Genomic DNA, 288,358 nt, shown 5'->3' on the forward strand with positions numbered 1-288,358 from the left:
TATTCCTTATATCGCTTCTTTTAAGTGGAGTGGGAGAAATTGCATCCTGTGCTTTTAACCAAGACCAGAATTGAACCCAGGTCCCTGGCGCTGTGAGACGGCAGTGCTAACCACTGTGCCACCGTCCCAATTTCAAACAAACAATACATTCAGCCCGTTAAATTGGTGCTAGCTCCTAAACTGGAGTTGTTGTCTTTAACCATTTTATTACCTTGGTAATGTAAAAAAATGCTTTCAATCAGACTCATCCTAATGATTAGAAATTTGTTTTTCTTTAAAACTGTATATGGTTGAAACCTTTGTCTATTCTGGAAAGAGATACCACCTCAATTAAGAAAACCATGTCCAAACTTCAGTGAAACTTAAGCAATCCACTGATGAATTGGCAAGTTACAGTTCAGTGAATCATGTGTCTGTAAACATTCTGCATTTGAAAACTAGCTAATCATCGTAATATTTGGATTTTCACTAATATTTGAGAATTTCTCCATCTGGAAACTGTATTTGTCTATGGTATTATTAAATGCCCATTGTGACAAGATAATCATAGAATCTACAGTGCAGAAGAAGGCCATCCAGCCCATCGCACTTGCACCTGCAACAACCCTAACCAGGTACTGTCCTATCCCCATAACCCCACATACTTAACCTCCTGATTTCCCTGAAGAGGCAGTTTAGCTTAGCCAATCAACCTAACCTTCACATCTTTGGAGTGAGAGAGGAAACTGGAGCACCCGAAGGAAACCCATGCAGACATGGGGAGAACACGTAAACCCCACACAGACAGTGACCCGAGGCCGGAATTGAACACAGGTCCCTGGTGCTGTGAGGCAGCAGTGCTAACCACTGTGCCACTGTCCCGATTTTAAACAAGCAATACATTGAACATTCTCACTTCAGCTAGCTCGAAGCATGTTGTTTCTCATTTCATGACTTTTCAAATCATAGCAATTGCACCATAAAAGGAGAACATTCAGCCCATTGAACAGGTGTGAGCTCCTGAACTTGAGTTGTTTGCAAAGCAACTTGCATTTGAATAGCCCATTTAATATAAGGAATCATCCTGAGTTGATTACCCTGCGCCAGGGACCCAGGTTCGATTCCCGACTTGGGTCATTGTCTGTGTGGAGTTTGCACGTTCTTCTCGTGTCTGCATGGGTTTCTCCTGGGTGCTCTGGTTTCCTCCCACAGTCCAAAGATGTGCAGATTAGGTGGATTGGCCATGCTATTATTGACCCTTTGTGTCAAGGAAATTAGCATTGTAAATACATGGGGTTATGGGGATAGGGCCTTGGTGGAATTGTGGTCGGTGCAGATTTAATGGGCCAAATGGGATTCTATGATTCTAAGATACTTTCCAGGAGAGGTCTAGTAATTGACTCTTCCACCCTGGGAAAAAGCTTCTGACTCTCCACTCTATCTATGCGTCTCATAATCTTGTAGATTTCTATCAGGTCTCCCCTCAACCTCCGTCGCTCCAGTGAGAAAAACCAAGTTTCTTCAACCCCTCCTCATAGCTAATGCCCTCCATAACAAGTAACATCCTGGTAAATCTTTTCTGTACCCTCTCCAAAGCCTCCACATCCTTCTGGTAGTGGGCAACCAGAATTGAACACTATATTCCAAGTGCGGCCTCACTAAGGTTCTATAAAGCGTCAACATGACTTTTTTAAAACTCAGTACCCTAGCCGATGAAGGCAAGCATGCCATATGCCTTCTTCACTACTTTCTCCACCTGCATTGCTGCTTTCAGTGACCTGTGTACCTGTACACCCAGATCCCTTTGCTATCAATACTCTGAAGGGTTCTGCCATTTACTATATATTTCCTATCTGTATTAACCTTCCAAAATGCATTACCTCACATTTGTCCAGATTAAACTCCATCTGCCATCTCTCCACCCAACTCTCCAACTGATCTACATCCTTCTGTATCCTCTGATGGTCCTTATCGCTATCTGCAAATCCACCAATGTTTGTGTCATCCACAAACTTACTAATCAATCTAGTTACGTTTTCCTCCAAATCATTTATATCTATTACAAACAGCAAAAGTCCCAGCACTGATCCCTGAGGAACACCACTTGTCACAACCCAATACATTGCCCTTTTTTTATTCATTCGTGGGATATGGACGTCGCTGGCTGACTAGCGTTTGTTGCCCATCCCGAGTTGCCCTTGAGAAGGTGGTGGTGAGCTGCCGACTTGAACTGCTGCAGTCTACAGTGCTGTTAGGCTTGGGTTCCAGAATTTTGACCCAGCAACAGTGAAGGAATGGTAATATATTTCCAAGTTAGCATGATGAGTGACTTGGACGGGAAATTCCAGGTGGTGGAATTCCCATGTGTGTGTAGCTCTTGTCCATCCAGGTGACAGTGTTGGTGGGTTTGGAAGTTGTTGTCTGAGGACCTTGGTGAGTTCTTGCTGTGCATCTTGTAGACACTGGTGCATGCTACTGCCATGATGCGTTGATGGTGGAGAGAGTGAGTGTTTGTGGATGGAGTGCCGATCAAGTGGGCTGGTTTGTCCTGGATGGGGTAAAGCTTTGAGTGTTGTTGGAGCTGTACTCATGCAACCAAGTAGAGAGTATTCCTGACATGTGCTTTTAGATGATGACAGATTGTGGGGAGTCAGACGGTGTGTTATTTGCAGGATTCCTAGCCTGTGACATGCTCTTGTAATCACAGTATTTATTTGGCTATTCCAGCTCAGTTCTGATCAGTGGTAACCCCCAGGATGTTGGTAGTGGGGCATTCAATGAAGCCATTGAATGTCGTCAGGAAATGGTTAGATTTTCTCTTTTTGGAGATGTCATTAACCGGCACGTATGTGATTCTGCCATAAAACTAATAGAAAATAGAACTAAAATGTTATTTTTGTGCTGTGATTGCTAACTTAGTTCTTTTAAATAGGGCTAAGTTAATTTGTGGCATAACTTAACAGCTCAAATGACTAGCACTAATCTAAAAATATGGGTTTCGGAAATGGCATATTTGTATTAGAATTAATTATTCCAGAATACATTTATATTGGTTTTTAAAAAGCAAGTAATATACTATTTCTGAAGGCTGGTGAGCATGCCAGTTTATTTTTGCTTTTCTATTTCTTTACCAAAAATCTAATAATTTAGCATAGTAGCAACCAGAAGTGCTGAAGGCAAACTTTTTCTTACAAAAGGAAAAGTTCTGTGACTGAGGCAGTTCTTCCATTGTAAAAGTCAGGATTGTGATATTTAAGTTTTTTTTTGCAAAAGGCAATGAATAAATGGGGAAAAAAAATAAAGATTCATTTGTGAGTCATGCAAAACATTGACTTTCTTAATAAAAAAAATCCAGTTCTGTTACCTCATCAATTTTACTTCAGAGTGTTACTCCCAAAGACATTACACTGATTTTGAGGGGTGTGACCTCCTTTCATTTTGGATACAGGGAGATGGAACATTGTGTCTATACTTTGACAAAATGGTGCAAAACACAGAAATATAATACGCTCGAATATTGTTTCACGAGTCACTAACAGCCTTCAGAAAGCAAATTCAAGTATAACTCGGGATACAGGACTGAGAAGATCTGTAGATCTTGCCTCAGCTGAGCTATTTAGCAGGCTTGTTTTGGGCCAGTTCAATCTTGTTTTGCTTTGGGCTCTAAGAATCCAGATACGTTGAAAATCCATCATTTTGGAGGTCCCTCAATCTTAAATGTTATTAACTTCCAGAAGTTTTACATTTTAAAAGGAAAAAGTTGAGTCATTTTGTTAACTGTGATATTTTTCAGGTTCTCTGGAAGTCCTACATAGACTTTGAAATTGAACAGGAAGAATATGAAAGGACAAGAAACCTATACAGACGCTTACTTCAACGTACTCAACATGTCAAGGTGCGCTACTTATGCATAGAAACATTATACTTACCTAAAGTTGTGACATACTTTATAAGAACATAGACCATACAGCTCCTAGGACTGACTCTGCCATTCACTAAGGTCTCAGCTGATTTTAGACTTCAACTCCACTTTTCCATCTGACACCATATTCCTTGATTACATTAGATTCCAAGAATCCATTGATCTCAATCTTGTATATGCCCAGTGATTGACTATACATTGTCCTCAGTGGTAGAGAATGAATCTCTGAATGAAGATATATCTCTGCCTGGAATGGCTACCCATTATCTCAAGACTATTAACCAGGTGAAATGGCCTCCCAATGAGATCAGCTTTTATCCCTCTGAACACCAAGGAGTATAGGACATTTTTACTCATTCTCTTTTGATTGCAAAATCCCATTATCCCAGAAATCAAACTGGTGAACCATTGTTGCTTTCTCTCCAAGGTGATTGTGGTAACAAACTTCATAAATGAGAATTATATTAACATTATATACAGTGTAATTCCTATGTGTCAACTTCAGAATTTCTGAGTACATTAATTTTTGGCAATTAGAATGAATCAATATGCCTTAGTGAATGTTTAAAAAGTTAGGGGCACAGCAATAATTGGAGCTTTCGCCAATGTCAAATTAAAACCACCAAATATCTCAGTTTCTAACACAGATGAATATTCGTAATGAAGTTTACTATTGAAGCTTCTATGAATTTGACTCTATCTCAGTTCACTTGTAGGGTTACGACTTATTACTTTACAAATTCTGTACTGTTATTTTCTGCACAGATACCTTTTCCACATTCACATTTCATCTTATGTCACCATAGAACTGGAGGGAATGAAAGTAATGTTTCCCATCCTCTTGCAACTTTGGCAGGATAATGCATGTTTTATTTTTAATTTATATAGGTATGGATCAGTTATGTTCAATTTGAGCTTTCTGTGGACGTGCCAGAACGCATATCCAGATGCCGACAAATCTATGAGGATGCCAACAGATCTTTACGGAACTGCGAGGAAAAGGAAGAGCGGCTCATATTCTTGGAATCCTGGAGAGACTTTGAGACAGAATTTGGCACAGAGTCTTCACAAGATAGGGTTCGAAAACTCATGCCAGAACGTGTCAAGAAGAGGAGAAAGCTTCAAGCAGAAGATGGGGTAAGGACGTTTTTCAAAGTGTATATAAAGTTGCTTGTGTTAATTAGTGATAAAGGAATAGCTTTGAAATTTAAGCTCATAGTTGATAGCCAAACTATATCCTTGACTAGATCGGCTGAAGTATTGTAGAATTACAAGACTGATGAAAAATTAAACATTAGAAATACTTCAAATAAAAAAAAATGCCCTTGAAATCTTACAGACTGTTTACCTACCTTATTTTGCAACTGGAATTAAACCAGCTCGGGTTGCAGGAAGCTTAATGCTAGGGAAATTCACCTCTTTTTCAAGAAAAATGTAAAAGTTGGTTCATTATTTTGGACTCCTGGCTTTAGGATAACAAATTTAAAGTTTATTTGGAGTTTGTTTATTGGTGTCACAATTAGGATTACATTAACACTGCAATGAAATTACTGTGAATATCTCCTAAAATTAATGCTTTTGCCAAGTAACATGTTCCAATAATTTTCTCAACTTACAGACAGATGCTGGTTGGGAGGAGTATTACGATTACATCTTCCCAGAAGATGCTGCAAATCAACCAAACCTCAAGCTCCTTGCTATGGCCAAGCTCTGGAAGAAGCAATTGTGTGAGGAGAAAGAACCAGAAGATAACCCTGACAATGAGACAGAGGAGAATGAGACTGAATCCTGATGACTGGACAATCTTTGCTGATACCTTCTCCACTGTGTTGCTGTTATATTTCATTTTCCCACTTATTTCAGGACATTTTCTAATTTTTTTAATGCAGTACTTGAACAGCCAGAAAGAACTGTCTACAAAGTGCTTATTAAATAAGTTTTTGTACCCAAGGTTTTTCTGCATTTCTTGTGCTATTGTAAAGACCTCTCCTACAGTATCCTCAGTTGAGATCAGAATAAGTTACCAAGCTAAATACTTTGCTAAAGTTGATAACTAAGGCATTCTCTGTCAACCAGCTGATGACAGTCTGTGTCTCAAGATAAATAGTCCTGTAGCCACGGTCATGGCTTTATAGGCAAACACAGGAAGCATCCTGGTGGTCGTGCCAATGCTGGTGGTATGCATCATCACAGAATCAAGTTTGATAAATATCATCCAGGTTTCTTTGGAAAGGTTGGTAAGAGATATTACTATCTAAAGAAGAATCAGTTCTGTCCCACCATAAATCTGGATAAACACTGAACAGACCAGATTGAACTATGCCAAGAAACCTGAAGGACCAGCACCCATTATTGATTTTGTACACACTGGTTACTATGAAGTTCTCGGTAAAGGAAGTCTGCCAAAACAGCCAGTCATTGTCAAAGCAAAGTTCTTCAGCAGGAGAGCTGAAGAGAAGATAGAGGAAGTTGGTGGAGCCTGTGTATTGATGGCATAAATTTTATAATTGGGTGTACAAATAAAATTACTGTCACTTTATAAAAAAAATGTTTTGCTTGTAAATGTTGATACCATAAATTGGACCATTGGATCATGGTAAGCTACAGACAGGATGAAATTGATCAGTATTTATAATCACTTTTGCAGGAACTTTTGCTGGAAAGTCTTTGGGTGATGCCTCTCAAACAATTCGGGCTCATTTGTTGCCACAACTGTCCTAAATCTGACTACTGATTCATCTGTACTTCAAACATGACTGGCCACCATGCTAAGACTTGAACTTGTGTCTCAGGAACATAATGGCTAGAGCTCTGAATTACTAGTCCAGTAGCATAACCATAATGCTGCCATTCCCATTTGGAATAAGAATGTCCTCAATCAATTAAATCTGGATGTTGGACCACTTTGAAAAGTGACTAACACTGAATCCTTACCCCATACTCAAAGGTTTGAAGTTTATTTATTGGTGTTACCAGTAGGCTTACATTAACACAGCAATGAAGTTGCTACGAAAATCTCCTAGTCGCTACACTCTGGCACCTGTTCGGATACACAGAGGGAGAATTTAGCATGGCCAATGCATCTAACCGTATGTCTTTCGGACTGTAGAAGGAAACCCACGTGGACAGGGGAAGAATGTGCAGACTCTACAGACAGCGACCGAAGCCAGGAATTGAACTCGAGTCCCTAGTGCTGTGAGGCAGCAGTGCTAACCACTATGCCATCATGCTGCTTTCACTATTGCTGAATGGATTCCTATCCCAGACTGTGTAGAAAGCCTCAGAGCAGGAGCACCTTTACCTTCTCCCTGATAGAGAGAAGACACAGTTAGTGGCCACATCAGCAGTGTTCCAAGATCCAGGTAGACACTGAGACCATTCAGCACCAGTGAAAAACTAGCTGCCTATTCTAATCCCACCTTCCAGCACCTGGTCCAGAACCTTGCAGGTTACAGAACTTAGGTGCAGATCCAGGTACCTTTTTAAATGAGGTGAGTGTTCAATCTCAGCCACTAATCCGGGCAACGATTTTCAGATACCTACCACCCTCTGGAAAAAGGTTGTATTAATTTCCCACCAGACACCTTAAAACTTTTTGTCATTCTCGCTTTCTTTATTTCAAGGCTACGCTAAGAAACAGCAAACTGTAGGTGGGAATATGCTGTGATCACATTGCCAGTCGATCCGGCCAGGAAACTTTATCAACCAGCAGAGTCGTCATCCATTTTAGCAATGTTTCACAGTCTCCTTAAATTGTTATTTGTAACCATGTTGATCGTTATGTTGCAGAGTGCCTCTTTGGTTGTCCTTGTTCTCAGGGGAGAGAGTACACTGTTGGATGATATATTCCACTTCCTTTCTTTTCTCCAGCTCCAAGTAATTGTGACTGGCCTGGTACACATTACCTTGGCAAATACTCCTTTCCCTTGGTGTTATGTTTAAGTAAAAATTAGTTTAGTCAGTACCCTAATCAGAATCTGATTCTTCTCCCTTTTCCATGTTTGAAGGGACAATATCATTAAAGTATTTCACCAAGGCTTGTGTCCCAAATCGCTGCCAATAGCCAGATGCATCAGAAGGAAATAGGTGGCATGGTGGCACAGTGGTTAGCACTGTTGTCTCACAGCATCAGGGACCTGGTTCAGTTCCAGCCTCTGGTGACTGTGTGGAGTTTGCACATGCTTCCCCGTGTCTGCGTGTGTTTCCTCCGGGTGCTTCAGTTTCGTCCCACAGTCCAAAGATGTTGCTGGACTTTGCTAGAATTGTCCCTTATTGTTGGGGGATTAGTGGGGTAAATTATAGGGGTTACGGGGATAGGAACTGGGTGGGATTATTGTTAGTGCAGGCTCAATTGGCTAAAGGGCTTCCTCTTGCACTGTAGGGGTTTATAAAGACTGAGGCTAGAGCTCTGGATTTTATTTAGCTACTTCTCAGAACATGGCATAGTCAGTCTATCCCAGTATAGTTCTGGTTATATAAACCAGCAGACTGCTTGCTTTGCTGTTCATCGCTGGCAGTGTGCAGTTGACAGCCCAGACCATTAGTGACATACAAGGGTCAGATTTCCTGGTAAATGGAGAGAATGGCTGAAATTAAGTTTGTCTTAGCACAGTAAGTAGGTTAGCAGACCCACTGTTTCTATGCTCAGCTTGAACTCTATCTGAGCAGCCAAAAATTGAAAGCTAGATCATAAACCACAGAAATCTCAATCTACATTTTCAGTTCCTGTTTTGACTTACTCTAGAATTTTCATTATTTTGACATATTCTAGCATTCTCACTAAAAAGACCCGATGTAACCCAAAGTCTACTTCGTTTTCCACATTATAGGAAGCATGGTTTTCAAGACGAGCTTTGAGGAACATCAAATGTTGGAGGTAGACACGACTGAGTGCAGTGACACAGATTCACCAGCAGAGGGAGATTGATCGAGGCAAGTGTTGGAGCAGACACAATAGCGACAGTTTAATACAAGTCTTACAGGTATGTTCTTGAAATTTTGTTAAAAGATTTTGAACATTTTCTTTGATGTACACGAAAGGTGAAGCATGGGTGAAGGAAACAGCAGGTTAAGTCCAGGTACAGAGTTGGAGGAGATAAGATACTCTGTCAGAGAGTTGGTGTAGACTCAATGGGCTGGATGGCCTCTTGTGCACTGGAGAGATTCTATGAACTCTGGAGGGAGCCGCAAGATGGTAGGTTGAGCTGTTGATTGGGCCGATTATGGTGGCACAGTATATCAGGGCAGTCAGAACCAGTGCTCCCTCCGTCTGGAATGTGAAACTCTTTATAAATTCAGTTCTGCTTCAGGTAACGAAGGTTGATTTTAAAAAATGGATCCTCCCAGAACATCTCTCCATCCCAGCTGTGATCCTGTCCCCAGAAATTCACCTTGTCTTCCACTCTTCATGTATAATCCATCTATGCTTTAGTGTAGTTCACTTCACTGTGAACAATTCCCTTGTACCTACACGATTGAAGTTTTATTTAGTGTTGTGAAGTCAGGTAGAGTAATTGTAGAATGCTACTTGTAAAATTGTATGTTAAAAGACGGTGCTTTTTCTGTGCTTAGTTTTTATTTGAAACATGCAAGTGCACAGAGAACTCAGATTGAAACATTTGTATCAATGGGCCAAGACAACAAACAGGCTTTTGAATTTACCCATTCAAATTTGAATTAGGCACTTAGATACCTATTAAATTTAAATTTGATGTTTTTGACAACCTAGGACCAATCATATTGTGAGAAATATTGATATGTCATCATAGGTATAAAAGAAGGGAGGCACTGGTACAAAAGAGAGAAAAACTGTCACCTGTCAAAGTAACAGCTTAGTTCAGCTCTGTCAGAGAGAACTACAGTATGGACTCCCATGGCCTTATTTATATCTTAAAAGAAAGCCTCATCTCAATAGCGAAGATACCAAAGAAGACAGAAGTTCCAGATAGAAGAATCGATACAAAGCCCAGAACATTCTGGAAGACGCCAAACTTGGTTATAATTTAGAGATTGACTAAAATTATATTCTTTTGTTAATGAGTGGGAATTGTATTTGTCTAAACAACATTCCATGAGAATCATGTTCTATTCAGTTTGTTAATAGTTAACTTGTTCACTGTTACTTGAATAAATAAAGTGTTACCTGTTGATTTTACAAAGTGTCAGGGAGTTATTTTAACCGTTAAAAATTCCTGAAGGGCAGATCATACCACTTCTCACTCACTTTTACATATGGGGTGAGATACTCCTCTTTGGGTGGTTAGGTGTTAGTTCTCAGAGGGGGAGCAGGTGGCGGGAGGGGGGAAATCCACCTTACTACAGTGGTTAGCACTGCTGCCTCACAGTGCCAGAGACCCAGTCTGATTCCCAGCTTGGGTCACTGTCTGTGTGGGTTTCCTCCCACCGTCCTGGGAGATTTTCTTTTAAACACAAAAATTAAAATGGGCTCGTAACATTTCCTGCCCATTTTGCAACTGAAAACTTCGTATGGCACAGAAATTCAGGATTTTGTTTCATCACGAGTGTGGAATAACAACAAGATCTCAACACTTTTTTTTATACTAAAAGGATTGTTTGAAACTTGTCTTGACAGTTTATTGTAGCACCTTGGGAATATCACAATAAACAAATATGAAACTTTTGAATGACTCCTGATTTGGATCAATACATGAAATTCTCTGCCCCCTTAACCCTATCCCCACTGTGACCCATCAAAAGGTTGGACTGCCAAGACTATAGAACTTTCTCTTCTTCTCTTCCCACTCCCACCCCCCCAAGCCCCCAGGTGAATGGGCTGATATAGCTGGACTAACAGCAAATGAAAATAATTGCTGCTTTCTCTTCTGCTTTCTAGTCTATAGCAGTAAAAAGCTCCATAAAGATATTCAAGACCTTGCGAGTTTAAAGTGCCAGCATTATCAGTATAAATCCATTAGATAGTACTTTTCCCAATGATTAACAAAAATGCAATGATGTTCTTCACAGCGCTTGTTTGCAACATCAGTGTGGCAAATTCAATTCCATTCTCAGCTTCCCAGAATCACTGTCATCTTCCTCAACAGGCAGTTGCCTGCAACTGTTCAGCCAAACAGAAACACAGACTCAAAGGGTTAGCATTCAAACAGATCGCATGTATCACAAAAGTAACAAATTTTACACAAACACTTACGATGTAGATCTTCTTGCATACAAATATACATAATGTACTTCAAGGGCTATTATTATTTGCTGGAGGAAAAATTGCCAAACAAACATTTCACGATAAAGCTGTGGCTCTTAGGACTATAAACCAAATGTGGGATACAGGGTCTTAATTCTCTCTTTAAAATATAAATTTAATGTTTATCCGCACTGGGGAATACTCTGTCCTTTTTATAAAACATTCAAACTCACCTTGCAACTCTGCTCAGCATTCTCATATTAAAACAGTTAAAGTAAAATAGTTTTCTTTTAGGTTACAAGAGCCCAAGAGCCACAGCTTACGGTTATTCAATATCTTCGGGTCTGACTGGGTGAGGAAGGGGTATTATTGATTTCTTCTCTGTGTCTCTTGATAAGGCTTTCCGCATATCTGTTACAGAAAGAAAAAAGTGCTTATTAAAAAAATACAGGTTGCTTGACAAGTCATTAAAAATATTTACAGCTGTGACTGTAACACTACATTCTGCGCACTCTCCTTTCCTTCTCTATGAACGGTATGCTTTGTCTGTATAGCACGCAAGAAATAATACTTTTCATTGCATACTAATACACATGACAATAATAAATCAAATCGAAATATATTCCACAGAAATTCACAATCATACCATAAGCGTCTTCATCAGGTTCTCCATTGCTGGCTGAGTAGTATTCTATCACTGTTCGGTAAACACTATAACCAAGCTGTTTGTACATGTTCACTGCTACTTGATTGGATACGCGGACAAATAGATCCACAAAGAATCCACCCTTTCTACAGTGAAAGACACAAAGTATTCATCAGTTTCTGACAATTACAAAATGGATGCGTTATATCTCATATATATTAACTGTTAAAATAGCTAGACCAACCTTTCAGATATTTCCTCCAGTAGTTCCATTAGTTTAGCTGCCAATCCCAAGCGTCTAAATTCGGGAGCAACTGATAAAGCCGTTACGTGCCCATGCCATTCTTCTCTTGCCACTGATCCTTCAGCTTTCCCCATAACTTAATACAAAGGAGCAACAATCAGAAAAGCTCTTTCTACTCATTAAACTGCAGTTCATACAGGTTTCAGATCCAACCAAACCTCTCATAGCATCTTGCAACCTTTGATCATATTTAACCAATTTTGATTTATCCAATTACTCCATTTTGAAGACCCAACTAAAGTTCCAATTAGCCGAAAAAGCCTAGTGGCTGTTTGTAAGATTGTGATTTGTGCAAAACAGCTGCTGCGTTTAACCTGAGAAGAGTGATGATACTTCAAAGTACAAGTTCTTAGATAAATGTGATAAGGTTATTGCACTGAAAATGGTACATTATCAAGCATTTTTAAGAAAGGTCTAAAAACACCATGGCTATATTATCCACCTGCACTGCTCTTAAACTGAGAGCAGGAATTTAAAAATCTTAAATGCCAGTACATGGCTCAAGCCATCGGGCCTCTGACTGCCAGAAAAACATTAGCTTTTTGAAATTTCTACAAAAATGTAAACACTGTCTAGGTTGCAGCCCCAAAATCTTTTAAAACTTCATATTTTAAGTTTAAAAAGTTGTATTAATGTTGCCAATATATGCCACTTGAGCTGCTCCGTGGATTCACTGGTGACAAACTGCTAATTTTGTTGGGAATAAGCATGTCGAGGGGTGGAACAATCAAATTTCACTGCATCAACATCTTGCACATCGCAACAGTGCCACAGTTTGTTCCGACGTTTTGGGCTTTTTTTGCTGCACACAACATGGGCTTATTTATTCATTAGTGTCATAAATATGCTCACATTAATATTGTAATGAAGTTACTGTGAAGATCCCCTACACTCCAGCACCTGTTTAGGTACACTGAGGGAGAATTTACCATGGTCAATGCACCTAACCAGCATGCCTTTCGGACTGTGGGAGGAAACCCACGCAGAGACGATGCAGACTCCGCACAGACAGTGACCCAGGCCAGGAATCGAACCCGGGTCCCTGGCGCTGAGAGGCAGCAGTGCTAACCACTGTGCCACAGTTCCGAATTCTTTTATAGAAATGTTAATACTTTTCAAATGTTCTATCAGCAGCTTGGGAGTTGCGATCCAGGGTAAATAGAAGAATCAATATTTTAAGAGAAACACTAGGCTCTGGACATGAACACTAAGAAAATTAAAAGTGAGAGTCAGCTACAAATGAATTTATCTGCCTTTTGAGACAGGCTGCGATGCTACGTTACTTTCTGATGTCTAAAATATATGTGGAAAGTTTCACTCTATCTTCTTTTGATCCACTTGCACGCTAAAAATGTTTCTATTCAATCATCAATTCAAAGATATTTTTATGAAAAATATACACCACCAGAATGAAAAGTAAGATGGAAGCTGTCTGGGAAGCAAGGCCAGCTCAGTGGAAAGCATCCATTTTGAAATTGGTGTTTCCAGTATAAACTAAATGATGAAAAGTGGGTACTTTTATGAACTTTGCTGAGGAATGTTTTGCATCATGCAAAAGCTCGAATCAAGGAGAATTTTTTTAACTACTAGTGAGTCTCACATGGCACAGAACATAAAGCATGACAGGAAAATACTTGGCTTCTCTTGTTAATTTGTCATGCCAAATTCAAAGCTTTTACATATACTCGGAATTAAATCGAACCACGTGCTATTTTATAAGGTTATGGGGATCACAACCATGTAACCCAGACTTAATCTTTTGATATTTAAGATTAAGATGTGTGTCTTTAAGGCCTACAGTCTAGTGACTCTTAAGTAATCACTGGGCAAACTCAAGTGCTCAATTGCTGTTCACATTGAAGGTCCTGAGTGTTAGTCTTTTGAGAAGTAGACTGCCACAATCAATTAAAAAGTTCTAGATGAGTACTGTTGCCTCACAGCGCCAGGGACCCAGGTTCAATTCCCGCCTTGGGTCACTGTCTGTGTGGAATGTGCACATACTCTCCTTGTCTGTGTGGATTTCCTCCAGGTGCTCTGCTTTACTCCCACAGTCCAAAGATCTGCTGCTTAGGTTAACTGGCCATGTTAAATTGCCCCTTAGTTTTAGGGGATTAGGAGGGTAAATAAGTAAGGTTATGGGGATAGAGTGCGGGTGGGATTGTGGTCAGTGCAGACTCGATGGGCCAAATGGCCTCCTTCTGCACTGTAGGATCCTATGAATTACAGAAGATTTTACAAAGTAGAGGACATTGTCCAGTGTAAGTATCTGTCCAGATAAGAATACAAAGATTGTGCTACAGGGTGAATTCACAATGGAGATCAGATAAGAAACGGCAGACATTCTCACTCCAGTATTTTGTGTTCTAGGAGAACTTCTCACTTCTTTGCACATTTTTGAAGAAATGTAACAGGGTCAAAATGAGGGCTCAATGTTCTTTTAAAAAATAACAAAATAGATTTAGCATTTCTAAAAAAAAATACAAATTAGTCAACTGTGGAAAACTAAATGCAGAAATACAGGTCAATATAAAATTTCATTAGAACACCACCTTGCATTTAAATAGCACCTTTAATGTAGCAAAATTTTCCAAGGTGCTTCACAGGAGTGATATCAAACACAATTTGACATATCTGAAGAAGATATTTGAACAGATGACCTAAAGTTTGGTCAAAGTGGTAAGTTTTAAGAAACATTTTAAAAGGAAAGAGAAGTGGAGGGAATTCCAGAACTTAGGACCTTAGCAGCTGAAGGTATAGTCAGCAATAATGGAGCAATTAAAAATCAGAATTGTAGTAGTATAGATATCCCATAGGTTTGTAGGGCTGGAGGAGGTTACACAAATAAGGAAGGCTGTGTAGGGATTTGAAACTAAGGATGAGAATTTTACAACTGAGTCATTTCATAGGCAACATGGTGGCACAGTGGATCACACTGCTGCCTCACAGCACCAGGGACCCAGGTTTGATTCCCAGTTGGGTCACTGTCTGTGGATTCTGTACATTCTCCCCATCTCTGCGTGGGTTTCCTCCGGGTGCTCCAGTATCTCCCAGTCTGAAAGACATGCTTGTTAGGTGCATCGGCCATGCTAAATTCTCCCTTGGTATACCCGAACAGGCGCTGGGGTGTGGCAACTAGGGGATTTTCACAGTAACTTCATTGCAGTGTTAATGTAAGCCAACTTGTGACACTAATAAATAAACTTAAGTAAGTTGTATTTTTTGATCAAGAGCTAATCTCATCAGCAAGCACAGCGTGATGGGCGAATGGGACCTGGTACAAGTTAGAAGTTTTAGGTAGTTTTGGATGACCTTAAGTTTATGAAAGGTGAAAGATGGGAAGCCAGCCAGGAGGGCATTGGAACAGTTACATTCAGAAGTAGCGAGTGAGAGTTCCAGCAGCAGATGAGCTATGGTAGGAGTCAAGCGATATTACAGAGGTGGAATTGGGGGTTCTTAGTGACGCCTAGTTGTAAGGTTAGAAACTCATCGCTGGGTCAAATATGACACCAAGGTTGTGAGTAGCCTCAAATAAAAACAGAAAATGCTACAAATGCTAAGCAGGTAATCACAAATTATCATGTACATCTGACAATCATAAAAAATAAGTTATTTTGTCTGATATCTGTAGAACACAACAGCGATCATGACATTGGATCCTTACTGTATCCCATTAACTCTCCTCCGGGGGCCTCCGCAACGATGAAATACTCTGGCCAGTGAGCTAGATATTGTAGGTAGAAAGGGATCCCATACTATGCATTACTTAAGAAAAATAACAAAAGGAATAGCTTAATAAAAGGTCAGTTTATAGTTGTCTATACAGTTTACAACTATCGAAAACATTCCTTAAACATAACTAACTGTTCTTGACATGTGATGGGAAGCTAGTCAAATGCAATCTTCCTGTCCAAACTATTCTCTTTCATTTCTGATTTCCAACATAAATCCTACTTTTCCCTGCTTTGGTACAACACATTTTCCAACTCTACAGCAATCGTTCAACCTGCCTCTGAATTTACAGCTTACTAGCAGCAATACTGACTGATGTTTGGACTTTCAAGGGCTTGCTATCTAAACTAGTTCCCACCACTTGAAATGACCTGCTGATAATAATCAATACTGAGTTTAATGTAACCTAGAATGGATGGCCTCAGCAAATCTACCAGCCCCTGTCTCCATATGGCTGGATCACACCAAACAAAGAATTACAATCCCACACAAGTAACATTTTTATTAATTCGTGGGACATGGGTTTTGCTGCCTGGCCAGCCTATTGCCCATCCCTAGTTGCTCTTATTCAGAGGGCAACTGAGTGTCAACCACATTGCTGTGGCTCTGGAATCACATGTAAGCCATTCCAGGTAAGGATGGCAGATTTCGTTCCCTAAAGGACATTAGTGTACCAGATGGGTTTTCTCAACAATGGTTTCACGGTCATCAGTAGATGCTTGATTTCAGACTTTTTTTTGTTAAACTGAATTCAAATTCCACCATCTGCATGGCAGGGATTGAACCAAGATCCTCAGAACATTAGCTGAGTTTCTGGATTAATAGTCTAGCAGTAATACCATTCGGCCATCACCTCTCCTAAGAGAGAGCCAGGATTTTACTGAAATGTTTTTGTAAACTATAGCTGTTCTAGCGATCAGGTAAACGCACAAGATTTAATAAATTAAAACATTTAAATCTGAAAGAGACAATGGCTGCAACAATGAGAAGGTGGCATGTCCAACTCAGGATAAATCAGTGAGAGCACTATCTGATATAATAGCTGACCGTTATTAAATAATCTTATTTTTGAAGGTTTTAAACATCAACTAAAGATCAGCTAACAACTGGAATTAATCATAAGGTCTAAGCTATATCAAGACCATTGCCAGGTATTCACCAAACACACTGCGTATGCCAGGGATAAACTGAATATGAACTTAAAGCATCAATCTATCCCCAATCTGAATCACGATTTACTAATTTAAAGGGCCATCATGCTGGATATTATATTAAATCAAGATTCCCCACAGGAAGCCAATGTGACACGGGCTAATTACAAGGATACGGTTTCGGTAAGTGGATCCAGATTTCTGCAAAGAAAAGAGAGACAAATTAGAAGAGGTTCAGTCTCCTGCTTAAAATACTAACTGACATTAGCTTCACAGCACTGGGGAAAACCTCCGAGAAAAGCCACGCATCACTTTCACCACACTGGCATCAAGGCCAAGCGGTACAAATTGATGTACACACTGCCACACAAACTTTGCCAAACCATTTTGCCAACAACTCTTTAAGACAATTTGCCTTAAATGAGGTAAATTATGCAAATAATTTGATTTATTATCACATGTATTAGTATACAGTGAAAAGTATTGTTTCTTACATACTATACAGATGAAACATACCGTTCATAGAAAAGGAAAGGAGAGAGTGCAGAATGTAGCGTTCCAGTCATAGTCAGGGTGCAGAGAAAGATCAACTTAACGTGAGGTAGGTCCATTTAAAAGTCTGATGGCAAGAGGGAAGAAGCTGTGCAAATCGATTGGTACGTGATCTCAGACTTTTGTCAGGCAATATTGGATTGCATTCAGTAATAATACTGAGTCATGTGTATGGCCAGACATTAAAGTGTTTACAATTGGGATCTGGAGTTGAAACAGTTTGATTTCCTTCAATTAGCAACAGGAGAAGCCAGCAATGCCAACAACACTGTTACCTGTGCCAAAATTTAGAAATTTGACCCTTCCAAAGCATGCACTTGATATTACATTCTGCATTATTACTCTCCCCGAGGAAGGAGTTATACCTTCCCTGTCTCATGCAAACTAATACCTCTTGCTGCCTCTTTCCAAATGCTGAAGTTCTGAAACAGAATTCAGTCGTATATTGCGACAAGGTTTTTGAACAGTGACACAAAGGATGTATTTGCGGATAGAATGGGAAGCTCTGTCAGCAGCATGCAACTAATTCAATTGCCTGGCTCCTTTGTACAGACACATTCTAGAAGTCAGCAACTAACACAGTGAAAAAATTCTGTGCTTACTCCTGGTTATCTCATATTCAGGAAATAAGTGTTTATATATACATAAATCGGTTAAGGGGATTGCAGTTAAACTTGTAATTGCTGAAGCAGATTCATTTTGTTGAGAAAGAATAGTCCCCAACACAAGGTGTACAAATCCTCAAGTGCCTCACCTTGGCAGAATCATTTTAGTTTATAAATGTGGTTAATATGTACATTGCTTAGAAATAAACTCATGTGTTGTTGCCTCCCTTAATATTGCTCTAAATCAATCTCTGCAGAATCCCAATAGTGCAGAAGGTGGGTATTCCATTCATCCAGTCTTCATCAACTCTACAAAAGAATATCTCATCCAGGCCCAACCCCGTCCTATCTCCATGACCCAATCCACCCGACCTACATGTCTTTGGACATTCAGGAGTAATTTAGCATGGCCTATCCACCTAACTTGCACATCTTTGGACTATGGGAGGAAACCAGAGCACCCGAAGGAAACCCACACAGACATGGGCAGAATATGTAAACTCCACACTGTCATCCAATGCTGGAATTGAACCCAGGTCCCTGGCGCTATAAGGCAGCAATGCTAACCACTGTGTCGCCCCGAATCCCTGTAGTTCAGTTACTACTTACGTCACCATTCTGAGACACAGGGGCCAAAGCGGTGAATCATATCCTCTGTCATTAGCATGTTATGCTCTCTTACTGGTTCTATCTTTTCACTGCATTTATCACGTGGTTCTGTCTCACTGCTTCTCCTCTGTTGTCCAGTAACTTCATTGCAGTGTTATGTAAGCCTACTTATGACATTAATAAATATATTAAACTAATAATCTCTGTTTGACTAGCCTTGTGTGGTCCATTGCCTACCCTCCCAGATTCTAGTAAAAGCTTCTTTTATTCGCTGCCAACCTGTCAGCCCAGGGCATCCCGACAATCGATCCTTACGCCATTGTTTTGTTCATGTTGTCACTTGGTCCACAGGCACGGGGCCAACTTCCATTTCTAAGGAGATCACAACCACCTCTACCTCACAACTTCTCTCTCCTATCGTTATACCAATGTTTTAGACTGCCTCTGTGACATGAAGTTGCAGATGAACCAGACTTCCTTCAAACAAACAGCAAGATGATTAAAACTATAGGCCTCATCGCCTTCCACAAACTCAGCCCTGAATCCATTCTCCTCCCTATTCTCTCACTCAAGGTGAACAATACTCAGTGCAACGTTGATGCTCTGTACATTCCGAGTTGAATTTCAACCTTATTACCTGCTCAGTCTCCAAGACTGCCTATTTACACCTCTACAACATTGTCAGCCTTCATTCCTACCTCAGCAACCTCTGTGTTCAAATCTTTATCCAGGTGTTTTTGTCCATATCAATTATTCCAACTCACATTGTTGACCTTCCTTCATCGACTGTGTTATTAAATCCAATGTTATGCATACCCTGTATTACTACAACCCCTATTTAGAATCAGAAACCCATAAGTGCAGAAGGAGGCCATTCAGCCCATCGAGCCTGCACCAACAATAATTCCACCGAGTCTCTGTTCCTGTAACCTCACGTATTTACCCTGCTGTTAATCCCCCAACACTAAGGGGGAATTTAGCGTGGTCAATCAACCTAACCCGCACATGCTTGGAGTGTGGGAAGACACCAGAGCACCTGGAGGAAACCCACGCAGATATGGGGGGAATGTGCAAACTCCACACACAATAACCCAAGGCCAGAATTGAACCCAGGTCCCTGGTGCTGTGAGGCAGCAGAGCTAACCACTGTGTGCCACTGAGTTTTTATGTCATAGAATCACTGACTCCCTACAGTGCAGATGGAGACCATTCAGCCCATCAAGCCTGCACCGACAAAATCCCACTCAGGCTCTATTGCCATAACTCCACAAATTTCCTCTGCTAATCCCCCTGAAACTAAGGGTCAATTTAGCATGGCCAATGCACCTAAACCACATACATCTTTAGAGTTTGGAGAGAGGAAATCGGAGTACCCGGAGTTTTTTAAAGTTTATTTAAAAGTGTCAGAAATAGGCTTATATTTACACTGCAGCGGAGTTATTGTGAAAATCCCCTAGTTGTCACACTCCAGCACCTGTTCGGGTATAGTGAGGGAGAATCTATCATGGCCAATACACCTAATCTGCACATTTTTGGACTGTGGGAGGGAATCGGAGCACCCAGAGGAAACCCATACAGACACAGTGAAAACGTACAGGTTCCGCACAGTGACTCAAGCCAGGAATCAAACCCAGGTCCCTGGCGCTATGAGGTAGCAGTGCTAACCACTGTATTGTGTAATTAATACCCATAAGAATACCTCTGATATTAGGGGTAACCAGAGAATACAAAGTTAAGGTAATTTGATATATTCCAAAAGGGAATTGGATTGACACTGGAAGGTGAGGTATTTACAGGCCACTGGGGAAAGGGCAGGAGAAGATTGGGAAGAAGTGAGGGAGAGCTAGTATAGAAACAATGGGCCAAATGTCCTCCTGCTGCGATTCTGTTACAGCCAGTCAATGTTATCACTCGCACCCTATACATTACTCGTTTTCACTCTGTGGAACACGGTCTGGTTCACTCACATGTTGTTAAAGCGAAAGAGATCATCACAACAGAACGCTCGAAGCGTTGTCATTGCGGCCTCCCACCGGAAATTAACCTGCCGTACGAACACCAACGGAACTGACATCAAGTCGCAGCGCGATGCGTGCTCAGTGCCAGTAACGTAAGCCACCAGCTTCGCCCAATCAGGCGGCTCGCTGCATGGCCCCACCTCCCGGCTCTAGCCACGCCCATCATCCACTTCCGCCCCCTTACCTTCGCCCGGCTACTCAACCGCCAGCCCAGCCTTGCCCCGCCCCTGCCCGGGTTCCCACGGACACTCGCTCCGCCCCAACCTCTGACCCCGCCCCTCTTCCGCAGACAGGCTGAGGCCTGGCCCCGCCCTATCGCGGACCCGCCCCTGACCCCGGACACTCCGGCTCCCACTTCTCCCGCACACTCGTTCCGCTTCTCTACCCAGTCGCGTCCCAGCCCCCGGCCCCGCCCCCGCCACCGCACGCTCTGCACCGGCCACTGGAGCTGCCGCTCTACCGCGAGCCCGGCGCCGCCCTGCCTCTGGCCCCGCCCCCACCCAAACGCCGCCCCGCCCCCCCACCCAACACCGCCCCACCTCCAGCCCCGCCCCCCCGCCCAACACCGCCCCACCTCCAGCCCCGCCCCCCCACCCAACACTGCCACGCCTCTAGTCCCGCCCCGACCCGACCCAGCACCGCCCCGTCTCTGGCCCCGCTCCCACCCAATACCGTCCCGCCTCTAGCCCCGCCCCCACCCAACACCGCCCCGCCTCTAGTCCCGCCCCCACCCAACACCGCCCCGCCTCTAGTCCCGCCCCCACCAAACACCGCCCCGCCTCTAGTCCCGCCCCCACCCGTGCCGCCCCGTCTCTGCCCCCGCTCCCACCCAATACCGTCCCGCCCCTAGACTCGGCCCCGCCCCTGGCCCTGCCCCTAGCTCCAGCCCCGCCCCCTCTGCCCCTAGTCCTGAAGGAAAGTTTCTGTTGCACTTTTGCAACTTTGATCAGTGAACTTTAGTTCATCATGCAGTTTGATTTTTTCTTCAGTGTAATAACTCAGCACAACATGCATCAATCAAACAAGATAATTAGAAGCTAATTGCATAAAATTTATTTCACAGAATTATAGAAACCTACAGTGAAAGAGGCCATTCAGCCCTTCTAGCCTGCACTAACTCCTTTGACAGAGTATCTTACCTTTTTCCCCACCCTATACCCGCAACTCTGCATATTTACTATAGCCAATCCCCCTGACCTACACACCCTGGGACACTACGGGAGAATTTAGCACAGCCAATCCACCTAACCCGCTCATCCTCAGAGCATGGGAGGAACCCAGACGACCCAGAGGAAACCCACGCAAACACAGGGAGAACATGCAAACTCCTCACAGACAGTGACCCAAGCCAGGATTTGAACCCAAGTCCCTGGTGCTGTGAGGCAGCAGTGCTAACCACTGTGCCCCCTTCTTTGACAATCATAAGGGGGCACAAGTTCAAGATAAGGGGAGGGGGAAGGTTCAGTGGAGATTTGCAGGAAAGTTTTTTACAGAGAGCGTGGTGGGGGGCCTGAAATGCATTGCCAAGTGATCTGGTTGAGGTGGACATGTTAGTGACTTTTAAGACTTACCTGGATAGGCCACATGAACAGGCAAAGTATAGAGGGATATGGGTGATTGGTCTAGATAGGACAATGTGATCGGCACAGGCTTGGTGGGCTGAAGGGCCTGTTCTTGTGCTGTACTGTTCTTTGTTCTATTTACTAAAAGATGCAGGTGTTTTGAAGATTGAACTCAATAACAGAGAAATCTCTTAGATGCAACTTGTTGGAAGCAACAAAAAGGAAAATGGTGCTGATGAAACATCACAAAGAACTCAGGCAATTATCTCTGTTTTCCTCGCCACACATGTGTTGCCTAGCCTGCTGCATATTTTCAGACTTTTCTGTATATGTTAATGGGTTGGAAGATACACAGCCAGCTCTACAAAAGGTTGGTTGGATCATGTTTGAAGTACTGTGAACAGTTCTGGACACCACTCCTCAGAAAATACCTTGGACTTGGATATCTGGACTCCAAGGGTTTAATTATAAGCAGAGGTTAGAAGATGAAGAGGTCAAAAAATGGTCGATTGAGGGTAATTAGTTCTGTGTTTGGGAAATCTCAGACTGGTATGCACACACAAGAACACAAGAAGTAGAAGCGGGAGTAAGCCACCAGGCTCTTCAAAGCTTGCAACGCCATTCAATATGAAGACAGCTGACCTTCAACTCCTTTTCTGTCCCATTTCCCTAAAACCCTCTCTATTTCTTGATCTATCAAACATTTATCCATTTCCATTTTAAATACTTCTAATAATCCCACCTCCACATCCCTTGGGACAGAGCATTCCAGAGATTCACCACCCTTTGTGAGAAGAAATTTCAACGCACATCACTTTTAAGTGACCAGTCCTTTATCTTGTTGCTGTGTCCCTTATTTAGAACTCTTCCCACTAGTGAAAACAAATCTCCATCTACTCTGTCAAGCCCCATTAGGATCTTATAAACCCCAAGTTGTATCTACGAATACATCTGCTCATCCATGCTGTTGTTGTTTCATTGCATCGAGCACGCAGACTGAAGACTTGCTGTTTGGGTAGTCGGTGTATTCACGGTGTCAAGTTGCGGCTTAATGTGCTCTGGCAGCATCAAGAGTCAATGACACTGAGAGCTTGCTTTTTCCAATCAGAGATTTCTGTATATCAGGGTGGGTAGAGCCCCAAAAGAGCTAGTCTTTCATCCATTTCTTTGAATTTACACTTGCCGGCACATTTCCCAATCTTCTAAGAAATTGTCAACAGGCTCACCTGGTTCCTGCCTCAGATTCTGAAAATCATATCAGATCTGATGGTTTGACTTTGGTTGGTATTACAGTCACTTAGTCATTGAAACATTTATGATACAGAAGGAGCCCATCAAGTCACACATTTTCCACACATTTTAAGGCTTCTGCTGCAGTCCTCACTCATTTATCAGCTATTGGAAAAATCTAAACTTGTTTTTTCCTGACTACAAAAGGATGTAGCTAACCCTTTCTTCTTCACTGATGCCTTTTACAAAACCATGAATGTCAGTCTTTCCTTTTGTTTAAACTTCTTAAATGCCTCTACCACATCATTAGCCTCCCAATTCATTACAAATTAGAACAGTGCACTCATTTGCTATAACCATAACCAATTTGTGCCTGGAATGCGCTGCCTGAGGAAGTGGTGGAAGCAGGCACATTTGCAACATTTAAGAGGCATCTGGATGGGTACAAATAGCAGGGGAATAGAGGGATGTGGTCCGAGAAAGGGCAAAAGGTTTTTTTTTAGTTTGATAAGGGCATCATGATCAGCACAGACTTGGAGGGCTGAAGAGCCTGCTCCTGTGCTGTACTTTTCCTTGTTCATTTGTTTTTGCACAATTCACTCAGCTTTTTCCCTCACTCTGGTACTAATTTGGGTTGATTTTTCTCAATCAAATTCATAAGAACATAAGAATCATAAGAACTAGAAGCAGGAATTGGCAATTTAGCCGCTCAAACCTGCTCCGCCATTCGATACAACCATGGCTGACCTCATTTCAGCCTCAACTCCATTTACCTGCCCGTTCTCCATAAGCCTTCAAACATAACATAAGAACATAAGAACATAAGAAATAGGAGCAGGAGTAAACATCTGACCACCTCTTCCTTCAATTTACTCAAAGTCCTGGCATCCATCGCGTTCTGGGTTAGTGAATTCCACATGATCCCTTGAGAGAAATAATTTCTCCTCATCTCTGTGTTAAATCTGTCACCCACTTATCCTAAAACTATGACCTCTTGTTCTAGATTGCCCCACAGCTCAGAGACCTGGGTTTGATTCCTAGCTTGGGAACTGTCTGTGTGGAGTTTGCACATTCTCCCCATGTCTGCGTGCGTTTCCTCCTAGTGCTCTGGTTTCCTTCCACAAAGATGCGTGGGTTAGGTGCTTTGGCCATGCTAAATTGCCCCTTAGTATTCCGGGATGTGTAGGTTAGAGAGATTAGTGGGGTAAATGTGTGGGTTTGTGGGCATATGGCTCAGGGAGGTATTGTTGTCAGTGCGAACGCGATGGGCCGAATGGCCTCCTTCCGCACTGTAGGGAATCCATGACCAATGAGGAGGAAACATCCTCTCCATGTCTACCTTGTCAATCCCTCTTATCATCTTGTACTACCTAGCTGTATTTATTTTGGTTAATCATGTTTGGGTTTTATTCACAAACACCGGCTGCCACCATGTTTTATTACGTGGATCCCAGAAGTTCAAAGTACCGGGTGGCACGGTAGCACGGTGGTTAGCACTACTGCTTCACAGCTCCAGGGACATGGGTTCGATTCCCAGCTTGGGTCACTGTCTGTGTGGAGTTTGCACATTCTCCTCGTGTCTGTGTGGGTTTCCTCCCACAGTCCAAAGATGTGCGGGTTAGGTTGATTGGCCATGCTAAAATTGCCCTTAGTGTCCTGAGATGCATAGGTTAGGGGGATTGGCAGGTAAATATGTGGTGATATGGGGGTAGGGCCTGGGTGGGATTGTGGTCTGTGTGGACTCGATAGGCCAAGTGGCCTATTTCTGTACTGTAGGATTCTAAGTCTAATCACACTATTTTGTGCGGATACTGGACTTGACAATGGAGGTATTCCTCGCCAGTGGGGTGGAACAATACTTTGTGGCTTTGGTACGCTGATGCAATGCAAACATGAGTGATGTGCAATGGAAACACTTTGGGATGTCCTCAAAACACCCCTGAAGGAATCAAACATCCCTGGCAGCTCATGGGATTCCCTGCTTTGTGCTCAACCAAAATGGAGAAGGTTTATTTGGGAAGGTGGCAAACACCCTTCACTGGGAGCACAGAGAGGTGAAGTCTAGGTGTGGGATAGAGCGCACACACCTTCAAACCCCTTATCCTCCCAGACCTTCAAGCACCACCAAACCTGCAAGTGGCAGAGTCTGCAGATCTGCATATTTCACATATCAGCCATCTCAGAACCCATCAAACCAGAAGCAGGTCACCCTCAATCTTGAGGGACAGTCTAAGAAGAAGACTCTAGATGTAATTTGATTTCATGTATGCATGAAAAGTATTGTTTCTTGCGAGCTATACAGACAAAGCATACCGTTCATAGAGTACAAAGAGGAGAAGGCAAGGAGAAGATGTGGAATGTAGTGTTACAGTCATAGCTAGGGTGTAGAGAAAGATCAACTTAGTGCAAGGCAGGTCCATTCAAAAGTCTGACAGCAGCTGTTCTTGAGTCAGTTGGTAAGTGACCTCAGATTTTTGTATCTTTTTACCGATGGAAGAAGGTAGAAAAGAGAATATCTGGGGTGCATGGGGACCTTATCTATGCTAGTTGCTTTTCCAAGGCAGTAGGAAGTGTAGACAGAGTCAATGGATGGGAGGCTGGTTTGCGTGATGAACTGGGCTACATTCATGACCTTTTGTAGTTTCTTGTGGTCTTAGTCAGAGCAGGAACCATACCGAGCTGTGATACATCTGGAAAGGATGCTTTCTATGGTGCATCTGTAAAACTTGATGTGAGTTGTAGCAAAAATGTTGAATTTCCCTAACCTCCCGAGAAAGTAGAGGCGTTGGTGGGTTTTCTTAACTATAGTGTCAGAGTGGAGGGACCAGGACAGGTTGTTAGTGATCTGGATACCTAGAAACTTGAAGTTCTTATAACTACACATGACAATTTAATACTTAAATCATCTTGGAATACCATAATAATATAACAAACTCAGTTCCACACACATGGGGCGTTCACACATCATTGTGAGGGAATGATCAGAATGCATGAAGCAGAAATCAGAGCCATTGACACAAGAGGGCGCCATTATCAAGAAGCACAAACATTTTAAACATTGCCTTGTGTATCTATGCCCATGTCATGTAGCTGAGGGGAAATTCTATGAATTCCAATTCATCGGCATTTCTGATCATTTATACATATTGCCAATCTCTCCTGAGGTTTAGAGAATCATAGAACCTCTAAAGTGCAGAAGGAGGCCATTCAATCCATCAGGCCTGCACCAATGGACAACAATCCCACCTAGGCCCACAACCCCACATATTTACCCCATTAATCCCACTAATTTATGCAGCCTGGGACACCAAGGGGCAATTTAGCATGGCCAATGTACGTAACTTGCACATCTTTGGGCTGTGGGAGGAAACTGGAGTGCCCGGAGGAAGCCCACGCAGATACGGGGAGAATGTGCAAACTCCACACAAACAGTGACCCGAGCCGGGAATCGATCCCAGGTCCCTGGCACTGTGAGACAGCAGTGCTAACCCATAAATAAGGAAATAAGGCAACTTCTGAAACGTCGCATCTTTTTCAAGTTACATTTCTTCTGTATTTCGATAGATACGTTTTCTACTATTATTGCAAGTAATATTTCTGTGAAAGGTTGTTTACTGAATTATTTAGAGAAAATCTATTCATCTGTTTCAATCAGAGGGTGAGCTGAAAGTGATCCCAGGCATAAAGCTGAAAGCATTCCTTCGAATGAAGCAAATGTCCATGGTTAATGTTATATCCCAATGGGGACTCTGCAATCACAGAGTATGCAGGTTGCTCAGAGCTCAATGTTGCCCTCATTCTGTGACCTGTGACCTCTGCCCCCCAAAGAGAGGTAGAAGGGAAGTGAGGTGGGGGAGTTGAGGGGGGTGGTGGGGGTGGGGGGTCAGGAATGGTGAATCAACCCTTAAAGCTAAATATAAATTACAAAAGGGAGCCTGGGCGGCATGTTGGCACAGTGGTTAGCACTACTGCCTCACAGTGCCAGGGACCTAGGTTCAATTCCTGGTTTGGATCACTGTCTGTCTGGAGTTTGCACATTCTCCCTGTGTCTGCATGGGTTTCCTCCAGATGCTCCTGTTTTCTTCCACCGTCTGAAAGATGTGCTGGTTAGGTGCATTGACCCAAACAGGTGTTGGGAGTGTAGCAACTAGGGAAATTTCACAGTGCTAATGCAAGCCTTACTTGTACTAATAAATGAACTTTTTAGATTTCAGGCGGAGATTTTGTTTTATTTATGTGGGGTGGGTGTCACTTGCTGGGCCAGCATTTATTGCCCTTGAACTAAGTGGTTTACTAGGCCATTTCAGAGGGTATTTAAGAGTCAACCATATTGTTATGGATCTGGAGTCACAGGTAGACCAGATCAGGTAAGGACAACAGACTTTCTTCCCTAAAGGACACAGTGAACCAGGTGGGTTTTTACGACAATTGACAATGGTTCCACGTTCATCAGTGGATTCTTAATTCCAGATTCTTTTTTATTGAATTCAAATTCCACCATCTGCTGTGGTGGGATTCGAACCCAGATCATTAGTTGAGTTTCTGGATTAATAGTCTAGCAATGATATAATTAGGCCATTGCCTCCCCTTAGCGATGGTTTCATGGTCATCAGTAGACTTTTCATTCCAGATTTTTATTGAATTCAATTTTCACCATCTGCTGTGGTGGGATTCGGAACTCAGGACCCCAAAGCATTACCCTGGGTCTCTGGATTACTAGTCCAGTGACAATACCACTGTACCACTGCCTCTCCTAGACCAAGCTGAGAAGCCTGGGATTGAGCTGCTACACACGGAGTGCTGTGTTCCACTAATGATGAGACACTCTGTCTGGAGTCCGGCCCAAATCAGACCAATGATTTTGAGTAGCCTCCAGAAACATTGAGCATTTTTGCCTGGGTTCACGCCAATTCCATGATGGAATCCACAACAAACCAACGCCAATCTTAAAATGTAAGCCAGGTCATTCCACAATAGCAATATAAGAACAGAAGTAGGCCATTCAGCCCCTCGAGCCTGTTCCACTATCCAATCACATCATGGTTGATCTATGGCCTAACTCCAGGTTCCTTAATTACTTTGCCTAACAAAAATTGATCTCCCTCAGATTTAAAATTAACAACTGATTGAACATCAACTGTCATTTGTAGGAGTGAGTTCCAAACCTCTACCACTCTTTGTGTGCAGAAGTGCTTCCTAATATTTCTTCTGGCCCTAATTTTAGACTATGCACGCTATTTCTATAATCTCCAACCAGTGAAAATAGTTGATCTTTATCTACCTTGTATTTTCCTGTTAGTATATTGAAGACTTTGATCAGATCACCCCTCAAACCTCTAGATTCCAGAGAAGTGGTCTAATTTGTATTATCTCTCCTCATAATTCATAGAATCCCTACAGTGCAGAAGGATGCCATTTGGCCCATTGAGTCTGCACCGACCACAATCCCACGCAGGCCCTATTCCCGTAACCCCACACATTTACTCTGCTAATCTCCCTGACGCTAGCATGGCCAATCAACCGCACATCTCTGGACTGTGGGGGGAAACCAGAGGACCCAGGGCAAACCCATGCAGACATTGGGAGAATGTGCAAGCTCCATGCAGACAGTGACCCGAGGCCAGAATTGAGCCTGGGTCCCTAGCGCTAGCGACTGTGCCACTGTGCCATCCTAAGTATCATTCTTGTAAACTTATGCTGCACTTCCTCTAAGGCCAACATATCCTTCCTAGGATGCGATGCTTAGATCTGCTCACAATACTGCAAGTGGGGTCTAATCAGGGTTTTGTACAGTTGGAGCATAGCTTCTGCATCCTTACATTCTAGTTCTCTAGATATAAAGGCCTATTCCAATAGCCTGCTCAATCATTTTCTGCATCAGTTCATGGCATTTTACGGATCAAATGATACCAGGAAGCACCTTTTCACAGAGGGTAGTGGAAACCTGGAATTTCTTCCTAAGGAGTTGAGAATATAAAAGCCATGAGGTTTATGTATAGTTTTGTACTCTCATGCTGTGAACATGCTGATCTGCACATATACAGAAGTGCAACTAATCACACTTTGTAATCTAGCTGTACCTGGTACCAAGTATTTTAACTGTCATGTAGGGATTTGTTGCGATAAAAGTGTGTACAGATTTGATTGGTTTTCAGAACATCATGAACTGTGCATGCAGCTATACCAACCTCTATTGGTGTAAAAGAGTCAGGGACCTGTTGTAAAAACTGTGAAAAACTGCAGCATGCGACGGTGCAGAGGGACCTCGGGGTCCTTGTGCATGAGTCGCAAAAACCCAGCCTGCAGGTGGTCAGGAAGGTGAATGGGATGCTGGCCTTCATAGCGAGGGGGATTGAATATAAAAGTAGGGAGGTCTTGCTGCAGCTGTATAGGGCATTGGTGAGGCTGCAGCTGGAGTACTGTGTGCAATTTTGGTCGCCACACTTACGCAAGGATATTTTGGCCTTGGAGGGAGTGCAGAGGAGGTTCACTAGGCTGATACCGGAGTTGAGGGGGTTGAGCTATGAGGAGAGGCTGAATAAACTAGGCTTGTACTCGTTAGAGTTTAGAAGAATGAGGGGAGATCTCATTGAGACGTATAAGATGATGAATGGGATGGATAGGATAGAGGTGGAGAGGCTCTTCCCGCTCAGAAAGGACAGTAGGACTAGGGGGCACAGCCTCAAGATAAAGGTTTAGAACGGAGTTGAGGAGGAACTTCTTCACTCAAAGGGTGGTGAATCTCTGGAATTCTCTGCCCGTTGAAGTGGTGGAGGCTGCCTCGCTAAATATTTTTAAGATGCGGGTTGATGGGTTTTTGATAAGCGAGGGGATTAAGGGTTATGGGGAGAGGGCGGGAATGTGGAACTGATCCACGACAGATCAGCCATGATCTTATTGAATAGCGGGGCAGGCTCGAAGGGCTGGATGGCCTACTCCTGCTCCTATTTCTTATGTTCTTATGTTCTTAATAGGCTAATGCTCTGGAAGCCCGCCCACAAACTGGGATAAATGTTTGGAAAAAGTAGAATAAAAGGTCTAGCTTGCCTGGGTGTGCGGGACCACAGATGCCTGCCCACCTTAAGGAAAACTAGCCCGTCGACAACGTCGTAAAAAAATAAAAGGTATGAATTTTCTATCCGGAGTTGACTTGATTATTGTCAAACCAAGCCAAATGTAGTCCGCCAAACCTTGGAAATTGTCAGAGTCAATGGTTAGTGGGTCAATCGAACATTTCAATGCTGAGAATTTGCTGAGGACTCAAGTGGGATTGTTCAAAGGTGGGTAAGTGAAAGTTAGGGAATAGATACTTGGGTACTTGGCATGAAGTATTGGTGGGTATTTGGCATGAGATATTGGTGGGTATTTGGCATGAGGTATTGGTGAGTAGTTGGCATGGTGTATTGGTGGGTATTCGGCCCTCCAGATGTACAAGCAACAGGTCACCCATTATGGTCACCCCACCAGTCACCCACAAGAGAACCTGTTCCATAATCTCTAAGACTACCTGGTCTGGCCCAGTGCTATGATGAATTCATCAAGTCCCAGTCTTAACCTGAGACATTCCATTCAGAAAAACTCTAAGGAATCTGGATGTAATTGCTGCCATGAAATTTCCGCTACACTACAGCCTCCTGAGTCCAGGATTCCAAAACCCAGACACACAAATTGACTGGAATTTCTTTAAGGTTATAACGTGTTAACAGTGTCCAGTCAGTAATTATTCAAGGATGGCACGGTGGCACAGTTGTTAACACTGCTGCCTCACAGCACCAAGGACCTGGGTTTGATTCCTGCTTGGGTCACTGCCTGTGTGGAGTTTGCACATTCTCCCCATGTCTGTGTGGGTTTTCTCCAGTGCTCTGTTTTCCTCCCACAGTCTGAAAGACATGCTGGTTGGGTGCATTGGCCATGCTAAATTCTCCTTCGGTGTACCCAAACAGGTGACTTGGGGATTTTCACAGTAACTTCATTGCAGCGCTAATGTTAGCCTTCTTGTGACACCAATAAAATAAACTTAAATTGTCAGATTCCTTTTAAACTTGGGCGTGCTGGCAAGACCATGTAATTTATTGTGTGGATAATGATTAAATGTGCAGTTGAGTGGTTTGTTAGACTTCGATAGAGGACATTAAGGATCAACTTCACAATGTCGATTAGAATTGCATTGTAAGGGGTTTTACAAATATCTGCCAGATTGTCAACCTGCAAACCCTTCCAAACACACCAATGGCTGGCGGTAAGAGTGGGGGAGACTCCTGGTCAGCTATGTTTGACGTGGAGTGGAGCCTCTCAAGCTATAAGCCTTTGGTGACAGGCTCGCGACCTGTTCTAGGAAGAACCCGTGACAGAAACAGTTTAAAGACTGCCTTAGTTAGCCACTGGGTGAGTGAAGAGAATTGGAATTGGATTGGATGGCCATTACTCCTGGTGCCTGTGCACAGAAGATTAGCTGAATTCAGTCTCCCGCAATGGGATTTGAACTCACAACCTCTGGGTTGCCAAACCAGCATTTTAATCACTCTATTCAAAGAGGCCATAAATGTCACTGTACAAGGCAAAAGAATGCATCTTATAAAGCTTCTAGATTATCTGAATGCTCTCCTCTTAAGCTTCAAGACTCAAGGGAGCCAAGTGACAGATACAATGAAGCAGACTTGACAGATTGTAGAATCCTGACAGTGCAGAAGGAGGCCATTCAGTCCGCACAGTCCACAATCCCACCCAGGCCCTACTCCTGCAACACACATACACCCCACCAATCCTCCTGACACTAGGGTCAATTTAGCATGGCCAATCAACTTAATCCACACATCTTTGGACTGTGGGAGGAAACCGGAGCAGCCAGAGGAAACCCACGCAGACACAGGGAGAATGTGCAAACTCCACACCGACAGTGACCCGAGGCCGGAATTGAACCCGGGTCCCTGGCATTGTGAGGCAGCAGCGCTAACCACTGTGGCGCCACCTAATCTACAGCTTCCGAACAGGATTCATTACTCAGAGCTAATTGTCAAGTTGAGTGTTTTACCGTGAAGACTGCTGCTCATTCATATCACATTCTCCCTGCGGGCATTCAAAACTCCGCAAGAAATCTAATAATGGACCACTTTCAAAATGGATCACCTCCAAAGCCTCAAGCTAAGATCAAGAGCAAAATATTTAAAAAACAGGAGAAATGGCACATCACGGGGTCCTTATTAAGGCATTCTTGGCTTTAAATAGTCACAGTAAAGAGAAGGTGTTTTGAATCATTAGGTGGAACATACAGCACAGAAGCAAGTGACTTGGCACAGTTGGTTTGTGCCAAACAGCTGTATCCAGCCACCTCCCTCTGTGGTCCACAGCTGTATCCAGCCACCTCCCTCTGTGGCCCACAGCTGTATCCAGCCACCTCCCTCTGTGGCCCACAGCTGTATCCAGCCACCTCCCTCTGTGGTCCACAGCTGTATCCAGCCACCTCCCTCTGTGGTCCACAGCTGTATCCAGCCACCTCCCTCTGTGGTCCACAGCTGTATCCAGCTACCTCCCTCTGTGGCCCACAGCTGTATCCAGCCACCTCCCTCTGTGGCCCACAGCTGTATCCAGCCACCTCCCTCTGTGGCCCACAGCTGTATCCAGCTACCTCCCTCTGTGGCCCACAGCTGTATCCAGCCACCTCCCTCTGTGGCCCACAGCTGTATCCAGCTACCTCCCTCTGTGGCCCACAGCTGTATCCAGCCACCTCCCTCTGTGGCCCACAGCTGTATCCAGCCACCTCCCTCTGTGGTCCACAGCTGTATCCAGCTACCTCCCTCTGTGGTCCACAGCTGTATCCAGCTACCTCCCTCTGTGGCCCACAGCTGTATCCAGCCACCTCCCTCTGTGGTCCACAGCTGTATCCAGCCACCTCCCTCTGCGCTGCACAGCTGTATCCAGCCACCTCCCTCTGCGCTGCACAGCTGTATCCAGCCACCTCCCTCTGTGGCCCACAGCTGTATCCAGCTACCTCCTTCTGTGGCCCACAGCTGTATCCAGCCACCTCCCTCTGTGGTCCACAGCTGTAACCAGCCACCTCCCTCTGCGCTGCACAGCTGTATCCAGCTACCTCCCTCTGTGGCCCACAGCTGTATCCAGCCACCTCCCTCTGTGGCCCACAGCTGTATCCAGCTACCTCCCTCTGTGGCCCACAGCTGTATCCAGCCACCTCCCTCTGTGGCCCACAGCTGTATCCAGCCACCTCCCTCTGTGGCCCACAGCTGTATCCAGCCACCTCCCTCTGTGGTCCACAGCTGTATCCAGCTACCTCCCTCTGTGGTCCACAGCTGTATCCAGCTACCTCCCTCTGTGGCCCACAGCTGTATCCAGCCACCTCCCTCTGTGGTCCACAGCTGTATCCAGCCACCTCCCTCTGCGCTGCACAGCTGTATCCAGCCACCTCCCTCTGTAGTCCACAGCTGTATCCAGCCACCTCCCTCTGTGGCCCACAGCTGTATCCAGCTACCTCCTTCTGTGGCCCACAGCTGTATCCAGCCACCTCCCTCTGTGGTCCACAGCTGTATCCAGCCACCTCCCTCTGTGGTCCACAGCTGTATCCAGCCACCTCCCTCTGTGGTCCACAGCTGTATCCAGCCACCTCCCTCTGTGGTCCACAGCTGTATCCAGCCGCCTCCCTCTGCGGTCCACAGCTGTATCCAGCCACTTCCCTCTGTGGTCCACAGCTGTATCCAGCTACCTCCCTCTGTGGTCCACAGCTGTATCCAGCCACCTCCCTCTGTGATCCACAGCTGTATCCAGCCACCTCCTTCTGTGGTCCACAGCTGTATCCAGCCACCTCCCTCTGTGGTCCACAGCTGTATCCAGCCACTTCCCTTTGTCCTTTCCAAGCAACTAAATTTTTTTTATACACGTTATTTTATTGGGCAATCCTAACAAATAACTCAATACTAGCAAGATAGTCCAAAACAAGTTTATAAAAACCAGATGGGCAAGATTTCGTGATGCTGACACACCTCTCTCTGCCCCCAAGCCACATCTCTCCCATGCTGTCCTCCAGATGCTAGGGAACTGAATCAATATTCCTCCATCAGTTTCCCAGTGCAGCAACTAAGTATTTGTGGACACTGTTTCAACAATAAATTTTTCTTTATTCTTCCATGGGATGTGGGCATCGCTGGCAAGGCCAGCATTTGTTGCCCATCCCTAATAGCCCTCGGACTGAGTGACATTTTAACAGTCAACCACATTGTTATGGGTCTGGAGTCACATGTAGGCCAGACCAGGTAAGGATGGCAGATTTCCTTCCCTAAAGGACATTAGTGAACCAGATGGGTTTTTACAATAATCAACAATAGTTTCAAGGTCATCTTTGATTTGATTTATTATTGTCACATGTCTACAGTATACAGTGAAAAGTATTATTTCGTGCGCGCTATGCAGACAAAACATACCGTTCATAGAGAAGAAAAGATTGCAGAATGTAGTCTTACAGTCTTGGCTAGAGAGTAACTTAATGCAAGGTAGGTCCATTCAAAAGTCTGACAGCTGCAGAGAAGAAGCTGTTCTTGAATTAGTTGGTATATGACCTCTGACTTTTGTATCTTTTTCCTGTAGGAAGAAGGTGGAAGAGAGAATGTCTGGTGTGCGTGGGATTCTGGCTGCTTTGCAGAGGCAGCAGGAAGTGTAGACAGAGTTAATGGATGGGAGGCTGATTTGCATGATGGATTGGGCTGCATTCATGACCTTTTGTAGTTCCTTGTGGTCTTGGGCAGAGCAGGAGCCCATACCAAGCTGTGATACAACCAGAAAGAATGTTTTCTATGGTGCATATGTAAAGGTTGGTGAGAGTCATAGTTGACATGCCAAATTTCCTTAGTCTTCTGAGAAAATAGAGGCATTGGTGGGCTTTCTTAACTATAGTGTTAGCATGGGGGGACCAGGTTGTTCGTGATCTGGACACCTAAAAACCTGAAGCTTTTGATCATTTGGGATGTTATCTGTAGATTCTTAATTCCAGACTTTTATTACCTTCATGCTGTGATGGGATTCAAACCTGGATCCCCAGAGCAGATCCTGGGTTTCTGGATTACTGGCCCAGTGACAATACCACTACAATAGAATTCCACATTGCAATCGCCCCCTTTGTAATGTTGTCTTTTCCTTCTGTGTTTGCAGTAAGTTTGGGCCTATTCCATTGGTGATTGGCAACAATCTATCACAACAAACATCGTGGCCCTGTTATTACGCTGGTTCTCCAGAGGCCTGGATTATGATCCAAAGGCACGCGTACAAATCCCGTTCCAGCAGCTGAGGAATTTAAATTCAATTAATGAAACAAATCTGGAATCAAAAGCTTTTGACAGCAATAGAAACACAGAAACATAGAAGACAGGAGCAGGAGGAGCCCATTCGGCCCTTCAATCCTGTTCCGCCATTCAATACAATCATGGCTGATCGTCCAACTCAATAGCCTAATCCTGCTTTCTCCTCAATAACCTTTGATCCCATTCGCCCCAGGTGCGATATCCGACTGCCTCTTGAGTACATTCAATGTTTTGGCATCAACTACTTCCTGTGGTAATGAATTCCACAAGCTCACCGCTCTTTGGGTGAAGAAATGTCTCCTCATCTCCATCCTAAATGATCTACCCCAAATCCTCAGACTGTGGCCCCCCCCCCCCACCATTGGGAACATCCTCCCTGCACCTACCCTGCCTAGTCCATAGTGTTGGGTTTATGTGATTCCCCTGGTTCCACCACACCAAAGATGAGGTGGATCTCCTGTCCTTGGGTAAAGTTGTAACAGTCGCACCATTTTAATGGTGAGGGGTTTCGGTAAAGTGGTTGGGGAGGAATTGGTTCCACTGGCAGGGGGATCAGCAACCCAGAGGACACGGGTTCAAACATAGAAGCCAAGGGGGTGTTGAGGAGAGAGACATGTGCTCCAGAACTAACTGTGCCCATAGCCAAGCTGTGCCAGCAACACTGGAACCTACCCAGCAATGTAAAAAGTTGTCCAAGTTATATACCCTGCCTACAAAAAAACAGGACAGATCAAATCCATCAACAGAAAAGTGATGGAAAGGGTCAAAAGCAAAATACTGCAGATTCCGGATTCTGAAACAGGAACAGAAAACTGCTGGAAAATCTCAGCAGGTCTGGCAGCATCTGTGGAGAGAGAATAGAGCCAACATTTCAAGTCTTGGATGACCCTTCGCCAGAGCTGATGGAAAAGGTGGTCACTGATAGGGATAGGATGGTGGCACAATGTTTAGCATCGCTGCCTCATAGTGCCAGGGACCCAGGTTCAATTCCGGCCTTGGGTGACTGTGTGGAGTTTGCACATTCTCCCCCCCGTGTCTGCGTGGGTTTCTCCTGGTGCTCCGGCCTCCTCCCACATTCCAAAAATATGCAGGTTAGATTGATTGGCCATGATAAATTGCTCCTTAGTGTCAGGGGGACTAGTAGGATGAATATGTGAGGATATGGGTGTTTGGTTGGGATTGTTCTCGATGCAGGCTCGATGGGCTAAATGGCCTCCTTCTGCACTGTAGGGATTCTATGATACCAAGTAGCACTGCTTAGCAATAATCTGCCCACAGTTAGAGCCCCACCAGGGTCACTCAACTCCTGACCTCATTACAACCTTGGTTCAAATATGGATAAAAGGACTGAATTTCAGAGGTGAGAGTGACTGCCCTTGACATCGAGTGATCATTTGTTAAGTATGGCATCAAGGAGCCCTGGCAAAACTGGAGTCAATGGGGATCATGATGTGGAGATGCCGGCGTTGGACTGGAATGAACACAGTAAGAGGTCTCACAACACCAGGTCAAAGTCCAACAGGTTTATTCGGTAGCAAAAGCCACTAGCTTTCAGGGCTTTGCCCCTTTGTCTGGTGAGTGGAGAGTTCTGATCACAAACAGGGCCTATTTGCTATCAAATAAACCTGTTGGACTTTAACCTGGTGTTGTGAGACTTCTTACTGTGTCAGTGGGAATCACAGGAGAAACTGCTGGCTGGATTGACTCGTATACAGACATTCTGGCTGCTCCTCAGGGTAGTGTCCTATCTCCAATCATCTTCAGCTGCTTCATCAATGACCTTCCCTCCAGCATTGGGTCAGAAATGGGGATGTTCGCTAAAGATTGCACAAGGTTCTTTACCGTTTGGAACTCCTCAGTCAATGAAGTAGTTCATACCCGCAGACATGACCCGCAAAAATAGTTGCGCTTGGGCTGGTTAGATTTGAACCAGGCAAGGGTGGCACAGTGGTTAACATTGCTGTTTCACAGTGTCAAGAACCCGATACAATTCCAGGTACAAGTTCTCCCTGTGTCTGCATGGGTTTCCTCCGGGTGCTCCAGTTTCCTCCCACAGTCCAAAGGTGTGTGGATTAAGTTGATTGGTTATGCTAAATTGACCCTAGTGTCAGGGGGATTAGCAGGGTAAATATGTGAGGTTATGGGAATAGAGCCTGAATTTTACATTTAAGTTTATTTATTTATTAGTGTCACAGGTTGTTTTACAATGCAGTGAAGTTACTGTGTGGGATTGTGGTCGGTGCAGTCTCGATGGGCTGAATGGCCTCCGTCTGCACTGTAGAGATTCTATGATCCTATGGAGTATTAGGCAATGACCATTTCCAACAGTGGAATCTGACCACGTCGTCTTAACATTCAATAGCATCATCATCACTGAATCCAGCCCTATCTTAGATGGATGATTCTGAGTGTCCCATCATGGGCTGGGGGAACAGGGATAATATTTCAGCTGCTCTTGGTCCAACGAGCCCACACCGCCATTTTAACATTACCAGTCCCCCCTCCACCCATGACCCTTATCTATGCTTATGGCAATCCACATTGAGGGAAACTAATTTAGGGACAATTTATTACCTCCAATCAGCCTAATAGCACATCTTTGGGGTGTGGGAGGAAACCGGAGCACCCGGAGAAAACCCACGCAAGCACGGGGAGAATGCGCAAACTCCCACAGACACCAGCCCAAATCCATGTATCTGCACAGCAAACAGTGATAGTCACTGAGCTGTCGTCTTGCCCAGCATCTGGTCCAGTTTAAGCACACACTAACGTCATGAAGCACTAGGCTACTCTTGAACATCCAAGAGCAGCCCTTGTACGACCCATCGCGTGTATGCCCCTCGTTGGACAACAAGGCGGACTGACTTAAAACCTGTGAATTAAAAGCTTGGTAAGACGTCTCACAACACCATGTTAAAGTCCAACCAGTTTATTTGATAGTAAACACCACTAGCTTTTGGGGTTTGCCCCTTCGTCAGGTGAGTGGAGAGTGGAAGGGGCAAACCCCGAAAGCTTGTGGGTTTACTATCAAATAAACCTGTTGGACTTTAACCTGATGTTATGAGACTTCTTACTGTGTTTACCCCCAGTCCAACGCCCAGCATCTCCATATCATAACAAGAGCTTGCCAGACCAAATATATATTCAAGCTTTAGCTTTTGGGAAAAAAAAATTTTGGAGAGAACGGCGAACGTCTGATCTACAGTTCCCACTCTTTAAAAGGTAAGTGGCTTTTTGTAAGGACTGTGCTAACACAGAACCCGTGAATCATGGTTCAACTCCCTTTTCCTCCCGGACTCCAAAAAAAAACAAGCCGGGTTGTGCCAGGATTATCTTCCTGTTTACACAGACGAAGAATTCCATTCAGGCCACATTTGATTTCTGTGTCTCCAGGAGATTTCCCACTCCGAAAGCACCACCGCCAGCCAAAACTAATACAATCGGACAGCGAAGCAAAGGCATTTCATCTCGCGACGGGGAGCAACTTTTCTGGGAATCGGGGAAAAAAACTAAATAGCAGACGTTCAAAATAGCTGAACCTGAATTCTCCGCTGTTTAGGTTAAATGCACAAATAATGATGAACTACATAAGTAAACGCACATGTTCGTTCCCTCTGAATCTCTGACTCATTCAGCAGGACAGCTGCACTTTGACTCAGTGGAGTGTTGGAGGGGTTTGTAATTGATGTCCAGAAACTGCTCACTCTGTGTTGAAGCACTGTCCTCCTGCATAATAGCATAACGAATGTTAAAGCATTGCCTATCACCAGCCTTTCTGCTTTTTGCGCATTCCCTTAAATTTGCCCATTATCTCGTAAAAGAAACCACAAACAAATCACTGTTAAAGCTGCCCTGAAAACAACAGCGCTCCTATGTTTCTTAAACAAAATATTAGAGGAAGTTTTTCCAGTCCAGTATAGGGTTTGTTTTTAATTAGTTAGCCGAGCCAAGTCCAATGTGGTTTTGCCTTCCTCTTCCCTGGCTCTGAATTTCACTGAAAGATTAGACAAGCAGACAGCCTTGAAGTTCATGTTGGAACCTGTCTGGGCTTCACTGCCAAGACCACCGCTTCCCTTACCATTCCATAGTCATAGGCTCACGCAGGTGAGATTGACTATAACTTGCAGTTGGCAGCTCACTGTTGTCTGAGGTTCTCTGCATCCGGAAGGCAATGCCGACACTGGAAGCAGGATGTGAGAAGAACAAAGCTTGCGCCTTCCACCTTGATTGGGTCCATGGAGGATAGGCCTGTAGATGATCTTTCTGTCCCACTGCCAACTGAGGTCTTTAAGCAGGCGATTAATGCCATTCTCCCCCTCCAGGTCCTGTGCCTAAATGCCTTGGTCCCTGATTGTTATTCATACCCACCTCTGCTGGCATGAATCCAGTGGGGCATTATCGCCATCTAGGAAATTTGACATGCAAACCTGTAGTTTGATTTATTGTCTCATGTATTAGCATACAGTGAAAAATATTGTTCCTTGTGCGTTATACAGCCAAAGCATACCGTTTATAGAGAAGGAAAAGAGAGAGTGCAGAATGTTACATAGTGAGGGTGTAGAAAAAGATCAACTTAATATATGGTAGGTCTATTCAAAATTCACATGGCAGCAGGGATGAAGCTGTTTTTGTGGGTTGCTTCTAGTCTCCCAGATGTTGGGAATCCATCAGTCAGAGACACCTAGCACTGGGAAAACAGGGGATGCGGATGCCAGTTGAGAGCAATCACACTTGTTCCCAACAGCCCAACTCTCAGCAACACCACCATTCCATGAAACCCCTCCTGCTGTTACTTACCTCTGGCTTGGATGGCTCCATGATCCTGGGCCTCTGGTGAGTGTATTTCTCCATGCAGTCGCTCAGCACAGGGGGAAAGTTCTGTAATATACTGGACCTTCCCAGGAGGAGGCAGCACAGGTTCTCCAGCTAGCAACTGAGACCTGCATCACCTCTGTACAATTCTCCGCCAATTAATTTGTTGAGCTACATCTTCAAAATTCTGATCGTCACAGTACATCTGCTCATGGCCCACTTCCTACCCATCTCAGTATCCTCTTCCAGCTAAACTCCCCCTTCTTGAGCTCAGTCATCCTCTGTAACTTTAACCCTTTGTGCATCCCTCAACCCTCTTCATATACCGGCCATTCCATCAGCTAGGCCCGCACTTCCCTAAAGCTGAAACATCTCCATCTCTTACTTCTGAGGCCCTTTATAAATCCTATCTCTGACTGGTCTTGATCCTAAAATCTCTTTTTTTCTCAAACCATGATGAGGTGGAGTACATGAAAGAGATAGAGAATCTAATGAAATGGTGCGATGACAATAATCTCTCCCTCAAATATCAGTAAAATGAAGGAGAAAGTCATCGAGTTCAGGAAGCATAGCGGAGGTCATGTCCTTGTTTGGTGAAGTGGAAATGGTCAAGGGCTTTACATTTCTAGGTGTCCAGATCATCAACAACCTGTCCTGGTCCCTCCATGCCAATGCTATAGTTAAGAAAGCCCACCAACACCTCTACTTTCTCAGGAGGCTAAGGAAATTTGGCATGTCTGTGACGACTCTCACCAATTTTTACAGATGCAATATAGAAAGCTTCCTTTCTGGATGTATCACAGCTTGGTGTGGTTCCTGCTCTGACCAACACTGCAAAAAACTACAGAGTTGTGAATGTAGCCCAGTCCATCACACAAAGCAGCCTCTCACTCATTGACTCCTTCTACACTTCCTGCTGCCTCAAAAAAAGCAGCATTATCAAAGTCCGTTGCACCCCGGACATTCTCTCTTCTACCTTCTCCCATTGGGAGAAAAGATACAAAAGTCTGAGGACACGTATCAGCCGACTCAAGAACAGCTTCCTCTATGCTGCCATCAGACTTTTGAATGGATCTGCCAATATATTAAATTGATCTTTCTCTGTCTACATAAGAACATAAGAACATAAGAAATAGGAGCAGAAGTAGGCCAACTAGCCCTTCGAGCCTGCCCCGCCATTCAATAAGATCATGGCTGATCTGTCGTGGCTCAGTTCCACTTTCCCGCCCTCTCCCCATAACCCTTAATCCCCTCGCTTATCAAAAACCCATCAACCCGCGTCTTAAAAATATTTAGCGAGGCAGCCTCCACCACTTCAACGGGCAGAGAATTCCAGAGATTCACCACCCTTTGAGTGAAGAAGTTCCTCCTCAACTCCGTTCTAAACCGCCCCCCCTTTATCTTGAGGCTGTGCCCCCTAGTCCTACTATCCTTTCTGAGCGGGAAGAGTCTCTCCACCTCTATCCTATCCATCCCATTCATCATCTTATATGTCTCAATGAGATCTCCCCTCATTCTTCTAAACTCTAACGAGTACAAGCCTATCTGTGACTGTCACACTACATTCTGCACTCTCTCCTTTCTTTCTCCACTATGTACTCTAGAATTGCATGCTTTGCCTGTTTAGCGCGCAAGAAACAACACATTTCACTGTATCCAAATACATAGAATAGTAGAACCCTACAGTGCAGAAGGAGGCCATTCAGCCCATTGTGTCTGCACCGACCACAATCCCACCCATAAACCCATGCATTTGCCCTAGCTAGCATCCCTGACACTCAGGGGCAATTTAGAATGGCTAATAAGAAGTGCAGCTGACACATTCACATCCGGTAAATAAATTAGAGTGGCAATTCTTACTGACTCACGTAAACCACTTGTAAATTCAACAGGAGGTTATTGAGAAACATGAGTTTCATACAAGCTGGTTTCACAGAATTACTCGAGAGACACATCATGAGGAACATTCGAACAATATCAGAGATAAACAGGGCAGTTCAAAAGGTGACATTTACCCAATGGCCGGAATTCCACAAAATGGCTTCTATTTGTTTGTTGCTTCTAACATGGGAAAAGCTCCAAGATGCTTCACAGAGAATAGGAAACAATAGAAGAGGTGAGTGAATGAATGGCTAAGGATATATAGGTTTACATGTATGTATATGCGTGTGTATGTGGGGGGGGGTGGGGAGCGTACTGTGGCCCCTTTAAGGGGACATTATTTGAGTGTCATGTGATCAGGCCAGATCCTATGGAGTGTTGAGGCAGGAAGCTGAACCAATCAAATGTGAGGGCATGTATCCTGGATCCTCAGTTGGAGCCAGGGAGCAGTAGTGAACATCGCATAGTTATTCCATCAGACCCTCTTTGTGTATATAATGCCTTGTTCATTGGTAATACAGCCTTTTGTTACTTAAGCCTCATCGAGTCGTCCTTTCTCTACAATCCCTAAAATGTAGGAGGAGGCCATTCAGCCCATCAAGTCTTCACTGACCACAATCCCACCCAGGCCCTATTCCTGTAACCCCACATATTTCCCCTGCTAATCCCCCTGATACTAAGGGGCAATTTAGTATGGCCAATCCACCTAACCTGCACATCTTTGGACTGTGGGAGGAAACTGGAGCACCCGGAGGAAACCTACGTAGACATGGGGAGAATGTGCAAACTCCACACAGACAGTGACCCAAGGCCAGAATTGAACCCGGGTCCCTGGCGCTGTGGGGCAGCAGTGCTAACCACTGTGCCACCGCGCTGCCCACATGTGACAATAATGAATCAAAATCAAATCAAATCCTTTGTCTCAGCATCCATTTCTGTCTGTGACTTGACTCTCCATTTTTTTTCTGCGTTGGATGCATTATACAACTTACTGCAGTTGTGTAAGAAATAACAACATTCACATTGTTAATGTTGTTAAATCCTGTCTGATTTTTAGCAATAGGGAGAATGTCATTCAGTGTTTCACTGACAGGAGGCCAATGGTTAGATCCTGGTGACCCAGGTCTGCTATTGGCTCAGGTTTTTAGAGTCATAGAGATCTACAGCACAGAAAGAGGCCCTTCGGCCCGTCAGGTCTATGCAAGTCAAAGACAAACCACCCAACTATTCTAATCCATGTTCCCGCACTTGGCCCATAGTCTTGTTTGCCTTGGCATCTCAAGTTCCCATTGGAATACTGTGGCTTCATAGCAGCTAGAACAATAGTGAATAAAATATTTTCAATAAATGCAAATTGCTGGAACAGGGGACGTGGTTGACTACTCAGCCGCTCTCAGAATGACTTTTTAATTCAAGCTTACTAGAACCAAAACAATAAGAAGTGCAGCTGACACATTCACATCCGGTAAATAAATTAGAGTGGCAATTCTTACTGACTCACGTAAACCACTTGTAAATTCAACAGGAGGTTATTGAGAAACATGGGTTTCATGCAAGCTGGTTTCACAGAATTACTCGAGAGACACATCATGAGGAACATTCGAACAATATCAGAGATAAACAGGGCAGTTCAAAAGGTGACATTTATCCAATAGCTGGAATTCCACAAAATGGCTTCCATTTGTTTGTTGCTTCTAACATAATAAAAGCTCCAAGATGCTTCACAGAGAATAGGAAACAATAGAAGAGGTGAGTGAATGAATGGCTAAGGATATATAGGTTTACATATGTGTGTGTGTGTGTGGTCGTGTGGTCCCTTTAAGAGGGTGTTACCTGAAGGTCACAGGATCAGGCCAGACCCTATGGAGTGTTGAGGTAGGAAGCTGAGCCAATAAAATGTGAGGGCTTGTATCCTGGGTCAGGGAGGATCCTCAGTTGGAGCCAGGGAGCAGTCGTGTACATTGCATAGTTATTCCATCAGACTTCCTTTGTGTATATAGTTACTTGTTCGTAGGTAATAAAGTCTTTCATTACTTAAGCCTCATCAAGTTGCCCTTTCTCTACAATCCCTAAAGTGCAGGATGAGGCCATTCAGCCCATCGAATCTGCACCGTCCACAGTCCCAACCAAGCCCTATTCCCTTAACCCCACATATTTACCCTGCTAATGCCCCTGACCCTGAGGTTACTTTAGCATGACCAATCCACCTAACCCACACATCTTTGGACTGTGGGAGGAAACCTACGCAGACATGGAGAGAATGTGCAATCTCCACACAGTGACCCGAGGCCGGAATTGAACCTGGGTCCCTGGCGCTGTGAGACAGCAGTGCTAACCACTGTGCCATCCTTAATTTATTACAACGTGGCCTTTGAAGGAGTGGCAAGAAGTCAATGAGTTGAGTGGGGAATCACAGAGAATGGGGTCAAGGCAATAGGTGGCTCCACATGAGTAGTGGATTAGGAGGAGACTGAGCATTATAGATCAGATGCAAGAGACTTGGACATGATTGATAGTTCATGGTTGTGAGGAAGATGAGCCACGAAGATCAGGCAAGGTATAGGATATCACCAGCAGAGTTTTGGATGGATTGAAATTTGTGTGTGTTGGTGGGGGGGTGGGGAGGGTGTTGTGGCTGGACTGCCCCTTCTAGCCCTGGAGATCCAAAGATCACCCCTGGCATGGTGATTTCAGGCAAACCTGTGATCAACATCTGCATTCCAGCCTGTCAGCTGTACAAATTCTGAAGTGACCAGCTCAGTTTAACCTCCATGCCCTCCAGTGACCTGGCAGGATTTTAAATCACTGCAGCACTCCATCCTGCAGCAGAGGTTACCATTTCTCCTGGTCAGAAGCTGCAGGAGTGAGTAGACCCCTTTGAAGTCCTCTGACAGAGAGGAGACGTCAATTACACCTGTGGATGAAGTGGTGGTGGAGGACATGATAACAGTCTGACCAGCTGTGCACTCAGCCCCAGTGTATGCACACAACCTCGGTTTGAAATTGCTGAGGCTTTCCAGCAAGCTGAAATTGTTGAAACCCTCTCCATTCCACTTGAAGTCTTTGATCTGTGACAAATTCAATGTGCAGCTCAATGGATTTCTATCATCCTCCAGCCACCTGTGTTTATTTTTATTTCCCTTCATGCTTGAATGCATCTCAATTACCTTACTGATGCAACGTTGAGGGACCACAATGTTGACAGCCTTAACCTGATTGAGAGACAGCCTGTGGTTTCATTTTGCAAACCACTTGGGCTGAAGGGAGACTTGAGTGCGGGCTCTGAGAGGGTAGGTGGAAGCTGAATGGGGGAGGGGTTCTCAGAGTGTGGCGGGGCCTGAATGCGGAGTCTGAGAGAGGAGGGTGGAGTCCTTAGGGGAGAGGGGTCCTGAGTGGGGGGGGGTGGGTCAGATAAATCTCATGCCTGTGTGGTATTGGTGGCACAGACGCTTCTCGTTGCTGAGGGGTTGCTGGTTCTTCCTCGACCCTTGAGGTCCCAGCATGGCAGGTCCTCATTTCTGAGGACCTGTACAAAGTCCACCCGGTGCAGGGTCTGCTAGGACGGTGGGTGAATAGCGAGGGCTATTTTAATCAGGATTCAGGCCCGCTAATTATATTTGAAGTGGTGAATTTGAAAATGCATCAGATTCCCGCCTGGATCAGGGCAGCAGTGCGGCCTGAGAGAATCGCAACTGATTCGGGGACCGGCGCAGAACCCAATTCTCCGGGCCATCGCTGGGAGCTAGCAAACCAGGAGAATCCCTCCCCAATATCTCAAAATCAGGAACGTAATCACAAAGGGACAAAATTCAGGATTAATAATGAATTGCGGGATAATAAAATCATCCACTGAGCTTGGAAAGGCCAAACCATGGCAGGATCATTGAATAATATCCACGATCCATCCAAAGTTTCACTGAAGCTTCTGCACCTCCGCCATGTCATTATCCCCCAGCCCTGGCAAAGAACATTCTAGACCCCGATGGGTGGGCAAGGAGCTGACATGTCAGGCTGCCTCCACCCCACCTCCATAAACACTGAGGACGAGACAATGCAAGTCCAGCGGTCAGAGTCTTCGACCGATCCCAGGCCTTGAAGGTTGGATACAATGTGCTCCATCGAAGTCCAAACGCCCGGCCTTCAGACCGAGATCGTGAAAACACGGCAGCCAGTTCTCAGGCTAGGAATTCATCCCCAGTTCCGGTCAGGGGACGAGGTGGGTACTTCTTCTCCATCCCCATCCCCCCCAGGGCAACGAGGATGCACGACGTACCATCAGCCAAATTAACGAGGGACAAAGATGAGCCCCCATTGAGCAAACTGCCCTCTTGGCTAACTCCTCCACTTCATCCATTCTCTTTAGGAGATCTCTCAGTTACCCAGTACGAACACCAAAAAATCTGTGCCGGGGAGCCGAGACCTTCGTCCATAACTTCACTCATGATGGCGGCCACCATCTTGATGCCAATAGCATCAGTGAAGGGCAGGGCCTCTCACCAGTGAATTGGTGACTGCCAACCCGGCCCACCTCGCTATCTCCAACCGCCTCAATAAAATGAGGATTGTCTTGACTTAACTCGACTCCCCTTTGCCAAAATTCAACCAGTATCTTCCAGGAATATAGCTCGGACTACACATATCAGGATGGGATAATTATAGGCAGTACATCATAATTGAAAAAACAGATTAATTGATGAGTAGTACTTGAGCTTGCGAAAAAGGTCCCTTGCTTACCTCATGTGACACTCCAGGTGGGATTTTACAGCTTCGCTCATCCAGAAATCATAAAATCCCACCCAAGATCAATGGACCTTCCTATGGTCCACCTCTCGCCCGCTTCAATTCCCATGGCGGGCAGGGTGGTAAAATTCCAGCATCCGTGTTTTTAGTTTGCTTTGATGGAAGGCCTCTCTGGGAGATGTAGGAGGGATGTCCAGGTAGATTCTTTACTCAGAGTGGTTGGGGTGTGGAATACACTGCCTGATGTGATAGTGGAGTCAGATACTTTAGGAACTTTCAAGCGGTTATTGGATAGGCACATGGAGCACTCCAGAATTACAGGGAGGGGATAGCTTGATCTTGGGATTGGACATAGCTCGGCACAACATTGAGGGTCGATGGGCCTGTACTGTGCTATAATGTTCGATGTTTCTACAGAAAATAAACTGATATCTTCAATAAAATGTGCCATTGTACTGACAGACCTCAGCAAGCTGACTGGTTGATATAATATTGCAGTCAGTGCTTCCACACAGTGGGTTACATTCTTGCAAAGTGGCAGCCAACAATCCTTGGAGCAGCACTGATAACAAACAGGAAATCATTGCAACCACATTCACTGAACTGTTGACTCAAGCTTCAAGATCACGTTTGTTCATGGCTGGGAGGACAATGTTATTCACCTCCGGTAAGTACTGGCTGTTTCTTTAACCGTATCCTCTACAGGATTTTTTTTAATTTTTGTGAAACCACTTCAGATACTCTTTGGGAAGTTTTCTGCAGGTGAGATGATGATGACATTTGCTGTGTTAAACAATATTTTTTTAAAATTTGTGCAGGGGATCTGGATATCACTGGATGGGCCAGCATTTATTGCCCATTCTTAGGGAGGTATGGTGGCGCAGTGGCTAGCAGTGCTGCCTCGGAGTGCCAGGGACCCGGGTTCGATTTCTGATTTGGATCACTGTCTGCGTGGAGTTTTTTCCCAGTGTCTGCGTGGGTTTCCTCCGAGTGTTCCAGTTCCCTCCCACAGTTCAAAGATGTGCTGGTTAGGTGCGTTCTAAAGTAAAGCTTATTTATTAGTCACAAGTAGGCTTACATTAAGACTGCAATGAAGTTACTGTGAAAATCCCCTATTCGCCGCACTCCGGCGCCTGTTCAGGTACACTGAGGGAGAACCTATCATGGCCAACTCACCTAACCCGCACATCTTTGGACTGTGGGAGGAAACCGGAGTATCCAGTGGAAACCCATGCAGCCACAGGGAGAATGTGCAAACCCCACAGAGAGAATGACCCAAGCTGGGAATCTAACCCGGATCCCAGGTGCTATGAGATAGCAGTGCTAACAACCGTGCCACCCATGTCTGCGTCAAGTGTGTGGCGACTAGGGGATTTTCACAGTAACTGCATTGCAGTGTTACTGTAAGCCTACTTGTAACACTAATAAATAAACTGTGGCATTGGGTTTAGAGGCACACGTAGACCAGACCAGGTAAGGATAGCAGATTTCCTTTCCTCCAGGGCATTCATAAATTGGATGGGTTTTTACGACAATTCGAAATGGTTTCAGTAGACTTTCTTTTAATTCCATATTTTTTCAGATTCAAATTTCACCATCTGTCATGACGGTCCCCAGAGCATTACCCTTGGTCTCTGGATTATTAGTCCAGTGACGGTACCACTGTGCCAGCACCTCTCTATAATATGGTGCCTTTGCCCATTAGTAGGGTTAAGGTTAAATTATATAATCCTCTTTGGCACAAATGCTGGCAGCTGCAACACACATTGGACACAGCCATGAGTACTGTGCATTAGTAGAAGCTGTAATAAGCCCTAGAGCTTACTTTCACAAGTGGAGGCAACTTCAACGTGAGAATGGAAACCATTGTTCCCCGCTTTAGAAAGCAAATTTTGGATCCGACATTGAGCTTGGTGTTGGCAGGTCACAAATGGACAGATTAATTTAAGACCCATTCAGTTTAAGGTGATTTTCTTTTGCAGCCTCACTCACTTGCTTCCTGTCTAAGCCTCTGACAAACTGTGAAACTAGGAACGCTATTGACTAATAAACTTGTTACTGTCTCTTTAACACACTGGCAACAAATAAAATTTCTTTCATGTCTTGAATTGAAGCATTCACAAGTATATTACTAAATCATTCCATTTTTATTGCGTGCAACATACAATGTTTCAGTTGTACAGACTATAGGCAGTATGCTAATACAGTATATAGAGGGGTTTTGCTTTCATGACCTACAATATTACTGCCATACTGGTATACAAATTCTTAATACTGTTCTAAACTACGTACAAAAATCACAAATGCCATATCATTAAAAAGGCAATCTACCCACATATAAATTGTATGTAAGCAAATTCCAGGTTAACAATTTGTTCCCATAGTACACAGTAGTATAACTTGTTCTTTTACTGGTAATTGGCAATTAATTTGCTCTGCGCCAGTCAGTGCACAGAACGTGGTTCAGTTGCATCACTGAAGCAGAGGTTTTGGTTTACCAGTGGTCATGAATATGGTACTGTTCCATGTTAATACCCAACTTTTCTAGGAACGTGTCAACAAGAATAAGCGCATGAAACCAGGAGGTGGTTCACAGGTTGGAGCTGTCAGATGCTAGACTCAAGCTCAAAGGGTATGGTTGGAAAACTTGGCCATTAAGCTTGGGATGGCAGGGTGGCTGGCATTGCTGCCTCACAGCACCAGACACCAGGGTTCGATTCCCAGCTGGGGCCATTGTCTATGTGGAGTCTGCATGTTCTCCCCGTGTCTGTGTGGGTTTCCTCTGGGTGATCCGGTTTCCTTCCACAGTCCAAAGATGTGTGGGTTAGGTAGATTGGCCATGCTAAATTGATGCTTTGTGTCAGGGGGACCAGCTAGGGTAAACGCATGTGGTAATGGGGATAAGGCCTGGGTGGGATTGTGGTCGATGCAGATTCCCCAATGGGCCAAATGGCCTTCTTTTGCTCTGTGGATTTTATGATTCTGCTAAAGAGATTTGGCCATTTCATGTTAACCAACATGCAAAAGAACCCGAAAGATACTGAATGTAGCTTACTGGAGAACTGCACTGACTCCAGGGACCGTGGTACCCTGAACTAGCCTGTTCTCAGCACTGCAACTGTTGGGAATTTCAAGGTTTAGGCATTGAATAGTCTGCACCATGTAATATCTCACTGGCCTATGGTGCTAAACCATTTAATAAGGAAAAGCCCCAAGAATGTCAGTTTAATCAGAAATGTAAAAAAAAATCTATTGTGAATTTGTAAGAAAAATTAGGAATGTTAAATTCAAATATTTGCAAGGTTGGGTCTGTAAGGTTAAGACTCACACGATGGTTCACAAGTGGCCAGAGGGAGAATAAAACCTGATGCAAGTAGCCAAAGGGTGGGATTATATACACAATGAGAAGTACAATCTATAAAATGTCTCAAAAGGTCCCTTTACATTTCCCCATTTAGAATTTAGATTTAAACCATGTTTGCCTGTATACGATCGTGTAGAATATCTGTTCTTGCGTGACAAATCCTCAGCATAACCGACAAAGCAAAAGGCAAATAAAGTAAGCTGAATACTGCGGATGTTGGTATCTGAAACAAGGACAGAGGATGCCAGAAAAAACTCAGCAGGTCTGGCAGTGTCTGTAAGGAGAAGGAAGCACAGTTAATGTTTCAGGTCCTTTAGAATTGAAAGGAGAGAGCATGAGTTAGGTATAGAGACAGGAAGGTTGGCAACAAAATGTAGCAAATTTAAGGAGCAGAGAGAGAAGGCCTGGTGTGGGAAGGGTATTGGGTTTGCATTGAGGCAATAGATGTTTGGGATCTTTTTTTTAAAAAAGGCGATTAAGGTGGGAGGAGAGAGGTCACAACCGAAAGCTGCCGAACTCAACCGGGAGGCGAGACACTGCTCCTCCAGCTTTGTGTTGGGCTTCACTGGAGAACTACAGCAGGCCAAGGATGGCCACAAAGGAGTCAAACCCAGGTTCTAGTGATGCTGTTCTCTGGCTACGTAGAGCGGGGCCACTTTACGTTAGGGTAATTTAGCAGCTCAATACCTCCCCCCCTTTATGTTATTTGATTGCTTTTGATTGTCTGTGGATTTTAATTTTCCTCATTGTCTGTCGACATTAGTCCTTTCCTTCAAATCTCTCCACGTCACCACTGCGGCAGAGGAGAAATTGGGTTCCACGTCATTGTGATGGTTTCACTGCTGAGAAATGCACTATGGAAATTCAGGCTTTCAAAATTTGCACTCAGCTCAGGTGCTGGGTAAGTCTCTCTTTGCACAACAGGGCTACATTTTCAAACTCCCTGGTCCCAGGAAGTGGGCGTTCTGTGGTCTGGTATAAAGAATGATTGGAGACTGGTCAGCTTTTCTGTAGCTTATCCTTTCCTGTAGGGGCAGAGCTGCCCATATCTGCAGAAGGCTGGCCAGACTCACTGAAATAAGGGAGGTATGAAGGGGGCTGTCCTCCCAGGTCCCTTTTTGACCTTTGACACTGCAGGTGCTTGGGGCTTCATGTTTGCAGGAACAATCAGTAAAGCCTGGCATTGTGGACTGCCCTCCAATCCCCACTGACTGAAGACTCCTTGGGGCTGCACCAAAGATGTTTCTCTCTCTCTCTTCCTCCCTTCCCACTTCCCATCCAGGAAACTAACACTTCAATCAGCTCCTCCTCCATATCCATCGGCAGACCAAGAAGCTTTCCATTACTCTGGGGGGACTGAGGCCTACGGCTGCTCCTCCTGACTTTCCTGCCAATGGTGCTAGGTCCTAGCAAAAGGATTCCTTCATGGTGGCGCAGTAATTAGTACTGCTGCCTCACAGCATCAGGGACCCAGATTCAATTCTGACTTGGGTTGCTGTCTGAGTGGAGTTTGCACCTTCTCCTCGTGTCTGCATGGGTTTCCTCTGGGTGCTCCGGTTTCCTCCCACAGTCTAAAGATGTGTGGGTTAGGTTGGATTGGCCATGCTAAATTGACCTTAGTGTCAGGAGATTAGCAGGGTAATTATGTGATGTTACGGGAATAGGACCTGGATGGGATTGTGGTCGGTGCAGACTCGATGGGCCAAATGGCCTCCTTTTGCACTGTAAGGATGCTATGGATAGTGGCAAATCGAGGTGCTGCCAGAAAGAAAGTGCACTTAAGGAAACTGCAGAGAAACTAAACAGAAACTTGGGATGGAGCTTTACGCTGGCAGAATTTTATGGTCCCAATAGGCTGAATGGCTCACTGCAGTTACAGCTCCACCTTTGGTGTCTGCTCTTGTTTTACATCTCTGCAGAGAGGCCGCAGAAAACACTACCCACAACCCAAGCCCCAAGACAGTGCCCCTGCTGTACCAGAGAGGTACATCTCTCGCCGTCTGCCCTCAATACCTCTCCAAGGCAGACTGACAGCTTAGTGACAATCTGAAGGCAGCTTTCGTGCCACCGAACTGCTGCCTGGAAACAGCCAAAAAGATTCACTGCATTAAATCGGAGCCTTAGGCCTCAGGGAGGGTGGACCCGCTCGCTGATCCCATTTGTCCTGGGCTGGATTCCAACACAAGCCTCCAAGGGCGAGAGAGAAAACACAGCTCTGACAATGAATACTTTCCAGCTGATGCAATTACACAGAATATTTATACAGAACCACTGGAAGGCCTGCTGATAAACTGGGCCCTCAAAACACAGAGGCAATAGTGGAAGAAGTGACAATAATACCTTGTTCTTCAGGCAGTCAATTGGCATTAAGCACAGGATAATCTCACTGATGGGGTGGAATGTTTAAGTGGCAATTAAGTGCAGTGACGATACAGTAGTGTAAACACAAAGATGGACAAAAACATAGTCAGATCAGTATTTCATTCTTACCCCCCTTGCCTTCTGGCAGCTCAGCCGAGAATGACTATGGAAGGTAGATTTGATTGATAGGTAAAGCCAGAACCTAAACCCGACAATCATGTGGGCAGATTTACTTTCTATACCACTAGGCCATGCTACCCTGACACTTTCTGTAATCAAATGTTCTTTTTTTCCCTTTTACTCCGCACTCTCTTACTCTCTCTCTCATTCAACTTCCTACTTCCCATTTTTCACCATATTATTAGAGCTCTTTCCTGTGTTGTGAGACCAGGCCAATAACATCTGTTTTGTGCTGGTGAATGGTGAGGGATGAGTCATTGGTGGAATTGCAACATTCACCATTTTGGGCCTCCAGTGTCAATGAACTCCCCACTCAGAGACAGAGCAGGTTAGATGCAGAGCACAGTTCTGGTCCAACAACGCGCTTTAGCTCCCAAACTCTTGCCCCTTCCTACACCTTGTGCTCTTTCCAAACTATTCCATAAAATCACAGAACAATACAGCAGAGGAGGAGGCCATTCAGCCCACAATGCTTCTGCAAGCTCTTGGAAAGAGCAATTCAATTAGCCTCGGCTCTCCCCCCAGTCCTGCAAATCTTCCCCATTCAATTATTTACCCAATCCCTTTTGAAAGTTACTATCGAATCTTTGTTTCACACAGTGGATTACTGATCAGGACAACACATTGTGTAATTTCTTTTGCCCTTGTGTCACCTCTGTTTTTCCCTCAATGACTTTAAATCTGGGTTCTTTGGTTACTGGCCCTTATGCCACGTTTTCTCTTCGTCTTTCCCTCCCCCATGATCTGGAAAGCCTCCACCTTCCCTTAACCTCCTCTGCTCTAAAGGAGAACCATTCCAACCTCTCCAGGCTAACTGAAATCCCACCTCCCCAGAACAATCCTCGTAAATTCCTCTTGCACTCCCTCCGAGGTTTCTATATCCATCCTGATGTGTGGTGCCCTGAATTTGCACTTTCAAAAAAAACAAATCACATGGATTTGGATGCTGGCGAACATGCCTAGAGCAGCGATCTCGCACAGGGCCACATCGCTGAATATTTTACAGGGAGGTGTCGCATCTCATTTGCAGCTGAACGAAGGGCCAGATGGCATGGCAGGTTCCGAAACATTGCAGTACTATATCACACAAATGTACGGCAGCCGTGTTGTGGATGAATCAAAGGACAATTTCGTCCGTCGAGCAAACATCTTACGCTCAAAGATAAAAAATATTGATCAATATATTGTGAATAATAAAAAAAACTAAAAAAAAATTAACAAATTATATGCCCAGATGTTTATAAGAATAATCATTTCTGGCTTAAAAAAATATCTTAAAAAAAAACTTTCAGTTAACCAGCAACTGTTACCAAATTAAGTGTGTGTTTCTGGGATCCACAGAAACACATAGTCTTCCTACGAACATAAAACCATTCATGCAGCCTGCGCCCAAACTGATTTTATTCCCACTTTTTAGTCCAAGAGTAGGATGCAAACCATCCCGCTACTGTGACAGATTCACTGATGCATTGCATCTGACTGTTCTTTGCCATGCACAGAGTGAATATCTCATCCAAGGAGATGCAGAAACCCCATAGTCGGCTGTGTCTCTGGCAAAGCGTTATACACATAACTCCGAGAACATCAGCAATGGTTCACCGGTTAAGGTTAACTGGGTTCTCAGAACACACACACCCCTGGCACGCCACCAAAATTAATTCAAACGAAACCGAAATTGGAAGACTCCAAAGACGTCTTTACAAACTAAAGATACGTTTCGCTGTTCAAGGAGCGGCGTTGCATCCCTCAGGGGCCATGGCGCTGTCCTCGTTGATGTTGTCGGGAAGATCACTGTGCAGACGCTTGTAGACAAAGTGAAACATCTGTGCCTGAGGCCGACTGTGCAACTCTGCCTTGATCTTCTGCGGGAAGGTGTCGGGAGCCAACTGCTGCCAAGTGTCATTTATCAGAAGGAAAAGGCTGTAGTTCTCAGTGTCCTGGACTTGGAACTTGGCAGCACAAAGGTCGCACAGCTCCTCCGTCGTCGTAAAGGGTCTCACCAGTAACGTCTTGGCTGTGCAGCCACTTGTTGTGTTGTTGAAGGCCACACGTAGGTAGTTCTACACAGGTTGAGATAAAGGGGACCGGTAAACGCAATGCTGCAGCATCTCTATAATTCACACAATGACATCCGATTGCACGTAGATTGCAAACTGTTCAGTGCTCCATTGCAGTTACAATCTCCACAGTATTACGTTAGCACGTCCCTAGGATAGAATCAGCTCTAGACATGAATAGGCTGCTGTCCAGGGCATACCTGGCAGTCACCTGAATACAGAACTGTTCCATTTCCCTAGATCAGGATTTGCAAACTGGGTCACGTGGAGCCCCAGGGGTTCCGTTGGACACACCCAGAGGTTCTGTCGGATACACTCAGGTGTTCCGTCGGACACACCCCGGAATTCTGTCGGATTCATCCCAGGGTTCCATGGTAAGCCAGGCTGATGTAAAGTTTAAAGTTTATTTATCAATGTCACAAGTAGGCTTACATTAACACTGCAATGAAGTTACTGTGAAAATACCCTAGTTGCCACACTCCCAGCGCCTGCTCAGGTGCACTGAGGGAGAATTTAGCATGGTCAATGCACCTAACCAGCACATCTTCCGGACTGTGAGAGGAAACCCATGTACACATGGGGAGAACGTGCAAACTCTGCGCAATCAGTAATCCAAGCTGGGAATTGAACCCGGGTCCCTGGTGCTGTGAGGCAACAGTGCTAACCATTGTGCCACTGTGCTATTAGGCAAGCTAGAAATAATGGGAAAGTAAGTCCTCCAAGCTCTAGGCCAGAAGAAACGTAGAAACTAGGAGCAGGGATAGGTCTTTTAGCCCTTTTGAGCCTGCTCAGCTATTCAATATGATCAAGGCTGGTCCATGATCTCAATGCCATATCCCATTTTCTCCCAAACCCCTTAATGCCATTAAAATCTAAAGTAAAAGGACTCTTATGCTATATATTTAACCTGTAGAAATACACTCCACTCAACAATTATTATGTATTTCTCCTTAAGGGACATACCTGGAAGTCTTCCACAGTTGGAGCTATCCTGCAGTTTGCAGTCCTCCTCTTGTGCCACTGGTTGAGGGTATTTCTGGTCTGTGAGCTCAGTAACTTGGCTGCCTGTTCCTCTTGGAAATTCTTTATTAGTGACAGGGCTCCGTATGTACTGGTCAGGTAATAGCCACCTATACAGAACAAAGCAACAGAAGGGGTCAATCAATAAGGTCCAGGTTATGACCAGGTTTTTGGTAATGGTGAGTGGACAATATACAAACAACAACTTGCATTTATACAGCAATGTCTCAAGGCATTTCACAGGAGCATCGTCAAAGTTGGTCACCAAGTGAAAATAAATAACATTAGGACAGATGACCAAAAGCTTGGCCAGAGGTTTTGAACAGCATTTTCAATTCTGAATTTGCAAACATTAGCCAAAACTTAAGCACAGTTGGAAGATCTTAAGATCTGCAGATCTTAAGCACAGTTATAAATTTCATGTCTTGTTAAATCTATTTTGGAATACAACATGCACGTGATGTATATGAGATTCTGGAAAATAGTGGTGATGACGGGTTTGTGGGGAATGGGGAGGTGGAAGATATGAGGAAAAGTTGAAGGATGACGTTTACCTTCAGTAATGTGTTTTGTTACAGTGACAGAAGCTATTTCATTATTTATTCATGGGATGTGGGCATCACTGGCAACTATTTCTTGCCCTTGAGAAGGTGCTGCCCTCTTGAACCACTGCAGATCCTGAGGTGTTGATATGCCCACAGTATTGCTAAGAGAGGAATTCTAGAATTTTGACCCAGTGATAGTAAATGAACGGTGACATATTTCCATGTCAGGATGGTGGGTGACCTTGGAGGAGAACTTGCAGGTGGTGGGGATCCCACGTGTCTGCAGTCCCTATTCTTCTAGGCAGTGGAGGTCACCAGTTTGAAGAAACCTTGGCAAGCTGCTGCAGTGGATCTTGTACATCACAGTGCCATGACATGGCACTGTGCATCAGAGTTGGAGGGAGCGAATGTTTAAGGCGATGGAGGGGGTGCCAATTATGTGGACTATTTTGTCCTGGATGGTGCTGAGCTTCTGAGTTGTTGGAGCTGCACTCATCTAGACAAGTGAAGATTATTCCATCACACTCCTGACTTGTACCTTGTAGATGGTGGATAGGCTTCGCAAAGTCAAGGGATGAATTACTCCCACAGAATTCCTAGCCTTTGACCTGTTATTTTAGCCACAGTATTTATATGCCTAATCATTAAAGGCATGTGGCTTTGGGTAGACACTATTTATCAGACCTGGAAACTGCAAAAAAAAGGCCTGCATGTGAACTGTTAAGTTGCATCCTCTCTCTTTCCAAAAGTTGATAAGCTTTGCTTTGCTTGACCTCCCAAGGGATCCGCCCTACATTACTGAGACTCGCTGTGTAAGACTTGTCTTAATATCAGCAGTGTTACAATTTAAAAAAAATGTTTTTAAGAAATGAATTGTACTGGATTAGCTATAATTTCAGCGATTACATGTTGAGCCTTACTAACTTCCGAAAGGGTAATGCTTGTATATCGCATACCAGGTTTGATGCAAATCTAAACATTTTACCAATAAGCATATTTAGCTAACGCCACACATTGCTTCCAACAGGCATGTGAAAGCAACGCAATGGGTTGGATTTTATGGGCAAGATGGTGGGTGGGCAGATGGAATTGCCTGGGAAGCCATGTGTTCGACTCCTGGTGGCGAGAAAACTTTAAGTGGTTAAAGCAGCGGGGGGTGGGGGGGGCGGGGGGAGATCAAGCGGCAACTCACTCATTAGTGGTGGTACGGTCGTCAATGTACTCAAAAGCCCACTTGCATATAACTGAAATCCAATTAGATGCAAGTTAAGCCTCCCTGATAGAGTGAACGTCTTGTCTCTTTTGCCTACAGTAACCTGTCCAGCGAAAGCTGGTGACTTGTATATGGTTTCCTTGACGTACTGAGAGAGTCCTTTTGACTTCCAGCAGACAGAATCACAGGGCACTGGATCGATCTTAGAGACACTGGGCATTGGATCGATCTTGGAGACCCTTCCTCGGTGGCTAAACTTGCTGAGTTGACACTCCTGAGGGATAGAGTCGCAGGCAGATAGTGGGATCAAAAATTTAAAGGGGCAATGGACAACTGAGGTGTGGAGGTGGAGGCTGGGGTGGGGAGACATCTTTTAAAGTGGCATCACAGATGGGCCCCTTGGCAGAGGGCATTCAGTTAAGAAAAGGGAGAGGTAGAGGCAGCGTGGGAGACAGCCACCCTGTCATTCTTCAGCCTTGAGCACTGGAGGGACTCACCAACTGGATGGTGACATCTCAGACCTCGGCTGAATTTGTTGACGCCGCTGAGTGATTGTGTGATGGTCACTGAGCTGAGTTGCTGCAGTGCATCTTGTACATCGCAGTGCCATGGGTCTTCACCAGAGCATGCAAGACAATTTTCAGCTCCCGACATAAGGCTGCCTGCCTTTTGAATAGGCTGGCACCTCCTGCATGGCCATCAGAATTCACTACTGCACAAAGTGGTTGAGGCTAAAAGTATAACTATAGGTGGGCTTGGCAGGGGGGGGGGGGGCAACCTTCTGGCCACGTTCATCCCCAAAAACTGGAAAATCCAAGGTCAACTGACTTTCCCTGGTCCACCCCTCACCTGCTATGATTCCCATGGCAGGTGGAATGCGAAAATTCACCCCATTGTGTGGTTTCAAGAAGAAATTAGATATAGCTTTTGGAGCTAAAGAGTGATAGGAGATGGTGGGACAGTGAGGGTGGGGGGTGGGGAGGCGGGATCAGGATATTGAACTGATGATCAGCCATGATCGACATGAGTGGTGGGGCAAGCTTGAAGGACCGAATGGCCTACTCCTGATTCTAGTTTCTATGCATCAGATGTTGTGGGCTTCCTGACATCAGTACATCCTTGCCCTGCCCACATCAAGCGATGTGTAATCTCTAATGTGTAATCAGTAATCTCTAAACTGTCTGTGCTTTATATGCTCTGTCTGAGGCCAGAACTCTCCATTCACCTGACGAAGGGGCTAACCTGAAAGCTTGTGAGTATATTATCAAATAAATAGGTTGGACTAAAACCTGGTGTTGTCAGACTTTTTACTGTGTGCACATCAAGCGATCCAGTGACAACCCCGCATCACCTGCGCCCATTAAATAGTCGCCTCTTCCGCCAGGTTCAGCCAACTGCCACGGACCATGCCAAATCCCTGGCAACTTCTGGGCCCCCCTCCCTGCACCCCCCACCCCCCCGCAATGGGTGCATCAGATCTACATCCAGCCCAGTACGTTTGAAGAAGATATTTGGTTTTTTGATTGGAATCCATTTACTGACACAACAGAACGTTGAGGATTATTGCTTGAAGTTCGACGTACAATGTGAGCTTTTGCACAGCAGATGGTGACATTGTTCAAACCTCCTTACTTCGCAGGTCAGAAGCAGTCACTGTTTTATATTCGCACAACGCATTTACACAAACTTGATTTTATTTGTGAGTGTGCACCAACTCCCATGGAAGTAGGAGTTATCTTGGAAGGGTTGGGGGGCGGTCAGGCGACAACACCAACAATGTACCAGTATGTAAGCCAGAACAGGAAGGAAGGAGAACTCCCTGTGCTTTAAACAATAAAAATTCCATTCATACATCAGGATGTATCAAACTCAGTGTTCCCAAACAAAACAGTTCCCAGTATAATACCAGTTACGTGCCAGCAATGTATTCCAAGTAGACTCACTGTATTAATTTATTAATTGCTATGTGAACCCAGTTACTCAGTCCACACGATAGTGAAACTGAGTTATTCTTTTCAGCAGGCAGTGTGCATCAATCTATTGTTAGCCTATAAGTCAGTAACGGAACAAATTAAATACACAATGAGCCGACTTCGGTCACTTGTGTATAACCAAAACAATGCATTTTTATTCCCCCCCCCCCCAACTAGTGCTGACCCTAGTTAATGGGATGGCATGGCGGCACAGTGGTTAGCACTGCTGCCTCGCAACACCAGGGACCCGGCTTCTATTCCGACCTTGGGTGACCGTTTGTGTGGAGTTTCCTCCACGTGCTCCAGTTTCCACCCACAATCCGAAAGATGTGCTGGTGAGGTGGGTCAGCCGAGCTAAATTGCTCCTTAGTGTCGGGGGGGGGGGGGGATTAGCGGGGTGAATGTGTGGTGTTACGGGGATAGGGCCTGGGTGGGATTGTTATGGGTGTGGACTCGATGGGCTGAATGGCCTTCCTTCTGCACTGTAGGGATTCTATGATTCTCGTTAAACGTGTCAATAATTATTTACTCCTAAATCATTCTTCCCAAAAGTGTCAATACCGCTGTCTCCCCGCCCACTCTCACTCCCAGTTCTGCACAGTTTTAAAGTGGAGAAAACCTGCAATGATACATGCTTCTTGTAAATGATTAAACATAGGAGCGGACCTGGTTCCATTCTCCCCCTTTGAGAAGGCTGAATAGCTGATTCTAACAGCACAGGAACTCACCGTTCAGGTGACTGAGGAAGCAAACTGTGCCCTTCTCTTCTCAGCAGAACACAAATTGTGCCATGCCACTGCGTGATCCCCCCCCAGTCGCCCACTGCCCTCCCCAGTAGGACTGGAAATAATTCATCCAGCCACCATCAAAATAAATCTTTGTACAGTGTTTGCTACCACTCCATTGAAAGACGCGGAGTCAAATGAATGCGTCGTTGTGAATGACTTGGTTCGCAGTGTTCTGAAAACACAGCAGCACGATGAATAATGACTCTGTTTCGTACCTTCTCCATGCAGCAGTGATGGGTCCAGCAGCTCCATCATGTATTCAATCTCGATCTCCAACTCTGGCATGTCACACTGGGCCACTATGTAGGTCAGCATCGGCAGGAAGTCATCAGCCCCGTATAACCTCCCTGTGGGCACAATTACACGGATTGATGAAAATCAGCACTTTCTGTTGCTTCCTGTGGTAGCGCATCCCCTACTTTGCAGGATAAAGTCAATTCCCAAGAGGCGAGATGATTTCTGTTTATTACATAAATGCATTCTGCTCACTGTCTCAGGGTTTAATCATCAGATATATCACTGGCTGCTCAATGATGTAGCAGAGGTACAACAGAGTACTGGATCTGATTTGATTTATTATTGACACATATATTAGTATATAATGAAAAGTATTGTTCCTTGTGCGCTATACAGACAAAGCATACCATTCATAGAGAAAGAAAGGACAGAGTGCAGAATGTACTGTTATAGCCATTGCTAGGGTGTAGAGAAAGGTCAACTTAATGCAAGGTAGGTCCATTCAAAAGTCTGATGGCAGCAGGGAAGAAGCTGTTCTTGAGTCGGTTGGTACGTGACATCAGACTTTTGTATCTCTTTCCTGACGGAAGAAGGTGGAAGAGAGAATATCCGGGGTGTGTGGTGTCCTTAATTATGCTGGCTGCCTTGCTGAGGCAGCGGGAAGTGTAGACAGAGTCAGTGGATGGGAGACTGGTTTGCATGATGGACTGGGCCACATTCATGACCTTTTATAGTTTCTTGCAGTTTTGGGCAGAGCAGGAGCCATACCAAACTGTGATACAACCGGAAAGAATGCTTTCTATGGTGCTGGCTTTAATTATGCTGGTTGCTTTTCCGACGCAGTGGGAAGTGTAGAGAGTGTCAATGGGTGGGAGGCTGGTTTCAGTGATGTTCAAACTGGTGAAAGCTTTAAGTTAGGGTCAATACAGAAACATAGAAAATAGGAGCATTGCAATCATAGCTTATCATCTAACTCAATAGCCTGATCCGCCTGATCCCCCCCCCCACCCCATATCCTTGGAGCCCCTTCAGCCCAAGAGCTGTATCTAACTCCTTGAAAACATAAGATGTTTTGGCCTCAGTTGCTTTTTGTGGTAGCGAACTCCACAGGCTGACCACTCTCTTGGTGAAGAAATTTTAAAGTTTATTTACAAGTAAGTCACAAGTAAGACTTAACATTAACACTGCAGTGAAGTTATTGTGAAACTCTCCTCATGTGTGAAATTTCTCCTCATCTCTGTCCTAAAAGATTTACCCCATATCCTTAGGCTATAACCTCTGGTTCTGGACTCCCCACCACCTGCAACATTCTTCCTGCATCTACCCTGTCTAGTCCTGTTAGAACTTGAGGTTTCTATGAGGCCCCCCTATATTTTTCTAACCTCCGATGAGTATAACCCTAACCGACTCAATCTCCTTTCATACATCATTCTCGCCATCCCAGGAATCAGTTTGGTAACTCTTCACTGCACTCCTCCTATAGCAAGGACATCCGACCTCAGAAATATCGGTACACACTGCTTCTTGCAGCGTTGATCAAGCCAACAGAGTCCTGGATTTAGCTGAAAATGAATTCTCTTCTTTCATTCAATTGTGACTGATGCCCCTTCTACACCAGTCAGGATAGGTAGGCACAATGGCCACTCTTATATGTGCCGGTTAAGTGATTTGATGGGTGGAATTTTCCGGCCACGCTTGCCCCCAAGGCCAGAACTTCCTGAATGAGGTCAACGAACCTTTGCATGGTCCGTGTCCCGACCGCTACGATTCCCGTGGCAGGCAGGACGGGGAAATTCTACCCAACTTCTTTCATTGTATCAGCTCTCTGCTCTGTAACTCACCAGAAACATTTCAAATCTTGGGTGTTTTTAAAACCCATCAATTAGACACCATTTCGTGGCTGGCTGTGTACTCTTATGCTGTAATATTGAAAAAAAGTTCTATCTTTTGCTGTAGAAGTCACCCAGTAGGGGCACGACGGAACAATGATTTCTGGCGCTCGCTCAATTTTTACACTGAAACAAGAATGAGGTGGCTGATTCTTGGAACTCACTTCCTTAAGTATCTGATAAAATGACCAATCTGCCTGAAAATGTTTCATAGAGATTTAAGGTGACAGGGATGTGCAAGGAAACCAGATTGGAATAGACAGCTCCAAGGGGTGAAGCCAGTATCGATATCAGCAGGAAGTGGCCTCTCTGGTGCTACTGCGGTGAATGGGGTTTTGGCAGAGTGCCCATCAGTTCTGGTTGGTAGCGGGGCTGTCACGGATAAGTTCTGAAAATCCTGCCCCATGACGTCGATTAAGATTTTAATTCAGGTTACATGACGCTACGTGATTCTGCACTGACCAACCCAGCGCCTTTCAGGTGTGTCTCCTGGTTCCCAACGGAAGTGGGTTTAACAGTGTCTGAATGAATGCTCTCATAGAATCCCTAACAGTGAAGAAGGAGGCCATTCAGCCCATCGAACCTGCACTGACAACAATCCCAGCCAGGCCCTATCCCGTAACCTGCTAAGCCTCCCTGACATTAAGGATCAATTTTGCATTTCCAATTTGCCTAAACTGCACATCTTTGGAGTGCAGAAGGGAACCGGAGCACCCGGAGGAAACCCATACCGACACTGGGAGAACGTGCAGACTCTGCGCAGACAGTAACCTAAGCTGGGAATTGAACCCAGGTCCCTGGCGCTGTGAGGCAGCAGTGCTAACCACTGTACCACCATGCCGCCCTTCAAACTCAAAGCCCACTGCATAGGTTCATGTGTCTCTACTTCCAGACACGTCAAATTATTGACACTCGAATATGGCTGCTGTGTGCAAATATAGATGACTTTCAGGTAAAGTAGCAAGGGTTAATGAAGCTCATCTGTGTTGCCACTAATGTGTAACCGCAGTGCTGGGTTAGTGGGAGGAACATTGAGCGTGGGAATGGAAATTCACATTGCTCCACTAGAGGGTGCTATTCTGAGGACACCATAAGACCTGGGAGCAGAAGTAGGCCATTCGGCCCATTGAGTCTGTGCTGTTATTCATTGAGATCCTGACTGCCCTGAAATGATAATCCTCAACTCCACTTCCCTGTTTTTATCCCCAAAACCCTTGATTCATTTACTTTCTCAGCCTTGAGCATATTAACAATCCAACCTCTACAGATCTCTGTGGTTAAGAATTTTACAGATTCATTACCCTCAGAGAAGAAATTCTTCCTTATCGCTGTGTTAAATGGGCCACCCCTACTCTGAGATGACGCCTTCTGGTCCTTGTTTCTCCCTTGTGGGAGAGTCTATCTCTTAGCATTTACCCTTCAAATCCCTTGAGAATCTCATATATCTCAATAAGGTCGCCTCTCATTCTTCTAGACTCCGATGAGTACAGGTCCAACCTACTTAACCTCCCCTCATAAGAACACAGCGAAGGTTTGTATCCAACCCATTTCCTGGCAAATTGGGAATATCCAATACTTATAAAAAGCATTATTTTTAGTGGTAACAACTTTTGACTCAAGCCCCTGACTCCTCCACCCAAAGGAAATAAGAGATTGAATGTTGCACGGAAATATCTAATTTACTTACTGGAATCTTATCATAATTACTAAAATCTTATAATTTAACAGTCTTATGTTTTACAAGAGGCTGTTCACTATGAGAACTATCCCATTCTCCAGCCTCTATTTAACCACATGCTTTATAAAAGCATTTATGGAATCTGCCTCCACCGATGTTTCTCGTAGGGAACATAAGACTCAACAACTCACTGCGCACAAAATAAGCACTCTCCTAAGACAGGTTAGATTCAGAAAGAATGTTCCCAATGGTGGGAAAGTCCAGAACCAGGGGTCACAGTTTGAGGATAAGGGGTAAATCTTTTAGAACTGAGGTGAGGAGAAATTTCTTCACCCAGGAAATGGTGGATCTGTGGAATTCACTAACACAGAAAGTAGTGGAGACCAAAACGTTGTGTGATTTGAAGAAGAAATTAGATATAGCTCTTGGGACTGAAGGGATCAAGGGATATGGAGGGAAAAGGAGGATCAGGATTTGAATTTGATGATCGGCTATGACCAAAATGAACTGTAGAGCAGGTACAAAGGGCTGAATGGCCTACTCCTGCTTCTACTTTCTTTGTTCCTCTTTCCATACTTTGGATTCAGACTTTTATCAACAATTCCATCAGGTTGGTTCTTAACTTCCACTGTTGCAGGGTCAGAAAGTCTCTTTTCCTCTTGGAACCTTTCATAGCTTCCATCTCCATGTCCTGAAATCTGTCCCAAAGTAAGAATCTCAAAACATCGCAACATTTTAACCCAGGTGGTCTAACCCAGTGAACACTATAGCTCGAACATTTCCTCTGTACTCTCACCTCCAATGTCTCATTTTGGGTTTTTTGGTGTGGTTTATTATTTTTTCCTTCATTTTATTCCCCAGAAGCAAGTCAAAATGCACCAATAGGTATTTGCTTTGGTTTGTTGTTCTGCTAGTTCACATGCTGTCTGGGAAATAGACCAATTCTCCATTAATCTGGCCTCACTTTTCCAAAGAAAAGATTGGGTGTAGTACAAGTGAGGGCACGGGTGAGAGATATGATACCCAATTATGAGAGCACGCGTCTAAACATAGGATGCCCAGACCACTGACAAGAGCGAGCAGCATTATTAAACCCCAGAGATATCTAAAACAGACCCTAAAGTTTATAATAGCTATACAAAAGTTCCTCTCTCAAATGTGTATCTACCTGAACCTCCAAGTCTCCTTCCTCTTCCATTTACTTTGAAATTTCAACTCTTTGATGTTCCAAAGAGTCTCCCTTCCTTCCATACTCTCCCTTCCTTAGAGCAGTGGTGCCTCACAGCACCAAGGACCCGGGTTCAGTTCTGGCCGCAGGTGACTGTGTGGAGTTTGCACGTTCGCCCTGTGTCTCCGTGGGTTTCCTCTGGGGACTCTGGTTTCTTCTCACAGACCAAAGGCGAGCGTGTTAGGTGGATTAGCCATGCTAAATTGTCCCTTAGTGTAAGGGAGATTAGTGGATAAAACACATGAGTTTACGGGCTTAGGGCCTGGGTAGAATTGTTGTTGGTGCAGACTCAATGGGCCAAATGGCCTCCATCTGCACTGTAGGGGTTCTGTGATGCTTCATTGCTCTTCCTATTCAATTTTAATTCGACATCATTCAGCATAGTAGCATTGTGCTTCTGGACTCATGTCTAGTACTGGCCCTGTGGCAGCTTACCAACACTCTTTGAAAGTCAATACACCATTTTATTAATGTACTCAGTCATTTCAATGAAATTGATCTGACGTGACTTGTCTTTCACAATTGTGCTGCTTGTCCTTAATGAACCCACTCCCAGCACACTAAAGACACCCATTAACTGATTGCTGCTTTAATGTCCAATTTAGTAAAGTAACACCATACCTGAATTGTTTTCCATTGCAGTGTAGATAACTTTACAGACCCTGAGCAGTAGACACACCTTCTTCTCAGGAGAGTATGCCTTGTGCATGTTTGAAAACTTGTGCTTTATTTTATCCAAGGTAACAGTGTCAGGCACGGCCGCATCGACTCCCAGCTCCTGAGGCACTTTCTGTTTAACCAAGAGGAGGTTCTCCTTCAGCTGCTTCCAGGAGCCGTCGGAGATGTGGAATTGTTTCAACGTGGCGTAGATGTAAGATTTCAGGGGCTTCAGAATGCACTTATGCATCGCTTTCTCCAAAACAAAATCTGGAAAAGGTTTATCAAAAATAAAAAGTCTATAATCCAAATCAAGTTAGGTCTACAAATAATACTGTCTAATAATAAATAATAACTAGAAATGTTTCATAGCAAAGGCGTGGCATGGTGGCAGTGGTTAGCATTGCTGCCTCAGCTTCAGAGACCTGGGTTCGATCCCAGCTTGGGTCACTGTCTGTGTGGAGTTTGCACGTTCTCCCCATGTCTGCGTGGGTTTCCTCTGGGTGCTCCAGTTTCCTCCCACAGTCCAAAGACGTACTGGTTAGATGCATTGGCCATGATACATTGCCCCTTAGTGTTGCGGGATGTTAGGGGGATTAGCGTGGTGGACATGTAGTGTTAGGGGAATAGGGCCTGGGTGGGATTGTGGTCGGTGCAGACTTGATGGGCTGAATGGCCTCCTTCTGCACTGTAGGGTTTCTATGATTCTATGGGTCACATTAATGTGCGTCACACAATTGTCCCTGTCAAAAAAGAGGAGAAAAGTCAACTGACATTTATTGAATCCTAGAAATGCTGAAGTAGGTCATTCGGCCCATCGAGTCAGCATAAACTCTTCAAAAGTACACTTAACCCAGACCCTATCCCCGTACCTCCAGGAATTTACCCTTAATAATCCCCCTAACCTAATTGGGACACACAGGGGCCAATTCACCTAACCTGTACCTCTTTGGATTGTGGGAGGAAACCGGAGCACCTGAAGCAACCTCATGCAGACATGGGGAGAATGTGCAAACTCCACACAGACTCCATTCAAGGCCAGAATTGAACCCGGGTCCCTGGTGCTGAGGCAGCAGTGCTAACCACTGTGCCACCACGAAGCTTCCTATGCCACTAAATTAGAGGAAGGCTTCCGTTTTTCATTACATGACAAAAGGACACAGTATTCCCTTTCATAACATCAAACAAGGAAAGGTTGTTTGCAGAACATTGTCACATTTTGAAGTTTTACGCTATAGGGTGCGTATTCTTCATCAGTATATCCAAAAATCAAACACATCCAAAAACTGGACTCTTTTTGAACCTTAACGATCTTCAGCTAGTCTCTTTGTTTGCACTCTTTATCTATGATGCTTTTATTACGCATATGGAAAAGAAACTTATTTCATTTATTTACTATTCAGTGACCACATCTTACTTTTCCAATCGTTTTATTTGCCTAGGCTTAGGCTACCATAATATAAATTTATATGCAGTATCCAAAAATAATCTGAAATCCAAAATGTATTTAAGGTAGAGAGGTCCCCAGGATGGGATAGAATCTATCCCAGGTTACCGTGGGAGGCAAGCAGAGAAAGAGCTGGGGCTTTAACAGATATCTTCACATCCTCTTTGATCACAGGCAAGGTTCCAGAGGACTGGAGAACATCCAATGTTCTTCCTTGTTTAAGAAAGGATGCAGGGATAATCCAGCGAATAATAGCCAGTGGGCCTGATATCAGTGGTGGGGAAGCTTTTGGAGAAGATACGGAGGGATGGGATGTATGCATATTTGGAGGAAAATTGACTAGTTAGTAACAGCAGCATGATTTTGGATGGGGAAGGTCATGTCTCACCAACTTGATTGAGTTTTTTGAAGAAGTGACAAAGAAAATTAATGATGGAAGGGCAGTGGATGTAATTCGTATGGATTTTAGTAAGGTGTTTGGCAAGGTCCCACATAGCAGACTGGTACAAAAACTAAAGTCACATGGGATTCGGGTGGGCTAGATAGATGTAGAATTGGCTTGGTTATAGAAGACAGAGAGTAGTAGTGGAAGGGTATTTTTCAGAATGGAGATCGCTAGCTGTGTACTACATAGGTTTCCTCCCACAGTCCGAATGATGTGCTGGGTAGGTGCGTTGACCATGCTGAATTCTCCCTCAGTGTACCCAAATAGGCGCCAAAGTGTGGCGACTCGGGGTTTTCACAGTAACTTCATTGCAGTGTTAATGTAAGCCTATTTGTGACACTAATCAATAAAGTACAAGTTAGAAAGCTGTAACTATCACAGAGTTGTACTGTGTATCCCATGCTTTTTAGGCTGCAAGTATATGGCTTGACAAAGCATTATACTCTCCTGACAAGGCAGAGACATAAATATTTAACTTGTCAATTTAATTAATCTAAAAGACTTATAAAGTTCTCCCACTTTGTGTTGACAAATAACTTAAAATAGGAATCAATATTTTTACAAGAATTAACCGCCAGTTGTATCATGATGATGGCAACATTAGATATAACAACAACCTGCATTTATGTGGCACTTTTAATAATGCGACAGAAGGTGCTCCATAGAAGAATCAAGGCAGAAATTGACAGAGCCAAAGAAGGCATTAGGACAGGTGTGTTTTAAGGATTGCCATAGAACTCCTAGAATTGTAGAATCCCTACAGTGCAGAAAGAGGCCATTTGGCCCACCAAGCCTGCACCAACAACAATCCCACCCAGCCCCTATCCCTGTAACCCCACATATTTACCCTGCTAATGCCCCTCTTACTAAAGGGCAATTTAGCATGGCCAATCCACCTAACCTGCACATCTTTGAACTGTTCTAAAGGGGGAGAGAGGATGAATATGAGGGAATTCCAGAATGTAGAGTTGAGACAGCCGGAGATTGTCTATACAAGTGGGATGAAGGATGTAAGGAATAGGTCAGAGGCCAAAGTTGAAGATAAACAGTGTTCTCAGAGAGTTGTAAATAGGAGGAGGCTACAGAGATAAGGGGTGCCAAGCCATGGAATGATTTATATATAGGATTGAGAAATAAGCGTTTGGGAACTGGGAACCACTGTAAGCTAAGGGAGTACAGGAGCAATGGTTCAATGGAACTTGGTGTGAACTAGTGTACGGGCAGCAGAAGCTTGGAATTTTTACATCAAATCACTGCATTGAGTGTTCAGAAACATGGAAGAAAATGTTTATCTTTTTTCAACGTTGGTGCGGTTGATGGCCGATGGTTCAAAACCTGGGAAGTTGATGCATGTGCACACACAGGTAATGCATGTCACATAGGTGCCACATGTGAGACACAGACAGACAGACAGACACACGTTTGTAACGATGCATTTATTATTGCAACAGCAAGGCAAAATTAAAAACAGGATGAAGGATTGAAAGCTGCATTAATAGTCCACCCTGCTCCAGATCGATATCTACACTTAAGAACCAACATTCATCAGCTCCTGTGGCGGTTACACAAATGGATTTTTAAAGCAGGCTGTTTCTTTCCGAGACTGAAACTGACGAATTGAAATTATCTACTGAGGTAGCACCAGTTTTAGAAGCTTGCAACCTGGATAATTGTCCATGGCCCCAGACCATGAGGGGGAGGGGTGCACACAAGGTTTGAAGTGTGGGAGGCAGGAAGGAGGGCAGGGGTCCTTATTTGCCAAGGACCAGCACTGAGTGCAGAATCCTTACAGTGCAGAAGGAGGCTGACTCTCTTGACAGAGTATCTTCCCTCTCCCTTGCCCTATCCCCATGCAATGACTCCAATCAGGCCATTGAGATTGGTCCATCAGAATATGAACTCCCTGATCAAGGAGTGAATTGATGGGCTAATCAGGGAATCTTTTCTTTCCTTTAATAACCAGAAAAGTCAGTTCCTCTGGCACTCCTGAAGATAGACTGCTGACCGATAGCACTCTGCACACTCATGTTGGGATTGTAACCAAAGGGATTTTGGTGAAGGGAATTCTGCCTCTGAAGACTTATTACATCCTGGAACGCCACACAGAGGTTGGCAGGACTAACAGGCAGGACTTCAAAGATTCATCTTCCTTCCTTCCGCCCTCCCTCCCTCCCTTCCCCAGTCGTTAAAGCAGCCACGTGTAGGGCGAGTGAAAGTTGGTTTTAATGGGTTTTTTTATCCATCTCCTGCAGACTGCAAACAAACTCACTTGGCTAGCCATCTCTCCGGCCTCCAAGTCTTACCGATCCTAAACTCTCCTCGAGCTGTCTCAGATTAGCTATGATGTAGAGATGCTGGCGTTGGACTGGGATAAACACAGTAAGAAGTCTCACAACACCAGGTTCGAGTCCAACCAGTTTATTTGATTGGCCTTCAGATAAACTGGTTAGACTCGAATCTGGTATTGTGAGACTTCTTACTCAGATTAGCTAAGCAGGGGCACTGGAGCGGAGCAGCAGCTTGAGGGTTAACTAGCTTCATTTACTTGCTAGTCCCAGCAGTTCTTGTGCAATTCAGTTTTTTGGTTTCTGCAAAACACCAGAGAGGAGGCAAAAGCAAATGACATCATTACTTGGCTGCAGGCAATATTGTGGGGATTATTTTTAGCAACTGGAATCTGTGGTTCGCATTTATTTCCACTTTTGCTGACTCTTTTCTTTGTTTTAACATTATCCATATTCTGTCCGATTTTGGAATGGCGAAAGAAGATCCTGGCAGTGCACAGCGAGTCCCAGCATTATTATTTTCAATTTGGTTGATTAAAATATGAAACAAAAACGCAAAAAGAAAACAAAGAGCAAAGACGAGTTGATGCTTTTAAGTGCAGACTTTTCATCAGAACAGACCGAGCCTGCTGATGTGCAGTTTTCTCTCCTCTCCTTCTGTGGGCGGCGGCACGGTGGTTAGCACTGCTGCCTCACAGCGCCAGGGATCCGGGTAAGATCCCTGGCTTGGGGCACTGTCTATGTGGAGTTTGCACATTCTCCCCGTGTCTGTGTGGGGGTTTGCTCCGGTTTCCTCCCACATTCTGAAAGATGTGCTGGTTAGGGTGTGTTGACCCGAACAGGCGCCAGAGTGTGGCGGCTCAGGGAATTTCACACTAACTTCATTGCAGTGTTAATGTGAGCCTTACTTGTGACTAATAACTAAATTGTATTTTAAACGTCATTAACCCGTTTGCTCCTTTTCTGCTTTCATAACAGACTTCTCATTCTTTTCATACCATTCTGGGACTTTTAAAAGTTACCATGGCATCTGTACCCTGCCATTTAAAAAAAAAACCACATGGAAAAGGAAGTCAACATTCTGATCAGACTCCTGACTTTCTGCTTCAAAAGATGCCTAAATCTGTTCAGCAGATGGCAAGCGTATGCTTAGTCAGCGACTTCGCTTCTTCCAGATCCTTGTGACTTATTAGGGTTGTTAAATATGGTGTTGTCAGGGGCTGAGGGGTGGGCGTACAGAGCAAACCCTTAAAAAGGGGAAATTTAAGCAGAGTGGAACACAACAAACTATCCATTAGCATCTGTCTTTTCTCTGGCTATAAAAAAAAAGGGCAGGATACTGCTATTAAAAATAAGATGTGGAGATGCCGGCGTTGGACTGGGGTAAACACAGTAAGAAGTCTCACAACACCAGGTTAAAGTCCAACAGGTTTATTTGGTAGCACAAGCCACAAGCTTTCAGAGCACTACTCTTCCATCAGCTAAGTTCTGTTTACAAACAGTTCATATGAAGACACAAACTTAATTTACAAAATAATGGTTGGAACGCGAGTCTTTACAGGTAACGACGTCTTAAAGGTACAAATGATGTAGGTGGAGAGAGGGTAAAGCACAGGTTAAACAGATATGTATTGTCTCCAGCCAGGACAGTTTGTGAGATTTTGCAAGCCCTGGCAAGTAGTGGTCTTGCCATTGCAAACAGGTGGCGGGGCACGGGAACATGGGACACGGCGGACAGAGTACCCTTCGTCGTCCAGTACTTTCCCAGAATGGAAAAGCCATTCCACCTCCAGAGCCTTCAACATGTCATTGATGAAGATGAACATCTCGCCAAGGCCATCCCCATACCCCTACTTCTTGCCTTCAAACAAGCGCACAACCTCAAACAGACCACTGTCTGTAGCAAACTACCCAGCCTTCAGGAGAACAGTGACCACGACTCCACACAACCCTGCCGCAGCAACCTCTGCAAGGTGTGCCAGATCATCAACACGGATGCTGTCATCTCACATGAGAAAACCATCCACCAGGTACACGGTACATACATTTGCAACTCAGCCAATGTTGCTACCTGATATGCTGCAGGAAAGGATGTCCCATGGCATGGTACATGGGGGAGACCACGTCGACGCTACAACAATGGATGAATGAACACCGCTCAACAATCACCAGGCAGGAGTGTTCCCTTCCTGTTGGGGAACACTTCAGAGGTCACGGGCATTCGGCCTCTGATCTTTGGGTAAGCGTTCGCCAAGGCGGCCTTCACGACACACGACAACGCTGAGTCGCTGAGCAGAGACTGATAGCCATGTTCCACACACAAGGATGGCCTCAACCGGGATCTTGGGTTCATATCACACTATCTGTAACCCCCACGACTTGCCTGGGCTTGCAAAATCTCACTAACTGTCCTGGCTGGAGACAATACACATCTCTTTAACCTGTGCTTAACCCTCTCTCCACTCACATTGTCTGTACCTTTAAGACTTGATTACTTGTAAAGACTTGCATTCCAACCATTATTTTGTAAATTGAGTTTGTGTCTTTATATACCCTGTTTGTGAATAGAACTCCCACCTACCCGATGAAGTGGCTGCGCTCCGAAAACTTGTGGCTTGTGTTACCAAATAAACCTGTTGGAATTTAACCTGCTGTTGTGAGATTTTTTTTACTCTTATTAAAAATAACAGCCATAGATTTTAACTTTTTTTTCCAAACCTCCTCCCCAACCAAGGCCTTTACCCTTCAATTTCTGCCCTTGACTGAGACTTTCTGCTGTGAATTGGTCACAAACAGCATCACTGTGCATCCTACAGACCATGCGCTAACTGGATCATCCCTTCTCTCTTTATGCAGGGCAGGGGTTTTCCCTCCGCCACTTCCCCGCCACCTGTTTGCAATGGCAATTCAGCGTTAGATTGAAGAACGGAATCTGCATCCTGCAACTGCAGGCGAGTGGGCGTTGGCAGTCATTCCCTACATTTACATTGTGTGTGCATCTACACTGGAAGGACTTGGCCTGGGTTTGACAATTCAGCTAAACAAAACATTATTTAGGCCTTCGGCTGAACAACTTCCTGCTCCAACAGCTCACTGTGACAACTATTACTCTAGCTAGAACTAAATAACCTACAATTCAATTCTCGGCTGATTTTTGTCTTTTGAATAATTTGCAAAACTGAAAACTACTGAAAAGTCACATAGTTCTCTTGAACTTGCCCTGACTGCTGACAAGTTTTGTGGGTGTTGATTATTTTCCTACAACTGTTGCTAAAATCCATAGAATAGAATCACAGAAAGCCTACAGTGCAGAAAGAGGCCATTCAGCCCAACCAACCTGCCCTTACAATAATCTCAACCAGGCCCTTTCTCCATAACAAAATACTTACCTTGCTAATCTCTCTGGCATTAAAGGACAATTTAGCACAGCCAATTTGCCTAACCAGCACATCTTTGGACACCAAGGGCCAATTTTCTCAGCCAATCCACCTAACCAGCACATCTTTGATGTGCGGGAAGAAACCGGAGCACCTGGAGGGATCCCATGCAGACACAGGGAGAACGTGCAAACTCCACACAGTCACCCAAGGCTAAATTTAGAGCCAAGTCCCTGGTACTGTGAGGCAGCAGTGCCCACCACTGTGCCACCCTAAGCCCTTGCAAGAAAATACTTTTTCACCTATATCCTAACACCAGAACTATAAACACATGACTCAGCCAAAAGTATAACCCTCATGAAAAGTTCTGTTCTCATGCCCTCAGAAGCTTTGCAAAATGGTCTGGTGATGAATGTATTTATATAACGAAGTATGTTACATATAACTAAACTTGTTTTTTAATTTCTGGCTGCTTTCGAGTGAGACCCAGGTGAGTTCAATTTATACAACCAATACCACAAGCCGCAAGGGACCTGGGTTTGACTCCTGGCTTAGGTCACTGTCTGTGCAGAGTCTGCAGGCTCTCCCCGTGCTTGAGTGGGTTTCCCCCGCGTGCTCTAGCTTCCTCCCACAGTCCGAAAGACATGCCATTTAGGCGCATTGTGCCCGTTCGGGTACACAAATTCTCCCTCTGTGCACCCGAACAGGCGCCAGAGCGTGTGTCAACTAGGGGATTTTCACAGTAACTTCATTGCAGTGTTAACGTAAGCCTCCTCGTGAAATTAATAAACAAACAGATCTAGTAAATAAATTTGAAGAACATAAAACAGAAAAACCAGCGCCGGAGCAAAACGGTGCCAATCAGCCCTGCGAGCCTGCCTAATAGGAGCAACCTTCGAGAATAAATGAGGAACCTTTGTTCACAAAAGAGGGAGAAATGCCAGCAAACATTGAACGGCACAGTTGTGGCAGGTGACACACACACACACACACACACACACACACACACACACACACACACACACACACACACACACACGCGATGCGTTTCGACATGACTTACATCATCAGATCACAAATTTATCGCACCACTGAATTAAGCCTCTCGAAACAGGAAAGAACTGGCTCTCCAAAGGCTGCACAGTTACAGACTAGTTTATGCGTTCCTCTCCATCCCCCCCCCTCCCTCCCCCGTGCCTTTTCAAAGACACCTGAAGCACTTCAAACTCTTCACACACCAATCTTAATATCAACACTGTTCCCCTCCACCTTAAAGTCAGACTAACTTGAGACATTTGCAACAGGCATCAAGGGGAAATCGTGTTTCCCCTTTCACTAACATACACAGTAAGTCACAACACTTAAACCTTCACTAACATGCATCGTAAATCTCAACACATGAGCAGAAACTTAACTGCCTCCTCCAGAAGTTAACTATTTCCATACATCAGACCACTGCATCTTAGCAAGCTGTGGAGGAGGACAGAATGAAACTTACTTTTAAACATCACAGTAACACAGGACCAAGAATCTGCTCACCTATTTCATCTTCTGGGATGAGGGATTCTATTGGCGGGTCCAACTCTGAGCTCTGGATCAAGTAACTTTTAACCTGGGTCATGAACTGGCGAATGGTGAGCAGCATATCCGTGCTGGAGACGTGGCAGTCCTTATTCTCCTTGAAAAAGCTGATGTAGTCCTGAATCAAGCAGCCAAAGTAGGTGCGCTTGTCCTGGGACATTTCTGCAATCTTCTTAACCATCCTCTTCTCCGGAGTCATGAAGGAGCTGAAAACGCCACTCACCTTCTGAATGTGCGACTTGACGATCTTCGGGAAGACGAAGGGGCTGTGCCTTTTCTTTTTGGGGGTGCAGGGTGGGGGGGCAACCTCCTGGTCGCTCTCGGCATCCGAATCCTCCAGGCTGCTGTTTGTGTCCCCTTCGTGATTATAAGGGCAGTTGCGCTCCACGTCCATAGTGCTGGAGTCCGACTCCGTAGAGGTAGTGGACATGCTCATGTCACTCAGCCGCTGTCTCTCTTTGATTTCCAGGATTTGGGTGCTGATATTATTTCCAGCTGATCCTTCAGCGCTGTCACTCAGGTTCTGCAACAGTTCAGTCTCACCCTTGCCTCCAGCAGTTACAGCCTCCTCTGCCGTGTAATCCAAACTTTTCTCTGCAGCCCTCAGCGTAGGTGTCGAGTTTCTTTCCGTCTCCGAACTGCTGGCCTGCTTCTTGCTGCGGGGCGGTGGGATCGGGACAGCTTTGGTCTCCGGCTGCCGGAGCCCGCCAACATCTTCACCTGCTTGACCGCTGCCCGTGGCCGGGCTGACCGCCTGGTTCATATTCAGGTTCAGCCGTGGGGGCGGTGGTCTGGGTGGGGGAGAGTAGGGCCTCCCCGTCTCCCGGGGTTTTGCACACTGCCTTTTCAGGCTGCCGTTGTTATCTTTGCTGTGCACTTCCAAAAAGAGGGGATTTATAAAGCACAGAGCACCATTGGTCTGGCTGCATTCCAGCTCCGAAGGCGTCCGTGTTCGTATGGAATGCACTCCATTTAAGAGAGAGGGCTGCTTCGTTTGTGTGCACAGGCTGCCTGTTCCGAGAGGACTGGTAGGAGGTGCAGGATTCTTGGCTACTCTCTTGTACACAGGAGAACTCCAGAACTCTGAAACAAAAGAATGTAATAAAAAGTTGAGAACAGACGGGCTTTAGTTTCCATCCAGCACACGTCATTACGGATCAGAAATTAACCCCATGAGGGACCGAGATGTATCTGTAACTGGATTCCACCACAACCTCTTCAAAAGACCACTCCACGAATGGGAAAGCGATTCCAGTGACAGACTGCTTTTTAAGTTTAGGCTTATTTATTAGTGTCACAGGTAAGGTTTACAATCGATGTTGCAATGGAAATCCCCCAGTCGCCACACACCGGCACCTGTTCAGGTACACTGAGGGAGAACTTCACCTGGCCAACGCACCTAGCCAGCCGGACTGTGGGAGAAAACTGGAGCAGCCCACGCACACATGGGGAGAGTGTGCAGGCTCTGCACGGACAGTGATTCAAGCCAGGAATTGAACCTGGGTCCCTGACGCTTTGAGGCAGCAGGGCTAACCACTGTGCCACCGTGACTCGGTCCAAAATCAAAATGATCAAGTCTTATCGCGCACAAAGTGCCATTCACAAATGCAATCAAATTTTATTTGATTCTGGGTTTAAAAGGAGGGAGATAGCCCATTGTATCAGCTTTGGCCACTTCTGAATGAGTTGAGTATTTCCTACTGATCAAAGGCCCTACAGTATCTCCATCTCGCACTTCCAACCAGATATCTGTGCGCCCAAAATGTACTCACCCAGACCCAAGAATGCAATTGCTTCCAGCTCTGTCTCAGTCTTGGCAGCTGTGATTCCATGAGGCAATTTTAAAGGGAAAGGCAGCACGTCCCTTTTTTTTGGGGGGGGTGGAACGGGGAAAAAAAATGAAAGCCAGAATTTAGTGTCACGAAAGACAATATTGAATCCAGATGAGTCTGTCAGGCAAGATTTTGGAAAATGTGGGAAGTCCCAGAGAAGTTTTGGCTGGCTCACCTGATCATTAAATGACAAAGGAAATTCTCTGATAATAATATGCGCGCATTCCTTTCTGCTCTGGTAAACATCGACCAGACCTCCAGGCAAGTACTCGCCTCAAAAAAGTTTGCAACTTTCCCTTTAGTCCCATTTTAAACTCAAAATGCAAATTTTCCTTATTTGAATCGAATCGGTATGCGAGTTGGACTGAAAACACTCTTTAGACATTGCACTGCTCAATGAATCCACTTATGCACGCTAATCCACGCTAATTATACAGCAGGTGTGCAGTGAAAAACATTTCACTTTCTAAGGATTACCCCATTGCCAACACAACCGCCGCCCTCCCCCTCCGTACCAATTAGTTCCTTCACACGTGTATCGACTTTGCTTTAATTTGGAGAAACTTGTATTTTTGAAAAAGAAATTCCCCAGGATCTATCCGGAATTGCTCAACTATTTAATCAAGTATTTCCTGTGCTGATCCAACAGGAAGTGGTTGCTTTTGTAGCCTAGGATGACAGCACCAATATACGGGTGTGGGCATGTGAGGATGGAGCAGGGGGCAGACACACAAAGGGGAAGCTTCTGAACTTCTAACGTGCGGTTTTTGCACGTGGGCAGATCGCAATATTTACATTCGCTCGCCCCTCTTACCTGCTGATACAGTAGAAAGCGATGAGCCTAAACAAGTCTGCGAAGCTCAGGCAAGATCCTTCCAGTGAGAAAGCTGCGCAGCGAGAAAAGGGAAAATGAATAAGCAGATCCCCCTTACAAAGCAGAAAGGAGCATATGAAAAATCCATTAGGCAGCACAGGGTATTCTGTTAAAGCTGCGCAGTAAATTAACCCAAGTATCCTATGACAAGTCTTCACTACTAACAAAAAAAAACACCCCACGTCTGTTTTGAGACAGATCTGGCAGACATGACTGCTCACTTTAAGCTAAACCAGCTGTGCTGGGTCCATTCGCATGCCAAAATGAACTTGTTCCACGCTCGCACTAACATCCTCAAGGGTTTATTGGAAAGGTCTACCTTTCTGAACAGAAATAAACAAAGGCTTATTTAAGTTATCTGCAGGCGGCGTTTAGAGAGCCATAAAAGAACACAAGTTATTTTCATTATGGGCCTTGGGTTTCATTGAGCAGATGGCTTGAAAATCCGACCCTATTTTCCTGCTTCCCTATCAGTGGAGCCACCCACTTGGTAAACACAAGGCTAACAGCTGTCTAATGTACCCCACACATGCTGCCAATATTGACTTATTTTTTTCCGGAGAATGTCAATATTTGAAAGTTACACAAAGGCATATTGCCAACTTTGGTGAAAGCAAAAAATTGGGGCAGCCATGTTTGCAATGGGAATTGAAGTTTCCAACCATGCCACCTTGGGTGTGATTCTACAGGAATAAAACGATTGCATTGAAATTTTGCTGCTGTTTACACTGGCGGGATCTTATGGTCCCACCGATGGCGCATCCCCGCTGTGGTATTCCTGATGGCAAGGGGTGTTCAATGGGAAGCACTAGTGATAATGGCGGACCCATAAGAATCCACTGCCAGCAAGCGACACACTGCCCCCGCTGCTGCGAAACATGCCACAGACAGCGAGAGAAATCTCACCCTTGGTTTATCAGGCGTTGATGATTCAGGGGAATCAGTTTCTGCGTGCACCATTTCCATTTGTGCAATGTCCCCCCCCCATGCCGACACTTTAGTTAAAAAAAAGCCCACCAACGCCTCTACTTTCTCAGAAGACTAAGGAAATTTGGCATGTCAGCTATGACACTCACCAACCCTTACAGATGCACCAGAGAAAGGATTCTTTCTGGTTGTATCACAGCTTGGTATGGGCTCCTGCTCTGCCCAAGATTACAACTAAACTACAAAAGATCATGAATGTAGCCTAGTCCATCACGCAAACCAGCCTCCCATCCATTCACTCTGTCTACTCTTCCCGCTGCCTCAGCGGAGCAGCCAGCATAATTAAGGAATCCACGCATTCCGGACATTCTCTCTTCCACCTTTTTCCGTCAGGGAAAAGATATTAATGTCGGAGCTCACGTTCCAACTGACTCAAGAACAGCTTCCTCCCTGCTGCTGTCAGGCTTTTGAATGAACCTACCTCACGTTAAGCTGATCTTTCTCTACACCCCAGCTATGACTGTAACACTACATTCTGCACTCGCCCCTTTCCTTCTCTATGAACAGTATGCTTTGTCTCTATAGCACGTAAGAAACAATACATTTCACTGTACACTAATACATGTGACAATAATAAATGAAATCAAATCAAATCAAATCAAATGTCCCTGCCGTCATGGCTGGCAAGCAAATCTTGTTGGTTTCCCTGTTTATGTGAACAAACTGCTTTACTACTGACCGTGACTGCACCAATGAAAATTGCTCAGAAACTCCCACATCCTGAGGGAGCATTTTGGGGAAAGAGAGCAGCAGAAACTGATCGTCGGACGGAGGGGAAGAGAGAAAGCGATCCAGGTGAAGGAAAAGTGAGAGATATGCAAACTGCAGGGGAAAGAGAGAAGGGTGGAAAGAAATGGAAATTGGCGATGGAGGGAAAAATACAACTCGGGGAAGGGAGAGGATAGCAAACAAACTGTAAGGAGGGAGGGAAAGGTGTCCAATTTAAAAATTATTTCATGGGATGTGGCGTGTCACTGGCTAAGCCAGCATTTATTGCTCATTCTTAACTACCCTTCAGAAGGTGGTGGTGAGCTGCCTTCTCGAACCACTGCAATCCGCGTGGTGTAGGTGCATCCACAGCACCGTGTAGGGAAGGAATGCCAGGATTTTGGCTCAACAAAGGAACGGTAATAAGATTCCAAGTCACGATGATGTGCGATTGGAGGGGAACTTGCAGGTGGTGGTGTTCCCATGTGTCTGCTGTCCTTGTTTTTCTAAGTGGTAGAAGTCATGAGTTTGGGAGGTACTGTCCAAGGGTTCTTGGTGATTCGTTGCAGTGCACGTTGTAGATCATACACATTGCTGCCACTGTACACCAGTGGTGCAGGAAGTGAATGTTTGAGGTGGTGGATGGAGTGTCAATGAAGTGGATGGTTTTGTCCTGCTGAGTTTTTCGTGCATGGTGCAAGTCGAACAGGTGGGTCCCTTTTCTCTTGAAGGCAGAAGGCTGAGGTAAGGGAGGTCCCTAAAACTTTGGATGGATTTGATAGCATAGACACAGGCATGCTGTCTCCACTTGTGGGGAAGAGCAAAGTTACAGGCAGATAGTCACCCAAGATATCAAATCAGGAATCTAGAAGATCTTTACCAACTGCAGGGTGGCATAGCGGTTAGCACTGCTGCCTCACAGCGCCGGGAACCCGGGTTCAATTCCGGCCTCCGGTCACTGTCTGTGTGGAGTCTGCACGTTCTCGCCGTCTCTGCGCGGGTTTCCTCCGGGTGCCGCAGTTTCCTCCAATGACGTGCGGGTTAGGTTGATTGGCCGTACTAAATTGCTCCTTGGTGTCACGGGGACTGGCAGGGTAAATAAGTGGAGTCATGGGGATAGGGCCTGGTTGGAATTGTTGTCGGTGCAGGTTCGATGGGCTGAACGGTCTCCTTCTGCACTGTAGGGACTTTATGATTCGGTGAGAGGTGGTGAGAGTGCGGAATGGACCACAATTAGGGAGTTGACCGAATTAAACAATATGGATGCGTTTTTGGAGCATGATGTTGAGAGAGTTGGATGAAGAAAGACAGGAGGAGGTTCGAGCAGAGCCAACGAGCAGTGATTAGTCTGAACCAGTCTCTGTGTTGCACAATCTATGTAGCAAGTCAAAGGTCTTGAACTGCAATAGAATAAGATGGAGTGTACTTACTGTATTGGCTCTCCTTTATTGGAAAATCTTGAACAGAATGAGATCCCGATTCAGGCAAACGCATGGATATGACCTTCTTCTGTGTCCTGCATGATTTCCGGACCAGAAAGATCTGTTATAATAAACAGATACCGTGATGTTGAACATGATAGAGCAGTAGAAGTAGGAGCAGATGTAGCCCATTCAGCCCGTCAAGCCCGCATTGCCATTCAATATGACCAGAGCTGATTTTCAGCCTCAACTCGACTTTTGAACCCACGTTTCATATCCTTCAATTCACTGAGACACCGAACATCTGTCAATCTCAGTCTTAAAACATGTACAACAATGGGACAACTGTAACCATCTGGGTAGAAAATTCCAAAAATTCACCCCCATTTGGATGAAGGGATATTTCTTCATCTCAGTTCAAAATGATAGATCCCTTTTCCTGAGGGTGTGCCATTATGTTCCAGATTCCTCAGCTATGGAAACAACGTCTTGAGTGTTTACCCTGTCAAACCCCTTCAGAATCTTGCATGTTTTAATTACATCATGTCCTGATTTTTTAAACTCCAAAGAGTTTACATGCAATTTACTCAGTCTCTCATTATAGGTCTACCCTTTCATTCCAGGAATCAACAGAGCAAATCTGTGCTGTACCACCTCCAATGCAAGTATATCCTTCCTTAGTTATGGAGATCAAACAGCATGCAGTAGTCTAGGTGTGGTCTCACCAACATCCTGTGCAAACGTAGCAAGATTTCCATGTTTTTGTTCACCAACCCTCATGCAATTAAGGCCGACACCTTCCAAATTGTTTACACCAACTTTCTGTTCTCCTTGTAACAATACACCCAAATCCCTCTGAACATTAATATATACAAGTTTCACTCCTTGAAATCATACTTCGTTTTTTATTTTTTTTTACTGCCAAAGTAAATAGCCTCACACTTCCCCACCTTACACCATTTACCACTTTGTGGTTAAAAAAAAGATGCAAAAGTCTGAGGTCACGTACCAACGGACTCAAGAACAGTTTCTTCCCTGCTGCTGTCAAACTTTTGAATGGACCTACCTCGCATTAAGTTGATCTTTCTCTACACCCTAGCTATGACTGTAACACTACAATCTGCATTCTCTCCTTTCCTTCTCTATGAACAGTATGCTTTGACTGTATAGTGTGCAAGAAACAATACTTTTCACGGCATATTAATACATGTGACAGTAATGTGACAATCATCCTTAACAGCATTGTGGGTCGAGCCACAGAACGTGGACTGCAGCGATTCAAGGAGGCAGCTCACCACCACCTTCTCAAGGGCGACAAGGGATGGCAATAAGTGCTGGCCAGCCAGTGACGCCCATGTCCCACAGATGAATAAAACAAAATAAATCAAATCAAATCATTGCCCACGAACTTAAGCTGTCAATATCTCTTTGCAACCTGTGTCCACCTCCCAGCTTGCATTCCCACCTATCATTCTATTGTCAGCAAACTTAGATATGTTACTTGGTCCCTTCGTCTCAATCATTAATATACATTGTAAACAGCCAAGGGCGCAGCGCTGATCCTTGTGGCACTCGATAAGGCACAGCCTGCTAACTTGAAAAGGCCCCCTTGAAAGGGCAGCACGGTGGCACAGTGGTTAGCACTGCTGCCTCACAGCGCCAGGAACCCGGGTTCAATGCCAGCTTGGGTCACTATCTGTGCAGAGCCTGCACCTTCTCCCTGTGTCTGTGTGCGTTTCCTCTGGGTGCTCTGGTTTCCAAAAGATGCGCCAGTTAGGTGCATTGGCCACGCTGAATTCTCCAACAGTGTAGCCAAGCAGGTGCTGGAGCGTGGCGGCTAGGGGATATTCACAATAACTTCATTGTAGTGTTAATGTAAGCCTACTTGTGACACTAATAAAAACTTAACCTTTATCCCCGCTCTCTGTCTTGCGTTTGTTAACCAATCCTCGGAGGTAGTAGTGGTGGGTACAATTCTGTTTTTTAAAAAGCATTTAGACAGTTTCATGGGTAAGATGGGTATAGAGGGATATGGGCCAAATGCGGGCAATTGGGACTAGCTTCGGGGTTCAAAACGAAAGGGCGGCATGGACAAGTTGGGCCGAAGGGCCTGTTCCCATGCTGTAAACCTCTATGATTCCATCCATGCTAATATATTACACCCAACATCATATTAACCTTTGTGCGGCACTTTAGCAATCCAAGAACACTTGCCCTACTGGATACGTCCTCACAAAGCTCTAACAGCATCTGCCATACACGATCTGCCTTTCAAAAAAACATGCCATCTTTGACCATCCTATGATTTTTTTTTAAGTGCACTGTTATATTTATTTAATAAGATACTCCAGCATTCCTGACAACTGATGTCAGGTTAACTGGCCTGTGGTTCCTGGCTTTCTCACACCTGCCTTCCTTGGGTACAAATGTTTGTTACATTTACTAATTTGCAAACTGCTGGGATTGCCCTAGAATTTAGGGCATTTTGAAAACTCAAAACCAGGACATCCGTTGTCTTTGTAGCGATCTCTTCAGAGCCCGCAGATGCAAGCAATCAGATCCTGGAGATCTGTCAAAGTTAAATTCTTTAAATTTTTCTGCTGATACTAATTACCGTAATTTCCTCACTCTTATTAACCCCTAAGTTACCCTTTATTCCTGGTATGCAGATAATGGTACAACTATTTCAATAGGTGCAACAACAGATAAATAAATTCACTTTAAAATAGTCAACTTAATATTGGTAATGGCTAGTGTGAGGGGACTAAGATCTCGCGTCGTATAATTTTTAAAAAACAAAATGTATAGAGACGTGTTCCTTGCTATCGCTAAAAATCTAGAAGCAGACAAAGACTGTGCCCCCGAACAAAAGGAGCTATCTGGACGTATTGGAGAAACTTGCACCTTGTTGTCCCGGAAGAGACACTAACCAAACCCCCCCCCCAAGGCTGGCGGACTGGAGTCTTGCCTGCTAAGACAAAGGGCCCTGTAACCTTTCTTTCAATTCTTAATGGCTGAGGCATTCCACAATCGCAGGGAGCCAGACAAGAGGATGCACATCCTTTGCCAAAGTTTTGTGTAGGTAAGTGTCATGTGACATGAACATCTAGCTGACAGGACCAATACTGCCTTGCTGAAATGCAAAGTCTCAGTCTGCCACTTAACCATCTAACTCGCAGCATCGTAGACAAAGGTGCTCAAATGGGACACCTGGTCTCTTCTACTCTGCTGCCACAGAGGATTCTGTATCATCGCCTCCCAAACTGAGGCATCTCTGTATGCTTACGTGAAGTCAACACCACCAGAAAAGTGAATTAACAAACATTGGTTTTCATCTCACTGACCTCTGTGAAGGAATACCTCATTTGACTTTGATTCTGGACTCCAGAAACCACGCAAAACAATATTTCTTTATTCTGGAGTCTCTGCCCTGTAATCTTTCCTTTCTCCATCCCCTTTTTTACTGTGTGAATGCAAAGAAGACAACATTGTGACACTCCCCCTGCATTTTGAGTATGTGCAAATAAACTTGACCCTTTGGATTCATCCTATCTCAGGTTTACTGTGGGGTTATTACTAGAAAGTTGGATCACACCAAAACAGGTGTTGGGAAATACGTTTATATGGGTGGAGGGGGGTGGGGGGAGAGCAAATCAAAACACCTTCCCGTTTACGGATGGGTGGCGAGACAAGAAATTCATGTTTAAATTAACCCCATCCTGTTCTTAACACTAGGCTTTCAAAGACACTAATACACGGTAAAATTACTCAACTACAAAGACAACGGGTGGGATTTTTCTCTCCCTCCATGGCAGGAGGCAGCATGCCGCTTGCTGGTGGTGGGATCTTATGGTCTGCCCATTGTCAATGGGGTATCCTGTTGACTACACTCCTCGCCACCGGGAGACCTGTGGCAGGGGTATGCCATTGGCAGGACAGAAAGATCATGCTGGTGTAAACAGCAGCAAGATTTTGAGGAAAGGTTATTTGAGGGTAACTAGCAAGAATCTGTCAAAGGCAATTAGGACTGTATCAAACTTAGGAGTCCTTTGAGAGGATAACAAACTGCTTACATGAAAATATTCAGTATACGTTGCGTGTTTGGATGTTCAGAAGTCATGTGACACAGGGGACCATGACCTCGTCAGGAAACTGGCATAAAAGACAGAAGACAGAACAGCGGCCAGTGGCTTTTTGGCAGAGATGTGAACAAAGGTGTCCTTAAATATCAGTGTTCAGATCATCGTTCTTCTCAATATGTGTAAAACTGACCTGCATTCAGATATGGAGGGTACAACTGTCAGAATACAATGGTGGCACCATGGCACAGTGGTTAGCACTGCTGTCTCATTGCACCAGGGACCTGGGTTTAATTCTGGCCTCAGGTCATTGTCTTCGTGAGTTTGCACATTCTCCCCTTGAGTTTCCTCCAGGTGCTCCAGTTTCCTCCCACGGTCCAAAGATATACGGGTTAGGTTGACTGGCTATGTTGAATTGATCCTAGTGTCAGGGGATTAGCAGGGTAAGTATGTGGCGTTATGGAAATAGGGCCTTAGTGGGATTGTGGTCAATGCAGACTTGAGGGGCTGAATGGTCTCCGCCTGCACTGTAGGGATTCTACGATAACCGGGAAGGAGACTATAGGTGGAGAGGAGACTGAACACGTGGATATTGGATGAAATTTAGCGCCAGTTAAGTGCAAGATGAATAAAGAAACGAAATACCAAATGATAAAAGCTTCAAAAAGATTAGCTGGGCTTAAGGTTTTAAACCCAGAAACCATGATTTATTTGTCTTCCAATGCCTAAAGTTGCCGCAATATATTTTTAACATTTGAGGAGAGACTGGAGAAACTGAAATTTCACTAGAAGGGAAAACATTTGGTCAAAATTATGAGTAGCTTTTGTAAGATTAATACTGAGAAACCACTTTCATTGGCTGGTAAGTAATTAGAAGGCATAAATTTTATATCACCATCAAATAAACAAAGGAAAAAGGTAACAAGGGGAAATAGTTTGATGCAGAGTGCTATTGAGATAAGGAATATTTCACATTAATCACTTTTAAAAAGGAAGTTTGGAAAAGAATAATTAAAAACGATAAGGGAAAGATGTGATAAAGGACTGAAACTCAAGGGAGTAAATGCAAATTTAATGGGCTCCATTTATGCTAGAAAATTCTATGACTTAAGATGTGACAATATTTGCGTTGGGCTTCGCATTTTAGTCTCCTCTTTTCTTCTGTTGTACTCCTAGTATAGCAGGCACACAGCAAGGGGTCACAAACTGAACTGAACTGCAATGATAAGGTGGTCTAGCAGGGCACTGTAAGGGATGTTTGGATCAGGTAATGTTGACTTACGAAGAGACAGGAAGAACCACGTGGAGGGTGGCTTGGTGGCACAGTGGTTAGCACTGCCACCTCACAGAGCCAGGGACCCAGTTTTGATTCCTGGCTTGGGTCACTGTCTGTATAGAGTCTGCACATTCTGTCTGTGGCTGCACGGATTTCCTCCGGGTTCTCCGGTTTCCTCCCACACTCTAAAAAGACACGCTGGTTAGGTGCTAAATTCTCCCTCAGCGTACCCGAACAGTAGCCGGAGTATGGCGACTAGAGGATGTTCACAGTGACTTCATTGCAGTGTTGACGTAAGCCGACTTGTGACAATAATAAAATTTTAAAAAATAGTCCAAGTCGAACTTGGGACAGTTGGCATATTTATTTTGGTGGCAAGCTCCAGATTAACTATTAATCATTTCAAATGCCATGACTGGAACCATCTGATAAAAGCACAGGGAAGTAATAAAACCAAAATATATTCTTAGAATTAACCTTTTCTGGCAATGAGAATTGTTTGCAGACCAGTTTATCCAACAAGTTCCTCTTGCCCACCATTTGTGTCCTTGGCAATCTACATCAGTTCTTAGATCCCTCTATTTGAGATTCTCAATTCTCCTGTTTAAATCTAAGTTTAAAGTTTATTTATTAGTTACAAGTAGGCTTACATTAACACTGCAATGAAGTTAATGTGAAAACCACCTAATCGCCACACTCCTGCACCTGTTTAGGTACACTGAGGGAGAATTTAGCACGGCCAACGAACCTAACCAGAACGTCTTTCAGACTGTGGGAGGAAACTGGAGCACTTGGAGGAAACCCACGCAGACACGGGGAGAATGTGCAAACTCCACACAGACAGACACCCAAACCGGGAATCAAATCCGGCTCCCTGGAGCTGTGAGGCAGCCGTGCTGACCACTGTGTCACCGTGCCACCAAGATCTCTTCATGGCTTCGTCCCTCCCAATTTCTGCACCCTCTTTCACATCTGCAATTTATCCTTTGAATCTGGCCGATATATCATGTATTCCCTCTCTCTTTGTTGCATCGCTGGCACTTGGTTTTTAAACCAGCTCGACTCTTAGGGGGAATTGTCCCAGCCTGCCCGCCACAGGAATCATGGTTTGGGGGGGGGGGGCGCGCGCGTGCGTTGTGGAACGACTATGCGGGGGCCGGACCATGAAAAGGTCCGGGAGTTTTTGAATTTGGGGCGAACTCGGCCAGAAAACTCCGCCCTCGGTCTGCAATTCCCTCCCTAAATTCCTCCACATCACACGAGACCCTCTTTATCCCTCTTTTGGCAAAGCTACTGTCACTTCTCCTAATATTTCCATTTTTGTCTCAGCACCCACTATTGCCTGAATTTGCTTTTGTGAAGCACTTTGGAACATTTTTCTGTGGTAAAAGTGCTTTATAAATATCAGTTGTTATTGTTTTGTTGCTTAATTTCTCACGGCAGGCTGCTAAGTGGTTTAGAAATAGCATTCACCACCCCATGGACATCTAGATATGGTCAGCTTCAAGAAGATTTAGCAGAGTCTATTTTTGCATTGTAACTCACAGCAATAACTCTCATCCTTAGCAGGACTGATGATCGTAACTCAGACATCAGCTTACATTTTGGATACCTTAACTTGTAATAGTAGACAATAGTTTGCTTTGTACTTTTAAGCAACCCATATTATGCTTAACTTCCTTCCTGTATGTAGAATGTAAGGTTATAATGGTATGCATTTACTTCATATATATCTGGAGTGGCGAGATGTGCGGAGGGAATGACCGGGGGAAATCCGTGGAACCATTCCACAAGATATCAATAGTTGTGGTCAAATTGAGGCAGTACAGGGGAGGTAGGAGGAGCAATCTAATCAGCCAATGGTCTTGTGATGGGCAACCCGCCCATGCCCCTATTAATTTTTAAGTTTACTTGTCAGTGTCACAAGTAGGTTCACATTAACACTGCAATGAAGTTACTGTGAAAATCCCCTCCAGCACCTGTTTGGGTACACTGAGGGAGAATTTAGCATAGCCAATTCATCTAATCAGCACGTCTTTCGGACTGTGGGAGGAAACCGGAGCACCCGCAGGAAACCCACGCAGACACAAGGACAGCGTGCAGACTCCGCACAGACAGTGACCCCATCCGGGAATCAAACCTAACGCTAACCGCTGTGCCACCATACCGCTCCAAGTGGCCTCTTAAGGGCCTTTCCCACCCAGTCTTAAATTTTAGGCTGTCGGATGCTGTTTGAATCAGGGTGCCGAGCACAAAAAACCTTCACCCTTGACCTCGGACGGGAAGGGGAGGGGTGCTAAACCTAAAGGCCGCTTGGGATTTGAGGCATCCTGCCCGCAGGGGATCTGGAAGTCTTGAACCTCCCTCGCACTGGCCTACCTTATCCACCCACCGCCCCCCCCATCCCGTGCATCCTCCTGCCCCCAGGACCCCTGGTACTTACCTGAAGTGCGGCCCTGGGACTTGGGCTCAGGCACGGTGCTGCAGTACCTCTGCCGGCCATGGCGGTGCTGTGCCTGGAGGTACAACCTAATTGGCTGACTGCCCTCCAAGGTGGGATTGCCATCCAAGGGCAGACAGAAGTTCCACCAACTGCCAGTCAAGTCTCAACTGAGTGTAAAATGGCGGCAGGTCTATCAAGTCAGTGGCGTTCCCTGCTGACTCTCAAGATGGCAGATGCTGAGCTCTGGCTATGCTAACGTGTCAGGCCACGATGATGATTAACACCTTGAGTCCAACGGTTCTCAAACCCCTTCTTTGATTGAAGAACCACTTTTTAAACAGGTTAGTTTTCACGGAACTCCCTCCATCCAAATTAAACCTCTTGCAAACTTTAATTTCTGAACCTAATGTTCACCAGTGTCATGTTAAAGAATCTGGCCTGGATTTCTGCCAGGGCTGCCTTGTCACTGATGCGAAAACTTTTATCTTCCCGTCAGCTGGAAGGTAACCCTGTTCGGCGACGTGCCTGCTGAAAGACTTCACCACATGCCACCTCCCTGGAGTGGAATTGCCTCTGTGTCTCTTTGTTCAGAGTTTCACGGTAACACTCCACCACTCTCCTACTCACTGCACAGGGGCCGAGCGTTTCAGAGCTTAATTCCTCCCGCTCTGTGTTTACTGGTCTCTCTATGTTGGAATATTGCTGATGGACTGCCAGCTGGGTGGCAATTTTGCCATCAGAATGACGCCAGTAATTGGGCTGGAGTCCAGGTCATAGAATCACTGAATCCCCACAGTGCAGAATGAGGCCATTTGGCCCATCGAGCCTGCATTGACAACAATCCCTCCCAGGCCCTATCGCTGTAACTCCACGTATTTACACTGCCAATCCCCTGATACAAAGCAGCAATTTTAGCATGGCCAATCAACCTAACCCGCACACCTTTGGACTGTGGGAGGAAACCCACACAGACACGAGGGTGCTCTGGTTTTCCCCCACCGTCCAAAGACGTGCAGGACAGGAAAAATGCGTTAGGTTGATTGGCCATGCAAAATTGCCCCTTAGTGTCAGCAGTACGAGCAAAGGTAAATTCATGTGGTTACGGAGATAGGGCCTGGGTGCAGACTCAATGGGCAAAATGGCCTCCTTCTGCACTGTAAGGATTCTACGATATGATTAATCATCATCCCAGACCTCTGAACAAGGCTGACATTCCTATCCTCCACCAACCCCAGCCCTGTGAATCCATTCCTAATTCTTTGTGCTCTCTCGTCTCCTCTCTCAGGATTCTCAATCAGTCCAAGGCCACGCTAATTACCTTCCCATTCTCAGAGCTGCCTTGGTTCCAACCCCTGCACGGCAATAATTTACCAGTTAAGCGTTGTGCGAATGCACCAGGTCACGGAAGGCAAACACTTGGCTGTACCATTTGAGCAGACACAGGCAATGAAAATAGTTTGCTTCCTCCTGCTCCTATTTCCAATGTTTTTATGTCACTTTCCAATTAAGAGTTTTTTGAATCTTTATTTCTCCTGTACTGAGTATTCACTTAAAGGATTAGCAAGTCCCTTCAGTGAACTACCTCCTGACAGCACTATAACTCTCAAATGATATCTAATTAGATTCCTCTTAAAGTTGCTGACTGACTGTGAATCAATGATCTTCTCTGGAACTCTTCCCCAAGTCCATTATTTTGTGGGGAAGAAAACAGTACTTTAATCTTGCTTGACGCTTGTGAACTTTGTTTCGGTGTCCTCTAGCCTTATGCTGACTGACCAATTTAAATGGTTTGTTTACACTAAGGGGGAAGCTTTCTGGCTGTTCACGCTGGTGGCATTTTCTGGTTCTGCCGCGGCGAATGGAGATGGGGCTGAGCGCCAACTTCCCCGTTCTCACCCACAGCAGGACATTGAATCCGGCCTCACTTGCAGTGGCAGCAGGTAAACGGCTGGTAAGATCGCACGCTTAAACAATTTCAAAGGCACGATTCATATCGCTGTCTCCTCGGTCATCTTACTTATTCATAGAGTCTCCAGTGCAGAGGGAGGCCTTTTGGCCCATCGAGCCTGCACCTCCCATCCAGGTCCTATCCCCGTGACCCCACATCTTTACTTTCCTAATCCCCTGACACTAAGGAGCAATTTATGGCTAATCAACCTGACCAACAGATCTTTGGACTGTTTGACGTGTTTAGACTTACCTGCTAGATAAAATTGGATTATTTTCAATTGCATCTCGCTATCTTTCAGAGAATTAATACTACAATTACTTCCTTATCTCTACCTATTTATGGTTGCCATCATCAGTATATGTGCACTTCTCCCTCACTAGCTTTCACTATCCCTGGTTTTGACCTGATCTCCTGCTTATCATCTTCTACTTGATTGATTCTCTTTATTATGCTTCTAACACTGCGTACTCTTTATTTAATTGAAACCAAATTTCAATATTTGTATAAAGTGTGGAAAAACTTAGTAATTTTAAAAGACATGCCAGAGCAGTAACTCCCCCAGGCATCTTGCTGACAGCACAGTTAAATACCAGTTTACCACAACGGAAAAGCTGGCAAACTCTTCCTGTTTTTAATTTTAGATGCTAAATTTCAGACTAACCTGCAGGAGCTCGGTTGCCCGATTCTGCTATTTACACGTGAACACCACAGAGGTTCAATATTCCACTGCCAGTTTCCCCAAGGACTTATCAGAGAGCATTTCTACAAACTGGACAAACATCAGCACTAGCCTTTGGTGTTTACATGAAAAATGAGTCAGCATATTAGGAAAAGAATAACCTTCAGAAGCAAAGTGTTTCACCACCTGACCATGACAGTCGTGTTTGGTTGTAACTCTGTCTGACCAGCAACAACTTTGACATCAATAGTTAATTACGTTAACTATTTTTTGCAAATGCAAATAATACATGCAGAGGGAGGGCATGACTAAAACAAGTAGTCTTCGGGATGCTTTGGAAGCGTGGAAGCACATGGGAACTGAAGGGGTTTGGGAAGAAAATTCTGGACAACGGAAGACTGCAAACTGCTGATGGAAGAGAAGGTGCAAAGGTGGGGAGGAGCTGAAAGAAGACAGCTAAATTTGAGGGATTTGCAATGAGGATAAGAACTGGATTATCTAAAGGGTGGAGAGCCAATGGAGGCTGCTGAGGACAACGGGATATGGCAGGATGACTTAGTACAGCAACAGGATGCAGATGCTCTGTCTATTAAATCAGAAAGACAAGAGTGTTGTCAGGGATAGCGTATTGCGGTTTTTGTCACAAGGGATGTCTGGAATAGCTCGGACTAGGGCTGTCTCAGCATTGTGCACAAGACGGAAACCAGACAAAAGGGATTCGTACAGGGAGTGATGAGAGAGGTAGACACACAACTGTGGGAATGATAGATGAGGATTGTGCAGAGGAAATAGAGATTACAGTTGAGAGCATTGTTGAAATGAAGCAAAGTTACAGGTTGGGCATTGCTGGAAAGAACAGCAATGCTGGCATGGGCTTTTTTGAGGTTGTTTATTTTCCAGATCTGACCAGCAGATAGACAAACCCTGAGAGAAGGCAGCCGTGGACAATGCCAATCTGAATTGTGTTGAGGCATGAGAGGTTAGTCTCACTGAAGAGATGAATCTGACATTCCTAGACGTAGTCTGAAACTCCTCCACCAGCACAGTTAAAGAGTGCACAGGGGTCCGAAGGTTAGGCAGGCAAGTCAAGTTTCAACACTTCATTCAGGGAGAAGGTGGACTAGTGGTAATGCCACATGACTAGTAATCCAGAGACCCAGGATAATGCTCTGGGGACCCAGGTTCGAATCCTGCCAAAGCAGATGGTGAAATTTGAATTCAATAAAAAAAAACCTGGACTTAAAAGTCTAATGGTGACTATGAAACCATTGCTGATTGTTGTAAAAATACATTTGGTTCACTAATTTTCTTTAGGGAAGGAAATCTGTTGTCCTTACCCGGTCTGTCCTAGATGTGACAAAAAGAGTGCAGACAAAGAGTCATCCAAATCAAAACATTGGCTCTATTCTCCCGCCACAGATGCTGCCAGACCTGATGAGATTTTCCAGCACCTTTCTGTTTTTGTTTCAGATTTCAGCATCCGCGGTATTTTGCCTTTATATTGACCTAAATGCAACTCCAGATCCACAGGTTGACTCTTACCTGCCCTCTGAAATGGCCCAGCAAGTCAACTCAGTTCAAGGGCAATAAATGCTGGTCCAGCCACAGATGCCCACAACCCAGGAATAAATAAAAACAGAAATCTAAGAACATGCTACCGCCTAAAGCCAAACAGGAACGTCAGACAGCCTATGGATAGTTTTACAATTTTTCTTCAACTTAAGATTTCTTTCTTAAAAAAAGAGTATATTGGAAGTATATTTTTCAGATGGAAATGGGATAATTGAGCTGTCAAGACTTTTCACCAGGGTATTCTTTGAAAATAATAACGTTCAGAAGTAGCTTACCACATGTTGCATCACATTTGGAGACATGCCACTTGTCCGCTGAAAAAGATTAAGGGCAACAACTTACCCCTGCATCCTCGGGCTGCAGAATGCGTAGAGCGTCCTCGTCACTCAGGGTGAGGTGGAGCCAGACTTGGTGGGTGTGCAGAAGCCGATCAAAAATGCTGAGGTTACACAAGAAGCTTTCGTAGCCGGAATCCCTCATCCAGTACTTAGCAGTTTCTTCTTTCTGATAGTCATAGTCCATGTCCTCTTGCGCACTGCTCAACATAATGAGAAACGTGTAGGCAACTAAACTACATGGTGAAAACAGGCAGTTATGTCACAATGCAAACAGCAAGGTATAGCATTTTATCTTGGGACCATAATTTTCATTGAATCCATACAGTGCAGAAGATGCCATTCAGCCCATTGAGTCTACACCAACTCTGTGACATAGTATCTTATCCAAGCCCTCTCCTGCGCCCTATCCTTGTAATCCCACACGTTTCCCATGGCAAAACCATTTAACGTACACATCTTTGGACACTAAAGAGGCAATTTTACCATGGCCAATTTACTTAATCTACCCATCTTTTGGATGGTGGGAGAAGACTGGAGAACCCAGAAGAAACCCACGCAGACACGAGAAGAAGGGACAAATTCCACAGACATTTTATAAATACTTTTCATCACCCGGTTACAGTCCAACCTTAAAAGACTCAAGCCACAACCTAGCTTCTCTAAAGTGCATCGATGCAGAATGTGACGCCTTTAACCAGCTTGGGTGTGAGGCCTTTGGCATCTCAATAGCCATCAACATCTGGTCTACACCGAGCAGCCACTTGGTTTGGTAGTGGAGGGCTTTTGGCAACTTTGAATGAGAACTCAAGCAGGAATCTCCAGTGATAAACTGAAGGGGGGAAATAAATGCCAAATAAAGTGGTGGTAACAAACACTAGATGGTTTATACGGGTATGTATCACAATTAAAGCTCAGGATGAGAATCTGATTTGCACTGGCTAGTGGGATGCTTCTCTTCTTAGTACAACTATAATGGATATGTGGCCGGTAACCATTGTTCAGTTTTGTTTAAGTTTATTTATTGTCACAAGTAGGCTTGCATTAACATCGTAACTAAGTTACTGTGAAAATCCCCTAGTCACCATACTCCAGCGCCTGTTCGGGTACATTTCTTATTTGCTCATGGAATGTGGTCTAGCTGGCTGGGTCAACATTTATTGCCCATCCCTAATTGCCCTTCAACTGAGTGACTTGCTGAGCTACTTCAGAGGGTATTTAAGAGTCAACCACTTTGCAAGGGGTCTGGAGTCACATGTAGGCCAGACCAGGTAGGGATGGCAGATTTCCTTCCCTGAAGGATGTTAGTGAACCAAATGTGTTTTTAGAACAATCAATAACAATTGACAATGATTTCATCATTGAACTTTTTAATTCCAGATTTTTTATTGAATTCAAATTTCACCACTTGCCGTGGTGGGACCCTGAGTCTCTGGATTACTAGTCCAGTGAAAGTACCACTATGCCACTGCCTCCCCAGTGAGGACACTGTGGGAAAATTTAGCAATGCACCTAATCGATATATTTTTCGGACTGTAGGAGGAAACCGAAGCACCCGGAGGAAACCCAGGCAGCGCCCATTGATTCTGATCAATGTCAGGCAGTTTGGTCATACTGTTATCCTAAACAGTGAAAAGTCAAAGTCTGTGTGACCGGTTAAATCGGTGAAGCATGCAAAAGCAATGCAATTTGATAATAGGCTGCTTCAGTTACAATGTTGATTTCAATATAAAGGTGAGGCAAATGTTACTCGTAGCTAGGAATTTCCCTTGAACAACAGAGAGATTTTAAGGTGGGTCCCACTGACTGAACATTGACATTGAATGTTGCGACAACTTTCTTGTTTTATTTATTTGCATTTTTGTTTGAGAGCACGGGGGGTGGGGGGGAAATAAATTTAATAGGTCCACTGCAATAGCCTTCCATTGGTCTAACCGATTGTGCTGAGCTGTCCCGATGTTACACCAACTTTGTGGAGGTGTAAACCATCTTAAATACGGTAAGTGTTGTGCTCAGTAAGTTTTTTCAATATGTTTCACACATAGATTATAGAATCCCTACAGTGCAGAAGGAGGCCATTTGGCCCATCGAGTCTGCACTGACTCTCCAACAGAGCAATTTACCCAGGTCCACCCCCTTCCCCATCCTCTTAACCCCAAACATTTATTCCGCTAACTCCCCTAACCTACACATCCTTAGACACTAAGGGGCAATTTAGCAAGGCCAATGCACCTAATCTGCATATTTGAACTGTGGGAGGAAACTGGAGCATCTGGAGGAAACCTATGCAGTCATGGGGAGAATGTACAGACTCCGTGCAGGCAGTTATTCGGGGCCAGATTCAAACCTGGGTCCCAGGAGCTATTGGCAGCAGTGCTAACCACTGAGCCCCGTGCCGCCCCTCAATTGCTTTTGAGGCAATAAAGAGACTGATATAACTTAATACAACATCAATACGATGGCAGCAACATCCCCGAGAGGGATGAATGACTGACTAACTTTGTTTCTGGGGCTTATTGAAAGGAGGAAGGATGTTGGCTAGCAGACCAAGGAAGCCACATCTTTTCTTTTGGAAATGAAGCCATGCAACCACCATTGTTCACTCCAGAACAGGCAGATGGTATCTCAGTTTAACATCAAGTCCACGGAACTGCATCCACAGCGCAGCAATACTTCCTACAGTACTGCATCAAAATGCTGGCCCAGATTGCTGACATGGATACAGAGCTTAAATATATAATTTGCTCATCCAGCAGCACGAAGCAACTTTACAGAGAGATTTCTATTTTGCTGCATCAGCCTCGTCTTTTTGATGGGAATAAAAGCCCGCTCTAAATAATTTCTTCAAGCTACACATCTTTACTGCAACGTAATAATCTCAGCCTTTTGGCTAAGATCAAGTGTGGTACTGACATGCTGCGCTTGGTTGAAATCATTAGGTTATATTTTAGCTTCATTTGAAGCAATTTTTAAAAGTGGCATCTCGGCCTTTTGGCTAAAATGCAAATGCCTACTTCAATCAGCTTGGATCATGTAGATCAAACCCAAGACTGGAGGTGAGAGCCCTGTCTTGTCAGCTTGGATCGGGAATGTCTCAACTTGTTGAGACTCTGAATTGGACTTGATTTGATTGAATTGGGAATAAAAACAAAAAAAACTGACTCCTCAAAAGAAAGAATGTTTGATTAATTTCAAAGTTACTATTTAATTTGTCATTTCAATTTGCATTTTCACTGTTTCGTGATGATCATTGGTGGGATGAGTTTTTTTTTAAAAAGAACATAGTAAGTTATGATCTGGGATATTCTGACAGCAGATTTAATGATGATAAGAATTGGATAAATTGTTTGGGTGCATTGGCCATGCTAAATTCTCCTTTGGTGTACCCAAACAGGTACTGGACTGTGGCAGCTAGGGAATTTTCGCAGTCACTTCATTGGTGTTAACGTAAGCCTACTTGTGACTAATAAATAAATAAATTAAATAGCTGAAGTGGATAAAACTGCAGGGCTGAGTGGACTAATAGTTGCTCTTTCTGGGCAGAATCTTCTGCTTTCTGCTATGAGCCAGCATCAGCACAAATTCCATATGTTAAGTTGATCTTTCTCTTCATCGTAGCAATGACTAACACTATATTCTGCCCTCTCTCCTTTCCTTCTCTCTGTGTACTCTATGAATGGTATGTGTCCTGAGATGCGAGGATTAGTGGGTAAAATATGTATGGGGATAAGGCCTAAGTGGGATTGAGGTCGGTGCAGACTTGATGGGCCAAATGGCCTCTTTCTGCACTGTAGAGGTTCTATGATTCTATAAGAGGCAATACTTTTCACTCTATCCCAACAGTTGTGACGTTAATAAACCAAATCAAATCAAATCCAGGTCCCGACCCTGTCCTACCTGTCTGGGAGATCTCCCCAAAGGTGACCAGTTAAGAGTCTGCATCTGGGGTCATTGAGGTTGCAGACCCCAATCAGGGCCTTGGAAGAACAAGCACTGCCCCTTTTGGAGGGCAACCCATGATGGCTCCTCCATCTTGATGCACCCTCTAAAACGGTCAATGAAACAAACAGTGGCGACCCCTTCACAGGGCAGTGGCTATACCCACTAATCGTGTCTGGTTGGCAGGGTTAGTGCAGGAAAGGGCCCATCCGCCACTGACAGCAGTGCGCCTAATCAGCCCACAAGATGGGCAGTTATTTATTTAGATTGGCTGACACAGCATTACCAGTAAGAAATGCACAATGCCATCTTCCCTAAAATTCCACCTGGCCCCATCTTCAAGCCATGGGACCAGGAAGATTCTGCCCTTAAACAGCCAGCACAGACAGAATGGGCTGAATGGCCTCCTCTCTGCAGTATTAATGCCTGATTGTATGATTCTATGACCTATTTACGTGCCTTAAATTGAATGCTGGGGTTTAGAAACTAGGAAAAGCAAGAAGCAACATGATGGAAACTTTTTTTAAATGATGAACACATCTGCATCGATTGGATATTAAAACAGCATGATAAAGCAATTCAAAATTTTTATAATTGGGAAGTTCCAAAACAAAGATTCTGGTCAGAATTACTGACCAGTTGGTTACAGAAATGTACAAGGTACAAACAAACTTTATATGAAATTTATTAATACTTGTTTTTATTTTCCCAAAAAGCCAAAAAAAAGGGTTGATTAATTTTAACAATATGCAACATAAGAAAAAAAAACTTGAAATCCTAACTTGGAGAAGATCAGGCAAGATGGTGGTTTCGTGGTGATGTCAATGAATTAGTAATCCAGCGGGCCAGACTAATACTCTGGGGAACCGATTCAAATCCCAGCCAGGCAGTTGGGGGAACTTAAATCTAATTATTCAATCCTTGAATTCAAAGCTAGCATCAATTTAGAAATCACAGAATTCACAGAAACCCTACAGTACAAAAAGAGGCCATTCGGCCCATTGAGTCTGCACCAGCCACAATCCCATGCAGGCCCTATCCCCATATCCCTCTAATCTATGCATCTCAGGACACTAAGGGGCAATTTTTAGCATGGCCAATCCACCTAACCCCCACATCTTTGGACTGTGGGAGGGAACCGGAGCACCCGGAGGAACGCCACGTAGACACGGGGAGAATGTGCAAACTCCACACAGACAGTAACCCAAGCTGGAAATCGAACCCAGGTCCCTGGAGCTGTGAAGCAGCAGTGCTAACCACTGTGCTACCGTGCCATCCTACCTTGAAACCATTGTCAATTGTTCGAAAACCCATCATGTTCACTAATGCCCCTTTAGGGAAGGAAATCTGCCATCCTGATGCAGTCTGGCCTACATGTGACTCCAGACTCACAGCAATGTGGTTGACTCTTAGCTGCCCTCTGAAATGGCCTTGTGAACCATTTGGTTCAAGGACAAATAGGAAGGGGCAATAAAGGCTAGCCCACCCAGTGAAGCCCCATGCCCCATGAAAAGAATTACAAACAAGGAATCCATCTAAAAGAATCTCTTCAGGGCAGCATGATGGCACAGCGGTTAGCATGCTGCCTCACAGTGCCAGGGACCCGGGTTTGACTGCGGCTGGGGTCACCGTCTGTGTGGAGTTTGCATGTACTCCCCATGTCTGTTTGGGTTTTCTCCCACAGTCTGAAAGACATGCTGATTAGGTTCTTCCTCAGTGTACCCGAACAGGCCCTGGTGTGTGACGGCTAGGGGATTTTCACAGTAACTTCATTGCACTGTTAATGGAAGCCTACTTGCGACACTAAGAATAAGCTTTTTACTGTAAAATGTGGCTTGACAATTCCATATACACTTATATACATTATAGATGCAGAAAGAATACAGGCTAAAGATGTGTAGGTGAAGTGATATGACCATGCTAAATTGTCCCAAAATGGATTGGCCATGGGAAGTATGTGAGGTAAGAAACTCGGTCAGAGAGTCGGTGCAGACTAGATGGGTCAATTGGCCTCTTCTTCATTAAATGATTCTATTAATGGGGGCTGATGGGAACAGGAAAGGATGCACCACTTAAAACGATAGGAAAACTTACCGCAGCCACTGGGCATACTGAGCATCTTTATCTGCGTCAGGAATTGAATGAACCATTTTTAGTTCTCCAATCTCCAAGGCAAGTGTGTCAATCAACTGGAATGGGAAGACAGAGGTCTGTTGTTAGACAGCAGAGAAGGCGAGCTGAGAGTAAGATTAACCAGTCTGCAGAGTGTTGTTAAGAACACAAAAGTATTTCAGACAGGACTGTCCCTGTACTACGTTCAGCATCAATACCCCCATTAACAATAGATACTTTGGAACGCACACTGTCCTTGTGTCAAGCTGAAAGTGACCGGCAGACATTTCATGCAGCTTCCGAATAACATTTTGCTCTGGGGAGAGAAAAAAAAAATCCAAGACTAAATGGAGAATGAACTGCTTTACTTTGGATTTGCTTGCAAACTTCACCTGTGTCTACAGTAAGAGCTGCGTTTCCTGGTGGTTCACATTCCAACAAAAACATTCAGTAAACCACTTCATGAGCAATCCTGCAGGTTCCGGGTTATAGAAGAAAGGAACCAGTTGTACAAAGAGCATCGGTGCCTTTCCCACCTTCAGGCGCAATTTTCTTGAGCGAGCAAAAATAAACCAATCATCTCAACTGGAAATCCAACCCTATCCCCAAGGACAGGCAGCGTTATTAGATTGGCAAATCCCTGAGTGCCCGACAAGGGAAAGTGGCTCCCATTTCCCTTTATGGAGGAATTATTCTAGGGTCATTACCTCCATTAGATTCTCCAGAAATTAATCCTATACATTGACCACTCTGGATGAAGCCAGATCCCCTGTCAGTCCACTTGCTTTACACTCACCCCCAATCTGGAGGATTTCGTCAATTCATCCCACTCCATGTTATTTCTAAGAATCACAGAATCCCTACAGTGCAGAATGAGGCCATTCAGCCCATCGAGTCTGCACTGACCACAATCCCATCCAGGCCCTATTCCCTTAACCCCACATATTTACCCTGTTAATCCCCTGACATTAGGGTCAATTTAGCATAGTCAATCAACCTAACCCTCACATCTTTGGACTGTGGGAAGAAACCGGAGCATTCAGAGAAAACCCACACAAGGACAATGTGCAAACTCCACAGAGACAGTGAGCCAAGCCAGGAATCGAATCCGGGCCCCTGGCACTGTGAGGCAGCAGTGCTAACCACTGTGCCACCGTGCTGCCCTTCCACATCACCTAATCGGTACTGGTTTCTCTTGGTACTTCCTCTTAATGTTGAGGAGCCCAAGCTTCTCCATTCTTTTCTCATTGCGCGTGTTGGCTCAGTTGGCAGCAGTCCACTCACTGGGAGTCAGCAGGTTATGGCTTCAAGTCCAAGTCAAGGATTTGAGCACAAAAATCAAGGCTGACCCCGCGCCCCCCTCCTCCAGTGTGGTTCTGGGGGATTGCTGGACCGTTAAAAACTGCCATCATTCAGATGAAATGTTAAAATGTGGATATTGTCTGCTCTCTCAAGCGGCCATCAAGCTTCCCTGATGTTATTTTAAAGGTGGGGGGGCGGGGTGTAGATGAGAAAAGGCTAGGACAGTAAGGATAGGGGAATATCCTAACCAATATTTAACCCTCAATCAACATCATGACAAACAGAAATCTTTGGTCAGCATTATACTGCTGGTTACGGGAGCCAGTAGGCAAATTGGCTGCCTGCAGCATTTCATGGAATCCTCACAGTGTAGAAGAGGCCACTCAGCCCATCAAGTCTGCACCGACTCTCTAAACGAGTATCCTATCCAGGCCCTCTTTCCCACCCTGTCCCCATAATCCCACATATTTATTGTGGCTAATCCCATCTAACCGACATACCTTGGGACACTAAGGGGCAATTTCCCATGGCCAATCCACCTAACCTGCGCATCTTTGGACTGTGGACAAAAACTAGAACACCCGGAGGAAACCGATGCACACATGGGGAGACACAGATAGTGGCCCTGGGCCGGAATTGAACCTGGGTCGCTGGCACAGTGAGACAGCAGTGCTAACCACTGTGCCATCGTGCCGTCCTTTTTAACATTATAACAGTGATGACACTTCAAAAATACTTTATTAGCTGTAACTAGCTGGACATTCTGAGATCATGAAAGGCGCTATATAAATGCAAGTCATTTAAAAGAAAACTTTTATTTTGACACCACTGATCACTCTCATGGCTCTCTTTTGTATCTGGGGTCACTGTCTGCACATTCTCCCTGTGTCTATGCAGGTTTCCTCCAGTTTCCTCCCACAGTCCGAAAAATGTGCTGGTTCGGTGCATTGGCCATGCTAAATTCTCCCCCAGTGTAACTGAACAAGTGCTGGACTGTGACGACTAGGGGATTTTCACAATAACTTCAAAGCAGTGTTAATGTAAGCCGACTTGTGACACTAATAAATAAAATTTAGAACTTAGCTTACTAGACGTGAATAGCCCTTCCTGATTTGATTAAAATTAGATACAAAATTTGAGGTGCATTCCGAATTAGTGCATGGCACTATTTTAACACAGCATCTTTGACCACTAACAGTTTGTCTACAGAGTTCGGCTTTCATTTGCTTTGCTGATTATTGCTCTGCAATAACTTTTGTTTCAGTGACTTTGGTTTCCACTGGTTCACAAAGGCTCTACATACATTTACCACCCATTTTTCTTTAAGAGGGAAGCGATGACCTAATGGTATTACCGCTAGATTATTAATCCAGAAACATAGCTTATGTTCTGGGGACCCGGTTTCGAATCCCGCCACGGCAGATGGTGGAATTTGAATTCAATAGAAAACAAAAATCTGGAATTAAAAATCTACTAATGACCGTGATCTGATTGTTTGGGAAAATTCATCTGGTTCACTAATGCCCTTTAGGGAAGAAAATTTGCCGTCCTGATCTGGTCTGGCCTACATGTGACTCCAGAGCCACAGCAATGACTTTCAAGTGTCCTCCGAGCAACTACAGATGGGCAATAAATACTGGCCAACCACCATGTCCCAAGAATGAATAAAATATTTTTTTTTACACAATGACTGCTGCATTGATGGAGTGCAGTGGAATTTGGCTTCCTGCAGAGACAGGTCACAATGCCAGGTTTACACTTCTCCTTTGGAACAGGTGCAAAGCAAAACTGTTTATATGCTAACACGATGGATATGTAAACATACTTTTCTTAAAGACTGGAGCCATGCCGACATTTGCCCAAGAAAATTATTTTGTAATTGGACCCCAGTGGGAGAAGCTGCTGGCACAAAATGATTGCGATATTTGCTCAGCCAACAAACATGCACCACAAAATCAACATTTTAAACATTTCTGTCAGTTGGTAAAGTATTTACACATTTTTAATTGCATTTTTAAAAGTTAAAGTTTATTTATTAGTCACAAGTAAGGCTGACATTAACACCAATGAAGTTACTGTGATATTCCCCTAGTCGCCACGCTCCGGTGCCTGTTTGGGTCAATGCACCTAACCAGCACATCTTTCAGACTGTGGGAGGAAACCAGAGCACCCAGAGGAAGCCCCCACTCAGACATGGGGAGAATGTGCAAACTCCACACAGACAGCGACCCAAGCCAGGAATCAAACCCTGGTCCCTGGTGCTCTGAGGCAGCAGTGCTAACCATTGTGCCACCATGCCACCCACATAACTGTTAATGGCAACAACCATAAAAATTATTTATTTGTGTCACTAGGAGGCTTACATTAACACTGCAATCAAGTTACTGTGAAAATCCCCAAGTCGCCACATTCCAGCATCTGTTCAGGTGCATGGAGGGAGAATTTAGCATGGCCAATGCACCTAACGAGCACATCCTTAGGACCGGGGGAGGAAACCGGAGCACTCGGAGGAAACCCATGCAGACACGGGGAGAACGTGCAGACCCTACACAACCAGTGACTCAAGGCTGGGATTCAAACTTGGGTCCTGGTGCTGTGAGGCAGCAGTGCTAACCACTGTACCACCATGAAGGGATCTGGTGGGGGGTGGGTAGCCAAATCTGACCCAGATTCTGCAGCGAGAATAATGCGGAGCTAACAGCACACACCGTCAAACTGCAAGTTTCAGCTTGTGCACTTGCACAGATAAAACACAGAAATCTACAAGCTGCTATACTCCACTCCTCTACAGGGGGCACTCTAGTAGAGCAAGCTAATAACATTGCATTGATTTCAGTGTTGAGTTTAAGAAATTTAAGTCCTTGTCTGCTAACTCCGTACCAGAGGTGGCACAAGAAAGTTTTGGCTGTTGCATGCAGTTATTTTCTTTTAGTAACAACAATTCACCATTGCATAGTCCCTTTAATGTTATAAAACATTCCTATCTGCTTCACATGAGCATTATCAAGAAAAGTTTGACTGAGCCACAGCGCGGTAAATATTACAAATGGCAAACAATGTAATTGGCACTGAAATTTAATTTTACAAGTGTGAGCCTTAGTTTTTTCAGAAGGTGGTTAGCGGTGGACATTTAAAGAGATTGAGTTTTTTTTTTAAATCTTTTCCGTTTCCTTGATCTGTTTCTCTTAATCCCATCTGCTGTTCCCAATCTTTATCTCACTTTAGGTACATGATTTAAATCTAATCTAATATCCTGCTTTATACTTTTTAACTTGCACACTGTGAGGTATTTCTTTGATGAGAAAGATCTTCTGAGATGTGGGGGAGGTGGGAGTCTTGAGCTGCAGTGTCTTGTAACATAAAACATCTTTGCAAATCAGTTGAAGCATTTTCTAGGAATTGGAAAGGGTTAACACCAGAAGATGGGTTACCCAGGGGTTAGTAGCTTAGCATAGTTAAAACAAACACAAGAAAGTTGAGAAAACTTTGCTGTTGTCTAGCAACAGGGAATCTGAGAAAAGACCCACACAGAGGGGAGGGAGATAGGAAAATCAGTTTCAGCTGGTGTGGCTATTTCGTACAGTGAAGGCAGAAATGTCATGGAAAGGTCTCTCTTGAGCTGAAAATGATAAGGAACTCATACGTATTACTCAAAAGTTAAATTAGTTGTGAATTTAGGGTGAGTTTTCTGGATCTCGAGAGAGATGCCAATTTTGGAAAGGTTTCTAGTGAATGTTCAGAAGTTGACTGGAAAAGAAACTTCTTTGCAAATGGATCAGCTCTACCCCTGGTGTGGAAGTACTGGTTCCTCTTCACTGATGTGTTAAGTCTGTTAGGGTATTGCTGGGATAAGAAGGATAGCGTGAGTTTGAATCAATTTTTTTGGTGTCTGTGTTGAAACCTTTCCACCTTTTTATTGATTTGAATTATTATTGTCACACGTATTAACACAGTGAAAAGTATTATTTCTTGCGCTATACAAAGCATACCGTTCATAGAGAAGGAAAGGAGAGAATGCAGAACGTAGTGTACAATCATAGCTAGGGTGTCAAGAAAGATCAACTTAATGCAAGGTACGTCCATTCAGAAGTCTGATAGCAGCAGGGAAGAAGTTGTTCTCGAGTCAGTTGGTACGTGTCCTTTTGTATCTTTTCTCCTGACAGAAGACGGTGGAAGAGAGAATGTCTGGGGTGCGTAGGGTGCTTGATTATGCTGGCTATTTTCCCGAGGCAGGAGGAAACGTAGACAGTGTCAATGGGTGGGAGGCTGGTTTGAGTGATGGGACTGGGCTTCATTCAAGACCTTTTGTAGTTCTCTGCAGTCTTGGATACAGCAGGAGCCATACCAAGCTGTGATACAACAAGGAAACTGTTTTCTATGGTTCATCTGTGGAAGTTGGTGAGAGTTGTAGTGAATATGCCAAATTTCCTTAGTCTTCTGAGAAAGTAGAAGTGTTGGTGGGCTTTCGTAACTATATTGTCTGGTGTAATATAGTTAATGTTTCTTGTTCCATGAAAATGACCTCCAGTCAGCCTCTGAGTGCCAAACCTGCAGCCATCTGCCTCAACACCCTCAGGTGAGGCTAAACCAGTCATCTCCAAAACCACATGCTAAAACCAGAAATTCAAACAGGTGTGTTTTACAGCACCTATTTAACTCCTTTCTCCGTCCCTGCGTGAGTCTGAGCATTCTTCAGTCTGACAGGTTGAAGAGCCATGATGTGGGTATGCCGGCGTTGGACTGGCGTAAACACAGTAAAAAGTCTGACAACACCAGGTTTTAGTCCAACCTATTTATTTGATAATATAGTATATTATCAAATAAATAGGTTGGACTAAAACCTGGTGTTGTCAGACTTTTTACAGGTTGAAGAGCCACATTATTTCTTATTCTGCTCACATGTGCCACAGGGCTCCTTGTAGAGGGTGCCACATTGGCAGATTGGAGCAAGAGATCTCCAACTGCAGGAGCACTTCTCCGATCTCACTTTTGGGCCAGTGAGCACATTTTGGAAAGATAAGCCCGTGGGAAATTTATCTTGCTGTTACCAAAAACAACAAAGAAATGTGCATCTTAATGAACAACCTTCGTAACGAGAAGACTTTAAGAGAAGAATGTGTCCACTTATTTTCACACCATTATATTGAACACTGAATTTTAGTGAGATAACTGACACCATAGCGACTACAACAAGGTGATTCTGAAGTGTCCTGACACTGCTAAAACAACTGTCCAACACGCATTTGAATCACCTTTCATACACCTAGGCAACTCTGCAAGATGGCTTCTTGGGGGACAGATTAGATGTGCACCTCTCCAGAGCACAGGCTGACACTCTACAATTCCCTCCTTAAACCTTTGTCCCTTTTAAGAAAGCATATCGAGATGTTATAGGAAATGGTCACAGGGGGAAGGCAGTGGTGTAATGATATTGTCACTGAATTAGTAATCCAGACCCAGGGTAATGCTCTGGGGACCCAGTTTCAAATCCCACTACAGCAGATGGTGAGATTTGAATTCAATAATAATCTGGAATTAAAAGGTCTAATAATGACCATGAAACCATCGTTGATTGTTGTAATGCTCACTAATGTCCTTTAGAGAAGGAAATCTGCCGTCCTTACCTAGTCTACAAGTAACTCATTCGTGACCCCACGGCAAAAACTTAGAATCATAGAGTCTCTACAGAGCAGAAGGAGACCTTTCAGCCCATCAAACCTGCACCGAAAGGATCCCACCTAGACCCATCCCTGTAACCTTACTTATTTACCCTGCTAATCCTCCTGACACTAAGGAACAATTTAGTCAGGCAAATCAACCTAACCTGCACACCTTTGGAGTGTGGGAAGAAACCAGAGCACCCAGAGGAAACACAGGGAGAACGTGCAAGCTCAACACAGCCAGATACCCGAGGTTGGAATTGAACCCGGGTCCCTGGCGCTGTGATGTAGCAGTATTAACCACTGTGCCAACACGTCGCCCTCTAGCAAGCCACTCAGTTCAAGGTCAATTCGGGATGGGCAATAAATCCTGGCCTAGCCAGTGATGCTCATATCCCATGAGCGAATAGAAAATAAATGAAACACAAATGGTATTAAATTTCATAATGTAAACGTGTTGAAAGAATTCTCCACGTACATTACTCATCCATTCAGATTCTCAAAGTGTGAGCAAAAATAGAATCCACTCTCCAGCCGTGTTGAAATCAGTCAGAGGAAATTTAGACACTAAGTGCAGCCAAAAGGAGGAACACCCAGCGATCATCCAAGGATTTATTTTTGTGCAAAGCAACATCAGAATAACTTTCCCTTGAGTTTTATCATGCTGACATATTTTGTGCAATGGAGTGATCACCCATCTTATGAAAATTGTGTGTTCCTGCACACCATGCATATATTCCCAATGTAGAACAAAAAACAGATAACTTCCTCGAAGGCTCAAAGCTAAAAGCACTACAACACACGGAATCAACACTTGTTGACCAAGAAGAGTCCACATTCACGTGCTGACTTCCTCACCTAAGTCGGTTGGAAGCAAGCATTGACTACATCATTCCTGACTTAGTGCAATGAACAAGCCATCACTCTGCACTTGACCCCTGTTCAGTGACCCTTACTGCAAAGTGCACGGTATAGAGGACAGGATTGCTGTGAGATTAATGATGACTGAACACTATGCCACTATTCACTACCTGGACACTAAATCAGAGGACATTGTGAACTTCCTGAATGTTCTCACCAACACTGCTAACTCCACAAGGCAGCAGCCTTGGAATAACAACATCCCTCCACCCCCCCCCCCCCCCCCCCCCACACCATCCCCAACATCACCAACCCCCCCGCCCCAACTACTGTGATGACCTATTGTTAATCCACTTTCTGAAAATCACTGGGGAGAATTCAGGTTACCACCAGTGACCGGTATCATTTTCACACAAAACTACACTGAACATAAATTTTAGTAATTCTAAATGAAAACGAAGTACTGAATAAGAGTAGATCTACTTTACCATGATCCAAACCACATTATGAGCAGCAATGGCTGAATCTGTTATGATGTTAGTATGTACCTTTATGAGGTTTTTCAAAATCATGGTCATAGCCTTGGGCGATGTCATTGCTGGAAGGAGAAAAAAACCTGTAGGCAGGACAAGTGACCAAAGCTTCAGATTTGCTTTGGCTGCAGTGTTAAAGGTAGTCTTAGAAGCAAACTGGAAAAGAAAGTCTCTTTCTCTCTCTGTTTTGCTTTGAAAACTATACCAGTTAGCTGAAAGAAAGGTTTGTTGCCATGCTGCAGTTAAGAATCTGTACTTTGGTGGTTTGGGAAGCTGATATGATTGCAGGCTGCTCTGAGGTTTCAAGATCATTTGAAATCAGCATTCAACCCAGGGAACTGGATTCCAGTATCACATGAGATTTAGCCTGTATGGCAACAAATCTGTTTGAAGGATTTTGTTTATTGGATTTTAGTTTTGATTGGAACATCATTAGATATACTCATTAAGGGTTACATATTGGTATGGTTGTTTTACTCATTAAGAGTTATATATTGGTATGGTTGTTTTGTTTTTGTTTGTAATTGATCAAAGTTATTGCTAATTTTCTTACTATACATGTTAACTATATTTTTAAATAAACTTTGTTTGATAAATGCTCCCTAGTGGGTCACATTTTTGACTTGAATTATTATTGTCACATGTATTAACGTACAGTGAAAAGTATTGTTTCTTGTGCATTATACAAAGCATACTGTTCATAGAGAAGGAAAGGAGAGAATGCAGAACGTAGTGTTACAGAAATAGCTAGGGTGAAGAGGTGAATCTTACCTGAAGTGAAACATCTCATGCTTAACTAAGTTCAAGTTGCAAAACTTATGGTTCAGGCAGTTTTCATAAGACATTTTGGAGTTGCTAACCATAACACTGTCCAATTCCTACTAAGATCACCCAAACTGGGGACAGTTTTAGGACCGAGTCTACAAGATCACAACTCCGTTCAAATTTGCAGAGACAGCTTTGTTTTTAAAAAGGAGATGCGTCAAAAATGCTTTAAAACCCAGAATCCCATTCTAAATAAAAATTACTCAGCAGGGTTGACTCCTGTGACCCTGCACAAACCATTCAAATAATACTCATTACTGGGAAGACTCTTAAAGTAATAGCGTGTATCCCACTGAAAGAAAACAAAGTCAGATGTTCCAACTTGCATCAGCTAGGCTGCCCACAGACTTCCTAAAACACTAGACTGCAACGACCACAAATGACATTCCACAGAAGTCAGATCCCGAAAACAAGTTCTTATGCAACATAAGTATTCCATTATCATTGTTTATATTCGATATAGAAGAACAGATTTACCAATTACAATTTGTTGTGTGCTGTTTTGTTAACCGGTGGCAGCCCACATCAGAATCTCAAGCCTCCCAGTTAACCATCTCTCGTAAAACATATAAAGAAAGGAACGTACTTTGCCTTCACCTGGGACGTCTCATAGCCTCCGCATGTTACAGCCAATGAAGTGTTGTAAGAAGGCAGCTCATCATGACCTCCCCAAGGGCAATTTGGGTTGAGCAATAACAATACTGGCCCTACCAGTGATGCCCACGTACTACGAATAAATAAAAAATAATGGCCAAATTTTCTAGCCATTCACGCCTCGCTGCTGCTATAACACTATATTCTGCTCCCTCTCCTTTCCTTCTCCTCCATATACTCTACATAGTGTGTTCACTCTGCATAGTGTGCAAAAAACAATGCTGTTCACTGTTTTCCAATACATGTGATAATAATAAAATCAAATCAAAAAGTGAGGACGGAGAACTTGGCGCTCAGCCAAATCTCTGTTCACTGCTGTGGGACCAGAGAATCCCACTGGCGTGAACGGCCAAGAAATTACTGCCCACACATCTGATCAAACAGGAGATGCCACACGTTCCACACTTCAATTAAGAGAATGATGAATTTGCTTAAAATACATGGACAAGTTTTTCTTACGCGCCCACATTTAAGCTATTTCACTTTCACTTGGTTGAAAACAAAGATTTGGCAAGGAAATGCTGATCTGTACCTTAACTCCATCTACGTGCCTTGTGATTCCACAACCCTTAATAATATCACATAACATAAACCTATCATTTTCATCTTTAAATTTTTCAACAAACCTACTCACAACAACCCTTCTGGGGGTGGAGGAATTCCAGATTTCCACTCCCTTTGTGGAGAGCTTCCTGATATCACCCCTGAATGAACTAGCTTTAATACTAATATTTTGCCTCTTGTTTTGGACTCCCCCACCAGAGGAAATAGTTTATCAACCCTAACAACTCTTCAGTCATCTGAAAAATCCCTTTTTCAAAAGAAAGCAAGTCTAGTCTATGCAAGCTCTCCTCAAAACTTAACTCTTTCGGTCCTTTATCATTTTGGTGAACATATGTTGGACTCCCCCGCCTCTCCCAAGGCAAACACATCCTTTCTTTGGCACAGTGCCCAGATCTCAATGTAGTACTCCAGATGGCGCTTTAATCAGAGATCTGTACGGCTGTAGAAGTATCTTCTACCCCTCTCTATTGCAGGCTTCCTGAGACAAGGGTCAATGTTCCATTAGTTATTTTAATTATTTCTGCAATTGTCCATTAGCTTTAGTGATTTCAGTACTTCTGGGCCCCTTAATCTCTTTGTTTATTCACAGCCCTGGCTTCCCATCATTTAGAAAATAATCTCATCTATTTTTAAGTTAAGTTTATTTACTAGTGTCACAAGTAGGCTTACATCAACACTGCAACGAAGTTACTGTTAAAATCCCCTCGTCGCCACACTCCGGCGCCTGTTCACGTACACTGAGGGAGAATTTAACATGGCCCAACCAGCACGTCTTTCGGACTGTGGGAGGAAACAGAACCACCTGGAAGAAACCCACGCAGACACGGGGAGAATATGCAGACTCAGCACAGACATTGATCTAAGCCGGGAATCGAACCCAGGTCCCCGGCGCCGTGAGGCAGCAATGCTAACCCACTGTGCCACCGTGTGGGTGGCTTCACACTTTCCCACAATGGACTTCACCCTGCCACAGTTTTTTTTCCGCTCACTTAATCTATCAATGTACCTTTGCAACTTTCTGCTCCCACCCACGCTACGTACAGTGCCGCGTAACTTAGCATCGACATCAAACTTACCGAGGTATGGCTCTCTATGCTCCTTCATGCTAATTATGTTATCAAAATTGCTAAGATCTGTGGAGCCAGTACAGATCTCTAGGGGACTACACTATCCACATCCTGCTAATTTGAGCATGTACCAATCCCCAGTCTCTCCTACCTCATGACCCATTTCCTACCCATGTCAAAAGATTCCCACCAATTCCATGTGCTCTCATATTCATAACAGCTCTTATTTAACCCTGTGAAATATTTTCTGGCCGCTTTTAATGAATCACATCCATAGATACTCCCTTATCTATGAAATCTGTTACATCCTCAAAATATTCTATGTTCGCTTGACATGAGGTCTTACCTTTTATAAATCTAGTCTGGCTTCTCTGATCAACTCCAATCTACTAAGTTGCTGTCACTACTCGCAGATTACTGAAAACAAGACATCCAGATAGTTACAATGTAGGACTGTTTGTCAAGTGTCTGTTTTTTCAAAAACTCCACTAACTTTTGCATCTGAGGTTTTGACTGTCCTGCCCACAGGAAGGAGGAAACAACTCGGGTGGGATCATTTCCTCATCTCTCAAGCATGTTTCCTGCCATGTTCACTGATGGCAAAGCACTGACAAATGCAAGTTCACCCTTCCAAATAAAAAAGAGGACGTGAAGATGAAGGTGGAGTGCAGTTTGGGCTGTGAGGGGTGGGGAGAAGAGTGAGGGGTGGGGAGAAGAGAGTGAGGGGTGGGGAGAAGAGAGTGAGGGGTGGGGAGAAGAGAGTGAGGGGTGGGGAGAAGAGAGTGAGGGGTGGGGAGAAGAGAGTGAGGGGTGGGGAGAAGAGAGTGAGGGGTGGGGAGAAGAGAGTGAGGGGTGGGGAGAAGAGAGTGAGGGGTGGGGAGAAGGAACTCAAGACACAAAGCAGGAAACCAAGCCTTACAAGAAAAAGCAGCGAATACTTTTAAAAACATTGCTGTGAGTAAAAATAGTCCAACAAAATTAAAATACCTTAAAAAAACTCCCCCTCCGCAGCTCAACCAAACCTGACATTCTCCGCGGATATCTGGGATGGCTTCAGGCTTAGCGAGGCAGGCTGAAACCAAAGACATTTCACGGTTATTCCATGCAAAAGGAAGTTCATTGCAAAATCCAACAGTGACAATGACATTTTGACAAAAATCGATGACAGCAACACTTTTTTTCCTTAAATTCACAATGGCAAAGTTAAGCAGGAACATGATTTCACATATGTGGGTTAAAAGGTGACCCCAGAATAGAGTGGATTGTGCAGCACCAATAGAGCTCGTATCTACTTTTACCTTCAAGTATCGTCCTTACTGCTGGATGGATAAAAGCAACTTAATTATCACTGAACCCAATAACTGGAGAATTGTGCTGCAAATGAAGTTCTCCATCTGCTTTTGAAGGTAATTTGAGGTCAGGAAACACAAGCAGCTGCTTTTGTTTAATTTTTGATTCGCAAAATGAGCTTGTTAATTCCTTTTTGTTTGGAATGACAGCAATTCCAACCCTTTTTCACTCCGGCACCATGCAACATTGGCAAAATAAAAAAAAAATTTAAACTTTTAGGGTGCGTCTATTTTCATAGAATCCTACAGTGCAGAAGGAGGCCATTTGGCCCATCAAGTCTGCACCAACCACAATCCCACCCAGGAACTATCCCCATAACCCCATGCATTTACCCTAGCTAGTCCCACTTCACTGACACTAAGAGGCAATTTAGCATGACCAATCCACCTAAGCTGCACATCTTTGGTCTGTGGGAAGAAACCAGAGTACCAGGAGGAAACCCATGCAGACACAGGGAGAATGTGCAGATTGCACACAGACAGTGACCCAAGCAGGGAATTGAACCCAGGACCCTGGCGCTGTGAGGCAGCAGAGCTAACCACTGTGCCACTGTGTCGCCCCATTCAACCTTGAACTTTGAGATCATTTTAATTCCAATTTTGAAAAGGAAGCGAAATAATTTATAGTTATGACTTCCAGTTAAAAATATGTTGTTACAGTAAGATAACATTTTGAAGAAGCTGTATTCTTAAAGGAAGACCCAAATAGAATGAGTTGAATTTCCCACAATTTACCCGATACCGTACTCTTCGGTGTATAAGACGTGACTTTTTTTCACCAGAAGATCAGGCCTCATTTTATAGGCTGCTTTGACTCATCTATTGAGCAGTCCTTGATTGGTCAGACCAGACTTGCACCCAAGTGGATTTTAGATCAAGAAGACAAAGAAAACAAATTGTGGATCTATAGCCAGGTAGACTAATTAATAAAGGTACTAATAAGAGAGGTTTAAATTAAACCTGATTCGATTCCCAGTTTGGGTCACTGTCTGTGTGGAGTCTACACGTTTTCCCTGTGTATGTGTGGGTTTCCTCCGGTTTCCTCCCACAGTCTGAAAGATGTGCGGGTTAGGTGGATTGGCCATGCTAAATTGCCCTTTAGTGTCGGGGGATTAGCGGGGTAAATACATGGGGTTATGGGGATGGGGCCTGGGTGGGATTGTGGTTAGTGCAGATTCAATGAGTCAAATAACCTCTTTCTGCACTGTAGGATTCTATGATTCTAGACAGGTCTGATCTATATGCTGCTTCGACTTATATATGAATGGTGTTCAGAAAAATTGGAAAGCTAATAAGTTCGACTTATACACTGGAAAACATGGCATGCATATTCCCATCATCCACACACACTTTTTACCGATTTAGAAATCTAACATGGATATCAGTGAGATTCCTTAAATATTCTCTGGCTTACTAGCATTCTGCTTTCTGAGGTGAAAAGATACAATGGTGTCAGCTAGGCTACCTCATTGCCTCAAAGAGAGTTCCATTCACTGGTCTCCAAAGAGACAACTCGAAAGTTGCCCTGCGGTTCCCAACACTGTTGTCCCAAGTATATTTGCATTCTCTATCTCATTGTCACCTTCTGTTGAAGCTAAGTGATAGTTGCTTGTCACACACACACAGCAGTCGCACACAACATTTGTATTTGACGGGTCACTCAGGATCAAGGATGACCGTTCTCCCCGTTTTTGCATGGGGTTCCTCCGGGTGCCCCGGTTTCCTCCCACAGTCCAAAGATGTGTAGTTTAAGTTGACTGGCCATGCTAAATGTGTAGGGTTATGGGGGTGGGGGGTGGGTCTAAGGCCCCGAGTAGGATATTCTTTTGGAGAGTGGTGCAGGCCTGATGGGCCGAATGGCTTTTTCTCTACGCTGTAGGGATTTTACGGTTGGCCACAGAGAAGGCTGTTGTAAAGATCCTCCTCAATCGTCCCCTCCCTGTGACTGAAGAACTCCTCCCAGAGTTGCTATTTGGTTTTGCACATCAAGATCTTCGGTGCTTAACACATTCAGGAAAAATACAAGGAACAGCACCATCCTCACTTGTTGTATGTGGCCGATAACGACCTCATGAGCCTTTGACTCTGTAGTACACTCCATAAACATCCTATCCAGTTACGTCTTGAGGACTTTCTGCTCCATATCTCTCCTTAATACATTTTACAATATGCAGCAGTTTCCAGTACAATGCACACGATTCGTTTCTGCTGCAAACCTACCCTGAGGTTTTGGACATTTACATGGCACTGGCGGCCATTCTGCAGTAATCACTCGGCACTGTGGTAACTCCTTCGTGCCCGCAGGTTGTGGTGAGGCAAAAATTGGCCAGTGGATGTGTCCGTGCAAAGTCAGAAGAGGAACCAGGTTGTGGTGAAGGCGGCATTGGCTTGTGTCAGCTAAATGTTGAAACAACTCTGCAAATGCCTGACTTTTGCCATGCCCCATTCTTAAATGTACACAGCTGACATGATGTTAAAAGTCATCCAGCATTTTACACAGGCATATTATTCTTTGAAACGTAGTGTGGGCAAACATCCAGGGTTTTAAAAAGTTAAATGCACATAAAAACTGCAAATCACAGTCATTTAATCTGATGTGTCTACGGTTAGTACTTGCTAAGATTTGCTGTCAACATTTGTAAACAATAATCAGTGCCTGTCTCCCCCCCCCACCCCTCATTGCTTGTAAACACCCAGCAATTCTCTTTGTCTCAGAGTGATGCGCAATCACGTGTCTCCTGCCAAGAGCATCACTGCCTCATACGGATACTTAGGGCAGGGCGATTTGCTGTCAAAGCAGAAACGGCCTGTTCCAAGAGCTTAGCCAAAACAAGCTGCCACACCAATGGTCACAGAAAGCTCTGCACAGGAGAAAAAGGCTCCTGCCTTCACTTTAGGTCACCTGCTTAGTTTACAGTGATGGGTCTTCACGAATCAAGTGTTGTTTCACCGGAACAGAGGCAGAGTGGTTAGCACTGCTGCCTCTCAGCGCCAGGGATCTGGATTCGATTCCCAGCTTGAGGTCACTGTCTGTGTGGAGTTTGCACATTCTCCCCGCGTCTGCGTGGGTTTCCTCCCGCAGTGTGAAAGACATGCTAGTTAGGTGCACTGGCCGTGCTAAGTTCTCTCTCAGTGTATCCGAACAGGTGCCAGGAGTGTGGCAACTAAAGGATTTACACGGTAACTTCATTGCAGTGTTAATGTAAGCTTATTTGTGATTAGTAAATGAATTTCAACTTAACTTACAATGACTTGGAAGAAGGGGCTGAAGGGTGGGTTAGTAAATTTGCTGACGACACCAAGATTGGAGTAGTGGATGTGGTGGAGGGCTCTTGCAGGTTGCAAAGAGACATTGATAGGATGCAGAGCTGGGCCGAAAAGCGGCAGATGGAGTTTAACCCTGTTAAGTGTGAGGTGATTCATTTTGTTAGGACAAACTTGAATGCAGATTACAGAGTCAATGGCAGGGTTCTAAGACTTGTGGAGGTACAGAGAGATCTTGGGGTTCATATCCACAGATCTCTGAAGGCTGCCACTCAAGTGGACAGAGCCGTGAAGAAGACTTACAGAGTGCTAACGTTTATTAACAGGGGGTTTGAGTTTAAGAGCCGTGGGGTTATGCTGCAACTATACCGAACATTGGTGAGACCACATTTGGAATATTGTGTTCAGTTCTGGTCACCTCATTTTAGAAGGATGTGGAAGCATTGGAGAGAGTGCAGAGGAGATTTACCAGGACGCTGCCTGGTTTGGAGGGTAGGTCTTATGGGGAAAGGTTGAGGAAGCCGGGGCTTTTCTCTTTGGAGTGAGGAGGATGAGAGGCAACTTAATAGAGGTTTATAAGATGATGAGACAGATTGATAGAGTGGATGTGCAGAAACTATTTCCTCGGGTGGATGTAGCTGTTACTACGGGCCATAACTATTAAAGGTTCATGGTGGGAGATGTAGAAGGGATGTCCGAGGTAGATTCTTTACTCAGAGTGGTTGGGGTGTGGAATACACTGCCTGATGTGATAGTGGAGTCAGATACTTTAGGAACTTTCAAGCGGTTATTGGATAGGCACATGGAGCACTCCAGAATTATAGGGAGGGGATAGCTTGATCTTGGGATTGGACATAACTCGGCACAACATTGAGGGTCGAAGGGCCTGTACTGTGCTATAATGTTCGATGTTTCTACAACTGCGTCTTGATACTGGAGTATATAGACAGATGTATCACAGCTGCCATGGCTCAGTGGGAATTGTATGTACTGTGCTGGTAAATCCATCAGTGATGTAAACACCTTGATTATTTTTGACTTGCGTAAAATCTCCCGTGAACTTTGAAAAGTGATTTGCGCTAGAAAAGAAGTTTGACTTCTGTCCTTCAAGGTTAATTTTAGGTAAGTGCAGTTTTGGAATGGAATGATTTGCCCTAGAGAAATTGTAAATCCTACTTGCCAAAGGTCTGATAGAGGAAATAAGTGATGATCGGAGAAGACCAAACAGGGAAACAATCCTGTATGATAACCAACCATCAGTATTAGTTTTGCAGCTTTTTCATCCCATATGCCAAGAGCTACCCAAAGTAATACTAACATGAAGGAAAATCTGTGTTTCTTATAGTGGTCTGCATATGTAATCTTAGCCTGAGCAAAACTGAGAGGTTCCAGGATTGTTAACGGTCTGTGCACAATTAGCCTCAATAAAGGAAGAAGAGAATTAATCTAGGGTATCCAATCACAATAACCATCATATGGCTCCTTGGTATTCCTGTGTGGATGTTTTAAGTTTAAGTTTATTTATTAGTTTTAAATTTTATTTATTGGTGTCACAAATGAGGCTTACATTAACACCGCAATGAAGTTACTGTGACAATCCCCTAGTCGCCACATTCTGGCGACCAGGGTTACGCTGAGGGAGAAGTTAGCATGGCCAATCCCACCTAACCAGCATGTCTTTTGGATTGAGAGAGGAAACTGGAGCACCCGGAGGAAATCCACGCAGACGTGGGGAGAACGTGCAGACTTCACGCAGACAGTCACCCAAGCCGGTAATCGAACCCGATGCTGTGAGATAGCACTGCTAACCACTGTGCCGCCCATGTCACATGCAGAGCTGATCAGAATCAGCTACGATACTTCCATTGGTTGAAAAGCCAACTGAAACCCATACTACAGATCCACTGTCTTCCCCATCCCTTGGGACGGTAGAGGAGGGCTAGAACTAGGTAAGTGCAGTTTTGCAATAGAATAGGGGTAAGAGACCCAAATGTATCAGAAAAGTCACAACACCAAATTCTTGATACACGTGTTGCAACAAAACAAGTTTCACTATCTGAGTAACTGAGTGACTAAATCCTGAAAGACACGACATGGGTGAAACTAAATAGACGAGTCATTGTTTTGGGGTCGATGAATGGTTTTTGAACATTTTCAATACACTACTTTCTGAATCACCCACTGAACTTTTCAGAGAGGTGGAAATGAAGCCTGGCTGAGCATGTTTTCAAGTGTTCTGATTTAAATTGATGCCAAACTATCTGGCGTAAAATCTCACCTAGTCAGTAATGCTCAGTGTTTCACAAAGAAACCATGCAAGAACCCGGTGCTTTCCCACAGGAGAGTCAGGATGTAGGCAGTGATGCTTTTCCTCATTCTACTGCATGTCAACGGGAAACGGAAAAAAAAGAATTGGCCAGGAACAGCTGGGCTAAATGCCCATTGAGACACCCAGAATAAATACCTATCGAATGCCATACTTTTAGAAAGGCATGCAGCTACCCTATCCTTTCCAACCTATACAAAGCCTCAATCAACAGTGAAACGTCACAGTCCTCAGCAGACCGGTTTTTATCAGTTCTTATAAAGCTTAAACACTTTGCCCACTTACAAGAAAAGCACAGAGAGATTCAGCCCCACCTTACAAACATGTCACTTCTTTGGCTTTGGTCACTTCACAGAAACGGCTGTTGCTATGGAGGACTCCATGACAAAAGTTAACAACAATAGAGCAAGCAAAACTGCTCCTAATCTAATCAGGAAGGATAAAGAAATTAGGTGTGTCCAAACAATCGGGCTGGCCAGAGATTAAGTACTCCTACGTAAATACCTTTAGAATTGACCTTTCACCTCGGCACATTCAAGGACACACCAGTTTTTTTTCCCCTCTTTTAAAACCATATGTTGGTAAATGAAAATTTTCTATTTTGACCATTACTTTAAAGTGCTTGAAATGATCTGATCATCTGTGACTTGCTCAATACACATGTGACCACCAGTCCCACTGATCTGAAGTAGATCAGAGTAAAATGGCGCGGGGCCACGCTCTTGATAACATCCTCCTTACATCTGGAGGCACCTGACGGCCTTCTTAAGGCAGGTGATGCAACAATGGAATTTGTCGCCCCGTTACATCATAATATTGGAATATCTCAGCCATTAGCAGATGCCCAGGCCTGTCAATTGGATTGCTTATTGGTGGAACTTTCATTGGTAAATTCTCTCTTTCAGTGCATTCACATGTCATATTGCACTGTACACTGATAGCAACTTTTGCGATTTCAATGCTTGTAAATCTGTAATTGAAAGGAAAATCTGCTAACAATTACTACTAGAGCGGCACGGTGGTTAGCACTGCTGCTTCATAGAGCCAAGGTCCCGGCTTTAATTCGAGCCTCGGGTCACTGTCTGTATGGAGTTTGCATTTTCTCCCCGTGTCTGCATGAGTTTCCTCCCAAGATGTGCGGCTTAGGTGGATTGGCTATGTTAAATTGACCCTAGCATCAGACGGATTGGGGTTATGGGAATAGGACCTGGGTGGTCCAAACTTGATGGGCTGAATGGACCCCTCTTATAGTGTTGGAATTAATTCTATGATGATGCCATGAAAATGCAGCTAACTAAAAACTCTAACCAAAATTCAGAATGCAAAGCATGGAATATTATTAAAAATGCAAGTACTTGGAGCATAGAAGAACTGAATACCTATAACTGCTGCACTCATATTTATCATGACAATGTGTAATCACATTGAAAGTAGCAACTTTCATCTCCAAAGATTGGTCAATAACCCCCGTGACTTGCTTGGGTTTGCAAAACCTCGCTTACTGTACTGTCTGGAGACAATACACATCTCTTTAACCTGTGATCAGTGCTCCTTCCACTCACATTGTCAGCCACTTTAAGACTTGAACAGCAGGTTAGGTGTAAAGATTCGCATTCTAATCAGTAATCTGTAAACTGTCTGTGCTTCATATGCTCTGTCTGAGGCCAGAACTCTCCATTCACCTGACGAAGGGGCTAGCCCAAAAGCTAGTGAGTGTACTACCAAATAAATTGGTTGGACTTAAACCTGGTGTTGTCAGACTTTTTACTGTAATTCAGGATGGCACAGTGGTTAGCACTGTTAGCTCATAGTGCCAGGGACCCAGGTTCAATTCCAGCCTTGGGTAACTGTGTGGAACTTGTACGTTCTCCCTGTGTCCATGTGGGTTTTCTCCCAGTGCTCCAGTTTCCTCCCACAGTCCAAAGATATGTAGGTTAGGTGGAATGGCCATGGTTAATTGTCCCTTAGTGTCCAAAGATGTGTAGGTATGGGATTAGAGTGGTAAATATGTGGTGTTATGGGGATAGGGCCTGGGTAAGAATCTCTGTCAGAGAGTCGATGCAGACTTGATGGGCTGAATAGCCTCCTCCTGCATTGTAGGGATTCTATGAATTGTGCTTTCATTGAGCTAAGAATTCAGTATCTAAGCCGCAATTCAAAATTCAGCAATTGCCTTCATCCCCAGCACAAAAAAGCACTTCGAGGCCCATGGACTTAGTTATAAAAACAAGTGTCTGACCTGGCATTACGCTCACGGGCATTTTCTGGGAATCCAAGTTGTTTGCTTTTTAACTGCAGGATTATTAGCAATGATGCAATTTATGCTCATTAATAGACAGTGACGCAAAGGATGCAAGGGAGCGAGGAATAATTCTAAGGCAAGTCTCAGATGGAAGTTTAGGAAATAAAGCCAATTACCCCCCAACCTGCAAGTGCCTGGAGGCCCACCTCACACAAATCAGTGCTAGGTTACATAAACAATAGCAGTTTTAGAAATACCCAACAATGTAACAACATTGGATGGCACAGTGGTTAGCACTGCTGCCTTACAATGCCAGGGACCCGGGTTTGATTCCCAGCTCGGACCATTGTCTGTGCGGAGTCTGCACGTTCCCCCCATGTCTGCATGGGTTTCCTCCAGGTGCTCCAGTTCCTCCAACAGTCTGAAAGACACGCTGGTTAGGAGCATTGGCCCTGCTAAATTCTCCCTCACTGTACCCAAAGGGGTGCCAGAGAGTGGCGATTAGGGGATTTTCACAGTAACTTCATCGCAGTGTTAATGTGAGCCTACTTGTGGCACTAATAAACAAACTTGAAGATGGTGAAAAGTGAGTGGGAAGTACGTTACAGTCTTAGTTCCAGGAACTGTGATCCACAGTCACCACGCTGAGCCTCAGGATTATCAGCATGAGGCATTATGCTCAGATTCTGGGAATCCATGTGGTTTACATTTCACTCCAGGATTAACACAACATCCGCTAATTAATAGCCAGTGAGGCAAAGGATGCAGGGGAGCTATGAAACGTTCTAGGGAGGGAGCGAGGGATGTCAGTTATCTCCTAATAATAAAAGTATTGCTGGAGAATTTCAAGCGGTTTTCGTGCTTTGCTCAATCCTACGTTTTTGTGGGAATTCTCAAAACAAAGAATTTCACAATGTTTGATTTACATTTGCTTCATCAGTGGTGTGGAAGAGATCGCTTATCGTACTGACTGTTGTTTTGCATGCAGTATTTGTCCTGCACAGAATCTCAGAAAGTTTATGACACAGAAGGAGGCCACCTGGCCCATTGTGTCTGTGCCAGCCACAAAATGAGCCAGCCAGCCAAATCCGACTTGCCGGCATTTGGTCCGCTTGAGACATCTTTTCAATGAAGTGAGGGTTTCTTGCTTCTACTGCCCATTCATGCAGATGCCCATGGATGAAAAGGACTTTCTTATGGGCCCTGTAATATTTCTAACAAACACTTTAAACCAATGACTCCTAGTCACAGACCTCTCTGCTGGGGTAAATACACCCTTCCCATCCACCCGGTCCAGGCCCCTCTCAATTTTGCACACCTTAATCAAATCTCCCCTCAGCCTCCTTTGGTTCCAAAAAGAACAAGCCCAGCCCATCCGATCCCCCCTATCCTGGCAACATCCTCGTAAATTTCCTTGGCACCCTCTCTAATTACAGACAGCAAAATCAGCAATTTACAAAATGGATCAAGACTACAGTTAGGAATGCTGACGTGTGTTCTTTTCCATTCGCACCCCATATTCATTACTAACTTTAATGAACATTCTGAATGATAATCAGCTGGTGCGCACCTTTTGCTGGAAAATATAAAAATCGAAGTGTTTCTTGAAATGTGTTTAGAAGTTGCTCATCTGCAACAAGTAGGGGTAGCACCTAACAATAGAGTGGTCTCTGATTAGCTACAATTGGATCTAGCCCCAAATGGTGTACTTCCATTCAGCAAAGGTCTACAACTCCTAAGATGGACACAGTTGAGAAATATTTGACAATACTCTAACATCAAGTTCCTTGCTGCATGACCATTTATCCCCTTCAAGGATGGCACGGTGGCACAGTGGTTAGCACTGCTGCCTCACAGCTCTAGGGACCTGCGTTCGAATCCCGGCTTGCATCACTGCTTGTCTGGAGTTTGCACTTTCTCCCAGTGTCTGCGTGGGTTTCCTCCGGGTGCTCTGGTTTCATCCCACAGTCCAAAGATGTGGCGGTTAGGTGAATTGGCCACGATAAATTGCCACCTAGCATCAGGGGGACTAGCAGGGTGAATGTATGATGTTACGGCAATAGGGGCTGGGTGGGTTGTGGTTGGTGCAGACACGACGGGCCAAATGGCCTCCGCTTGCAATGTAGGGATTCTATGATGATACGTACTTTTATTATATAATACATTTTATATGGTGGTGTGATACACCTGGACACTTATGTGATATGCCATTGGTTAGGATCATTCCATTCCAGTGTGCAACTTTCTAAGTACCACTAATTCCAGTGTGCAATACTATTAAGGATTTCAGACTGAAATGTTAGAATTTAGGATTGCTGGGCAGGCTTAATTATTTGGCAAGTGGTAATATCATCAGGTGCACAAAACAGTCTTTCCAAAATTACAGTCCAACATTTTTAAAACCACCCCCAGACTACGTTATGGTGGATGGACATAGGAACACAGAATCTAAATAAACAGGTACCAACAATTAGTTTCTAATCACGGTACTTAGAAAGCCAATCTGTGCCCACTCGCAGCTCAAAGACCTTTGGGGTGAAGGACTAGCGAAGCTTTCAAAATATTTACCAAACCAAGGGAAATAAACACACTTTGAATTGCCTCTGCATTAATTAACGAAGCTGTACTTACAACATTCTTCACTGCATAACAGGGAGCCTAACTGACTATCTATTTAGAGTTTGGCAGTGTTTACGTGACCATTATTTGGCATTTATCCCAAACTTTCCTTCGGCCCAGAAGTTTTATTATCTTTTATTTAGAAGTAAAACCTGCTGTCGATGCTCGGTTTAGCTGCGATGTTTATCTATTTAAAAAGCGATTCTGCTCAATGCTTCCAAGCGCATTCCGCAAGTGTGATGCTGCTTGCCTGATTCGCTGAGTGAAACATGCAAGGTTCTCCAGAAGCGTGACAGGTTGGATGTTGAGTTTCTGCTTCTCCCCTGGCTGGGGAATCTGGAACTCGGGATGTGGGGTGGGGGACAGTCTCAGGGTAAGAGGGTCAATCATTTAGCACTGAGATGAGGAGAAACTTCTTCATTCAGAAATTATTAATCTATGGAATTCTCTACTTTAAAAGGTGGCGGATATTCCATTGTTGGTATATTTAAGGTTAAAATCCCAGCCATTATTTCATTGCAGCAGGGTTGGGGGCTGTATAATCTGTTCTTGCTCCTATTTCTTAAGTTATTTTTAAGTATAATTTTCCAGTTTCATCTTCAGAACGAGTGCAGTTAGGAAAAGCGTAACTGATCTATTTTGAGCTATGGGACTCGAGGTAGCGAGTGGGTGGTCAGACTTCTCTTTCACTTCTGGGCCTGAATTTTGCTCCTGTTCCAGGTCAAAAGTCTCCTCTTCTTTCCAGTGGGCAGGAGTTTGGAGATCTCCTGATGAGCCCATCACTCGGAATCCTTCAGCAACACAGCTGGTGTCAGAATGGAAAATAGTCTGACAGATCACACAATCGGATGGGGACGTAAGCCTGACACATTTTTGGAGCAAAAATGCTGGGCCTAACGTTCCACCTGCACAGGCTCGTTCAACTGAACCGGGAAGACTTCAGGGATTTCCCCCATCCAGGACACGCAATACGGGTACAATGGGGTCTCCATTCCTTTCTCCTCTTCATTTTTACCAATTTCCTATGTACAAAGGGGAAAGTCTACTCAACTGCCTTGATGTTCAGTTGATGCAGCAGTAGCCCTTAAAATTTAAATCTAGGTCTTTGATAGGACAAGGCATCCAGTGAAGAGCTGGATTTTTGAGCTTATCGGGTTAGCCAATGGACAGGGCATGTGATTTCCTTGGAAGACTCAACTATCAAACCTAGCTTATGTGAACAGGATAAGCCACTTAACCCTTGGAGCCAGTTCCATCATTCAATGAGAGAACACAGGAGACCTAAGTCCACCTGTCCAAGAGTTTGCCCAACCCACACATCACAATGACTCTGAGCTAGGGAGATTTGAAACGTCTATTGCCGACATGGTCATTTAGAATAGCCTCACTGTTCACAAATCCTCATCGCAGTTTAGGCATGCTTCCTGCTCAGCTAACGTAGATCTACTTTTCAGCTAACTCATGAGTCATTCACTAAGCCCATGGTACCCATTTGGAGACCCAGTCAAACCCAATGGGCCTCCTTCCGCTCCATAACAATTCAGCGATTGCAATTATTTTTTGTTCTTTTTCTCACTAACATACTGGACAGCATTTTAGATAAACCCCTCAAGTTCAGACAAACTGCTACAGTTATGGTTGGCTACGGCATAAAACAAACCAACCAAACACAAGGTTTCAAGAGGAATGAAATCATGTAAGGACATAATGCTAAAAACTGTGCCAAATCTTTACAATATTGATACAGTTCTGGTCGCCACCTTGGTTCAGAGAAGATTAACAAGGATGATGTCAGGAATGCATGGATAGATATATTGGGAAAGGATTGACAGACAGGTCCCTTCTCTCTTGAAAAAAGAAGATTGTGGGATGATCTAATCGAGCTCTTTGAAATTATGAAGGGTTTTGATCGAGTGATATAGGCAGAATGTTGCCTCTTTTGGCTGATAACTGGAGACTATCAGTATCAGACGGTGCAGAGGGACCTCGGGGTCCTTGTGCATGAGTCGCAAAAACCCAGCTTGCAAGTGCAGCAGGTGGTCAGGAAGGCGAATGGGATGCTGGCCTTCATAGCGAGGGGGATTGAATATAAAAGTAGGGAGGTCTTGCTGCAGCTGTATAGGGCATTGGTGAGGCTGCAGCTGGAGTACTGTGTGCAGTTTTGGGCGCCGCACCTGCGCAAAGATATTTTGGCCTTGGAGGGATTGCAGAGGAGGTTTACTAGGCTGATACCGGAGTTGAGGGGGTTGAGCCATGAGGAGAGGCTGAATAAACTGGGCTTGTACTCGTTAGAGTTTAGAAGAATGAGGGGAGATCTCATTGAGACGTTTAAGATGATGAATGGGATGGATAGGATAGAGGTGGAGAGACTCTTCCCGCTCAAAAAAGACAGTAGGACTAGGGGGCACAGCCTCAAGATAAAAGGGGGGCGGTTTAGAACGGAGTTGAGGAGGAACTTCTTCACTCAAAGGGTGGTGAATCTCTGGAATTCTCTGCCCGTTGAAGTGGTGGAGGCTGCCTCGCTAAATATTTTTAAGACGCGGGTTGATGGGTTTTTGATAAGAGACGGGATTAAGGGTTATGGGGAGAGGGCGGGAAAGTGGAACTGAGCAGCGACAGATCAGCCATGATCTTATTGAATGGCGGGGCAGGCTCGAAGGGCTAGATGGCCTACTCCTGCTCCTATTTCTTATGTTCTTATGTTCTTATGTATCAAATAGTCACCAAGAAATCCAACAGGGAATTGAGAAGAAATGTCTCCTCCATTCCTCCAACATGGTGAGTGAGTGATTGAAATGAGTAGTAGAATCAGCATAGAATCTCTACAGTGCAGATGGGGGCCATGTGGCCCATCAAGTCTGCACCAACAACAATTCCACCCAGGCCCCATCCCTCCAACAGAGCATCTTACACAGGCCCTATTTTCGTAATTCCACATACTGTCCCCGCTAATCCCCCTAATCTACACATTTTGGGACAGTAAGGGGCAATTTATTATGGCCAATCCACCTAACTGGCACATGTTTGGAGCGTGGAAGGAAACCCGGAGCACCTGGAGAAAACCCATGCAGACATGGGGAGAATGTGCAAACTTCATACAGACGGTCACCCAAGGCTAGAATTGAACCTGAGTCTCTCGCGCTGTGAGGCAGCAGTACTAACCACTATGCCTCCTATATTCTAATTTTAAGGCTATGTCACCTCGTACTGCTTCCATCACCAGAGTTCCTCTCTTACTGCCCTATCCAGTGCTCAAAGTTATTTTGAGTACTTCATGCGCAGAATACCAATGGGTCAGCTTTCCCCTGTTAGTTCTGACCCATGGACATCTGACACCAAAACTTTGTTCATGTTGGGGTAAGTGCCACATTAATGCCACTGGATTCTAAAGTACAACTGGCAGCCGCTGCAAAGGTGGCTTGTTGCATTTGCAAAGACAAAATCACCAAAAACACCCATCGGAATCCAAATCCAGCAAGTTCAGATTTGGCCATCATTGGCTGCGCCCAGCCCACACATAAAGACACTTTAGCACTCGCACTGCTTGCAACCTAATATATGAACCATGTCCAGTATGCTGACGTTAAAATGCAGAGTTGGCCACTATTTGCTCAATGTTGCTGTGCTATGCATTAAACTATGGGAACTCACTATGGGAATCCCAGTGAACTGTTTCCAAATCTTACTGTACTCCCAGTGGCCAATTTTGAACATCTGTATGTTGCATTTCCCTTCAAATACAATCACTTTTGTTTAAACTGTAAAAGGAGTTGACTGGGACGGATGTGCCTCATCTTTATTATAATAAAAAGAAATACCATTCTAAAATTATGACTTTATTAATTAGCAAATCATAGAATCCTACAGTGCAGAAGAAAGCCATTCAGCCCATCAAGTCTGCATTGACCACAATCCCACCCAGATCCTATCCCCATTACCCCATGCATTTACTCTAGCTAGCGCCTCCGACATTAAGGGGCAATTTAGCATGGCCAACCCTCCTAACCTGCACATCTTAGGTCTGGCGGAGGAAACTGGAGCATCCGGAGGACACTGGGAGAATGTGCAAACCCCACACAGACAGTGACCCAAGCCGGGAATTGAACCTGGCTTCCTGGCACTGTGAGGCAGCAGTGCTAACCGTTGTGCTACCATGCTATTCAATACAATCTTCTTCAGCTTTCTGGAGCTAGGGAATACAAAAAACATTGAAATATGTACTTAACAATTTTATCTGACTATTGCTCTCAATTGTTACAAGTCTAGTTACGTTCTATAGCACGGTGGCACAGGGCAGCATGCTGGCGCAGTGGTTAGTACTACGACCTCACAGCGCCAGGGACCTGGGTTTGATTCCTGGCTTGGGTCGCTGTGTGGGTGGAGTGTGCACGTTCTCCCTGCAACTGTGCGGATTTTCTCCGGATGCTCTGGTTTCCTCCCACAGTCTGAAAGACATGATGGTTAGGTGCATTGGCCATGCTAAATTCTCCCTCAGTTTACCCGAAGAGGCACCGGAGTGTGGCGACTAGGGCATTTTCACAGTAACTTCATTGCAGTGTTTATGCAAGCCTATTTGTGATGCTACTAAATAAACTCTAAACATTCAGCATCGATCTTTATATTATAACTGGGACATGAACTTAGCTGCAATCGGTTCCAAGAACTTGGCATTCAAGTAGTTACTCCTCAGTCACAGAGTTATTTGTGTGCGATTTAAAAACTATTTACACGTAGTGCTAACTAAACATTACATCATCTCCTGAGAAAGTTGACAATAACTGCATCGTTGTTATAAATAAGCTTTTCTTGGAAGATTTTGATTATGGCACGTGGCAGAGACAACAGTTTAACACAGCCTTCAATGCTCCCACTTTCGCTCAACAATTTCTCTGATTCACTCTCGGTCAATGATGGGCAATCTAGACTAGTGAACGAGCTGCTTGACTGTCCCTCCATCATCTCAGTGGGCTGCAAGATTGAAATTGGGCTTGTTCTCTAACTATGGATGTTAAGGGCAGCACAGTGCTTAGCACTGGGTCTCTGTCTGTGCGAAGTCTGCACAATCTTCCCATGTCAGCGTGGGTTTCCTTCGGGTGTTCCAGTTTCCTCCCACATTCCAAAAATGTGCGGGTTAGGTGGATTAGCCATACTAATTGCCCCTTCATGCCGGGGGTCTAGTTAGGGTAAATGCATGGGATTAAGGGGATAGGGCTTGGGTGGGATTGTGGTCAGTGCTGACTCGATGGGCCAAATGGCCTCCTTCTGTACTGTAGGATTCTATGGTGACTCCTGAATAAAATTAAATACATTTAATACACCCTGAATATTCCATAATGAGCAATAGAAAATGCTTCAGAAACAAAAACAGGAAGAGCTGAAAAATCTCCGCAGGGCTAACAGCATCTGTGGAGAGAGAATAGAGCCAACGTTTCGAGCCTGGATGACCCTTCATCAGAGCTGAATTAGGAAATCATTCATTTATTAATTGAGCTGTCATCAACTTCAACAAAAGAAATATTTACACTTGACCTGGCGAACAGGGAGCGCACGGCTCTCACATTCAATGTTAGAACATAGAAAAATTACAGCACAAACAGGCCCTTCAGTCCCCAAGTTGCGCTGATGATATCCCTACCTACTAGGCTTACCTATAACCATCAATTCCATTAAGTTCCACGTACTCATCCAGAAGCCTCTTAAAAGACCCTAACGAATTTGCCTCCACCACCACCAACGGCAGCCGATTCCACTCACCCACCACCCTCTGAGTGAAAAATTTACCCCTGATATCTCCTCTACCTACTCCCCAGAACCTTGAACCTGTGTCCTCTCGTAGCAACCATTCCAGCCCTTGGAAAAAGCCTCTGAGAATCCACCCAATCTATACCTCTCAACCTTTTATAGGTTTCCATCAGGTCATCTCTCATCCTTCGTCTCTCTGAGGAGAAAAGACTGAGCTCCCTCAATCTATCCTCATAAGGCATGCCACCCAATCCAGGCAACGCCTTTTTAAATCTCCTCTGCGCCCTTTCAATAGCTTCCACATCCCTCCTGTAATGAGGTGACCAGAACTGAGCGCAGTACTCCAAGAGGGGAGTAATCAGTACGCACCTCACTTCACTTGCCCTTGCTTCACATGTGCATCACTTCAGTTATATTGGGAGCAACGTGGATGGAAACCAGCAGAATGTGGCAGCTCTGCATGTGGGCAACAATCAACAACATGTTACGTGGGCCGCACTCAGAGCCCAGACGGAGCTCAGGTTGCCCAACACTGCTCTAAATGCTGCTGCACCCCACAGAACCAGAGAATAGTTACAGCACAGAAAGAGGCCATTCTCTCATCTTGTCCATATCAGCCTGAGGACACCCATTTGCCCTTTCTAATCCTGGTCTGAAGGGGCAGATAACAGGCCTTGTGCTAGTATTTGCCAATAATGTGCTGTTGCTAATAGTAAACAGGAGCAGCAATCTGACACGAGGACAACACTAGGATAAGTAAGCGAGGCTGGAGTTATATGCAAATACAAATCCAGATTCTGTTGTCCTGTCAGTAAGGGGGTGAGGAAGGTCACCACACCTAGCCATTTCTAGGCACCCCTGGTCTTGGGTCACCCAGAAAAAGGAAATAAAGGCAGCAGCTTGTGGCTTGCACCTCCCCATCTCATTCATATGAGGTCGACTGCCCCCAAGGAAAATCCTTAGGGTGCCCCGTGTTAGAAAGGTGTAAGCCAAGTTATCAGGGTCCCCAGTCCTTGCAAATTTACAACGGTCAGTTCTTAGCACGGTGCCCAAGAAAAATCAACCCGAGCAGCTCAGAATTATTGGGCCTGGTGAATGGGCTTTGAAAGAGTATGAATGGGCAGCATGGACTAGGTGGACCAAAGGGCCTGTTTCCATGCTCTAAACCTCTGAGTTAGAATTGGATTCATGATACCAATACACCTTTCATCCCCCCCTCCAAACCACTTCACTTCCTGGCTTGTGGAAAACCAAGGGGATCTTCTCAAACAGAGTCTTGCCCTAAATTAATGTCAGCGTAAGGATCCTAGATTTTAACACTGCCCCATCAATGGACAGCAGAGGGTTGGGTTTAAATAATGACATCACCAACTGGACTTAATTCCCCTCTGTGCAAACCTTTAGCAAATCCAATCAGGTGATTGGTGAATCTCCCAGTGAAGGTTGGTGGGGTCCAAATTAAAATTCAAATTTATGGCTCGATTATATCATGTGTGCCATGACTTTAGCATAATTGTGCACCTGGGGGAGGGGCTGCACCGTTGGCTGGGAGGCTTCGACTGCCAAAGTAGAAGGTCAGCTCCTTTTAAGCACTGCTTGTGGGCCAGGAGGAGGGAAGTGTAGCCTGCTGACCTCATGAGGAAAACTTCGACAGGTCCCTGCCCTCCCCCAAAATAGATTTGCAGTCGCGATTTCTGCCTTCATCGAGCACAGGGTAGGAGCAAACCGAACCCATTCCCCCACCCACCCCTCACTGTAGCACCCTGCCGATATTTACTGCTCCCACTTGTGGGCCACGCAGTCACTCTGGCAAGCTGTCAGGCGGAAGGGGGAGCTTGCCAACATTTAATCAAACGAGGTCCTGTTGTGAAGATTGGCGGGACCTCTATGTTCCCTGGGCCTTTCAGAAATCTTCATCACTCGCTCCCCTGCTCCTCTCCCCACCCTTTTGTTAATTTTCCAGCTTGCCTTTGGAACAACCCACTGTGGAACTGAAATTTCTACGCGTACAAGAGTTTTGCCATGTTGAGATTTGCCGTAACGTTGGGGAACCTGACACTTTATACCTTATAACCTGAGAAAGGCACTACCCTGAGGAGTACTGGGGTCATGGTTGAAACGTGTTAAAACCTAGTGGGCAGCACTAGTCTGGTATTAAATAAAGTGAAGTAGAGAAATTGAGCCATTTGTTTAGAACTAAAAAAAAATTGGCAAGGGGATAAAAATAGAGACGAACTTGAGAAAATGTAATTTGCAACTCCCATCCAATAGCTCAAATCAAGTGTACGCCCAAAATACTTGGAATGGCTTAAACGCATCTTTGCCAGACTCATGTGCCAAGGCCTGCAGCACTTTCGAGTTGAAGAGCACAAAACACGGCAGTCGTAGTATCGTGAAGAATGCTTGAACCAAATCCATGCATGATGAATTGCGGTAATGCTTCCAGCTGACAGTCAAAACAGCTGGATGGCAGAGCCAGACATGATGGATAATTGTTGTTCTTTGTAACTACACCCACGGTTGCTTTTTCTAAAAAAAAGCACGCGCACACACACACACACACGCACGAAACACATGCTTTAAGGAGGCAGCGCGTTAACCTGCGACAGGTTCAGGTTCCCCACACCACCTTCGCTCTGTCGAGAAACTCAGGCTGCCACTTGTCTCCCGAGGATCGTCACCCAAAGAAATTGCTGCGTGTGCTATGAGCTCCTGCGACACTTTTCTGATAGTTATTTTGACAAAGGCATTGGGCGGGGTTTTCTGGCCTCGCTTGCCCTAAAACTGGAAAATCCCGTCAGAGGTCAACAGACCTTTCCATGGTCCGCTCTTTGCCTATTCCGATTACCGTGATGGGTGGGATCACAGAATCCCTACCAAGCAGAAGTGTAGCCATTCAGCCCATGAACTCTGCACCGACCACAATCCCATCCAGATCCTATCCCTGTAATCCTATGTATTTACCCTAGCTAGTCCCCCCGACACTAAGGGCAATTTAGCATGGGCAATCCACCTAACCTGCACATCTTTGGAGAGTGGGAAGAAACCGGAACGCCCGGAGGAAATCTTCACAGACACATGGGAAGAACATGCAAACTGCACACCATCACCCAAGCCGGGAATTGAGCCCGGGTTCTTGGTGCTGTGAGGCAGGACCACTGTGCCCCACCCCCCACCACCACCATGGTAAATTTTGCCCCAATTAACTCGTTTAGCAAAAATGTCCCTTCATGTCTCTTAATACAATGGCTCTGTCAGTTCATTCAAGTGGTTGTGCATTAACAATACCCAGTGCTACAGCAGCAAAACTGCATCGAAAAGTTCGTACTGCTGTGGTCCAAGTTAAGACTTTAATAAGGCTTCTTTGTCTGCACATTGTCAGTATTTGATGAGTGGTTCAAGAAAACGGCTCACTACCACCTTCTGAAGGGCAATTGGGGATGGGCAATAAATGCTGGCCAGTCAGCGACAACCACATCTCTTGAATGAATTAAAGGAAAACATAGATCAACTTAACCCACATAAATCTATGTTTATGCTAATTAAGCATTAAATGCAATTGAATTAACAACTCATTCTTTTTACACGTCGAATTTAAACAAGGAAACAGGCCATTTGGCCCATCTAGCCTCTTCTAGTGTTTGTGCTTCACATAAGCCTCCTCTCACCCCATTAATTAATCCTCCTATTCCTTTCTCCCCCACACAGTTAGCAATTAAGAATTTATTTACTTTTATGTGGAGGGGGCTCAAAAAGTGAAGCACATTGCTTACTATTAGTATGGGTTGCACGGTAGGACAGTGGTTAGCACCGCTGCCTCACAGTGCCAGGGATCTGGGTTCGATTCCCAGCTTGGGTCACTGGCTGTGTGGAGTCTGCAAATTCTCCCTATGTCTGCATGGGTTTCCTCAGATACTCAATTTCCTCCCACAGTCCAAAGATGTGCAGGGTTAGGTGGACTGGTCACGGTAAATTGCCTCTTAGTGTCAGGGGAACTAGCTAGGGTAATTGCATGGGGTTATGGGGATAGGGCCGGGGTGGGATTGTGGTCAGTGCAGACTCGATGGGCCAAATAGCCTCCTTCTGCACTGTAGGATTCTATGATTCACAAGTGGGCTTACATTAACACTGCAAGGAAGTTCCTGTGAAAATCCTCCAGTCACCACACACTGGGTACACTGAGGGAGAATTTAGCACCTAACCAGCACATCTTTGCGGACTGTGGGAGGAAACCCTCGCAGACATGGGGAAAATGTGCAGACTCCACACAGACATTGACCCAAGCCAGGAATTGATCCCGGGTCCTTGGTGCTATGAGGCAGCAATGCTAACCACTGTATCTTGTTACAGTCGGACTTCAATAGGATATAAACCAGCAGAACATTGCACCTACTCATATTGACTTTTCTACCACAGGATATAGCTACAACATTAGAAGTCAGTTTGCTAAATAACAGAGAATGTTTCGAAAAAACAAAACATAAAAACAATCCCAATATATTTCAGCCAACAGCCAAAACTCTGATTATATCTAATTTGATATTTGGTCATAAAACATAAGAAGAAGAAATTAAAAGGTAAATCATTTCTCCCACATGCAAAGATGCAATCTGGTTCAAAATGCAGACACTGGATTACCTCTGGTATTGTATACTATTCCTGGGTGACAGTGAAATACTGGGCAAAGATTAGAGCACTCCAAAAGCTCAATCCATTACTCAAACAAACCTCCTATCCATTGACTCCATCTACACTTCCCACTGCCTTGGGAAAACAGCCAGCCTAATCAAGGACCCCACGCACCCTGGACAGACCCTCTTCCACCTTCTTGCGTCGGGAAAAAGATACAAAGGTCTGAGGTCATGCACCAACTGACTCAAGAACAGCTTTTTCTCTGCTGCCATCGGACTTGTGAATGGAACTACCTTATATTAAGGTGATCTTTCTCTACACCTTAGCTATGACTGTAACACTACATCCTGCACGCTCTCCTTTCCTTCTCTATGAATGACATGCTTTGTCTGTGTATTGCGCAAGAAAAGTACTTTTCACCGTATACAAATACATGACAATAATAAATAAAATCAAATCGTTGTCCATGAACTTAACCTGTCAATACCTCTTTGTGTCCATCTCACTGAGTATTAATACGTGACAACAATAAATCAAATCAATATCAAGAGGGCTCACGAATAAGTCCTGTGAGATCTCACTCAATAATACTTTACACAGTTTTCAAAATACCTCAATACAAACATAATCTAGTATGTGCACCTTGTAACTTCTGATTTCATATTTCAATAAATGCCCCACTGAATCACAGCCTCAGCTTATCCAGGGCAAAGTGATACCATTTCTTTATCTGTCAACAGAGCTACGCCAACATTTATTCAACGCTGTGGCACTTTTAAAAACATGCCATTTAATTTTGGAGTTTTAACAATGAGCTTTACAGTAATCCAAGGCATTAGAGCTGGTTAAGCCCAGCCTCAAGTGTCAACAGACTAACTCCACAATAAGAACAACTTGCATTTATATCACACTTCTGACACAGTAAAACATGACGAAATACTTTACAGGAGACATGATAAAGGCATTAGCAGCCACAATGCTCTTTCTTTTCGTTACCTTAACCACAGCTGTTAGTTCCAGGAAGTTCGACATGCCTTAACAAACTTGACTCTCCTTGTAATGTTGCATCTTGTTTGAAACAAACGTTAAAAATACTCAACAAGTATTTTCTTACTGTCTAGAATAGTAAATGTGGGGAGGGTGGGGGACACGGAGTTTCTAATGAAGTGAGAAACAAAAACAAATAAACTCTGCACATGCAAGTAACATACGGCTTGGAGTGTTTAACTCATCATCATCATCGGAAGGCTGACTAACAGACCTCATTCAGCCCCTTACGAACAGCAGCGAAACAAAACACTATCAGTGGTCTAATTAGGAGAGCCAGTGCTCCAATCGTACTTACCCAACACGGCTCCAGATTATTTATAAACACAGCCCCGAGAAGTGCAAGAGAAACAGCATTCTGCATGAAGCACAGGCTATTGCAGAAACAAAGCAAAGTAGCGCCCTTTTTCCTCTGGGCTGCTGTCCAGCTTCTCATAGCAAGCCTCTCTGCTGGGCGGACCAATAGGAAGAAAATTACTTCTGCAGAGATCATTTGTAATGAGGTCATTTAAAAGGGAAAAAGAGTTGGGTCTGCTATCAAACAACTTTCCTCTGCCAACCAACTTCTGTTTGGGATCCAACCAAATGTTATTTATTTCCAGACTGTCGGGTAATGGCTCATTTGAGCACTCCAGCGTTACAGAAATAGGCTCCGCAAAACACACTTCACCCAACTCCTCGCAGACATACACGTTTAGCTCCCTTTACCATCCTATTTGTGCCCGGGATGAAGTTGTCGAGATTGTCCCGAGCTCTGGGTTCTGCAAGGTTGTAAACGAGACAGCATTGGAGCAGACCCGTGATGCCAGCTGGCTGTTCTCACTCCTATTTCTTGTGGTCTTACTACACTTTGTGTTTACAGTAGATTTTTTTTTAAGCAGTGGCACAACAAGAGGCATGTTGGTGCAGACTACTGAGTCGCAAGGAGCACGAAAGGAACCCTAGCCTTCATCACATTGCCCAGCTGTGTCCTCAATTTCAGCTACGCTGCTGCAGGGACGTAAAGGAAAGAAACCCAGAGGGCTAAAAAGGCAGAGGAAGACTTACCCCTACTTATTCCCACAGAGGGACTCCAACGTTTTTTGATTTCATTTATTATTTTCATATATATTTGGATACAGTGAAAAGTATCGTTTCTTGTACACGATACAGACATACTGTTCATAAAGAACATAGGGGAGCAGGAAAGGAGAGAGTGCAGAATGTAGTGTTACAGTTACAGGTACGGTTTGATTTGATTTATTATTGTCACATATATTGGGATACAACGAAAGGTATTGTTTTGTGTACTATATAGACAGAGCATACCATTCTTAAAGTACATAAGGGAGAAGGAAAGGAGAGAGTGCAGAATATTGTTACAGTCACAGCCAGGATCAACTTAATATATGGTAGATCCATTCAAAAATCTGATGGCAGCAGGGAAGAAGCTGTTCTTGAGTCGGTTGGTGCATGACCTCAGACTTTTGTTTCTTTTTCCCCGACAGAAGAGGGTGAAAGAGAGTCTGTCTGGGGTGTGTGGGGTCCTTGATTATGCTGGTTGCTTTTCTCAAGGTAGCAGGAAGTGTAGACGGAGTCAATGAATGGGAGACTGGTTTGAGTGATGGACTGGGCTATGTTCACAACCCTTTGCAGTTTCTTGCAGTCTTGGTCAGAGCATGCCAAGCTGTCATACATCTGAAAAGGATGCTCTCTACGGTGCATCTGTAAAACTTTGGTTGGGCGCCAAATTCTCCGGCCTCGCTGCAACAGCAGTGGGGCATGAACGGCTGGTGAGATCACACCCTGTTTTTTTCAAATCGCATTGCTCTTACCAGGCAGTAGAATCTGTGCTGCACTCCAATACAACCTCAATATACCCACTGTAGAGAGGGACCTAATACCACACATGGTCTTAAAAGTTTTATACAGGCTTTTATATTCTGTAATTCAGCCTTTGATGGCTGTAACAATTTAACACACTAGCCCTTTTGCAACACCACACCTATGTCTCTTCAGTGTATAAAACTGGTGCCAGCTTTCATGAACCTGGAACACATTACAGTACGGCACACTTCCAAACACTCCTAACTTACTCACCCATCCCCCCATCTTAACTGGTATCCATCTGCCACTTTATCTGTGAAAGGATTAACTGCACCTATACATCATCTGATAATGGTAAAGTTACACTGCTCCCTTCCTCTACACCCATCTCCAAATCAATAATTTACAGACTGAACACAAGTGGCCTCAGAAATGAACTCTTGTGGAATGACACCACTAACCACTTTCAACCACTCTGATAACCCCTTTCAAATGCCCTATTTCCTCTTCCCTTGTAGCTGTTCTATTCATATGCACAGTAACGTCAACCTTATTAAAGACACCAAAGTTTTCCCTGTTACAGATATTAAACTTGCAATTATTTAGATTTGCTCTGTAATCTATTTAAAAAATGGGTACCATACTGGCGGCGCAGTAGTTAGCACTGCTGCCTCACAGTGCCAGGAGCCTGGATTTGATTCCAGCCTATGGTCACTGTCTGTGTGGGGTTTGCACATTCTCCCCGTGTCTGCGTGAGTTTCCTCCGGGTGCTCTGGTTTCCTCCCGCAGTCCAAAGATATGCAGGTTAGGGGGACTGGCCATGATAAATTGCCCCTTAGTGTCCTAAGATGTGTAGATTGGGGATTAGTGCAGTAAATATGTTTGGTTATGGGGGATAGGGCCTAGGTGGGATGCTCTGTCTGAGAATCGATGCAGACTTGATGGGCCGAATGGTCTCATTCTGTACTGTAGGGACTCTATGATATACTGAACTGCCTCTAACGCTCTGGCCCATATCACCAATCAATGAGCCATGATTTCTAGAGCCTCTCTCACCATTTCCCCCACCAATAACAACTAAATTATCTCAAAATTTCCTTTCATCCCTCAGAACATCCAAGGGTAGCAAGAGCTGGGAGATATTCTGGCTGCAGAAAGGTGAAATTTTCATTGGTGTGAGAGAGTAGGGGGTGGGGGTGGGAAACGGGCAGCAGTTGGGCCAGCTGGCCTGGGAGAGAGGGTGCAGATAGTCACAGGGACCATCCGGTGCCAGAGTGGGCTGTCAAAAAGCCTTGCCTCAATACTGTGGGACTTCACCCCTTTCATAATGAAAGGAGGAGGCCTTGTAGATCTCACCCCACACTATCTCTCTCCATGCCCCATTCATGCCATTTTATGCCTCCCTCCCAGCCCTCGGCATGAAGGGAGGGACATGCTTTATATTAGAACAGAAGAGAATCTCTACAGTGCAGAAGGAGGCCATTTGGCCCATCGAGCCTGCACCGATAACAATCCCACTCAGGCCCTATTCCCGTAAGCCCACCTATTTTACCCTGCTAATCCCTCTGACTCTAAGGGGCAATTTAGCATGGCCAATAAACCTGACCTGCATATCTTTGGACTGTGGGAGGAAACTGGAGCACCTGGAGGAAACCCACACAGATACAAGGAGAACACGGAGACTCTACATGCAGTCACCCAAAACCATATTTGAATCTGGGTCCCTGGCACTGAGAGGCAGCAATGCTAACCACTGTGCCACCCTAATATTCCTGCACATCAGTTTCTAGTTCCAGCGTACCTCAGCTAGTTTGCATCATCTGATTCAAAAGCCTACTTCAAAGCATCAGCAATCTATTGTTCTAAATTCCATGCTCTTTCTGGTTGGATTTTATACCATATCATATCGCAGCCACTATTCCTAAAGACACTAATCCACACTGAGTTCATCATCTTAAGCTATTTGCCTAATCATAGCCAAGCTTCATCCAATTTGCCTTTAACTACCCTCGGCAGTTGCACGATATACCAGCTTTGACAAAGGGCCATGAGACATAGGAACAGAATTGGGCCACTCGGCCCACTGAGTCTGCTCCGTCATTCAATCATGGCTGATGTTTTTCTCATCCCCATTCCCCTGGCTTTTCCCCATAATCCCTGATCCCCTTATTGATCAAGAACCTATCTATCTTCGTCCTAAAGACACTTAAATGACCTGGCCTCCACAGCCTTCTGGGGCAAAGAGTTCCACTCTTTGGGCTCAAAATGTCAGCTCTTTTCTCTCCTTACAGATGCTGCCAGACCTGCTGAGATTTTCCAGCATTTTCTCTTGTGGTTTTCCAGCACCCGCAGTAATTTGCTTTTACTTGTGACATATCAATAATTGGATTATTGACCAATCGTGGGAATCACTCTGGGTCAATTAGTCTGCAGGCCCAGATGGAAGGGATGGAAAACCCCAGCTGTGGAAATCTTTGGGAATCATCTGGAATCTGGAATGCACTGCCCATATCGCCGGCGCTCCACTTTCCCATGGCCCAAATCGCTGGATTGCTGACCCCCACCATTTCTGGGCCAGCCTCCACTCCTCCGCCACATAATCACTACCCCCCCCCCCCCAACCTCAGCAACACGGCCTCGATTTCTCCCGATCAGCCCCCTGAATCCAGCCCCACCCCACCTCCAACAGCTCCAACTCCCCCCAGCAGCCCGTCCCCCACCTCAATGGTCAGCCCTGAACGCTCAGCCCAATTGCAGAGTGGCAGGGGGACCCTCCCCCACCCCCACCAACCCCCCCCCCCCTCAGAGGCCCCACCCCCTTGGCACTAACCCATGCTCAGTGGGCAATGCCAAGATGCCCGCTCAGCATTGACACTTTGCCTCCCTGGGCAATGCCAGGGGACCAGGCTGGCACTGCCAAGGTGCCAATGCTCAGAGAGCACACCCCCCACCCCCCGCACCTCCCAGGGGCTCAACTGCCTCCCCTTCACTCCAGTAGGGGGTTGGGCTGCCAGCTCCCTGAATTTTAACAGCATAGAACAAGAGTGAAGGATAGTATTAGATGGTATGCTGGGCACAGTTCGCAAGAAGTCGCCTCGCTCCAGCGCCATCTTGAAGTGTTGATTCAGGGAGAAGTACTAAGGTGTTGCACAAAGAGAATTCCAGTGGTCAGATCTGGACATGACACTCACCATCTGACTTACGGCTACATAGTTGTATACCCACTGATGTTACCAGGACGCAAGAGGAGCATCTGAAAGAGAAAGAAACAAGTAGGCAAGTGCAAAATTTCTAATCACATTTCTAATAATTTTTTCCCAGAACCTGATTGATTGAATGCTCAATGACAAAGCTAATACTATGGAAATTCTCAAGGCTGACCTCACTGCTTATGCCCAGTGAGTTTCAAGACTACACTGCGACTGCTGACAGCAATATACCATCATCAATGAGTGGGACACTATTGTTATTAAAAAGGATCACCTCACTACCATTGTGAGGAAAGTTGATGACTGGCCAAAAATTCTTGACATCTTGGCATTTATTACAAAGGGTCTAGAGTATAGAAGTAGAGAAGTGTTTTTGCAATTGTATAAGGCTTTGGTGAGACCACATTTGGCATACTGTGTTCAATTTTGGTCACCTTCTTTGAGGAAGGATGTAGTGGCACTGGAGGCAGTTCAGAAGGTTCACTAGATTGATTCCAGGTTTGAAGGGACTGTTATATGGGGAGCAGTCAAGAAGCTTGGGCTTCTACTCGCTGGGGTATTGAAGAATGAGGGGGGGATTTGATTGTGGTAAACAAAATACTCAACGGGAATGATAAAGTAAATGTAAACCAAGTGTTCCCCCTTCCAGAACAATCTGGAAGAAGTCATAATTGGAGAGTAAGAGGGGAGGAGGTTCAAGACAGAAATAAGGAGAAGCTACTTTTCACAGAGGGTTGTGAATCTATGGAACTCACCAGAGTGCAATGTGTGCGGAATCAATGGATTCAAGGAAGAGATAGCTGGATATTTGATCAAAAGCAGGATGAAGGGCTTTGGGGAAAAGGCAGGGAAGTGGAGTTAGGACGAGCTGGAGATCAGCCATGATCATATAGAACGGCAGAGCGGCCTTGAAGGACTGAACTCCCTACTCTCGCTCCTAATCCCCATTTTCCTAATCTTGGTACACCAAGGGGCAATTTTAGCTTGGCCAATCCAGCTAACCTGCACATCTTTGATCATGAAAAGTCTGGATAGAACAAATAGGAAGAAGCCATTCCCACTTGTGCAAGGATCAAGGACGAAAGGGCAGAGATTTAAAATAATTAGTAAATGAAGCAAAAAAGTTATAGGAGGCGAAACTTTTGTTTCTAATGCAACAAGTGGTTAGGATTTGGAATGCACTCCCTGAAGTGGAGGCAGTTTCAAACAAAGAATTCAGAGAGTATTAGAGTGTTATCTGTAAAAGATGAATGTGCAGGGTTACAGGGAGGTGGTGAGGAAAATGGTACTAGGAGAATTGCTCATTTGGAGAGCTGGTGCAGGCACAATGGGCCAAATGGCCTCCTATTGCACTGTGTTCTATGGAGGCCTCATCATCCATGCTTTGAGAAAAGGAAGAGGGCCCAGGCCATTCAAGCTTTGCCACAATTATTGCATCCGCCCTATATGGGCAATATTTTGCAAATTATTTTCTATACTTTCTTCAGACCCAGTTATAACTATATTTTGGGGGCCTTGGGTCTCTTTCGTAAGGGTTGTGGTGGATTTGGGAGATGGCCAATGGAAAGATACGTGGGTTAGGTTGACTGTCTATGCTCTGTTGGCCCTTGGTGCAGGGGAATTAACAGGGTAAAAATGTGGGGTTATGAAGATAGGGTCTGGGTGGAATTATTATTAGTGCAGGCCTAATGGGCCGAATGGCTTCCTTCTGAACTGTAGAGATTCTATGATTCTAAATACATCCCCTCTCAGGGATTATAGGGTGGGATTCTCCAATCTTGTCTATACACACCCAGCTGCCAGCGAGAACGGAGAATTTGGCACTTTGCCAAAACTGCATTCACTGCGGTGGCACTGGAGCATCTGGACCGCAGACAAGGCCAGAGGTTGTTGCCGATGGTCTCTTAGCCTTTTCATCAAGCTAGTTCAAGAGCTGGCGGCATTGTGGCACAGTGGTTAGCACTGCTGTTTTACAGCGCCAAGGATCCAGATTCAATTCGGGTCACTGTCCGTGTGGAGTCTGCATGTTCTCCCCTGTGTCTGCGTGGGTTTCCTCCGGGTGCTCTGGTTTCCTCACCCAGTCCAAAGACGTGCAGGTTAGGTTGATTGGCTATGTTAAATTGCCCCTAGTGTCAAGTGGACTAGCAGGTTAAATGAGGGTTACGGGAATAGGCCCTGGGTGAGATGGTGGTCAGTATAGACTCGAAGGATTGAATGGCCTTCTTCTGTAGTGTAGGGATTCTATGATTCATGTAGTTAATGCCTTTAGGACAACGGAAAGGCTGTTGCTTTTATGTGTTGTCCAATAAATGCTCGAAAAACACCTTTTATGGAGATAAATTCACTGTTCTACTGAAGGGAAACCAGATTTGCCTGAAGCTCAGAGTCCACTGACTATAATCCTCTACAAGCATAATTTGAACTGAAAGGAAAATTTAGGCACCCAACTGAAACTTTTATCCTCCAAATAATTTGCCTGAATTTCAAACATAGCAACGCCTTCAGAAGGGAAAAAAAACAGCAGCTGGCTACACAGGAGGTTGCTAGAGAATGTGTTTACACTGATAAAGCCACCATCTTTTACACAAAATACACAGAAGCAGAAACTATGACATAAAGTGGACACGTCAACCTTTTACTAGGGCCCTTGTGAGGACAATGAATAAATACTCCATTATTCTGTAATTGAATGAAGAGGATCAGGGTGTGATCTGTCCCCTTTTCAAGTTTATCTGTGGTGTCTCTGACACTGGAAAGGCTGTTGAGTCGCTTGCTGGTAGCTTTGGGTGACAAAAAGATTGGAATTATTATGCTACAGTGCGTGCAGATATGTGTCAGTATAGTTTTTACATTGTTTTCATAGCCTACATTTTCAGCCTTAGAAGGTGTGGAGTCTGCTCGTTCTCCCTGTATCTGGGTGGGTTTCCTCTGGTCTCCTCCCAGTCTGAAAGATGTGCTGATTAGATGCATTGGCATGTTAAATTCTCCCTCAGTCTACCTAAACAGGTGCCAGAGTGTGGCAACTCGGGGATTTTCACAGTTGCTTCACGGAAGCAACACTGATTGTGACACTAATAAATAAACTTCAAACTCTGATTGATATTATAATTGCGGTGGTTATATCTGTGCGATTGGGCAGAACAGAGTTTCGGTTTTGCATTACTGATTCTGGCTTGGCCTCTATTCCTATTCCAGCTTTAATGGACTGTGGTAGGAAACCCACGCAGGCACAGGGAGAATGTGCAGACTCCACACAGGCAGTGACCCAAAGCTGGGGATCGAACCTGGGTCCCTGCTGCTGCAAGGCAGCAGTGCTAACCACAGTGCCACCAGACTGTATTCTCTCCTAGTTTTCCTTTCCACAATAACACTGTACCTTCAATTCCCCAAATCTGTCTCGTCACAGTTGGCCATCTGTCGTAGTGCGAAAACTCATAGCAAGATGGCAGATCTTTACAATACAACCAATTTTCTGTTGGAGTCACGGCTTCGAGAGTAGTGAAATATTGGGTCACAGGAAGTGGGTTAAGTGCCCCCACAAAGGGAGCAAAATAAACTACTGCATGGAAAGTCCTGTGCCTGGACTTGCTCCAAGGGCCTTTTGTTGTAGGCAATGATGTTTTGTCACCAGCGGTCACCTAGCTAGCTCAGTTGGTAGGACATCACTCTGTTAATCTGAGGGTCTTGGGTTTGAGCCACATTAGGCGCCATTATTGGGTGGCACGGTGCCACAGTGCTTACACTGCTGCCTCACAACGTCAGCGACCCAGGTTCAATTCCGGCCTTGGGTCACTGTGTGGAGTTTGCACCTTCTCCCAGTGTCTGCGTGGGTTTCCTCCATTTCCTCCCACAGTCTAAAGATGTGCAGGTTAGGTGCAGTGGCCATGCTAAATTGCCCCTCAGTGTACCCAAACAGGCACCGGAGTGTGGCGACCAGGGGAGCTTCACACTAACTTCATTGCAGTGTTAATGTAAACCTACTTGTGACTAATAAATAAAATAACTTAGTTATTAAAAAAAACGTGCATGCACACACACGTGCACAGACATACACATGTAGACATGCAAGCACATGCACACATACACAGACACATATGCATACAGACACATGCAAAAATGCACTTTGACTATTTATCTCACAGATAATAGCAGTACCGAAATAAACTGGGATTAATTTAGATTAACACTTGTGTTCAGTTTATCTCTACTGTAAAGATTCAACATTCAACTTCCTTTCTGGTCCAGAACGAAAACTGTAGCTTGTAGAAAGACACACCTTGGAGCAATGAGCTCAAATCCTAAAAATGTTTACAGAATGATTTCCTGGTAATTAAATTCCTGTAAAGCCTACTGCAATTATATTACAATTCTAATCTTTCAACAAGTCCATTACACATTGACCACAAGTTGCACAGGACTCAAAAAGTTAACCGACAACTACCATTGAGATCAAGAAAAATTCCCAATAATTATTTAATTACCAGACAATAATCTTAACTTGCTTGTGAATTTCTTAAGCATCATTTTCATGTTTCATGATGCAATCCATACTTCTAACGACGTTACAGCACGGCCACAATGTCTGAGCTATGTTATTCTCTGGAATTTATATAGCGCCTTTACTATATATAAACATCCCAAGACAACTGATAGGAGCATTAACACAGTATGACACCGATATTAGCACAGGTATCAGTTTGGTTAAAGAGGTAGGTTTTAGATAGCGTCTTGAAGATTCGGAGACATTCAGGAAGGAGGTTTCAGAGTTTAAAGCTTCGGCAGCTGAAGGCATAGAACATAGAACATTACAGCACAGAACAGGCCCTTCGGCCCACGATGTTGCGCCGACCAGTTAAAAAACAATGACCCACTAACCTAAACCAATCCCTTTTCGTCCATTAACCTATCCACGGATCTCTTAAACGCCCCCAAACTAGGCGCATTTACAACCGCAGCAGGCAGGGCATTCCAATCCCTCACCACCCTCTGGGTAAAGAACCTACCCCGACATCCATCCTATAACTACCCCCCCCTTAATTTAAAGCCATGCCCCCTCGTGCTAGCTTTCTCCATCCGAGGAAAAAGGCTATCACTGTCCACCCTATCTAAACCTCTAATCATCTTATATGTTTCAATAAGATCCCCTCTTAGCCGCCTTCTTTCCAGCGAAAACAACCCCAAATCCCTGAGCCTCTCCTCATAGGACCTCCCCTCCATACCAGGCAACATCCTGGTAAACCTCCTCTGCACCCTCTCCAAAGCCTCCACATCCTTCCTGTAAAGCGGGGACCAGAACTGCACACAGTACTCCAAGTGCGGCCGCACCAGAGTTGTGTACAGTTGCAACATGACGCTGCGACTCCTAAATTCAATCCCCCTACCAATAAACGCCAAGACACCGTATGCCTTCTTAACAACCCTATCTACTTGATTCCCAACTTTCAGGGATCTATGTACACATACACCTAGATCCCTCTGTTCATCCACACTATTCAAAGTCCTCCCGTTAGCCCTATACTCAACACATCTGTTATTCCTACCAAAGTGAATTACCTCACACTTCTCCGCATTAAACTCCATCCGCCACCTCTCGGCCCAGCTCTGCAACCTGTCCAAGTCTTCCTGCAAACTATGACACCCTTCCTCACAATCTACCACAGCTCCGACTTTGGTGTCATCAGCAAATTTACTAATCCACCCAACTATACCCTCATCCAGATCATTAATAAAAATTACAAACAGCAGTGGCCCCAAAACAGATCCCTGAGGCACACCACTCGTAACCGAACTCCATGACGAATATTTACCATCAACCACCACCCTCTGTCTGCTAAACGTGTAACAGTGAAAACTAGGAGTGCAGCTAGAATTGGAGTAGCACAAAGACCTCAAGAGTTGGGCGACAGCAGGAGGTTACAGAGACAGAAAGAGGCAAAATCGTGGAGGGATTTGAAAAGAATGTTGAGCACAACCCTGTCGTGCATTGTACCCAGTACTGCTCAGTGAATAACTGGCCTCTACCTTGGTGTGAAGAATGTCAGTCCTGATAGACTCACAGAGCACCAAAAAGCAAAAGAGGCCCTTTAGCCCATTAGCCCATTAAGCCATGAAAGGCCCTGACCTGCCCACCGAATCTCATTTGCTGACACTTGGCCCATAGCCTTGACAAATGGAAGGAGGTAGATTTGGAAATAAATTCGGGAGATAGCTGTGGAGGTAATAAGACAGGAATTCAGTAAGAGAACTGTAAGGAACTGGAAAAACAATAAAGCTTTTTACACACATTAAAATACATTATCAGCAAAATCCCACAGACAATCCCAAACAATCAGCTAGATCACTATGTGCTGGTGAGGTCAATGGGTCAACCTCCTAAGACTTACTCAACATGTACCATGGGATCATTTAACAACCTGCTGAACCAGTGCAACAGACAAATAGACTTTGTCTACCTTTGCCAAAAATGCATGTCCAAGAAGGCAATATTCCCTCAGCAGTTCATTGAGGTATTGAGTGATTTTAGGTATTCAAGTCCTGGAACGAGCCTCAGAAAAGCAGCGAACAGAAGCCAAAATGTTGGCAATGCTGATCAGACAGCATCCATTATGCATCCCTAGGTTCAACCATTTGATATGGAACTGGAGTCACAACGTAATGTGGGACTGCAGTCTCGTGTAGGCCAGATGGGGAAGGGTAAGTGTGCTAGGTTCCTTCCTGAAGGACACTGGTGAACAAGCTAATGACAAAATGGCAACCCTATGGTACTTTTTAAATTATTTATTCGTGGGACATAGGTGTCGCTGATTGGCCAGCATTTATTACCTATCTGCAGCTGCCCTTGAGTAGGTGATGGTGAGCTGCCTTTTTGAATTGCTGCACTCCATGTTCTGTGGGTTGACCCACAATGCCATTAAGGAGGGAATTCCAGGATTTTGACCCAGCAACAGCAAAGAAACTGTGATACATTTCCAAGTCAGGATGGTGAGTGGCTTGGGGATGAACTTGCAGGTGGTGGTGTTCCTATATACCTGCTGCCCTTATCCTTCTAGATAGAAATGATCATGAGTTTGGAGGGTGCTGTCCATGGATCTTTGGTGAATTGCTGCAGTGCATCTTGTTCACGGTACACACTGCTGCTACTGACCGTCGGTGGCGGAGGGAGTGACTTTATTAGATTGCTTGAATTTCATTTCCCAACCTGCCATGGCAGATTGTCTGGGTTGCTGGCCACACGGATGAGATGAGCATGGAGTAGGAAGTGCCCTGATTTGACTAGAATAGTGAGGGTCAGAGGCAGGCTGGGGCTGCCACGACTGTATATTTCAAGACCGAAATATATTTAGATCAAGTTCTTTTTCTGGGTCTGTGGAAGTTTATTACGTGATGGAGTTTCTAAAATTACAAACTGAATTCTAAGTGCAAAGTAGTTTAAAATTTTTTTAAAAAATCACTTTATTTTTATGGTTCCATCTGACTATTAGCCCCCGGTTATATCCAGTACTAGCGTTAAGCCTGATAAAAACTGGAATCATTTATATTGACATACTGCCCTTGTATTATAATCCACATATAGCTTCCCCAGTTTGACATTTCACCTTGAGTTCACATTGACAACATAGCCCCATGTTGTGTCACATAGATGCAGTCCATAAAAAGTAGGGAGGGAGAAGCTGCTGACCAAGCAGATGCCACTATTTATTTCGGACTTGTGTATTTTGAGGGCTAAAAGTTTGAAAGTTCTTTGAATACAAATATATGTTTTATTGCTCCCAAAGGGAGACAAACTGTTCGAGGATCATTCCGCTGATTTTATGACCCAGAACCAAAACCCAAAACTCAGGAAGCCAAATTGAATTGAAGTAGCACTGCGTGCTCTTCACAACATCTTCCTTAATCTCTTTGTACACCCTAATTCTCTTTCCATACCCTGGGGCGGCATGGTGCCACAGTGGTTAGTGCTGCTGCCTCACAGCACCAAGGACACGGGTTCAATTCTGGCCTCGGGTCACTGCCTGTGTGGAGTCTACATTCTCCCCGTGTCTGTGCGGGTTTCCCCCGGGTGCTCCGATTTCCTCCCACAATCCAAAAGACATGCTGGCTAGATGCATTGGCCATGCTAAATTATCCTTCAGTGTACCCGAACAGGTGCTGGAGTGTGGCAACTAGGGGATTTTTGCAGGAAGTTCACTGCAATGTTAATGTAAGACTACTTGTGATAATAAATAAACTTTTTAGTGGTTCATTAGAGCAGATTTTCTTCAGTTGCCGTAGCTAGTAATTCCCGGAACAGGTCGCCAGTGGCTGATAGCTTAAGGACGTCACTCCACATCCAGCTTGGTTAATCAGGTGTCTCTCCTTCTCATATCGCCTGCCACTGGCGTGTTGGAAGGATTTGCAGGTTGACACTCAACCTGTTTGCCCACCCGATGAATTTTGGCCATCAAATCCTGGAGTGGGACTCGAACCCAGAGCTTCATGGGAAATCCATCAAGAATCCACATTTGGGGACAGAACCAGATGGCAGCATCCATAGCAGGGACACTACCCACTGCGCCACAAGAGCTCCACTTTATATAGAGAATGATTTCCTACTGAAAATCATTTCTTCATCTCGCCAGTTTCTGCAACGTTAACCGTTTCCGCAGGGTGAGGGAGACGAGACAGGACGTGCATGACATGTCCGTTCCGGCCCTTCCACTCTCCGTGACCCACTGTGTCAGCGAGGCAGAGCAAGCATCGGCTGGCCAGTTACTGACCACCCAGCGGGAAGGTTGCCCAATTAGCATTGAAAAGGGACACACACACACACATCAATCAGGTGAGGTCTTCTCTGGGGGAGGTTGGGGGGGGGGGGGGGGGGGTCGGGTTAGGCCACAAGTCATTCCTGGCCACCTGTTAAAAGGCTACAGGTTAGTGGCAGCTTCATGGGAAATCCATTAGGAGTCCACGTTTGGGTGACACTACTAGATGGCAGCGTCTGTAGCAGACACAAACAGCAACAGGGCCAGGGCATGTTTTTCCATTCCATGGACAACTATGGCAGCAGCGTCTCACCCAGAACCATTCTGCTGGGGAAGAATAACATCTGAGCACACCTGTTCCCTTCCCGCTCAGAAAAAAACTCATATCCTATCCTTTAAATTGGTTTGTCTCTCCTCAAGAGGCTGGAAAACCTCCTGAATATTACTTTCTGCTTCAAATCCTCACCACCTCCTGCAGCCCGAAGGTGCGACTCGGACCACAGTTAGCCCCACGGTTCAGGCTCATCAAGACTCTCTGTCAAAAGATGCAGCATGCTGCACTGGATTGCCTCTGTCAGGGCCTCCCCTCTCTGGAGCGTCAGGCTGTGCATTGCGCAGCAGCCAACAACATTTGGTCAGTCATGAGCAGGTGAATTTGCCGAGAGCCATCTGCATGGTCCAAGTGTCGTAATCTCCATTCTGAGCAGACCACATGCCTGCTCAATGGCAGCCCTGGTAGAGGTGCATCTTTCCCTCAATGTTACACATCTTAGCCTGCACCCACAGATTTCCTGTGAAGGTCATGAGCCATCTCTGCAATGGTTACCCCTGGTCTTCAAGAAGACAGCCTTCCAGGGGCTTGGAGGATAGAATGCCTTTGGCATCTGGGAATGCCCAATGACTATTTCCAGGATAGCGAGTGGAGCCCTTAAGCAAGAGCTCACACAATCCAGGTACAGCAAAAAAATACAAATATACTTCGTTTATGATAGTCAGAGACTGCCACAGGGGCAATAGCCTTTTCCCACCCCCCACCATCTTTCTTTCTCCTGAAACATCTCTCATCAAAGCTGAGCTGCTTGTGATTTGAAAAACCCACCAGAAAACGTCACTGCTGCAAACCGTGATTTCTTAAAAGGAGAATTCCCAAATAAACCAGCCACTGCAGCCCGACTGCTGGAATGTGGAAAAGAATCCTTCAGTTGTAAAGAAATCTCTGGACAATCTGTGAATACTTTTTCGCTGACCTTACTTGTTACTTGGCACCACATCTATAAACATTCAATCTTGCCACCACCGATGCTCAGTAGCAGCAGTGTGTATGAACTACAAAATGCACTATAGCAATTCAAAGATCCTTAGACAGCACCTTCCAAACCCACAACCACTTCCATCTAAAAGGACAAGGGCAGCAGATACATGGGAACATCGCCACTTGCAAGTTCCCCTCCAAGCCACTCAGCTTCCCCATTTGGAACTATATTGCCGTTCCTTCACAGTTGCTGGGTCAAAATCCTGAAATTCCCTCCCTAATGACGATGCAACGATTCAGGAAAGCAGCTCACCACCACTTTCTCAAGGGACGGGCAATAAATGCTGGCCAACCAGCAACACCCATGTCCCACAAATGAATATAAAAAATTGGCCAGTTTTTTTTAAGATTTGATATTTTGCGCAATTTTATCTCTCGCTGTGAGATTGCTTGCTTGGGGCTACCCTGTGTGTTTTTTTTGCATTAGTGGCTAGTTCAACGTGTTCGTACATTTTAAACTTTTTGTCAATAATTTCTGCATCATTGCCCAAATCAGTTTGAGCACTTATTCACTTAAGGAACCCGAGTGGCTTATTTCTTGCACCAAGCTATACATGCTTAATTACATATCAAATTGGCAATGATACCTCCTTTTTAATTCCAAACTCTGTTGTAATCAATTCAGGAGTGGCAGGCGCAAAGAGAGGAGTCAGCTAATCTGACCCTAACAGGTCTAAAAATGGTGATTTTAGGCGGGGCAGTTGTGGTTGACTATCCCTTCTCCATAGCCTGCTGATACCAATACGTGTTACACATAAATAATAGCAAATTATCCAAGAGAGATGCCTGTGGTGCTTTCTGGACTCTGGCTCGCGACCTATTATCTACTGGGTCTAGTGTGACCATGCCTCAGCAAGAGTCAACACCAACCAGGGTGGAAAGGGCATAACATTTAAACTTATCTCCAGTTTAAAGAAGAAGGTTTGAGTCTGTGCGCATGAGAAACAGAGCAGAAGAGTGGTTAGCACTGCTGCCTCACAGTGCCAGGATCCGAATTCAATTCCAGCCTCAGATTACTGTCTGTGTGGAGTTTGCACATCTTTCCCATGTCTGCATTGGTTTCCTCTGGGTACTCCGGTTTCCTCCCACAGTCCAAAGATGCGCAGTTTAGGTGGACTGGCCATGCTAAATTGCCCCTTGTCAGGGGGATATAGCAGGGCAAATATGTGGGGTTATGGGGATAGGGCCTGGGTGGGATTATGGTCAGTAAAGAATCATTGGATCGAATAGCCTCCTTCTTCCCTGTAGAGTCTATGAGGAAATCCATAAGAGCGAACAAGAGTTTAATGAATGAACTGCTCCCCTCACACTCCAGCCCTCAACCAAGCGTCGACTGACCTGCACTCTTCAAGGGCTACGCCCCGCATACATAACAGTACCTATTTTTAAAACTTCCTCACTGTCCACTTCCTGACCAATAATGGCACCCCCTGAAAACAAACAAGCCAAACTGTTGCGTACTGGAGATGTGATATGTGGAACAGACTTTGGTTAAAAATGCTTTATTGATGGTGGGTAATCTCTTCCATGGCCACTGCTTCTCTTTGTTTCCCACTGTAGGTTTATTACATCATTTCTGATGCATATATTAATACAGAATAGCTCCAGGGAGCCAATAGAAATAAAGACAAATTGCGACATGGGCGTTCCTTGCTGGCCAACGTTTATTGCCCATCCCTAGTTGCCCTTGAGAAGGTGGTAGTGAGCTGCCTTCTTGAATCGCTGCAGTCCATGTTCTGTGGGTTGACCCAAAATGCCGTTAAGGAGGGAATTCCAGGATTTTGGCCCAGTGATTGCAAAGGAATGGAGATATTTTTCCAAGTCAGCACGGTGAGTGGCTTGGAGGGGAACTTGCAGGTGGTGGTGTTCCCATGTATTCACACCCTGAATCAAAATCATATTTATCAAATTGTCACAAAGAATTGTTTTAGAATTACTTAGACTCACTAAATTTAATGGGGAGGGGGATTTTCCCATTTTCCCCGCCACGGGAATCATAGCGGGTGAGGAGCAGACCATGGAGAGGTCCGTTGACCTCGGGTGGGATTTTCCGGTTTTGGGACAAGCATGGCTACAGAATTCCACCCATTGTCTTGGCAGCTTGGATCTGGTTTGTCCCTCGTGTGGGGGCCATGATTGGACTTGATTTGAATTGGCTTTTTCGACTGAAGTACCAAACGGTACCAACAAAAAAAAATTTAAAAAAAGGACAAAATGGGAGATTATGGCAGCAAATAGTAAGTAAGTGTTTTTGACAGGTTGAGGCTAATCATTTTGTACCATCTGACTGATGCACACAGAAGTTTCCTTCTCACATTTACTCAACACTCTTCCCCTTTTTCACTCATTGTAAAGCAAATCCATTCTTCCCGTCTGAACGGCACAAAAGGAGCACAGGTTCTCACGGCCACTCAGGAGATATAGGCTCCCAGAGATATTAACCCATGGGAGCAAGCCAATATTAGCGCCAACCAGCGTACACATAACATAACATGATTTTGTGCTCTGTTACTGCCTTTCTTTACAATAAAACGTAATATTTAATCTAAGTTTTATTTCTGAATGACACTGGACAGACAGCAAGGGGACACAGTTAAGACGGGAAAATCTAGATGAACACAGGCTCTTCCCATTATTTTTATTGTGAAAATCGCGACTGTCCCAGAGGACCATAGGCTGCTCTCCCATTTCTTGACAGAGAGAGAGCACCAACTGGTGGTGATTTAACCTGAGGGTCATCACACCTCAGATGAGGGACAAGGTTGAGAAAGTGCAACAAAGGGTCATCTGGGCTCGAAACATCGTCTCTTTTCACTCCTTACAGACGCTGCCAGACCTGCTGAGATTTTCCAGCATTTTCTCGTTTGGTTTGAGAAGGTGGGGCTGTCATGGATAACCTCAGCCGGCACGGGGAATTGAACCTGCACTCGCCCAGCACCATGAATCAGCCGTCCAGCCAACTGAGCTAACCAACCCCACCCCCAAGAAACTCCTCCAGAACAGGCAGATAGTCCCTCAAACGACACACATACCTTGCATAACAGTGCTGTTAAAATATTTCCAGCAGCAACCCGCAAGGAGCCTGACACACAACATGTTCACTGCCACAGTCATCCTTCCAGCCATGGACCTCGCATTCGAGTTATTATAATTGCGGCAACGGCAAAGAAAAAATAATCCAGAAACTAACTCGTAGGTGGTTGATTATTTAATTAAACCACGCTGCTTCAAGCTCCTTAATATTATCCTTGCCCTGCTCTGAAGTTAGGGTTAGAATCATAGAATCCCTACAGTGCAGGAGGCGGCCATTCAGCCCATCAAGACTGCACCAACCACAATCCCACCCAGGCCTGATTCCCAGAACCCCATATATTTATCCTGCTAATCTCCCTGACACTATGGTCAACTTAGATGACCAATCAACCTAAGCTGCACATCTTTGGAGCATGGGAGGAAAGAGGAACACCCGGAGGAAACCCAAGCAGACACAGGGAGAAAGTGCAAACTCCACATAGATGGTGACTTGAGGCTGGAATTGAATCCGGGTCCCTGGCACTGTGGGGTAGCACTGTGCCACCGTGCTACCCATTGTAGTTTCAATAGATGCCAGGTTTCAATAACACTTCTTTCATGATGTTCAGGCACCTTGAACATTAGACATTGCTGGGGTATAGTTAGGAGACCTGTTTCCTGAACACCCCATTCAGGAATTGCCTTCTGCAGAGACCTTCTCTCCCTCTCCTTCCTCTTATGGTAGCTGCTCCTGCTCTGTGTGACCTCTAATCATTCTCCCAGCCTGTTCTAATCCAAGAGGAAGACTGAGTTGGCCAAACAAGCACAAGGCTTTACCTCACTAAGAAGAAATATATCAGCACCAGCTGGATCGTTTGATGTATGACAATTTAACTCTAAACAAGAATGGAAAAGCTCTCAAAATGCATGGAATAGGCGAAACAGCTAGGAAAAAAATGATCCAGCAACTAAGCTGTAAGGAATCGATTACTTATTTAGATTGTGTTGTCTCTGTTCCTGTGTGTCATTTCAGGCAAGGTTAAAAAGGGGTCCTGAACTGAAATATGGGGTTTCAAAATAGCAACACTGGCATCAAATCAACGTTACCTGCTGAGATACCTATTCTGCATTGGGCAGGCATTAATCCCCATGCTGACATAGCACCCAGCACTCTTCAGAACTGTGCATGTTGAAGCCATTGTGGAAACATACAGAGCCTTATGGCATCAAAAAAGGAAACCAGTGCCACTGAACCTTAAATGTTTCAGATTGGTGACTTCACATCAGATCGGTTCACCTCACTCCACATAAACTATCTGGCCTGTTTAGCACAGAGAGTACAATCAAGTGTCCGCACTGATGATTCAGATTTGAATCATCTGGTCGTTCAGACTTGAAACGCTGGCTCCATTCTCTTTCTCCACAGAGGCTGTCAGACCTGCTGAGGTTTTCCAGCATTTTCTGTTTTTGTTTCAAATCCCAGCATTTTGCTTTTATCCAGTATTTTCTGTTTTCACTTCAGTGCAGAAAAGGCCATTCAGCCCATTGAGTCTGCACTGACTTTCTGAAAGGGTATTTTCTCCAGACAACACAATCTAAATAAGTAATCAATTCCTTACAGGTTAGCTGTTGGATTATTTCTTTCCTGGCTTTTTTGGCCCAGGCCCTCTCCCCTGCCCTATCCCTGGAAGTCCAACATTCACGATAGCTTACCCCATCTAACCTACACATCTTTGGACACTTAAAGGGCAATTTAGCATGTCCATCCCACCTAACCCGCACATCTTTGGACTGTGGGGGGGAAACTGGAGCTCCTGGAGGAAACCCACTTAGACACAGGGAGAACGTGCAACCTCCACACAGACAATGATCCAAGGTCAGAATTGAACCCGGGTCCCCTGGAGCTATGAGGCAGCAGTGCTAACCACTGCGTCACTATGCTGCCCTCAGGCAATCGAGTAAAATATATCACAATAGCTCTGCTGAGCTAAATGCAGAACTGTTTCTATCCATTCTCAAGAAATAAACAAGACTAGAAATTATTGATTTGATTTATTATTGTCACATGTATAAACATACACTAAAAAGTATTGTTTCTGGCACGTGATACAGGCAAGGCATACCATTCATAGAGAAGGAAAGGAGAGTGCAGAATGTAGTGTTACTGTCATAGCTAGGGTGGCCCTATGGGGGGACTTTTCCCATCTCGCTCACCATGGGAATTGTAGTGGATTGGGGGGGCGGGGGGTGTTGATGCAAAGGTCCGTTCACCTCAGATGGGATTTTCCAGTTTTGGGGGTGCGGTGTGAAAAAATCCCACCCTAGTTGTCCGGATGCTCACTGGCATGTCACAAGGAAGCACAGCTTTCTTGAATCGCTGCAGTCCATGTTCTGTGGGCTGACCCACAATGCTGTTAGGGAGGGAATTCCAGGATTTTGACTCAGCGACTGTGAAGGTACAGTAATATATTTCCAAGTCAGGATGCTGAGTGGCTTGGAGGGGAGCTTGCAGGTGGTGGTGTTCCAATTTATTTGCTGGCCTTTTCCTTCTAGATGGAAGTGGTCGTGTGTTTGGAAGGTGCTGCCTAAGGATCTTTGGTGAATTGCTGCAGTGCATCTTGTGGATAGTACACATAGCTGCTACTGAGCACCAGTGGTGGAGGAAGTGAATGTTTGTGGATGTGGTGCCAATCAAGTGGGCTGCTTTGTCCTGGATAGTGTCAAGCTTCTTGAGTGTTGTTGGAGCTGCACCAATTCTAATTTCTGCCTTGTCGATAGATGGTGGGTAGGCTGTGGGGAATCGGGAGGTAATTTACTCAGCGCAGTATTCCTAGCCTCCGACCTGCTCTTGCAGCCACTGAGAGTTCAGGTAGTGAATTACAGAGCTGGGTCAGGGAACATTTACACAAAAGACTAAAAGAGTTCTAATTACCACTAGTATAAATGAGGGACAAAGGATATACATGCAAGCAAATGACTGCTGGAAGGCTACTGCAAAACAGATCCATACCACTCAATTAAATCGTTTGTTCTGAGTCACAGCAATCATCTCAATTCACACTATACTATATGAAGATCCAAGCAGCTGTAATTCAGTTGCAAAGTGGTGATACAGTAAGACTGGACAGAAGTGGCAAATACGATAACTTGCACTCTTGGGTGGCACAGTGGTTAGCACCGCCGCGTCACAGCACCAGGGACCTGGGTTCAATTCTGGCCTTGGGTGACTGCCTGCGTGGAGTTTGCACATTCTCCTCATGTCCTCCGGGTGCCCCAGTTTCCTCCCACAGTCCAAAGATGTGCGAGTTATGTGGATTGGCCATGCTAAATTGCCCCTTAGTGTCAGGGGGCTAGCAGGGTAAATAAGTGGGGCAACAGGGATAGGGCCTGGGTGGGATTGTTGTTGGTACAAGCTGTACCAATGGGCCGAATAGCCTCCTTCTGCAGTGTAGGGATTCTATGACTTTATAAAACGTAGCACCTTTAGCACAGAAAAAACATCTCAAGGCACTTCAGGAACATAACCATACGAAGGTTTGTTGCTAAGGCATGATAAAGGTTACAAGATGGGGTAACCAAGCTATCCTGGTGAGTTCAAGACACAAAGCTTTGACTGCACGTCTCTTTTTTCGGCAATGCTCAAATTCTGTACACGAATGAAAATCATAATGCAGCCAGACAGAGTCAACACTTTGTAAAAGGGAAGTCATGCTTGGGAAATTTATTAGCATTTATTGAGGATATAACAAGCAGGATAGACACAAGGGGACCACAAAAATTGGCAGGTAGCACATAATGTGGAGAAACGTGAGATTCTGTGGTATAGAGGGATCTGGGCATCCTTTTACATGAAATCACAAAAAGCTAGCATACAGGTACAGCAAGTAATTAGGAAGGCAAATGAAATGCTGGCTTTATTGAAAGTGGGATAGCATGTAAAAATTGGGAAGTCTAATGACATCTGTACGGTGCCATTGCACCCCAAAGTACACTGCAGAGTTTTGGTCTCCTTACATAAGGAGAGATATTCTTGCATCGGAAGCGTTTCAGAGGAAATTTACTACTTTGATTCCTGGGATGAAGGGGTATTCTCATGAGGGAAAGTGTGGCAGGTTGGTCCTACATTCATTGGCATTTAAGAGAATCACAAGAGACCTTAATGAAATTCTGAAGGTGCTGCACAGGGTAGATGTTTCCCCTTATGGTAGAAACCAGAACTAGGAGCCACAGTTTAAAAAAATAAGGGATCTCTTATTAAGACAGAGATGAGGAGGAATTTCTTCTTTGAGGGGGTCATTAACCTTTAGAATTCTCTTCCCCTGTGAGCAGTGGAGTCAGGGTCATCGAATGCACTCAAGGCTGAGATAGACATATTTCTGATTGATGGGGGGGTCAAGGGTTATAGTGGACAGGTAGGAAGATGGAGTTAAGTCCACAACCAGATCAACCATTGAACGGTGAAGCATGCTCCATGGGCTGAATGGCAAACTCCTGCCCTAGTTTCTCACGCTCTTGAGGGAACTCCAGAGTGTGGGGCTTAGGCAGCCGTAAGATTCCAACTGGCCATGGGGACGACACAAGAAGCCCAGAGTCAGAAGAATGGAGAGTTCAGGTAATGGATTCCACAGCTAGTTGAGGCAATAGCGACAGGTAGAAGCAAGGTGGTGCACTTAGAGAAACATCAGGATGAGAATTATATGTGGATATTGTTGCAAGCACAAGAGAGGCGGGTGAAAGGATACAAGTGGCAGAATTGTGAATAAACACATGGTTCTGGAGGATAGGAAGTTGGGCCAGATGAGCATTAGGACGAAGATATCTGGAGCGGTTGGGGTTAGTGGTGAAGGCTGAAACGAATGGTTTTGGTTTATCCATTGTTTATCTGGAAGACACTGTGGTTCGGCCAATGTTTTTCAGCGTGCCTCACACGGCAATGTTCAAAGACCATTGTAGAAGGGAATTTCAGATCAGCTAGTGAGATTTAAAGACAGATGTAGTCTTTTTAGTGACTGGAAATTCCTTCTACATCCATTATTGTGATGAATTATCAGTCATGCCAAAGTCAGTTGTGGTCATTGGATATTGTTTTTACTTCAGTGCTGACATTTTGCGGTTCTCCGCATCTGCCTTCTGAACATGTTGAGCCAATTGAGGCAGTATAAATAGCAACACAAGGGATTGAAGAATATAAACAGGAGAAAGCAACATGGGAAAGATATGGTATACCCACCCCTGCCCCAAGAGCCAAAACAACACAGAAGCTCTTCAAGAACAGCAAATTTGGGAAAAACACCCTCACCCACCTCCACACATCTTTATGGAGCTGTCCAACTTTTGTCTCCTTTGCTCTAGGTGAGGGCCAATGGTTCCCACTCTTGGACAGCAATGGTTAATCTGGTTTTGCCTCTGCATTGGCTACATGAAGCAAATTGAATCAAATTTCATGCCCACAAAACTACATTTGAGTGCAGTAAGAAGTCTCACGACACCAGATTGAAGTCCAACTGGTTTATTTGGAATCACAAGCTTTTGCAGTGCTGCTCCTTGATCTAGGAGTGGCACAGTGGTTAGCACTGCTGCCTCATACGTTAGGGACCTGGGTTCAATTCCCAGGGTGGGTCACTGTCTGTGCGGAGTTTGCACGTTCCCCCCATGTCTGCACGTGTTTCCTCTGGATGCTCCCGTTTCCTCCTATGGTCTGAAAGACGTGCTTGTTAGGTGCATTTGCCACGCTAAATTCTCCTTCAGTGTACCCAAACAGGCACCGGAGTGTGGTAACTAGGGGATTTTCACAGTAACTTTATTGTAGTGTTAATGTAAGCCTAGCTGTGACTAATAAATAAACTTTTAACTTTAGGTGAATGGAGAGGTAGGTTTCACAAACACAGCATATATAGGCAAGGACACAATTGCAGGATAATGGTTGGAATGAGAGTCATTACAGGTAACCTTCTCTCCACTTGCACTGTACCTGTAAAGACTTGATTACTGTTAAGACTTGCATTGCAACCATCGTCTTGCAATTGTGTCTTTGTCTATATATGCCGTGTTTGTGAAACCTACCTCTCCACACACCTGATGAAGGAGCAGCGCTCCTAAAGCTCGTGATTCCAAATAAACCTGTTGGACTTTAATCTTGTGTTGTGAGAGTTCTTACTGTGTCCACACCTGTCCAATGACAGCATCTCCACATCAAGACATTTGCGTAGGCCGAGCAATTTGTGGTGTTTGAACAGCTGCGTCAGGCAAAAAGAAAAGCAAATGGCATAAATCCCAAGGCAGCTTAAACAGATAAAGGAAATGAGACAGCCTCTTCGATTAACACTTCACTTTGGGCAGAAGAGGGTTGGGGGTGGTGGGCAATGGTATTAAAAATTTAAAATTGGGAGTTAAAAGTTTAGAAACCATACTCATTCACAAGAGGTGGGCGTTTGGTATCTCTTGACCATCTCTGGTTCCTCTACAGAGGGTTGTGGTGCATTGCCTTCTTGAACTGCTGCAGTTCACGTGGCAAAGATGCTTTCACAACGTTGTAATACTTTATTTATTAGTTTCACAAGTGGGCTTAGATTAACACTGCAACGAAGCTACTGTGAAAATTCTTAGTCGCCACACTTCGGCACCTGTTCGGGTACACTGAGGGAGAATTTAGCACCTAACCAGCACACTTTCCCTACAAAGACAGTGACCCAAGCCGGGAATCGATCCCGGGCCCCTGGCGCTGTGAAGCAGCAGTGCTAACCACTGTGACAACATGTTGGGTATTAGGTAGGGTATTCCAGGAATTTGACCTAGTGGTGAAGGAACAATCAGTGATGCACTTCCAAGTCAGGGTAGTGTGGGACTTGTTGAGGGGAATTTGCAGGTGGCGAACACCCCTCGTGCCTCTGCTCTTATCCTAGGTGATAAGACATGGTGAGTTAAGGAGTGCTTTTGAAGACGCCTTGACAAGTTGCTGTCTGCAGACGGTACGTACTGCAGCTAGGTTCCACCAGTGGTGGAGGGAGTGGATGGGGTAAGTGTCCTGTTGTATACGGGCACCAGCCTGTTTCAATATCTGAGGGGTTGCAAGTGGAGCTCAACAGTGTGCAATCATCAGTGTGCCATCCCCACTTCTGATGGAGGGAAGGCCTTTGATGAAGCAGCTGAAGATGGTGGGGACCAGGAAGCTGAAGAAGTCTCATAAGTAGCAAACAGGAACTACCTCCTCCGCAAAGGTGGTTTGATTTGATCTCCACCAAATGCAACAAACAAAACTCATGGCCGAAATCGCAGCCACTTCTTCCGATAAGAGCTGGGTGACTTATACTGCAAAGTGTAGTGAGTGGGGGACAGTGACATAACATAAGCAATGTGCATAAAATCAATGGTAAGAAGTCTGACAACACCAGGTTTAAGTCTAACCAATTTATTTGATAGTAAACTCGCAAGCTTTCGAGGGGTTTCCCTCTTCTTCAGGTGAATGGAGAGTTCTGGCCTCAGACAGAGCATATAACAGCACAGACAGTTTACAGATTACTGATTAGAATGCGAATCTTTACACCTAACCTGCTGTTCAAGTCTTAAAGTGGCTAACAATGTGGTGGAAGGACCATTGAGCACAGGTTAAAGAGATGTGTATTGTCTCCAGATAGTACAGTAAGTGAGGTTTTGCAAACCCAGGCAAGTCATGGGGGGGGGGTTACAGATAGTGCAACATGAACCCAAGATCCCTGATGAGACCGTCCTCATGTGTGCGGAACTTGGCTATCAGTCAACATCATAAAATCCACATCATAAAATTAATCCCAGTCATCTACAGTAACAGAGTGGCCTCCAGGTAAGATTTATTGGGAATTCCCAATCATCTGGCTGGGAACTGTGGTGTCATTACATGGGGATGATTTAGGTTACTCAGCTGAACTTAAAAAAACTTCATGAAAATAATCCTTTACTTTTGGCTGGGCCCGCCTTGAAACAGTGCCTTGGAACTGGGTCAAACGATCAGTGTTCAAATCCCTTCTCCTAAAACTTGTAGACATAATCCAGGCTTGCATTTCAGTCCAGGCTGAGACACAGCCTAATTATTGGAAGTGTTATCATTTGGATGAGATGTCAAAGATGTTCCCTTCTCAAGTGGACGTGAAAAGATCCTGCAGTATAACTCGAAGAGGAACACGGGAGTTTTTAAAATGGGACCCTGGCTTATATATATCTTCAGTAAGAAGTCTCACAACACCAGGTTAAAGTCCAACCAATTTGTTTGATAGTAAACTCACAAGCTTTCGGAGTTCACCCCTTCGCCAGGTGAATGGAGAGTTCTGGCCATTCCCCTGACGAAGAGGCAAGAGCTCTCCATTCACCTGATGAAGGGGCAAACCCCGAAAGCTTGTGAGTTTACTATCAAATAAATTGGTTGGATTTTAACCTGTTGTTGAGAGACTTCTTACTGTGTTCACCCCCAGTCCAACGCTGGCACCTCCACATTATATTTATCCTTCAGACTGGTCATGGCAGCTGTTTGTGGGACCTTGCTCAGCACAGATTGGCTGCTGCATTTGCAAGCAGGACTCAAAATAAAAGCACTTAACTGTCTGTAAAAAAAAAACATTCGGGACACAGCAAAAGGCTGAAAAAAGTTCTCCTGAAGAATCATAGAATAAAATCATAGAAGCTGTACAGTGCAGGAAGCTGCCATTTGGCCTATCGAGTCTGCAGCGGCCACAATTCCATGCAGGCCCTATCCCCATAACCTCATCATAGAAACCCTACAGTACAAAAAGAGGCCATTTGGCCCATCGAGTCTACACCAACCACAATCCCACCCAGGCCCTACCCCCATATCCACCCACTAATCCCTCTAATTTAAGATCTCAGGACACTAAGGGAAATTCTTAGCATGGCCAATCAACCTAATCTGCACATCTTTGGACTGTGGGAGAAAACCGGAGCACCTGGAGGAAACCCACGCAGACACAAGGAGAATGTGCAAACTCCACACAGGCAGCTACCCAAGCTGGGAATCGAACCCAGGTCCCTGGAGCTGTGAAGCAGCAGTGCTAACCACTGTGCCGCCCTAAATGTTCTTACCCTGCTAATCCTCTTGACACTAAAGGGGCAATTTAGCGTAGCCAATCCACCTACCTGGCACATTTTTAGAGAGTGGGAGGAAACCAGAGCACCCGGAGGAAACCCACGCAGACGCGGGGAGAAATTGCAAACTTCACATGGACAGTGACCCAAGGCCAGAATTTAAATTTAAATACATTAATAGGATGGGAACGGAGGGATATTGTACCCAGAAGGGTAGGAGGTTTTAGTTCAGATGGGCAGCATGATCGATGCAGGCTTGGAGGACCAAAGGGCAATTCCTGTGCTGTGATATTCTTTGTTCTTGAACACCCGGATCCCTGGCTTTGTGAGGCAGTAGTGCTAACCACTGTGCCACCGTGCTGCCCGATCACACATTGTCACAGCAACACATTCATACCGGTAACATATCAAAATGCTACATTATTTGTGAATGTTACTTAATTTGACTGAACCTGGTACACATACCGTATAGGTGGCACATGTTTAAGATTTCTAATATTCTTTCCATGTGAGTGGCATGGTGACTCAGTGGTTAGCAATGCAGCCTCACAGCATCAGGGACCAGAGTTCAATTCCCAGCTGTGGTCACTGTCTGTTTAGCACTTTCTCCCCATGTCTGCATGGGTTTCCTCCGGGTGCTCCTGTTTTCTCCCACAGTCCCAAAGACGTGCTGGTTAGGTGCATTGGCCATGCTAAATTCCCACTCAGTGTGTACCCGAACTAAAGAAATAAAATTGCGCACAGGAACTTTTACACAAACACATCGTAATACTCAAGACAGACCTGCACTTATATGGTGCTTTCCATGACCTCAGGTCATCACTAAGAGCTTTACAGCCAGTAAAGTACTTTTGAAGTGTAGTCGCAGTGTATCCAATGTAGGGACTGCAGTAGGCAATTTACATACATAAAGCCCTACAAACAATGAAATAACAGCCAGATAGTTTAATTTATGAGGTTTCTTGAGGGATAAATATTGGAAAGCATACTGTCACCTCCTCTGTTCTGTGAATAGGATCATTTACATTCAATTAAGAGGACAGTCAAAGAAAAGAAACCTCATCGACTACAACAACTGGAGGGGCAAAACACAGCAGGTCAGAACAGTCCTCCTCAATAGATTGAAAGCAGGAGTAGACAATATCCTTTGTAAAGAACAGGCAGGTTTCTAGGTTGTGGACAGATCTTTACATTGAGGAATGTAGGGCAGTAGGGTGGCACACAGTGGTTAGCACCACTGCCTCATAGTGCTAGGAACCCAGGTTCGATTCCCGACCCCAGACTTGTGTACATTTTTCCCGATGGAAAAGGTGGAAGAGGGTACGTCCAGGGTGTGTGGGGTCCTTAATTACGCTGACTGCTTTACTGAGACAGCGGGAAGTGTGAATGGATGGGAGGCTGGTTTGCTTTATGGGCTGGGCTACATTCATGACCCTTTGTAGTTTCTTTTGGTTTTGGGCAGCATACCAAGCTGTGATACAACCAGAAAGAATGCTTTTTAAGGTGCATCAGTTGGTGAGAGTCGTGGCTGACATGCCAAATTTCTTTAGTCTTCTGAGACAGTAGAGGTGTAGGTGGACATTCTTAACTATAGTGTTAGCACGTGGGGACCAGGACAGGTTGTTGGTGATCTGGACACCTAAAACCCTGAAGCCGTCGACCATTTCTACTTCGTTCCCATTGACGTAGACGGGCACGGGGGTGTGTGCGTGTGTGTGTGCGTGCGCCTTGTTGGCTAAAGAATCATATACATTTCAAGACATGACCACCAGACATGAGTAGCAACACTGCTTGAGCTATGCTTCAGCTGCGAGAAGGCCAAGGCAGTGGCAACTGCACAGCAACAATGACTTTCCGTCATCACCAAACAGCGATGATATTGACCACTTCCCCAACCTAGGGAGCAACATTTCTTGTGATGTACACCACAAGAATCTGCAAAAGCAATTATCTCGCAGCTCTACACAGTCTGGGAATCCAACACCATCAACTCAGCCATGAAGCTGGGGCTTTCCATGTCTATTGTGTTACCAATTGCAATCTATATCCATGAGACTTGCAAGAGAGCAGCACAAAAAGTGTTGTATGTCTTTCCCCAGTGTTGGCTACGTAAAATCCTGGGCATCACATTAAGACATCAGCAACAAACTGCTCCAAAGAACTCGTCAGAAGTGATTGCAGGACATCATGAATCATAGAATCCCTATAGTACAGAAGGAGGTCATTTGGCCCATTGAGTCTGCACCGATCACAATTGCAATCAAGCCCTATTCCTGTAACCCCATGCATTTACCCTGCTAATCCCCCGGGAGAAAACAGGGCAATTTAGCATGATCAATAAACTCAACCCGCACATCTTTGGACCGTGGGAGGAAACCAGAGCACCTGGAGGAAACCCATGCAGACACGGGGAGAATGTGCAAATTCTGTGCCCCACAGTGACCCAAAGCTGGAATTGAACCCGGGTCGTGGCACTGAGACAGCAGTGCCAACCACTGTGCCACCATAGCAAGGTGGGACGACTGAAACAGGCAGGACACATCTTTCACCTTACAAGTGTACGCCCTGCCAGAGTGGCAGTGGAATGGACACCATCAGACAACAGGAGAGGATGGAGCTGGCATAGCAACCCAGAGAAGTAAATTTGAGGAGGAATTTCAAGAGTGGGATATCACCATCAGGACTGGAGCAAAAGGAACTGCAATGGACCAGAGCCTCCGACAACATAATGTTTAGTACAACTCTTAACGTCAGCCTAGAGGACGTGCTACTGTGAGGGAGATTTTAACTCATAACCTCCTGATTCAGTGGGTGAGAGTGTGCAGTCGCTGAACTGACACCTTAAAATAGAACTTATTGGAATCTTAATCATAATATCATAGAATCCCGGCAATGCAGAAGGAGGCTATTCGGCCCATCGTGTCTGCACCGACCACAATCCCAATCCAGCTCTATTCCTGTAATTCCACATTTTACCCGTCTAATCCCCCTGACACTAGGGTCAATTTATCATGGCCAAGCAACCTAACCCGCCCATCTTTAAAGTGAGACGGGAAACTGGAGCACCCGGAGGAAACCCACACAGACAAGGGGAGAATGTGCAAACTCCACACAGACAGTGATCCGGGGCCGAAATTGAACCCAGATCCCTGGCACTAAGGTAGAGCACTGGGACACCCCAAAAAAGAACCGTGTCATAAACAAAAACAAAAATATGCATTGCATAGCAATTAAAATAAGGTTCTTTCCCCTTAAGAAAAGCACAGGAATCAATGCAATTTGCAGACATTGTATATTTCAAATCCAGGATTTCAGAGCTTCTGAGTATTTCCACCATTTTCTACATTAATTTCAGACATGCAGTATTTAATTTTATACAAGTCATTCATTATGATACACTCTTGTTTTACAGCAAGGGCAATTATGTCACCTGAAATGCCAACTGCATTCAAGCCTGTCGCTGATCCGTGACTTGGAGGAGGTTTCAAAGCAGGCTGCTTCAAGGAGCAGAGACCGGCCAAAAGAACTCCCTCGTGTGACAGCGGTTCCACTTAGCCTGAGAAAGTTCCATTTCTCGCAGAGGGTTTTTGGACACCGCACAAATTGTAATCCAAAACTAACAAGGCCAGCCAGGAACAGTGCCGCCAGACGCAAAACAATGGCCCTGCAGTGGAATGCTGGCTGCTGTTAAAAAGGCCTACCGAACAAAAGGGCAAAAACTGAAGAAATGACAAAGATTTGATTTATGAGTGAAACTTCCTTGTACTTCGCCCTTGTTCCGCAGGTTGTCCAACACTGCGCGCTAAGCTGAGGGGATCAGATGGGCAGGTTGGCGGAGCACAGTGCAGCTATCTGATTTAACCACCACCAGCACCCCCCCCTCCCCAAACCCTCACCAGGCTCCCCAAGTCCCGTTTTTCTGGACACACGCTGAAGCAGCTATTCCCAAAATAGCAGCTTCACACCTGAACATCCCATATACAGTTTACCTATTAGTCACAAGTAGGCTTACATTAACACCACAATGGAGTTACTGTAAAAAAAAATCCTTGAGTTGCCACACTCTGGCGCCTGTTCGGGTACATGGAGGGAGAATTAAGCATGGACAATTTACCTAACCTGCACATCTTTGGACTGTGGGAGGAAACCGGAACACCTGGAGGAAACCCACGCAGGCACGGGGAGGATGTGCAGACTCCGCACGGTCACCCAAGTCGGGAATTGAAACCAGGTCCCTGGCGCTGTGAGGCAGCAGCTCTAACCACTGTGCCACCGTGCCTATCAGCGCTTCAAATGTCCTGCCAGGTACCCAAAAGAAAATCTTACTGCCATAAAATCCCTACTGTACAAAAGGAGGCCATTCGGCCTGCAATGACAATAATCCCACCCAGGCCCTATCTCCGAAACCCCACATATTTATCCTGCTAATCCTGTAACACAAGGGTCAGTTCAGCATGGCCAATCAACCTAACCCGCACATCTTTGGACTGTGGGAGGAAAGTGGAGCACCCGGAGGAAACCCACGCAGACATGGGAAGAAGGTGCAAACTCCACACAGACAGTGACCCGAAGTTGGAATTGAACCCAGCTCTCTGGCGCTGTAAGGTAGCAGTGCTAACCACTATACTGCCTATACTACAGGGAAAAAGTTCGAATTTTCAGATAAAGGCTATTTTGAAGGTTACGCTAAACAAAATCAAAAGTTCAAAGATGTGCAGTTTAGTGGATTGGCCATGCTAAATTGCCCCTCAGTGTCCCAGGATATGTAGGCGAGGTGGATTAGCCGGGCAAATACATGGGGCTAAAGGAATAGAGTGTGGATGGCTCTGGATAAGGCGCTCTGTCGGAGAGTCAGTGCAGACCTGATGGGCTGAATGGCCTCTTTCTGCACTGTAGGGATTCTACAACATTAAATACGTCTTTGAACAGCAAAGAGCTAATTGTTGCTTTACTAAAGAAGATAGCGAGAACAGAGTTCACTATTTCTGGACACACACCTCTATGATCCAGCCTTGTTGCTTTGCAACGCCATTGGCCAAGCTCATTGTAATAAATTTTTTGGCTTCATCTGGGGTGGAGGAGGAAAGGAGGAGACAAGAACAAACTTGTAATGTGGATACTCTGCAAACACATGGTCAACAGACACATACACACTAATTTAAGAGAATGGAAAGCATTTCACAATGCTTACTGAAGGTTATGCTTGTGGGTGCCACAGTGGTTAGCACTGCTGCCTCACAGTGTCAGGGTTTTGGATTCAATTCCTGGCTTGGGTCACTGTCTATGTGGAGTCTGCATGTTCTTCCCATATCTGCATGTGTTTTCTCCAGGTGCTCTGGTTTCCTGCCACAGTCCGAAAGATGTGCGGGTTAGGTACTTTGACCCGAACAGATGCTGGAATGTGGCGACTAGGTGAATTTCACAGTGAATTCATTGCAGTGTTAATGTAAGCCTTACTTGTGATTAATAAATAAACTCTTTTACTTTTTTAGACGTGTTGGTTAGGTGTGTTGGCCATGCTAAATTCTCCCTCAGTGTACCCGAACAGGCGCCGGCGTGTGGTGACTAGGGGATCTTCACATTAACTTCATTGCAGTGTTAACGTAGGCCTACTTTTGACACTAATAAATAAACTTTAAAAAAAAATGTGAACCATCATATTTTGAATTTTCTCTTTCCTTCCTGGGGGCTGATTTGAGGTTGGGGGGGGGGGGGAAGAAATGGGGTTGCAGTTCGTCCTTGCTTACCCCAGCAACATCAGTAGAAACTGGGCAAAAATCAGCTGAACCAGCAAAAAAAAACCTAAGTGAGATCTGTCAAAAATCCACTCACACCGACCGATGTTTTCCATCATCTGTTGTACTGGCTCAGGATGCAGTTTCCCACATCACGACAAAACAGGCCATATTTCCAGGCCAATATTCAGGCTGGGAACTGAATGTTAATATCCAAAGACAGTTCAAAAGGGCTGGAAGAAATGAAAAGCAGGTGGGATTGCTCTGTTAATAAAGAAGGAGGTCAGTGCAGTAGTGAGAAATGCTCTTGTTGCAGAAGATAAGAGATGCGGAATCAGTTTGGGAGGAAGCAGCAAGAGAAAGAAGTCAATAGTGGGAGCAGTTTATGGATCCCCAAACAGTAACTACACCTTAAGGCAGGGTATAAATCAGATCAGGTTTGTAAGAAGTCATGGCAATCTTTCATTTGGAGAATCACGAGACCATGCCAACCATGGGTGGCACAGTGGTTAGACCGCTGCCTCACAGTGCCAGGGGCCTGGGTTCGATTCCCGGCTCAGGTTAACGTCTACGGAGTTTGCATATTCTCTCCGTGTCTGCGTGGTCTTCCTCCAGGTGCTCTGGTTTCCTCCCACAGTCTAAAGATGCGTGGGTTAGGAGGATTGGCTATGCTAAATTACACCCTGTGTCAGGGAGACTAGCTGGGGCAAAGGCATGGGGCCTGGATGGGACTGTGGTCGGTGCAGACTCGATGGGCCAAATGGCCTTCTTCTGCACTGTAGGGATTCTTTGATTTTAACTTTGCTGGATTATGTTAAGAAAGGGAATGCAGAGTGGATAAAAGGGGGAAGACCACCGTACAGTAGGTGTGGTACACTTGGATTTCCAAAACGCATGTGCTAAGATGCCACTTAAAAGGTAACTGCACCTGGTGTGGAGATCATATGTTAGCATGAATAGACTGAACATTAATTATTTTCAGGTTGGTAAACTGTAACTAGTGGAGTGCCACAGGATTCAGTGATGGGGTCTTAACTATTTACGACCTACATCAACAACCTGGATGAAGGGATAGATTGTATTGTGGACAAAGTTTGCTGACAATACAAAGATAGGTAGGAAAGCAAGTAGTGAGGATAATAGACAGTCTGCAAAGGGATATAGATAGATAAAGTAAGCAGGCAAAAAATTTGGCAGATGGAGTATAATGTAGGATCCTGTGAGGTTGTTAGCTTTGGCAGGAAGTACAGCAAAGCAGGATATTATTTAAATATACAGACTGCAGAATGTAGCAGTGCAGAGGGATTTGTGTGTCCTCATAAGTGAATCACAAAAGGTTAGCACAAAGGTACAGCAAATAAGCAGGAAAGCAATTGGAATGTTGGATTTTATTGCAAAGTGTTGGGGTGTAAAAGTAAGGATGTCTCGTTACAATGTATCGGTGAGACCACATGTAGGGTAAAGTTTTAGTCTCCTTACTTAAGGAGGACTATATCTGCCTTGGAAGTGGTTCAGAGAAGGTTCATTAGGCTGAATCCGGGGATTATGATGGCATAAGACATAGGAGTAAAAGTAGGCCATTCAGTCCATCGAGTCTGCTCCATCGTTCAATGAGATCAGGACTGATCTGATATGATAATCCCCAACTCCACTTTCCCACCTTATCCCCATAACTCTCGATTCCCTTATGGATTAAAAATCAGTCTATCTCCGCCTTGAACATACTTAATGACCCAGCCCCTACAACTCTCTGCGGTAAAGAATTCCACAGATTCACTACTCTCCGTAAAAAGAAATTCCTCCTCATCTCTGTCTTAAAATGGACAAGTAAATTGGACAGCTAACCTTAAATGGACAACCTCTTATGAGACAATGCCCTCTGGTCACAGAGTCTCCCACAAGGGGAAACAACATCGCTTATGAGGATAAGTTTAGAGTTTAGAAGAACGAATGGCAATCTTACTGAAACCTTTCAGATTGTGAGGGCATTTTGCAGAGGAGATGCTGAGGAGGTTGGACAGCGAAGAAGCTGAGATTAATCTAGAACTAGGAGGTACGGTTTCAAAATAAGACATCTCACATTTTAAAATGTTTATATGTTAGTCACAAATCGGCTTACATTAACACTGCAATGAAGTTACTGTGAAATTCCCCCAAGATGAAGGTGAGGAGAAATTTCTGCCCAAGGAGTCGTTAGTGTTTGCAAATCCCTTACCCAGTAAGCCATGGAGGCTGGGTCATTGAATGTCTAACTCAGCCTTGTAAATAGAGTTTTTATTTATCAAGGGAATCTAGGGTTATGGAAGTCAGCAGGAAAGTGGAGTTGAGGCCACTACCAGGTCAGCCATGATCTTATTGAATGGCAGAGCAGGCTAAAGGGGCTGAACGGCTTACTGCTGCTCCTATTTCTTAGGTTATGTTCCTAAAGGAACAAAATGAGAGCTGGTTAGGGAAGACTCATGGTGTAAGGCTGGATGGGGGTCAGGTCAGGTCAGACCAGGGTCGGATTGGCAGGAGGCTCTCCTCTGGGAGCATAGGGTATGTGCGGCGCGTCCCATGCGGGGCTTGGTGTCTTTAAAATAGTTATCCTGCGATCCAAAGTATTTTTATTCCTTCCGACTGTTTCAGGGTAACAATGAGGGTAGAACTGGCATAATCATCCAAAACTTGCAATTTCAAATCACTATAACCAGAGGTTTCCAGCCCAACGCGATTGTCCGGGGGAAGTTCGCGCCTCTGGACAATTGCCGGGTAGACCCTCAGGTGGGAACCTCCCAGAGGGATTCCCCAGCGCATCACTGGGGTACGCCCCCAAAATGTGATGTCGAGGAGCCAGGAAATTATGTAGATCAGATTTAAAGGAAACTTGAACTGTAACTTAACCAGCGCAATCTCAAGTGGACTGTGGATGGTAATTTCCAGATCCCAGCCAATATCGAAACTCTGAAGTTGCGTTGCACATGTTTTGTTTTCATTTCAGATTTTTGGCATGTGAAGCTTCTCCCTTGTGAAATGAAAAATTGACAATGCTTTGACAATGGCTGCATGCAGTTCATCACACAGTTGGCAAAACAGGATCTTAAAACCACGGGTCTATATTCACAACCCACTCCAGAACAAAATATCCCTAGCTATTCCGGACCCTTCCAAAATGTTTTCCAAAAATGCACAGACTAGTGGATTACACAAACCATCAGTATTAAAGCTAGCCTGGTAACACCTCACAAAACTGTTGAGCGGGCAAGTTGAAAGTTCAACTAATGCCTTCATACAAGATAAACATAACAGCGGAGGAAAGGCAAATAAGAAGAAAACATGAATCATTTTGCATGCAAGTACAATCATTCAATCTAATTCTGAATTAGACTGTCCAAATAAAAATAATGCTACCTACCAAATGAAGGTACGACTGACACCACACTCCCCTGTCAACTGAGCTCAACCCAAAACCTCGTACGATGGCCAACAGTGCAGATCGCGTGTAACCATCTTCTTCGTGCTCAGGGTCTGACTAGGGAAGAATGAGGAACACTCCTCATTCTCCCACCAAGGGAGCTGTCAGTACGGTCTCTTCCTTACACTGTGTTCCCCAGCCCAGCTATTTCCGACAGCGAGCTTGTCCCAGTGCTGAGCTCCCCTTTTTGAGCAGTAACCTTACTTAACACTGACTCTAAAAAGGAGTGGGAGGAGTTTGTAGGGCCCCAAGTTTTAAAAAAACTGTACATGCCAGTCTCGCTGTGACTAAATAGCGAGGGAGGTCCACTCGTCATATCAATTACAAATGATGCAGTCCTCATTAAAAGGGTTCAGCTTGGATTCAACCTAAAACACTTGTGGTTTTTGACATCTTGAGATTTCCAACAGTAGATTAGTGCTGTGCAATTCATACACACAGTACATTGCACTGACATCGCATCTGCACTGCATGTGGAACAGCACTGCACTTTGTAAAATTCTGGTGCCAAAATCTCTTCAGAGAAGATTTGCATGAGAGCTTCTTTCTCTGACCAGCAGTTTTGCTGAGTGTTTGTTGATTATCTGTAAGAATCACGATCACAGACAAAAAGACAAGACGCAAATCAAGATGAAGTACTGTGGGCATAGGGAGGACTCTAAAACCACGATTACTGCTGACAAACTAAAATAGGACACTGCAGAAAGCAGAAGTTGAGACCAAAAGACCGGATATGAATACAATAGAGTGTCTAAATAACGTGAGTGGAAATAATGATTGAAACAAAATATTGCTGAGTCCAAAATGCTTTTGTTGATGGCATATTTTCAACTTTTTAAAAAAAAAACACTACAGTGCAGGAGGTGGCTATTCAGCCCATCGAGTCCGCACTGACTACAATCCTACCCAGACCATATCCCCATAACCCCATGCATTTACCCTATCTAGTTCCCCTGACACTAAGGCTGTCAGAAATTAGCATGGTCAATCCACCTAACCCAGACATCTTTGGATTGTGGGAGGAAACCGTAGCACCCGGAGGAAACACACGGAGAACGTGCAAACTCCGCAAAGAAAGTGACCCTAGCTGGGAACTGAACCTGAGTCCCTGGCGCTCTCAGGCAGCAGTGCTAACCACTGTGCTGGTTTAATACAATGGAGGTGATTGTCTGGGGCCGCTAGCCCTATCTGGGATTCCCGATGGCCCGTTGAATCTTGAGGACCAAACTGGGATTCTTGCTTGGCACCACGTCTGTTGCGTGTTTCCTGGCCTGTCATGCCTGACCGGATCAGATTCCCAGCCAGAGTAGGCGAGAGCCTGATCAGAACTGATTTAAATGTATCTGAATGCAATGTTCGGGCTAGAATCCTGATTCAACGGCCTCTTGGGTTGCTTCCCACGCTCCCCACCCTAGTGGGAAGTCATACGGGCGCCAATAAGTCTGGGTCCCGACAAGTGGGGAATATATGTCGTTTGGGGGGGCAGGAGAAAAGTACAGCCATCAGCCATCAACTGTACCCATAGGCTCCTGGACTGCTGCCGAACTGCAGAGGGGGTTGTCCATCAAGGGGGTTTGGGGAGGAGGGTGTTTGACCTCAGTGATCTACTTTGGGATGGGGCTCTCATGGCTGGATTTCTCCTTGTTGCCCTGGAAAACATGGAAATTACTTTTAGGATACGATTCCAGGCACCTTCTTGGTAAAAACAAATCTTTGTTATTGTCTGTATTCTGTAAAATCTTTCTAGGGGCCCAGTCTCATTAAAATCCCTGCCCCCCCAACCGCCTGGAAGCCTTCAAGATCACAGCAGCACTTCATTCTACAATAGGGGTTACACTTGACTGACTTCAGAAGCCCCAGATTTTACCAGGCCCCTTTGAAGTGCTGAGTGACAGGAGTTTCACTTGGGAGACCCGCTTGCTTTCTCCCATATGCCCCAGCTGCTCTGAAACCTCTTAGAACTGCTTTGATTGACAGTTCCAGAGCAAATCAAAGAGGGATTAGCCAAGGTCCATTTAGACAAGGAACTGATGGTCTATTAACTATTGAAAGCTTTTTTAACCGACAGTTCCAGAATAGATTGACAAGTTCATTGTTGATACAATCAGTTTGCGCTCCATTAAGCTTGAAGTGCTTCCTCTTTTCACCACACCTATTCTATCTGGCCCCATTTTTAACACTGCATTTTTCAAGGTCTGACCCTTCCTAGAAAGCAGATAAACCATTTTAAACCTTTGGCTATTTTTTTCTTGCATGCAAAGCTTCTCACTGAACCCACGAGCTTCGTATTACCACTTTTGTTCCTCTTACTGTTTTGGATAGGTTGGGGTCTTTTTAACTTTGAGATAGAAAAGGCTGAGAGAAGCTTTAGTAACAAGGGGGACTTGACAGAGCGGAAATTGATGGGCCTATTTCTAGAAGCAGAGAAGACACCAAGGAGCTTAGATTAAAAGTGATCGGCTGAAGATTATAAGTGACAGGCTGAAGGATTAAAAGGGGAGTATTGGAGAAGTTATTGTAACCAGAGAGTGGTGATTCATGAGGGGTGTAGAAGCAGAAAGCTTCTAAAACACGTAGCTCATGGTCATCCATTAGAAGCACCACGATCAACAGGGTTACTGCCAAGGGCTGAAAAATGAATCTCTTTCAGCTGGCAGACATTTGGTGGGCTGAATGGCCACCTCCTTTGCTACGACTTTCTATAAATCTATAGCCAGTCCCCTCACTTCATCCAATGAAACCCTTTGAAGGACCAATAGCTAAATAAGGCATCAGAACAATTTTGCCATTGACATATTAGATGAGGATGCAGAATCTTGTCCATTGGAACATTGGAAGTTTGCCTTCTTGAGAAGTGTTGACAATATTTCAATGTAATTCATTGGCACTCTGGGACATTATAAGCTGCAATGCAAGAACACAAGCATTCTTATGATGATTTTCTCATCATTTATGAGGGATGGACAGCAGCTGGTCACTAGGAGATATGCAAGGGCTGATAGTGGGACAACTCTTCCTCCCTGTGTGCGGGGAGTGCCTGCCTTCCAATGATTAGAAGAGATTGGAAACTCATGAGGTTTTATATTTGTTAATCTATATTTTTCTGCTCTATTATGTACAAGCTGAAAATACTAGTGTGCTGTGCCCGCCTATACTGGATATAATTTTAGAATGGCACCACATCGTATTACCATGGAGATGTGTGAAAGGTAGAAGTATTGAGATGCAGTTGGCACGGGGAAAACTACAGGTTTGATTCAGTTATATCACATTTTAATGGACGTTGCATGAAAAATCTAATTAGTCTTGTAATGAACCAAGATTTTGGGCAACAGTTCAGTTACAGGCTTCAATGGTTTTGTCTTGGTTCTTGCTGCCATCGGGGCTGTCAGGAGTAAATCCACAACTATAACTCCAAAGGATTGGTCTCATAAGAGATCCAACATGAAATGCTTCCAGCATCCATGTGATATTGGATTAATCTTCCTTCAAATATTCTGAGAGAAGGAAAAGCGGGAAGTGTTCCAGTTCTATCACAGCTTGGTTTGGTTCCTGCTCTAACCAAGACCACAAGAAACTACAAAGGGCCGTGAAAATATCCCAGTCCATCATGCAAATCAGATTCCCAACCATTGATTCCGTCTACACTTCCCGCTGTCTTGGAAAAGCGGGCAGCATAATCTAGGACCCCACGCACACCGGACATACTCTCCTCCGCCTTCTTCCATCAGGAAAGTGATACAAAAGTCCGAGATCACGTACCAACCGACTCAAGAACAGCTTCTTCCCTGCTGCCATCAGACCTTTGAATGGACCCACATCACGTTAAGTTGATCGCTCTCCACACCCCAGCTTTGACTATAACACTACATTCTGTACCCTTCCTTCCCTTCTCCCCTGTGTACTCCATGAATGATATGCTTTGTCTGCATTGGTGCAAGATACAATACTTTTCACTGTATCCCAATACACGTGACAAGAATGAATCAAATCAAATGAATGTCAGCTGAACAGTGGATTGCTGATTTGGGAGCCTCACAGGCCTGGCGTGATTCATATGGGGTACTTGTTTCAGTTTTAAAGTGGTTGAATCCCACCTCAGTCATACTCTTAGCAGCAATGGGAAACGCAACGAATTTCCCACTGGTGGCTGCACTTAGAATTCATTTGAAAGAACCACAGACAGTGAGAACATAAGAACATAAGAAATAGGAGCAGGAGTAGGCCATCTAGCCCTTCGAGCCTGCCCCGCCATTCAATAAGATCATGGCTGATCTGTTGTGGCTCAGTTCCACTTTCCCGCCCTCTCCCCATAACCCTTAATCCCCTCTCTTATCAAGAACCCATCAACCCGCTTCTTAAAAATATTTAGCGAGGCAGCCTCCACCACTTCAACGGGCAGAGAATTCCAGAGATTCACCACCCTTTGAGTGAAGAAGTTCCTCCTCAACTCCGTTCTAAACCGCCTCCCCTTTATCTTGAGGCTGTGCCCCCTAGTCCTACTGTCTTTTTTGAGCGGGAAGAGTCTCTCCACCTCTATCCTATCCATCCCATTCATCATCTTATATGTCTCAATGAGATCTCCCCTCATTCTTCTAAACTCTAACGAGTACAAGCCGAGTTTATTCAGCTTCTCCTCATAGCTCAATCCCCTCAACTCCGGTATCAGCCTAGTAAACCTCCTCTGCACTCCCTCCAGGGCCAAAATATCCTTGCGCAGGTGCGGCGCCCAAAACTGCACACAGTACTCCAGCTGCGGCCTCACCAATGCCCTATACAGCTGCAGCAAGACCTCCCTACTTTTATATTCAATCCCCCTCGCTATGAAGGCCAGCATCCCATTCGCCTTCCTGACCACCTGCTGCACCTGCAAGCTGGGTTTTTGCGACTCATGCACAAGGACCCCGAGGTCCCTCTGCACCGTCGCCTGCTGCAGTTTTTCGCCACGTAAGTAATAGTCCTTCCTACCATTCTTCCTACCAAAGTGGACCACCTCACACTTGCCAACATTAAATTCCATTTGCCATTTCCTGGCCCATTCGCCCAGCCTATCTAGATCCTTCTGCAGACTCTCCACACCCTCCGCACAATTTGCCTTTCCCCCAATCTTGGTGTCATCAGCAAATTTCGACACCCTGCACTCGGTTCCCTCCTCCAGATCATCTATATAAATGGTAAATAGCTGAGGCCCCAGCACCGACCCCTGGGGCACCCCACTAGTCACCAACCGCCAATCCGAATAACACCCATTGACCCCCACTCTCTGCCTCCTATTTGACAACCAATCCTCTATCCACGCTAACACCCTACCCCCAACTCCATGTCCCCTGACCTTCTGCAATAACCTCTTGTGAGGTACCTTGTCAAACGCCTTCTGAAAATCAAGAAAGACCACATCCACCGGCTCTCCTCTATCCACTGCCCTAGACACATCCTCATAGAACTCCAGTAAATTTGTCAGACACGACTTCCCTTTAATGAAACCGTGTTGCGTCCGCCCGATCAAGCAATTCCCTTCAAGATGCCTCGCAATTTCCTCCTTAATGACGGATTCTAACATTTTACCTACCACAGACGTTAAACTAACCGGCCTATAATTCCCCGCCTTTTGCCTGGCACCCTTCTTAAACAACGGCGTAACATTAGCCGTTTTCCAATCTTCCGGCACTTCCCTGGAATCCAGCGACGTCTGGAAAATAACCACCAAGGCATCCACTATAACCTCCGCCATTTCTTTCAGAACCCTCGGATGCATTCCATCCGGTCCTGGGGACTTGTCCACAATCAGCCCCTCCAGTCTGTCGAGCACCACCTCTCTAGTAACAGTAATGTCATTAAGACCCTCCATTCCTACCACCTTTCCATCGCTAACACCCGGTTTCCATCGGGCAAAAAAAAAGCAATGCCCGCTCATTGAAGACCATCAGTTTGCTCCTACCTATGGATCATCTACAACTTGCACAACCCTGAATTTTTCTTTAATCAAGTCTGAGTAAGTTTAATTTGAGCAGTCGTTTGGCGGTACGGGACTTAGGCATCGCTGAGAATGACAGAGACATTCTGTCGAAACTTTTTGTCTTGTACTCAACAGGACATTTCACAAGAATGCCAATGTGTGGGAAAGAACAAACATATACTGCAGGAGAAGAGAGTGCAATGCCAACCATTCAGCACTCTCTTCTCCTGCCGTATACATTTGTTGATTCTCGCGACATTGGTACCCTTGCAAAAATGTCCTGATGAGTGCAACATGTGAAAGCTTCAAAAGAATGTCTCTTTACCCACCCCGCTCTCCCCCCCAGCCATACTGTGGTTTAATTCCCAACAAGGGTAGAATTTGGATCCTCCTCCAACCCTGGAAAGAGCAAACATTCCAGGAAAACATTATTACATTTCACAAGCAAAACTGCTTGTGGTGGTGCCAGTGGGATTCAAGCCACTGTGGGGACTTGAACCACTTGAAAGGTTGGGGGGATAGGACGATCAAGTGTCAGCTGTTGATGTTTCAACTGAAAAATAGGCCTCAAGGGACCACTGTCAGCCACTCAGGAAACAGTAATGGTATTTTTGAATTCATTTTTACTGGGCTGCGTGGGAATCTATTAATTTCCCACCCATTCAGCCAGTCAACAAGGCCTCAGATCAATAATCATTTGGGCCTCCTGACACCATCTTTGAGTGAACAGTGCAGTCACTTCTCTATTCGTGGAGGTCAAAGATCAATCATAGTCATCGAACGTTTGTTCTATAGCCACCACTTAACCCTAAAAATTTCAACCCCTTTCATAGTCAGCACGATAGCACAGCTGCCTCACACAGCCAGGGACCTGGGTTCAATTCCGGCTTCGGTCACTTGAGCGGAGTCTGCACGTCCTCCCTGTGTCTGCGTGGGTTTCCTCCGGGTGCTCCGGTTTCCTCCCTCAGACACGCTGGTTAGGTTGATTGGCCATGCTAAATTGACCCTTAGTGTCAGGAGGGTAAACAGGATAAATACATGGGGTTATGGGGATAAGGCCTGGGTGGGATTGTTGTCAGAACAGACTTCATGAGCCAAATGGCCTCTTTCTGCACTGTAAGGAGTTTATCAATCAGATGTCTGTCTGTTTTTAAAAGGTTATCTATTCTGATCCGCTACTTTAACACACTCCTGGCTTGTCTCCTATATTCGACCCTCAGTAGATTTGAGGTCACCCAGAACTCTGCTGCCCATCTTGCACCAAGCTCACTGGTCATCCTGATCCATCTTGGTTTCCTTCCCTTCCCCTCCCACCCCCCCCAAACAATAATCTTGAGTTTAAAATGATCAATCTTCCTTTCAAATATCTCTATGGCCTTGCCACAACACCCCAACTGACTTGATTATTGTCACATGTATTAGTATACAGTGAAAAGTATTATTTCTTGCGCGCTATACAAACAGAGCATACCGTTCAAAGACGAGGAAAGGAGAGGGTGCAGAATGTAGTGTTACAGTCATAGCTAGGGTGTAGAGAAAGATCAACTTAGTGCAAGGTAGGTCCATTCAAAAATTTGGTGGCAGCAGGAAAGAAGCTGCTCTCAAGTCGGTTGGGACATGACCTCAGACTTTTGTATCATTTTCTTTCTCTCCTCCTTTAATGCACTCTATACCACTTTGATCAAGTCTTTTGTCGGAATTAATACCTCACGTGACTCAGTCATCTTTTGTTTTATAATGGCTGTTTGCAGCACCTTGGAACATTTTATCTTTATTTTGAATCAAAGGGTTTAATAAAGAAACTTCACTACTCCAAACTTAGGGCCTCGCCCTGGGCCAATCCAAGTTCCCAACAACAACTTATGTAGAGTGAGTTAGCTGGTCATCACACCATTCTGTAATTGGTTCCATGGTTTACTGGGTCAGCTAACCCTTACAGCTTGTTACCACTGGTCACAGGATGTCCAATACAAAGTTGTCACCAGTTACATTCTAACATAAGGCACTATATCAATGCTGTTGTTTATTGCCAATGTGTCCGTCATTATGATCATGGAATAACTAGTTAGAATGTAAAATTCTCCAAACTATAGCTTGCATTAAATGGAGTCAACACTGTACACAGTACCAGAAAAGTAACTTGACAAGTGAGTTATTGTTTCAATCCCCCTCAGATTCCCAAGAGAAACATCATGTAAATAGCTTGTTCAAACCGCCACATATTGATTTGATTTGTACCTAATTCCACTCATATCATTTTGCTTTCTTAGATTTCCCAATGGACATATATGTGCAGATTAGCAATTTTTGTTTTTAAAAAGAAAAGCCAGCGTAACAGCCAAATACTTAGGGGAGATGGTTGTCTAGTAGTATTATTGCTCGACCATTAATCCAGAAACTCAGATAATGTTCTGGGGACCCGGGCTCGAAGCCCGCCACAGCAGATGGTGGAATTTGAATTCAATGAAAAAAAAAATCTGGAATTAAGAATCTACTGATGACCAAGAAACCATTGCTGAAAAACCCAACTGGTTCACTAATGTCCTTTAGGGAAGGAAATCTGCCATCCTCACCTGGTCTGGCCCATATGTGACTCCAGAACCACCACAACACGACTGACACTCAACTGCCCTTGAGTAACCATGGATGGGCAATATATGCTGGCCAGCTAGCGATGCCCACGTCCCATGAATGAATAAAAAAAAATTTTGAATGAAGCTTGTTGTTTTAAGGTCCAATGTTTTGGAAAGAATATATCTTGAACGTCTGTTACAAAAACCCACACATTCCAGATTTGAATCCCAGCCATTGCTGATTTAGCCAGTTCCAGAGCAATAGCAGTAAAGGGAAAGTGAAAGGAGTGTGCGGGTGATTAAAACTAGCCGATGATCCTTTAATCACCATTGTTGCTTCCAATCTTGATTCAACATCCCTGCTCAAAGTGGACATATATGGACATCGGGCAGACTGGACTTAGGAAAGTGTCTGTATTCACATAAGGAATCTGGAAAGTAAACAGCATCTGGTATCCAGCCAAGTATCATTTTGATTTGAATTGATGAGCATACTGTTCAAAGAGAAGGAAAGGAGAGAGTGCAGAATATAGTGTTACAGTCATAGCTAGCGTGTAGAGAAAGATCAACTTAATATACAATAGGACCATTCAAAAGTCTGACGGCAGCAGGGAAGAAGCTGCTCTTGAGTCGGTTGGTGCGTGACCTCAGACTTTTGTATCTTTTTCCCAACGGAAGACGGTGGAAGAGAGAACGTCCGGGATGCGTGGGATCCTTGATTATGTTGGCTGTTTTCCCAAGACAACAGGAAGTTTAGAAGGAGTCAATGGATGGGAGGTTGGTTTGCATGATGGACTGGGCTACATTCACAGCCCTTTGTAGTTTCTTGTGGTCTTAGTCAGAGCAGGAGCCATACCTAGCTGTGATACATCCGGAAAGGATGCTTTCTATAACGCATCTGTGAGATTCATAGAATAGAAACCCTACTGTGTAGAAGTAGGCCATTCAGCCCATCGAGTCTGCACCAACCACAATTCCACCCAGGCCCTATTCCCGCAAACCCACATATTTACCCTGCTAATCCCCTGACACTAGGGTCAATTTAACATGGTCAATGCACCTAAATCTGTACGTTTTTGGACTGTGGGAGGAAACCAGAACACCCGGGAGAAACCTACGCAGACACAGGGAGTACGTGCAAACTCCACACCAACGGCGACCCAAGGCTGGAATTGAACCTGAGTCCTTGGTGCTGTGAGGCAGTAGTGCTAACCCATCCAATCATCGAGTTTCTTTTCCTGATTGCTGTAAGTCAACCACGTTTCACAGTCAAAAAGACGTGGAGAACACAGGCCATCAGTGTTGTCCCAGTGGTCAGTGTGATGCTATTCCACGTGTTTTGAGTCAGCCAATTTTCCCAAGGTAGCAGAATTGCTAACCACCAATCGCAGTAACAGGACTATGGCTTTATCCTTTCTCGGCCATTTGGCTAAGTGTCAGACCAAGTCCAGGATTGGGCGCAATGCCTTATCTTCTCAGCTTGCAGCTTATTTGTCTCTCTTGTGGGGACCACGAGATGGATTTAATTGGAATTTGAATTGGGTTTTTGGAATAAGCAAGGAATGGTGTTTGGGTTTGCCCAGTCCATTCTGAGCATTGGCTTTGTAACTTTAAGGATGGAGTAAAAAAAAAGGACAAAAGTAGAGATTAACAGGTAAATATGTTGGGATGGGGGAAGAGAGAAAGGTTGGAGTTCTGCCTGCAGAAGGAAAGATGGGTTCGATTCCCGGCTAGGGTCACTGTCTGTGCAGAGTCTGCACGTCCTTGTATCTGTTTCCTCCAGGTGCTTTGGTTTCCTCCCACAGTTCGAAAGACGTGCTGGTTTGGTGGATTGGCCATGCTAAATTTTCCCTCAGTGTGCTGGAACAGGCGCCGCAGTGTGGCAACAAGGGGACTTTCACAGTAACTTCACTGCAGTGTTAACGTTAAGCCTACTTGCGACACTAACAAATAAACTTCAGCTTTAAAAATACAGAAAATATGTTTGCAATTACAATTCAGCCCGTTCTCTTAATCTAAGGTTTTTTTTTGTCCATTTTAAATGGGTAGCTTTCTCTCCCTCAGCCTTTTGATTCTCCAAAGCTGCTCTTCATTTTGACCTGTTGACCGTGATGGGGCGAGTTACTGTGAGTCACTGTTCTGCGCTCACTCGCAGCAACCTGTTTCTGTTCTTTGACCTCAACATTCTCTGCAAGGCACAGCTGAATCTCCATGTTAAAAAACCCTGTGTAACAGTCTCAAACAGCAGGCTGACGTCTAGATTTTAGCAACTCACGGTTCAATGAGGAACATCAAAGAAAACCACGCGAGTGCCAGGGAAAAGTTAGCGCAGAAATCAAAGTTAGCTGGGCATTACAGGTCGCGCTTGACTGAATAGAATTCAAACGGAGCAAACCAAAAATTAATTTAGGATCCTCATAGCCAGAGAAGGGTTTACTCTTTTTGCCTGAGAAGTAACAGAAAAGCTTTTCTTATAGTCAAAAGGAAACTTCAGGTGAGGCATTGTCACAACTTTATAGAAGGTTGCCTTGCAGTGACACTACATTGTGGGTGGCCTTAACACACCCTGGAGCATATCAGACCCCCTATCCAAAATCCCCCCCCCCATCCAAACCACACCCCCAATCCAATCCCCTCTCACGCCCCCGCCCCCGGCCCTCCCCCACCTCACCCTCCCCAGTGAAAGAATGTCTCAACTCGCAAGCAGCAAGCCAGAAATCAGTAGTGGATGATGCCTCGGAGTGATCAAAGATGGGCACCAAGTCCAGGTTAGTCCCAGCTTTTTGGGAGGTGTGGGATAATGCACCCGAGGAAGGCTGCAGAAGATGGGATGGGGGTGGATTTGGTCTGAGGAGACCTGGCAAGGAGGCACAAAGGTGGTGGGTGAACAACCTTGGAGCTGATGACCCCGATGTGAAAGAAAGAGTGCAAGAGGGAAAGAGCGAGCAGGGAGGGGAACGGAGAGGAAGAACAAGTTGGGGGGGGAAGGAGAGAAAGAAGAAAGAAAGAGTGGGGGGGGGGGGCGGAGAAAGAAAGAAAGAAAGAGCAGGGGAGGGAGAAGAAAGAAAGAACAAGGGGAGAGAAAGAGCAAGAGGAGGGGCGGAAGCAAATGAGAGACAAGGTGAGCGAGAGAGGTTTATGATGAGCACATGACAAGAAATTTAAATGCACTGTGTGGGGAAAATGCACTGCATAGTAACCTGTTTGGTTGGTATCTTGTCTGTCAGAAAGGTCACAAGCACTAGTCATATAACCAACCCAGGCTACCTAGAAATTCTGGAATTAGTTAAGCAGGTCAGCAAAAATATTGCATGGATGATAAAACTTTGATGAAAATACATTAAATCAGATTGAGGTTTTGAGAGCCAAATTGCAGAAAGTGATCTGGACACTACGCTGTTCCCTTTAACCCCAACTCTAGAATGGCTAACTACCTTAATTGCGACACTTGTATATTATCAGCATTTTTTGAGTGTCGGGGCAATGGAAGGAGATTCTAGAATTTCCAAATAAAATACTTGAAGACAAATTAATTGTAGGGTTATGGGGAAAGGACGGGGGAGGGAGGGGCAAGGGATAAATGAACAATTCTATCAAAGACCTAGTGCAGCATAACCTCCTTCTGTGCTGCATTATTCTGCCCCTGTCTACATCAACGGTGATGAAGGAGAAATGGTCAAAAGCTTCAAGTTTTTAGGCGTCCAGATCATGAACAACCTGTCCTGGTCCCCCCATATCGACACTATAGTTAAGAAAGCCCACCAACATCTTTACTTTCTCAGAAGATGAAGGCACGTGAGCTACAACTCTCACCAACTTTTACAGATGCACCATAGAAAGCATTCTTTCTGGTTGTATCACAGCTTGGTATGGCTCCTGCTCTGCCCAAAACTGCAAGAAGCTACAAAAGGTCGTGAATGTAGTCCAATCCATCACGCTTTGCCTCGGCAAAGCAGCCAGTATAATTAAGGATCTCACATACCTCGGACATTCCCTCTTCAGGAAAAAGATACTAAAGTCTGAAGTCATGTATCAATCGACTCAAGAACAGCTTCTTCCCTGCTGCTGTCAGACTTTTGAACGGACCTACTTGCATTAAGTTGATCTTTCTCTATGCCCTAGCTATGACTGTAACACTACATTCTGCACTCTCTCCTTTCCTTCTCCATGAACAGTATGCTTTGCCTGTACAGTGAGCAGGAAACAATACTCCTTCATTGTTTGTCAATACATGTGACAGTAAAAAAAATCCAAATCAAATCTCGGATTCACTCATCATACTGCATTATCACAATCGTACATATACTTTCTCAAAATACCAGAAAACAATTTAGCACCAGCAACAACCTATATTTATATATCACCTTTAAGGTAATAAAATGTACTAAAGCATGTCACAGAAAGGCTAAAAAAAATGACCCCAAGCCATACAGGAGCAATCAGATCAGGCAACCAAAGTTTCGTCAGTGAGGTAATTGTAAAGGACATCTTACAGGAGGACAGTGAGGGAGCTGGGTGGAGGGGTGTAGGGAGATTGCAGTATTGCAGAGTTTGAGACTGAGGCAACTGGAAGCGCGACCACCAATGGATGAAGCATTTAAAACGACGGAGAAACAAGCGGCTAGGATCAGAGAAACACAGGTATCCTGGAGGAGATTACAGAAATAGGCGAGGCCATGGAAGGATCTGAAAACAAGGATGAGAATCTTTTAAAAATCAAGAGGTTGCTTGGCTGGGAGCCAATGTTAAAGAAGCAGGAAGAGTGAATCTTGGTTTAAAAATCAAATTTAAAAATATTTTGGTGTACAAAGCTGAGGCAGTCTCGCAATATCTGTTACATAGCCTCAATATCCGCTAAATAGCCTCAATATCTGCAGGTGATAATGAATCTGATTCAAAAAGCAAATCACACCACTTCAATGTGGCTGCCTTGCAACATATAATGCAACATGACAGAAATTTCTTTGATTACCTATGAATTTCAAACCTGATCTAATGGCAACCTCAGAACTGGTTGAAGTCTCCATGGTGGCACGGTGGTTAGCACTGCTGCCTCAAAGTTAGGGAACCGGGTTCAGTTCCATCCTCGGGTCACTATCTGTATGGAGTTTGCACACTCCCTGTGTCTGCGTGGGTTTCCTCCCACGTTCCAAAGATGTGCGAGTTAGGTTGATTGGTCATGCTAAATTGACTCGAGTGTCAGAGATTAGCAGGATAAATATGTAGGGTTATGGGAATAGGGCCTGGGTAGGAGTGCGGTTAGGATAGGCTTGACGGGCTGAATGGCCTCCTTCTGCACTGTAGGGATTTTACGATTCTATGTATTGGAAACAGAATCAAATGTTTAGTACCCTGGGGCATAGGTTAGATTGTTAACTGCAATAATCTGGGTCAAACTGCCCTGGCGTTCCAATTAAAGACAACACCCCTTGGACCAGTAACAATGCTTGCTATTAAAAAAAAACAAAGAGGCACTCCTTTGCAGGCAATTGGCCAGCATCACTGATCAAGCTATTCCATTACGACCTCCACTGAGTAGTGTTTTTATATAGTTCAGGTTTGTCTAGGCTTTGAATACTTAGATGGAGCAGGGTGAAAGAGGAGGAAGGTTTTGGGAGAGAGATATGCAAGGGAAAGGATAGGGACAACCCTGCGGGTGGCTCAGCGGTTAGCACTGCTGCCTCACAGCACCTGGACTCAGGTTCGATTCCAGCCTTTAGCTCTCTATGCAGAGTTAGCACGTTCTCCCAGCGTCTGTGTGGGTTTCCTCCGGGTGCTCCAGTTTCCTCCCACACTCCAAAGATGTGCAGGTCAGGTGGACTGGCCATGCTAAATTGCCTTTTAGTGTCAGGGGAACGAGCAGGGTAAGGATATGGCGTAAAGGGGATAGGGCTTGGGTGGGATTGTTGTCAGTGGGCAAAATGGCCTCCTTCCGCACTATATGGATTCTATGTGTCACCCTGCCAGTGAACTGCTTCACTGCAAACCACAGGCGGGATACACAAAACAGCTCTTCATATCCGTGGAGGCAAGAAAATTCAATAGCAGTAAAGTACTCCTGCCTGCTCAGCTGGCGACTAAACTATTCCAGTAATGATCCCTGTGGATATTGGGAAAGAATGATGACCCAGAGAATTTCAATCAGAGACTTTAAAGCAATGGAATGAACCAGAGCTAAAACAATAACATGTTACAACATAACAACTTCAACAGCATGTTTTTGCAAATCTTACCTGCTGTGATAAAAGCAGGGAGCACTTTTCAACTTGTCCCCGTGACTGCTCCTAACCCAACAAGGAAGGAAGCATTGGTTGATTTAACTCTGGGAAACAAAGTGGGGCGAGTAACCGCGGTGAGGGCGGAACGACTGGGGGACAAGGAACACAGCTCAGCTTCCAGGTGAGGAGGGGAAGAGCACCGAGCAGTCAAAAATCAAGATGCTCAATGTGGGGAGGACAAAGTTCAGCAAGATAAGAAAGCAGCTGACTCGACTGGCTGGGCTGCAAAGTTAGCAAACAGGTTGATGGAGAGTTTCAAATTCAAAACTGGCAGTTCATAATAAACATACTTGAAATCCTGCACAACTGAGGTGTGCAAGGAATAGAGATGTGTGAATGATTAAGAGATTACAACTAAGATAAAAAGGAAGGCATAAAATTAGGAAAGAAAGTAATATTAATGAAACAAGGTGGAACGCAGAAAGTTTATTTATTCGTGTCACAAGTCAGCTTAAATTAACACAGCAATTAAGTTACTGTGAAAATCCCGTAGACACCACACTCCTGCGCCTGTTCGGGTACGCCGAGGGAGAATTTAGCACCTTACCAGCATGTCTTTCGAATTGTGGGAGGAACCCATAGCACCCAGAGGAAACCCACTGCTAACACTGCTCCCTCACAGTGCCAGGAACTCAGATTCAATTCCCAGCTTGGGTCACCATCTGAGAGGGGTTCGCACGTTCTCCCTGGTTCTGCGTGGGTTTCCTGCAGGTGCTCCAGTTTCCTCTCACAGTCCAAAAGACATGCTGGTTGGGTGCATTGGTCATGCTAAATTCTCCCTCAGTGTACCTGAACCTGTGCCAGAAAGTGGTGACTTGGGTCTTTTCACAATAACTTCATTGCAGCGTTAATGTAAGCCTACTTGTGACTCTAAGAAGCTTAAACTTAAAACTAACCATTGTGCCACTGTGGCACCCCAAAGTGGGGTGAGAGGTAATAAAATTGTAGATATTAGATACTAGACGAATATTAGACAAAGGGTTCACACGGGTGAAGAAGGCAAGACTGAATTAATGGTAACATTATTCAATAAATATTTTGCATCTGTTTTGACACATGGTGCCCAAAGTGAGAATGTAGACGTACTTAAAGAGAGATAAGAAACTATGTCAATGGTCGTGATAAAACAGATACTGCCTCTAAAAAAAGTTTGCAGAATTTAATGTGAATGAGTCACGGCAGCCTGATGTTGTCTATGCAAGACTATTCAAATAAGTCAGAGAAGAGATAGCAGAAGCCCTGGCAACAATTTTACAATCCTCTTTCAGAATGCAAACTGGACAATGACATTAGAGGGAAGATAAGCAAGCTAAATATCAGTTAAGGGCATCTGAGATAAAATTGGTATGCATTTCGATATTTGTGGTTTAATCAAAGACAGGAAAGGCAGATTTGTTAAGGCAGAGTATGTCTGACAGTTCACAGAATGTTGTTTGAAGGAAGTCACTGTCTGAGTGGAGTCTGCACGTTCTCCCTGTGTCTGCATGAGTTTCCTCCGAGTGCTCCGGTTTCCTCCTCCAGTCTGAAAAGACATACTGGTTAGGTGAATTGGCCATGCTAGATTCTCCCTCAGGTGTACCCGAACAGGCGCCGGAGTGTGGCAACTAGGGGATTTTCACAGTAACTTCATGATTGATTGTGTAAAATAAATATTGTAAAAGAACAGACTTTGAAAAGCTGTTATGTTCAAATAAGACTCGAGAAGCTTTTAGACTGCAAATACAAGAGGAAGGAGGTGGAAAATTGGGGGCTGGGAGGACACAAAGATTGGGGGGAAATAGGATGAGAGTCAAGTATAGGGGCGGCATTGTGGCACAGTGGTTAACACTACTGCCTCACAGTGCCAGCGACACAGGTTTGATTCTCAGATTGGATCACTGTCTATGAGGAGTCTGCATGTTCTCCCTGTGTCTGCATGGGTTTCTCCGAGTACTCTGATTTCCTCCCACTGTTCAAAAGATTTGCTGGTTAGGTGCATTGGCCATGCTAAATTCTCCCTCAGTGTACCTGAATAGGTGCCGGAGTGTGGCAACTAGGGGATTTTCACAGTAACTTCATTGCAGTGTTAATGTAAGCCTACTTGTGACACTAATAAACAAACTATGCCACAGCGATCCATACTGGGCACTTTTGTTGTTGGCACAATGTAGAAGGTTTGGAATAGGCACAGAGTGAGCATTCTCTGAACACACAAGTAAAGAAAATTCGTCATGACAAACAGCTGGAAGGAAAAGACTTCAATACAACAGGCAGGTTAGGAGAACAGGCAGATAGGTGAAAGGTGCAATTTGGAAGGAAAAATACGAGATAAAACATTTGCTGAGGATAAACAAGGTATCAGAATAAATATGGGAAGACATACAGGGTTATGGAAAAACATACTTGGGGAGTTATTTATATTGTGTAGCTTCCTGAAAGTGCAAGGAGAAAGATAAAGGCATAAAGAGTGTAAAAGAACACATTTATATAAAATAGTCCATAGCAGGAGTAATGTGTGTTGCCTTTAATGCACCATTATTAAAACATCAGTGAAGTCAGTACGATGTGGATTTGCTAAGTAGAGGGTTATAGTTAACGTAGAGAGACAGGGGAGGTTAGGACTCTTTCCATTGCAGAAGAGAAAGATAAGAAAGGTGATGCAGATGCTCTTTAGATCATCTTAAGGAGTGAAAAAGCCATGATATGGAGATGCCGGCGTTGGACTGGGGTGGGCACAGTAAGAAGTCTCACAACATCAGGTTAAAGTTCAACAGGTTTATTTGGTAGCACAAGCTTTCAGAGCACTGTCCCTTCATTGGGTGAGTGGAGACTTGGGTTCACAAACAAAATTGGGTTCTCAATTCCAACCATTATCTTGTAATTGAGTCTGTAAATATATATATGCCCTGTTTGTGAACCCAACTCTCCACTCACCTAATGAAGGAGCAGTGCTCCGAAAGCTCATACTGCCAAATAAACCTGTTGGACTTAACCACTCTAAGTAGTCGTGAGACTACTTAGAGTGAAAAGGCAAACATTTACTTCCACTCTTTGGGCACAGTGATGAGGGATCATCAATCCGAGATTGTCAAAGAGCGAGTTAGGTGGTTGTTGCAGGATGGAATGTTTTGCTGAAAAAAAGTGTCTGAGGCAGTGACACACCATATCTCTTATGGGAAAACTGAATAAATATTTCAAACAGAGCAAGGTACAGGCCTGAAGGAAAAGCCCTCAAGACATTGAAACTAGTTTTGTTTCTCTCTACACCCCTGCCAGCCATTTTCCAATGGGCCAAATTACCTCCTTTTCTGTTCCAAAGTAGGATGAAGACTTTAGGAATTGTTGGTTGGGAAATTTGATTCATTAGTTTATCAGTTGCTTATGAGATGTGTACACTAAATATTTCACGAAGGCTACAAAAGGCAATTTTCTTTGTTGATCAGATAAAGCAATGTATAAAACTAAGGTAGATGGAAGAAATAAAACAGTGCACCTGTAAAGCTAACCAGTTGTTTTAGAGATTAAATTGCACACACATATTATTAAACAGCTGCTGAAATTGTAAAGCTCTTTAGGGCCAGTCCAATGGCCATGACAATCTGCCTCTTCACTATTCTCTGACACTGTCTACATGTATAACAGAAACCAGGCAGCTGTCAGTACCACCCTGATCCAGACAAGTGATGGTGCGGGATAAATAAGATTGATTCCAGATGTCTGCAGGGGATGTACCCAGACTAAGAGTGTGAAGGCATCCTTTAGATCTCTTGCTAATGCTATATGCTGCTTTTTCTGGATGACAGACTGCACTTTTGATATTCGCTCAGACCTATCTGTGTACAATTAAACACATTCCAGGAGCTATTTAAGTTTGGGGGCCATTTGACAAGTGGGCTTTGACCAATTGGAAAAGTTCATTTGAAGTAAAGCAAAAACAGGGGGGAAAAAATTGCACAGCTTCAATCCATACCTCAACAAGGACTTGTTTTTATTTACAATTCTTCAAACAGACTGACAGCAGACGTTAAAATGTATAATCAACTTCTGTCAGGTGAACATTTGGAGTCAAATACTGTTTGTGGAAATCACATTATAGGAAGGTTCCACTGGTTAAATGATCATTATACATTATCCTTCTGTGTGCATATGTCACACTAAGAACTTAAGGATGATAAACCATATATGCTTGCCTTGTTAATCTCATACACAACTACATTAGCCCTAACATTGCTTTTTTGACATATTTATATTTACTTAATAAAATCTCCACAGTGCAGAAAGGAGGCCAATCAGCCCATACAGTCTGTAGCTGACTCTCCAATAGAGCATCTTATCCAGGCCCTATCCCCGTAACCCTACATATTTACCATTCTAATCCCCCTAACTTGCACATCTTGGGACACTAAGGGGCAATTTAGCATGGCCAATCCACCTAACCCGCACATCTTTGCAGTGAAGGAGGAAACTGGAGCACTCGGAGGAAACCCACGCAGACATGGGGAAAATGTGCAGACTCTGCACAGACAGTGATCCAAGGCTGGAACTGAACCTAGGTCCCTGGCGCTGTGAGGTAGCAGTGCTAACTACTGTGCCACTACAGAACAAAACCTTGGTCATTTCAGAACCTTAAAAAAAATCTGCAAATCATGGGCATGCAAGCAAAATGTAGTTCTCCTAGTCATAACCTCTAACTCTAATTTTATCTTCACGTGCATAAACTGATAAAAAATAAATTGGTGGTATACATTTCTGGTCACAAAATTTAATTTTTTTCAAACTATTAAATGAATAAGCCTGTGGAGGTGGATATTTTGCACTATTTGGATTGAGTTAATACACTTCACGATCGTAAAATTCTACCCAAAGTGTCCCAGTTCCAATTTCCACTCTCAATGTGTCCCAGTGCCTTCAATATAAGAACATAAGAACTAGGAGCAGGGGTAGGCCATCTGGTCCCTCGAGCCTGCTCCACTATTCAATAAGATCATGGCTGATCTTTTTGTGGACTCAGCTCCACTTACCCGCCCGCTCACCATAACCCTTAATTCCTTTACTGTTCAAAAATTTATCGATCCTTGCCTTAAAAACATTCAATAAAGTAGCCTCAACTGCTTCACTAGGCAGGGAATTCCACAGGTTCACAACTCTTTGGGTGAAGAAGTTCCTCCTCAACTCTGTCTTAAATTTGCTTCCCATTATTTTGAGGCTATGCCCCTAATTCTAGTTTCACCTGCCAGTGGAAACAACCCTGCTTTTATCTTCTCTATTCCCTTCATAATCTTATATCTTTCTATAAGATCTCCCCTCATTTTTCTGAATTCCAATGAGTATAGCCCCAGTCTACTCAGTCCCTCCTCATAAGCCAACCCTCTCAACTCTGGAATCAACCTAGTGAATCTCCTCTGCACCTCCTCCAGTGCCAGTACATCCTTTCTCAAGTAAGACGACCAAAACTGTACATAGTGCTCCAAGTGTGGCCTCACCAGCACCATATACAGCTGCAACATAATGTCGTTTTTAAGCTCCATTCCTCTAGCAATGAAGGACAAAAATCCATTTGCCTTCTCAATTACCTGCTGCACTTGCAAACCAACTCCTTGTGATTCCTGCACAAGGACACCCAAGTCCCTCTGCACAGCAGCATGCGGCAATTTTTTACTATTTAAATAATAGTCCATTTTGCTGTTATTCCTACCAAAATGGATGACCTCACATTAACCAACACTGTATTCCATCTGCCAGACCCTTGCCCACTCACTTAGATTATCTATATCCCTTTGCAGACTTTCAGTGTCCTCTGCACACTTTGCTCTTCCACCCATCTTAATGTCATCTGTGAATTTTGACACACTACACTTGGTCCCCAACTCCAAATCATTTATGTAAATCGTAAACAATTCCGGTCCCAACACTGATCCCTGAAGCACACCACTATTCACTGAAATATCTACAGTTAGTCTCAATGGGGCAGCAACGGTAGCAGTGTGGTTAGCGTTGCTGCCTCACAGCACCAGGGACACAGGTTCGATTCCTGGCTTGGATCACTGTCTATGTGGACACGTTCTCCCTGTGTCTGCGTGGGTTTCCTCTCGGTGCTTCGGTTTCCTCCCACGGTTCAAAGATGTGCAGGTTAGATGGATTGGCCAAGCTAAATTGCCCTTCAGCATCAGGGAGCTTAGCTAGGATAAATGCATAGAATTATGGGGATAGGGACTGGGTATGATTGCGGTCAGTGCATATTCAATGGGCCGAATGGCCTCCTTCTGCACTGTAGGATTCTGTGAATTTGAAGTGAGCTAATGATGCCATATTTTAAGCTGTAGGTACACAATGAGAAATTCTAATGTATACATTTCATAAACTACAGTACAAGCATTCTAACACGAGGATATTCATCGACATTCAGGGTCTGTGAATTGAACTTTCAATCTTAAATGGGACTGGAGTCAATGCTGTACATCAATCATTTCTACAGGGTATGATAGAATGGGACGATGACAATGTGGCTTCTGAAACATTCTGCGAGTTCCTGATTATAGTGCTTCATATATGGTTAAAGTGAAATTCCTGGAATTTCGGAGTAAGTTGCAAGTTAGATAATTAAAGGGTTTGAACAGCCCAGTTTGAAGTGAGCAAATGTAACTGAAGTGATCGCCCCCGGGTCCAAGAACAGTGACTATGTTCATAAACGCAAAATACTGCGGATGCTGGAATCTGAAACAAAAACAGAAAAATGCTGGAAAATCTCAGCAGGTCTGACAGCATCTGTGGAGAGAGAATGGAGCCAATGTTTAGAGTCTAGATGATCCTTTGTCATTGTGTCAGCATGGCTCAGATGGTAGTACCGTCCCCTCTGAATCACAGTGCTCTGGATTCAAGTCTCGCTACAGCGTGCAAGAACGAAGGCTCGTGCTCCAGTGCAGCATTAAGGGCGTGCTGCGTTGTCAAAGTTGCAGTTCGTCAGATGGGACATTAAATGGAGATCTAATCTAATCTGTCAACTTGGGTGGAATGTGGGAGATTCCATGGGACTTTTTAAGAAAAGCAAACGAGTTGTTCACAGTGTCCTGGCCAACATTCATCCCTCAATCAACATCTCAAGAGGCAGATCATATGGTCATTATCACATTACTATTTGTAGAGGTGTGAACATATTGGCTGCCACCTTTCCTACAATTGAGCAGTAATTGGAGTTTAAAAGTACTTAATTGCTGTAAAACACTTGAGACGTCCAGTGGCACTACATATAGTATATACAATATTATGTCTAATATATAATTAGACATATGTCTAATATTAATAGATATGAGATCTATCAGATTCCATAGATATCTAATGAAAGATAATGCAAGTCTTTCATTATTTCTTTAGTATTCATAAATAGTTGTACTGTGCTCGTCATGGGAGACTTTGGCGAATGTTTTCCATCCCTTCCTGCCGACAAGATCTTCTGGTCCCGCCAAAGGTGACCGCCACACGCCGCCCCACCCACCCCCACTCCCCATACCCTCCCCTCATACAGCAGGTTGCCCGACAGTGCGGCCAGTGAGCAATGCAAATGGCCACTGACCTCGGCGGGACTGGAAAATCTGCCCCAATTTGGGGAGAGAGACTGCAAAATCCCAGCCCTTTCAGATTACAGAGCTGGGTGAAATTTTGGAGCAAACATCAGCTAGTGTCATCACAGTTTATGGCAACAGTGCCAATTAAGTGCAATCAGCTTCGCAGGATGTAATAGCAGACATCCAAGAAATTATACAGCAAAAAGGATTACCGAGTAAACGTAGGGAATATTTCAGTCAGTCAGTCTTCACCACAATATAATTGAGATAGTGCAACAGGTTTAAAGATAGCAACAAAGATAGATCAGGTTAGATCACTGAGCTACAGACTATGTGAAAAGTATTAAAATTATGTACCAGCATACACTTTCCCAAAAGCAACAGTTGATTCTTGACAAAATTATCAAAGCAAATCTCACAACCTGTGACCATATTTACACAAAACTACTGCATGATTTCAGATTAGCAGAAAGGAAGTCAGAAACATTTCCAATTATCCAGCTGGAGAGGTGAAAACACAGCTAATCAGTGAATGTAGGGTGCGTACACCTGAGTCATTCTAACCTCGGTCAGCACATTGTGCTATGATGGAAAATGCTGACTGACACAATGAAAGTAGTGGCGAAGAAAAAGAAAATAAACAACACCCATTCAATAAGTGGAGAGAAGGAAAGAATAAAGAGAGGGAAACAATGAACAAACTTGAACTTATACACCGCCTTTTACAACCTCAGGCAGCAACTCTCACAATGCAGCACTCCCCCAGGCTTGCATCAGAAATCCAACTAAGATTACATGCTTAAAACAGGAGCAAGGGTGCTACCAATCAATCAAGGGTTGTCAATCCCATCTTAGACTGTTTGACCAAAGTTAGAATCCCTACAGTGCAGAAGGAGGCCATTCGGCCCATCGAGTCTGTGTCAACAATCCTACCTATCCCTGTAACCCCACATATTTATCCCACTAATCCTTCTAATCTATGCATCCTGGGACACTAAGGGGCAATTTAACACAGCCAATGCACCTAACCCGTATATCTTTGGACTGTGGGAGTAAACTCTCACAGACACAGGAGAATGTGCAAGCTCGACACAGACAGTGACCGAGAATCGAACCCGGGTCCCTGGAGATGTGAGGCAGCAACGCTAACCACCGTGCCACCATGGTGCCCAGAAAGGTTAAAGAAATGATGACTGACAATACAGTTGGACGGAACAATTGCTTTAAGACGTTGGTTCAGGAAAGGCAACACTTATACAACAGTCCTAAAATCTTGAAGACATCTCAAGGGCACTTTAAAGTAAGAGAGAGATTTTATAGCAAAAAGCATTGAAAAAGGGAGAAGGAATGGAGGAGTCAGCGTCGGGAACTGGAGATAAACTGAGGATGGGAAGGAGTGGAAGCTAGGAATATTACAAACAAAATTCCCAAGATAGGAAGTTGATCAGAGGGCTGAGCTGGATGCTAAGGTTTCAGACTTCCTCAAACAGCTGGAAATAGCAATCAGAAGTTAATGGAGCAAAGGCTTGAACGTGCTGAAGTTAGCCAAAAGGTTGGCCCTGCCAATATTCATCTGGAGGAACTTCTGGTTTATTGAGATACTGGTACAGGATGGGCAATCTCACAGCATGGCAAAAAAAACCTTTTGAAATCAATGGAGAAGGCAAAGTTTGAATGGTACCACCACCATATGGAGGGGCTTACAGTATGTTTCTTAAAAAGAGAAAAAACAACAGTTTGGAGGAGATGGTGACAGAAGAACGGGTAACGGTGTCAAATTTGACTCCAGGAGGGAATTTTGGATGTTCAGGAGCTGGGATGGAAGGGATTGAACACAGCATGCAGTGGGATTTATGGAAAGGATGAACGAGTTGAGGAGAAGCTGCAAGTTTTGCCCAGCCCTACTTTACCTACAAACCTAATGTAGCACCCAATTACTTGAATTGTTAAGGACAGATAGGTAGGAAATCTGGGTGTTTGCAGAGGGAGTCTGCCATAGTAAATAGGTAGTTTTTGAGATCTACAGTATTTGGAACATGTAAAAAATCCATGTTTATATATTTAAATACTCGTTTGAAAACAAGCCCTGTAATGGGTGAAAATTACAAGTTTTCCCTCATTTTCCTTCAAGTAAGAAATTTCATGCAGTAAATCCTGTATTACTTTGAGAGATGCACTTTATTTTTGCATTTACTTCCTTAAGCAATCCATTCCACGTTCTCCTCTTTAATCAGTCATGACAAACGAGTAATTACATTCAGTCTTTGTCCCCACAGGAGTTACAGAAAAATGAAACCATGGGCAAGTATCATCTTTTACTCAATATAAAATGCAAACAATAGTGGTGTTTAGTCATCCTTACATAAAGGCATTATGGGCTTAATACATGCCCCTGACAGGCATATCGTGTCCCCGAGCACCCCATTCAGTCAACCATCTCCAGTGTCCAAAGTCAACAGCAATACTACCTAACACCACCACTTCATACCAGGAGAGCAAACCTATCGCTACAGCTTTGAAATTCAAATATTAAACGTCAATTTGTCAAATGTCAATGAGGATGTAAGAACAATCTGAAATGGGACTATGAGGCTTTGCTAAAGGAAAAATACTGCGGATGCTGGAATCCGAAACAAAAACAGAAAATGCTGGAGAAACTTAGCACGTCCGACAGTATCTGTGGAGAGAGAATAGATCCAACATTCTGAATCTGGATGACCCTTCATCAGAGCTCAAGGCTTTGCTACTCTTTTCCTACGAGCAACAAGCTGGTCAGGGAGTTAATTGCCCAGCATTTGAGGTCACAGCAAAAGAATAAAGCCCAAAAAAGTGCAGACTTTGATCAGTCAATTGCTCAATGAACATGTTGACTGAGAGTCTTGCAAAATGAGAATACCTGTTCTACCAGCTGCGTGGCTTTGTTGAACATCAGTGATGTGTGACGATACTGTGTCTTTAAGAAACGTATTTATGATATGTTTCTTGTGAGGGGACTGTTTTATACTTCAGCTCTGATTACGGTGCCAATTGTCTACAACCGGCAACGCACATGCTGATAACGCAGACGAATAATTGCTCCTATCTAACGGAGTGCTTTTCTAAAAAAAAAATGAGCTAATGCATATTTGTTATTTTTAGAGTTTTCCCCTGAGGTTTCAGAGTAGGGTTTAACTAGGTTGATTGACAAGAGAACTGGACTCATGTGAATGGGCAGAGCTAGGCTTGCAGAGAAATGAGCAGGCAGTGAGGACAGGTCTCACTCTGGAGGCTGCTGTCTGAGAGTTAGAAGACAGGTGCTTCTCCCTGCAAAAGTGTTAAAAGGCTTAAGGACTGGTAACTCAAGTAAGCTTGTGTGTTTCTGCTATCTGATTCTGAAGTGGAGTTTACGTCTATGAAGAATATTGTTTAAATTGGGACTAATAGAGATAGATTAGCAGTTAGGAATTACACCTTGTCATGTTTAAGTATTTCGATTGATAAAAGTTATGCTAATTCTTTTTGTTATAGTTAAATTGTATTGTTAATACAAGTTTGTTTTAATTAAAACTCCTTTTGGGTCAATAGAATTACACCTGGAGTGAAACACTTAACGTTCAGACTAATGCCAAAATCAAAATACAGTTTGGGTCTTGGTTAATGTCATAATATACCTGGGGAGTATCTGATCTGGCTCCTGACAGATATGTCTTGTTGAAGTCTGTCATTTACTCCATTGAAAAGCTGAGTAAACCTGGACAGCAATTGAAAAGCAAGTTCTGGCGCTCAATTGCTTCATTCAAATGGAAAGCGCCACTGCATGAAACATTAAAATTCTTTAAAGTGGTGCACTAATTATTAATGTGCATTTTATTACCAGTTTAAAAAACCCTGTGTATTTTGGGTTTTATTTCTTGAGCAAAAAGAAAAAAGGGGGAGAAAAAAATCAGTAGGAAACAAATTGAGTTCCAACCAAAATGTCAATGATCTGTGCACAGTGTGTGTTGTATGGAAATGCAGCATGTATAGCACAATGCATCAGGGCACACTGATAGCCAATAAAGTAAAGTTTATTTATTAGTCACAAGTAGGCTACACTGCAATGAAATAACTGTGAAAATCCCCTAGTCACCACAGGTGCCTAAGCCGGCACCTGTTCGGGTACACTGAGGGAGAACTTAGTATGGCCAATACACCTCACCAACATGTCTTTTGGATTGTGGGGGGAAAACCAGAGCACCTGGAGGAAACCCACACAGACACGGGGAGAACATGCAGACCCCTCATAGACAGTGACCCAAGCTGGGAATCGAACCTGGGTTCCTGGCGCTATGAGGCAGCAGTGCTAACCACTGTGCTACCATGTACCACCGCACTAAACCAGATAAACAAAGAAGGAAAATAGAATGAAAAAGTGACAAAATAAAACAACACATGAAAGTTTAGAACAAATAATAAAATCAGCAGAGATAAGAATCCGGCAATAAGTTACAGTTTTCAGTCCCCTTTTCCTGGAAAAAAGACTATGTGCGTTCATCCTATCTGTGCTCTTCATGACTTCACACAATAATAAGATCACCCTTCATTCTCCTATGTTCCAAGGAATAAAGTCCTATCCTGATCAATCTCTCCCTGTAACTCAGGCTCATGAGCCCTGGCAACATCCTCGTAGATCTTTGCACTCTTTCCAGTTTATCAATGTTTTTCCTATACCAAATAAATTATGAAAAACCAGGCATTTCAAAACATATCAGATCTTGAAGATCTCCTTTTGCTTTGCATTTTCATTATCTTCCAACAATAAACAGCCATATGATGTGTGCCCTGAAGAGCTCGTTCTTGGCCACAGGAATCAGATTTCAACACTACGTCAAGCCTGCAGGAGGGATAGGTGGTGACAACTTTGGAAGCCAGCGAGAAGCTGATTGAAAACAGTGTGATTTTTTAAAAAAAAACAAATAACATACTTGCAGTGTTACAGTCAAGAATAACAGAGATTTCAAAGCTTCCAGGCTTTATTGCTTTTGGACAGTGAAGTCACAAAGTTCAAAAGAAAATAATAACCAGCAAAATATTTGCAGCGGGATAGGATTTAAGATTAGATTGACATGAAGTGAGGTGGAGCAAGAGAGTTGAAAATCTGCAGCCAGTAAAAGCAAAAGTGGGTAGCAAAAGTGCTTGTAGAGCTCAAATAATTAAACAAGCTCTTAAAAGACCAGGTGTTCCATCACCTAGTTACTTTCGCATTAACAGGGAAAGCGGTCCCAGTCCACAATGACACGAGGAGGCTATGTGACTCTGCCAGTATTAGTCACACACCAATTTCCAACTGTGTTGGACCTCTTTCAGGAGACTATGGGTGGGATACACCGAGCTCGTCCATGGCCATCCCCAGCTTGCCAGCAGGAATGGAAAATCTGGCACACTCCACTCACTGCTGCAGCACCGGGGCAATCCCAGCCGCGGACAAGACTGGAGGTTTTTATGGTGAATATTTCATTGCTTTGGTTCAACTATATGTGGAGCATATTTGCAAGTACACTGTCAAGTAAAGGGAAGAGTCTTCCAAGACTGAGGACTCAATAGATTTCTACATATTAAAAACAATCGCGGGACATGGGAGTTTAGGGATTATAGGGCAGGAAAATGATGTTGAAGTTCAGCCATGCTCTCACTGATTGGCGGAGCAGGCTCGAAGGGCTGAGTGGCCCTTTATTTCTTATATTCTCAATCCCCTGCTAAAGACATACTGTTGTTAAATATAGGAGAGGATAGGCAAAGAGATGTTCAGTTTCTCCTATTAACAGAAAGGTTCTGCACTGATTATGATTGAACTCACTGCATGGGCACAAAAATATTTGGTGGTTTCTTGCCAAAGTTGAATACAGGAATTGGAATGTCTTGTTGAAGTTGTACAAGACATTGGTAAGGCCACACTTGGAACACTGTGTACAGTTCTGGTCATCCTATTATAGAGAGGATATTATTAAACTAGAAAGAGTGCAGAAAAGATTTACTAGGATGCTACCAGGACTTGACGGTGTGAGTTATAAGGAGGGGCTGAATAGACTGGGACTTTTTTTCTCTGGAGCGTAGGAGACTGAGGGGTGATCTTATGGAAGCCTATAAAATAATGAGGGGCATAGATGAACTTGATAGTCAATATTTTTTCCCAAAGGTAGGGGTGTCTAAATCTAGAGGACATAGATTTAAGATGAGAGGGGAGAGATACAAACGGATCCGGGGGCAATTTTTTCCCCACACAGAGGGTGGTGTGTGTCTAGAACAAGCTGCCAGAGGTGGCAGTAGTAGAGGTGGGTACAATTTTGTCTTTTAAAAAACATTTAGACAGTTACATGGATAAGATGGGTATAGAGACACACGGGCCAAATGCAGGCAATTGGGACTAGTTTCGGGATTTAAAAAAAAGGGCAGCATGGACAAGTTGGGCCAAAGTGCCTGTTTCTAGGCTGTAAACTTCTAATGACTCTGACTCTTTTGCTGTGAATAATACTAACATGAGACCACTTGTTCTTGCTTTATTGGGTCAGGGAGAGAGGGAACCCAACCAGTGGTCAATCAGATCCACTGCTCTCATTGGTTTGAGTAGGTCACCGTTATGAGGTTCTTTCTCCTCTTGGTCTCCTCCTTACTCATTAGTCTTTGTCATCAAGAAGCAATGAGCCCCAGGCCCCAGGAGGATAAAGCTCACTTCTCCAACTGCTAGCCAGCAAGTGTTGCACCCCTTATGTGCAGCGTGTCTTTCCATCATTCCTGGCCTCAGCAAGCTTTATTGATTTCTCCTGACCTGATAAATGGTCCAATATCTTCATCTTTGTCTTTAATCTCTCCATGGATTTCCCCTATGCCATCTAACAATCTCTTCTCACCTTATGATGTTCCATGGCGCTTTCTAGCTTACTACCTGTTTCCTTTGTCTGATCATGTTAAGTTTTATCCAGCTCTTCTCGATGTATCAATCTAATGAATTATACTGTAAATGGCAGAACCCCTTAGGAAAATTAACATACAGAGGGATCTGGGCGCGCAGGTCCACAATTCCCTAGAAGTAGCATCGCGGGTGGCCAAGGTGATTAAGAAGGCACATGGCATGCTTGCCTTCATCAGCCGGGACACTGAGTACAAGAGCGAGGAAATCGTGTTGCAGCTTTCAAACCTTGGTTAGGCCCCATTTGGAGTACTGCACGCTGTTCTGGTCACCACACTACCAGAAGGACGTGGAAGCTCTGGAAAGAATGCAAAGAAGATTCACCAGGACGTTGCCTGGTCTCAAGGGAGTTGCAATGAGGAGCAGTTGAATAAACTAGGATTGTTTTCACTGGAAAGACAAACGCTGAGGGGAGACCTGATAGAGGTCTACAAAACTATGAGAGACATAGACAGGAAGGATAGTCAGAGGCTTTTCTCAGGGCAGAAGTGTCAATTACAAGGGGGCACAGGTTCAAGGTGAGGAGGAAAAAGTTTAAGGGAGATGTATGGGGGGGAAGATTTTCATGCAGAGTGGAATGCACTGACAGAGATGGTGGTAGAAGCAGGCACATTAGCACCATCTTGATGAGTACATGAATAGAGAAGGAATAGAGGGATACGGATCGACTAAGGGCAGGCTTTTTAAAATTTCGTTAGGGTATCATGATTGGCACGGGTTTGGAGGACCGAAGGGCCCGTTCCTGTGCTGTACTTTCCTTTGTAATGTAGCGCCGAATCATTTGATCTAGATTCAATGAATCTCATTTAATTCTCATGATAGGATGCTACATGCTTCACAAATGTTGCATTGTCCCTCAAGATCCAACATCAACAGGTACAAATACACTTCACTGCACAGTCGAGTATCTATATTTTGTTTCAAAGTAATTCATGAGTGGGTGGAGAAACACAGTAGTTAGCTAGAAAGAGCCATGGAAGGTCATAAGATGAGGAGAGATTGTAAGATGGAATAGGGGAAATCCATGGAGAGATTAAAGACAAAGATGAAGATTGGGTTGGAGGAAGTAACACACTCCCTCCTTTAACATCAGGACCCCGTACCTTCATCAGATCTTGTTACTGTGACACTAGTTGCATTAAGTTCTCCCTCATTTTCGCAACAACGACAATTCTTTGGTGACATGTTGTATGCTCATCAAGGTGAGTGATTTTAATGCTGGACTTCCAGGCAAGTTATAACATGGTTAGAACATGGCACACACATTCTGTCTGTCTCCGGCGAGGTATTCTCTCAAGGGGATACTTGCATCTCTGAAACCAGCCAAACTGCCACTCCTCCAAGCTAGATACCCATGCCCCAAAAGAACTGGACCTATAGAAACACATTTCATGCATAACATTTGCAGCTTCCTCCAACATAAATGGTTTGAACCTCCAAATCAAAAGTGGGACAGCTGTTAACAATTTCATTATACAATGTGTTAACATATATCCTGCACTGAGGGTTATAGATCTTAATTTAAGATTCTAGACCTTAATAAATAAATATTTTCAGTGGTGCTTCAAGGCCATTGAGACTATTTGTTGTATATTAGAGTGTTGCATATGAGACTTGTGTGTTACTTCCTCCAACCAATGGCTTGGTCATTCCAGTTATTAATAAAATTACCAGCCTGGAGTCACAAGAGTTCTCTAGGATGGAAGGGTATATATTACCTGAGATACAAAGGAGTGAGTCACATACTCGCTTGGCTTCCAACTACCCTTTCAAGCTTACTGGGTCTGAAAGAATGGTTTAAATCAGCAGGGAACAAGGGTTTCGTCCAAGGGTACGAATAAGATGCAGAACAATGGATAGAACTCACTCCCCTGGATGCGTTACAAGAAACCAGGTCCAGACTAGAACAACGATAGAAAACTCTGGGAAAGCTCAGCAGGTCTGACAGCATCTGTGGAGAGAGAGAATAGAGTTTCTAGTCAGGATGAAAGGTTGGCTTTATTCTCCCTCCACAGAAGCTGTCAGATCTGCTGAGTTTTTCCAGAATTTGCTGTTTTTGCAATACAGCACCTGCAATATTTTGCCTTTACCAAACTAGAACAATGTTGCACATTTTAATTATCCATCCTTCATCTTTTATGTTTGAGAAATGTATGTTTTTTTTCACTGCCGTACCTACAACAATTTACTGGCAGCCAGCAAGAAGAAAAAAAATCATTCTTCACCCTTCACGAGACTGAAAGGGAAACATTTATTAAAGGTAAAAACAAAAAACTGTGGATGCTGGAATCTGAAACAAAAACAGAAATTGCTGCAAAATCTCAGCAGGTCTGACAGCATCTGTGGAGAGAGGACGGAACCAACTTTTCAAATCTGATTTGGTTTATTGTCACATGTATTAACATACCAGTGAAAAGTATTGTTTCTTAAGTGCTATACAGACAAAACATACCATTAATAGAGAAACAAAAGAGAGGGTGCAGAATGTAGTGTTACAGGCATAGCTGCGGTGTAGGGAAAGATCAACTTAATGTGAGGTAAGTCCATTCAAAAGTCTGACAGCAGCAGGGAAGAAGCTGTTCTTGAGTCGGTTGGTACGTGACCTCAGATTTTGTATCTTTTTCCCAATGGAAGAAGGTGGAAGAGAGAATGTTTGGGGGTGCGTGGGGTCCTTAATTACGCTGGCTGCTTTGCTGAGGCAGCGGGAAGTGTAGACAGAATCAGTGGATGGGAGGCTGGTTTGAGTGATGGATTGGGCTACATTCACGACCTTTTGTAGTTCCTTGCGGTCTTGGGCAGAGCAGAAGCCACATCAAGCTGTGATACAACCAGAAAGAATGCTTTCTATGGTGCATCTGTAAAAATTGGGGACAGAGTCGTAGCTGGATAATCCTTTGTCAGAGCAGGGCACATTAAAAGGTGGGGGGATTCAGCCAGGATCAACCTTACACACTTTGTAGCAATTATTTACATGCTGGACCCATGGAGTCATGCCATGATATACCAAGGGACTGGATCCTACTTTGTCATACCAAATAGTGAAGTAGGGCCAAATGGCTGTATGGTCTTCACACACTCCTACCTCACGTTTGTGTGTGAAAATCCTTTGGGCCATTCACACCAGAGAATGTTTGACATGAACGGTAAATATAACATGTGGTGAGGCACCTCAGACTGCATGGAAGGTATTGAAAGAAATTGAGCTGTAATGTCAAATGTGAAATCATAGAATCTACAGTGCAGAAGGAGGTCATTCAGCCCATCAAGTCTTCACCAGCCACAATCCCACCCAGGCCCTATCTCCATAATCCCATGCATTTTACTCTAGCTAGTCTTCCTGACACTAAAGGGCAATTTAGCATGGCCAATCCACCTAACCTGCACATCTTGGGACTGTGGGAGGAAACTAGAGCACCTGGAGGAAACGCACGCAGACACAGGGAGAATGTGCAAATGCCACGCAGACAGTGACCCAAGCCAAGACTCGAACCTGAATCCCTGGTGCTGTGAAGGAAAAAGTGCTAACCACCACAAACAAAGAGAAGTACAGCACAGGAACAGGCCCTTCGGCCCTCCAAGCCCGTGCCGATCATGCTGCTCTAACTAAACTTTAAAAAAACCGTCTGCCCTTATGGAGACCATAATCCCTCAATTCATGTACCCATTCAGACACCTCTTAAATGTTGCTAAAGTGCCTGCTTCCAGCAACTCCTCTGGCAGCGCATTCCAGGCACCCACCACTCTCTGCATGAAATACTTCCCCCACATATCTCCCTTAAGCTTTCTCCCTCTCACTTTGAACCTGTGCCCCTTTGTAATGTTGTGCAATGTACTTCTAAACAAAAACTTCTGAATACAGTATATTTTTCTGATGAAAGAGGGTCACTTAAGAGCACAAACCATCATGTGAAGTGTGTGGTCTGCAGAACTCGAAGGCAAAGGGTGAAAATTATAGACTGGACAAATGCTGCAATACAGAGTTACAGAGACAACATTAAAAGAGTCCTTAAAAGTTCGCAATTATACCACAGAAGCAGTTCAAGAGGAATGAAAAAGCTAAAAAGGTGGATCAACAAGGATCTGAAGTAGGGAGACTCTCCAAGAGTAAACCACAAAATGTTCCACAACACAAGGGTTCAGATGCAATGCCAGAACATTTAAGGGAAATATTTTTTTTGCTCCGAGCTGCTACCTGCTCTGCACAACGTGACTGGGCAATTGAACGTAATGTGAATTAGCAGGAAGTTTCTTCAGATTCCAGCCTTAGTGACACTGTTTGAAGTTTATTTATTAGTGTCACAAGTAGGCTTACATGAAGCCACTGTGAAAATCCCCTAGTCGCTGCAATCTGGTGCATCTTCGGGTTATACCAAGGGAGGATCTGGCTTGGCCAATGCACCTAAGTAGCGCGTCTTTCGGAACATGGGAGGAAACCAGAGCACCCAGAGGAAACCCACACAGACGTGGGGAGAATGTGCAGACTCTGCACAGACCCAAGCTGGGAATCGAACCTGGGTCTGTGACACTGTGAGCCAGCAGTGCTAACCACTGCGCCTTCCTGAGCATTAGCTTTGTAACTTAATTTTTTTTAATGGCTTTATATAATGAAAATGGAGACGCCACACAGACAACGTATTCTAAGGCTGAGAATTTAGACTATGAAAAAAATTGTAAAAATTATAGTGATACATATCTGCACGCACTACAACATAACTCCAATCTTTTTCCACGCAGAAAGTCAAGGACATCACAGTCTGTTGGGTATACACAAATCAGGAATCGTAGAACCATTACATTTAATTTGCTCAGTTTCATTCATTTCTGATCAAATTATCCCTGACAGTTGAACTCCCACTGCCTATTAATAAGTGGCATTTTAATATATCAACAGCAACAGAGCGAATTAAGTGACCACAACTCCAGGAATTTATATAATGGATCACAGGCTGTGTGTCGCATCCCTGCTGTCAAAAGACCCGGTATCCCTCAGCCTTTGTCTGCGTTCCCAGTTAAATCCAAGTCTTTGTTTCTTTATCTGAGCTCGAGTTTTAATTCCAACCCCCCACAACCCCCAAGAAATCTAATCATCTTAAAACAGCAGCGAAGAGGACAATAGGACAGAGCCACAATTCCAGGAGCAACTCCCAAGATTTATCTTCCTCTGTAACACAAGATAACAAAGGCATACAGAGGACGCTGGCATCGAGAGCAGCAGCAGCACAGCGCTACACACCCTTGCAATAATAAGCAATCAATGGATCTTGAAAGTGGCACACATGAAGGGGAAAATGAATCAATGTCAACAAACATACAGCTCTCGCCTCCCCCACTGGCAGAGACTATTAAATTCTGAGCATTGCATGTTTAATTCAGGTTAACTTTTTTCCCCCCACTGAATTCAATTCAGCTGTACTGCATACATGGAAGGGGGGGAGGAGGGGTTTGCAAAAGAGACTGTCAAAGCCACCATTATATATCAAAGCAAAGAACAACTACAAGAAGAAGATCTCTCAAAGAAACACACAACAATACAGGCTGATGAGCCTGTGCAATAGGACTCCCTAAAGTCTATCCCACTCACCACCTCCCTCCCCACACACACACACAAGAAAACACTAACACAAATATTTAAAAAAAGTGGGGCGGGGGGAAACAAGCTCCAGGGGGGACAAGATGACAATATAAGGGCAAGGCACCACAAGGGGCAACAAGGGTTGGACACAGGGCCAAACAAGAAGTGGCACAGCAAGGTGGGGGGTGGGGGAGGGGGCAGAAGGGGGACATGTCCTTTCTCTGTCTGAGCCCCCACACCCCCAAAATAAAAACCCTCACCACCCCCCTTTCTCTACAGACATATTATTCACTGACAAGACATCCACTTTGCAGAGAAACACGTCGAAACAGATTGTGCCTTTAAAACATACACACACACACACACACACACACACACAGACAAGTAAAAATTGCAACAGAGAGAGACAAAAACAGCTGCTCACACACACCCCCCCTTGTCAGGACATGACAACAAAAGGAGACAAATGCAGAGGGACAAAGACTCTCTCAGCTACACAGCAAACTCAATCCCCCCCCCCTTTTAATTCCCATCTTCGCCCCCAGTTCCTCCTCCCTCCCCCCCACCTCTCTCTCTCTCTCTCTCTCTCCCTTTTTCGCTGGCTGGGCTTACCTGAGGCTGCTGAGGAGATGCTTCACTCCCTTTTCTCTCTGTCTCCTTCTCCCCACTCTCACATCTGTCCCTCTGCACTCCAGCCGGCTCCCTCTCTAGCCCGCACTGCGCAAGCGCCGCTGCCCACCCACCTCAACTTAAAGCAAAAGTAAACTTTGCTTCAAACTTTGGCAGATCGCGCGAGTCCTTGGAAAAGTCGGAAGAGGGAGGAGGATAATCCTGGCGCCGGCTCTGCTGTTGAATGCCGGCTGTTAGTAAACATTTGGAGTTTTTTTTAAATTACACACACTTGTGTGTGTCAGAGTTTATATTTTCCCCTCCAAATGTCCTCAAATAATCAACTTTTTACTATGTGTAAGTAATAATCCTATTGCTTTATTGGCTCTTTGTGTTTGGAAGGCATGTCCAGGAGCCATGCAATCCCCAAAAAACGAGGCCATTTGGCCCATCTAGCCTGCACTGACTCTCTGACAGACTTTTCAATTAAGGGAGTGTCTTGACTTTGAGAGCAGGGAAAACACTTCTTATCCAGATACAATAACTGGAGTTTACCTCAGAAGAGGTGCCACCCCCTGCTGTCTAAAGGCAGGGACAGACAGACGTGTTTCCCTGTTCACACTTTGGGATTGGTGTAGTTTGGAGGCTTAGGGTGGAATTTTACCGGCACGCCCACTCAAGGTTCATACGATCCCACCCGAGGCCAAAGGAGAATGCCGTTCTCCGAGCCTCGTCCGCCGCCGGAATCGGGACTGGCGTGCCGGCCTTAGACTCACATTGTCTTGCAATTGTGTCTCTGCCTAAATATGGGGTGTTTGTGAACCCACCTCTCCACTCACCTGATGAAGGAGCAGTGCTCTGAAAGCTCGTGATTTCAAATAAACTTTAACTTGGTGTTGTGAGACTTCTTACTGTAGTTTGGAGAGGGAAACCTGCTACTTTTTAAAAAGAATCTCTTTTATCCAAATATTCTCCTCAGAACAACTGCGAAAGAACATGATGTAATGCAAATTTGACACCAAATGAGGTGAAATACCAGCCAGAATTTTATCGCCCCGTCTACCGTGGGAATAGAGATGAGGGGCAGACAATGGAAAGGTCCATCGATCCCGGGCAGGATCTTACCGTTTTGGGACGAGTGAGACCATAAAATCCCACACACTTTCTGCTTTAGGTCATATTTTCACCTTAAAGGATAGTATAAAGACTTTTTTTTAAATTAAAAAGATACAAAGCTAATGCTTTGCTTTATTTAAAACGCGGGTTGATAGGTTTTTGATAGGCAAGGGGATTAAGGGTTATGGGGAGAGGGCGGGAATGTGGAACTGAGCCACGACAGATCAGCCATGATCTTATTGAATGGCGGGGCAGGCTCGAAGGGCTAGGTGGCCTACTCCTGCTCCTATTTCTTATGTTCTTATGCTCAGGGCAGCATGGTGGCAAAATGGTTAGTACTGCTGCCTCACAGCATCAGGGACCCAGGTCCAATTCCTGGCCTGGGTCACTGTCTGCGCAGAGTCTGCACATGCTCCCCATGTCTGCCTGGTTTCCTCCGGGTGCTCCGGTTTCCTCTCACAGTCTGAAAGACATGCTGGTTAGGTGCATCGGCCATGCTAAATTCTCCCTCAGTGTACCTGAACATGTGCCAGAGTGTGGTGACTAGGGGATTTTCACGGTAACTTCATTGCAGTGTTAGCATAAGCTTACTTATGACACTAATAAATAAACTTTAATCAGAATGGACCGGGCAAACCCAAATCCATTCCTTGCTTGCTCCAAAAACCAAATTCAAACTCCAACTGAATCCACTTTGTGGTTCCCACAGGAGAGACAAACAAGATCCAGGCTGACAAGGCAAGGCATTGCACCCTATTTCGGGCTTGATCTGCGTTTGATCTTAGCCAAACGGCCGATAGTATAAAGACATATGTAACTTGTACACATAGAGTAGATCAGAATGCCCCTAAGTGAGTATGGCTTGCCTGAAAGAAATGTTTGGCTTCCTCTTTCTTTGTGGGGGAAGGAGTTATTTTTGTAATGGTGACACCTCTAGCTGATGAGAGGGGTGCCCTGTGGATAATTGTGTCATATAGTGTAGTGATTGAGCAGTATATGCCAAGTGTCACTTATCAGCTGGGCAGTGGTTGGCGAGAAAATAAGAAACTCGTTTCTAATGCTAATGTGTGTCATTTTTCAGTAATGTGTACTAATTAATATGTTGATTACACATGTCAAATGTCATTTCTTCAATTAAAGTGCAAAGAAGGTGCTGTAAGTATTGACACATGATAGTCAACATCTGTAAGTCACGTCTATAACCTCACATGACTGACCTGTTCTGTCATGCCTTCAATTTGCTTTCTTTGCATTAACTTTGTTTGACTTTAGTTTACTTATGCAACTTTATTTTACTGGGCCTCAACTTTATTTTCCTTGTGTTTCTTACTTAAATGTAAGTAGTCCCTTTTAAGAAGAATTTCTAATTCTCAGCTAATTTTCATTTTGTCAAAACTTTGCACCTTTTACTCATCAGGACAACCACAAAGAACACCAACGTCAGGAGCAACGACAAATTGATACTGTTTGAGAAGAGAATGATGATTGGTTGCCCGGAGGACTCTGATTAGTCGAGGCATTGCCATGGAGAATGCACCAGCTAATGGTGACTGACAATTAACTGCCAAGCATTGTTTGAAAATTTAAACCTGGCAGCTTGACTCTGATTGGTTAAGTCGTTGCCCTGAACCAGCGAATGGCCATCACTCACTTTGTTTAGCTGCAACAGAAGCAATGTGTGTACATGTTCGTTCTGTCTGCAAAAGGCAAGACCGTTTATATGTAATGTACGTAGCTTCCGGTACAAACAAATATGTGCACTGTGAGCCTGACTGACAATCTTACACTTGTTGTCAGCATGAAGTTTAGCACACACACTGAGGAATATTTAGCAAAATGTTATTCAGTCACAGAATCACACCTAATGTTGGGCACTAAGATAGCTATGGAGAATGATAGGTCTGGCCCAAAAGTTAAAATGGTAAATTGGAGCAAGGCCAATTTTGATCGTATCAGGCAGGAACTTTCAATAGTTAACTGGGGGAGTCCGTGGGAAGGCAAAGGGACATCTGGTAAGCGGGAGGCTTTCAAAACTGTGTTAACCAGGGTTCAGGATAAGCACATTCCTCTTGGAGTGAAGGGCAAGTCTGGTAGAAGTAGGAAGCCCTGGATGACTTGGGATATTGAGGCCCTGGTCAAGAAGGAGAAGGAGGCACATGACATGTGTAGGCAGCTGTGATCAAGTGAATCCCTTGAAGAGTATAAAGGGTGTAGGAGTAAAGAGAGAAATCAGGAGGGCAAAAAGGGGAGACAGGATTGTTTTGGCAGATAAAGCAAAGGAGAATCCAAAGAGCTTCTACAAATGCATAAAAGGCAAAAGAGTAACTAGGGAGAGAGTAGCGCCTGTTAAGGATCAACAAGGTCATCTATGTGCGGATTCATAAGAAATGGGTGAGATCCTAAATGAATATTTCTCATCAGTATATAGTGTTGAGAAAAGCCCTGTGGATAACTGTATCATATAGTGTAGTGATTGAGCAGTATATGGACGTCAGGGAACTTGGAGAAATAAATAGTGATGGCTTGAGGAGAAGGCGAGAAGGAGGTGCTGGAAGTCTTAAAGCGCATCAAGGTAGATAAATCCCCAGGACCTGATGAATTATATCTCAGCGCATTGTGGGAAGCTGTGGGGGGAAATTGCTGGTCCCCTAGCTGAGATATTTGAATTATCGATAGTCACAGGTGAGGTGCCTGAAGATTGGAGGGTGGCAAATATTGTGCCTTTGTTTGAAAAGGGATGCAGAGAAAAGCCTGAGAACTACAGGCCAATGAGCCTCACATCTGTCATGGGTAAGTTATTGGAAGATATTTTGAGAGACAGGATCTACAGGCATTTAGAGATGCAAGGACTGATTAGGGACAGTCCGCATGGCTTTTGTAAGTGGAAAATCATGATTCACAAACTTGATTGAGTTTCTTTTGGGGTAACCAAGAAGGTAGATGAGGGCAGTGCAGTTGATGTTGTCTACATGGACTTTAGCAAGGCCTTTGACAAGGTACCGCATGGTAGGTTGTTGCATAAGGTTAAATCCCATGGGGTCCAGGGTGAGTTAGCTAAATTGGCTTGATGACAGAAGCAAGCGGTGATTGTAGATGGTTGTTTTTCAAACTGGAGGCCTGTAACCAGTGGTGTGCCTCAGGGATCAGTGCTGGGTCCACTGTTACTTGTCATTTATATTAATGATTTTGATGAGAATATATGAGGCATGGTTAATAAGTTTGCAGATGACACCAAGATTGGTGGCATATGGACAGTGAAGAAGGTTATCTCGGATTGCAGTGGGATCTTGATCAATTGGGCCAGAGGGCTGATGAATGGCAGATGGAATTTAAGTTTGATAAATGTGAGGTGATGCATTTTGGCAGATTGAACCAGGGCTGGACTTACTCAGTTAATGGTAAGGCATTGGGGAGAGTTAAAGGGCAGAGAGATTAAGGGGTACAGGTTCATAGCTCCTTGAAAATAAAATCACAGGTGGGTGGAATGGTGAAGAAGACGTCCAGCAAGTTTTGGTTTCATTGGTCAGAACATTGAATACAGGAGTTGGGACATCTTGTTGAAGCTGTACAAGACATTGGTAAGGCCACACTTGGAGTACTGTATACAGTTCTGGTCACCCTGTTATAGAAAGGATATTACTAAACTAGAAAGAGTGTAGAAAAGATTTACTAAGATGCTACTGGGACTTGATGATTTGAGTTAGAAGGAGAAGTTGGATAGACTGGGGCTTTTTTCCTTGGAGCATAGAAGGCTGAGAGGTGATCTTATAGAGATCTATAAAATAATGAGGGCTGTAGATCAGCTAGATAATCAACATCCTTTTCCAAATGTAGGGGAGTCTAAAACTAGAAGGCATAGGTTTAAGATGAGAGGGGAGAGATACAAAAGTGTCCAGATCTTTTCACACAAAGGGTGGTGAGTGTCTGGAACAAACTGAGTTTTGCAAGCATAGGTTGATTGAGTACAATCTGTACCTTGACTGTTGTGGCCTATAGCAAGCCTACCTTCACTGATCAATACCCCTGTCTGGATACATGCTATAAGACTGGGCTAATCAGCAACCTTGCACACAGGGCCAAAGCTCACCATGCAAGCTTAACACTGAAATAGAGTACATCAAGGACATGTATGGGATAATGTCTACCCTGATCAGGTTACTTTGTGTTATTTCCTGCACAACCCTATGAGAATCATTGAATCTCTAGAGTGCAGAAAGAGGCTATCCGGCCCATTGAGTCTGCACTGCCTCTACAGCACAGCATCCTGCCCAGGCCCTATCCCTGTAACCCCATGTATTCACCCAATTAATCAACCTAACCTACACGTCTTGGGATACTAAGGGACAATTTAGCATGGCCAATCAGTTGGGCTCATGGTATGATGCCATGGAGTATCTTGGAAGATACAGATATTAATAAGAACACAAGAAATAGGAGCAGGAGTAGGCCATCTAGCCCTTTGAGTGGGCCCTGTTCTTTGCAGACAGAAAGAATAAGTACATACATTGTGTCTCTTTCAGCTAAACTAAATAAATGTTCACTCTTCAGAGCAAACCTTGACCAATCAGAGCCAAGTTACATGGTTTAAATTTTCTAACAATGGTTGGCAGTTAACTGTCAGTCACTGGTGCATTCTCCATAGCAATGCCACTGCCAATCAGAGTCCACTTGCCAACAAATCAGCATTCTGTTCTTATACAGTATATAGGTATTGTCTCCCCCAGATTTGATATTTTTGCGATTGTACTGATGAGTGCTAGATGAAAAGTTTTGATAAGATGTATTTTTTTGAGCAATATTCAAGTTCTGAACAACCAAATGACTAATGAAATAAATGTGAATCAAAGCATGTTTGGAGCCAAAAATGTAATGGCAATGTAATTTGTATAATTATATTATTGTTTACTAACCACTAACAAAAGAATCGCCAAACACTTCCTGTACATCGTAAAAACATCTTTTTTCCTGCACTTTAAGTTGATTAATGTGAGATTATTGGGATGTGTTAACTGAGTTCTTGGAAATGTCTGCATCTGGGCAGGCACATTAACACAAACGTCACAGACAAATAGCTTTCAATTCTTTAAAACAGAGATGGAGAGGAATTTCTTCAGCCAGAGAGTGGTGAATCTGTGGAACTCTTTGCCGCAGAAGGCTGTGGAGGACAGGTCATAGAGTGCCTTTAAGACAGAAATAGATAAATAGTTGATTAATAAGGGGATCAGGGGTTATGGGGAAAAGGCAGGAGAATTGGGATGAGAAAATCATCAGCCATGATTGATGGGCCTAATGACCTGATTCTGCTCCTAAGTCTTATGGTCTTATAACTCATACCATTGGGTTTAGCGGCACACCTTGGGTTTCTCAAACACCTTCAGAAATTCATTTCTGAAAACTGCTTCAGCCTTTTGCAGAATGTGCTTAAGCATAACGTAGAATAATCTAGGACCCCAGAGTGAGCTCTCGATGTTGTCAAGCTAGCATCGTTAATTCCACAACTTTCTTTGTACCTTTGTGTTAAACGGATCCTCAATTCTCATCCAACAAGCACCAGAATATTGCTGAAAAGAGATACTTGTAACCAAAACCTTTTGTCTTGCACTCATCAGGACAAACACAAGAAAGTCAAATTTCAAATGATCACAATAATTTACACAACAGGAGAAAAGAGTGCTGATTGGTTGACAAATTGACTTTGAATTGATTTGATGTATTATTGTTACATGTATTAGTATACAGCGAAAAGTATTGTTTCTTGCGTGCTATACTGTCAAAGCATACCGTTCATAGAGAAGGAAACAGAGTAGTGTTACAGTCATATCCAGGGTGTAGAGAAAGATCAACTTAATGCGAGGTAGGTTCACTCAAAAGTCTGATGGCAGCAGGGAAAGAGCTGTTTTTGAGTCGGTTGGTACATGATTTCAGACTTCTGTATCTTTTTCCCGATGGAAGAAGGTGGGAGAGAAAATATCCGGGGCGTGTGGGGTCCTTGATTATGCCGGCTGCTTTTCCAAAGCTCAGATCGGCTTAGCTATGATTGGTTAAAGTTTGGCCTGGGAGAAAGCAATGGGGAACTATGGCTTTCAAAAAAGGTCAGGGGAGATGGGGGCTTTGGAATTTCAACAAAAACATGAGCCCCTCCAAAAAGGCAACCTGCCAGTGATCTATTCAGAGGAAGTAACAGGCTCATATGTTAAAATGCAGTGTATTTTGGAGTGATCAATCACAAATTTATCCCCCCCTCGAGTTGCTCAAACGATGAGCTTTTGCTATTACGCACGTTGACATATTACTGCTATAGGACGATGAAGGAGAACAAGAGCAGCAATGAGAGGGAGCTAAGTTACAGATGGATATAGATAGACCAGGAGAATGGGCCAAAATTTGACCGGATGGATTTTAATGTGGGTAAACGTGAGGTTATCCATTTGGCAGAAAGAAATAGAAAGGCAAATTATTATCTAAATGAAAAGCAGATTCCAAATGCCTTTGGGCAGCGGGATCAGGGTCTATAATGGCAATATTTGCTTTAAAATGGCTGACAGTTAAGCATGCTGGGATTTTTGGTCAACTTATCATTAAAAACAAATGAAGTTCGTAAAGTTGCTGTGAGCCATGACCTGGTCTGAGGACTGTGGCCTGAAGCTTCCTCTGGTGAGCAAGTATGGGAAGTTGTTTACATTGACTTAGGCTTGATGGCATCAAAATTTTTGGGTTTGATGTGGGCTACATGCAATCTGAAGCAAGTATAATGGCATTGTTTACAAGTAATTTCATTGGCTGTTTGAGTCATGTGATCAGTCTCTGGTTACACCATTGGCTGGATGCCAGACAACCTTCTGGGAAAGTTGAAACATTTTTCAGGTTAAAGGACACATTTGTAGCCTTTGCTTCTAGTGACAATTCCAGAGATCAAACATTGCAAGAAGCAGTGTGCCCTGAAGGGCATCTTTAGAGAGATCATGAGGACAGATTCTATATCAGGAACTGACTCAACCACTTCATTCTAACTGGGTAGCGTTTGTTTTCAGTTGAAGAGCTAGGGCATGATCTTAAAATCCACTCACGCCACACTACTGCTGCAGCAAAGACTGAGATTTTGGCGACAAGCAAAATCTCCAATTTGTGATGTTAGTGTCCCTCTAAGAAAGTTTTTTTTAAATCATGATCTCTGCAGCTTTCACAGTCAATGTGTCTCATGCTCACAGCCTTAGGTTATGTCATTAATGTCATTGTTGGGAGGAGAAAAAGAACTGTGTGCAGCTCAGTTAACAGGAATTTCATTTCCAGTTTGGAACTGCAAGTTAGAGTTGAGTTTTAGAAGGGACAGCAAGCTAAAAGAAGTGTTTTCCCTCTTTCCCTATTGTTTTGAAAGTTCTATCGGTTTTCCTGACGAGTAAAAATCTATTGTTCTTGGGAGCTGGACCAGAGTCTTTCTGGTGCTTTGGAAAGCTGTTTTGTCTTCAAAGTGTTCTGAGTCTCAAGAGCATTGAACTGCAGAATTCAACGAATGGCCTCGATCCTAGTATCATGTGAGAATTAGTCTGTGCTGTGTTGAATCTGTGAATCGGGGTTTTTGTTGTCTATGGGTTTTGGCTTTAATTGGAACACATTAGAAATATTCATTAAGACTTATAAACTTTGTTTGATAAAAGCTCCCTAGTGGGTCATTTGAATCATACCTGAAGTGAAACATGTCATGCTTGCTGTAGCCAAATTCAAGAGGCAAAACTTAGGATTCAGGCAGGGTCTACAAAACACTTTGGGGTGTCTAACTCGAACCATAACCTGCAGCAGGATGGGAAAATCCAGCTGGTGCGAATGGTCAGAAAATTCTGGCCCTAATATTTGGTTAAGAGTTAAGGTTCAATTAAGAGTTAAGGTTCAGCAAAAGAGTTAAAGTGTTGCAACCATTTTAAGTTTGAGTTTGTGTTAAATAAAGGAAGATTGTTAAAAGAGTTAAGGATTGCATCCTGTCCTTTTTTGTCACATTAAACTGGAATGCTTGGAGGGTGTTTACATTAACAGCCGAATAATAACTGAATAAAATGCTCGATCCCTAGCGCTGAGTTTTGAACTAAGAACATCCACTTGGAAAAAGCCTAAGTGCTGTCACCTAAAGTTTACATTTATTAGTCACATTAACACTGCAATGAAATTCCCCTAGTCACCACACTTAGGTCAATGCAGCTAACCAGCCAGTCTTTCAGGCTGTGGGAGGAAACTGGAGCACCCAGAAAAAAACCACACTGTTATAGGAAGAACATGCAAATTGCACAGTGATCCAAGCCAGGAATCAAACCCAGGTCCCTAGCACTGTGAGGCAGCACTGCTAACCACTGCGCCACCGTGCCATTATGGATGTACAATTGTACCCACAGTCCATGAGAATGGACGATTCACAGACCACATTACGATTGGACAACCCCAGTCAACGTATCGCGCAAACTATCAACATTAGACTTTATTTTGCCAAAACATAACTGAATATCTAAGCTGCATGGAGGCCAAGTTTTAGTCTGGACACAACTTCCAACTATTTGAGCATAAGTTATTTTTCATTCTCTGCACTATTAAATATTATAAATAGGGATGATTTTTCACTGTGTGGGCGTCAGGGGAAATGAATCATTTTGAGACCAGCTTAACAGCTAAATGTAAAACTGAGGGTTTAGCGTGTTTGTGTTTGAAAGCTTTGAAATGGGCTTCGTGCATTTTTCTCTCATCAGCTGTTTATGGTGAGTAGGAACAGATGTTGGTTATGGGACAACAATGTTTTAACATGCAAACTACTATTTATTTTTCACCATAGTCAGTCTAAAGTTCAATTCATGTTAACCCACCACCCTGAACATAAAGGTCACCTTTAGTTTAAAACTGAATTTTGGTGAACTGCATTTGGTTTACCTTTGCCTACCCAACATCACACTTGCGTTAGATTAATGGTACTTTGCAAATCTTGTGCAGACATGATGGTGGCCTTTACTGCAGAGAAGTAATAGAGGGAGCAGGGCTTACGGAGAAACCGCATATAGTTAATACAATCAAAATGTCACCTCCCCTAGCCCCACAACCCTGGGAGGTAACGCTTCCAATTCTCACCTTTTTGACCCTCCTTCATTTTAAGCGTCCCATCATTATCACCTGTGTCCTCAGCTGGGTGGCACAGTGGCACAGTGGTCAGCACTGCTGCCTCACAGTGCCAGGGATCCAGATTCAAATCTGACCTCGGGTTATTGTCTGTGTGGTGTTTGCACATTCTCCCTGTGTCAGCGGAGGGTGTCCTCTGGGTGCTCCAGTTTCCTACCTCAGTCCAAAGGTGTGCAGGTTAGGTGGATTTGCCATGCTAAATTACCCCTAAGTGTCCCAAGATGTGCAGATTAGGTGGACTGGCCGTGCTGAATTGCCCTTAGTGTCCAAAGATGTGTAGGTTAGATGGGTTGACCATGCTAAGTTGACCCTTAGTGTCCAAAGATGTGCAGGTTAGGTGGGTTGACCATGCTAAATTGACCCTTAGTGTCCAAAAATGTGCAGGTTAGGTGGATTAACAATGCTAAATTGCCTTGGTGTTCAAAGATATGCAGCTTAGGTGGATTGCTATGCTAAATTGTCCTTGGTATCAACAATGTGCAGGTTAGGTGGATTGGCCATGCTAAATTGACCTTGGTGTCCAAAGATGTGTAGGTTCGGTGGATCAGCCATTATAAATGCATCGGGTTACGAGGATAAGGTAGGGTAGGTTGGGTCGGCCTGCGTAAAATGCTCTTTTGGGGAGGCGATGGGCTGAATGGCCTCTTTCTTCACTGTGGGGATTCTATGGACAAGCTGAAAGATTGGAGACCCATGTATCAACAGAGCAACCTTACATTCTGATAAATTCTAAGACAAAAACAAAATACTGTGGGTGCTTGAGGGTCTGAAATAACAACAGAAAATGCCAGAAAAACTCAGCAGGCTTGGCAGCAGAGGAAGAAAGTTAACCTTTCGAGTTCCAACAGACTGTCTGGGTGGGATTTTCCGGCTATGCTCACTCCAAGACCTGAAAATTCCGACTGAGATCCATGGTCCGTGATCCACCTGCTACGATTCCTATCATGGGTGGAACATGAAAATTCCTCCCATTGAGTTTTTCCAACACTTTCTGTCTTTATCTTGCAGACCAAAACTGATTTTCCTACAATTAGGAAATTTCATCTTTTTGCAAAAGTGCGGAACTACTTTTGCCCTTGAAGAACAGTCTTGCTTTGGGTAAAAAGTTGATGTTTATTTCGGTTGAGGAGGCAAATGAATGTCCTTAGCATCTTATGTTCTATGATGGCACACAGTGGTTAGCACTGCTACTTCACAGCACCAGGGACCTGGGTTCGATTCCCAGCTTGGGGCACTGTCTGTGCAGAGTCTGCATGTTCTCCCTGTGTCTGCGTGGGTTTCCTCCGTGGGAGGCTCCGGTTTCCTCCCACAGTCCAAAGACGTACTGGTTAGATGCATTGGCCGTGCTAAATTCTCCCTCAGTGTATCCCAACAGGCACCAGAGTGTGACGACTAGGGGATTTTCACAGTAACTTCATTGCAATGTGAATGTCAGCCTACTTGTGACTGAGGAAAAAAAAATTAGCTTAGCAAGGTGAATGATATCAGCATTAGGAAAGGGAACAAATGTTTTTCCACATTTTGCACCCAGAACTCTACAATTCAAGCCTAAGCGTTAGAGGTGGAATTACGGATCTGCTGTCACAAAAACAGCTTGTATTTAACTTGCACTTTGGAGCCACATAAAGTCACATTAAAACAGATGAACAAAAGCTTGGTTAAAGTGTTAGATTTTAAGATGCAACTTGAAGGAGGAAGTGAGGCAGAGAGGTTTACTGAGGGAATTCCAGAGCTTAGATCATAGTGCTGTTTTGAGGTCTTTATCTGAGGAAGGATGTCCTTCCTATACAGGGCATAGCCCAATCCATTATTCAAACCAACCTCCCATCCATTGACTCTGTCTACACTTCCTGCTGCCTCTGTAAAGCAGCCAGCATAATTAAGGACCTTACACACCCTGGACATTCCATCTTCCGCCTTCTTCTGTCGGGAAGACAAAGTCTGAGTCACGTACCAACCAACACAAGCACAGCTTCTTTCCTGCTGCTGTCAGACTTTTGAGTGAATGTACCTCGCATTAAGTTGACCTTTCTTGACACCTTAGCTATGACTGTAACACTGCATTCTGCACTGTCCCCTTTCCTTCTCTATGAATGGTATGCTTTATCTGTATAGTGCACAAGAAACAATACTTTTCACTGTATGTTAATACATATGACAATAATAAATCAAATCAAAGTAAATCAAAAGTTTACCAGGCAGATTCTGAGAATGGCAGGTCTGATATATGAGGACAGACTATATCAGTTAGGATTATATTCACTGGTGTTTAGAAGAGTGAGAGGACATCTCATATAAACTTATAAAACTCTAACAGAGTCAGACAGGATTCAGAAAGAATGTTCCCAATGATGGGGAGTCCAAAACTCGGGGTCATAGTTTAACAATAAGGGGTAAACCTTTTAAGACTGAGATGAGGAGAAATTTCTTCACCCAGAGATTTGATTTCAATTTGATTTGATTTATTATTGTCACATGTATTGGGATACAGTGACAAGTTTTGTTTCTCGCACAGACAAAACATACTGTTCACAGAACACATAGAGAAGAAGGAAAGGGTGCAGAATGTAGTGTTACAGTCATAGCTAGGATGTAGAGAAAGATCAGTTTAGTATGTGATAGGGCTATTTAAAAGTTTGACGGCAGCAGGGAAGAAGTTGTTCTTGAGTCGGTTGATGCATGATCTCAGTTTTTTTATCTTTTTCCTGACGGATAAAGATGGAAGTGAGAATGTCCAGGGTGCATTGATTAGTGGTGTCAGTGGTCTTTGATTATGCTGGCTGCTTTTCTGAGGCAGTGGGAAGTGTGGACACAGTCAAGAGAGTGGTGAATCTGTGGAATTTACTACTGTAGAAAGTAGCTGCGGCAGCGTGGTGGCACAGTGGCTCGCACTGCTGCCTCACAGCACCGGGGACCCAGGTTCGATTCCTGGCTTGAGTCGCTGTCTGTGTGGTGTTTGCACATTCTCCCTGTGTCTGCATGGGTTTGCTCTGGATTCCTCCCACAGTCCAAAAGAGGTGCTGGTTAGGTGCAGTGGCCATGCTAAATTCTCCCTCAGTGTACCTGAACAGGCACCAGAACGTGGTGACTAGGGATTTTTGCAGTGTGAATGTAAGCCTATTTGTGGCACTAATAAATAACCTTTTACTTTAAAAGCTGAGGCCAAAATGCTGTGTGAAGAATTTAGACATCCCTCTTGGGGATAAAGGGAGGGGGAAGGCGGGTTTAGGATATTGAATTCAGTGATCAGCAATGGTTGAAATGAGGGAGGCTCGAAGGGCCAAATGGCCTTCTCCTGATTCTGGTTTCTATATTCCTAGGATGTCACCTCCTCCTCCACCTCCTCATAACACCCATCGTTGTGTGTCTCCATTACTGTGGTGTGGCTGCATGCTGGTGTTAACTGTCCCAGTTTCGGAGAATTTGGGCATTATTAGAGCCAGCTGCAGTCAAGTTCAAACGATGTGGTGTAAAAATGATTGAAACATTTGCTATTAACAATAACACCCCCCCCCCCCGCCCCCCTCAAGTAAAGTAATCAATGATGTGAATTAAACTGCAATAATGAATGAATTCAGGCTCAATTTTTGAAGGGAAACTTCTGTGCCAAAATTGAGAGCAGCAAACAGGCATGTGACAGAGGAAGTTCTGCGTGCACTGCACTCAGCCCCTGGGAACATTTCATTCAATATCTATTACAAGTGACCCCTCGCTCCCAGTTCCTAACACACACTCGATTCATTCCAGCAAAACCCGCTTTTTAAGATCACAGAATGAAAGCAACAGCTGACAGGAATCTTCCTTCTCCCAAACAAACAAATAGGTCTTTGCCCGGAGCCTCGATTCACGATACGAAGGTCTTGTTATCAGCTCACCAGGCAAAAAAAAAGTCCTTTGTTAACATCTCGCGGTGGCCAAATGTGCTTCCACTGTGCTTCCAAACCTGCTGATGAATACTGTGCTTCAAACAAGAAAAAAACAGAACAAAGACATCTTCAGTGACTGCTTCATCTTGTGGCTTAAATCGCGATGGATTACATCCAGATAGCTACAAACCTCCCTGGCACTGTCTGGCACTCAGATTGCGCCAAGGATATCCCACAACTGCTGACACTAATCCAAGGGTTTGTTTATTTTTGGGTTCCTTAGCTTTTGGTGTGGAGGGGCTAGAGTAATAGAGTCCTTACAGCGAAGAGGCCATTTGGCCCATTGAGTCTATGCCAGCTCTTTGATGGAGTATCTTATACAGGCCCTCTCCCCTGCCCTATCCCCATAACCCCTTACATTTGTAATGGTTAATTCATCTAACCCACACATCTTTGGACACTCAGGGGCAATTTAGCATGGCCAATCCACATAATCTGCACATCTTTGGGCACTAAAGGACAATTTAGCATGGCCAATCCACCTAATCTGCGCATCTTTGGGCACTAAAGGACAATTTAGCATAGCCAATCCACCTAATCTGCCCATCTTTGGGCACTAAAGGACAATTTAGCATGGCCAATCCACCTAATTTGCACATCTTTGGACCCTAAAGGACAATTTTTAATGGCCAATCCACACATCTTTGGACTGTGGGAGGAAACCAGAGCACCTAGAGGGAACACACACAGACACAGAGGGGAATGTACAAACTCCACACAGACAGTGACCCAAAGCTGGAATTGAACCTGGGTCCCTAGAGCTGTGAGACAGCAGTGCTAATCACTGTGCCACTGCACTGTTGGGCTGGAGCAGTAGTTAAATAAAAAGCAATAACATTCGCTACAGCTACTTAGAAAAGGTTACCAACAATTAATTAACGATAATTGTCAAGGCATCCTATTATTATCGAGATCATGTGCTCCACACCTTAAGTTATTTTCTGTGTGTTTGCCATTTTATATATAAGGTTTGCACTCCCACTCTTCAGCAATGTTGGGCTGCACCTCGTTGGGAGAGTTTCAAATAAACCTGCATGTTTTTTCTTCCCCTCCTTGTTCATCAACTTATTTCTCCTGCTCTACCTACCTTATGACGTTGCTTGGAAAACCATGGCTAAGCATTGCCAGAGATTGGCAGCAAGCTATTTGACTGCAGCAGCATCTCTTTTCCACATGTGGAAATTAAGTCACAACAACTATAGCTGGCAATTCTGTCAGCAAGAATGGAATAAAGCTTATTATGAGAAAAGGCCTCGTTGAGGTCAACGGTTGCTATTCAGGAAAGAGACTAATCTAACCTTGTGTCAGTTTCCTAATCATTGCATTCCCAGCCTTGGCCACAGGACGAAATAAAGACAAGTTACCATGACAAATACCAAAAAACAAGATATGGTGACATTTTATGCTAATGAAGGAGACGGTTTTCTTTTGGATAAGAAAGGGCAAAAACCTATGCTATGATTGGTGGGCTATGTGGGCTAGGGATTAGAAAGTTGCTCATTTCTCATTTGCCCTGATTAACTATAACTGCTAATTATCTGTATGAATCGACAGAATACCTAGCAGTGCATTGCGCTGCGTGTATGTTCTCCTTGCTAGCAAGTACTCCTTGCTAGCTTGTGAGTACTCACTGTATATTGTCTAATTAATCCCCTTCCTGGGATTTAGGGGAATATTAACCAAGCTTGTTTTTTTTGTTGTTGTGGTTGTTTTGCGTTTCAGATTGTCTGGGCAGGAATTAAGAGGCAGTAGGCAAAGTAATGGAATGCCAGTCGATAGAAGGAATCCTGATTGATATTCCGCTCTCAGATCCAGGAAGGGTGGATTTAACTGGCGGTCCTGCCCGGGCTGAAAGCTGCTGAGGGGAGACCCAATCCCAAGTTTTGGTCCCTGGGTTTGCTGCTTGGAGATGGGAGAATTCCGGGCTGGATTGGAAGTTGGACCCACTGTGTAGAGGCAGGCTGGGCGAAAGGTCTACCTCTGTGATCCAGCAAAGTTAAATAAATAAATAAGATTGAAAAGAAAAACAGCTTTCACTCTCACATCCTCACTCTTCATGCTAATCTGTCATTTCACACCCCGCTCCCTACCGACCCATGGTTCCTCATACTCCTACATTAACTCCTAGGGCAGCATGGTGGCACAGTGGCTCTGCTGCCTCACAGCTCCAGGGACCCAGGTTCGAGTCCTGGCTAGGTCACTGCCTGTGAGGAGTTTGCGCATTCTCCCCATGTTTGCGTGGGTTTCCTCTGGGTGCTCCAGTTTCCTCCCACAGTTAAAGATGTGCAGGTTAGATGGATTGGCCATGCTAAATTGCCCCATAGTGTCTGGGGGACTAGCTAAGGTAAATGCATGGGATATGGGGATAGGACTTGGGTGGGATTGTGGTCAGTGCAGACTTGATGGGCTGAATGGCCTTCTTCTGCTCTGTAGGATTCTATGCCCCTCTGACCACTCACAAAGCTTCTTATGCCCACATCCCTATAACCAATGCATGTCTTCACCCATTGCCCTTTGACCTTACCCCCTCCATGCCAACTCACCTAATATCCATTGACGGTTCTAATTAGTTTTGGCACTTTTTACGCACAATCATGCTTACTTTTAACAGTCCCAAAGGCTGACTTACCTACCCAACAGGTGTCCTGGGATCATACACAAAGGGGTACCTTACTTCCCCAAAGATGATCCAAGGGAGTTTGCTAAGTTCAGCTCCTACCTGGTCTCATGCGCGCGCTCCAGATTCCCCTCATGTGGCTGACCAGAATTTCATTTCAGTGGACCAGCTGCCTCTGTGAACTGTTCATCTGTGAATCCCAGCTTGTCTCCAGTCCCGCTCCCACAAAAATAGGGAGCGCTAGATGTTCAGGGGAACGACTTAGGATTTCCAGACCATTTTCACCAAGAGGCTCTCCTTCACAGCGGAAATCTGAGCCCATCCAAAGCTGGGATCTTCCTGGAACTTGTGGTGTATGTTTCTCATGTGTGTGTGGGAATATTTGAAAAATAATTAGATATAGCTCTCAGCATCACGAAAAGGTAGATGAATTAAAGGTGGCTGATGGGGACATTGCCAATCATCTCCGCCACCTCCCTGTCCTGCTCCTGCCCCACCCCCACCCTGATTAAGTCTCTGGCGGCAAGGCTCGTAAATGACCTATCCCCTCCTCCCCTCTCTCCCTGTGCTGGGCAATTATTGCCCAATGGAGGGCTTTATCCCACTGCCATTGGCATTCATCCTGTGGTGTATGGGAAGCTGTCTCCCCATTTCCGTTTCTCCTATCCCCTTTTCTTCCCCCCTTTCTATTCCCCCTTCTATTCTTCCTCCCCCTCCCCTTCCCCCTCCCCCTCCCTTCCTACTCCCCTCCCCTGCCTACTCCCCTCCCCTGCCCTCCCCTCCTGCTCCCTCACCTCCCTTCCCCTCCGCCACCATCACCTGTCAACACCTGCGTCCCTCGTGATCCCAGACCACGGGGTGGGTGTAGTACTGATGCTGAGCACCACCTCCCAGTGGCGCTGATCGCCAAAGAGCTGCTATGCTTTTGATTGGCTGACAGCTCTCAACGAGTGGGTCTTCCACCCCTGGAGGCCTTGATCACGGGAGGCCCACTGCTGCCCAGCTAAGTGCCCGATTACCACTCAATATCACAAAAAGAGGCAAAACAGGGCTCTCCTCAGCTGGCTGGTGGTAGCCCTAAAGAAGCAATAAGGGGGAGAGATGATGAAATATGAGTGTAAGCTAGCTAGTAATACAAAAAAGATAGGAAAAGTTTTTTTAAATATATGAAAGGTAAGAGAGAGGCAAAAATAGGCATTGGACCACTGGAAAATGAGGCTGGAGAAGCAATAATAGGAAACAAAGCAATGGTAGAGGAACTGAGTAGTTACTTTGCATCAGTCTTCACGGTGGAAGACACTAGTGGGATGCCAGAGCTCCAGGAGAGTCAGGGGGCCCAGGTGAGTGTAGAGGCCATCACTAAGGAGAAGGTTCTGGGAAAACTGAAGGTAGATAAATCACCTGGACCAGATGGACTACACCTCAGGATCCTAAAAGAGATAGCTGAGGAAATTATTGAGGCATTGGTAGTGATCTTTCAGGAATTATTGGAGGCAGGGACGGTACAAGAGGACTGGAAAGTAGCGAATGTAACATCACTGTTTAAAAAAGGAGGGAGGCAGCAGACAGGAAATTATAGGTTGGTTAGCTTGATTTCGGTCAATGGCAAGATTTTAGAGTCCATTATTAAAGATGAGATTGTGAGTATTTGGGAGTGCATGATAATTTAGGATTGAGCCAGCACTTCATCAAGGAGAGGTCATGTCTGAAAAGATCTGTTAGAGTTCTTTGAGGAGGTAACAAGGAAGCCCACAAGAGTGGGCAAAGGAGAACCAGTGGACATGATTTTATTTAGATTTCCAGAAGGCCTTTGACAAGGTGCTGCATGGGAGACTGTTAAATAAGTTAAGAGCCCATGGTGTTAAGGGTAAGATCCTGGCATGGATAGAGGATTGGCTGACTGGTAGAAGGCAGAGAGTGGGGATAAAGGGGCCCTTTTCAGAATGGCAGCCGGTGATTAATGGTGTGCCTCAGGGGTCAGTGCTGGGAGCACAACTTTTCACTGTATACATTAGCGATTTGGAGGGAGGAACTGAAACTGTTGCTAAGTTTGCAGATTACACAAAGATATGTAGAGGGACAAGTAGTATTGAGGAAGCAGGGGGGCTGAAAAAGGACTTGGACAGGTTAGGAGAGTGGGCAAAGAAGTGGCAAATGGCATACAATGTGCAAAAAGTATAAGGTTATGCACTTTGAAGGAGGAATGGAGGCATAGACTATTTTCTAAATGGGGAAATAGGAAATCAGAAGTACAAAGGGACTGGGGATTCCCTGTTCAAGAATCTCTTAAGATTAATGTGCAGGTTCATTCAGCATGTAGGAAGGCAAATGCAATGTTAGCATTCATGTCGAGAGGGTGAGAATATAAGAGCAGCGATGTACTTCTGAGGCTGTATAAGGCTCTGGTCAGACCCCGTTTGGAGTATTGTGAGCAGTTTTGGGCCCCATACCTAAGGAAAGATGTGCTGGCCTTGGAAACGGTCCAGAGGAGGTTCACATGAATGATCCCTGGAATGAAGAGCTTGTTGTATGAAGGATGGTTGAGGGCTCTGGGTCTGTTGGAGTTTAGAAGAAAGAGGGGGGATCTCATTGAAACTTACAGGATACTGCGAGGCCTGGATAGAGAGGACATGGAGAAGATGTTTCTATTAGTAGGAAAAACTAGAACCAGAGGGCACAACCTCAGACTAAAGGGACGACCCTTTAAAACAGAGATGAGGAACTTCTTCAACCAGAGAGTCGTGAATCTGTGGAACTCTTTGCTGCAGAAGGCTGTGGAGGCCAGGTCATTGAGTGTCTTTAAGACAGAGATGGATAGGTTCTTGATTAATAAAGGGATCAGGGGTTAATGGGGAAAAGGCAGGAGAATGAGGATGAGAAAAATATCAGCCATGATTGAATGGAGGAGTGGACTCGATGGGCTGAGTGGCCTAATTCTGCTCCTATGTCTTATGGTCTAACCCCATCACCACCATTAACTACCATCCAAAGTTTCCCTGAATCACAGCCAATTAATGTCTTCCCACTGAAAACAAAGGGGCCACGAGGGGACATATAGAAATTAGAAGCAGGAGAAGGCCATTCAGCCCTTCGAGCCTGCTCCACCATTCATCTAATTCACTACCCTGATCACCCCTTCCTCTCATATCCGTTGATCCCTTTAGCCACAAGGGCTATATCTAATTCCTTCTTGAAATCGCACGACATTTTGGCCTCGACTACTTTCTGTGGTGGTGAATTCCACACATTCACCACCCTTTGGGGGAAGAAATTTCTCCTCACCTCAGTTCTAAAAGGCTGTAATGAACGTACGTACGGCACTGTGTTTATTGTGCTCTTGCGCATCCATCATTTTTACAAACATTAGGGACTTTTCCTAAACAGTGGATTCAGAACGGGGAGGCTGCTTTGAAAAAAAAACTTAAATTGCTGTCAAACTGCAAACAAGGCAGAGGTATTTTTTAATATCTGGAACAGTGTGACTTCAGGCAGACAAATGAACAGTCAGACACACAAACAGCCCACCTGCCGAGTCATATTACACAAAACACCGCAACAAATTCCGCAGTGCGCCATTGTGATTTAACCATGATGGATTTCCCTGTCTTAAGGCCAATTACACAAAGAGGATTATAAGAGAGACATTTTTAGGTGCCATTGGAATCAGGCCAAACAACACACACCTTCCGATGTGACCGCAAACCACCTGGGTGTGTGAGAAAGCCACCTCCCAGTCCCCCTGCCTGTCACACACAGACCTGAGTTGGAAGAGTGCCACCGTTCCCTCATTGTCACTGGGTTCCAGGACTGTAGGAGCACCTTCGCCACATGGGCTGCAGCGGTTCGAGAAAGCATGACCCCAAGGCCATCTACTTAAGAGAAACTAGGGCTGGGCAATAAATGCTGGCCTTGCCACTCACCCAGAATGAACAGAGAAAGTTAGATTTCTCCATTTTGTACATCACAGTCAGATTTGTCACTCACGGCTCACCAACTGTTGGCACAGTGGTTAGCACTGCTGCCTCACAGCAGTGGGACCCAGGTTCAATTCCCGGCTTGAGTCTATCTATGTTTGCACGTTCTCCCCCTGTCTGCATGAGTTTCTTCCGGGTGCTCTGGTTTCCTCCCACAGTCTGAAAAAATGAAGTAAAAAGTCATTTTATTTGTCACAGATAGGCTTACATTCATACTGCAATGAAGTTACTGTGAAAATCCACAAGTCGCTTGTTCGGGTACACAGAGGGAGAATTTAGCATGGCCAATTCACCTAACCAGCACTTCTTTGGGCTGTGGGAGGAAACTGGAGCACCCGGAGGAACCCACACAGACACAGGGAGAATGTGCAAACTCCACACAGACAGTGACCCAAGCCGGGAATCGAACCCAGGTCCCTGGCACTGTGAGGCAGCAGTGCTAACCACTGTGCCACTGTGCTGCATGTGTTGGTTAGGGGCATTGGCCGTGCTAAATTCTTCTTCAGTATAATCTAATCAGGTGCCAGAGTGTGGCAACTGGGGGATTTTCACAGTAATATCATTGCAGCATTGATGTAGCCTACCTGTGATACCAATAAATAAACTTGAACTAATTTGTGCTCACTTTGAGTGAGAAAATGCATTGTTTAGTCGGCGTATTTTGCTTTGCTGAACTATTTTTCACTGATTGTGTGGTTAATGTACATCTGAACGCAAGGGTGCGATCTTACCGGCCCTTCACGCCTCACTCCTGCTGCAGCAAAGTCGGAGAACTTGGCATCCGGACAGACCTTCATTCAGGAAAATCCTGCTGGCATGAAGAGTGGTAACATTCCGGCCAAAGAGTTAATAAATTTCGATCCTAATCAAAAACCCAAAATAACGACTAAAATCCTGAAATTAATTTACAATCCCCCAATGAAAGCCAACTTGGTAATGTTACCAAAGTCGGATCAATTTCTCGCTTACGTGTTGATGGCTTTACCGATAAATTTTCTCTCCATTCTCTCTCCTTTGTTCTCCCCCTCGGCGCTCGACTGCACATTTATCAGCACCTACTCTATCCTAATTCATCTGATGTGTGAAGGGTCCATTCACTCCTTTGAATAGACCAGGGCATCACTGGTACAATGAATTTCTTTTATTGGACAGGACTTAAAGAAGATTGAATCTTTACAGAAGCAGATAGAAAGCAAACTTCGAGATTGGCTGCTAAGCCAGTCCCTGTACTCTACTGGACAGGATCTCGAAAACAAACCGAACTCTAAACACGCTGTAACCAAAGTATATCTTAATTTTTATCTCGCTATTGGAAATGTTTTTTGTAAGCTGTTTCTGTCTGGCAAACACGGGTCTTGCACTTGTCGTCATCAAAACTTGTTTTGCTTGCTGTCTACCTTTCAGGAATGATATGGAGATGCCGGCGTTGGACTGGGGAAAAACAGAAAAAAGTCTCACAACACCAGCTTAAAGCCCAACAGGTTTATTTGTAGAAATCGCCGCAAGCTTTCGGAACACACCGTTCTTTCGTCAGATGGGTGTGAGTTTCAGGAATGTACCTCTCAGGAATGCAGCCAATTTTCAGCTTAGGCTGGCTGAAAATTGGGCCCTCAGGGTTCAGGCTGGCAATGCCAAGATGTCAATGCCAAGGGGGCAGCACCCCCCTCCACCTGACCATAATGGGGGTCGGGGGGGGTGTGCCCTTGATTACCTCCTCTTCATTCCAGCGGGGTCGGGCCGCCAGCTCCCCACAAGTGGGGATTTACTGCAAATCCTGCTGGAGTGAACCACTGCTGCTGCCGGGGAGGAGACCCTGGCAGGCCTGGAGACTTCAGTCCCGGGCCTCACTAACGATACTCAAATGGCATTTAAATTGGAGGAGGCATAGATTAGGCAGCTCCGCGCCAATTTCTGGCATGGAGCTGAAGGTGCGAGAAATCCAGTGTTGGGAGAGGCACGGAGAAATGGATGCCAGGCGCGGATCGTGCAAATTGGCCACCCGAGAGTCTCCCAGCTCTCTACACTAAAATAGTAGGCCAGCGGGTTGGGAGAATCCTGTCATCTTTGGCTTGAGATTCTGGGAGGCTTGGCAACCTAGAACGGAGTGGTTGGCACTTTAACATTAAATCATAGAATCCCAACAGTGCAGAAGGAGGCCATTCGGCCCATCGAGTCTGCACCGACAAGAATCTCACCCAGCCCTATCCCTTTAACCCCATATATTTACCCTAGTTAATCCCCCTGACACTAAGGTATTACTTAGTATGGCCGATTCATCTAACCAGCACATCTTTGGACTGTGAGAGGAAACTGGAGTACCTGGAGGAAACACGTACAGACACGGGGAGAATGTGCAGACTCCATACAGACAGTGCCAGTATTGAACCTGTGTCCCTGGTGCTGTAAGACAGCAGTGCTAACCACCGGGCCACCCCAGTGTTAGCACATTCCTGGCATGCCCCCCACAACAACTGATGAGCACACTCTCTACGACACTGTCTTTTAATTGCAAAGAATGAAACATTGCAGGAGACTGGCTTGCATTTGGTACATTGGCCTTTATAAATCGGACTATCGAGTATAAAAGTTAGAGTGTTATGGTAAGGTCATATAAGGCATTGGTGAGGCCGAATTTAGGGCATTGTGTACAGTTTTGGCCACCTAGTTACAAGAAGGATGTAAATAAGGTTGAAAGAGTGCAGAGAAGGTTCACAAGGATGTTGCTGGGACTTGAGCAGCAGAGTTACAGAGAGATTGAATAGGTTAGGACTTTATTCTCTGGAGCGTAGATGAATGAGGGGAGATTTGATAGGGGTGTATAAGATTTTGATGGGTATGGATAGAGTGAATGCAAGCAGGCTTTTTCCACTGAGGCTAGGGGAGAAAAAAAACCAGAGGGCATGGGTTAAGGGTGAAAGGAGAAAAGTTTAAAGGGAATATTAGGGGGGGCTTCTTCACGCAGAGAGTGGTGGGAGTGCGGAATGAGCTGCCGGATAAAGTGGTAAATGCGGAGTCACTTTTAACATTTAAGAAAAACTTGGACGGGTTCATGGATGAGAGGGGTGTGGAGGGATATGGTCCAACTTCAGATCAGTGGGACTAGGCAGAAAAATGGTTCGGCACAGACAAGAAGGGCCAAACGGCCTGTTTTTGAGCTGTAATTTTCTATGGTTCTACGTTTGCACATTCCTGGCATGCCTCCACAACAACTCATGAGCACACTCACCACAACACTGTCTTTTAGTTTTAAAGGGTGAAACATTTTAGGAGGCTGGCTTGTATTATGCCACTCTGTATTCCTGTCAAGTGAGTATGGAGTGTGGAATACTCAAACTATCCATCATTTTAATACTACTTGGGCTCTACCTGACCTCAGGATACATCACACTACACTCTGTGCCTGAATTGGGAATATGTTCCATTTACTGACAATGGCGCAGTGGCATTGTGGCTGGACTAGTAGTCCAGAAAACCCAGGGTAATGCTCTGGGTTCGAATCCCACCACAGCAGATGGTGAAATTTGAATTCAATAAAAATCTGGAATTAAACATCTAATGCTGGCGCAGGCAGAGATGTCCACAACTAATGAATGGATTAAAAAATAAATCCGCACTTTGACAAGAGTAAAGTTCATTTGCAAATTGGCACGCAATGCCAGGGGACAATGAACAGATGAGTCATCGTCTGGTCTTGTGATTTGAACTTCCAACTTCTGCACGACAAGTTAAAAAAAATAAATCCCATGGGCAGAGTCAAGTTCTAACTTCGGGAGGGAAAAAGGGGAGCTGAGTAATTAGGTAGTCGCACCTTTGTCTAAATTCTTCAGTTGCACAACTGCTCCTCAGGTGTGGCAGGTGTACCTTATTCCCTGGCTAAAATAACTAACACCAGGGCTTTGGGGGGATGAGGGGGGGCACGTGTTAGTGGATTGTGCCTGCGGCAGGGTTTAGCTGATCTTCAATCTTTGCCTGACTCAGCGGTAAGTTCCACACCAAGTCTGCAGCTGTTTAATTGCACAATTTCACGCCCCCCCCACCCCCCCCCCCCGACATCTGGCTTTCCTGCATTGCTTCCTCTATCTGCGCGCTGGACGGTCGGTTTTACAACCACGTGTGAACGGATCCCGTTTCTGATTTCCTCTTTAACGCACCCCCTGGCCACAGGCTGGCTGGCAGTCATTCCGTACGGGTTGCAGCCGATACGTGACTCTTGGTGGCACAATGGTTAGCACTGCTGCCTCACTGCACCAAGGGGCCCGGGTTCGATTCCAGCCTCGGGTCACTGTCTGTGCAGAGTTTCTCCCCACGTCTGCATGGATTTCCTTCAGGTGGTCGGGATTCCTCCCACCGTCCGAAAGGCGTGCGGGTTAGGTGGATTGGCCTTAGTGTCAGAGGGATTAGCAGGGTAAACATTGTGGGATAGGACCTGGGTGGGATTGTTGTTGATGCAGACTCGATGGGCTGAATGGCCTCTTTCTGCACTGTAGGGATTTTATGACTCTTTAATTCAGAATCCTTCATGTCCAGATTTGCATTCTGTGAGAAATGCTTGACCCCGCCTCAGTTTCACCTTTCTCCTCTGAACTCTGAACTTCTGAAGTGGTGTGATTTAATCAGTGCCTTGCCTATTACAGTTTTAAACCTTGCCTAACCTTACAATTAAAATCAGACTCTGCCCTGAAGTTACAATGCTTTGATGCGTAGTGCGGATCTCTATTTGAGGGGGCAAGGGTGTAGGGGAAGAGGGGAGAGAATTTGGGGAGGAGAGAAGATTAAGCAGTTTTACAGCCCCATCGCTTCCCGGCTTGGGTCATTGTCTGTGTGGAATCTACACCTTCTTCTCATATCTGCATGGGTTTCCTCCGGGTGCTCGGGTTTCCTCCTATAGTCCGAACGACGTGCTGGTTAGATGCGTTGGTCATGCTAAATTCTCCCTCGGTGTAGCCAAACAGGTGCTGGAGTGTGGCGACCGGGAGATTTTCACAGTAACTTCATTGCAATGTTAATGTAAGCCTACTTGTGACACTAATAAATAAACTTTAAACTTAGACCTGACCAAATGAGTGCACACCTTCCATAGAGAGGTCCCAGTGTTCACATTGTAAAGCCCACAATGTGATTCTTTTTGCTCAGAGGGACATACATAATGGCCAGCACCCATGGTATTCTGTTTCTCGATCCCTATCATTCCAGTCTGTGCTTGAGATTTTACCGCGCCGATCTGGCTGTTTTGGATGGTTTCTTCTGGATTGAGCTACTGGAATATTCAGTGTAAATTGGGAGAAGCATCGACGTTGCTTTATTGCAATCATTTTGCAATTATTGCTGCCTCACAGCGCCAGGGGCCTGGGTTTGATTCCCGACTTGGGTCACCATCAGTGCGGAGTCTGCAAGTTCTCCCCATGTCTGCGTGGGTTTCCTCCGTGGCTCCGGTTTCCTCTCACGGTCCAAAGATGTGCGGGTTAGGCTTACTGGCCATGATAAATTCTCCCCCGGTGCAGCCGAAGAGGCGCTGGAGTGCGGTGACATGGGGATTTTCACAGTAACTTCATTGCAGTGTTAATGCAAGCCTACTTGTGACACTAATAAATAATGATGTGGAGGTGCCAGCATTGGACAGGGGTGGACACAGTAAGAAGTCTCACAGGTTAAAGTCCAACAGGTTTATTTGGAATCACGAGCTTTCGGAGCGCTGCTCCTTCATTGGGTGAGTGGAGAGAACAGATAGGTCTCCACTGAAGGAGCAGTGCTCCGAAAGCTCGCGATTCCAAATAAACCTGTTGGACTTTAACCTGGTGTTGTGAGACTTCTTACTAATAAGTTACACAAAGAAGTGAGGGGTGTAGCTTGCACTAGAGAGATGCTAAATGCCTCGATGGCAGCACAATAGTCGAGGCAAGAAGTGAGTGCGGGCTTTCCTCTGTTTAATGGTCATTTCCCTGTACTTGGGTGATGCAAATACTGGCTGACACTTGGCAGCCTGGACCCTATCCAGCTCTTGTTGGAGTTTGCTTCATTGCCGCTGTTGAAACTGATCAAATTATCACTGAACAGTTCCACTCCTGACCTTACGGTGAAGCTGCAGAAGGCGGCTGCTTCTCTGTGGGACTGTGACGAGTGGTGTCCAACTGTTGTAATGATTGGTATCAGGCACCACAATCGTGGGCTCTGACTCCAGCTGAACGATCGTATAATAGGTGCGATTTTCCAGCCGCGCTCACCCCGAAACTGGAAAATTCTGCCCGAGGTCAACGAGCCTTTCCAATGGTCCGTCCCTCGCCCGCTCCGATTCCCGTGGCAGCCGGAACGGGACTCTTCACCACACTGAGATTTTCCAGCATTTACTGTTTTTGTCTCAGATTCCAGCATCTGCAGTGTTTTGCCTTCACCTTAGTTATTTACCAATGCTGATTCCAAACTCCCTTAGTTTTACCATTTTGTTTTTGGCCGATAGAGATTTCCCACTGGAATAACTCTCCACATTCCCTCCTGATTTCTTTATAGAACATCCTCACGTGTTGTCCTGCAGGTCAGAAGTGGAGCCACTGTAAATTTGAATGTTTTTCACCAGTTATAACTCATCCTGCAGTTCATCCATTCGCACAGAAACAACATCTTGGAACCATAGAATCATGGAATCCCGACAATGCAGAAGGAGGCCATTCGGCCCATTGAATCTGCACCAAACACAATCCCATCTAGGACCTATTCCCGTAACCCCACATATTTACCCTGCTAACTCTCCTGACACTAAGGGGCAACTTAGCATGGCCAATCCACCTAACCTACACATCTTTGGACTTATTTACCTTCCAAATGTCTTTGCCTTCCACTTCCTTTTCTTTCTGTGCACTCCCTTTTCTGTGCACTCATAAATATTAATTTGTTTCCATCATAATCTTTCTGTTGTTCTCAGCATCCTGCTAATATCTATTATATGGTTCAAATTTGATGGGCCGAGTGGCCAAATTCTGCTCCTACAAACCTGGCATTTTATTTCTTGTGTTCCTAGCGTTAATGTAAATCCACCTTATAGATTTATCTCCTCTATATATTTCTCACTATCTGTCCATTCCGAGTTTCCACTTCTCGCATGTGACTCTGGGCATTGTCACAATTACCCATCCATTGACTACCCCCTATCTCTTTCTCAGTCACATTTGAGAGCTGCTTCTCCCCCTACCCAATGTATCAGAAGAGTAAAACCAAAACTGGGCATGAACCCGAAAGAAGAAAAAGGCAACTTAAATTCCAAAGAAACAAAACTCTAGTGACCACAACTATGTCAAGCAGAAAAACAACCCTTAATAAGCAGACGGGTCAAACCCACATTGTTGAAGAACTAAATAACTTCCAGACTATTAACCCCTTTGCGAGAGTCACTTCCTTTTTTTTGATGGGACATTGTACTGTTGCAGACACGGTCTGGAACTCAGTTCCTTCGAACTCGAATTATACAGTAAATAGCAGAGCCCTTAGGAGCATTGACATGCAGAGGGATCTGGGCGTACAGATCCATGGATCCCTGAAAGTGGCAACACAGGTGGATAGGGTGATCAAAGAGGCATACAGCTTTCATTGGCTGGGACAATGCATACAAATGTTGGCAAGTTATGTCACAGCTGTATAAAACTTTAGTTAGGCCGCGTTTGGAGTATTGCACGCAGTTCTGATCTCCACCCTACCAGAAGGATGTGAAAGTTTTGGAGAGGGTGCAAATAAGATTTGCCAGGATGATGCCTGGTCTGTCTGGTTTTAGGTATGAGGAGACCTAATACCTATAAACTCGGATTGTTTTCACTGGAAAGAGGGACGGCCTGATAGAAATCTACAAAATTATAAGAGGCATAGATTGGGTGGATAGTTAGAGGCTTCTTCCCAGGGTGGAAGGGTCAACTACAAGAGGGCATAGGTTTAAGGCGGAAGGTGGTAAGTTTCGGGGAGACGTGTGGGAAAAGCTTTTCATGCAGAGGGTGGTGGGTGCCTGGAATGCGCTGCCAGTGGAGGTGGTGGAACGTTAAGCAACGTTCAAGGCACATCATAATAGACACATGAACAGGAGGCAAACCAGAGGGATAGAAACTGTGTATTGACGCAAGCTTTGCGGGCTGAAGAGCCTGTTCCTGTGCTCTTTGTTCTTTGAAAGGCTATCCCATTGCTTCATAATTACACAATTGTACAGAATCAGTTTTGATTCAGTGTTTTAGAGCGTGTGTTCTTTCTCAGAAACTCTATTCATAAGAGAAACATATCAGGCAGTAAACTAACCTTTCCTTTTTCCTTTAAGTATACCCAGAAAAAGCCCCTTAAATCAGCAGCATCGTCACATTAGTCATTTCACAAAAGCTTGCACGAGATATTGCTACTTGAATTTAGTTCAAAGTAAAACAAATGGAAAACTATTTGGTGCATAATGCATTCAAGAATCCAATGTTTAGCATCAAGGAGACGAGCTTATCCATGTTGTTAGTCACATGCTGTTTGCAATACTGGCCAGTCTGTCATGGGAATAGAGTATAAAAGTTGGTGTATGATGTTGCAGCTATATAGAGCGTTGGTTAGGCCACATTTGGAATACTGCGTCCAGTTCTGGTCGCCACACTAACAGGTGTGGACGTGGAGGCATTGGAGAGAGTACAGAAAAGGTTTACCAGGATGTTGCCTGGTATGGAGGGTCTTAGCTATGAGGAGAGATTGGGTAAACTAGGGTTGTTCTCCCTGGAAAGACAGAGGATGAGGGGCAACGTAAAGGGCATAGATAGGGTGAACAGTGGGAAGCTTTTTCCCAGGTCAGAGTGACGAACACAAGGGGTCACAAATTCAAGGTGAGGGGGGGCAAGGTTCAACACAGATGTCAGGGGGACGTATTTTACACAGAGGGTGGTGGGGGCCTGGAATGCACCGCCTAGCAAGATGCTTAAGGCGGACACGCTGGGATCATTTAAGACTTATCTAGATAGCCACATGAACAGACTGGAAATAGAGAGATAGAAACGAATGGTCTAGTTGGACGCATGAGCGGCACAGGCTTGGAGGGCCAAAGGGCCTGTTTCCTGTGCTGTATTGTTCTTTGTTCTTTGGGAAAGAGTTTCCATCAGGCAGAGGTAATGAGAGTCGCTGCTGGCGACATACTTAACAAGCAGTATAGACACAGATAGCAGCCTGAAGTATCTTCAACCTTTCCTTCTTAAGATCACATGGAGCGTGGAAATTAGACAGGGGTGGGAGAGAGGTAACTAAAAGAAAATAAAACAAGTTTTGCAATTTAAACAAAGTTTTGAATGGTGTGGCCATTCACGAGCTTTTAAATAGCAGATACTTTTAACTGGCTCACTGCTCAGAACGGCACAGCATGAGAAATCGATTCAGGCAGCTTGCCAAGAAAAAAAATGGCAAGATTTGGGTGGTATGGTGGCACAGTGGTTGGCACTGCAGCCTCGCAACATCAGGGACCCAGGTTTGATTGCCACCTTGGGTGACAGTCTGTGTGCAGTTTGCACATTCTCCCCATGTCTGTGTAGGTTTTCTTTGAGTGCTCCGGTTTCCACCCATACTCCAATGATTTTACTTAAAGTTTATTTATTTATTTGTCACGAGTAGGATTACATTACCCAATAGAGAAAATGCTAGAAAATCTCAGCAGGTCTGGCAGTATCCGTAAGGAGAGAAAAGAGTTGACGTTTCGAATCCAGATGAGAGTTTGACAAAAGGATTTGACAAAGGGTCATCTGGACTCCAAACATCAGCTCTTTTCTCTCTTTACAGATGCTGCCAGACCTGCTGAGATTTTCCAGCATTTTCTCTTTTGGTTTCAGATTTCAGCATCCGCAGTAATTTACTTTTATCCTAGGCTTACATTAACACTGCAATGAAGTTACTGTGAAAATCCCCGAGTCACCGCATTCTAGTGCCTGTTCAGGTACACTGAGGGAGAATTTAGCATGGCCAGTGCACCTAACCAGCACATCTTCTGGACTTTGAGAGGAAACAAGAGCACCCGGAGGAAACCCAGGCAGCCACAGGGAGAATGTGCAGACTCCACACAGACAGTGATCCATGCCGGGAATTGAACCTGGGTCCCTGGCGTGTTACGTTGATTGGCCATGCTAAATTGCCTCTTAGTGTCAGGGGGATTAGAAGGGTAAATATGTGGGCTTCAGGGATAGGGCCTGGGTGGGATTTTTGTCAGTGCAGGTTTGATGGGCCAGATGGCCTCCTTCTGCACTGTAGGGATTCTGTGGGCCCTATTTTACCATTTTAATTCTAAGTGCTGGGCAGACTTGAAACTAGGAGTGTTTCAGATCCGACTTTTAGACCCGTTCTGAGGCGCCTCCATTCGCACCCTGCCTGTAAAAGTCACAGCGATTCCAAATCGCATTGCAGAAGCCTCCGGGTGGGACTTACGCACCCGAAACACTGCAGCTCCGATCTGAGCCTTCAACTGTGCACGTGCAGTAAAAAAATGATAAAATGTGGCTCTCCTGCCACATCGCTCCTGGGCCGGACAATTCCTTCCCCGGCCCCCACAGACATTGCCCCGCCCCCACAACATTACTGACCCCTTTGTACCCCCACCCGCCACTACCCAGACTGATCATAAGCCCGGGCCCCCTTCCCCCCCCACCAATTGTACGCAGAGTGGCAACGGATCCCTCTCTTCCTCTCCACCGATCACATTCAAAGTGGCAGTGGACCCTCCTGCCCCTGCCCCCCACCCCCCACCAGAGACCCATCTGACCCACCTCCCTCCCCCCCACCAGAGAGCATCTGACCCACCTCCCTCCCCCCACCAGAGAGCATCTGACCCACCTCCCTCCCCCCACCAGAGAGCCATCTGACCCACCTCCCTCCCCCCCACCAGAGAGCATCTGACCCACCTCCCTCCCCCCACCAGAGAGCCATCTGACCCACCTCCCTCCCCCCCCCACCAGAGAGCATCTGACCCACCTCCCTCTCCCCCCACCAGAGAGCCATCTGACCCACCTCCCTCCCCCCACCCCCCACCAGAGAGCCATCTGACCCACCTCCCTCTCCCCCCACCAGAGAGCCATCTGACCCACCTCCCTCCCCCCCCCACCAGAGAGCATCTGACCCACCTCCCTCCCCCTCCACCAGAGAGCATCTGACCCACCTCCCTCTCCCCCCACCAGAGAGCCATCTGACCCACCTCCCTCCCCCCACCCACCAGAGAGCATCTGACCCACCTCCCTCCCCCCCACCAGAGAGCATCTGACCCGCCTCCCTCCCTCACCCACCAGAGAGCTATCTGACCCACCTCCCTCCCCCTCTCCACCAGAAAGCCATCTGACCCCCCTCCCCCCACCACCGATCTGAGTCAGAAACTTTACAATGGTTTATGGAGACCGAGTGGATCATAAGTTTTGCGTCTTGAGTTTGGTTAGGATAAGCATTGAGATGTTTCAGTTTAGTTATGATTCAAATGACCCACCAGGGAGCTTTTATCAAACAAAGTTTAATTCAGAATATAGTTAACATGTATAGTAAGAAAATTAGCAAGAAGTTTTATCAGTTACAAACAGAAACAAAACAACCACAGTAACATATAACTCTCAACAAATATATATCTAAAATGTTCCCATCAAAACTAATCCCATAAACAGGTTCAACACAGCAAAGTCTAATGCCCACGTGATACTGGAATTGAGTCCTTTGGCAGGAGAATTGAAAACTCTCAGTCCTGTAAGTTCTGGTTGTCCTCTTGACACACCCGGAACAGTTTGAAATCAGAACAGCTTCCCAGAACCCCAGGTAGATTCTGGTCAAGCCACCAACAGCAGATTTTCCCCTTCAGAAAGGCAAGACCTTGTTTTCAGATAACCAGCAGAATTTCCAAATGAAGCAGAAAGAGAGAGAGAGAAACACTTCTTTTCAGCTTGCGGTCCCTTCAAAAACACAAACTCAAACTTCAACCAAGTAGGAAACAAACTTTAACTCACTAGAAAGGGGAAAAAAAACTGTCCAGAACCCATGGCCTTTCCTCCTAACAATGCAAGGCCATAAAACTAATCTCAGAGTAAACAGAAACAACCTCATTTAAGCCACTTAAGTAGCAATAAAATGACTCCTTGGAGATAGCTGAGCAATGGTGACATCAGCTCAGGCTGTGGGTCGGAAGAACATGAGTATATAATTTTAACAATATCTCTTAAAGGCACACTAACATCACACCATACGTAGAGAAGGAAAGGAAAGGGTGCAGAATGTAGTGTTACAGTCATAGATAGGGTGTAGAGAAAGATTCAAATCTGTAAGAGACTGCATTATAGTGTTGTTACAGAGCTTCAAAGAGTTAAAGTTTTAAAAGCATGGAACAAGAGTAAAATCATAGCCCCTCTACAGTGCAGAAGGAGGCTATTCAGCCCATCGAGTCTGTTCTGACCAATCCCACTCAGGTTCTATTCCCGTAACCCCACATATTTACCTGCTAATCCCCCTGACACTTGGGTCAGTTTAACACGGCCAATCCACCTAATCTGCACATCTTTGGAGTGTGGGAGGAAACCGGAGCACCCAGATGAAACCCACACAGACACGGGGAGAAAGCGCAAACTCCACACAGATAGTGACCCAAGGCTGGAATTGAACCCGGGTCCCTGATGCTGTGAGGCAGCAGTGCTAACCACCGTGCCACCGTGCACAGATAAAATTAGACGGTGTGCTGGGCACAGCTCCCGAGAAGTCATACACTCCAGCGCCACCTTGGAAATCTTTCTCTCCCCTCACATCTTTTGCGCTCATTGAACTGAGAAATGCTAATGTTAGCCAGCAGGGTAACAAGACTGTCAGTGTTAAATATTCCCTGGGCAGGGTGTCAATGGTCAGGTGCAGAGGAAAGCTTTTTCCACTGAGCTTCAAGAATGTGTCTCAAACAGCATTGGAAGAACAGGAGTGTGAAATGTCTAGATTTTTAAAAAAATCATTCCTGGGACATGGGCGTTGCTGTCCGGCAAGCATTTATTACCCATCCTTAATTGCTTAAGGACAGTCAAGAGTCAACCACAAGGATAGGTGATGGCGTAGTGGTATTGTTGCTGGACTAATAATTCAGAGACCCACGGTAATGCTCTGAAGACTCGGGTTCAAATCCCACCATGGGAATTAAAGGTCCAATGATGACCATGAAACAATTGTCATAAAAACCCATCTGGTTCACTAATGTCCTTCAGGGAAGGAAATCTGCCATCCTTACCCGGTCTGGCCTACATGTGACTCCAGAGCCACAGCAACATGGTTGCCTCTTAAATTCTCTCAGGGATGGGCAATAAATGCTGGCCTATCCAGCAACACATCCCACATCTCCTGAACAAATAAAGAAAAACGTCGCAGTGTCTCTGGAGTCACATGTAGACCAGACCAGGTAAGGACGGCAGATTTCCTTCCCTAAAGGACATTATTGAACCAGATGGGTTTTTCCGACAATGATTTCATGGTCATCAGTAGATTCTTAATTCTGGGTATTTTTACTGATTTCAAATTCCACCATCTGCTGTGATGGGATGGGATTTGAACCCAGGTCCCCAGAACAGTAACTGAGTTTCTGGATGAATAGTCTAGTGATAATACCACGAGACCCGTTACCTTATCTTACCTCAGTATGCGCTGTATCAGTGTAAATTAGAACTTATCATCCAGCTAAAGAAAACCTTATCCTGTGATCTTAAACCCAACTTGGTTGAGAATTTCCTAAACTCACTTTGGAGTTTTCTTCTCCTGCCAGTCTGGGTTGGATGAAGACCTATATTCCCAAACATTGCACCACCCAGTCCACCTGGGTGTACCTTTTTAATTTCGGCAATACTTCACATTATGAATAGATAAACCACTTGCCAAATATAAAATTCCTACAGTGCAGAAGGAGTCCATTCAGCCCATCAAGGCTGCACCAACAACAATCCCGCCCAGGCTCTATCCCCTTAAATTTATCCTGCTAACACTAAGGTGCAATGTAACATGACCAATACACCTAACCCGCACATCTTTGGAGTGTGGGAGGAAACCAGAGCACCCAGAAGAAACCCATGCAGACACGGGGGGAATGTGCAAACTCCACCCAGACGGTGAACCAAGGACGGAATTGAACCCAGGTCCCCAGCGCTGAGGCAGGAGTGCTAACCACTGTGCCACCATGGCACCCCGAGCAAGTAAAAACAGGATAAGGTTTTCTTTAACTGGATGATAAGTTCATAGCAGGTGCCGGAGTGTGACGACTAGAGGATCTTCACAATAACTTAATTGCCGTGTTGATGTAATCCTACTTGTAACTAATAAATAAATAAACTTTACATTTACACTGATACATAAGCAGTATTGAGACAAGATAAGGGGAGGTGATGGCCTAGTAATACTATTGCTAGACTGTCAATCTGGAAACTTAAGTATTGCTGTGGGTACCCAAGTTCAAATCCCAGCTTTGCAGATGGTAGAATTGAAATTCAATCAAAAATAACTGTAATTTAGTATTTAAATACATAATTATTTATATTAGGTGCGTCTGGCAAGTATTTCACGTTTGTTTTAGGTTGAATTTGCGGTGATTGCAGGCAGGAGTGGAAAATAGCGCACAATCACAAAAATCATTTTCAATTTGCGATCGGCTGCTCCAGCTGTCAGTGTTGGGCCGTGTTTCCTGCTGCCTCACGTCAGGGATCTAATTTTAATGCATTAGCATTTGATCGTAAGTCCTCCTTACTGGAATCATTCTCCCTATGTTGGATCCTGAGGAGCGCATGTGATGTGTACATAAGCAACAGTGCATAAGATATGTGTACCCAGTGACCTACACTTTACTTGTGACTTCGAGGTTCATCTGCCTATCTTGCTCTGGGTACTCTCCCACTCATTAGTGCCAGGCTCTGTTGGCACCACAGTGCTTTTTCAAGGCAGCTCATAAGTAAGTTTCTACCACCAGACCAGTAGTAAGTTGGGGGTGTCTTCACAATGGGCTGCAGAGCTAGGGCTTACTTAGGGAAGGGGCTGGTGTGGGAGGGCTGTGGGGAGGAGGAACAGCAAAGAGACCTCGGGGAAGGGAAGAGGTTGCAGGGCTAGGGCAGTGCTGGGGAAATCGGGGTAACCCCAGACTGTGTGTTGAACTGTGCAAATGGCCTCAAGGATGCTGAGGGCTAAATGGCATGGTCACCTTAATCAGCTCCATCTCACAGTGTCCGTGGGCTAACAAGCAAATACCCACCAAACAAACAATGGGATCAACAGAGGAACATAGGATTTAAGGGCAGAGGTAGGCAAATTCATCCCTTCGAGCCTGCTCCACCATTCAATCAGATTATGGCTGATCTCCTCCTGGTCTCAAATCCAACTCTCCATCCATTCTCCATATCCCTTTAACCCGTTTTTTATTAGAAATATATCTCCTTGAAACCAATCAACAATTCAGACTCCACCACGCTATGGGGCAGCGAATTCCACAAATTCACCCCCTCTGCGAGAAGTAGTTCCTCCTCATTTCAGTTTTAAATCTATCACCTCGCAACCTTTACCAGTGACCTCTTGTTCTAAGGATGATGACAGGATACGGGGGAGGACTGAGAAGTCTACGAGTGACGGTAGTCTTAATGTTTACTTCCTCAGCAACAATAAGGGTGGGTGGGCTTCCATACTTGCACAGGAAGGGGGTCCAAGCAGGTGAGAGATCATCATCTTCAAATCCACAGAGACTGTGCAGTACAAAGTGTAAGTGAGGTCAGACTCTGCTGGCGAGGGTTATATGTGCAGCTTGGGGCTAGCCGAATGCACTAAGAGTGCCGATTAAAGGACCACCCAACTTAACTGTGCGTTCTCACACAGATAGCTGAGATGTCAGTAGCGTCTCAATGACTTTGCAGGGAAACACCAAGGCGAAGCAATGTTGTACATCCAGGGAGGAGGTGATGGCCTTGTGGTATTATCTCTAGACTATTATTCCGGAAACTCAGCTAATGTTCTGGAGACCCGGGTTCGAATCCCGCCACGGGAGATGGTGGAATTTGAACTCAATAAAAAACATCTGGAATTAAGAATCTACTGATGACCATGAACTGATCGTTGGAAAAACCCATCTGGTTCACTAATGTCCTTTAGGGAGGGAAATCTCCCATCCTTACCTGGTCTGGCCTACATGTGACTCCAGAGCCACAGCAATGTGGTTGACTCTCAACTGTACTCCAAAGACAACTAGAGATGGGCAATAAATGTTGGCCAGCCAGCAACGCCCACGTCCCATGAATGAATAAATAAAATACATGTGGAACTAATCGTGCAAAATGGCACTAATTGATCTCCTTGGCTTAACGTCTTGTTTGCTGAGTGGAAACTCCCCAGAGTGATGAAGAATTTCAGAGTTGTTGGGCAACTGAAGACTCAGAAATATCTTTCAGTAATAGCACTGGATGGTTCACGTATCAGAAACCTCAGGCGCCCCCTCAAATATAGCTCACCAAATTGGTGTTCATGTATATATCAAAAACTCAAGTATTATGTTGAATGGGGAATGCCAATATCTGGGCCGAAAGCAGCACATCAATGTGCTTGGCCAACAGTATATCTCCCAACAGTCACTCACGTGAAGACAAAAAGCAGCAGGGCCCCCTCTGGATTCAGACGGCAAGCAGAAGAGGAGTGTCATGTGTAGGAGCCCCTACACATCTGGGCAGTACAGAGGCGACCTGGGTGAGAATGAGTGTTACCAATGCTGCTGCCTGTCTATTGATCATTGAATCCTAGAAACCTTACAATGGGGGAAAAGTTTTAAGGTTTATTTATTAGTCACAAGTAGGCTTACATTAATGAAGTTAACGTGAAGATCCCCCAGTTGCCACATTCCGGTGCCTGTTCAGGTACACTGTGAGAGAATTTAGCATGGCCAGTGCACCTAACCAGCACGTCTAAAAAAGGAAAAGTAAAAAAAGTTTATTTATTAGGCTTACATTAACACTGCAATGAAGTTACTGTGAAATTCCCCTAGTCGCCACACTATGGCGCCTGTTTGGATCAATGCACCTAACCAGCACATCTTCCTGACTGTGGGAGGAAACCAGAACACCCGGAGGAAACCCACGCAGACATGGGGAGAATTTGCAGACTCCGCACAGTGACTTAAGCTGGAAATCGAATCCGGCTTTATTTAGTAGTGCCCACAAGTAGGCTTACATTAACACTGCAATGAAGTCACTGTGAAAATCCCCTAGTCGCCATACTCTGGTGCCTGTTTGGGTACACTGAGGGAGAATTTAGCATGGCCAATGCACCAAACCAGCATGTCTTTCGGACTGTGGGAGGAAACTAGAGCACCTGGAGGAAACCCACACAGACACAAGGAGAATGTGCAGTCTCCGCACAGACTGTGACCCGAGGCTGGAATTGAACCCGGGTCCCTGGCGCTGTGAGGCAGCAGTGCTAACCACTGTGCCACTGTGTTAAAAGGGAAATGTCAGGAGTGGGAGTGGGGAGGAAGAGGGCATCACGACGGGTCTCCATGGAGTCCAAAAGATGTTTCAGGGATGCTGAGTCTGGGGGAGCTTTCGGGGCCAGTCCTGGGCTGTGAGGATTGAGACCTGTGTGTGTGGCTGCTGTTTAAATATGGTGTCTGGCACGAGGAAATGGTGCGGTGATGGTGTGGCGGGCAAGTTCGAGGTCACTGGGCAAGTTCGAGGTCACCTGCAAGTGAGACAGCGTTGAATCCGCATAATTAATGAAGTAGACAATTTGGCGCAAAAACCTGGCATTGTGGCTGGCGAGAAAAAGGTGGATTTTCACTCCTGCCACCACCATTAGTGCAATTCAGGGGAAATATCTTTGCTTTTTCCACCATGCACTGAGTTATACACTCAGACAGCTCATTCTGGCAATAACCATAGAATCATAGAATTCCTACAGTGCAGGAGGATTGCCCATCGAGACTGGGCCAGTATCGAGACTGCACCGACAACAATCCCACCCAGGCCTTATCTCTGTAACCCTACATAATTACGCTGCTAATCCCCCTGACACTAAGGGGCAATGTATCATGGCCAATCAACCTAACCCGCACATCTTTGGACTGTGGGAGGAAACCAGAGCACCCGAAGGAATCCCAGGCAGACATGGGGAGAATGTGCAAACTCCACAGTGACCCAAGCCGGGAATTGAACCTGGGTCCCTGGCGCTGTGAGGCAGCAGTGTTAACCACTGTGCCACCATGTTGCCCAAAGTGGTCTTCAAATCCAGTGTTGGAAACAGCAGCTTCAGCCTGGGTCGATAATGGATCACAAGAAGTCATTGGTTGTGAGGTCACTGGCTCCTTCGAACGTGGAAATGTTCAATTCTTTTGTGGGGAATGAGGAGGAAATAAGATAACTTCACAGCACAGCACTGAACACCACGATGGCGCAGTGGTTAGCACTGCTGCCTCACAGTGTCAGGAAACCGGGTTCGATTCCCAGCTTCGGTCAATGTCTATGTGGAGTTTGCACATTCTCCCCATGTCTGCGTGGGTTTCTCTGGGTGCTCTGTAATCCTCCCACAATCCACAGATGTACAAGTTAGGGGATTGGCCGTGTCAAATTGCCCCTTAGTTTCAGGGGGGCTAGCTAGGGTAAATACTTGGGGTAATGGCAGTAGGGCTTGTGTGGGATTGTGGTCGGTGCAGACTTGATGGGCTGAATGGCCTCCTTCTGCACTGTAGAGATTCTATTGCGGCAAGTGTTGAGGGGAATAAAAGAAAACTAACCTGTTCTCTACACCAAAAGTGTATTTTTATAATACAATGCCTAGCTAATAGATTGTCCTGTCCGCATAAATCAGGGCCCACACCAGAAGCTGCAGCAAAGTGTACTAAGAGTCATGCGGTATTCATCTTAATAGAAATGATGTGAAACTAGCCAAAAATGTCATCTAGTAAAAGAATTGAATGGCTTTTTCTGACTGTAATATCATTAAATTGTGACAATAGGTTGTAAAGAGGTAGGAACTAATTGTTGTGTGGTGCCAGGGGGGCCGCATTCGCTGCTGCACTGGAGCCAGATGCCTCATAACAATGCTAATGTCAAATGTAGGCCCAAGCCTGAGATCAGGTGTAATGTCTACTCCTGACAGCTTGGATCTAGTACCTCTCATGTTTCTTTTTACTTATTTATTTTGACGGGATGTGGGTGTCACTGGCTGGGCCAGCGTTTATTGACCATCCCTAACTGCCCTACATTCCAGAGGGCAGTTGAGAGTCAACCACATTGCTGTGGGATCTGGATTCACATGTAGGCCAGAGCAGCTAAGGACGGCAGATTTTCTTCCCTAAAGAGATATCAGTGAGCCAGATGGGTTTTTCCGAGAATGGTTTAAGCAGATTCTTAATTCCAGATTTTCTTTTTATTGAATTCAAATTCCACCATCTGCCGTTGCGGGATTCGAACCTGGGTCCCCAGAACATTAGCTGAGTTTCTGGATTAATAGTTTAGCAATGATACCACTAGGCCATCACCTCCCCTAGGCTTTTACACGGGCAGGATATGTGTAAGGAAAATTCCTTCTGTGGATATCAAAGCTTGATGCACTTATCCTCAATATCCATCAGCAACTGTGTGGCTGAGATGGCTTTAAAATAGGCATAGGAATTGGTTGCCTCTGTCAGGAGGGATGATTTGACGGAATGAATAGATTTTTTAACACAATATTGTATAATCCACAGCTGCAGCAGTAATGATATGGATAGTTGACCTATATGTAGTTCCATGTTACCACAAATCTCTGGAATAGTTCTTACAGTCTCACACCATAACAGTTAAAACCATGCCACCTCTCCTGGGAACAAGTAGCACAGATAAAAGGACATCGGCAACATAGTCTTGGCAGAACAGGTATAATGTCTGAGGTGTATGATTTATACAAAGGACTTTATTGCAAAGCTCAAGGCACACCATATGAAGCTCAACTTTGTGCATCTGCGAAGAAAGCAGTCACTTGGAAATAGAAACCCTACAGTGAAGAAGGAGGCCATTCAGCCCATAGAGTCTACAATCCCACTTTATCCCCTCATATTTACCTGCTAATCCCTCCAACCTGTATCCCAGGACACAAAGGGGACTATTTAGCATGGCCAATGCACCTAACCCGCACATCTTTCAGACCGTGAGAGGAAACCAGACCACCTGGAGGAAACCCACGCAGACACAGGGAAAATGTGCAGACTCCACACAGACAGTTACCCAAGCCTGGAATTGAACCCAGATCCCTGGCGCCGTGAGGTAGCTGTGCTAACCACTGTGCCACCGTGGAGAAGAACTGGAAACATTTGTCCTCATGATCATGTAAGTCTAAGGACAAATAGTTTTACCCACAAGCTTTCTCGTGAAGATGGTATGGCTTGTATCCAGCAGAGCTTGTCCGGAGCAGAGGCTTGTGGTCACATGCCCAGAAAAATCTATATTTCGTTTCTGGGTGTGGAGAGACTTATTCATTTCAAAACTATCTTGTGGTTGCTTGACTTCATTCCAACATCAAAGCTGTCATTGGAGAGAGAGATGACCTAGCAGATGGCCGTCTGTTTTCTATCAGAGCACCTGGAAGTGGATTAAAAAAGCGCAAAAGCAAAATTGCTGGAGATCGGAAATCAAAACAGAAAGTGCTGGAAAAGCTCTGCAGGTCTGGCAGCATCTGTTGGTAGAGGCAGCGCTTACGTTCTGAGCCCACTATAACTCTTCATAGAATCATAGACCCCTACAGTCAGAAAGAGCCTTTCGGCTCATCAAGTCTGCACCAACCACAATCCCACCGAGACCCTACCCCCACATCTTTTACCCGCTAACCTACACATCTCAGGACACTGAGGGGCAATGTTAGCATGGCCAATCAACCTAACACATCTTTGGACTGTGGGAGGAAACTGGAGCACCCAGAGGAAACCCACACAGACACAGGGGGAATGTGCAAACTCCACACAGACAGTGACCCGAGCTGGGAATCGAACCCAGGTCTCTGGAGCTGTGAAGCAGCAGTGCTAACCACTGTGCTACTGTGCCGTCCTACTTCAGAATTGATGAGAGGCAAGAATATGATGGGTTATAAGGTGTTGAAAAATTGTAGAGGGGCAGGTGGAGGAAAGAGGCAGCTAGATAGAGCACTTGGGGTGAACTGGATCAAAGGTTATGGGGAGAAAAGCAGGATAAGGCTACTGAGTTGAGAATCGGCCATGATCGTGATGTATGGCGGACAGGCTGAAAGGGCCAAATGGCCTCCTCCTTATCTTCATTGTTTCTATGTAAAGAGGTCAAGGTTAGGATAGAGGGTGTGAGTATATATGTATCATGTGTGTGTCTTGGAGGGAGCGATGTTTGCGACAAAGTAGTAGACAAATGAAACCTTGAAGGAAAGCTTTTATCAGACAAAGATAGGATCATAGAATCCTACAGTGCAGAAGGAGGCCATTCAGCCCATCAAGTCTGTACCGACCACAATCCCACCCAAACCCTATCCCCATAAGCCCATGCATTTACCCTAGCTGGTCCTCCTGACACTAAGGGGCAATTGAAAATGGCCAATCCACCTCACCCACACATTTTTGGACTAAGGGAGGAAACCGGAGCCCCCGGAGGAAACCCACACAGACACGAGGAGAATGTGCAAACTTCACACAGACAGTCACCTCAGCAGGGAATTGAACCTGTAAGGCAGCAGTGTTAGCCACTGTGTCACCGTGCCGCCCCAGTTTCACACAAGTGGAATCCCGACTAGAATTTCCAGCTTCACTGGTGCCTTATTTCCTTAAGTTCTTGGCTACGAATGGATGTTTTAAAGAAGGCCTCTCTGAAGCTACTGCAATTGAACAAATAGAGGAACCGTGTTCGGAACCAGACAGAAAGTAGAAACATTTGCTCAGGAAACCAATTGGGCAGCGAGTTCTGCAGGCAGCAAAGGGTTTGATGAGGGGAAGTCAGGCTGACTCACTGAAAGCTGCCCTCGTTGCAAAATGTTACACCACTCTCCAAAAATAAGCTGTATAAAACTCCCAAATCCTTAACGTTACTCAGCACAAACAATCAACTCTCACAACTCGTGATGATATGAAAATGTTAGTTTATGGCCCAGACTGAATTTTTATTCTTTGTCCCAAGTCTTGTTTGCATTGGATTTCAACTCCAATTGGAGTTGCTTCACTGCGAAGAGTAAGGGACGACTTGATTGAAGCAAACAAGATCCTGAGAGTGGATGTGGAGCGGATGTTTCCTCTTTTGGGAGAATCTAGAACTAGAGTTTCGCTGCTTAAAAACAAAGGATCCTCCATTTTAAGACCATTTAACATCTTTCCATTTTTTCCTGAAGGTTGAGACTTTGGGCCTCTTCCTAGAGAGTGGTGGAAGCACTACCTTCATCCTCTTCATCATTAACCACTACAACTTGGTCCACACCACCTCCATTTAAGCCCACTTTCTACCAGAACATGCAACTTCCCACCCAGAGATCACACCACTGGGCGAACTTAATCTTTAGTCAACTCAGCGTGGCAGCAATCATAAGTCCCTACAGTGCAGAAGGAGGTCGTTCAGCCCATCGAGTCTGTACGACCACAATCCCAACCAGCTCCTATCTCCATCTGATTACCCTAGCTGATCCCCCTGACACTAAGGGGCAATTTAGCACGGCCAATCCATCTAATCTGCACATCTTTGGATTGTGGGAGGAAAGCAGAAGACCCGGAGGCAACTCATGCAGTCACGGGGGAGAACGTGCACACAGTCACCAGAGGCTGGAATTGAACCCAGGTCTCTGGTGCTGTGAGGCAGCAGTGCTAACCATTGTGCCACCCTGGGCAACAAGAGTAATCTTCAAGAAAAACAACGCTGTCATTTCCAGTGACAGTCAACCAAACAGATCATACCACACTCCAAAACACTTCCCATTTTGTTGATTTATTTTGCAAAAAAATTATATATCTATGCCAACCAAACATTCAGGGGTCAAATTCCGGTTTTAGTTAACTAACAAAAGTTAACACGAGTATATTGCCAAGGCATTATTCTCTTGGATTTGGAAAGAAATCTACAGCAACAGTTAGTCCATGACAACTGTGGACAGATTGAAATAATTAAACAAATTGACAAAGGTAATGTTGCATTAAGCCTCTCGTTTTGCCAGCTTCCATACGCACAAACCCCCATGTTCAACAGTTCAGCCAACCTGATCTCCTAGCACTCTGGCAGTACAAGACCAAAAGAGAAAATACTGGAAAATCTCAGCAGGTCTGGCAGCATCTGTAAGGAGGGTAAAGAGCTGACGTTTCAAGTGCAGGTGACCCTGCTGAGATTTTCCAGCATTTTCTCTTTTGGTTTCAGATTCCAGCAATCACAGTAATTTTCTTTTAGCATTACAAGACTTTCCTTTTCCAAAGAGGTCCTACACTGGGAGCAGATTGTGCTACAGGGGCCTGGGGGAACACAGGAGGATACAAAATAAATTTACTCTTTAAATCTTGGTTTGAGGATTGATGGTGGGGTGAGAAAGAAAGAGGTGGAGAGGGAGAGATACAGATGTGAACACTGTAAGGATATTTAATTGTAGAATCCCTATAATGCAGAAGGGCCCAATGAGTTTGCACTGACTTTTCTACAGAGTATCTCCCCCAGGCCATAACCCCGCACATTTACCATGGCTAATCCGTCTAGCCTACACATCTTGGGACACTAAGGGGCAATCTGCCATCGCCAATCCACCCAACCTTCACATCTTGGGAAACTAAAGGGCAATTTAGCATGGTCTATCTGCCCAACCTGCACATCTTTGTGTTGTGAAGTTTGAGTTTGTAAAGATATAAAGAATGTTTATCAAAATATAAAAGAATTGTAAAGAATGTTCGAGGGAAAGAAAACAGTGTGTGGTCCCTTTAAAAGCTGTTGTTGAGTTCTGTGCTAAAATGCAAAATATGCATAGACTCCAGGTTGCAACATTTGTTTCAAAAGGACCAAGCAGCAGTGTTGCCTTAGTAACAGGCTCTGCAGGTTTTTGCATTTATGTTAGCCTGTGAGTTTAAAGAAGACACTTAACTATTAAGAGCCTATCAGAGTTGAATTTGATATTGTTGACAGCATCAAACCAATCGTGGTGTAAGAAAATTGCGAGGCCATAGCAAGTATAAAGGCAAAAGCAACAGCCTTTTCAAGTGAGAACATGTTGAGAGAGCATCTCCAGAGGCCAGGGCAGTCAGTAAAACAGCCAGCATTCCTCTCTAGAGCGGCAGTCCACTCTGCCAGTTTAAATAACTCTTAAGAGAATTATCCAGCTATTTAACAGAAGGATACCGAGTCAGAAAGATCTTACAGACAGCGGACAACTCCAAAAAACTTTGAATGCCATCAGACCTGGGTATTTTTTTTGACAGTGACTAAACTTTAATATTTTGGTAATGAATGTTCCTTGTATTACTCGAACAGCATTTCAGTCGGAATGTACCTTAGGTAAAATGTTACTTGTTTGGTTAAAGTTCCTAATTATTTAAATAAAAAAACCTTGTTAATTATTCAATGTCTGGTCTTTATATTAAAGAAGCTCTAACAGGTTGGTGAAGAACAGATAACACCTTCTCAAATAATTGTAGCAGATTACGACGTGAGGTAAATGGGTTTAACCTCTGTATCATAGTATTTGGGCTGTGGGAAGAAACTAGAGCACCCGGAGGGAACCCATGCAGACATGGGGAGAACGTGAAAGCTCCACACAGACAGTGACCCAAGGCCGGAATTGAACCCGGGTCCCTGACGCTGTGAGGAGGCAGTACTAACCACTGTGCTGCCCCCTGCAGGAGGATATGAAATAAACTTACTCTTTAAATTCTGGTTTGAGGATGGATGGTGGGGTGAGAAAGAAAAAGGCAGAGAGGGAGAGATACAGATGCTAACACTATAAGGATATTGAGTGAAATAATAACAAGGGGAGAATAGGACTGAGCAATAATGATAGCGCAGCATATTTGAGTAATCCACACAAATATTCAGCTCACTGCTGGCGATCCAAACCTCATGCTTAATATCCATGAAAAATTTGAAGTCCATTACAAAATTATGAGAGGCACAGACAGGGTGGATAGTCAGAGGCTTTTTCCTTAGAATGGAAGAGTCAATTACAAGGGGGCACGGGTTCAAGGTGAGAGGGAGAAAGTTTGAGGGAGACGTGCGGGGGAAGTTTTTCACGCAGTAAGTGGTGGGTGCCTGGAGATGGTGGAAGCAGACACACTAGCAACATAGAAGAGGCATCTGGATGGATATGTAAATAGGGAGGAAATAGAAGTTCAAGTAAGGGCAGAGGTTTTTTTTTTAGTTTCGTTAGGGCATCGTGATCGGCACGGGCTTGGAGGACCGAAGGGCCTGGGTTCCTGTGCTGTACTTCTCTTTGTTCCATTAAATTTCTCATGCGGCACAGTGGTTAGCACTGCTGCTTCACAGCGCCAGAGCAATCCAGGTTCAATTCCTGATCTTGGCTCACTGTCTGTGTGGGGTTTGTACGTTCTCTGCGTGGGTTTCCTCCCACATCCTTAAAGATGTGCTGGTTAGGTGCATTGACCTGGACTGGGGGAATTTCACAGTAACTTTATTGCAGTGTTAACGTAAGCCTTGCTTGTGGCTAATAAATAAACTTTATCTTTGTATCCCCAAGAGCAGAAGAAAAATCGCAATCTTATTGGAAATATAATTTAACACTGTCCTGTAGTGTTCGCTTGTAAACTTTGGTGAGGCGCGATAGATTGGAAAAACAATTTGCTCCTTTCTGGCCATAACTTTGGTGGTATCAGTATATCATCGCTTAAGAAGACAAAACCAAAGGAACCAGTTACGTTAAGAGCGAGAGAACTGACTACAATCAGTTTGGCGGAGCCATTTTGTAGCAAATTCATCTACAAATTTATTAACTATAGCAACAGTTAAAGAGAACAGTCTTCCCCACCATGGTTATTCCATCTTTGTCGGAAGAGGTAAAATAAGCTGAAGAAGACAATACACTGAAGACCGTAGGGTGGGGTTGGGAGGGAGGAGGTGGGGAAGGTTAAGCATGCAGGCATGTGCACGGCGCTGTGAGAGATTCCTGTAAAAATGTGCTGTGAAACTTGCAAAGTGGCCTCCTGTGCTGTTTTTTTTTATAAATATATAAATTAAACATGCTTTTATTCTTAAAACTACCCTGTACAGTCAAAAACTAGAGCAACTCTGCTTCTTCAGCTGCACCCTTTATACCTTCGACAATATTTCCAAATCTAAAAACCGTGCAGCAGGGTAAAACCGTGATAATAATAATAATAATATCTTATATATTCTACCTTTTTTGGAAAAGAGAAAAAAAAAATTCCCAATATATACATTTTTATACCATCAATATACACACATGTACCATTGACTATGCAACTTCTCCGAGGACAAAATAGAACAGTTTCGTGCAAATATACCTCCTGGAAAAATCGGTCCTGTCGGGAGGGACTAGTATCTGGGGTACAAACTGCAGTGATTGTAGAGATTTCAAATTTCACATCTCAAAAGTCCCTGCATGAAGGCTGTGTGGCTCAGAGCCTCAATTCCACATTTCTCTCAGCAGTGGGAACAGCTGGTGAGCATAAGGGTAAGGTGACTATCGTCCATATGTACATTCTTGGTATTCAAAGCTCTTCTGGGGAGGGGGAAGGGCACGAGAAGGTGGAGGCAGGTGGAGAATGGGGACGGAGAGGGTTTGCAGGGGGGCTGGGGGAGGTGAGAGGTAAAAATCACAGGTCAATAAAATCCCTTGCTTGCAGACATTCTCTCCCGGAAGCACTCAACCTCTCACTCATCCGATCTCAGGGCAAAATATTTCTTTCTGACAATAACTGAGAGTATACAAACATGGCAGGTTCATCTTCCAGCCTTACGTCAATTAGCAGCCAATGAAATCAGATAGTTTTGTGTGTGTATGTGTGTGTGTGTGTGCGCGCGCGCGTGTGTATGTGTGTGTCTGTCTGTCTGCATCTATCATGACTCCACATAAATACATTAAAAATACGTTCACATCAATACAGGTGTTTTTTTTTGTTATATCTCTCAAAAATACGTCTTGTACCAAGTTCATCTGTAAGAGCAACTCTGTGTAGCCAACCAAAAGCCATGGGACTTCAGCTCTTTACATTGTCTTTGTATTGCACTGATACCAAGGTGCTTGCTCCCAGGTCATCTTCGTTGTACATCAGTGATCCTGGCACATGGGAAGGTTCACAAAAGTGAAAACGTTGAACTCCGTCATGATGGAGAAACACAAGAAGATGGCGTAGAGGAACAGGGACACGCAGCCAAGCTTCTTATCCAGCTTCCATTTGTTCAGGTGGACACCAACTACCTATGGAGACAGTAACAAGACCAGTGATGACACGCTTCAAGTTTATTTATTTGTGTCACAAGTAGGCTTATATTAACACCCGCAATTAAGTTACTGTGAAAATCCCCTTGTCACCACACCTTGGGTACAATGAGGCAGAATTTTAGCACAGCCAATGCACCTAACCAGCACGTCTTTCGGACTGTGAGAGGTAACTGGAAGCAACCCGTGCAGACACGGGGAAGAATGTGACAGTGACCCAAGATCAGAGGCTGAATGCCTTGGAATCGAACCCAGGCGTTGTAAGGCATGATGTGGAGACGCCAGTGTTAGACTGGGGTAAACACAGTAAGAAGTCTCACAACACCAGGTTAACATCCAACAGGTTTATTTGGTAGCAAAAGCCACTAGCTTTCGGAGCGCTGCTCCTTCGTCAGGTAAGTGGGAGTTCTGTTCACAAACAGGACGTACAAAGACACAAACTCAATTTACAAGATAATGGTTGGAATGCGAGTCTTTATAGGTAATCAAGTCTTAAAGGTACAGACTATGTGAGTGGAGAGAGGCTTAAGCACAGGTTAAAGAGATGTGTATTGTCTCCAGACAGGACGGTTAGTGAGATTTAGCAAGCCCAGGCAAGTCGTGGGGGTTACAGATAGTGTGACATGAACCCAAAATCCCGGTTGAGGCCATCCTCACGTGTACAGAACTTGGCTATCAGTTTCTGCTCAGTGACTCTGCATTGTCGTATGTCGTGAAGGCCGTCTTGGAGAACGCTTACCTGAAGATCAGAGGCTGAATGCCCGTGACTGCTGAAGTGTTCCCCAACAGGAAGAGAACACTCTTGCCTGGTGATTGTCGAGCGGTGTTCATTCATCTGTTGTCATAGTGTCTGCATGGTCTCCCCAATGTATCAAGCCTTGGAACATTCTTTATTGCAGCGTATCAGGTAGACAATGTTGGCCGAGTTGTAGGAGTATGTACCGTGTACCTGGTAGATGGTGTTCTTATGTGAGATGATAGCATCCGTGTTGGTGATCTGGCACATCTTGCGGAGGTTGCTGCGGCAGGGTTGTGTGGTGTTGTGGTCACTGTTCTCCTGAAGGCTGGGTAGTCTGCACATGAGGACGGCCTCAACAGGGATCTTGGGTTCATGTCACACTATCTGTAATCCCCATGCCTGGGCTTGCAAAATCTCACAAACTGTCTTGGCTGGAGACATTACACACCTGTGCTTAACCCTCTCTCCACTCACATTGTCTGTACCTTTAAGACTCGATTACCTGTAAAGACTCACATTCCAACTATTATTTTGTAAATTGAGTTTGTGTTTTTAAATGTCCTGTTTGTGAACACGGCTCCCATTCACCTGACGAAGGAGCAGCGCTCCGAAAGCTAGTGGCTTTTGCTACCAAATAAACCTGTTGGACTTTAACCTGGTGTTGTGAGTGGCCTCTTTTGCACTGTAGGAATACAATGATTAGAATGTTGTCAGAGCCAGACAAACTTTGGGGATTAACATCGTCACATTCCTTTCATTCTTCTGAGTGCCGCAGTGCAGGATAGCACTGGAATCTGGAGAGCAGCTGGGACCATCGATATGGAAAGGGGTTCCTTCCCCTCTCGTGAGATAACATTGTTCTTTCAAGTCCTTGAGACAGAATTATCTACAATAAGCAACCTGCAGACCACTTGAGCACCAGAATGTGGGTGAGGAAAAATGCAGAAAGTTAACCGGCTATTTTGAGTTTCTGGATGGATTCTTTTCAAACCTATAACCAGGATTTTGACTCAAGTCGGCAGATTGGTTGAAATAATCGGGTAAATTTTCCACCTGCCTCGGGAACCGGTGTGGACAGGGCGGAAGGTTTGACAAAGGTTTGTGAAGTCCCTTGATCTTGGGCGGGAGTTTCCGGTCTCAGAGCGAGCAGAATTGGAAAATCCCGCCTGGATCTTGGTTTGGCCGAAAGCACTTTGAATGTGAACTTGCCATCTGAGAGAAGGAAGGGAAGCAGATTGGCGCGGAGGAGAGACATGGAAAGGGGATGGCTCTGCAGAAGATTTGGCCTGTTTGTAAAACACAAACAGAACCCAAGCAGAGTAAGCTTTAGAAAATCCAGAATTAAACTTTTAAATTGTCTCCATAGAATCCTGACACTGCAGAAAGAGGCCACTCGGCCCATTGAGTCTGCACTGACTGTTTGAAAGAGCATCTCACACAGCCAGTCCCCCTCTCCCCCATCCCACCCTGGCCTCCATTCCCGCCAACCTAGCCTCATATTTACCATGCCTAATCCACCAAAACTGCTCATCTTTGGACACTAAGGGGCAATTTAGCACGGCCAATCCACCTAACCTGCACATCTTTGGACACTAAGGAGCAATTTAGCATGGCCAATCCACCTAACCTGCACATCTTTAACACGAAGGAGCAATTTAGCATGGCCAATCCACCTAACCTGCACATCTTTAACACCAAGGAGCAATTTAGCATGGCCAATCCACCTAACCTGCACATCTTTAACACGAAGGAGCAATTTAGCATGGCCAATTCACCTAACCTGCACATCTTTAACACCAAGGAGCAATTTAGCATGGCCAATTCATCTAATGTGCCCATATTTGGACACTAAGGGGCAATTTAGCACGGCCGATCCACCTAACCTGCACATCTTTGACACTAAGGAACAATTTAGCATGGTCAATCCACCTAACCTACACATCTTTGGACATTAAGAGGCAATTTAGCATGGCCAATGCACCTAACCTGCACATCTTTGGACACTGAGAGACAACTTAGCATGGCCAATCCACCTAACCTGCTCACCTTTGGGCACTAAGGGGTAATTTAGCACGGCCAATCCACCTAACCTGCTCATCTTTGGGCACTAAGGGGTAATTTAGCATGGCCAATCCACCTAACTTGCATGTCTTTGGAGTGTGGGAGGAAGCCAGAGCACCCGGAGGAAACCCAGGCAGACACAGGGGAGAACATGCAAACTCCACACAATCACCCGAGGCCAGAATTGAACCTGGATCCCTGGCGCTGTGAGGTAACAGTGCTAACCACTGTGCCACCGTGCCTTGTACAGAAAATGGACTAAACCGGGTGTTAGGACATGAGTGGGCATACAGCCATGGAGTGAATGATGGCAACGTCATTGTACAGATATCAGTTACAATTCACCACGAGCTCAGAGATGGCATCAATCTCACGGCACAGGCAATGAGCTGGTGTGAATATGATGGGAGTCAATACTTACTGTGACAAAAACAGAAGCTAGCAGCAATCCAACTGAATATATAAGCCCCCGACTGTTCAACGGTAACTAAAGAAAGAAACAGAAAATATTTTATCTTCCTTATAGAAAATTTCACCGTGTTCAGATGAGACTCTTTCTGTCGATCCAAGTGTGACGCGAGATCTAAATACAAAGAACAACAAAGGACAAAGAACAGTACAGCACAGGAACAGGCCCTTTGGCTTCCAAGCCTGAGCCAATCATGATATCTGCCTAGACTAAAACCGTACGCACTTACGGAGACCATATCCTTCCATTCCCATCCTATCCATGCATTTGTCTCAATGCTCCTTCAATGCTGCTATCGTGCCTGCTCCCGACACCTCCCCGGGCAGTGCATTCCAGCCACTCACTACCCTCTGCGTAAAAAAACATGCCTCGTGCATCTCCTCTAAACCTTTCCTTACGCACCTTAAACCTACGTCCTCTAATACTTGACTTTTCTACCCTAGGAAAGAGCATCTGACTATCCACTCTGTCCATGCCTCTCATAATCTTGTAAACCTCAACAAGCCTCCCATCTATTGACTCTGTCTACATTTCCCGCTGCCTCGGCAAAGCAGCCGGCATAATTAAGGAATCCACGCACTCCGGACTTTCTCTGTTTCACCTCCTTCCGTCGGGAAAAAGATACAAAAATCTGAAGTCACGTACCAACCGACTCAAGAAAAGCTTCTTCCCTGCTGCCGTCAGACTTTTGAATGGACCTACTTTGTATTAAGTTGATCATTCTGTACACCCTAGCTGTGACTGTAACACTACATTCTGCACTCTCTCATTTCCTTCTCTATGAATGGCATGCTCTGTCTGTATGGCGCACAAGAACAATACGTTACACTGTACGCTAACACATGTGACAATAATAAATCAAATCAGGTCACTCCTCAACCTCCGTTGTTCCAGTGAGAACAAACCAAGTTTATCCAACCTCTCCTCGTAGCTAGTATCCTCCAGACTAACATCCTGGTGATGGACTGGGCTACATTCACAACCTTTTGTAGTTTCAAACTGCAAATGCTTAAAGGTGGAGGAAGGGCGAAATGATCGGGAGGCGGTGGTGGAGGGGGTGTTTTATGATGGGCTAGTGGAACTACACCAGCGTTCTTTCATTATGGTGGTTTTGGGTGGCTGGGGGGATGACAGGTAAGATAATTCAGGCTCTTTGTCAAGAGGAGACGGTGTAGGTCTGTTGGAGCAGAGGAAGTTCACGAGAATGATCCCAGGAATGAGAGGATTGACTTATGAGGAGTGTTTTGAGGATTCTGGGTCTGTACTCGATGGAGGTTAGAAGGATGAGGGGGGGTGGAAATCTCATTGAAACTTACAGAATACTGAAAGGCCTGGACAGAATGGACATGGGGAAGATGTTTCCATTAATAGGAGAGACTAGGATCTGAGAGCACAGCCTCATGGGAAAGGGACGACCCTTTAGAAATGAAATGAGGAGGAATTTCTTCAGCCAGAGGGTGGCGAATCTGTGGGATTCATTGCCACAGAAGGAGGCCAGGTCATTGAGTGTCTTTAAGGCAGAGATAGATAGCTTCTTGATTGGTAAGAGGATCAAAGGCTAGGGGAAAAGGTGGGAGAATAGCATTGAGAAACTCATCTGCCATGATTGAATGGCGGAGCAGACTCGATGGGCCGAATGGCCTAATTCTGCCCCTATATATTACGGTCTGATGTGATGCACAGGAAATGACGGGTGAAGAGACGCAGGAATTTTTGTTTTAGATCCACAGACAAGGCCCATTCCTGGCTGTTCTTCAAAATTGGCGGGTTGGGTTATGAAATGGGAAGGGTGAATTGCTCCCGCCTCGGGGGCAGGTGAGAAAAGTGCCTTGTTTTGAGGTGGGCATTGTACATCATTGAGGCTAAAGGGGTGAGTAAACTGGGGCCTGGCAGTTTGTAAATATGTCAGCACTGTAATATCTTTATAATCGATCGCTCAGCACAGGAATTAAGTTGAAGACTTACATATGATCCGTAATTCACCATGATAGTTTTTATTGTCCAGGGTAGGCCGAGTCCAATCAGGATGTCAAAGACATTGCTTCCTATAGAATTAGATACCGCCATATCTCCCATGCCTGTGGATATCAGAACAGGTTATTTGTTATTCAAAACCTTATCCTTTACTTTGTTGTTACCTCACACTACTTGGACATGTTGAGCCATGAGTCAGCAAACATCACCGAACCATCCTTACAGTACAGAAGGTGGCCATTCGGCCCATTGAGTTGACACTAACTGTTACTGAAACCCCCTCCCATTGCTCCATCCCTGTAATCCTCACATATCTACTATCCTACATATCTTTTGGACACTAAGGGACAATTTAGCATGGCCACTACATGTCTTTGGACTGTGGGAGGAAACTGGAGCACCCAGAGGAAACCCACGCAGACACTGGGGAGAACGTGCAAACTCCACACAGATAGTGACCCAAGGCTGGGATTGAACCCGGGTCCCTGGTGCTGTGAAGCAGCAGTGCTAACCACTGTGCCACCGTGCCATGCTAAACCAATGTTTCTCTCACTTCCCTCTTGCCAACCTCCATCCAGTGGACAGAGGACAAATACCTTTGACATTTAGTTGCAAAGTGCCTTTTTTTGTACTGAGCATGATTTGCCATTGAATAGTCCAGAATTGTGTTCCCTTTAAAAGATTCTGGCCATCTCCTTACAAGTTCACAATCTCTCATCTTGTGGGAACTTAGCTATTTGACAGTGAGATGGCACTTCTGGTAAATAAACTGGTTAAAGAAATATAGGGAATAGGTGGGGATTTGAGACCAGGGAGAGATCAGCCATGATCTGATTGAATGGGGTAGCAAGCTCGAAGGGCTGAATAGCCTCCTTCTGCTCCTAGTTCTTATGTTCCTCTCCCATATCATCTCCCTATCCTCCATTTACAGCTAGGGTACAACTCTCCTAATCTTTGTCATGCCTTTGTCAGCTAAATTCTCAGTGTGTCTATTTGTGTGAATATTTTGACTGCTGACTTAAGACTTCTCTTGATGCCTGTTTAACTCTTCTCTCTTCAATCTACTCCGTGTGGACACAGTCAGTGAATCAACAATCACGGACGGTCTCTACATTCCTCCCCACATTACCCATTTCTCTCAACAAAATCCTTGCCATTGACAAGACTTTTGTGGACAATATGGATTTAACAGAAACTTGACTACTCCCACTTTTGTCTCAGTAATCATTGCCCAAGGTGTCCCCACTGCTCTATCCAAGAACCCATGTCTTTCTCTCCTCTAACTTCACCTTGTCCAAGAACCATAGGTTCACTCCAGTGCAGAAAGAAGCCACTCAGCCCATCCAGTTTGCACCAACTCTCCAAAAGAGCATCTCACCCAGGCCTTCCCTTCCACTCTATCCCCATATCCCTGCGCACTTACCATGGCCAGTCCACCTAGCCTGCACACGAAGGGTGGGATTTTCGGGCCGTGCTTACCCAAAACAGAAAATTCCTGCCTGATCAGGGCGACAAACTGTTCCAGCTCCTCTCCATGGTGGCCCAATGGTTAAGACTGTTGCGTCATAGTGCCAGGGACCAGGGTTCAATTCCATCCTTGGGTCACTATCTGTGCTGAGTCCATATGTTCTCCTTGTGTCTGTGTGGGTTTCCTCTGGGTGCTCTGGTTTCCTCCCACAGCCCGAAAGACATGCTAGTTAGGAGCATTGGCCGTGCTAAATTCCCCCTCACTGTACCCGAACAGGTGCCGGAGTGTGGTGACTAGGGGATTGTTATAGTAACTTCATTGCAGTGTTAATGTAAGCCTACTTGTCACACTAATAAATAGACTAGAAAACTCAGTGCTCTAAACACCTTCTGGCACCATTTTGCCAGACTTCCTTGTGTAGCAATATTAAGAAGTGCATTTGTGTCATGTTTCTTGTGCAGGATTTCTTTTAGCTGTCTGTTTTATTTATTGGAGCCGCTTTGTCTATAGCCAGCCTCTCCTATTGTTACTGCAGCAGCATAATTGATCTTCAGTACTGGAATGTTAGTTTTAATCTGAAGGTTCGTGGGTTTTGTTGAGATGGAAAAGAAGGAGTTTTAGGTTGCACCAGAGCCTTAACCACACTGTGCATAGCCTGAGGGAGTTTGGGGCTGGCTGTGCATGTTAGAAGCATTCCATATTACCTCCCTGACATCCCCAGGAACAGAAAGAGCAGTGCCATGGATATATGGACAGAGAATATGCCACGCATTTACACACCATTATACACAAGATGAACAGTTACTGAATTCAGGCCATTTTGGCAAAGCATCTTTTATGTTACTTTTAGCTGAACAAAATATTCATTTGGTAGCACAGCACATGAATATTGTTGAGAAAAGAGACAGACTATCAAAGCTTTTTGTTTTGCACTCAACAGAATGGCTACGCAAGACAAACCAACAGGAAAAGGAACAATTTAAACTGTATGAGAAGGGAATGTTTACTGATTGGAAGTAGATTCTTGATTGGTGGAGATGTTAAAGTTTATTTCATAGTTCATTGAATCTACAGAGCAGAAGGAGGCCATTTGGCCCATTGAACCTGCACTGACAACAATTCCACCCAGGCACTATCCCCGTAACATTACATCACACCCCCTAACCCCATGATATTAAGGGGCAATTTAGTACCGGAGAACCTGGAGGAAACCCACGCAGACATGGGGAGAATGTACAAACTCTGCACAGACAATGGCTCGAGGCCAGAACTGAACCCAGGTCCTTGGTCATGTGAGGCAGCAGTGCTAACCACTATACTACCGTGCCACCCAATTTATTAGTCACAAGTAAGCTGCTTACATTAACACTGAAATGAAGTTACTGTGAAAATCCCCAAGTTGCCACACTCCCGTGCCTGTTCGGGTACACTGAGGGAGAGGTTAGCATGGCCAATTTACCTAACCGGCACATCTTTTGGACTGGGGGAGGGAACTGGAGCATCCGGAGGAAACCCATGCAGACACGGGGAGAATATTCAGACTCCGCACAAACAGTGACCCAAGTGGGAATCAAAATCCTGACAGTGTGAGGCAGTAGTGCTAACCACTGTGCCACCATGCCACCCCATTCTCTGTTGCCACAGAGAATACAGCAGGGCACAGTTAACTGACTAGCTTCTGTTTGAAGTTCAAACCAAGCAGTAGCACGTTACTCCTTTTATTCAACAATACATTATCCTCTTTCTTTTTAAACAAACAGCGATCCTCGTTGCTGATGGTGGTGCTCTGCTTACCTTGCCGGGCCACTATAAGGCTGGCCATGCAATCCGGTACACTTGTCCCAGCTGCCAGGAAGGTGATTCCCATGATAACATCCGGAATTCCTAGTGTGTACCCAATTATTGTGACCTAGACAACAACACAGTACTGTCAGTAACTGAAGCCAGGATTCCAAAAGCCTTAATTTAAGATTACCATCAATGAGCCACCATTCGAGGTAACTACGTGTAACTGAGCACAGCTGGATATCCAGTTTTGCTTTTTGATGAATTTATTTCATTAATTCAGATCATAGGCATTTCAGACACTTCTGCATCCATGTCTCTCAGTCCTCTTTGCGTGGAGGGTGTGGAAAGTCTGCAGAGAGATCTGGATAGGCTGAGTGAGTGGGTGAGGACCTGGCAGATGGAATATAATGTTAGCAAGTGTGAGGTTATCCACTTTGGCAGAAATAATGTTAGGAGGGATTATTATTTAAAAGGCGAAAAGCTGCAGCATGCTACGATGCAGAGGGACCTCAGGATCCTTGTGCACGAGTCGCAAAAACCCAGTCTGCAGGTGCAGCAGGTGATCAAGAAGGCGAATGGAATGCTGGCCTTCATCGCGAGGGGGATTGAATATAAAAGCAGGGAGGTCTTGCTGCAACCGTACAGGCTACTGGTGAGGCCGCAGCTGGGGTACTGTGTGCAGCTTTGGTCGCTGCACTTACGCAAGGATATTTTGGCCTTGGAGGGAGTGCAGAGGAGGTTTACTGGGCTGATACCGGAGATGAGGGGGTTGGACTATGAAGAGAGACTAAATAGACTGGGTCTGTACTGGTTAAAAGGCTGAGGGGGGATCTTATTGTGAAATATAAGAAAATGAAGGGGATAGATAGGGTAGAGGTAGAGAGATTCTTCCCACTTAGAAAGGATAGCAGGACTAGAGGGCACAGCCTCAAGATAAGGGGGGGCGCAGTTTAGATCAGAGTTGAGGAGGAACTTCTTCACTCAAAGGGTGGTGAATCTCTGGAATTCTCTGCCCGTTGAAGTGGTGGAGGCTGCCTCGCTAAATATATTTAAGTCACGGGTAGATAGGTTTCTGATAGACAGGGGAATTAAGGGTTATGGGGAGAAAGCGGGAAAGTGGAACTGATCCACTTCAGATCAGCCATGATCTTATTGAATGGCGGGGCAGGCTCGAAGGGCTAGATGGCCTACTCCTGCTCCTATTTCTTATGTTCTTATGTTCTTTCCAAACACCCGGGCTACTAGTGTTAATGCAGCCTCAACAGAAGCAGAGATTTCCCTGTGCTCCTGCCTTGTTTAGCATCTGAACCCCAATTCGCATGTACAAAGGATGGGTGCAGAATGGATTAGCAGCGAGTCGCTTCCCTGCTGCGGTCTGGGTTTGGCTCCAGCCCAGGGCCCTGAGGAGCTGGAATGTCTGCCCACGCTGTGTGCAGCTTTCTCACTGGCTTTAACCTCACAGAGAGTGCTCTGTAAAGTTACGTTTTGGACCACCTCACCATCACTCAGTGCACCTGACTGGAGAGTTTTGGATTGCACCCAATAATCTTCTCCCAGTTTTTCTTTTGGCTTATGGTGTTTCCATCACTTCCAAGACACCTGGTCCTTCTAACAGCTGTTAGCAAAATACAGCACGCACACACACATTCACACACACACACACAGACTCACATGCACACACATACATACACAGACTCACATGCACACACATACATACACAGACTCACATGCACACACGCACATACACACACACACATACACACACACGCACAAAACCACAAACAGCATGCACACAAAACCGCACGCACTCACACACACACACAACCACACACACATGGACGGACAACCACACACACACACAGACAGCCACACACACACATACAAAACCACACATGCTCACACACACACACACACACACACAAAATAATCACAGACACACAGCATACACACAAAACCACACACGCTCACACACACCAACCATCCATATACACAGACACACATGGACAGGCAACCACACACACACACAGACACACAGACACACACACACGCATACACACACACAAATAGCTATTTTCCAAACTTTGCAAGGGGAATGTTTGACTTAATTTCCTGGAGAAAAACAGAAAGCGAAGCAGTTAAAACCATCGGGAATCGGAGTGGGTACGGGGATGGACCATGGGAAGGTCTGTTGATCTCAGGCAGGATTTTATGATTTCGGGACGAGTGAGATCGGGAAATCCCACCCATAGATCTGAGATGCTGATTTCTCCCATCATTCCCTGCAGCTCATGGACTCAACTTGACTGCATCAGGGAGGTACCGCACAGCCAGGTTGGTCACACTCTATCAGTATATTCTTCTAATCATTTTGAATGCCCATCCTCTGCAGATTCCCTCGATGCCACTATTTTCCCGTGGTCAATTCCTGGAGGTGAGATTCCCCAGCCCATCCCTTGGCTGGGGAATCTTTTCATAGAATCCCTTAGAATGCCTACAGTGCAGAAGAAGGCCTTTTGGTCCATCAAGTCCGCACCGATTCTCTGATAGAGCATCTTACCCAGACCTATCCCTGTAATCTCACATACTTACACTGTTAATCCACCTAACCTACTTGTCTTGGGACAGGAAGGGGCAATTTATCATGGCCAATCCACCTAAACTGCTCATCTTTGGACCGTGGGAGGAAACCAGAGCATTTGGAGGAAACCCACGCAGACACGGGGAGAAGGTGCAAACTCCACATAGACAGTCACCTAAGCCAAGAATCGAACCCAGGTCCCTGGTGATGTGAGGCAGCAGTGGTGACAACTATGCCAATGTGCCACCCTCCTTTATTTCCTTCCTGCCCCTTTTATTAACTCTCCATGTGCAATCATTGAGTTCTTATTGCCAGAGATGGACCTACACTTCTGGGAGCAGATTATCCCAACCTTTTAACCTCTAGCATGCAATAGCCATCGGGAAAAAAAATAAACAATTGCCTCACAGCGCCAGGGACCCGGGTTCAATTCCAGCCTCAGGTCACTGTCTGCATACATTTTGCACATTCTCCCCGTGTCCTCGGATGGAGAAAGCTAGCACGAGGGGGCATGGCTTTAAATTAAGGGGGGGTAGTTATAGGACGGATGTCAGGGGTAGGTTCTTTACCCAGAGGGTGGTGAGGGATCGGAATGCCCTGCCTGCTGCGGTTGTAAATGCGCCTAGTTTGGGGGTGTTTAAGAGATCCGTGGATAGGTTTATGGACGAAAAGGGATTGGTTTAGATTAGTGGGTCATTGTTTTTTTTAACTGGTCGGTGCAACATCGTGGGCCGAAGGGCCTGTTCTGCGCTGTAATGTTCTATGTTCTATGTGTCTGCGTGGGTTTCCTCCGGGTGCTCTGGTTTCCTCCCACAGTTCGAAGATGTGTGGGTTAGGTTGATTGGCCATGCTAAGTTGACCCTACTGTCAGGGGGACTAGCAGGGTAAATATGTGGGGTTATGGGGATAGGACCTCGGTGGGACTGTGGTCGGTGCAGACTTGATGGGCTGAATGGCCTCCTTCTGCACCGAAGGGATTCTATGATTGTATGAATTGCTAAAAATACCATCAATAAATTTGGTGATGAAACATACTGTTTTTTCATGTCAATAAACACAAGGAACCGTAGGAAATATTTTGTTTTCATGAAACAGTGCATACACACAGGGATATACCTTTGTCAAATTTAGGTCAACCCTCATATACAAGGTATCAGGGGGTTGCCATGGGCCAACTCTACAGGACCTCACTGGATGCCAGTACCCAACGGGGCTGGATATGTTAAGCTGGGAAAAGCAGGGGATTCCTGTGGGAATTAGGGAATGTACAGAGGCAGACTCAACTGGCTCCCCAGCAGAAAAAACAAGACCCAATCACACAAGGTGGTGGTGAAATGGGGAGAGCTTTCTCAAAGCCAGGCATGCAACGATGCGGCTTTCACTGAAAACATGGTTCGTCTTACTGTGATAAGACGGCCAAACTGGCTCGGAACGTCATGGGTTCAGGCAGAGGTCACAAGAAAAACATGTTTGTCTTCTTGACTAGCAAGGGAGTGGGAAGGGTGTTATACACTGTGCCGATGTAATGGACTGAATGACACATTCTGATCCACCACATAAGTTGGATGGCGTCCAAATATGAATTGATATACAGAACAATCTGGTGTCAGGGCTTTTTGACAACGCAGCTTGGAATGTCTGTTTCTTAATTCTCCCCATCTCTCTTGACGGTGCTGGTGGATATAGTATTTAACAGCAATAAGCTGCCCTCCAGTGCCACCGCAAGTCTCCTTTCTAAATGTGTGCACCATCCTAGATAGTGAGCACTTATGGCAGACTAATTAACTCTGGGAGGCCAGACCTAATCCTGTCCTTATGCAGTGTTTGCATGAGTATTTACTGGGAGATAGCACTACAAAGTGATCGGGAGCTGGAGCCCTATCCGATTATTCTGTGGCTGCAAGTTGGAGATATGGAGGCAGACTAATAATATCCAAAGGTTGCTCAGTATGGACCAGGAATTGAACTGGGAATCTTCGTGGAGAGTGTTGTCATCTGTCTCCATCAGGGAACCTGGCAATGAGGGTGGGATTTTACAGCCTCACTTGTCCCATAAGATACAGGAGCAGAATTAGACCATTCGGCCCATCGAGTCTGCTCCACCATTCAATCATGGCTGATATGATTCTCAACCCCATTCTCCTGTCTTCTCCCTGTAACCCTTGATCCACTTTTTGATCAAGAACCTATCTATCTCTGTCTTAAAGACATTCAATGACCCAGCCTCCTCTGTGGCAATGAATTCCACAAATTCCCCACCTTCTGGCTGAAGAAATTCCTCCTCATCTCTGTTTTAAAGGAGCAACACTTCACTCTGAGTTTGTGTCCTTGAGTTCTAGTCTCTCCCACTAGTGGAAACATCCTCCCCACATCCACTCTATCCAGCTCTCTCAATATTCTGTAAGTTTCAATTAGATCCCCCCTCATCCTTCTAAACTCCATCGAGTACAAACACAGAGTCCTCAACCGCTCCTCATATGACAAACCCTTCATTCCTGGGAATGGTAAAATCCAGCCCGAGGTTAAGGGACATTTCCATTGTCCGCCCTCTCGCCCGCTCTGATTCTGTGGCGTGCCAAGCGGTAAGATTCCACCTTGCGCCCTCCACGAAATCTTACACAGGAGCTGGGAAGGTTCTATTTATTAAAGGTGGGCGATTGGCAGAGGAAATGGGGGTCAATCTCTTTCTTCCCACGCTTTGTGAAACACGCACTTACCATCCACACCATCATGTAGGAGAAAACGGCGATCCATAGGGTAGCTGAGACGAAGGTGAACATGAAGTACTTCTCCCAGCGAGGCTTGGCACAGTTCGGAATGGTGAAGTACATCAGGAAGCACAGCGGCCATGCAATCGCCCACTTTATCACATCCCACATTCCCACTGCGGAGACAGAGTGGGGAGGGATCAATCTCAGACAAACTGACAGCTTTCGCAACAGGTAGAGTAATGGGAACGGGGCAATAAGCTGAGACCTAGAGTCGTGAGCTCAGACTGCCACCGGGCAGCCTGGCATGACAGCAATATCTCCTGATCCCTCGCCCCTTACAATTATTTTTATTTTTTACAGCTTTATTTATTAGTGTCATAAGTAGGCTTTCATTAACACTGATGTGGAGATGCCAGTGTTGGACCCGGGTGGGCACAGTAAGAAGTCTCACAACACCAGGTTAAGTCCAACAGGTTTATTTGGAATCACGAGCTTTCGGAGCGCTGCTCCTTCCTCAGGTGAGTGAATGATGAAGGGGCAGCGCTCCAAAAGCTTGTGATTCCAAATAAACCTGTTGGACTTTCATCTGGTGTTGCGAGACTTTTTACTGAACATTAACATTTCAATGAAGTTACTGTGAAAATCCCCAAGGCACCTGTTTGGGTACATAGAACATATAACATAGAACATAGAACAGTACAGCACAGTACAGGCCCTTCGGCCCTCAATGTTGTGCCAAACTATGTCTAAACCCAAGATCAAGCTATCTCGCCCTCTATAATTCTGGTGTGCTCCAAGTGCCTATCCAATAGCCGCTTGAAAGTTCCTAAAGTGTCCGACTCCACTATCACAGCAGGCAGGGTACTCTGAAGGAGAATTTAGCACGGCCAATGCAGCAAACCGGCACGCCTTTTGGACTGTGGGAGGAAACCGGACACACTGAGGAAATCCACACAGACATGGAGAGAACCTGCAGACTCCGCATAGACAGTGACCCAAGCTGGGAATTGAACCCGGGTCCGTGGTGCTGTGGGGCAGCAGTGCTAACCACTGTGTCAGCGTGGATGTCTATCAGCCGAGGCTCAGCGCTAGAAGTGCTGAGAAATAAGCCTCATTGTACAGGTTGCCAATATGAACCCACCCGATCAGATTAATAGTGTCCCAGTCAGATAATAACTCTTACGCTCTTGTCACCTCCTCATTCTTTAAAAAATAAAATTCTTTCCCTTAGAATCTTATTGTTTTCTATTCTAATCAATATTGCCATGGTTGTTACAGAGCATGACCAGATACTTTGACCATAGCATGATCAGATTCTGTGACTGTGCACTGTGGCCAGGTACTGTGGCGTACACAAAATGTTATAGAGTCACTGGTTGGAATTTTACCGGCACGCCTGCTCCAATTCCGGGGGTGAGCGAGGCTCGGAGAACGGCATTCACTGTTGGCCTCAGGCAGGATTGTATGAACCCAGGGTGGATGTGCCGGTAAAATTCCGCCCACTGTCTTCAGAAAAGTTGTTTTGCAATCATTTTAGATGGATAATTGGGATGGAAAAAGTTCCAGGAAGACCTTGCTTCCCTGATGATGTCTTTGCAAACAACAACCTTATCCCTATCCCCTCACAAGGATCTTTCCTCAGTGTGACTTAGTTGTGGAGTTAAAAACAAAGAACAAAGAACAATACAGCACGGGAAACAGGCCCTTCAGCCCAACGAGCCCGTGCCGCCATTTTATCATTATGAGTGCCCTCCTCGTTAAAGGACGAGTGTATTTTTTGAATGGTGGACAAAGATCGAGAGGCCAAATGGCTTAGTCCTGCTCCTAGCTCTTATGAGTCTGGATCCTGACTCTAAACGTTGGATCTTATTCTCTCTCCACATAACAGCGCAGGGTGCTTTAGAATAGACTCACACCTCAGTCCCTCTCTGCACACTTTTCCAAAACCTGTCAAGGCTTAAATCTGACACAGCTCCTCTTAAAGGCAGTCCCCCCCCACCAGCTCGAAAAGAAAATGATGACTTGCATTTATATCGCGTTTTTCACAACGTCAGGGCATCCCAAAGTGCTTTACAGCCAATGAAATACTTTTGAAGTGCGGTCACTGTTGTAACGTAGGCAACACAGCAGCCAACTTGTGCACAGCAAGCTCCCACAAACAGCAATGTGAAAATGATTGGATCATTTGTTTTTGTTGACTGGGGGATGAGTGTTGGCCAAGACACCAGTGATAACTAACTACCCTGTTTGTCTCTGCAATCGAACCATCTGATGAGGCAGCGGGCGAGGTAATTTTGTCCTCTGGTGAGTTGTTCAGCTGCTGAGGAAGACATAGAATCATTGAATCCCTACAGGGCAGAAGGAGGCCATTCAGCCCATTGAGCCTACACCCACCACAATCCCACCCACCCCCCCCTATACCCATAGCCCCACGCATTTACCCTGGGAAATGTGTCAACATATGTGTTTGTTACATGTTTTCAAATCCCTCCATGGCCTCTCACTCTCCCTATCTCTCTAATCTCCTCCCACTCCACAACCCTCCTCAGCCCTCTAAATCACAACCCCTGTACGCTCCTCATCTCTCCGCAAAATCATAGAATAGAATCCTTACTGCGCAGAAGGAGGCCATTCGGCCCATCAAGTTTGCACTGCCAACAATCCCACCCAGGCCCTATTCCCATAACATTTGCCCTGCTAGTCCCACTGACACTAAGGGACAATTTAACACGGCCAATCCACCTAGCCAGCACGTCTTTCGGACTGTGGGAGGAAACCAGAGCACCCAGAAGAAACCCACGCAGACACGGGAAGAATGTGCAAACTCCAGACAGTGACCCAAGCCGCAAATCGAACCCAGATCCCTGGCACTGTGAGGCAGCAGTGTTAACCACCATAGGTTTAACCCATTTTTGGAACCTGGTAAGTGTTGGTCCAAACTTTGTAACAATTCTTCAATTCATTGCATAAAAATATTGTTACTGGGCAAACAATTTTAAACAAAATATGCTCAGATTTGTTTTGGATTGTTAAAAAATGTAAGGACACAGAGTTTGAAGTTTTAAGCTTAAGTTCTAAGTTTTTAAATTTAAAGTTTATCTACTAATGGCTTACATTAACACTGCAATGAAGTTACTGTGAAAATCTCTAAGTCGCCACACTCCGGCACCTGTTCGGGTGCACTGAGGGAGAATTTAGCATGGCCAATGCAGCTGACTAACACGTCTTTCAGACTGTGGGAGGAAACTGGAGTTATAGGGGATTCAACCACAAGGACATTTCTGTGGCCGCAAACGAGACTCCAGGTTGTGTTCACCTTATCCAAAAGACAGCACCTCCGACAGAGCAACTGCCTTAACCATCTATACCTCTGTTCTGCCATTCACACAGTCTGATCACTTATTGTATACTTTCAGCACTTTTCTCAGCTTTCTTCATCCTCATTTACAGGCGACCTGATAGAGGTTTATAAGATGTTGGGAGGAATAGATAGGGTGGATTCTCGGAGGCTATTTCCCAGGGCTGAAACGGTCGCTACGAGAGGACACAGGTTTAAGGTGCTGGGAAGCAAGTACAGAGGAGATGTCAGGGATAAGTTTTTCACTCAGAGGGTGGTGAGTGAGTGGAATCGGCTGCTGTCGGTGGTGGTAGAGGCGAACTCGTTGGGGTCTTTTAAAAGACTTCTGGATGAGTATATGGGATTTAATGGGATTGGGAGTTACAGATAGGCCTGGTAGGTATGGATATGATCGGCGCAACTTGTGGGCCGAAGGGCCTGTTTGTGCTGTAATGTTCTATGTACATTCCCTTTGTCCTAATACAGTCCCCCTACCCTCATAGTATAAATCTCTTCTGATTTTCTTTGCTCTCAGCTCTGGTGAAGGGTCATCCAGACTTGAAACGTTGGCTCTATTTTCTCTCCACAGATGCTGTCAGACCTGTTGAGATTTTCCACCATTTCCTGTTCTTGTTACCTCTGACAGTGCGGCACTCCCTCGGTACTGCACCGAAGTATCAAGCCCTGGATGGAGACTTGAACCCACAACCTTCTGCTCGGGGGGGGGCGGGCGGGAGAGTGCCACGAAGCGAGCCACGGCCGGCATGGACTCACCCGGTAGGTGAAAGGGCACGTACGGTCCTTCGCCTTCATCCTCCTCCTCCTCCTCTTCATCATTTTCGTTGTTCTGGTTGTCCTCGTTCTCGTTCTCGTTCTCCCTCTCGTTGCTGACCGCTGTCCTGTCCTCCTCCCTCCTCTGCCCGTTGACGTTCCTCTCCGTGGAGTTGCTCGGCCCCATTCCGTTCTCCATGTTGTGCTTTGCCGGCATTTTAATGGAGACCTCGGGTTCTCCGTTGGAAACACTTTTGCTGCTGATGAGTCTTTGTCTCTGAAAATACAGAAAACGGAACAGGTTAGCGCCAGTGAAGGCACACGGGCAACTTGGATACAGAAAGCGGGACTGATATAACCTCTGGCTTCATAAAAGAGAACAGAAATATCAAGAAAGAAATCGCAAATCCACGAGGGGCTGGAGGGGGGAGCATTCACTCAACTATCAGTCATCTTAGCTTAAAGATCCACGCAAACTTTGAAAGAAAGATTTACTCCGTCCTTAAAGTTACAAAGCCAATGTTCAGAATGTTCCTGGCAAATCCCAACCCTTTCCTTGGCTGCTCCTAAAACCCAAATTCAAAATGTTTATTATTTACTCATTCGTGGGACATGGGCGTTGATGGCTTGGTCAGTATTTATTGCCTTGTTGCCATTGGAGGGCAGTTGAGAGTCAACCACGTTGCTGTGGCTCTGGAATCACATGTAGGCCAGACCAGATAAGGGCAGCAGAGTTCCTTCCCTAAGGGGAAATGAGTGGACCCCAGATGGGTTTCTCCAACCATTGACAATGGTTTCATGGTTGTCAGTAGGTTTTCAATTCCAGATCTTTAAAACAAATTCATATTCTGTCGTGGTGGGATTTGATTGAATCCAATTCATGGTTCCCACAAGAGAGATGAACAAGGTCTAAGCTGACAGGATAAGGCATTGCCCCATTGTGGGCTTGATCTGAACTTGATCTTATCCAAAAGCTTGAAGAATCTTCAACATGCAGCTATGTTAGTGACCTCCAACCACCAACAAATTGGATGTTGTCTCCTCCTTGTCAGTAGGGTTAGGATGTTTTTTGTGGCCCAACTGCTTAAAGAGTCCTCACTTACCACACAGCCCTTGTGCCCTTGTGAGATCTGGCTGCAGGGTTACGGCCTGGCCACTTTATCACATTGGCTCCCTACACCTGGCAAGTTCTGTCCTTGCAGATGCAAGTGTCAATGCCACACAGCCTGACTCCTGATTGGGGTGTTGTGGAGGGTGAGGTGAGCGGGTGAGTGAGGATTGGTGGAGGGGGTGAGGAGTGGTGGAGGGGTGGGATGAGGAGGGGTGCAGGGGAGTGGTGAGGAGGAGTTGGGGGTGAATTGGGATGGCTGGTGGGTGCGGAGGGTTCAGGGTAAGTAAGGGTTCAGAGGGTGAGCAAGGGTGGGGCTGAGGAATGAGGGGTGAGGGAGGTGGGGGTGTGGAAGGGCGGGGGGGAAGAGGGGTGGGAAGGTGGCGGGTGTGAGGTGAGGAAGGGTGAGGGGGGTAGGGGGTGAGGAGGGGTGGAGAAAGCGGTGAAGTGGCTGCCTTTTCAGTAACAGCAAAATGTGATGGAGAAGTGGTAACTGGGAGTGATCGGAGTCTGGAGATTGGCACTATATGGGCAGTGGGCATTGGCACCGTGTGGGCAGTGGGCATTGGCACTATGTGGGCAGTGGGCATTGGCACTATATGGGCAGTGGGCATTGGCACCGTGTGGGCAGTGGGCATTGGCACTATGTGGGCAGTGGGCATTGGCACTATATGGGCAGTGGGCATTGGCACCGTGTGGGCAGTGGGCATTGGCACTATGTGGGCAGTGGACATTGGCACTATATGGGCAGTGGGCATTGGCACCGTGTGGACAGTGGGCATTGGCACTATATGGGCAGTGGGTATTGGCACTATATGGGCAGTGGGTATTGGCACTGTGTGGGCAGTGAGAATTGGCACCATGTGGGCAGTGGGCATTGGCACTATATGGGCAGTGGGCATTGGCACTATATGGGCAGTGGGCATTGGCACTGTGTGGGCAGTGGGCATTGGCACTGTGTGGGCAGTGGGCATTGGCACCATGTGGGCAGGGATTTCGACGGCATTGCCCACATCATCCACTTGCTGGAGCTGCCCAGAGAGGCACTGAGCTGCGGAAAAGGGTTTCACTCCAGAATAAAAGCTCCATGGGATCTGATAATTGCTCTGCTGCATGGATTAGGGAAAGATTATCTGTGGAAATGTCAGCATTGAGCTGGAGAGGAATGACAATAAGACTGACAGCCAGGAACTGCACTCCAGGGATAGCCAGGGAAATGAGTGTCGGGTGAGATGGTTTATTTACATTCTCAGTGTCGTAATCTCCAAAGCTCAAAGTTCAGAGCTGATTGGAACAAAGGCCTGGGTCTGGATTTTACCACAGGCGTCGGGGCCCTGAGATTGCAGCAAAAAGTGGCCCCAGTTCAGGATGGTACGCAAGCTCCCAAAGCTGCTGGTCCAATCAGAGGGTGTTGCCTTTGAGGCAAGCAAAAGATCTCAGGAGCTCACCCAGGTAAGGCCAAAGACTGAAGTCCCATTGGTTAAGGGACAGTGAACCCTTCTGGGTGGGTGGGAAGAATCATTCGACTGCTTAGACAGCCTTCACTGCCTGCGGCCCTCCCCTGTCTTCAGGCCATCAAGCCCTCTGACTCTGATGGCCCTCTGGCTTCTGCCACCTCCATTAAGCTGGCAGCCTTCGCAAAGTGGCAGTAAAATGGCCCTCAGTTTGACCTTCAATTATACCAAGCAACTCCCTTCTTTCTCAGTGTCCCAATGGCGGGACTGAGTCAGGGTGCTGCCTCAGCATGGCTGCCCGCTGTTTTACCAGTCCCCTGCAGCCCCCCCATCGTTTTTTACCTCCAATCGGACAGCCGATAAAATTCAGGCCTTATTTTCAGTAAAGTAGAAATGGCAGGTTAAAGATCACACCTTTCCAATGGGCAAGTGTCACTGGATTGCTGGTCATAAGGACTCAGAATAAAATTTTTTAGGCCATAATTTCAAACTCTCAGGTGACGATCTTACAGATTCTACATGCTGAATGAGTGTGGAAATGGGAGAGAATTGCACCTATTTTTTCAGTGAGCTTTCAGACACGATCTTATGCCACATAGCGTTAAAAAGAGACAAAGTGTGATTCACGCCAGTAGGGGGAGAAAGTGGAGTCTATTCTCATTGGGAAGCCGATGCTCAGAGCTAGAGGGCGCCATTGCACATGTGCAGATCTCTCAATGCACATGAGGCAATTGCTGATCTTAAGGTGAGGGGAGAGATACAAAAGGGTCCAGAGGGGCAATTTTTTTACACAGAGGGTGGTGAGTGTCTGGAACAAGTTGCCAGAGGTAGTAGTGGACAGGGGTACAATTTTGTCCTTTGAAAAGCATTTAGACAGTTACACTGGGACTAGTTTAATCCAGAGAGATCAGTCACTTCTCCCAAGTCCTCCCCCCACCGATATCGCTCCAATACCCCCCTCCCCCTCCCCAGCCGATTGCCACCCTGATACCACCCCCTCCTGCACCTTCCTGGGCACGAGACTGATCATCCCAGCAACCCAGAGAGACAAGAAGTAGGGTGTGAACCCGATCGCACCTCTCAGTGTGCGTGAGTGTGGGTGGGGAACGGAAATACTGATAGGTATCTAAGTTTGCTCCCTCTGAGCAGTCAGCGGGAAGAATTTCGCACCTGAACCTTCCCCCCCTGACACTGTGGCAGCGGCTGTGAGACACGTACCTCATTGATGAGCATACGGCTCGCCATGCTGAGTCGAGTCTTGGGTCCAAAGTGACTGGTGATCATGATCCTTAAACTGGCCTCAGAGAAAGAGAGCTGGTGAGGGTAGGCCGAGAGCAGCTCATCGACCATGAGCACCGAGGAGTTGCGGCAAAAATTAGCTGCGAAGAAACAGTAACAAACTTAAGCCAAAAGTCTCGCCATCTCCGGTCTCCCCATTCGAAGGGCGACTGTCTTCCCCCAGTGCTGATGGTATTCCCTCAAACCTGTGATACCAACACATGAATGAGGAGCAGGAGGAGGCCATCCAGCCCCTCAGGCCTTTCTCTGCCATTTAATAAGATGATTGCAGATCTTAAGGTGAGGGGAGAGATACAAAAGGGTCCAGAGGGGCAATTTTTTCACACTGAGGGGGCTGAGTGCCTGGAACAAGTTGCCAGAGGTAGTAGCAGACGGGGGTACAATTTTATCCTTTAAAAAGCATTTACATTGGGACTAGTTTAGGGGTTAAAAGAAAAAAAAGGCGGCATGGATAAGTTAGGCCAAAGGGCCTGTTTCCATGCTGAAAACCTCTACGTCTCGATGATAGTAATCTCCAGTCTGCACACTCCCCTCTCCCAATTCACAGCCATTCAGGTAGTAATCTGTCTCCTTATTTTTGCTTCCAGAGTGAAAAGTTCACATTTATCCAAATTATGCTGCATCTCATTGATTTTCCCACTCACCCAACCTGTCCTGATCATTCTACGGATCTCTGCATCCTCGTCACAGTTCACCCTCCCACCCAACTTGGTAACATCTGCAAACTTTGAGATGTTACATTTTGTTCCCTCATCCAAATCAGTAATATATATTGTGAATAGCTGGGGTCCCAGCACCGATCCCTGTAGCATCCCACTAGTTACTGCCTGCCAATTTGAAAAGCACCCATTAATACCTACTCTTTGTTTCTTTTCTGCCAACCAATTTTCTATCCATTTCAATAGACTTCCTCCATCCCCGTGCGCTTTGATCTTGCATGATGATCTCTTGTGCGGGACTTTGTCAAACGCTTTCTGAGAGTCTAAATACACCACATCGACTGGTTCCCCCTTGTCAGCTCTACTAGTTACATCTTCAAAGAATGCCAACAGATTTGTCAAGCATGATTTCATAATTCCATGCTGACTCCGTCTGCTCCTGCCACTGCTTCCTAAATGCTCAGCTATAAAGTCCTTTGATTTTGATTTGATTTGATTTGAAAGAAATGAGAGAGTGTAGCGTTACAGTCATAGTTGGGGTGTTGAGAAAGCTCAGCTTAATGCGAGGTAGGTCCATTCAAAAGTCCGACAGCAGCAGGGAAGAAGCTGTCCTTGAGTCGTTTGGTACGTGACCTCAGACTTTTGTATCTTTCTCCCGAGAAAGAAGGTGGAAGGGAGAACGTCCGGGGTGCGTGAGGTCCTTGATTATGCTGGCTGCCTTTCCGAGGCAGCGGGAGGTGTAGACAGAGTCAATGGATGGGAGACTGGTTGCTATCCCATTGCTATCCCAATGCATGTGATAATAATAAATCAAATCAAATATTAAGTTGATTTTTCTCGACAGCCTAGCTATGACTTTAACACAATATTCTGTACCCTCTCCTTTCCTTCTCCCCTATGTTCTCTATGAGCGGTATGCTTTGTCTATTTAGCGCGCAAGATTTCACTACATCCCAATGTGCCAATAATAAATCAAATCAAATCAAACCATCCTCCTCCCATCAGTTCCCTCTGCTGGCACCCTCCCCGTTTTGAAAACCAACCTCCCTTACAACGTCCCTCGATTCAAGTTCCCTCACTTCCAAGTCTCTCCGTTTTGTGTGAGGTGCGTTGTGACATTAGTTTGATGGATAGGTTGGAGCCTCGGCCGTACCTTTCTTCAGCAAGACCACCGTTGCATCACAGTTGCTGTTGTCATCCATTTCTGTATTATTTGCGTTCCCGTTGGCCATGTTCACAGAAGTCTTTTTCCACTTGTTTTCGAAGAAAATTTGCATTGCGCTGTTGAACCTGAGACCAGGAAGAGCAGTGGTTAGCAACACATCAGAGAATTATTGCACAATACAACTCTTTAAAGTCAGAAGTCGATATCGTAAGACCAAATATATTAACGTTCCCTGTGGCACAGTGGTTAGCACTGCTGCCTCACAGCGCCAGGGACTGGGGTTCGATTCCCTGCTTGGGTCACTGTTTGCGTGGAGTCTGCACATTCTCCCCATGTCTGCGTGGGCTTCCTCTGGGTGCTCCGGTTTCCTCCCACAGTCCGAAAGACGTGCTGGTTTAGCATTGGCCGTGCTAAATTCTCCCTCAGTGTACCCAAAAAGGCGCCTGAGTGTGGCGATTAGGGGATTTTCACAATAACTTCATTGCGGTGTTAATGTAAGCCTATTTGTAACACTAATAAATAAAAAAAAAATTGCCCTTAAACTGAATGGACCTGCTAGGCTATTTAAGAGTCAACCTACATTGCTATAGCTCTGGAGTTACATATAGGCCAGACCAGGTAAGGATGGCAGATTTCCATCACTGAAGGACATTAATGAACCAGATTTTTATAACAATTGATGACAGTTCCCATGGCCATCATTACTGAGACTAGTCTTTATTAATTGAATTTAAATTCAATCTAATCCCAAGCTGGGATTTGAACCCATGCCCTTAGAGCATTAGCCTGGGTCCCCGGTGACATTACCACTTGGCCATCCTCTCCACTGGCAAGTTGAGGCACAGAGATGAGCTGAAAGAGTCCAATAATAAGACTGACAAATGTCCCAGTCATTTTCCTACATTTCATTTTGGTGTTAAATAGGGGTGGCACAGTGGTTAGCACCGCTGCCTCACAGCTCCAGGGACCTGGGTTCGATTCCCGGCTTGGGTCATTGTGTGTGAGGAGTCTGCACATTCTCCCCGTGTCTACGTGGGTTTCCTCCGGGTGCTCTGGTTTCCTCCCACGTGAAAGACATCCTGGTTAGGTTCATTGGCCGTGCTAAATTCTCCCTCAGTGTACCAGAACAGGCATGGGGGTGTGGCGACTAGGGGGTTTTCATAGTAACTTCATTGCAGCGTTAATGTAAGCGCACTTCTGACACTAATAGAGTGTAAGAGTTGCCAAATTATAATTATATAAAATGCTGGTTAGGCCACATTTGTAATACTGAGTCTAATTCTGGTCACCACACTACCAGAAGGACGTGGAGGCTTTGGAGGGAGTACAGAAAAGATTTACCAGGATGTTGCCTGGTATGGAGGGTATTCGCTATGCGGAGAGATTGAATAAACTGGGATTGTTCTCCCTAGAAAGGCTGAGGGGCAACCTGGTAGAAGTTTCTAGAATTATGAGGGGCATAGATAGAGTGAACAGTTGGAAGCTTTTTCCCAGGGCAGAAATGGCAATTACAAGGGGCACAAGTTCACGGTGAGGGGGGAAAGGTTCAGTGGAGATGTGCGGGGGAAGGTTTTTACACAGAGGGTGGTGGGGGCACTGCCAAGTGAGGTGGTTGAGGCAGATATGTTAGCGACATTCAAGACTGACCAGGATGGGCACACGGACAGACAGGGTATGGAAGGGGTACAGGTGGTTGGTCTAGATAGGGCAATGTGATTGGTGCAGGCTTGGAGGGCCGAAGGGCCTGCCTCCTGTGCTGTACTGTTCTTTGTAACAAATTAACTTTAAACTTTAATGAAGTAGGTTTGTGCGTTGTCAGATCCACTGTAAATCCACAGCAGAATCTACAGGCCAAGGTGGCCACACTTGTATTAGTCAGAGGAACCGGTGCCTGAGAGATAGAAACACAACCCAGACCAAGTTATGCTGCTTGTAACAAAAATATTCCCTAAGCCTGGCACGGTCAATAGCTGCAAAGGTCACAAATCATAGAATCCCTACATTGCAGAAGGAGGCCATTTGGCCCATTGAAGTCTGCACCTACCACAATCCCACCCAGGCCCTATCCCCATAATCCCATGCATTCACCCTAGCTAGGCCCCCTGACACAAAGGGGCAATTTAGCACGGCCAAACCACCTAACCCGCACATCGTTGGGCTGTGGGAGAAAGCTGGAGCACCCGGAGGAAACCCACGCAGACACGGGGAGAATGTGCAAACTCCACACAGAGGGTCATCTGAAACCAGAATTGAACATGGGTCCCCGGTGCTGTGAGGCAGCAGTGCTAACCACTGTGCCACCATGCCATCCAGCTACTGTGCCATCCACGGTGCCCAGGTGAAATGTCTTTGCTGCTTTCAAAATGGTCTGTACAAGGCAGTTGGCAGCAAGGCCAGGTACGTTGGCCAAAAGATGTTAATGCAGGATAGGAGGCCAAAGGTGGAGTGTTTTTGGGGGATTTTCATTCCAATGAAGTTCTATTCAACAGCGACCAGACTCTCCCCATCGATAACAAGAGGAGCTGAAGGTAGAAAGGAATCCGTACTCACTTCATGATGAGAATGTAGACGGCGTACATTGAGATCAACACCAGAGACTCCCACCTGGCGAGAAAATTCACACAAAACCTGTGATTAATCTTTGCAAAGCAGCGAGGAACTGCTGGAATTCTGCAAAATATCCAGCAATTCCGAAAGGAGAACGACACAACACAAAATCCCAAAGCAGATAGAGAGGAGGAAGGTCAGTGAGGATGGAGAGGGTGAATGGTCACTGTGGATGGAGAGGGTGAATGGTCAGTGTGGATGGAGAGAGTGAACGGTCAGTGAGGATGGAGAGGGTGAATGGTCACTGTGGATGGAGAGAGAGTGAATGGTTAGTGTGAACGGAGTGGATGGATGGTCAGTGTGGAGGGGGTGGATGGATGGTCAGTGCGGAGGGGGTGGATGGATGGTCAGTGTGGAGGGGGTGGATGGATGGTCAGTGCGGAGGGGGTGGATGGACGGTCAGTGTGGATGGAGTGGATGGATGGTCAGTGTGGAGGGGGTGGATGGATGGTCAGTGCGGAGGGGGTGGATGGATGGTCAGTGTGGATGGAGTGGATGGATGGTCAGTGTGGAGGGAGTGGATGGATGGTCAGTGCGGATGGAGTGGATGGATGGTCAGTGTGGAGGGGGTGGATGGACGGTCAGTGTGGATGGAGTGGATGAATGGTCAGTGTGGATGGAGTGGATGGATGGTCAGTGTGGATGGAGTGGATGGATGGTCAGTGTGGAGGGGGTGGATGGATGGTCAGTGTGGATGGAGTGGATGGACGGTCAGTGTGGAGGGAGTGGATGGATGGTCAGTGTGGAGGGGGTGGATGGATGGTCAGTGTGGAGGGGGTGGATGGATGGTCAGTGTGGATGGAGTGGATGGATGGTCAGTGTGGATGGAGTGGACGGACGGACAGTGTGGAGGGGGTGGATGGATGGTCAGTGCGGAGGGAGTGGATGGATGGTCAGTGTGGAGGGGGTGGATGGATGGTCAGTGTGGATGGAGTGGATGGATGGTCAGTGTGGATGGAGTGGATGGACGGTCAGTGTGGAGGGGGTGGATGGATGGTCAGTGCGGAGGGGGTGGATGGATGGTCAGTGTGGAGGGAGTGGATGGATGGTCAGTGTGGAGGGGGTGGATGGATGGTCAGTGTGGAGGGGGTGGATGGATGGTCAGTGTGGATGGAGTGGATGGATGGTCAGTGTGGATGGAGTGGATGGATGGTCAGTGTGGAGGGAGTGGATGGATGGTCAGTGTGGAGGGGGTGGATGGACGGTCAGTGTGGAGGGAGTGGATGGATGGTCAGTGTGGGGGGGTGCATGGATGGTCAGTGTGGATGGAGTGGATGGATGGTCAGTGTGGAGGGAGTGGATGGATGGTCAGTGTGGAGGGGGTGGATGGATGGTCAGTGTGGAGGGGGTGGATGGATGGTCAGTGTGGAGGGGGTGGATGGATGGTCAGTGTGGAGGGGGTGGATGGATGGTCAGTGTGGAGGGGGTGGATGGATGGTCAGTGCGGAGGGGGTGGATGGATGGTCAGTGTGGAGGGGGTGGATGGATGGTCAGTGTGGAGGGGGTGGATGGATGGTCAGTGTGGAGGGAGTGGATGGATGGTCAGTGTGGAGGGGGTGGATGGATGGTCAGTGTGGAGGGGGTGGATGGATGGTCACTGTGGAGTGGATGGATGGTCAGTGTGGAGGGAGTGGATGGATGGTCAGTGTGAATGGAGTGGATGGATGGTCAGAGTGGATGGAGTGGATGGATGGTCAGTGTGGAGGGGGTGGATGGATGGTCAGTGTGGAGGGGGTGGATGGATGGTCAGTGTGGAGGCAGTGGATGGATGGTCAGTGCGGAGGGGGTGGATGGATGGTCAGTGTGGATGGGGTGGATGGATGGTCAGTGTGGATGGATGGTCAGTGTGGAGGGGGTGGATGGATGGTCAGTGTGGATGGAGTGGATGGATGGTCAGTGTGGAGGGGGTGGATTGATGGTCAGTGTGGATGGGGTGGATGGATGGTCAGTGTGGAGGGGGTGGATGGATGGTCAGTGTGGATGGAGTGGATGGACGGTCAGTGTGGAGGGGGTGGATGGATGGTCAGTGTGGAGGGAGTGGATGGATGGTCAGTGCGGAGGGGGTGGATGGATGGTCAGTGTGGAGGGGGTGGATGGATGGTCAGTGTGGATGGAGTGGATGGATGGTCAGTGCGGAGGGGGTGGATGGATGGTCAGTGTGGATGGAGTGGATGGATGGTCAGTGTGGAGGGGGTGGATGGACGGTCAGTGTGGATGGAGTGGATGGATGGTCAGTGTGGAGGGGGTGGATGGACGGTCAGTGTGGATGGAGTGGATGGATGGTCAGTGTGGAGGGAGTGGATGGATGGTCAGTGCGGAGGGAGTGGATGGATGGTCAGTGTGGAGGGTGGGATGGATGGTCAGTGTGGAGGGAGTGGATGGATGGTCAGTGTGGAGGGGGTGGATGGATGGTCAGTGTGGATGGAGTGGATGGATGGTCAGTGTGGAGGGGGTGGATGGACGGTCAGTGTGGATGGAGTGGATGGATGGTCAGTGTGGAGGGAGTGGATGGATGGTCAGTGCGGAGGGAGTGGATGGATGGTCAGTGTGGAGGGGGTGGATGGACGGTCAGTGTGGATGGAGTGGATGGATGGTCAGTGTGGAGGGGGTGGATGGATGGTCAGTGTGGAGGGGGTGGATGGATGGTCAGTGTGGAGGGGGTGGATGGATGGTCAGTGTGGAGGGGGTGGATGGATGGTCAGTGTGGAGGGAGTGGATGGATGGTCAGTGTGGATGGGGTGGATGGATGGTCAGTGTGGAGGGAGTGGATGGATGGTCAGTGTGGAGGGGGTGGATGGATGGTCAGTGTGGAGGGGGTGGATGGATGGTCAGTGTGGAGTGGGTGGATGGATGGTCAGTGTGGATGGAGTGGATGGATGGTCAGTGTGGAGGGGGTGGATGGATGGTCAGTGTGGATGGAGTGGATGGATGGTCAGTGTGGAGGGGGTGGATGGATGGTCAGTGTGGATGGAGTGGATGGATGGTCAGTGTGGAGGGGGTGGATGGATGGTCAGTGTGGATGGAGTGGATGGATGGTCAGTGTGGAGGGAGTGGATGGATGGTCAGTGCGGATGGAGTGGATGGATGGTCAGTGTGGAGGGGGTGGATGGGCGGTCAGTGTGGGTGGAGTGGATGGACGGTCAGTGTGGAGGGAGTGGATGGATGGTCAGTGTGGAGGGGGTGGATGGATGGTCAGTGTGGATGGAGTGGATGGATGGTCAGTGTGGATGGAGTGGATGGATGGTCAGTGTGGGGGGGGTGCATGGATGGTCAGTGTGGAGGGGGTGGATGGATGGTCAGTGTGGAGGGAGTGGATGGATGGGCAGTGCGGAGGGGGTGGATGGATGGTCAGTGTGGAGGGGGTGGATGGATGGTCAGTGTGGAGGGGGTGGATGGATGGTCAGTGTGGAGGGGGTGGATGGACGGTCAGTGTGGAGGGGGTGGATGGACGGTCAGTGTGGAGGGGGTGGATGGACGGTCAGTGTGGATGGAGTGGATGGATGGTCAGTGTGGAGGGGGTGGATGGATGGTCAGTGTGGAGGGGGTGGATGGATGGTCAGTGTGGAGGGGGTGGATGGATGGTCAGTGTGGAGGGAGTGGATGGATGGTCAGTGTGGAGGGGGTGGATGGATGGTCAGTGTGGAGGGGGTGGATGGATGGTCAGTGTGGAGGGGGTGGATGGATGGTCAGTGTGGAGGGGGTGGATGGATGGTCAGTGTGGAGGGGGTGGATGGATGGTCAGTGTGGATGGGGTGGATGGATTGTCAGTGTGGATGGAGTGGATGGATGGTCAGTGTGGAGGGGGTGGATGGATGGTCAGTGTGGATGGAGTGGATGGATGGTCAGTGTGGATGGAGTGGATGGATGGTCAGTGTGGAGGGGGTGGATGGATGGTCAGTGTGGAGGGGGTGGATGGATGGTCAGTGTGGAGGGGGTGGATGGACCGTCAGTGTGGATGGAGTAGATGGATGGTCAGTGTGGATGGAGTGGATGGATGGTCAGTGAGTGCAGACTGTCGATTGCTTTGTTGCAGTTGGTGAGTATTTTATTTGTCGATCGAATTGACCACATTTGAGAGCTCGTTGCAGACACTCAGCAGGGTGGGATAGACAGGGGAATCAGTGTAACTGTTTAAAATCCTTTCCAATATTCATACAGATTGATTCCGTATCTCTATCGGGTGAGACTGTTCAGTGTAACGGTGAATCGGGGACAGGCGTTCGTGGAACATTTAATATCCGAGAAGTCGGATTGTTCAGTATTTTGAATAAAAGATACTCACCAAGAAACCTTTTCATCGTAAATAATCTGCGGAGAAAATTAAACAGTTACTGTGTGTAGGACTTCGCGTCTTTCAGCTCTGTTTCAATTTCAAAATAAAGAAATTAAATACTCAATCCTCCAGAATAAATTCAGCAAGAATTTACGAATATATATCCAGCGATAACTCAAAGGGCACAAATGAAGGAAAGTATAAATAAAGAAAGGGCATAATGAAGAAAAGTACAGCACAGGATCAGGCCCTTCAAACCCATGCCGATCATGATGCCCTAATTAAACTATAAAAACAATCTTCTGTCTTTACTCGGTCCGTATCCCTCTATTCCCTCTCTATCCATGAACCCATCAAGATATCTCTTAACTGTTGCTAATTTGCCTGCTTCCACCGCCTCCTCTGGCAGCTCGTTCCAGGCACTCTCCACATGAAAAACCTCCCCCGTACATCTCCTGTAAACTTTCCCCTTCTCACCTTGAGCCTGTGCCCTCCCCCGTGTCTCTGACCCTTCCATCCTGAGTAAAAGCCTCTGACTATCCGCCCTGTCTGTGCCTCTCACCATTTTGTAGACCTCTATCAGCCTCCGTCTTTCCAGTGAAGACAATCCTAGTTTATTCAACCTCTCCTCAGAACCAACACCCTCGAAACCAGGCAACATCCTGGTGAACCTTCTTTGCACTCTCTCCAAAGCTTCCACATCCTTCTGGTAGTGTGGTGACCAGAACTGCCCACAATACTCCAAATGGGGCCTAACCAAGGTTTGAAAGCTGGACCATGATTCCCCAACTCCTGCACTCAATACCTCAGCTGATGAAGGCAAGCGTGCCATATGCCTTCTTAATCACCTTGGCCACCAGTGTTGCCACTTTTATGGAACTGTAGATCTGAACGCCCAGATCCCTCTGTATGTTATGTATTATTCCTGCCAAGTTCATTATTAGGGTTAGATGGTGCACATTGGTGACCTGTGTTTACGTGCACGGACAATGTTGTCTATTTACATCTTAAACCCATCTAATCCCGCAAGTCAGCTTTGATCACCTGCTGGGACACCGATGTGGGGACACTTTTCAGTGAAGCACTCCTGTGATGTGGGGACACTTTTCAGTGAAGCACTCCTGTGATTTGCCTCTGGTTTAATTCTACCTACGTTGGGACTGGCACATTTTACCCTCCCACCATCTCAGCTGACCCACTCAGGTATCAGTGGGATCTCATCGGACCTGTGGAACAGGGGTCAGCACTGCTGCCTCACAGGGCCAGGGACCCGGGTTCAGCTCCCGGCCTCTGGTTGTGTGGAGTTTGTACGCCCTCTCCGTGTCTCCGGGTTTCCTCCGGGTGCTCTGGTTTCCTCCCACAGTCCAAACGTGCGGGTTAGATGGATTGACCGCGCTAAATTGCCCCCTTAGTGTCCAAAGATGTCTAGATTAGAGAGGAAAATATGTAGGGGTTAGGGGGATTGGACCTGGGCGGGATTGTTGTCAGGGAGTCGGTGCAGACTCGATGGGCTGAATGGCCTCCTTCTGCACTGTCGGGATTCTATTCAATTTCCTTCCTTCAGATTTGCGCTCCTTGGTGGGTGAGAGGTGCGTATGCTGTGTGTCTGTCCAGTCAGCCAGCCTCAGATCCACTAACAATACGGACTGCAGTCAAACCAGCCAGCGGTATTTAACAAAGTGATAACTGGCAGGAACTTCAGCTTGTTTTAGCACGGTGGAACTTAAACACAGACCAACCGTGATCTAACTGAGTTGTGGAGCTAAACAGCCTCCAGCTGTTTGGCATGATTTAACCAGCACCTCAGTTTATTCCCTCCCGAAGGTGATTATTGAGTTCTCCGCTGAAACGTTATCAGTGTGAAAGGCGTTCGGCCGCTCCCGCTGGAACAGGCTCAGAGAATTCGACAACCAGCCCCACCTCCCTTCACTGGGGCAGGGTGGGAAAATGTACGGGTGGCGCAGTGGTTAGCGCGGCTGCCTCACAGCGCCGGGAATCTGGGTTCGACTCCCAGCTTGGGTCAGTGCCTGTCTGGACTCTGCACATTCTCCCCGTGCCTGCGTGGGTTTCCTCCGGGTGCTCTGGGTTCCTCCCACCGTCCAAAGACGCGCTGGTAAGGTGCTAAATTCCCCCTCAGTGTACCCGAACAGGTGCCGGAGTGTGGAGACTTGGGGACTTTCACAGTAACTTCATTGCAGCGTTAATGTAAGCCTACTTGTGGCACTAATAAATAAAGCTTTAAAACCCCACCGGGGATGAACGGTGGTAATATTCTGACCATTAATTTCAGAGTTGTTCCCCAATATCAGTTTGTCGCGTCGTTGTACTTTTCACGGTGAAGGGATGATTGAATAGCCTCATGTTGACAGATGTAAATCACAGTGTGAGTGCCAGTCCTTCCCGTGTGGAGACTGAGTTACGATCGCCCTGACAGACCGCAACTGAACCATTTTCAGCAGCTCCACAAACTCTTGCAGGAATGAAGAATGACCACCAGATGGCAGTCAGACCCCAAACATATCAGGCACTCTCACAAAGTTGAGGCTTTTAATTTCTCCAGCGACTGGTTTACATGACGGAGTTCCAGATGGACTTAGCAGAAACATGCAACAAAGAAACTAGAAGCAGAAGGAGGCCATTCGGCCCTTCAAGGCTGTTCTGCCATTCATTTAGATCATCAAATTCAATATCCTGATCGCCCCTTCCCCCCCCCAAATCCCTTGATCCCTTTAGCCCCAAGACCTATATCTAATTTCTTCTTGAAACCACACAATGTTTTGACTTCAGCTACTTCCTGTGGCAGTGAATTCCACACATTCACCACCCTTTGGGTGAAGACATTTCTCTTCCCCTCAGTTCTAAAAGGTTGACCCCCTTATCCTCAATCTATGACCCCTAGTTCTGGACTCCCCCCACCAACCTGGTAAACCTTTGTTTGACTCCCTCTGTAGCAAGGACACCCTCCCTCAGAGAAGGACACCAAAACTGCCCACAATACTCCAAATGTGGCCTCAGCAAAACCCTATGCAATTGCAGTGAAACAACTCTATTCCGATACTCCAATCCCCTCGCTGTGAAGGCCAAGATACTGTTGGAATGGCACGGTGGCACAGTGGTTAGCACTGCTGCCTCACAGTGCCAGGGACCCGGGTTCGATTCCTAGTTTGGGTCACTGTGCGAAGGCTGCATTTACTCCCCGTGTTTGCGTGGGTTTCCTCCGTGTGCTCCGGTTTCCTCCCACAGTCCAAAAGACGTGCTAGTTGGGTGCTCAATTCTCCCTCAGTGTACCCGAACGGGTATCGGAGTGTGGCGACTAGGGGATTTTCACAGTAGCTTCATTGCGGTGTTAATGTAAGACTACTTGTGACTGATAAATAAACTTGAACTTTATTTGCCTTCTTCACTGTCTGCGTTAGGTCACTGACAATGATGATCTTGTGCGCTCGAGTTGTTTGAGGGATTGAGGTCTGTGATCTCTCTCCGCCATCCCTGCATCAGTTGCTTTCACTACCATTGCACTTGACTCCGAGGGCTCGCTTCAGGTCTC

At 45.2% G+C, this 288,358-nt stretch overlaps 4 protein-coding genes across 6 annotated transcripts in view; 1 reads left to right on the top strand and 3 right to left on the bottom strand.

Annotated features, from left to right (window-relative positions):
- Positions 1–5,851, top strand: part of crnkl1 (crooked neck pre-mRNA splicing factor 1) — a 29,307-nt gene extending 23,456 nt beyond the window's left edge. Inside the window, exons 12-14 of the mRNA XM_080200070.1 lie at positions 3,773–3,874; positions 4,790–5,038; positions 5,520–5,851. Coding sequence (XP_080056196.1) covers positions 3,773–3,874; positions 4,790–5,038; positions 5,520–5,693 — 525 coding nt within the window. The 3' untranslated portion in view covers positions 5,694–5,851. The remainder of the gene's footprint in view (positions 1–3,772; positions 3,875–4,789; positions 5,039–5,519) is intronic.
- Positions 5,852–10,470: 4,619 nt separating this feature from the next.
- Positions 10,471–20,733, bottom strand: naa20 (N-alpha-acetyltransferase 20, NatB catalytic subunit). The gene is made up of 6 exons (XM_080200071.1): positions 20,624–20,733; positions 17,067–17,091; positions 15,672–15,762; positions 11,951–12,086; positions 11,707–11,852; positions 10,471–11,471 (listed from the first exon to the last, which is right to left on the bottom strand). The coding sequence occupies exons 1-6, from the start codon at positions 20,728–20,730 to the stop codon at positions 11,386–11,388; spliced, it is 591 nt and encodes a 196-aa protein (XP_080056197.1). The 5' UTR covers positions 20,731–20,733; the 3' UTR covers positions 10,471–11,385.
- A 28,595-nt stretch (positions 20,734–49,328) lies between these two features.
- Positions 49,329–206,307, bottom strand: LOC145350784 (ras and Rab interactor 2-like). 3 transcript variants are annotated; one of them, XM_080200072.1, is made up of 13 exons: positions 206,220–206,307; positions 139,419–139,480; positions 112,188–112,272; positions 99,717–99,811; positions 93,691–93,883; positions 81,358–81,469; positions 78,173–78,245; positions 77,299–77,390; positions 75,485–76,609; positions 66,356–66,661; positions 60,918–61,049; positions 56,127–56,293; positions 49,329–55,166 (listed from the first exon to the last, which is right to left on the bottom strand). In XM_080200072.1, exons 3-13 carry the CDS (start codon positions 112,227–112,229, stop codon positions 54,831–54,833), a joined length of 2,673 nt encoding a protein of 890 aa, XP_080056198.1. In that variant the 5' UTR covers positions 112,230–112,272; positions 139,419–139,480; positions 206,220–206,307; the 3' UTR covers positions 49,329–54,830. The 3 variants fall into 3 exon arrangements, with proteins under 3 accessions (XP_080056198.1, XP_080056199.1, XP_080056200.1); XM_080200073.1 differs by lacking the exon at positions 99,717–99,811 and having other exon boundaries at positions 206,220–206,301; XM_080200074.1 differs by lacking the exons at positions 99,717–99,811; positions 206,220–206,307 and adding an exon at positions 165,004–165,103.
- Positions 206,308–249,896: 43,589 nt separating this feature from the next.
- The window catches only part of slc24a3 (solute carrier family 24 member 3), a 344,477-nt gene continuing 306,015 nt past the window's right edge, over positions 249,897–288,358 (bottom strand). Inside the window, exons 8-17 of the mRNA XM_080200075.1 lie at positions 284,821–284,846; positions 280,482–280,535; positions 277,920–278,056; positions 276,027–276,187; positions 272,250–272,523; positions 268,145–268,311; positions 262,856–262,970; positions 259,585–259,697; positions 257,572–257,637; positions 249,897–254,329 (exon numbers count right to left, since the gene is read on the bottom strand). Coding sequence (XP_080056201.1) covers positions 254,180–254,329; positions 257,572–257,637; positions 259,585–259,697; positions 262,856–262,970; positions 268,145–268,311; positions 272,250–272,523; positions 276,027–276,187; positions 277,920–278,056; positions 280,482–280,535; positions 284,821–284,846 — 1,263 coding nt within the window. The 3' untranslated portion in view covers positions 249,897–254,179. The remainder of the gene's footprint in view (positions 254,330–257,571; positions 257,638–259,584; positions 259,698–262,855; positions 262,971–268,144; positions 268,312–272,249; positions 272,524–276,026; positions 276,188–277,919; positions 278,057–280,481; positions 280,536–284,820; positions 284,847–288,358) is intronic.

The sequence above is a fragment of the Carcharhinus amblyrhynchos genome, chromosome 12 (genome assembly GCF_965287045.1).
Source record: "Carcharhinus amblyrhynchos chromosome 12, sCarAmb.v2.hapA, whole genome shotgun sequence".
Taxonomy (NCBI): domain Eukaryota; kingdom Metazoa; phylum Chordata; class Chondrichthyes; order Carcharhiniformes; family Carcharhinidae; genus Carcharhinus; species Carcharhinus amblyrhynchos.

Excerpts from the sequence above, each read along its gene's own strand:
- naa20 (XM_080200071.1), bottom strand. The coding sequence starts at position 20,730 with ATGTCAGTTCCGTTGGTGTTCGTACGGCAGGTTAATTTCCGGTGGGAG. Across the intron at positions 17,092-20,623 it reads CTCTTTCGCTTTAACAACAT|AAATCTGGATCCACTTACCG; the intron begins GTGAGTGAACCA and ends TTTTCTTTGCAG. Across the intron at positions 11,853-11,950 it reads CTGGAGGAAATATCTGAAAG|AAAGGGTGGATTCTTTGTGG; the intron begins GTTGGTCTAGCT and ends CTTTCACTGTAG.
- LOC145350784 (XM_080200072.1), bottom strand. The coding sequence starts at position 112,229 with ATGTCAGGTTTGGTTGAGCTGCGGAGGGGGAGTTTTTTTAAG. Across the intron at positions 81,470-93,690 it reads TGCAGCCCGAGGATGCAGGG|ATCTTTCTGGTCCGGAAATC; the intron begins GTAAGTTGTTGC and ends TTATTATAACAG. Across the intron at positions 77,391-78,172 it reads GCTTTCTACTGTATCAGCAG|GGACGTGCTGCCTTTCCCTT; the intron begins GTAAGAGGGGCG and ends CCCAAAAAAAAG.